The sequence below is a fragment of the Triturus cristatus genome, chromosome 8, assembly GCF_964204655.1.
Source record: "Triturus cristatus chromosome 8, aTriCri1.1, whole genome shotgun sequence".
NCBI classification, from domain to species: Eukaryota; Metazoa; Chordata; class Amphibia; order Caudata; family Salamandridae; genus Triturus; species Triturus cristatus.
In genome coordinates this window covers 1,565,108,182-1,565,396,539 of record NC_140591.1, presented here as the reverse complement: position 1 = coordinate 1,565,396,539, position 288,358 = coordinate 1,565,108,182, and the positions used below count along the sequence as shown (strand labels likewise).

The 288,358-nt window shown below is 44.8% G+C and overlaps 1 protein-coding gene across 1 annotated transcript; it reads left to right on the top strand.

The window, feature by feature from the left end:
- Positions 1 to 239,270: 239,270 nt before the first annotated feature.
- On the top strand, positions 239,271 to 240,239 carry LOC146806167 (olfactory receptor 51A4-like). The gene has a single exon (XM_085623879.1). The coding sequence runs from the start codon at positions 239,271 to 239,273 to the stop codon at positions 240,237 to 240,239; it is 969 nt and encodes a 322-aa protein (XP_085480005.1).
- Positions 240,240 to 288,358: the final 48,119 nt, after the last annotated feature.

Here is a 288,358-nt window from a genome sequence, read left to right as displayed (position 1 = left end):
TAGAGAGTGAGCTTTGTTTGTGTTCAGGGTGAATGGTGTGTGTGTGTACAAGGCAAGCAGTTTGTGTGCAGTGTGTCTTTGTGCTGGGAGAGTTCTGTGGAAAGTGTGTGAAAGGGCGGTCTGGGAGAAGTATAAGAATGGTAAGTGAGAGCATGGTGAGTGGTTTATAAGTGCAGGCTGAGTGGTTTATGAATTCAGTGTGAATAGTAGGTTAGTTCAGTGTGAGTGGTGACTGAGGGTAGGGTGAATGATGGATGGATGATTGGAGAGCAAGTCTTGGTTGGGATATGTATGAGTGGTGAGTGGATGCAGGTTTAGTGCTGTTGTGAGCACAGGAGACTAGTGTCTGAGCTAAGGGTGAGTGGTGTATGAGTATAAGGTGAGGGGTGTCATTGCATGGTGAGCAATGTCTGAATGCAGGGTGGGTATAGAGAATGAGGGTATCTGAGGGAAGGTGAGAGATGTCTCATGTCTCAGTCAGAGTGAGTAGTGTTTGAGTGTTGTGTGAGTGGTTTCAGAGTACAGGGTGTGTATAGAGATTGAAGTCAAGGTGAGAGGTGTCTGAGTAAGGGTGAAAGCTTCAGAATGCAGGGTGAGTGGTGCATGAGTGAAGGGTGCATGGTGTCAGAGTTCTGGGTAACTGTGGAGAATTAGGGTGTCTGAAGGCAAGGTGAGAGGTGTCTCAGCAACGGTCAGTGGTACTTGAGTGAAGGGTGCAGAGTGTCAGAGCTCAGGGTGAATGGTGCCTGAGTGCAGGGTGGGAGATGTATGAATGGGCAGAGTGTGTTGCATGAGTAGAGGGTGAGTAATGTGAATGTGCAAGGTGAACAACATGTGGGTGTAGGGTGATTGGTGGGTGTGTGTAGGGTGAGTTGTTTTTCAGTGCAGGGTGGGAGGTGTTTGAGTGGGCAAGGCAAGGGTTGGGAAAGTTGAGGTTAAGCAGTTAGTGTAAGTAGTGTTTTAGTGGTTTGTGGGTACATAATGAGAAGTGTGTGAGTCTCGGATAAGGATGAGCTGTGTTTGTGGCAGTGGTGGATGAGTCTAAGTGGAGCATTGGGTGAGGGCAGAACTGCAAGAGTTCAAGGGATGCTGTGTGTGACTACAGAGTATGTGGAGGGTGAATCGTGGGTAAGAGGACAATATGGGCAGGGAGCTCAGTTTGTGACTGCAGGTTTAGAGGAGAGGCTGCAGGGTGTAGCAGAATAAATTCAGTCATTTTGGCATTTCCAATCCTTGATTTTAATGCACATCAATGACTACTTTATTCCTAGTTATAATCCAATCACTGTGAAACAAATTGGCTTGTTGTGTGTTACCAGATTTTAAATCAACACACAGAGAGATTTTACTGAGCTTGCAGAGTCATATTGCGGCTGTTGCTAAGCAACCTAATGAAATTCTCATTGTCTCCCGTGGGTGGAACATTTTAAAATGATGTTTTCAACATTTTTCTGCATTTAAATTTAAAAAGGATGAGACAGTCATCCATATATTTTGTAAAAAAGGATTTTGCTACACAGAAACAGAAACAGAAACAATTAAGACAATGGTAATGATAAAAATTACTTAAAATCATAAGCCTGGTTCTATTGCATGCTCCGGAAGAAACCCATATATGCGTCCCCTTGACTTATCTGACATTACACAGAATTTACCAGACCCAGTAGTTCTCCATGTTACAGAGGGCAGTGATTAAAGGTTTTCTCGATCAATCAGCAGGACTTAACATTTATTCATGCTGTCTGAAGGGAAACAATTTGAAAGAACCAGAGATTAGTTTATTGGATAGAGGAGAATGACGTCAAAAAGATGCAAGCTGTATCCATGGTAACAGAAATAAATGGAAAGAGGGGTGAAGCAACAAGATTCGACCCGGGAGGAGGCTGCAAGATCATGGGGAGGAGAGAGGGCATGCAGATGGACTCGTAAGTAGTACTTGTTAGGAAATGCAAAATAAAGTACCTTCTCAGTGAAGTAACCAGTCGAAGGACATTAGCAAGTAGCTGGAAGCTGTACTTGGTCCAAGCTCCACCCGAAGGCATGGACGGTAAAAGCATAGCAAAAAGAGCAGGAAGTGCAAGTAGAAAACGTGCTGGCGATGAGAAGCAAGTAAATTAGATCGACGTTGGGATACACAAATGGTAAGTTCATGTAAGTAAGAGGCGGGTTTTAAACTTTTTAAAACATTTTTTTTAAATACAAAAGACTTTGTAAACACAGCGCAAGTGCTGTGCAGGTAAAACTTAAAAATGGCCCACTGATATCCCCAGCCAATAGCCTTTTAGCTCACAGTTGAATGGTTGCACGGTCCAGCTGTTCTTCGTCCCAGGGGCAGGACAACATCCTGAGCCTCAATATAGTTAAATCTTTATGAAAACTGTATGATGGCTGTTGTGTCCTGTGTTTGTGCGCATGAGGCCTCTAGTGGTCCTCAGCAGACTTCCTACAAGTATTTCGTAAACTGATGGGTCTGAGTGGATGTGGTTAATAAACTTTCTGATGCAGTTCACTTTGTGACTCTTTTTCAGTTAAAAGTTACATGCTGAACAATAAAGACATGCAAACCTGAGCTTTGTGTGTGGTGCGTTCTGTTATCTGCTCCTGGGTTAGGAAGGATGCTACAACTGGCGACAAGATTGACTTCTCTTCCTGAGAATATGCTGTGGTCTAGCAAACTGCTTGTGTGTGCCACATGAACCTCAAGAAGCGATCAACAGTTGGCATATGTGAAGTCAAAGCACAACTTCAGCTTATGGAGGAGCACAGTGGTAAGTCTTCCAAAAAACCTGCTGAGAAGGCCAAAAGAAGAGAGACTGCACCATAGCAAAACACAGAGCCATCACCAATACAAAACGGCAGTGATAAAGACAGCAGCACTCAGGTGCAGGTAACTGTTCAACGCAAATTTAACCAGGCACAGAGAAACGCTAAAGCGGCAACAGCCAGTTATAATGCATATAGTCAAGAGAGGTGAAGAGCACTTGCAAGAAGTGAAACCATTGCTCACCATCAAGAAGGAAGATAGCGTCTACCCACTTCAGCTCTTGCACAATGACCTGAGTACTAGTGAGCATGCTAATGCTTGCAGAGGTGCCACCGGGCCAAGAGAAGCTAAAGGAAAAACTCTGTCTGAACAGCACACACTAGAACAAATGGAGAATGAGAAAAGTGCCAAATACAGGGCAGCTGTGCTCCTAAAACCACCGCCTCATTTCAATACCACCAAAAAGCATAATATTGGAGCAAGATGGACTGCCTAGATCAAAACATTTGATGACTTCTTAGATGCTATAGAAGAGGCAGATTATACAAAGATCATAAAGTACTTAAAGAATCATGCAGGTGACGAAGTAAAAGAAGTGATAAAGAAGATATCACAAGCTGGTGAAGTGTCATACTGTCAAATCAAGAAGACATTGGAAGCCAAGTTCAACCGAAAGCTGAAGGTCTACTATGAAAGGTGCACTTTTAACCAAGCAAACCAGGAAGCTGGTGAGACAATGGATGAGTTTGTTGAGAGGCTTGATACGCTCATAAAGCACTGCATGTTCAATGAATTGAATGATGAAGAAGCCATGAGTCTTAGAGTTATCGATGATTGCCTCTCTTATTCCATCAACCTATAATGTAAGAAACACTCAATTTGGAAAAAGTGCTTATGGCTGCAAGAGCAGAGGAACATGTAGATCAACAGGCTGCTGATATTGAAGCTGGAACAACCCAAAATGATTCAGCATTGAGCATGAAACGTAAGCAGAAACACTAGACAGAGGCCCACAGACTGATGTTTCCAAAGCAAAAGGAATTGTGTTGTAGAATCTCCATTCCATATGAAGGTAAATGCCCTGCAACAAGACAAATATGCAAAGGCTGTGGGAAGGAGAACCATTTCATAATGGTTTGCAAAGCTAAAGAAAAACTAGTGCATCACAAAGGGATGAGAAGATGAACGCTAGAAAGTTCCAGTAGCATTCAAGCCACTCCCACATGTCCAAATAACAACATTGACTAAGGGAAGTACAAACAAAAAGAAGTGATCATTTTCAAATTCATCTTCATTGGTGTCATCATCAAGTGACAGTGAGGAAGATAGATATGCAATAGTAATGTCAGTCACATTCTTATGTGTGCATATAGGATCGGGCACTTGCAAAGAAAAACAAATATCTGAAAAGAATTGCCACACGAAGCAGCACAATTGATTGGGACATTGTCCTAAAATCATGCTCAAGGTGAATAATTGCCCTACAACCGTCAAGAACAAAGGTGTACACCTGGGCAGCTTGTACTCCTTCTAAGTAAAGGATCCATGAGGCACAAGAAAACAACAGTGCAAGTGGCAATGCATGCCCTTCCAGATACTTTGTTGAGTGAACGGTTATTTAGTTTTGATTCTGCTCCTGACATGGGGCTGATCTCTATTAACTACAACTTTAATGCACATTCTGAAGTAGTGAGTTAATTCCTGGCATTGTTTCATGGACTTGGGAAACTTAAGACAATGAAGGTACAGCTTCACACTAATAAAGATTTTACCCCTATTGCACAGGGACACTGTCAAATTGCTTTTCACTTACAGGAAGCCATTGAGAAAGTACTAAAAACACTATTAAAGCATGACATCATCGATCACTCCACCAATCTGACACTGTGGGTTTTACCCATTGTGGTGGTACCAAAAAAGGACAGTGGAGGTTCAGTGCACATTTTTGTTGACATGTGACAGACCAACAAAGCAATTGAAAGAGAAAGATACTGAGGTTCACACATTGCTGACATGATCACGAAGCTAAATGATGCCAACTTTTTCTATCACATTGATTTGAATAAAGGCTGCCATCATCTTGAACTGGAAGAAAACAGTAGATACAATACTACTTTTTCAACTCATGTTGCTTTGTTCAGGTATAAAAGACCCAGTTTTGGTGTGTTGTCAGATGGAGAAATCTTTCAAGATGCATTTCGTTGAAAAATTCAGCCTGCCATACATGTTTTTAACTACAGTGATGATCTACTGGTGTTTGGGGCTCCACAAAAGAATCATGATAAAGCACTCACACAAGATTGTTGACTGCTTGCTGATGCGGGTCTCACACTAAATGCAGAGAAGTGTGAATTTCACAACAGATTTAAATTCCTCGAAAAGATGCATGCATTGTTGTCTACTTGCCCTCCAGAAGATGTGACCATGCTGCGGTACATCTTAGGCATGGACGGCAGCATGGTCCATGCCGAAGATGGACCGAAGTCCATCTTGGGCATGGACCATGTCAATGCAGTCAAAGCAGGCACCCTAAAGTGCCTGCATTGACTATAGACAGCAACGTTTTGCATTATGGAAATCACAGGGATGTGCTGTATTGTTGTAAATACAGCACATCCCTGCAGTTTGGAAATGTCAGAGAGCGGCACTGCCAAATTTGGCACAGCTCCGCGCTCTGACATTTTCTTGTACATGTGCCCCTCTGTCTCTGATCTCTCTGCAAGGTAAATGAACACTTAAAAGTTTACCCTTTACCAACTCATGGGTAAACGCATCTCTCACTGAGAATGCAAGTAGTATTGACACACTTTATTAAACTTGAGTGAATCATTTGCCCGAAGATGTTTTAAACGTTTCCATGATTAAGATGTAGGTTGTGGGAGCATTCAATTCTGCATTTCAAAATTTCAAAGGTGTTGACCCATTTATGTACGTAATATCTTTCTTACATTTGGTGATGTTAGCAGTATTTTGGGTGCATTGATAAATAATGCAATTTTTCCACTGTCAATTATTTGGCACAATCAAAGGAGACCACAAAAGAACAAGGAGTAAATACAGCAGCAGATAATAATAAAAACTTTCAAAAACAAATGTGCAACATACGATGTAAAAACAATACAGTTAAAAATCCAAGCTCCATCCTCATACTACAAATTAGAATAAAATACTTTTCCTAATTCGAATTGCACCCCAAATATAGGAAGCAATACTAAGGCATAACAAGGGATCCACCAGTCTGCATAGAGGTCAGTGAGCAGCATTATAACTCATAACATTGCAAGAAACATCAGTTTTGGGTAATATTTCCTTAGGACATCATAAAAGCTACAAAATGAGACAAAGTGCTGAGTGCTCTCCTTAGAGATACCGTCACATGGGCATGGGAGCATATCCATAGGCTTCTGCTTCATAGTGAGTAAAGCAATAAGAAAATGTCATATACCCAACCTCAACCTAGTAGGTATGAAACAGTGTTGGGTATTAGTCACCAAGTACAATTACAGTTGCTAACCCTCCAAACAGGAGGAGCACCTCTGTCCAATGGGATGCTGGGTACCACCTAAAAGCAGGACAACTTCCTACCAAGTGTGCCATCTTCTTGTCCCACAAAGCACTGGGCATCCAAAATCAAACATGGATGATTTCTCTCCAGCGGAGTAAGAGCTAGCTAAATCAACACAGTGTGTGGCTTATTTCCATCAGCTCTCTTCCCCTGACCTCTGAAATTCCTTTCCTAAACCTGCCATCAGGGCTGGGGCACAGGATGTGGCTGAAGGTACGCCTGCCATTCCTTACTGATCTGCTGTCACTTTGAGCTCAGTTAGATTTGCCCAGCCCCCTCTGCATGACCCATTCTTTTCAGCTTCAGAGCTATCTTCATCAGATAGCCTCTGCTCTGGCCAGTCCCTTATCACCTAATCAAATCAGCCTGTCTAATCCTGCTAAGGCTGACCAATCAGCAGGGACCACTAGAAGGCTGGATCTTGGCTTACAGAAGAAAACGTTCTATAACGTCTCTTCTGTACTAGTTATGAAACATTTAACAGTGGCAAGTTGTTGCCTTTATCAATACCAACATTTTGAGTCCATGAATGATATTTCACTCCTTTCCTAGCAATAGTTATGCCTAAATAAATTATTGCAATGTTAGCCTATGGAGTTAAGTATCTACAATCGGAAGAAAGGAAATGAGCAGTTTTTCCCTCATCAAGGCATATAAACATCTTTTATAAGCTTGCTGCTTATAGTTACATAGCCCCACCCCTGGAACACCCAGGGGAGACCTGGGGGTGTCTAATATTCAAAAATAAGATAGATCGTCGCTTTTGGAGTGCCAATGCCACCAAAGTCGAGTTTGCAAGTGATTTACTTTCAAAGGCAGTCTGCAAAACCAGGCTGCCTTTAAAATGACAGTAGGCACTCAGCAGTGCACACATGCAAGGGCAGGAAATTTGTTGGGCCTCTAAATTTCCATGCCATATTATATACTTGGGGCTTTGAATCACCTAGCCCTATTATATACTAGGTACCTGTATGGTCTGTCAAAACCAATTGTGAGAATTTACTTTTAAAGACAAGCTGCAAGGCAGGACTGCCTTCAAAAGGACGGCAGGCACACAACAGCACACACATGCAAGTGCAGGAAATCTGCTGGGCCTCTAGGGATCCATGCCCCAATATATACTATGGACTTATATGCAGGTTACACCCTCTGGTCCTATTATATACTAGTGACTTATAGGGGCTGTATTGTCAATTGTAAGTGCAGCCTATTGCATGTACCATTGTTAAACATAGCAGTGGCCCTGGATCTGGTTAGCACAGCCCAGGGTACACTCAGAGTCAGTTATCACCAGTATCATACAGCAAACAATGAAGGTGAACAGGGCAAAATAATGACTTTCTAACACCCTCTTTATTTTTAATGATGGGGAACATTCTCCATTGGGGCTATACCAGACCTTGGCAGACAAATTCTTGTTCAACCGGGACAAGAAAAAGACAAATATCTCAGTGGCACCAAGTGAGAGCAATGTATACTAAAGAATCGAGTGATCAACCAAATCAAAGGTCTCCAAAAGGATACAATTATCTGTTGCCCACTTTTCTAGTCTCTGTAGGAGAACACTACCCATCAACTTTGCAGAGGAATCCAGGAGGGAGATGGAATGATAGCACTTCTGTTCAGATCCATCCCCTTTCTTAAAAATAGGAACTATAATGGAATCAGCCCAACTACAAGGGATCATGCCCTCCATAGCCGCATTAAGCACCCGGGTCAGGGTGGGGCCTTATAATTCACCCAGTGCTCTTAAAGCAGCATCCAGTGCACCATTGGGTCAGGTGCTTTAACCCAGTACTATGCTCTTGGCCAAGAAGAACATCGTCCAGAGTAAAATCAAGGGACTTGTTGCAAGATTGGGTGACGCTCTTACCTACGTCCTAAAAAACATCACCCTAGTCGGAATCAAAGACTTTCAAAAAATGATCAACCTATGCTTGTTTGGGAACAAATTAGGTGAATTCAGTTACAGTATCGTTTTTTTAGGAAAGGGGCATTGACCAAAATCTAGAACAGTGTAGCATCATTGGTCTCACCTGCCTGGCCCAATTTTGCCCAGGCCTCTTCCCTGAGTGCTATTTTCCTGTTGGCTAACACAAGGTTATAATGCTTCCTTAATTGCTTAATGACAAGATAATCACTAGGGGAACTATGCAAAGCAGTCCATAAGATCTTAAATGCATGGTTACATGAATGGTCAAAACAACCATGTATCTTAGAAGTCCTTGGTCTAGTGAATCATGTAAGTAGGACATTAGGGGACCTTGTGATTTTTTCAAAAGCATACAACAGCCCGCCATGGTACACCTTTGTACCCAGACAATAATTAAACTCAGCTGCATTCTTAAGTAACAGCTTCTGCAATTCGCAGAGAGGGTAGATCCCCACCTATTTAATGCAGATGTCATTAGTCCTAAGTGGCATACCATTAGCTACACAGGTGATTACTGCAGGGCTTTTTGCATAAAAAGGCATGGATAGAGCTAATGGGTTATTATCATTTGCTGCAGTTGGAATTACCCTAAAATTTGTAACAAGGTCACTACAAGCAGAGGAAATTAGAATATGGTCAATTGTAATATGGGCTCCAGTACCAATGAAGGAAAAGGTTTGCTCATCGCATTTTGTATTACCACTTTCCAGTAATAAAAGATCATGCTTAAAAATTAAAGAATTTAAAGATTTCCCATATGCATTATGTGGAAGTGTGAGACTCCTGCACCTACTAAATCAGCTATACTGTACCCACAACAAGCTGAAAAAGGACATTTTTGTATGTTACAATTGTCAGCCAAAAGATGGAACAACTGTAGTGAATTGCATGCAAAAATGCATCTAAATCTACATCAATAATGGAGACAGCATCAATACAGGAAGAGTCAAATACAGAGTTGTAAATCCTGACAACCACCAGTTCAGACCCACATATAAATGGCAACCATACAAACTGATAATAATGGGGAACAACAGCAGACCTGCTAATGATGACAGGTAACAAGTTAGAAATTTTAATCTGCAAGCCACCTTTCGCCTGACCTGATGGGGACAATGTGGCAGCAGTAAAAAAAAAAGGATGAAAACTCTTCTATGTGTGTAAGGTCAGCACACCAAGATTCCTGAAGACATTACACATCTGAAATAGAAGTAATGCCATACCAATCCCGATATGTTAGTTTGCTTTGCAGCCCAAAAGTGTTACATAAAGTGAAGTGACAGATCCCTGTATACCCAGGGTGTATTCATGTTGGCGATAAAGCAGGGGGACTAAGTAAAGTAGACTGAGCATTCTTAACTGACAGAGGGGGGTGATAGGAGCAGAAACAGTGGGCACAACTGTAGACTAAGTTGAGGCATGGGGAATTAATGGTCTAGAAAATATGACCAAACAATGTGAATGCCATCCAGCAGCTGCCTATGCCTCAACTGCCAGTGCTTGAGTCTTGAGATGACTCAGGTGGCCCTTCTGTGCCTTGTTGGAGGGTAACCATTTTAACTTCCTTATGATGCATATGTATACATCACAAAAGGGTGCTCCTTGACACCCTTCAGAGGGATTTATACAGCATTAACGTCTTTGCCTCCGGCCCCCCCATCAGCTTTTTTCAAGAAAATATTTGCTTGATGGGAACAACCTCCTTTTGTTGGTGGGCTGATGCGTGGACGTTTGACGGCAGCTGGTCCTTGCTGGCCACTGGCAAACCTATGAATGAAGCAGTCCGGTGCTCACTTCTTAGCTGCTTCATTGATGTGAATGAGACATCACATGTGCTGTTACATACCTAGCTGGAGAACTTGGATGAATATACTAAACCCTCCTGGATCTTTGACATGATCAGATCAGTGGGCATGTCTATGGGTCTAAGGACAGCCATCCTTGCCCCCAGGTCCTCCCTAGTTTCTCTTAAAAGCCCAATCATGTTTTTCTGGAAGTGGAGAAGGAGGAAGTGGAAGAGAAGGCAGGAGGAAGAGCACTGCACCCTAAACCTCCTTCCACCATCAGATTCTGCTCTTTAAACCAATTTAGTTTGTGGGAAAGACATGGGAGATCCAAGAAAGCTACAGATTGCTGAACATTAGATAACATTCAAAACTTGGCAAGGAGACTTTAGTTTATCTTCCTGAAGGGTTTACAAGATATTGAATACAAGTGGGGAAAATACGCAAAATATTGCAAGGTTTACATCTGCAACTTTATGCCCAGTGGCACAATTGATGATGATGATAATAATAATAATAACAATAATGATGATGATGATAATAATAATACAATAACAATAATAATTATAATAATAATAATAATAATAAGAAGAAGAAGAAGAAGAAGAAGAAGAATCCATTACATCGGCCAGACACTACCTCTTGCAGGCATGTATAATGCTTGTAGTTTGTTCAAAAGCACATGCTAACCAAAGTCAGACATGTACTTTTTGGACACTGACTGGCAATAGGAAACCACAGATATTGACAAAAATCCATTGATAATAGAAAACACAGCTGTGAATGCTGAAGAAGCTTTGAACTAGGCCATCTTGGGATGGGAACCTGCAGTATTATCGTGGCCCAGGGTCGCCCGGCACCGGAGATCTGTCAGCTCAGAAACAAGGCGGAAACTTGGGGGTTTGACATGCGATGACGACACCATTTATTTAAGCCACAATACTCTGAAGACATTACATTTTCAGTCCAAAACAGAATTTCCAACATTTCTGCAATGGAAATGTATGGATTTCAGAGGGATTAGTAGAAATACAAAATGTAGCACTTCAATACTTCTCCAGCTAAAAACAACTAATTATGTGTTGGTGGCCTATTGTAACAGACAGAAACCATTCAAAACTAGGATTTTGTGCACACAACACAGTATCGATGTGGCTCACTCATGGTCATAGTTTTACCTATTGCTGTCTCATGTAACAGCTTCACCCACACGTGTCGTACTGTTTTATTGGAAGAAGAATTGCAATGCTGGCTAGTGAGACGTTTGAAAGTTTTTACCTATATATTTGCAGAGGGTTCTGGTAAGAAAATGTTCCTGAACTGAGGCACATCATCTCACTCTGAATCCTCTGGCCTCAAGTTTATATAAATATCTTGGGTTTTAACATTTCCTAGGTACCAGCCAACAATGGGTCCAAAAACTGCAGGCAGCCATTCTCCCTAGAAGCTTCTCCCATCAAAAACATTCCTTGGTGTCTAAAGGCATGGATCCCTGATTAAGCCTGTTAAATATCCAGACTTTTCTAATACTCTCACACAGGGAGCATTGAAGTGGGTCAAGCCGTGGCAGAAATATGTTTCTGTGGAAGTAAACTTAAAGAAGCAATCATGGTTTGAGGAAAGATTTATTAAAACAAATCTAATGTTCAGTGCATTTTCCTGACCAGCCAATGAGGGTGAAGAAAGATTGTCATCCAGCAATAGCCACCAAAGGATATGTAGATTTTGAAAACATATGGTTGTAGCAGGGTGACATGCTGTTGAGTGTTGATTTCTGTGATCAAAATACAGGTACCATAACCAATATGTATATGCTGTTGAAATTTCCCAAATGCACTGCTCTCAGTTTATCACTGTGGGCATCTCAAATCCGCAGTCAACCCATACTCCACACCCAGGATTCCCACAGGAACACAGATAGAGGTCATGCCCGGGCAGGGATATGTTCCTGTGTGAGGGAGAGATTGCCATTAGTTGGAAACAAAATGCAAAAAATCTGGAAAGTGACATATTAATTACATTATCCCAGCCAGCCAATCAGAGCACAGGAGGTACCACACACAGCTATAGAACCTTTAGATTGTATAGATGTTTAAAGATTATGGTTGTGGTGTGTTTCTATGTGGCCCATGGGTGATACCTGCCACTAAATGATAGGTATGATAATATGGAAGTTTGCTTTTGTATTGCACCCTGCATATCACCTGTGGTCACCCCAGACCCAAAAATATTCTACACAGGTCTGGTACCTCTATGCTAAGAAGATGCAGAGAACATAGCCATCGGTAAAGCTTTTGTGGGGATATGTTCACTCTGGTCGGAATTCCCATGTTTTGGAAATCATTGCTGAAAATCTGACAAATTTCAAGGACAGGACATACTCCCTGACAGCCAGTCAGGAAAAGGAGGTGTGGCTTTCATCACTACAATCTTTATTTATACATATATAGATGTGTTGCATAATTTTCATATAATTTTGAGCGTGATAACTGACATAAAATGAACAGTGCACCACAAGCAGTGATTCTGGCCAATTCACTAATTGGTCCCTATGTTATGCAATTGATTGTGCATGGGTTCGTTTTTGGGCATTTATGTTTGTACATTTTTATAATTCAACAAAATACTAAGCAAATTTGTTATAAAATTTAAATATCGCCGTATCTTTTTGTTATGTTTCATACAGGTACCCAGATATAGGCTCAGGTAGTAACTAAACCTTTCACCTATATTTCCCCTGCCATTTCACTACATAACGGTTCTTGGTACCTACCTTTTACCTAGTTATGTTACTGCTCAAAGGACGTGGGGTTTTCTCCGAAAAACTAGCCTCATTCATTATGCATGAGGATTCTTAGAGTCTCAGCAGGACTACCATCTCCTGCATAATAAATATGTATAAGGGTAATTCCTTCCATCATCCTAGTCCAACATGGCACAGCAGGGTAGATACCCTGAGGGTACGACTTTGGGTATATAAACACCATATCTTTGCTGAGGCAGAGAGAGGAGAAAAAAGACTTCCATGCTGACACACTGACGTGAGACGCTGAGGTTCCGACACGCAGACACTCCAGCTCGCAGTGGTCCGACATCCCTCACGGTGTGTACATTTCGAGACCAAGACAGGTTCCCACAGTCTCTCACTTCAGGTAATGGGGTTGGTTTTATCCTAGGGAGATTATTTGCTCTAAACCTACACACATGCTAGGTACACTTAGGTGCATCAAGTTAGGGTTGCATCGTAGGAGTACGTAATATTGCTGTCATGTATTTATATACATGCCTGTACTCATTGTTTTAGCACTATGATGGGAATCTACCATCATTTTACTCTGTTGGTGCTTATAATCATTTATATCTGCTTCTGTTTTATGGCTGTTTCAGCACACCTATTTTACACTAGAATGACACTGGTTCAATAAATGCTTATTGAAAATGTTCCCAACATTTATTTTGTGTATCTCTCTGAGACAAAGAGAACACGAGTGACTGAGCGAAAAGTACTGTGCTTCTGCCACGATCCCTGATGGGAAAGAGTTGTCATGTTCAATAGTTGCCAAGAACTATTCTCTCCTTGGTAATAGAAGTTTACAATGGCACAGTGAACTAGCTGTTATACAGGCGAACATACCCACTGAGGGTGTCTGGAATCAGTCTAGACTTTAATCCCACAGTCTATGTTTTCTAAACGTGCAGATCCTATATAGGTTTATAGGAACTACACAACTCTTTAATATTTCTTCAGACTCCAAATGTAGGGTTTACAACAAAACATAGTCCCAGATGCTTCAAAAAGGCTCCAGCAGAGTGATGGCACTCAGGTAGTGTAAGGGTTGATCAAGGCACATACCAGTACATTGAAGTAAGCCTATCAAAGTTATAAATATGATTTTCTACTGTCTAGTCTATGCTGATGGGGAATTTTTTGTTTACCTTTCCTAAACAACCAGTGCTGATTTCGTGGATTCTGATTCAGGGGATGCACATTGATTTTGAGGGGTTGGGAGGTTCTGTTTGACATGAGACAACACATTAAGTTAATCCCCATAATTATCTGATTCCTTTGCTATATATAATGTTCCAATGCTTGTTATTCACTACTCATAAAGGGGGCTATGCCAGTTAGATTCTTTTATAACTTCTATATAAATTAACTCATGCAAATGCTGATATTTTTACTATTACAAAAGGGCCATTATTTCTATTCACACCCACTTCAGAAATGGGTCATGAGAATTTACTCAAGTCAAGTCAAAGATAGCTTTATTCGATTTCATATTTAAAACCATAAAAGCACAGTAAATACAACATTCACATGTTAAAGAAAGTAGACGGATAAGTCCAAATAATTACATCATAATAAAATATTATTGTTTAGACATAAAATTACAGGGAACTAGGACATAGAAGATCTGCATCTAATTACATATTTTAAAAACTTAGATACAGCATTAATAGTCATTGTATCTTCGAGCATTAGCAGTCTTATAAAAGCTGGTCTACACTGCCTTAGGCCCCAGAATTTTAATAAAGGACTCAAGTGTCTCTTCCTCCCCCACGCATAAAATTTACAAAACAAGAGACTATGAATAGTTGATTGGACGGAGAGGTCATCACATGGGCATTTAATTAATTGTGACGACCAGTTGTTTATATCAGGGAATGTTATTAATCTATAATAACAGTCCGTTCTCAAGCGGGCCAATAACATTCTGTCATAACAAGTTTGGTCTGGCGATAAATAAAGCTGTAGTCCAAATCCCTGGAGGAGTAACTGATGTTGTGAGACCGATTTTTTAGTCCTTTCTTTAAGCCATCGTTGATTTTCCAAGAAGGCAAGGCAGCGGCCTTTAAATTCCTTTCTCGAAATCGCAGAAAGTGAAGTAGGGTTATTAAAATAATCTAGTAGGCCCATGTTTGTTAAAAAGACCTTTATATATGATAGCCACTGAATATATTTTGCTCTTTCAAGATTAATGCAATCAAATAAAACAGCTCTATTTAAGGTGGTAGCTAATGAAGTCCATATCTTATACCACAGCAGCAAAGGACTAATTTTGATCAGATCAGATATATAAATTATATCCAATTCCTTGTGGCACACATACGTAGAAGTGGACTTGGGAACTGCTAACAAATACCGGAGGAAAATATTTTCCCTTACTTGGATTTCCCGGCAGTCTGCAATGCCCCAGATACCAGCCCCATAAGTAGCAATTGAAACACATTTAGCCTTATAAATGTCTATTAAAATACGGACAGGTCTACCTCCCAGTTTATTTGCGAACTGTTTCAAAGCACCAATTGATCGAGCAAATGCTAAATTCCTAGTATTAACAGCTGGTGTCCAGGTGCCCCTATAATTAAATAAAATCCCTAAATAAGAAAAGGTATGTGTTATTTCTATCTTCGACTGATTTAAAAAAGTATTGCAAGGGACTTTAGCCATTGATGTACAGCTCATGGTAAGAGTTTTCCCAATGTTGATTTTTAGACCCCTAGATGACATAAAGGCTGAAAAACTGGTTAACGCCTTTTGGAGGCCTAATTGGGTTCTAGCCATGATAACCGCATCATCAGCATATAATAAGATAGGAACGGCCTCGCCATTAACTTGGGGATAATCTACTTTCTGCTTTAGTAAAAAATCCGCCACTCCATTTATGTATAAATTAAAAAGAAAGGGAGCCAGGATGCAACCCTGGCGTACACCTTTCATAATTGGAAATTTATTGGTGCGTTCCCCTTTTTTACCAAAACGGACCATTGCTCCTGCTCCTCGATACAACTCTTTAATAAAATTTAAAATGTTCAAATCAATGCCAAGTGCGATTAGAGTAGCCCATAAAACCTCATGGCTTAAGCAATCAAAGGCTGAACTTAAGTCGACAAAGGTCATAAAGAGGTTGCCCTTTTTAGCTATGGTGTATTTTGCAGTTATTATAGCCAAGTTGAGTCCTTGTTCGACTGTGCCTAAGCCTTCCTTAAAGCCATATTGAAATTTAGAAAGAATGTTACTATCATTAGCCCATATTTGCAATCTGTTTAGGATGAGTCTACCTGCTACTTTCATCAGCGAATCGAGCAGCGAAATAGGTCTGTAACATTTAGGATCGTTACGATCTCCCTTTTTGAAGATAGGGACAATTATCGCTTCCTGCCAAGACGTAGGAAAACCCTTTTTATTATAGCTGTTTAATAAGTTGGTTAGGAGCGGGGCCCAAAGGGGGATATTTTCCTTAAAAAGATCTATGGGGATCCCGTCCGGTCCCGGGGCTTTGTTTTTTGAGCTTTCAGATAAAGCTAATTCCATCTCCGTGACAGAAAAAGAGATCTCTAGAGGGAAGCCAACATTTGAAGTGGACACGCTATTATTCGACTCTTTTTGGTAAGTGGTTAGTGGATTAGGCAGATCGTCCTTCTTATAAAGTTCAGTAAAGTGATCAACCCAAACAGATTGTTCAATTGCCAGGTCTATCACGTCAGCTTTTCTATCCACGAAAAAGGAAGCATTTACCGCTTTCCAAAACGCAGTGTTATCTCTCAAGCAAGACGCCTTTACTAAGGCAGCCCAGGCATTCTCCTTGATCTCTTGTTTTCGTTTGCGTAATGTAAGTTTATATGCTAATCTGGCTTCTCTGACCTCTGATTGATTTCTAGGCGTTTTTTTTAGGGATTGTTTCAAGATTGCGTGGGCTTTACTGCAATCAGAGTTAAACCAGCCCTCTGTTTTTGATCCTCCCCCTTCTCTTAGCGTTCCGGTCAAATTATTAGATATTTGCGTAGCGATCTCCTGGAAAGCTCTAATGACCGCATTGGGGTCTGGGGAATCATCCAGGCATGTCAATATATTAAGATATTGATCAGTAATTAAGCTATGCAGGAAGTTAACAGGATCAACCATTTTCCATTTTATAGCATATCCGTTTCTTTTCGCCAGTTGGATAGAATAACCATAGAGATTTTCTACTATGTTTGGTATTTTTCCATTGGTCAACCCCGCATCAAATGTAGTGCTAATGGGAAAGTGATCACTCATAGCAATATCCTCGGTATTAAATGTGAGGATGTTGCAGCAATGGCTAGTAGTAGTTAGTATAAAATCTATTGTAGAACACAGTCCATGGCCATTAAAAGTGGGTTGAAAATTAATTTGTGGGTTGCAAAGCTCATTCACAAATCCCAAGTTCCAGTCATAGATTAAAACATTCAATAGATTACCTAACGAGGAGTGCTCAAAATGAGTACAACATTCACCAGATTGATTTAACAATCCACAGGCACCCGTACTACTATGTTGGCATAAATGACAGTTAAAATCACCTAAAAAAATAATACACGTGTCTTTATGGTCCACGTCTGTCCCATAATGAAGCAAGTTATTTAGATCCTCAAAGGCACGTTTAAAATCTTCCTTTGGAATGTTATTATAAAAATTTATTAGGATGATTTGTCGTTTCCCTCCAGAAAGGAGGGAAAGGATCTGATAAAAAACATGACCGTCATTAGTCAGGAGCTTTATGGTCGCGTTTATGGTGTTAGAAATATATGTACAGAGGCCTCCCGAGGATCTGCCCCTCCTAGACTGGACTGCAGGAGTGGAATATGTACGGTACCCTTCGATATGGATCTCTTTATTTTCCCAAGACTCTTGCAAACAAATAACATCGAATCTATCAATGAAGTCTCTGAAAATTGGGTCCATTACCTAATTTGATAGACCCGCAATGTTCCATGATAACAAGGTTAGTTTGCTACATTGGGGGTCTCTTATCTGCTCCATAACAGGATGTTTATCGATCCCACCACCTAATTCTAACTGTAGGGGTGTAGCTCCTGTATCCCTTCCTCGACATGATCGGGATTGTTGGCTAGGCAGTACATATTCGGGGCCAATATTTATGGATCCTGAGAGATCACCACAAGATGACTCTCCTGCGGGAGGACGTGGAGTAGTATGCCTCACTTCTACCTCGGATTCTGGTCTCTCGGAAATAATCCCTAGATTTTCATTTGGTAAATGGTTTCCTCTTATAGTTGGCTCGCTAGAATCCCCGCTGGGGGTACCCTCGGAAGTAGTAGGCGAGGGGAGTCAATCGGCCAGTTCCAAGGAACTAAACCTGTTTTCGGTCGGTATTCCTCTCCAAGTATCCATTGGGCGTACTTGTCTGGTTGTTTGCCAACCCCGGACCCATCTATCTGCTACTCTATCTTGAGGGCCTACCATTCCCCTGTTTTGGTCAAAGGCTGGTTCATGGCAGTTTCTAGGTGGATAGAAAAAGGACAAACGCTTGGTTACAATACCTTCGTTGTTAAAGTGGTTGTCCCATGAGCAGATATAATCGGCCGTATCCGGGTTGTCAAAATTTACCAAGATGCAGTCCCCCTCGATAGTTTTTTTACCTTGCCCTACCCATGGTACTCTACGTACCATTAGGATCTTACTTGACCTGTTGGGAGGCAATGGCCGTCTAAAATTGAGCCAATGTTGTACCTTGTTTTTCAAAGATCCTATAGGTTCCTCTACGTCCTCCCTCAGCTCTGGTACCCCTGTCAGAATCACCAGGTATGGGGTTACTTCCGGGGGCAAGTCAATAGGTAGTTTCTGCAGCGATAACCTTCCAATATGGTTTCCCTTAGGGGCCAGAACAGTATTTCTAGGTGAGGTGGCCTTCTGCCTAATAATTTGAATAGATGTGCTAACATTATTAGGTGAGTTTGTCTCTGGGATGGTGGGATCAGTAATTAAGATAGGCTCTTTTAAAAGTGGACTTTTGTTTGACCGCATATCCCCCATTGAATTATTATTAATAATTAAGTTCCTTTCTCCATCTCTTTGTAGTCCGGACTTGATCAGAGGCTTAATGAGAGCAGTCAATTCAATTAACTGTTTTTCAACGCTCTTTAGTCTAGCCTCTAACGGAGAGAGATACGATTTAAATAATTTGCTCATATGGTCAAATGTTTTAGTATCTGCCTCGGTGACCGGAATAATTGGAGTCAAACTAGGGGAGACGGTTATACGTTCGGTGTCCATGGCGACATTATTCATGTCTGGCCGAGAGTTACTACGCACAACCTTTGATTGTTTTTGTCCCCCCTCTTGAACGTTTGAAGATAGCTCGTGGGTCACCTTTTCCACGGGCACTGTCAGTTTCTGGTATTTCCTAGGTTTCTTAACATTTCTGGTTTTTCTTTTCTTGGCATTTTTTAAAGATTTAGATATGGCACCCTCCTTAATCCCCCTCCGCTGAATATCAGTTGAAACTTCTATCAAAGGGTCACAAGAAGAAATCGAGGACCTGTCTGATTCTAAAACCGAAATGAATTCGGAAGCTGATACTGACAGGTCCACCATGTTAGGGAGGCTCTGTCGTACCGCCTGAGGATCTATGGAAACCGAATCATTAATTTGTTTAGTTGGAGTTTTAACTGAAGCGAAATGACCCATAGAGGAACGTTTAGCTAGTGCCAACTCCTGGGAGACTCTACGTTCCATGAGTGCAATCCCTTGGTCAATGACAGAGTTAGCTCTAACAATAAAGTTATCCAAAGGGCCAGTAATACTGCTTGAGTCCGCTACTGTTTTGCTCCTACTACCTCTTGCTCTTGTGGTTGCCATAGTTGCTATAAATGGTAAAACAACAGGTTGCCAAATACAAGCGGGAGGAAATAAGATAATTACAGTATATAGAATTGAAAATGTTAGGGGGATAGCCCGGTCCGGTTTTAATCGGTCTTTAACGGGCTTAAACGGGCCCGCCCTTGGCCCGGGCTTCGCCCGGCGCACGTCCCGCGGGCGTTCCGCGGGGCGTAATGCTAATTGATCTTTATAGTGTGCCAATGGGAAGAGGGGGGAGTGTCCGGGAAGAGACCTCAGGTGATGATAATTAATCCGCTGTAAGGCCTCGCAGTCCCTCACGCCCACAAACAAGCACTGGCGATGTCGATGGAAATGGCAGAAACAAAGTCCCAAGCTCGAGCGGCACCTCTGTTTATGTAGTTTTGAAATCTGACCATAATCAGATATCATGTGACCGTCGTATTATTGATGTCCATGCCCGCAATAATGATAGAGAGCGAGAGGCTGGAATCAGTGAAACGCTGCACCCCTGAATGTTCTATGACACTTACAAGAATCACAAGGGACTAGAGAGATGGGTAACAATACTGTGCAGAGATAAGCCCCACTGAGAGTCCGGTTAGAGCTTCACCACATAGTCTCTCAGGGCAGGGATGCTGAATAATAGTGAGGGCAAGAGAAGTGTTCAGCAGGAGCGATAAGCGTCAAGCAATTCCCAAAGTTCTGAGAGGTGCCCCGGCAAAGAAATGAAACAAAACGAGCTTCCAATGCTCGATATATGCAAAGAGAAAAAGATGCGAGCGCTCCACCTGCTGGATTCAATTGGAATGACAGTCAGCTCTCCACGTAAAGAGCTATAACTCCGTGGAACTGCAGCAAGCAGGTGACGGCAATTTTACCAAGCGCCGGCGTTCTTTAACAGGATACTCTTTGCGCCGTAAACAATAAGCCACATCCAAGAAGCCGCGAGGTAGCGGCACGACCGCTCAGGGAAGGAGAGGTCGAGAGTCTCTCCAGAGACCGGAGAAGCTGGAAACTAGGTAGGAATGGAGCACCAAGCTCCGTGAGGAATTCCCAAATATCGGAAGGCAAAGGTTTATTCAGGAAGGCGTGGTCCCTCCAAAGGGAAATGTTTACCTGAAAGCGACCGCTTTGGCGTGCTTTTTGGAGACGGAAACCCGATGGACCATGGGCCTGCTGGCGTCCTCCAGTTCGTAATGCTGCTCGGTCATGAGCACCATGTCCCGCGGAGTGAACCGCCGCCTCTTCCGCCCCCCTCGGTCCCTCTCCTGTGCTGCCGCTGCTCCTCAGCGCTCAGGGCGGGAATTTACTCTGTATTAATGCTTATTTGTTGTGACAATAAATATGTAAGAAAGTCTCTTTATGAAATAACAGAGATGAATAAAATAAATAAGAAATATCACAGAAATCTAAATGATGTCCCAAACACGGTTACAACTATTCACCTATGTTCCAAAAACCAAAAACCATGGAATTCGTATAATTTTGTATGACTCATCCTATACTATATGTTAATTGAGGTCCTTAATACAACCTGCTAAGACAAGTGCATGCATGCTGCCTCCAATTAGAGCCAAAATATTAAATGAGGATATATACATCCAACTCTTTACTAACACCTACCCCTCAATAAAAAATGACTTCTTTCTGACCAGCAACTCCTATTTATTTTCACTGGAGTAAAATATTATGAATGTATGTATGTATGTACACAAACAGTAATGAAGTACATATATCTGGCAAAGATACAGTCCCATCAAGATAACCAATAAAAGCACTGTGTAGCTGATTAATGCCATGTGCATGTTCACATTAAAAGTTTACACATTTTCAAACCTGAAAAACATATATGAATAATTTGCATTTGCCCAACTTGTCAAAAGTAATCAATAACATGTCCCTCTTAGAAGATAGTTACGCAATCCTGAAAGGCCTAAATTGTATGGGGTTTAACAGGGCTACCTACATCTTAGAAGCTGTCCAGATTTCTCAACATCAATGCAGCTATCTCTGCATATGTCTGATGACACAAACTACAGCGTGATCAATAAACACAAAATGTTGATGTGAATGTGTTTCTTAAAATAACTTGATCCATGAGACAAGCCAGAATCTGGGATCCAAGGCACAGGTAGGCAAAGAGTGAAGTTACTACCATCTGACAAGCTAGTGGGGACTGACCACTGCTGAGGGAACAGACACATTTTTTCCAATACATGAATTATATACACAATACATATTTTATTACTCAGCATAGCCACATGGAGTGTCTCATGACTTCATAACACACAGAGGCCCAACCAACTATACAAAGGTTAGGCCAACTAAAATAAATGTATCTTTTATATTTTCAGATTTACATATTTAACTTTTAGCTAAGTTAAATACGTCGATTTCATCATGTTGAAGGCACATACTATGACTGTGTGATGTGTGCTGGGACTCAACAACCTAGTATCACTGAATGCATGTTTTAATGTGTAAATAAATGGGAAAAAGTTTTTTTAGACTGCTTGAACTTCAAAAAGATGAATTACTGATGTAACTAAATGTTGGTACATCTGTCTATGTTACCATTCTTTCCAGGCTGTTACAAGCTAAGACACCTAAGTTTCTATTAGGGGGCATACAAAATAATGGTGTCCCCTCATTTTGTCATGATGGCACATGGCACAATTCATTTACACTGTGTGTCCTCTGCAGTAGTTTAGGATTATAATGGTCCTTAAGAATTGCCACTGACCCCTTCTGGGCAAAACATCAAGAACCATGATGACCAACCACACAAGGGAAATTTGTGACTGCTTATGTCTTAAGAGTTCAAGTGCCTGTTATTAGTATTGACATAGATCTGCTCCATAAATAATTAACAAATAATTTGAAAATATATTGTCACTTTCAACATTCGTCTCAATCTACCCTAACCCCATCTTGCTCAAACCGAGCAAGTGCATGTGCCAGTGGTCCAGCTATGTTATGTTTCATATAGGTACCCTAATATAGGCCCGGGTAACATCATACCCTTTCACCTACATCACCTCCCCTACACTACACAGTAATGAGCCTTTTAGGATTGAACCTTTACCTAGTTCTAGTCCTGGGCGCAGAAAGATGGTTTCCCTGAACAATAGCATTCTATGACTTCATCTTTAGACTGACACAATATGAATGAATATATTTATAAGGGTTCTTGGAAGCCAGGCTAGGGCTATATCCACCTCCATAATATCAACATACGAGGTTCATGCCATACGTCATCCTCAAACCCAACAATGGCTATTACAAGAAACAAGGGACAAAGGAACCCTAGATACTTTTCTGTATAAATACAGCACCTCTTGCTAGTTAGAGGGAACCGAGACTTCCAGACTGACACACTGACCAGAGACGCTGAGGCTCCTGCATGCAGACGCTCCAGCAGACAGTGGTCTAAACATCCCTTGCTGGGTGTCCAACTCGAGACCAGGATGGGGTCCTATACTCTCTGGCTTCAGGTAATAGGGTTTGACTAAACCTAGAGGGATTCTTGGCTTCACACCTACTCACATGCTAGGTACACTTAGGTACATCTAGAGAGGCATCGTGGGAGTATGCACGCTTTCTTTTATCATGCATTTTATATCCATGTATGTTTTCATGACTATTGCAAAATGGTAGAACTGTACTATCCTTTTATATTCACTCTACTGCTCATCATATATCTCTGCAACTGTCTAACGGTTGTCACAGCACAAATATTACACTAGAAGAACAGCAGTGCAATAAATACTTATTGTAAACACGCCAGACTGTTTCTTCTGTGTAACTCTGAGAGAACCTAAGTGAGCACGAGTGACTGAGTGAAAGGTAGTATATTGGTCCACAATCCTGGGGGATCAGGGTTGTCATGTTCCAAAGTTGCCAGAAACTATTTTTTCCCCGATAAGAGGAGATTCTAGTGCCACTATGAGCTAGCTAATGCATACAGGCTAACATACTCGGTGGGGGTGCTCAGAGTTAATCTGCCACCAATCCTACAGTTTATGCTATCCAAACACGGAGGTCCTGTATGGGTAATAGAGGAACTACACTACAGCTAGATTACAAGTACAGAGAAAAGATCTTTATCAAAGTGCCCCGTTACATTGCACCAACCCACCCAACGTCAAGCATGATCCGATGATGAAGATTGGCCCTCAGGTGGGTGAGGCTCTGTGCATCCTTAAAAGGATACCTCTGGTTGTCTGAACAGCCCACTGGCAGAATCTTGTTTTGTCAGACCAGTCCACGTACGGAACTTCAAACTACTTTTTGCTTATTATCAGCAGGGAGGATGTGTGTTGTCCGATTATTCCTCTCATTCCCTCATATTCTTATAAAGGTGCCACATGTATGACTTGTACCAGCATGCGGGTAGGGGAATCTCCTGGCAACTAAGGTTCTCAGGGGTACTCTAATGCCTTTGCAGCATTCCCTGTATGCTCTACTGTAAACAATCCCACAGTAGCCCTCTGTACCTAAAGCCAAGATAGGAAAACTGTTCTTCGCCTGTGCAGAGCTCTTGTGCCCATTTGAAAAGTGTGGCAATGGAAATGAGGACCTCTGTTGTCACTCTAGACCAGTTCTTGGGGCAGTCCCTCTCCTGCTGGGAATGATGCTTGACTGACTCGGGGAACAAAGGAGGGCCCTACCCAGGTGTCAGCTAGCATTTGCCTGTGACAGGGTAGGCCTCTTTGAAATTAATCAAGATCTTGGGCACAGCCTAGATGGTCCTCCTGCCAGAGAAACAGACACATGTCCACTAATTCAATGCATTTGTCCGCCCTTGGGAGTAGTTTTTACACATCATTCAGGGGGTTATTGAGCTTCCAGGTGACAGTTGGAATGCATCCATATGAACCTCCAGTGGCTGTGGGCAAGGAAAGGGCAACTTTTTTAAGGTACATTATTAAAAATATTTATTTCAAATCTTATTTCACCAGTTAGTTAGGCTTGTAATAAATGTTTCAAAAAGTCCAAGAATTAATTTTGTAGCTAATTCCTAACTGGGGATCTCATTATTACATTTAGTATTGCATCCCAATGCTCTTCGACGCAACAGCCAACCTTGCTACAGTTGAGGCCTTTTCACTGTTGGGCCCTTTTCACTGTAAGGACACATTTAACATTATACTTTTCCATACTCTACTTTCACATAACATGCTCAATGCCTCATGGACAATAAGACATACTTAGGGGTGACTTTAAAAGACAGTCCTAGGGACTTATAAGTAAGTTAAATATGTCAATTTCATCATGTTGAAACAGGGTGCTCAGACCATTTTCCACTGGTTAGCAGGAGTAAAGTGCACAGAGTTGTACAGCCAGCTAAAACAGTGAAGGCAAAAATGTAGGGGTATATCACACAAATGATGGGTATTTCCAACAGTATTCCAGAAGGGAAGGAGAATATTGATAGTACATCCTTCAGTACTGTTTTACTACTGAAACTATTCAACATGCCTTTGGATGAACCCCTAAATATTGATTTGGTCTCCCTTGAACTGCTAACGATAGAGCACAAAACAGAATTATAAGTGTGTGCTTTGTAAAATACAATCAAGCATGCATGATATTAGAGGCCGGCTGCTAAGAAACAGAATAAATGACTTGACAAGCAAAAAGAAAGAAATATTAACTAGATCTAAGGACAAAAATTAAACAATAAAACCTCGGATATGGCATGATATATACCAGAAAATACAAATGCATCTTCAATGATAGAACTAGAATCCTAAATCGAGCACTAGAGAACTTCCTGGAATCAAATAACATAGATGACAAGGAGACAAACCAAATGACTAACCATGATGTCTCAATGACATGTGGGTTGGGAGATTCCCTCCATCAAAAGCTATATGTGGTGATGCTTACGCTCACCAACTAATGTGAAATGGTTGACACTCATCACCAGTCCACAGGATGACACTTGTTTAGTAGCGCCTCTCACATCAGTTTATCTCCTGTTACCTCTGCTCTGACTGAGCCTACTGGACAATTTGCTGCTCATCAACACATTTTAGTAATACCAAGGATTGTCATTAGCTGCATTGATTGCCTGAAACACAAAAGACATAACAACCTCATCAAAAGGCAAAGCATCCACACCCACTTGAATAAACTTGGAACTAGAATTGTCTTCTGTCAAGACACCAACCTTTATTAAGCAGAAAACCTTACATTGAAGAAAAAATGTGTGGGAGAAGCCACCTTCTCTCAAGTTGAAAGAAAAGAAATGGAGTAGGAGTATTATTGAACAAAACCTCAACACAATGGTCACTGGCTTCATGGGAGTCACAAGTGGCATATGAGTCACGGCCACCATTTCTATCGGTGGAATCACATACAACTTGAGCAACATTATCTCTCCTCCTTCACGGAGTGTACACTTCTTGGGAAAAACTCTAAGATTCAGCAGAAAGACTCCTCACCAAAATAATCTTTTCATTGGAGGGGACAGTAACACATACTGTGATGCAGTTATGTACAGGAAATCTCCTGTCAAATGAGTGACAAATACATTTCAAAAGCTGTTTGTTTGTTTAATTAATTGAGAAAGAACATCTATTGCACATTTGGTGCTATGCTAACCCACTAAACAAGAGTTCACATTCTAGTCAAATACACATAACTCACATGAGTATTGATTATCTCATACCAATGCATTCTCTGCTAAACAAACTAGTAAAATCAAATTTGGGGGTAATGTACCTTCTGACCATGCACTGATCTCTCTTCTTTGAGAATATAATTTTTCCAAGCAATTCGACTGGTATAAAAACAATAAATGACCTGGACCAAAAACTATCAAAGTATGAAAGTTGTTCACTTGTTTATTCAGAGGTTTTATAGAGCATCGTATGTCACCTGCACCACTCTCGGGCCTCATTTATGAGATTTTGTCAAAAGGCAGTGCTGCAGGCCATCCGGTTGTGCTGCCCTATGGCAAAAGAAAAGGGCAGGAATGCATTGTATCTAGTAGAGACAGCGCATTTCTGTTCCTTCCCCCTAAGCCGGGGCACAATGGGCTGCCATGCGCCAACGCAGGCACCTTTGCACCATTGTGCAAGGGTGCCTGCATTGCGTGGATGATCATTTTTGTGCAGTAGTTTGTGCAGGAAAGGGAAACCCTCCTGCACAATAACAATCAAAAGAGGGTTTTTCCTGAATGCAACACACGTAGACAAAGGAAAAACAAGGAGATATAAAGATATTTTTCCTCATTGTGCCTCCCTTATGCCTCCCCTGGGGAGGCGTATGTTTTTGGCGCTGCCTCAGAGTTACGATCTTCGTAAATCTGGGGCAATGTCAAAAAGTCATGTTGCTGGAAACGCCCCCGCAACACCCATTGCATGTCCTTTAATGCTGAAAACTGTGTTAAAAGGAACAATATTTACAAGGCAGTATTAAGCCAAAAAAAGTGGCTTAGTGCTGCCTGGTAAATATGGAGCAGGCTTCTGCGCCACCAGAACATCACAAAAAGTGACGCACTGGCGGCGCAAGGGGCTTATAAATAAGCCTCTAGAGTGTCTCAGAGTAAAGAGTGGGAAGAGTTCTATGTCAGTGTTTCCCAAATTGTGGGTCGCGAGACATATTTTGGTGGAATGGAAAAGTCTAAGCAATAAATAAAGATGCTTTTAAATTATGGGGCAGATTTATGTTGCACTTGCGCCACTTTTGCGCCGCCGTTGCGTCACTTTTGTGACGCAGCAGCGGCGCAAATCCTGCGCCATGGTGCGGGGTATTTACAACGTGACGCATCTGGGAGATGCGTCACGTTGTAAAGCCCTGCGCCACATGTAGGCGTTCCAGGGCAGGTGGGGGCGTTCCGGCGCAGGAACGCCTCCTAAAAGTGGCTGAGTGAAATCTACAAGATTTCACTCAGTCACTTTTAGGCCCATGCTGCGTCAAAACCCTGCGCCTGCTTGGAGCAGGCGTAAGGATTGACGCAGCATTGTACAGATAGGGCCCCCCAGAACATTGCTGGAGCTGCGTCGCGCTTGCGACGCAACTCCAGCAATGCGCCACTTTTACGGCACAGATGCGTCACGCATCTGTGCCGTTTTTGCCCCATGGTGAGCCGCATTATAAATGCGGCGCATCCATGGTGGCGCAGCTGTGGCGCATAATAATTGGCGCATCCCTGCTGATATGCAGGGATGCGCCAGTTAACATAAATCTGCCCCTTTGTGTTTAACTTGTCACATTTGTGGTGCTTCAGTGACAGAGGTCAAATGTCAGGTTATGTGTTCTGCAGGTTGCTGCATATTCTTTTATCATGGGATTGAGGTTTATTTTTCTTTCTCTGACTGCAAACTAAGAGGGATTTTTAAAGTGAATTATGTGACAGTTTTAGGATGCCTTTTTTAACAACACACAACAAAATGTAAATACCTGGAACTGAACTGTATGCCTTTAGTAGTCAGGAAAGCAAAAAATGAAGTAAATTTTTTTGTATTCTGAAGTGTGCTGGAAACAGAGATGTTAATAGGCTGAAAACAAATAAATCCAATTTAATTGGTGATGCACAAAAGATAAATCTTCACAGAAACCCCATGGCCACAAATTATCATTTGAGTGCTGAATGCTATACACGTTTCTTAGTAAAGCTGAATGTCTGCGCAAAGTTAGTGGCCATTTCAATGGAAAATGTTTTGTGTGTAAATGACAATACTCTACCATAAGATGCTAACATGAAAAAATAGCCCTTCCTACAGTTCATTAAAGGTAGGTGGCTCGTACATTTTGTTGTCCTAAAAAGTGGGTTGTGGTTCTAAAAAGTTTGAAAACACCTGGTTTAGGGGGTTAATGTCATTCTGCGTGCATAAACAAGCCTCGGTCTATACAAGGAGAGGGAAAAGTCAAAGAAATTATAGAGGGTCACTTTGAAATAAAACCCCTTCATGTACCTGGAAAAATAACTGAAGGGCAGATTTACAACTTCTGGCGCATCTCTGTAAATCAGCAGGGATGCGCCAGAACAGATGCGTCACGTAATCCCCCCGTTGCGCCATCACGGATGCGTCGCATTTACAATGCGGCGCACCATGGGGCAAGGAGGGGAAGATGCGTGACGCATCTTATGGCGTACAGGTGGCGCATTGCTGGAGTCGCGTCGCAAGCGTGACGCAACTCGTGCAATGCACAGGGGCCGCCCATACTTAACGTGGTGCGTCACTCCTTACGCCTGCTTCAAGCAGGCGTAAGGATTCGACGCAGCGTCGTAAAACTGACTCCGTGAAATCTTGTAGATTTCACTGTGTCAGTTTTCCGGGGCTTTCCTGCGAGGGAACGCCCGCCCTGCGACAGAACGCCCACATGAAACCTGACGCAGGTTTCATGTGGCGCAGGGCTTTGCAACGTGACACATCTGCCTAGATGCGTCACGTTGTAAATAAGTCGCAACGTGGCGCATGGTTTACGCCACCGCTGCGTCACAAAAGCAACGCAACGGCGGCGTAAAAGTGTCGCAAGGGGCTTGTAAATCGGCCCCTGAGGTTATTAGATTCCCTGCCTTGCGCAGAGGTCACTGTTAATGTAAACATCGCTGGTGCGAAATCTGCCAGCGCCAACTCGCGCTGTCAATATTCAGAGCGCGTCTCTCCGAGCCGTGCATTTGTTTCCAAATGAAATTAAAACAAGACAAGAAAACCTGAGGCTGTGGGAAAAGGATCCTCCCACTGTTAAAGTAAAAGTGCATCATTCTACACCTCAAAAAGCCTCATGGGGGCTATTTCTTTTTCACATATTCTCCTTCAGCTGGAAGCATAAATGAAGCCAGAGTCCCAGCTGACCCCGTCTCCCTGGGGAGTGAGATTCTGGCATATTATAAATACTTCGAGTGCGCCCGGGGCAGCGCCTGCTTCTTTCCGTCTCTTTCCTCCCCTCCTGTTCTTTCACAGTGGTAAGGCCCTGCGGAGAGGGAGGGATGGTGTGTGATTGGAGTGTGTGTGATAATACCTCGGCACCAGATTAAGAATGGGTTCGTGGGCGGCTCTTTTGCAGGATTGCAGGATCAAAAAGTCAGCGCTTCATGTGACGTCGTGTTTCGTGTCATCCAATCAGTGCACACATCTCTTCGTGTTATGCTTCACATGCCATGAACCGTGCAATGTCTGATATTTCGCTGGACTGTCTCAGGGGTTTCCCTCTGTCTTTGGTTTCTGCGGCAGCCGCGTGCCCCCTGTACAACCACAGGGTTTATTTTTGCAAAGAACATAGACTCTGAAAGATACCAAGCACATTTAGGCGCTACAAAATAATCTTTATTACAATCTGAAATTTATCAAAGAAAAATAATTGAGAAACTAGTTATGAGTTTAAAGTCTTGAACAATTACCACAGTCGCGGAAGTATTAAGTGATTACAACGTCACAAGTGCTTAAATATTGATAGCTTAACCCCTTGCACATTCGACTTGGGTAACGATAAGCATCTGTTATTCAGCGCCAAGTTACCCTTCTGTGTCAACGTGCGCTATACAAACACATAATATGTCTATGTTGCTGCTGACACGTGTGATTTGTGGGATGTTTTTGAACCCCAGCTAGGTCTGGTCATCCTCCATCATTCAGGGAGAAATCGATTGGCTAAACTGGGCAATAGAAGCATGTTCTAATTAAAGTGCTTAGAAGCAGCAAACCTGTAGCACTGAGAGCTTTATCACAGGCAGATTATAAAAGACTCTGATTCAACCTTGTCAGTGGGTGGTGGAGAGCGAGGTGTCGGGTCAGGGGTCCTTCATCCCTTCTTCTCAGCAACTGAAGCTGCCATTGCCCTGGCGCCTACTCCGGGTCAGCTGCAGTGATGCCACCCTGAGGGGCTCTCTGCCCGTGAGGCTTTGTGGAACGACCACAGCTTCCAGGGGCACCACAGAGTAATGTGCGAGGTGGGGAAATAAAGGAGAGAAGTCAAAGAAATGTAAAAAGGTTTGAAGTCAGCCACTCAGACGCTGCACATCATCTGCCCCATTTATGGCTCTTCCATCCAAGGGGCTACGGCTCTTCAGTACCATTAACTCCTCGTTTCACGCCTTCGACATCAGCTTGGGCACAGGTTCTGCGGGATGGAGATGACATCTCGAAGGTGAGGACTGTATCGAGGAAGACTTGGACTCGGAGTAATGAAGATTACCAGTAAGTAACCGAGGCATCGCTCGAGGATCGAAGGTGTCGACCTCTGATTCTGCAAAGGACGTAGCACTGCGAGCACCCTAAGAAGTGTGGGCTCCAGCTCTCAAGGGCATCTCTCAATCCCGACCTCACAACGTGTCCTACCTGGTCTGTTGTAGCTCAAACCAAGGGCTCTGGGTTATTTTGGGGACTGTCAAGAATAGAAACATAGCAGTATAGCCTGGCTTCTCATGAGAGCTCTTTGTAAGTGTCTGAGTTTTTAGAATTTAAAGAAACAAACCTGATTGGGGCTACATTTCATCACGAGCAGGGCACGGAATGAGTTGGAATATTATCCCTAAGGCGTAGGAGCCTCACGCCACTGCTCTGGGAGCAGTTTAAAAGGGAAAGATAGAATGATAATAGCACAATGTTCTTATCATTTTATTTTTCCGCTCCTGCTTAGGTGCGGGCGGGGGGCTGGCCAGAGCATGGGGCAGGGGATGCTAAACACACTCTAAGGAAGCATGACGCTTGGGTGGCCGTCTTGAGCCAGGCGACCAGTCATGCACACCTTTCATGCTCTCCACCGGTTGTATTGCACAGCCTAGGTGGAGAACATACACAGCCCCCGGTCCCTCTCTGAGCACCAAACCACACAATGCTGCTGTCAGACAGTGTCATGATTGGCTGGGGGGTCTGGGAGCCTGTGTGTTTCCTGGTTCCTGCTCCTGGAGTCGACCAAGGAGCCGAAGAGATCCGAGAGAGGGCAGCCCGCCAGCAGGTAAGTGTTTTTTTAATTTAGTTTCTTTTCATTTACCCCTCCAACCCCGTTAACTACCACTGTCTGCAGATGTCTTAATAACTAACTCTTCTATCTTAGGATAACAGCTGTAAGGCACTCGGAGAACTGGGTACGTTCCTTGTCTAGGTTCAGGCAGTTTTTAAGGACAGCTGTGAGTAACCTTGGTTGTTGCTAAGCAGGTTCCAAGGGAAATGTTCAATACTGTGACATATAAAAGCTTTGAGTAAATCTGAATGTTGTCCAGAACAGTGCTCTGAAGGACTGGGCTCTGGAACAGCACAATTTGTGAAAGTTCATATTATCAGGAAAAATTCTGCATTTCCAAGGGAAATGTTCAATACTGTGACATATAAAAGCTTTGAGTAAATCTGAATGTTGTCCAGAACAGTGCTCTGAAGGACTGGGCTCTGGAACAGCACAATTTGTGAAAGTTCATATTATCAGGAAAAATTCTGCAAGTTTATTTTGGTGTCATTTACATTTTCAGGGCATTCACCTTTCAGAATAATTTTGATAGAGACCGTCAGCCTGTAAAATGTAATAACGTGATTAAGATCTAGTTTTTGATTCAGTGGGCCTTTGAGTTTGTAGCTCAAACAGAGGGCCTTCTTTACAAGCCCCTTGGGCCACCAGTACGTCACTGTTTCCCATATTAAGAATGATGCACCAGCGGCGCAAGGGGCTTGTCGATCAGCCCCAGAGTGTTTAAATGGGGACATTATTTTTCAAAAAGGCTCGTGCAATAGAATGTTGTATTCATGTTTTGGGTAAGATTGACATGACGAGTGACATACATGTACCGGTCCTCGCTCGCGGTCAGTGCTCTGAAGTCACGGGGGCTCTGCTCATTCCAGGGATGGAAAGGCTGGTGGTGCACCCAGAGAGTTTGGGATGCTCGCTGCAAGGCTGCATGCCTCTGGAGAAGGCCACCAGGGCACATCTCCGGACACTAGGGGGCGTATTCATAAGCCCCTTGCGCTGCCAGTGCATCACTCTTTCCCATATTAAACGTGACGCTACGGTGGCGCAAGGGGCTCGAAAAGCCGCCCCTTCATTTCCAAAGCAGCCACTGAACTCTGAACTGTGTCAAACTGGCAGAGGACATCTTTAAGTTATCAAGAAGCATCCTATAGAATTCAGGTATATTCAACCTTATAAAATGATTATTTGGTATTGGTGCAAACTATATAATGATGATGAATGTCTGTTATTTTATAGTTTAAGAAAAAACAAATGTACATTGGATTCTGCAAGCATGTAATCAGAAAAAAACAGAAGTACAGGGAGTGAGAAAACTGCAAAACTCGAAGATTGTTTAGTACTTGGATATTTTTTGTGTTTGAGTTTCAGAAATTTCAAAGTTTCACCAATGTCCCAAAAAGGCTGAACCATGGAAATATTCTTGCAATTGCTAGATGACGCACAGGGAGGCATTCTATATGTTTTTACCCGTCTGTCTCATTTTTTACCCACCATGCCTACTCAGTGGAGGTTTGCCCAAGGGATGACCACTGTGAAAGAAGACTTCAGTTAATTCGTTCTTTATTGCCAGGCTTCTGGTTCCAAAATGATTGCCATTTATGTAGATTGTTTACCCCCTGATAATGTAATGTTCTCTTGCACACAGAGGGCCTCATTTACGGCTTTTTGACGCAGGACAGCACAGCACATTACTTTGATGGGCTGCCCTAAGTCACAAGGCAATGGCAGGAATGCACCATATTTATGATGTACTGCACATTCCTGTCCTTTCCCACTGTGCTGGCACTGTTTTGACTGCCTTGTGTCAACGCAGGCACCCTTGACCCTAGTGCAAGGGTGTCTGCGGTGGTGGCAGAATTGTTGTTGTGCAGTAAGGGGCACTTTGCTGCACACAAGCAAAAACTTGAGGCTTTTTCCCAAAAACAAGGCAAATTAAAGTTATTTATTCTCTGGGGAGGCGTCTAGTTTGACGCATTCCCAGGTTTACATGTCCATGTAAATCTGGGAACGCGTCAAAACCCATGAGTGTTGCGTGGGAATCCCCTCTCCCCCTACAACACCCATGGAGCACCCCCAAGAAACAGTGAAAGGCAATGCAGTGACTTACACTGCATTGCCTTACACCATATATATGAGGCCATGAAAATCCCCTGGTGGAGAGAAGGCATATCAGAGGATGCAGACTAGGTCATGCAAGTGGATGCATTACCCAGAGTATCTCAAAGTATTCTCACTTCTCCTGTAGACTCTTCTCATGCTGATGCCTCACATGAGTATGTGTCCCAAAATGAGGTTACTTCCGATTCGTTTGGAGATGCTGGGGTGTACATCAATAAATCTCTTTTGGTCTCAGAGTTTAGAGGTGTGCAAGCTTATGCCGTACTGTGGTACTCCCATTTTGATGCCGCACCCTTGATAGTCCTGTATGGGCTCTTTGTTAACGAGAATGTCCCTGCATGATTCGCAGGCACCAGCCTCAGCCTTGAATGGACCCGCATGATTCGCAGGCACGAGCCTCAGCCTTGAATGGATCCGCATGATTCGCAGGCACGAGCCTCAGCCTTGAATGGATCCGCATGATTCGCAGGCACGAGCCTCAGCCTTGAATGGACCCGCATGATTCGCAGGCACGAGCCTCAGCCTTGAATGGACCCGCATGATTCGCAGGCACGAGCCTCAGCCTTGAATGGACCCGCATGATTCGCAGGCACGAGCCTCAGCCTTGAATGGACCCGCATGTGTGCTTTGGTCCTGGTTCGCATTTTTGTCTAGGTCTTAGCAAACACAACAGGCATGTGTGTGTAGAGAGGTTCTGTAGTTAGATACTGTAAAGTGTTGTGAACCGGAGTGAAGCTTTGTAGTCTGGATGGTGCAGCAAGTGTGACTTCTATAGAGTGGGAGACTACTGTCCCCTGTCTAGAAAATTGCTGCATTGGCGGAGTGAATTGTTAGTATTAGGACAGGCTTTTTTCTTGAGATCTAGAGAGGCAAGCTGACGACCAGCCTTTCCATGTGAATTTGTGAATTGACTCTTCAGTTCAGTACAACTGGGTCCTGCATGAGTGTACTGTGTGTTCTTTGCACTCATTCAGTGTATGCCAGAAGTGTGAAGGTAATATGTGTGCCATGTTAAAGTATGCACACTGTGGAACATACATTTTGATTCTACTTTGTGGAAACTGTGTAGCAAATAGAGCATACATGTCACCTACCTGAATGCTTTGTGAATTCCAGAAGCATAACTCAAATCTACACTTTGGACATTTATGAACTCAAAGTGTGCAGAATATGTTGGTGTCTTTGAAATGAAAGTGTGTTCACTGAGCATGTCCAGCCTTGTGATGGTACACAGGAAAAATATTCCAAAGCTAGCTGATTGATACATGCAAAGGCTGTCTGCTCTGGTGCGTGCCAGTGTTTTCGTAGCCCTTAAATACATCTTTCCAGACACACTCTCCTTCCTACTGCCACTTTTGAAACAAAGACTAAGTCTGACTTGGCTGAAACCAAAGCAAAAAATGGTGGAACTCTAGAAATCTTTTTCAGCAGAAACTTTGAATCAACAAAGTATACGTGAAAGGATGGCACAAAAAGAGTCTAATGCTTCTGTTTAGTGTTGTATTTTCCCTACGGAAACACGATCCTAAGTCAAACTACCTTGTGGTGACCGCTTGTTAGATTTGGGGCTCTCTAGTTGGCATAGGTAGGTACCTGTGACAAATAGGGACCCTTGCATCTAGTCAGGGTAAGGGGCTACACTCCTAAAATAACCCCTGCTCACCCCCTTGGTAACTTGGCACGAGCAGGCAGGCTTATCTCAGAGGCAGTGTGTAAAGCATTTGTGAACACATACAGTAATACAGTGACAACACTACAAATGGACACCACACAGGTTGTATTATAAAAATAATTATTTTTATATAGACTTAACACAAGACCAGACGACAAAAATCCACAATACTGTACTCAAAAATAGTCTCTTAAATGTTATAAAATAGCTCAGTTCTCTCATGTTGTAAATGCAACATTTTACTCTCAATGCACCTTAGATTATGTTGTAATGTTATGCACTTTTCTTTCCCTGTTTGCCTGTAGTCATGGCGATATCTGGGTGTTCTGGAACCTGACCATGACTACAGCTGGACAGAGATACTGAGGCAGTTGGGTGGATGAGCTGTTGTACATGATGTACTTAATAAACCTCAAGATCAAACTACTCCATCTTCTCTGTTTCATTGAGAGACTTCACCATTTTAACACTGGCGACGAGGATGGGATACGAACCCACGCGTGCCACAGTTTAACAAAGAGAATAAATGTTTTCGTTGTAATAATAGTGGCCACTGGGCCAATGACAAATCCTGTCCTGCTTTGAATGCTGTTTGCTCATACTGTAAAAAAAGGGGTCACTTTGTTGTAGCTTGCAGAATTAAATCTTCTAAACAATCCATAAATGAGATAAGACAAGAAGATGTCAATGAGAAACATGATTTTGAGTGCGGACAAATTATTGTCCAAGTAGGCAGTGAAGGTCCTTTGGATTACATTCTGGTAGAAGGAAAAAGAACAAAGGTGTTGTTTGACTCTGTTGCTAAAATAACGATAGTATCGAATAAGTTCTTTAATGAGAATCTTAGCAACAGAGTTAATCTAATCAAGCCTGACATCTGTCCTACTGCGTATGGTGGAGACCCGATAGAGTTAAAAGGGTATTTCATTGGTTTGATTGAATATGAGGGTCGGTACGCATCTGGGAAAGTGTATGTGTCGAAGAAAGGGGACAGCATCATTAGTTGGTGGCATCAAAAGGACCTGGGAGTCATGTTAGATCCTAATAATGATCCCCCAATAATCCTTAAAGGGAAAACGAATGTGGAAACAGTTTGTCTTGATTCTTCCTTACAAGCACAACTTATGGCAGAGTTTCCTCGTGTCTTTGGTGATCAGTTGGGGTGCTTGAGGGGGTATTGCCACAAAATAAAATTAGCCCCAGGTTCCACACCTGTTTCTAGTAGAGTTCGCAATGTCCCTTTTAGTGTCAGGGAGGAGATGTTACGGGAATTACAAAAACTTAAATCGCAAGGAATCATAGAGGAAGTGGAAGGCACTTCTTGGTTGGCTCCGGTTGTAACCGCAAGGAAATCGGATGGATCCTTGAGGTTATGTGTGGACCTTAGACAACTTAACAAGTGTGTGCTTGTTGATAAGTACCCCTTACCTAATATTTCGGAACTTTTAGGCATGGTATGTGGTGCGAAGGTATTTAGCACCATTGATTTAACTTCCGCGTACCATCAAATTATGCTTGATGAATCTTCCAGGGATTTAACTTCTTTTGTGACACCGTTTGGAACATTTAGGTTTGTGAGGCTTCCTTTTGGTCTCGTTTCTGCTGCCTCTGTTTTTCAGAGGGTTATGGAGAAGGTTTTGGTTAAAATTCCTGGGGTTTGTGTTTATCAGGACGACATCTTGGTGTACGGTCCTGATGAATTGGAACATGCAAGGAGGGTTCGTTTGGTTTTAAGCAGTCTGGCTTCTCACAATCTTACTATTAAGCTTGAGAAGTGTAAATTTGGTTTGGACAAAATTGACTATTTGGGCCATTCAATCTCTGCAGGTGGTGTAGTTCCCAAAGCTGAGTTAGTTAACACTATTAGGGATCTCACTTCCCCCTCATCCAAAGAAGAGCTGATGAGCTTCTTGGGTATGGCTGAATTTTATAACAAGTTTGTAAAAAACTTTGCTGAGGCTACTCATCATATGAGGAATTTACTTAGAAAAGGAGTCAAATTTGTTTGGGATCAGTCCTGTGAGAAAGAATTTGGTGATTTAAAGGAAAAGTTACAAGCTGCTCCTAAACTTCGTAATTTTGATCCAAAAAAGTCTTCAATCATTTCCACTGATGCCAGCCTCAAAGGATTAGGTGCTGTGTTGTATCAAGGAGGGACTAATCCAGAGAATACCATAATGTTTATCTCCAGGAGTTTGAAGGGGGCTGAATCCAGATATTCAGTAATTGAGAGGGAGGCTCTGGCAATCTATTGGGCCATCAAGAAATTAGAGAATTTTTTATGGGGGACGTCTTTTATGGTTAGGACTGATCATAAGCCGTTATGTGAAGTTTTAACAAACAAGGGGATTGACTCCATCTCACCAAGGATCTCTAAGTGGGTCGTTGGTTTACAAGGTTTTGATTTTTCGGTGAAACATGTGCCAGGTTCAGACAATGTGGTTGCTGACACACTCTCAAGATTGATTTCTTCTGATCATGCTCCCTCTCATGATGACTCTGACTGTAATCTATCTCATGATTTTGTTTGTGGGATTGATTTTAAGATAATCTCTCAAGAGCGTTGGTCTTCTGTATGTCTGGAAGATCAGTCTATTCAAGAACTATTAAACTTGATTCATGATGGGTGGCGTCACAAGGAACAAGCAGGGTCTTTCGTGAGGGACTTTTGGTTTGTGAAAGATCAATTGTCTAATAGTGAAGGATTGTTGTGGAGAGGCCATAGACTGGTTCCTCCTGTTTCTTTAAGGGAAGAGTTACTTAAGTTAGCCCATGAGGCACATCTTGGAATTTCAAAAACTAAAGAGAAACTACGGTCTTCTTATTGGTGGCCAGGGATGGACATCCAAATTGAGAGGTTGATTAGGGAATGTGCGGAATGTTCTCTCAGTGAGAAGTCTTTGAAGATCAGGACTCAACCAATGGTAAAGAGGTACCGCCCTTCTGGGCCGTGGAAAGACATTGCTCTTGACATTTTGGGGCCTGTGCATGGTGATGGCTCGGATACATTTGTCATTGTGCTGATGGATCTTTATTCTAGGTGGCCGGAAATATCATTTGTGAAGAATGTTTGTACAAAGACTGTGATTGATTTTTTGAAGAACATTATCTCCAGAGAGGGCATACCTGAAAGTCTTCTAACTGACAATGGGGTGCAATTGGTGTCGAAGGAGATGGAGGACTTTCTCAGTAATTGTGGGATTGTCCACAAGAAGTGTGCTCTTTACCACCCTGAATCAAATGGTACTGTGGAGAGGTTTAACAGGGTGATTAAAGAAACCATTTCCTTAGCAAAACAGAACAATCTTGATTGGAAAGAAGAGGTTTCAAGGAGAGTTAGTGTTCACCGCTTTGCTCCTCATTCCTCTACTGGCAAATCACCCTTCATTTTGTTCCGAGGAAGGCAACCTGACACTTTTCTTGAGCCTCCTTGGTTTAATAAACTTCTGTCTGATAAGGGTGTTTGTCCTGATTTGGGTTCATGGAAGGATAGGGAGGAACGTGTTTGCCAGAAAAGTAAAGAGAATTATGACCTAAGGCATGCTGTCAAAAATACTGAAGTCAAGATTGGGGATCTGGTCAAGATTAAGTGTCCTGGGTTTGGGGTTTCTAGTTTCAAGTTTTCTAAGCCTTTTAAGGTAGTTAAGGTGTTTCGGAATGCAGTCAGGACTTCTGATCATAAAGTGTGGAATTTGAACAGAGTGGCTGTGTGTGGCAAGACAAATGGCTTGGAGCATTGTTCTACTGATAGTGGTGTTCAGGTTCAGGATGGATCTCTGAGAAGATCTGAGAGGCAAAAGCATAGTCCGTCCTATTTAATGGACTTGTTACAGGTACATAGTTTCATGTGGAGAACGCATATTTCTCTACATTTAATGGTTTCATTAATTTATTTTGTTTTATGAACAAAATGTATGTAATGTTTTTCTCTTCTTTATGTGTTATGTTGTTGTATAAAGGAGGGAGATATGTTGTAATGTTATGCACTTTTCTTTTCCTGTTTGCCTGTAGTCATGGCGATATCTGGGTGTTCTGGAACCTGACCATGACTACAGCTGGACAGAGATACTGAGGCAGTTGGGTGGATGAGCTGTTGTACATGATGTACTTAATAAACCTCAAGATCAAACTACTCCATCTTCTCTGATTCATTGAGAGACTTCACCATTTTAACAGATGCGTAGCACAAAGAAAACAAAAGGGTTGCAGGGAAGGTGATGCGTCGGTTCCTTACACGCAGGGGAGTAGATGCGTCGGTTCCTGACTGCTGTGCAGGGGAGTTGATGCTCGCTTCCTTACTGTGTGGGAAGTTGATGATTCGATTTCTTACTGCTCTCCGGTGCGATGAGACACGCTGGCACCTCGATGCGATACTCTTCTTTGGTGCGATGCGACAAAATGGCGTCTTGGTTGCGATGCAAAAACTTTGGTGTGATGCGACACGCCTGACGGCCGTGCAGGGACTCGATGATCTTTGGAGCCGCGACAGGCCCTGCGATGCGCTTCTCCGGTGATGCGACGATGACCTCTGTGGCAGCGTCCCGCTTTTCCGGCGATGCGCAGCACTTCGGCGATGCGATGATGACAGCGGCAGCGGCGGCTCGCTTCCTCGGCGATGCAATGGCAACGGCTGCGGCGGCAACACACTTCTCGTTGCTGCTTTTATCATGTTGCAAGCTGTTGCCAATAATTTTTTCACAGTGTCTAAGTCCATTTTTGTCTTTAAGTGTATGTTAATGTGAATTGTATGTACGTGTAAGTTCATGTGTGAATTTGATAAGTCTGTGTTTCTTTTTCAGTCCAAAAAATTGTTTTGATCAATTTTTAAATTAATAAAAAACAGGAATGGTCTAATAAAATTTCCATTCGGACAGATAAAAGAGTTGACTGTTTATTACTCCATGAGTAGTAGGAGTGTACGGTAGTACGGAGCCGGGTTCTGAATTTTGAATAGCCCTACCTGGCCTCGGTCCGTTGGGCTTAACACCTATAGGTTTTTACTTTCTAAAAGTGGCATTTTCAAACACAGAATGTCAAAACCAACTTCACTAAAAGATGTATTTTATCATTCTGAGTTCAGGCATACTAAACTCAAATTTGTACCAAGTTCCCTGAGTCAATTTGGATTATAAAATGTAATAACCAAACTGCCAATTCTGGCCTATGGAGAAGAGGTAGCCTTGCAATAGTGAAAAACGAAAATGGCTATAATTCACTATTGGGACGTGCCACTCACACCAGGGCATGTCCTACCTTTTACCTACAATGCACCCTGCCCTTGGGCCAACCATAGGGGCGACTAATATGTATAAAAGTGAAGGTTTAGGGACTGGCAAGTAGGTGCACTTGCCCAGTCAGCATGGCAGTACCAGACTGCACACAGGCTCTGCAATGGCAGACCTGAGACACACTTTACAAGCTGCTCCGGTGGGTGGCACAATCAGTGCTGCAAGCCCACCAGCAGCATTGGTTACAAGCCCTGGGCACACACAGTGCACTAGGGTCTGACAAGTAAACCAATCAAGCCAATCATGGAGTCACTAATCCATATATCGATTTATCATAGGAAGCACTTGCACTGTGGTGTGGCGCTGAACAGCAGTGGCACAGTGCCCAAAGCATCTATAACCAGCAAAAACACATGAGGCAACATCAAAAAATGGAAGGGAGACCCACGCCAATGGTGCCAGGTCTAACAAGCTCAACATTCAACATACATAACATGACATACATAACCCGGACCGAGGTGTTTGTGTTGATAGATTGATCAATTGATTGATCAATACATCGATAGATAGATAGATAGATAGATGGATAGATAGATAGATAGATAGATAGATAGATAGATAGATAGATAGATAGATAGATAGATAGATAGATAGATAGATAGATAGATAGATAGATAGATAGATAGATAGATAGATAGATGATGCAGTCATGTAGTCAAGGTACATATATGTGGACTTGACTACATGAAACCCATTCTTGCCTATATTGACTCACTTTGAGATAATTTGTTCGCCTACAGGTCGCTAGGTCACAATATTTGTGTGGGGTGAAATTTCATCTTCGAGATTCTGGCGCTATCCTGCCTTGTAATTCACTGTACATGCAAAAAAAAATCATGTCACTGACAACACATACGCATTTTTTAACTGTACATAAGAATTAATTTTATTTCTTTTACAGCATTATGCTATCTGTCAACAGCAGCATCTTCTTTCATTCAACGTTTGTCTTAACTGGCCTGGAGGAAAATGATCGCACTGACATCTGGATCTCCATTCTAATCTGCTCCCTGTATGGTATAATGACATTTGGAAATATTTCTATTCTGTACATCATCAAAACAGAGCACAGCCTCCATGCTCCCATGTACTACTTCCTTTCAGTCTTGTCGATCACTGATCTGGCCTTGTCCATGACCACAATGCCTACTATGTTTAGCGTCTTCCTCCTCGGCTCCAGAGAGATTCATATTGATGCCTGCCTTTGCCAGATCTACTTTCTGAACGCGTTTACAATTGTGGAATCAGGGGTACTCCTGGCAATGTCTGTAGACCGCTTCATTGCAATCTGGAATCCTTTGAGATATGTCTCGATCCTGTCAAAGTCAATGGCTTTAAGAATTGGACTATTCATTGCTCTCAGGGCCATAATGCTAGTCCTACCAGAACCCCTTCTTGACAGGCAGCTTCCTTTTTGCCACAACAATGTCCTCACTCACCCATGGTGTCTACATCAAGAAGTCATCAAGCTTGCATGTGCGGATGTCAAAGTACACAGCTCCTATGGATTATTTGTTGTTTCTATCATGATGTCTGATGCAGTCCTGGTCGTGCTGTCGTATCTGGTGATTCTTAGGGTGGTGCTGAGGATTGCCTCACAAAGTGAACGCAGCACCACCCTGAGCACCTGCATGTCCCACATCATGGCCGTCTTCCTGTTCTACGTGCCAAGAATCTTCCTGTCCGTGCTTCACAGATTTTCCAATGTGGTCCCACCTCTAACTTATAAGGTCTTGGCCTTCACATTCTACCTTCTGCCTCCGTTGATGAACCCTATCATCTACTGCATTAAAAACAAGCAGCTCCGCGCCAAGTATGTACAATATTTCAGAAAACTGAAGGTTTCAGGGATGTCTTTGTTCAAACTTCCAAGTATGTTCCCTGGATAGACTCATGCTGTGTTAGTCAATTCCCCCCCCCCCCCATGGAGCGGATTTCAATGCAACAGTGACTGTGTTATTTTATTGAGATGGCCTCTTATTGTTGGACTTCACAGAAGACACATTACCTAGGCCTCCTGGCAACATAACCATTTTTTCAGAAGTGAATCACCATGAAAATTACAACAATTTTAACATACTAATGTCAAGTTTGATTCCCTATCACCAATAAATGTATTGATTTGACGGAGGGAACCTTCTAGTGCTGACGTCTTGTTGTGAGGCAGGGAACTCCAAGAGAAGTCACCAGACTGAAATAAGACCTGCTATCCTATTGAGAAAGGGCACGTCAGGTAACTTTGGCTCTGTATTACATGACACCCACGAGTGGTCTGTCAAAGAACACATTTATTTGAAAGAATGCCTCTTCCCAGAAAATATTATTTTTTACATATTTGGTTAAATATGCTTAGAGCTGATACACATTTTCACAATTTGTTCGTTGGGCCCAATTCACAAAGGTAAAGTAAGACCAAAAGTCTAACTTTACTACTTTTTGGTATTCATAAAGGTAAACTTAGACACAAAAAATTAAAAAGACTGTAGAGAAAGATGTACAGAGAAAAGAGGAACTGCATACCATCTCTATCAGAAGTTGTAAACAAAGGTTTGCAAAACAATTTTTCTGCGCAAGAGTGAAATAAGATGACTGTGCACCTTAAGGGCACAACCCTTTGGCAGTAAGCCTTAGCTCCAATCATTTCTGAAGACTGCACCAATGTACTGAAGATTCGGACTGGGAGAAACATGGGAGTTGTTTAGCTAACCCAGTAACTATAACTAGTGAACCTGCTAAGCACTGTGATGTCATCAATGATGCTATTTTCAGATGATGTCATCAAAGATGTAATAGAACATGTCATAAGTGATGTACTGTTTGAGGTCTTAAGCAGTGCATGGTGAGTAAACAGGTCATAATTACTCTAAAGATTGCAAAACATATTTAAAATCTTATTGTGAACCTGAGTTTATTGGAAGAGTTGAAATGTATGTTAGGAGACAACAACCAAGTGATCTTGCTCAAAATCTATTTATCACACACTCAAGCATATTTGCTTTACAGCCGGCAAGTATAAAGCATATGGGGTAAAAAGTGCGCACCTGTGTGAGATAGCATGCATTTGTTGGAGGAGGGGTGTGTGTGTGTGTGTGGTTGTGGGTGTGTGTGTGTGTGTGTGTGTGTGTGTGTGTGTGTGTGTGTGGGTGCGTGTGTGTGTGTGTGTGTGTGTGTGTGAGTGTGGGGGGTGTGTGTGTGTATGTGTGTGTGTGTGTGTGTGTGTGCGCGTGTGTACGTAAGGGGGGAAAGTATACAGATGCCCAGTCAAAAGCACAAGAGCCAATGCTAGACCATATTTTTAATTTGCTGCAAACAAGTATGAGTAGCTCTGAAGTGATCAGCATCCAAATATACACGTGTGAAAATGAACATTTATTGGCATAGCCATTAGGTCAGGCACAGACTGCCAACATATTTAGCATGTGCCAATGCAAATTTAATTTCAGAATGGCTTTTTGTGTAAAGGCATGCAACGCAAGAGTGGCCTGGTAGAAGTGTTGGGGTAGTTGCCAGACACACGCCAAAGTAAAACAAGCTTTTTTTAAAAGCCAGAATGCATATTTATGTCTGGTGTTAGCCAAGAGCTTTTGATTTTACTAACATTTTATGTATAATATACTTAAATTATATTATGGTCTTGTCATACATTGGTCTGTTGGTGTGTCATTGTTGTGTCATTCGTGTTTTATTCCCACAGCAATGAGCTCATCTATACATAAGGTAGTTCCCTTCATTTCCAGTGTTTTCATTTTTACTCTATAATTACTTTAATGTTGCCTTTGTGTTTAGAGCCTGAGGTGAAAGCAGGACCTTTCTGCCACATTTGAGCACAGGCCACACCTCCCCCTTTATCAGTTCCTGTCTCCTGTCGCTACTGTTGTAAATTCCTTTTGAAGTGTCCTTTGTTTATCTGACTGCTCGTATTTCACTGAATAACAGATTGTGTCCATTTGAAATTATTCTGTATTGACTTTTTCTCTTCTTACTTTGCATGCAGTACACAAATCCAAAATGTCGGTATTATGCATGTGAATTCATAAAATGACAATCCTTAAGGACATGTTTATTCTGAATTAAGTTTTACCAATGGCTTTTCAATAAACATTGTATAGCAAGAAAACCCCCCTTAATTGTGTCTAATGTGAGGTACTTGAAACACTTGTATTTTTTTATTTCTTCTTCCTTCCTTCTTTGTCTCTGTGTTTCTTTCTTTCTTCTTTTATTATGTCTCTTTATATCTTCCTTCTGTGTTAATTTCTTTCCTTCTTATTCCATTCTCTCTCGTCTTCTTTCTTTGCATCCTTACCTCCTTCTTGTCATTTTCTTTCTTTCTTTCTTTCTTTCTTTCTTTCTTTCTTTCTTTCTTTCTTTCTTTCTTTCTTTCTTTCTTTCTTTCTTTCTTCCTTTCTTTCTTCCTCTCTCTTTCTTTCTTGCCTTCCTTTCTATCTTTCTTTACTGCTTTCCTTTTTTCTTTCAATATTTCTTTCCCTAAGTCCTCATTTATTTCATTCTTTCTTTCTTGCTTTCCTTTATTCTACCATTCCAGCTTTCTTTCCTGCATTCTGTCCTTTTATTGCTTTACTTCATTCTTTTCATCATTCCTTCTTTCTTCCCATTTTCCTTCCAGCCTTCATTATTCTTTCTTTCCATCTTTCTAGCTTTCAATGATTCATTATTTCCATCTTGTGTTCCTTCTTTCTTCACATCACCCCTTCCTGCTTTCTTTCCTATATCATGTCTTATTTCCTTCCTTCTTTTTGCCTTCTTTATATCTTTCCTTCTTTCATTGCGTTCTTTCTTTCATTTTGCCTTTCTTTTTTCCTTTCTGTCCATCTTTCTCAACTTTCTTTTTTCTCTTCTTTTGTCTCTCTTTCCTTCTACATTCTGTCCCCTTTCATTTTTTCTTTCCTTCTCTAACTTCTTCTTTCTATCCTTATTTTTCCTATTTTCTTCTTGCTTTCTTTCCTTCTCTTCCCTTTATTTTTTCTTTCTTTTCTTTTTTTATTCTCTTCTTTCCTCTATGTTATCTCTCCCTCTTTTATTTCCTCTCTTCTTTTTTCTTTCCTCTTTTCTTCCATTTCTTTTTTCCTGCACTTTTCCTGCTTTCGTGCCTTTCTTTTTCTTTCTTGTCTTGTCTTTTCTTTCCTTTCCTTTTTTATTTCTTTCTTCTCTTCTTTCTTCTCTGCCTTCTCTCCTCTCTTTTTTCTTTCCCCTTCTTCTTCTTTCTTTCTTTCTTTCTTGTTTTCTTTCTTTCTTACTTTCTTTCTTTCTTTCTTTCTTTCTTTCTTTCTTTCTTTCTTCCTCTTTTCTTTCATTCTCCCTTCCTTTATTTCATTGCTTTCTGTCTTTATTTCTCTTTTTCTTTCCACCATACTTTCCTCCCTTCTTTCTGTCTCAATTGCTATCTTTATTTCTTTCCCCTCTTTATGTCTTTCTCTTTCCTTTCGTGTTTCCTTCTTTCTTTTGTGTCTTTCCTTCTTTCCTTCTATCTTTCGTTCTGTCTTTGCATCTTTTGTTCTGTCTTTCCTTCTTTTCTTCTCTATTTTGTTCATTCACTCGGCTTTTCCTTCATCCGTGCCTTCTTCCCTTCTTGACTTCTATCCAAAAGGCAAGAGACTTGCATCCAATGGCAGAACAATTGGATTTTTTGGGGTCTCTGTTGGCCATGACCTTTTGATTTTTCTAAAATGATATGTATGATGTTGTTACTCATAGGGGTTTTAGCCACACTTCAACCAATTATCTGTGGTTCTGTCATTTACATGTTTCTCCCACTCACTCAAGCATGCATCAATGGGGCAACGTAGGAGCCCACGTCAACCATTGGCTGACTTCACTCTGACTTACATGCTGCTCTTTCAAAATCAGCATGCCCACATACTAAGTATTTATCATCAGTGCCAGGGATTACTATGGTGATGTGTGACCTTTTGAGACCAAACAAATGTGTTGCCTTTAGTCAATGTTTTTTTTATTTATTTTAGATTAATGAACACCTGGCAGCTTCCCAAGCAATAAAGTTTGACAGATGTGTCTAACGGCTGGCAGACAATGAATTATACAGGCTGTTCCTGTCACCTATTAGGACTGCTTATGCGTAGATGTGCACATTGTGCAAGAGCAAAATTGCTGTCACTCTCAGTCAAGCCAATGGCTGAAGCCAACGACCATGTGGCCCTTGATTTAAACTGTGGTGGGCAGAAGTCGAATGTAATTTACATTACAGTAGACAATGGATGAACAAGTCAGTCTGAAATACATGTATATGAGTATGTATAGGTTTATAAAAAAAGAAAAGGCCTTGGCTAACTCCAGACCTAAAAACACAATGATAAATCCACATGTTCACTTGTACAAGTATAACATGAAAACATAGGATTGCAATTGCAACAGACAATATTGTAAATAGTCAAATCAACCCTGAATGTGTACAGTCCCAATGTAATAAAACTCTCAGTTTTGCTATTGTTGCAATCAATGTGTGACGGTCTTACATATGGGGGCAGGAGTGGTCCTCATTTAGTTAAGGCCTCTGTTAACGCATAGCTCAGAAGCATAGGAAACAATGCCCCATGCCAAAGATGGAGCAAGCCTGCAGCAAGTGGTGGAATGGCACCATTTGCCACTCCATATTCAAGGGTAGAGATCGGCCATAGGTTATGGCTTGGGCAGGGCCGTTGCCCCCCAGCTCTATGCACTGATATGGCTATCCAGCTAGATAGCCGGAAAAGTGGTTAAAGTGAGGTGATGCAGAACAGAATATATAAGGGACATACCACAAACCACCCTCTTCAACCCCATACGAGCAGCAACAAGCCGGTCATAGAGGTACACATGGAGGTACAGTGTCATAGAGGAACAAACTGCAGAAGATTACAGGTTAACAAGCAAACACAAAGGAGGGTATGCCACGATTTTTACAGAATTTTGTCATCATTGCAATTCACACTGTTTTATAGTTGGTGTGCTAGACGTACCATCATACAGTTTTCATGCAGGTTTAACTACACTGAGGCTCAGTATGTTGTCCTGCTCCTGGAACAAAGGTCAGATAGACAGTTCAACCATTCAACTGAGGGTTAAAAGGCTGTTTGCTGGGGTCATCGGCGGGCCATATTGCTTAGAGACAGCTTTAGATATTTCATCTGCCTTATGTAGTTCAAAACATCATAAATACAAATATACAAGTATATATACTTAGTTAAAGGAGCTTTTTGTCAACCTTCTTCTTCCAATGGTTTGCTCAGTTGTCAGTCACATTTTGCTTACACCCACACCAGTATACTGCAATGAGGCGATTGACACACTCCCTTCTGCCATTGGCTTCATGTACATATTCAGCCAGACCACCGAAGAGCCATTGGGTACCTCCAGGATCAACCATTCCGAGTGACCGCATTTCATTTAATTACTTTCCTTATCCGCCTCTCAGACACATGGCACATAATAAACACTAGGATGCTTCACTCCGCTACATAGCTATGTACCAAGTTTCTTATATTTGCGGAATTTCCACTAGTTTTAAAAGAATAGACTCTAACTATGTAATTTTATGTTAAAGTATCATATATATAGTTGCTGGGGACTTCAACACTGCATTCAAGCCCTCCGCTCTATTAAGTGGTTCTCTTGAAGAGGAGGATGAGATATGGGGCGTCACTAATGTGGTTGCAGTTGGGGGTGAGGTTTCCCCAGGCATCAGAGTGCTCCACTCACTTTATCTCCGTTTTCTGCCAAAGAAATAAAACATCCCATTTCTTCCTAAATGCTGTACTGCCTCTTTATTTATCCTTTGACTTCCAGTTGGTTTGTACATTGTCATTTGGGCTTCGTTGGGAATACCAGTCATTCTGCCTATGCCAGTTGCAAAACCTGCCAGCACCATGCGAGTTATGCAGAGAGACTGCCACTTCCCTGGCTGCAAAGGAGTAGGTGCTGCACATTTCAGATATTCAGATGTACTGCCTCAGCAGTGACATTTTCATCAGAAATGACAAACACAGCGAGAAGAGCCACAAACTGACATTTCACAAGGAGGCTGAAGCAAAAGAATGGCTGGTTCTCAGAAACAGTTTAGAGTCTGACTGCGGAGAACGCGGCTACCCGCGGCACATGCAGTGTGCCCCTTTAAGTGGGCGGCCCTCTTAGGGGCGCATTAGGCCCATCCCCACTCACCAGTCACTGTGACTCCTTCACTCGGGAGCCCCTCAATGTCTGGCACCTCTGCAGCGTCATTTCCAGCACACAGTGGGATGGGGTCAGGTACTTATACTTGCCCCAACCTTCTGGCCATCCTCTCTGTTACCCGCTGGACACGCTGTCACCCTCCCAACCACTTACCCTGCATTTCAGCAGGATGGTGTGCAAAGGAATTGATTGTATTAATGTATCAATTTGTGTTGCAGGCGGAATTACAGGGTGATCCGGAGGCTGATTGGAACATGGGGGTACCCTCTCCAGGAGCACAACAGGGGTGCCCAACACCAAACCCCAGGAGACTTTACGGCAGGATCCTGGATGAAAATGTCGGTGCCCTGCTAGTCCTTCGGGTGGTTGTAAGCCTGAGTAATGGGGGGCTTGCCTTGCAACTCTGCGCCCCTAAAAAAGCATGAGTAATGTCATGGAGTGGTGGTCCATGATATTTAAAGGGGAACATTCCCAGATAAATGGTAGCACTGATTGCTTTGGTCATGGTGCCATTTGGCTTATCAGGTGGGTGGGAAGCTTAGTTTACTCACCATTGCCTACCCTTGGATCGCCCATAAATTAACCCACCACATTGGCATAACTTCATGTATGAAAATAAACCTGTAGCAAACTGTTTCCCAAAAAACTGGTGTGGACTGATTATTTATTACAGCGCAACCAAGTACTGCTCAGCAGGGGGAGGTTGCCAGTATCAGCACTACGTTTTTGCTGCACTGTCTGATCCTCAGCAAATTAGTATCTTGCGCATGTAATCATTTTCCATGTTAGCCTAAATAGGCAGTACATTGATGGAGACCAATACATCCCTTGACCTAGCGATGGCTCTTATAACATTACCATCCTCAGACCTGAATTTACCTGTGGTGCCAATACGATATGAGTAGGGCTGAGCTAGCTGTTTTGGGGAATAACTGCGCAAGCTTGTGCGTAACTCAGTGCTTTCAGTTCAAACACAAGCCAAACCATGGTGCTGATGTGTTGACAGTGCAGGAACTGCTGCTTTATATAACTACATCGAAATACCTCACATGCCTTCACCACAAATTCTTTACCTTGCATTGTTTTTAGAACGCATGTGCTATTACAACGCATGCCTTTACCACACAACATATATCTATCTATCTATCTATCTATCTATCTATCTATCTATCTATCTATCTATCTATCTATCTATCTATCTATCTATCTATCTATCTATCTATCTATCTATCTATCTATCTATCTATCTATCTATCTATCTATCTATCTATCTATCTATCTATCTATCTATCTATCTATCTATCTATCTATCTATCTATCTATCTATATATATATATATGTGGGTTGCGGCCTCGAGCTTTCGGAGCAACTTTTGGGTGAATATATATATTATATTTTTCTATTGTTATGCTTCACTTGTCTTATTGCCGTTTTTCGGTTGTGGACAGCATACTCATGACGCATTTGGGCCGTTAGTGGAATACTTACCTTATAGTATGTTTTCCATGTCTATTCATCAGTCAGGTGGGCAGGGCTTTATAAATGCAGTACTACAGCACACCAAACTAGATTGACAAACGCCTCTTGGAGGCTGAAACGCGTCTCTCCTGATGCACAGGGTTGACGGCGACAACTATTAAATAAAGCGATGTCGAATCCCGAACCACTTGTGTCCGTGCTTCCTTCCATGGCGCTGCCGAGGGAGGTGGATTGTTCGTTTGGTCATATATATATATATATATATATATATATATATTCTTAGAGTCCCTCGCCTCCTTTGTTTCTCTGGCGAAAGTCACGGCACCACAGCAGGGTAAAGTTCAAATTTCATTTATTAAAACACCATTGTGCAAACGTGCAGGAATTAGGACGGCCTACGCGTTTCGGCTACCATTAGCCTTCTACTGGACTCTACACATTGTAAAAACATAAACTGTTAAAAAATACGTGGTGAAGGCACAACCTCATAAATCCCTTGTTGTAAAGGCTGTTTCCCCATCCCGCCAATGGTGTAGTAGTAGTAGCTGACATCCCAGAATGAGCTTAGTAAATGTGAGTTGCCATAAGAATGCTTTATCATCAGTCACACACCGTCTCAAATGAGTCAGCTGATAAACACTGCTGTTTATGACGGAATGATTGACAGCAGCATAGATTCGTTTGATAGGTGTCTTAAAGTAGGTCTAAGTTACTGTTGTGCATTTGTAGGTACTATGCCCACACAGGGCAGTGGAAAGCCACACACTGGCAGTAGCATTGCACAATTCCATCTGTTCAAAACCTTTTATTGAGAGGGACAGAGGGTGTGGCTGCATGCAGGTCATGCTTTTCCTACAGCACAACAACCTGCAGCGGTGAGAGGATGGCTGTGTACAGAGACCATGGACTAGCATGGAGACGTGCTCCTACTGGTTTGACTCTGCTACCTCAATCCAGTGCATTCACATCTGCTCGCAGGGCTGTGATGTGCATGTCCATCACTCAATCATCTAGTTTCAAACTCTGTCTTACTGGGGTTGTTTTACATGTTTGTACTTGAATGGTTTCTAACAAGAGTCAGGAAGAGTGTGTGTCAATTAGCCCTGTGCAAAAGAAGCTATCACACACTGTCACAGGTAAATGACTACTTAAAGGTATAACTATTATCAGCTTATGGGTAAGGGCATCTCTCTCTGAGAATGTCCAATAGCATTGACACACTTAATTAAAGTTGAGTGAATCATTTGCCTAAGGATGTTTAAAAATTTCCAATGGTTAAGATCCAGGTGGTGGGATCATTCAATTCTGCATTTCAAAGTTTAAAACATTTTGAGATTTTATAAACCCATGTATGTTCTTCATAGCTTTCCTACAGTTGGTGTAGTTTGCAGTATTATAGTATTTCAAATAGTCCACTGTCATTTGTTGGTTGTGCTTGCATTCTGGTACTTGTAGCTCTAAAATTCTCCCTATACACGTAGAGTTGCAAGAGAATGCATAGAACACAAACATAGAAATAAATCATAGGTCACACTTTTTTGATGGCCCACAGAAAGCATGTTAGCTTTGTCATAAGACTCAAGGAATGAAACAAAAACATAAAAATACCTAGAGGAGCATTGGGTCAGCCCTTTTAATCCATTGGTCCATTCAACTGCCATTCATATTTCACTTACACCCACCACAGCATCTATTATCGGGTAATTGGTCAACCTACTTCAGCTATTGGATCTTCTGGACAGGGAAAAATATGAGTTTGCCATATCACGTGCACATCGAACCTTGAAAGAGCTGAACCTCACTGCCTCTGCTGAAGAATCAATATTTCACTTTTTATTTAATATGTTTTTGAGCTCTGACCATTGAGAGAATTTTAGCTGTCCATTAGAGACTATTGTATTTCTAAATATAGCGCATATAATATAAACACGTAGAGAAGTTTTGTAGCCGGAGGGCTTCATCCATTGGTCTCCTAGATTGTGAGTCACAGTTTGCTTCCACCCAGTACAGCTCACAGCATAGTGTGATTGGTCAGCCCACTTTATCCATTGGCTCCCTCCAACTTGGGTGAGTGCACACAGCCTGTGCATATTCTTTACCCCCGCTAGTTTTAAGTGTTTTTTTAAATTTTAATCTTGTGTCTTGATATGAAATACTGGCTATTTAGTTTGACTACTCTTTGGGTTCCCAATGTAGATGTTGATTCTTCTGTCTCTTTTTTAAAATGTATAAAGTGTTATGTAACATTGTAGCTGCCTGCGAGATCAGCACATAGTTAGGTAGTGAGTTTTTCTTGTCACCTTCACAAATAATAATAATATTAATAATAATAATGTAATAATGCATGATACAACTGAGAGGCTTGTTACTTGAAAAGAAAGGTCACTAGTAAAACAACCCCATCAGGAAAGTTTTAAAAATGTAAATCTTTTAACGTGGGAAACATGGCGATTATATTTAGGGTTTCTTTTTAACCTTTTATTTTTGTACCATATGCTTGCAATAAAAATAAAAAACACCGTTGCTTAGCCTGACAATGCCAGACCTATTGGCTTTGTCGATGCTTGTTATTTGTCAACTTTGTGCAGCCCTATATGCCTGGGTTAATTTGGTCAAGGCTGAGCTGGCCCAGACAGATGAGGCTACAAAGAGATAAGAGGTGTATGGTGCTTATCACAAAGGGCAGGGTGTCATTGTTATGAACAGAATGATGTAGATTAACTCCCCTGGGTGGGCACAACACGAAGTGTGCTTGCCTTGCTTTCATCACATCCTTTTCCCTTCTCCAAAACTGTGAGGCCTCAGGGATCTGCTGCTGCTGAGCAGCTCGAGTATCACCGCCCCCCTCCCTTAGGAAAGTGAGTTCCAGGGGTAGGGGTGGGCAGTGAATGGCAAAACATCTTCCTCTGAAATAAGAATGAAAAGTTGGCACTCCCTTGATCAAGTCACAGTGACCAGCCACTAGTGGCCCACTCCTCATACCTTACAGAACAGCAGGGGCAGCTGATCACACCCAAAGTGAGACTGTGCCTGGGCTGTAGAGTTTTTAAAGGAATATCTATTACTATAAAAAAATTCATGACTTTAACTTCACAAGAAAAAATACAATTGATTTCTTAACAGCAACCGTAAAAATCCTTAGGGTAATCTTTATCAGCAATGCAGTCCCTGTTTACAATTCACAGGGCATATTTACAAGCCCCTATTGCCCTATTGCCACATGAACGTCACTTTTAACAATGTTCCTGTGGCAAAAGAGGCTTCACCTTATTTACAAGGCAACGTTAAGCCACTTAGCATTGCTTAATACCACCTTGTAAATAAGGCCCCCATTACCCCTATATTTAGGGTGAAAGGGATGGGCAATGGGGTGTTCTGCCGAAACACCCATTAATTTTGATGCTGCCCCATATTTACAAGGGTGGCGTAAATAAGACAGAAAAAACCTGGTCTTAGCATGGCGCAACGAGGCGAAATGCTTTATTTCTCCTCGTTTTTGCTGTTTCTATGTGTGGTGCATTGTGTAGCACACATAAAAACAGAAAAAAGTCATGCATGATTGTTTATGTGCAGGAAGGAGTCCCTTCCTGAACATGAACAATCTTTTTAAAAATGACAATGTTGCAACCTCTCTGTGTGCTGCACAAAGCAGCACACATACAGTGCAGCAGTGTGTTTCAAAAGTGGCGCAGCTCTGCGCTAAGCCAAGAAGGATAACTCTCTGCTCCTTCACTTTTCTTGTAAATTTGCTCCCATGTGTTTTACTTCTTCTGGGATTCACTAAGCATTTGTTTTTACAGCTCAGTTGTATCTGTAGTTTGTTTTATGCAACTCGTGACTTGTGTTGGGGTGTGCTTGTAGTGGGACACAATTGCAAGCTCTGCAGTTGAGGCTGAAGACAATGCAAGTTTCTCACAGTGCCTTTCAGTGGATCTAATGATGGTCAGACTACATTCCCACCCAAAGCTTGGACTCTCTGAAGAGCGCACAGAGCCATAATCATATATGCACTAATTGTAATTGTGTGAATGCATAAAAAAGGCTGATAAAATATGAACAGTCAAAAAGGAAAAGAAAATGCAATTATTACAGGTAAGTGGGTAGGGTGCATTTGTAGTGGAATAGTGAAGTCAAGAGATGAAAAGAATAGCATGCAGGAGACTGAAAAGACTGCTGAGGAGGAAAGAGATGATGTGAGAGATATACAGATGGAGAATTTCAGAAAGATGAGGGGAGGAAAATGGCATAAGTCTCAAACAGAGTGAGAGACTGCAGAGGAAAGTGGTGTAGGCCACTAGTCTTCCATCGACTTTCGTAATGTTTAATTCATAGTTTCATTTTCATAAGTTACCAACAACAATATCACTGTTACTCATCTGTTTAATACTACTCACAAACATTGGAAAGGTCAATATTTCTGGGTTGTTTTAGGCATAGGTTAATTGTTATGTTACATGCCTGGATGCAAGAATAAAAAACTGAGGGGCATATTTGCAAGCCCCTATCGCCACCACAACGTTACTTTCAGTGACGCTGTGATGGCGAAAGGGGCATCACCTTATTTACAAGGCAGCGTTAAGCTACTTAACGTTGCTTAACAATACCTTGTAAATAAGACACCCTTTCACGCTGCGCTTAGTGTGAAAGCGGAGGGAAATGGGTGTTGCTTTCGGCGTTCCACCACAACACCCATTGATTTTGTCACTGCCCCCTATTTGTGAGGGCAGCACAAATAGGAGGCAGTGCCAAAATTAAGACTAGGGAAAACCTGGTCTTAAACAGGCAAAACGAGGCGCAATGCTCTATCTATCCTCGTTTTTTTCTGTTTCCGTATATGCTGCCTTGTGCAGCACACACAGAAACAGCAATTTACCCATGATTGTATATGTTCAGGAAGGTCCCCCTTCCTGAACATAAACAATCATTTAAACAAAATGCTTTTTTTCAACTTCTATGTGAGGGCATTAAGCAGAAAACATAGAAGTTACAAAACGGCATTTAAAGATTGCATATGTGCAAGCAGGGGGACCTTCCTGCACATGAGCAATCTTCCTTTCAACACAGGTACCCTTGCACTATGGTGCAAGGGTGCCTGCTTCGGCGCTAGGCAGTTAAAGTTAACGCCAGCGCAGAGGGAAATGTAGGGCTGCACCATATTCTAGTAAATGTTGTGCAGCCCTGAGTTTCTGAAGTGACAAAGTGTGTTTTTAGCTTTCTTGGCTTAACAACACGTGTCTTACTTTATGTAAATATGCCCCTAAGAGGTACCTCTATGCAGGTACGGTGGCCCCAAGTGTGAAACAATGGAGTTTCCATATTTTACGCCCCATCTGTAATTATGTGAAATTTCATTTTTTTCAGGAACTAAAACGTTAATGTTATCACTTTTTGCATTATAGGAAGTTTCTTTTATATCGTTGTTATTGGGGTTATTTTTTTTTCTTTAAAATTACTTTATACTGACTTTTCGCACCAGTTGGTTAGATTACTCAGAGGAAGTGGAGTGATGTTTGGTTTTAGTTATATTGCAATACTGACCTTATTACACCAAATGTAGACCAGTTTTCAGCCAGTGACTTGATTGGATTTTACATGGCATTTTGTCCTGACTTGAATGTGCTCTGTGTACTACTGTTCCTTTGTAATAACAACATTGACCTGGATATTCTCATATACACACACAGCTCTGCTAGTGTAACTCCAAACATGGCCTGCAAATAACCTATGTAAACACAGCTCTGCAAGGATATCTAAACCTGAACTGCACATATTAGGTCTATGCACATATAGTTCTGTCAATGTATGGCAGCCATGACTGTGCATATCCTATGCAACTGAAACTGGTCCCAGGATGCTTGTTTCTGGTCCAGGTAAGCCCTGGTTTGGCAGTTCGAGCTGGTCTGTTCCCATAAGCAACAGGGTCAAGACGGATTTGCATATGACTAGGTCTGAACTAGGGTGGCGAAGTGAGCTAAAGAATGATGATGGATTCAACCCAGATCTGTGACTGGGGGTGAGTGTCTGAAAAGTTTCAGTACTCCGTCCATCATCTCCTGGTGTTTGCTTTGTTTACCCCATGCACATACAGCTCTGCTACTGAACCTCAATCCTGTCCTTCTCTTAGCCTTTGAATGCACAACTCTGCATTTTACCTCAACCTGACATGCGCACAAGTATATTCAAGCACAAAACTTTGTTAGTGTATTTCAGTACTGACCTGCATTTCCTATGTAAACACCTGTCACGTGGATAGGATAGGCCGAGCAGAAACAGCACCATGTACATGCTCTTATTTCTTAAGTTGCTTTCTCTTTTACACACAATGAATTGTAACATACATTTACATGTGTGTCAATGCAGGATAACATTCTCTGAATCTGCACTGCTTATGTTTCTACTTCGTGGGGAGAACTCAACAGAGTTATGGCCATCCCTCTAGTGTTAAGAACTTAATAACAATATGGGGATGTTCCACAGTATTTCCCTTGAATTGAAAAAAATCACACTACTGTCATCCTTACAAATCCACCTATTCATCACACAAATAGCTGCGTTGAACCATCCTCACTTTGCACAAAACCATATACACCGAGGAAGGCTGCTATGTGAATCTAGCCTCAAGTAATTCTGATAAGTCTACTTTCATAAAGTGGTTGGGTTGAATGTGAAAACATATTAAATCATTTCAATAGGTTTACTATTTAGAAGTGGTTTGTCTGAGTACGTTAATGTGATGAATAACTTTCTTCACTGGAGTCTGTATGTGTTGACTCCATAACTTCAACCTCATTCCAGTCACACTAAGTTGGCTCAAATATATCAAAAATAGGAACACTTAAGCCCGTCCCTCCAATGATGGCCCCTGCGGTCTCCGCACCAATCTTATGGACAACTTTCAAGAAGTACTGGTGACCTATAACACCTCCCCCTGAGTTCGTCTTGACACAGGACACAGAGCAGGGGTAGGTGTGCAGGCGCACACCACACCACAAACTAGTGAGTGAAGACCCATCGGGATACTATTTAAAAGAACCGAGGTAAGACGAATGCTTACCTTTAACCTCAGCGGTGTGCTATTATGCCCCCAGGTCAGCGAGTGGGGGAATCGCTCTGCCTTGCTCCGGTATGACCGTAATTGAATCATAAACAGATGAGTGACCCATTTTTTAAACCACATAGGTGCCGATTCGGAACCTGGAAAAATTTCCCCCGTCCAAATTGAATCTGGACTTTTTTCCGTCCGAATCGTACAAGTAGCGTACAAACTGCCAAGTACGATTCGCATGGGAAAAACTCCATACGAATCACATCGGGAAAATTTCCCCACACGTCCTCGGGTCGGAAAATGTGTCCGACACATCCCCGGACGATTTACCGTACGAATCGGAAAAATGAAGTCCGACCGCGCAAGTACGATCACTCCCGTCCTTTCGATTTCACAACTGTATGGAAAAATCACCGTACGGACCGAACTCCCATAGCAACCATGGAGACACGTGCTCGCATACGCGCCGAACACCCCACCACAGACCCCGCATGTACACGCAAAACGCCCCCCGGCCGCGGATGTACGCGCCGAGCCCCCACCAGTGTATGCATGGAGCGTACCCCCACCCATGTATGCATGGAGTGTACCAACTCCCCACCCGTGTATGTACGGACCGTACCCCCACCCGTGTATGTACGGACCATACCCCCACCCCACCCGTGTATGTACGGACCGTACCCCCACCCCACCCATGTATGTACGGACTGTACCCCCACCCGTGTATGTACGGACCGTACCCCCACCCCACCCGTGTATGTACGGACCGTACCCCCACCCGTGTATGTACGGACTGTACCCCCACCCCACCCGTGTATGTCGGACCGTACCCCCACCCGTGTATGCATGGAGCGTACCAACTCCCCACCCATGGATGTACGGACCGTACCCCCACCCGTGTATGCATGGAGCGTACCAACTCCCCACCCGTGTATGTACGGACCGTACCCCCACCCGTGTATGCATGGAGCGTACCAACTCCCCACCCGTGTATGTACGGATCGTACCCCCACCCGTGTATGCATGGAGCATACCAACTCCCCACCCGTGTATGTACGGACCGTACCCCCACCCGTGTATGAATGGAGCGTACCAACACCCCACCAGTGTATGTACGGACCATACCCCCCACCCCACCAGTGTATGTACGGACCGTACCCCCACCCCACCAGTGTATGTACGGACCGTACCCCCACCCAACCAGTGTATGTACGAACCGTACCCCCACCCGTGTATGCATGGAGCGTACCTACTCCCCACCCGTGTATGTACAGACCGTACCCCCACCCATGTATGCATGGAGCGTACCAACTCCCCACCCGTGTATGTACGGACCGTACCCCCACCCGTGTATGAATGGAGCGTACCAACACCCCACCAGTGTATGTACGGACCGTACCCCCACCCGTGTATGTACAGACCGTACCCCCACCCCACCAGTGTATGTACAGACCATACCCCCACCCCACCAGTGTATGTACGGACCGTACCCCCACTCCACCAGTGTATGTACGGACCGTACCCCCACCCGTGTATGCATGGAGCGTACCTACTCCCCACCCGTGTATGTACAGACCGTACCCCCACCCGTGTATGCATGGAGCGTACCAACTCCCCACCCGTGTATGTACGGACCGTACCCCCACCCGTGTATGAATGGAGCGTACCAACACCCCACCAGTGTATGTACGGACCGTACCCCCACCCGTGTATGTACAGACCGTACCCCCACCCCACCAGTGTATGTACAGACCGTTCCCCCACCCCACCAGTGTATGTACGGACTGTACCCCCACCCCACCAGTGTATGTACGGACCGTACCCCCACCCTTGTATGCATGGAGCATACCTACTCCCCACCCGTGTATGTACGAACCGTACCCCCACCCCACCCGTGTATGTACGGACCGTACCCCCACCCGTGTATGCATGGAGCGAACCAACTCCCCACCCGTGTATGTACGGACCGTACCCCCACCCGTGTATGAATGGAGCGTACCAACACCCCACCAGTGTATGTACGGACCGTACCCCCACCTGTGTATGTACGGACCGTACCCCCACCCCACCAGTGTATGTATGGACCATACCCCCACCCGTGTATGCATGGAGCGTACCAACTTCCCACCCGTGTATGTACGGACCCTACACCCAGCCCCCCCTGTATGTACGGTGGGAAACACCACCACCGATGGACGGTGCGGACCAACACCCTGCCCGTGTTCGTACGCACCCTACCCCAGGCCCACACACCAGCACCCTCACACAACATCGGGCATGTACGAGTTGTACTAAGCCATAGCAAAGGACAGCACTGTACAACAACATGGCCCATGTACGCACCGTACAGACGCAAAAAACACTCCTACTGAACCAGGACAAACCAAAAAAACACAAGGAGAGTCAATTCGAGGCACACAACACCACAAAACATATCCAACAAGGCCAAATACATCCTATACACTGACCTGCAACTGACAAACAGATAAACAGAGGCCCAAACCACTACCACTCCTTATAACACACCCACCCAAAGTTCAAACACAGCCACACCCACAAATGGACCAATAAAAAGGCCCAACACACACAAACCATGATCCTTTGCAACAGATCCACTGCTGCCAGACCCCAGAGACAACGCACTGCACCATACTTCAACCATCAATACACCTTACACTTGCACTCCTTCACACAACCACCATCACAAACACACCCTCATCACATTCACACACACACACCCACACACCCAAAACCATCCACACCCACACCCCCACAACCATCCACACCCACACCCCACACCATGCCCACCAACAAGAATCCAAAGTTCACAAAGGACGAGCTGGAGGCCCTTGTCGACAAAATCATCAGAGTCGAGCCACAGCTCTTTGGAACATTGGTCAGACGGACCAGCATATCCAAAAAATCTGCCATGTGGGAGAGGATAGTCAATTCCGTGAATGCTGTTGGGGCCACCAGAAGGACCAGGCATGAGTGCCAAGCCAGGTGGTACGATCTGCGGAGGACGGTCCGCCGCAAAATGACGGACGACCACAACCAGGTCAACATCACTGGAGGAGGTTCGGCCCGCAGACCGGTACACTACCATCCCTGGGAGGAGAAGGTGATGGCCACGCTGCCGCCGTTGGGAATAGACGGACTAGAAGGAGTCCGAGAGCCTGGTGAGTACACAAACAACTCACCTCACATGGGGGGAACGCCATATACAACCCAAATACCAATCATGCACACAACCCCCCCAAAGCCAGCACCGGACACAACCACACTCAAAAAACACACACATGCCACTAGCGCCTCCATGCCCCATGCCCCAAGCAAGGCCATGCCAAGTCACAGGCCACACAAAACACCAACACAAGACAGGATGTCCCCGATGCCGGTAGGGTGGGCCTCAAAACTAACATAGAGCAACTCTGAAGCACACAACAATGCCCTCAGCCCATATGGCTTAGGGCACAGCCATACAAACAGTGTGTCCCCACACAGTACTGTTTTGCCTGCTAATGGTGGCCGCGTTGCAGGACGACATGGGTATGAAGGCACAATTTGCACATAACAGCAGCTAATGAAGACGCAGCACACTGAAAGAGTGTCAGCACACACCGCCACAGCAGCAGCGCAGTCTCAGACACTCCACCCAATGGGTGCCGGCAAAGAAGAAACAAACCCACATGAACAAGCCAATGGCCTTTGCAAGACCTGCAAACTGTGTGTGCCCAGGAAGCTGGGCTGAGGTGACAGAGGGTGACACACAGAGGGAGGGAGAGGGGCAGAGAGAGGGACAGAGACAGAGGTGGACACAGGGAGACAGACAGAGGGAGGGAGGAGGCTGACAGAGGTAGGGAGAAGGGGAGAGGGACAGAGGGAGGAGGCTGATAGAGGGAGGGAGAAAGGGAGATAGAGGGAGACGGACAGACCCCCTGACAGAGGGAGGGAGAAAGGGAGATAGAGGGAGACGGACAGAGGGAGGAGGCAGACAGAGGGAGGGAGAAGGGGAGACGGACAGAGGGAGGAGGCTGACAGAGGGAGGGAGAAAGGGAGACAGAGGGAGACGCACAGAGGGAGGACGCTGACAGAGGGAGGGAGAAAGGGAGATAGAGGGAGACGCACAGAGGGAGGAGGCTGACAGAGGGAGGGAGAAAGGGATATAGAGGGAGACGGACAGAGGGGGGAGGCTGATAGAGGGAGGGAGATAGAGGGAGATGCACTGAGGGAGGAGGCTGACAGAGGGAGGGAGAAAGGGAGATAGAGGGAGACGGACAGAGGGTGGACAAAGACTGTGGCACAGACTCTGATGACTTTCAATGGCAAGGACACCAATTCCCCCTGTGAACTTTGGATTCTACAATCCCGCCAAGCACCTCTTGTCACCCCCCCAAACACGTACCCCAGCACTAATAAAATTCATCACAATCACAAGATGATGCCGTCATTTTGCATTATTCCACTACATGTGTGTGTTGTAAAGTCAAACCATGCCTGATTTCTGAAGTAACTCCAAACATCCATACCCTGGGGTCTGAGTCTGGCACAGGACACACATGGGTCACAATGTACCATCCAAGACAGACATGGAGCACCATACTCACCCGTGATGGGCCCAACCAGCTGAGGGGGTGCCCGCACAACTGTGCCTACAGACCTATTTAGAAGAGCAACAGTCATGCGCAGAGGTCAGGGATCATGTGGAGTGTCCTGGGGTGGGAGTCCCAGGTATGTGTAGACACGTGGCAGAACCATGTCCTGCATGCTTGAGTCAGGTGGATGTGGAGAATGGTGGGCCAGCCAAGGTTGGATGCATGGAGATGGCACAATTGGGTGTTGGATCACAGTGCCACAAGGTTTTGTTGTGCTTGTGGGCTGCATCCTGAGTGTGTGCGTGGATTGAGAAGGTCATCCTGCAGCTGGCAGTGATCCACTCCCCCATCTCTGTTTGACGTTGATGTGGCCTGGTCGCCGGATGTAGTAGCAGAGCTGTGCAGATGCACCCTGGATGTGGACAAGTATCATGGGATTTCTAACGCACATGTCCGTAGAGTGCAGGGTAGGATTAGACACGGATGTCTTAGTTGACCTGGGGGATGGTCTCCCTCTTGCCTTGAGGTGGATGGAACTGGGGATCTTGTGCATAATGCAGAGTGTGCTGCCGCATGAGGCACAGATGCTGCTGATCAGCATAGCACATGTCAGCAAGCAATCCATGATGAACACCAGCTTGTTTGCGTGGACACTGGGTGCCCTTGCTGCAGGGCCTGCAGCAGCATGCGCCATGTCAAGGAAATAATGCCACAAGTAGCACACAAAGACAAGGATCTCAGGAAGGAACTATGCAAAAGGTGTATGTCAAGGAAGGAATGTCTGGTTCAACATGGCACACACACACACAATGGATTCACATGCAGCACAGTGGCCGTCCTGGAGACTGACATGCCACAATACCTACACAGCCATGGACATCATGCACAATACAGAATCTAATCCCTGACAAACAGCTTGCATCTTGCTACTCTACACATAGACTCATATGCCCCATCTCTGAGAACAATGCCAGACATGCCGCATGCACAGTGGCAACAGACCACCATTGACAGAGATGAGGCACCTTGGAGGCAGAGGGACACCTTTATTACTCATGTGTGTCGGAATGCTAATGCAACTCTGTCAACACATACACACGTCATGTGGATGAACACGTGGGACCAACACTGGCACCCCCTTTACCACCACAGATGCTGGAAATCCATGGCACTGGTACACAAGTGACAGGTTACAGCTAAACACCCCCTGCTGCTCACGGAGAGGCTGCTATACACCATTGAGCCCCTAATGGGGAATTCACACACCATGTCAACCCGGTGCAACCCGTATGTTTCCGAGGGCAGTGTTACACACATTGATGGCTCCATCACAATCCACAATCCCATTACAGATGACTGTCACCAAGTCTGACCATCAATTCAGGTTAATTCTGCTCCATGTCATGTCCCCCATGGTGATTCTACATGTATGTAAAGTATCCAAACATGAACAGGAGCAGTGCACACACATTCAAAACAAATACCACTCCCAAAAAGCTGTGCTGCATCCCTTAACCGAAGGAGATTTTCGAACTTGTCCGTGCATGTAACGCTGATTCAGCACATGTTGCTGTGTTCATGAGGAATAGGTGTTGTTGTAGCGGTGATCGGCAGCCGTGCTGGGGTTGCGGAGAGGCGTGATCAGCCATGGCATGTTGGGATAGCCAGCGTCCCCTACATGGAAACATCATGGACAAGAGTGGGTCAGGAGAAGCAGTAAGACAGGAAGATGACGTTAAATACAGGACTGCCAGAGTATACCCACCAACAATACATGCTCTTTCTTTGCGCAGCTGCAGCATAATTTCAGGCACCCTGCTACGCCTCATGATGTACGCATCGTGTGCTGATCCTGGAAAACAAGCATAGATATGTGAAATCCCCATGTTGGCAAGACACACCGCAAGGGCATTAATGGAGTGGTAATGCTTGCGGTTACGGAAGGCTACCTCCTGTGCCTGTGGTGGTACCAAAGCCACATGTGTTCCATCTATGGACCCAATGACATGGGGCATCCCTCCCAGGACATAGAACTCATGCTTGACAGCTGTCAACTGCTCAGGAGTTGGGAATTTAATGAACTCATCCAGGTGCTCCAACATGGCCTCTAAAAAATCATGTAGAACACGGCTGAACATGGTTTGGGACATGCCACCGACATGGGCAATGGTATGTTGAAAGGTACCCGTGGCCAAGAAATGTAGGGCTGCCATCACCTTCATCTTGGGTGTCAGTGCAGTAGGATACCTGTGTAGCGGTTGGAGGTGTGGTGCCAGCCGTGTCGTCAGGTCCTCAATCAAGTGTTGGGGGAAGCGGTAGCGGCGTATACAGTCATTTTCCCGCATGTCAGCCAAGTCCGGAATTGATCGAAGGAGAGGCGGAGCCCTGCAGTGAATTAGAAGGGACAACGAAGAGTGAGTACAGTACACCACCAATGTCAATGTACAGAGCACATGCTCAACAGGCAATACATATATGCTACATACAGAGTCAGGTCTGTGCAATATGCCCTGGACACGTATACCAGGCATGTGACACTCCTACCAAGAGCCAGCTACAAACGTTGATTCTCAACCTCAATATGCCATGCCATGAAACTAGCTGTGGGCCTGTGTAAGTGAGCAGGCAGACGCATTACAGGAGTTACAGACATCCAAATATGTGCAGAAGAAAGATGTTTATTGTACAGACAGGTTGAGGAACACTAGAGGCACAGGTCACATGTCATAGAATAAGGACAGATCACACACCTTGCCATGAAGGATTACATGTCAAGACTGATCACACATACATTGAGAGTATGCAGATATGCCCTTGTTTTGGAACTCCGTGTCGATGCATACATACACACCTAACGTCGGATTACACATGTGTGCTGGTGTGCGTAACAGTGTGCAATGCCCATCTACACACAGACACATGTTGGTTGCAGCAACTGCAGATGCATTAGACCAAACACCTACAGCAAACCTATGGGAACACATGACACACACATTACATAGCTACAGCGTGCAATGCGGGCATTCACTTGTCAGGGGTAACATTCCGTGTACCTGGCATCAGAGGACATTTGCGGGTGTCGGTGACTGTGCCATGCCAGTGACGCATGGCCCACCAAGTCAGTACTACATGCACACATGTCAAAGGAGTGAAGGGGATGTGTGGCACATAGGGCACCATCACACGTGACACGTGTACACAGCTCATCATACTGTAATTAGCTTCACACCTCAGGAGTATGGTGCCACATCACAGCCTGACCCACCTGTGCCCGACACATGTAGTACTGCACAGACAATGCCTTGATGTCCAGCCTTGGCCATGTATGACAGCTCAATTAATTCCTGTGTGCCGCCTGTCACCACTGTCAGGTGTGAATCCCACCGTACATACGCTCCGAGGGCGTGTGTGGGGTCCCTATCACTATGGTGGTGCTGGCGTTTGCGTACGCCATAGTGATACGGACCGTACACGCGTGTGTACAGTCCGAACTACTATGGCATACACGTACGCGAGCACCCCCATAGTGATAGGGTCCGACCGTACACACGCATGTGTACGGTCCGGACTACTATGGCGTACACGTACGTGAGCACCCCCATAGTGATAGGGACCGTACACACGCGTGTGTACGGTCCGGACTACTATGGCGTACACGTACACGAGCACCCCCATAGTGATAGGGACCGTACACATGCGTGTGTACGGTCCGGACTACTATGGCGTACACGTACGCGAGCACCCCATAGTGATAGGGACCGACCCTACACACGCGTGTGTACGGTCCCTATCACTATGGAGGTGCTCGCGTACATGTACGCCATAGTAGTCCGGCCCGTACACACGCGTGTGTACGGTCCCTATCACTATGGGGGTGCTCGCATACGTGTACGCCATAGTAGTCCGGACCGTACATACGCGTGTGTAGGGTCGGTCCCTATCACTATGGCGTACGCATACGCCAGCACCACCATAGTGATAGGGACCCTACACACGCGTGTACGGTGCGTATCACTATGGCGTACGCATTCGCCAGCACTCCCATAGTGGTGGGGACCGTATACACGCGTGTACGGTCCGTTGCAATGCATTTGGGGTGCCCTAGGGCTGTGGAACGCACCGTACCTGTGCTGTGACATAGGATTGACATAGGGGACACATGAGGGACAAGTATAGGGGCCTAAATGCATGCTGGTTGTCATGGAGACCGAGTTTCAGGTTTGAATTTTGCATCACGTGGCCAGCAGAAGTCGGTTGGAGACAATATACTTTATTGCAATGTGGTTGTTGACATTACATCATGCTCAATTTTAAAACCATGCAAAGCCTGTCACTGGGGTAGTTTAAAATGATTGGAGGACACGTAGGATGCAAATGTGACTGAGCCAATCACTCTGTACTCCTGTAAATGAAACAGGCCAGCAAGGAAGATATAAGGGAGCCAGGTCCCTTGAGAGAGCACTTGCCTGCACATCCTTTCCTTCCACAACACTGCTGCTGCTTGTCATTCCTCTGGCACCATGTCCAGGTCTGTGGAAAGGGCCCAGCCATTCACCATGGAGGAGAATATGGCGTTGGTGGATGTGATCCTCCCACAGTACACCATGCTGTATGGTCGACCAGGGGAGCAGGTGAGTGCAGACTCCACTAGCTTAAACTGTGCCCCTTTTTGTGACTGTGACTTCTGGCATTGTGTCCAGGTGTGACAGACATGCAGGGTTCTTCATAGTGGTTCCCAGGGGGGGGGAAGGGCTCATGTCTCTCATGCAGAGCATGCTGTAGTTCCTGTGTGCACAACGCACTAGCATGGTGCTTACTGTGACGATCACTGCATGGTGCATGCCGCTTTCGGACTGCCTAATCCTCCTGGAAATGTTGTTTCTACAGTCCTGATGTGAGTCTGTGCTCCCCCCAGGGTGACAGGTGCCAGGACCCACAGATGTGTGTCTGTTCAGTGTACCTGTGGTGAGAGTGTCCAAATGATGTGGTCGTCCCCTGGACATTGGTGTGTGTGTGTGAGTCCCCTGTCATGTGGGTGTGTGCATATGTGGAGTGTTGCACCCCAGCTGCATGTGGGATGGATACACCCTGCCCATCTCATGTGAGCAGGGAGCTGTGCTGGATGTCTGCCGTGCTGAGACAGCCCCACATCTGTGACACCCCCAGTCTAGTGGCACATGTGCAGAGTGAGGTTTGTAGCGGCAGTTGCCAATGCAAGATGATTGTTCAGTGCCTGTGTGTGTCTGTGTACTCTGCTGAGGTAGCGTAAGTGGGCTGGGGCATGTGACTGCTTAGGGGTACTGTTCAGATTCCTGTTGTAGCTTGGGATGCACAGTGTGAGCCTGCATCATTGATTGTGTTGCACCCCTCATGCCACCTGTGTACTTTCAATGGCTCCTACTGCATTTGCCCATTCCCAGGAGGATGATGTCACTTTGACAAAGGTGCAATGAGTTGGCTGCATACTATGGCCAGTTCTAACATGCATGATTTGTAATATGTGATTGATGTATTGTCACTTTTGCATCCTCACAGGTAGGCGTCTGTGCCAAGGGGGAGATCTGGAAGCAAGCCGTCAGTGCCGTGAGGAAGACGGATGGTCGGAAGCGACGCCTAGCCCAGGTGAGGAAACGCTGGCAGGACATCCGGTGCTGGAAGCGGAGGATCGCACGGGTCCTGCTGGGGGACTCACCTGTGAGCCACAAAAACCGTGGGCGCCGGCGTCTGACCCACATCCAGAAGCGTGTGCTGGCGGTGGTCTTCCCTGACTTGGATAGGCGCCTAGCGGAGAAGCAGCAGCAGGAAGGGGGTAGGTACATGTGTGTTTGTTGTGTGTCACCAGCTTTTGGAAGTGCGCAGTTGCATGGATAGACTGCCAGGGTTTAAATGTGCAGTGCATATCCTGTTCCCCAAAGTAAAGCGGTGCTGTTGTTCCTCCCTTCCCCTCCTTGCCATGTGTTCCCTGGTCTGTGTGTAGTCACTCTTGCACAAGGTCATCTAGGCTGGCAGTTACTCCAAGTGCCCAATGCTTGCAGCATCATGTGTGGGGGTGGTGTGTAACAGGTTTTGGGACCTTGCCTGTGCCCCTGCCAGTTCTGTCATTGTGGGGTCCATGTTAGTTGGCACTGATGCTGAGTCCCGCCATGGGAATGTGTGTTTCATGTGTACTGCATTACTGCCTGCATGTCAAATGTTGAGCCCTCTGACATGATGTGCTTGAGTGTGAGATATGCATAGTGCAGGGATGGTGGCTTGTGTTCCAGTCATATCCATCCAGGGCCATGGAGTAGTGTGGCCACTACAGTCCCCTGGGGCACCTTTTCCTAAGTATCATGTGTGTCATCAGACAATGTGGACATTCTCTGTGTCTTCAGAATAGTTTGGGCCCTGTGGCATAGTACCCTGGCCTCATTTGTATTCACGTATACTGTGCTACATGTGTCCACTGTACAGGGTGACCTAATTAAGGTGGTGCATACTCACAGGGGCCAGTGCCTGTGTGTCTTGGTACAACTATTTGATGATGGTTGTTTGTCAGTGATATATGTGGACAGGCGCACCAGGGGTAGTTTGTGTGCGATCAGGATTAATTGCAGGCCATGTGTTTTCATCCCAGACTAAGAGGTGTAAGTACTTCCTCTGTCTCAATCACATTGTCTCAGGTGGGGGGGGGGGGTTGGTGTGGGCAAGGCCTACATGTCCAAACCTGAAGTCTCCTTGCTCGGTCTGGCCAGTGTGTGATGTTTGTGTGGCCAAACACTCAAGGTGCAGTGCCCCAGTTATGTTGGCCATGGTTTTCAGTATTACCTTTGCAGCATGTCCCAAGAGTTGATAGACATGGTTCCTGCTCATCCCTTTCTTGGCTACGCTGTGTGTCGCTGATGCTGTGCTGGATTGTCCCCAGAGCCTGGCTCCTCTGTACAATTTGATATCAAGTTATTTGCTATTGTGTCATGCTCTCCATATTTTAACAGTGGCATGGTGGCCAACAAACTGTGTGTTGCAGGGACTACATATGTACCTTGTATTGTAGATGTTACTCTTGTTGCTTTTCAGGCTATGCACTGTGACCTATGTAGAGTTGACATATGTATACAGGTGTCTGATTTCTCCTGTCTCATCACCTTGCCCACAGCATCGTCGGGGGACTACGAGGGAGACACTGGCACGGACCGTGAGGAGGGAGCGAGCACCAGTGCCAGCAGTGCTGAGTTGGCTGGCACATCGAGTGGCACGGAGGCCGACGGGAGTGCAGCGGAGGACCTGTCCAGTCAAACCACCACCGACTATGACGCAGACAGGTCCGAGGCTGAGCACTCCGAGGGGGCGAAGGCTGCTCCCACAGCTGACACCAGCACTCCATCACTACCCACCCCCTCCATTCCGATCACCGGCCTCCCACTTGCTCGTGTCCCTTCCCGCCGTGCTAGGTCACCACGTGTCTCCTTCTTGCCAGGCACCGCACCCCCTGCCCCTGTCTCCACTGCTGCCACCAATGGCGAGTCTGTGGACATCCTGCGGCAGTTGCAGGTTGGTCAGACTGCGATGCTTAATGTCCTCCATGGCCACAGCCGAGTGCTCAACCAGATGGAGGCATACATGGAGGGCATTTCAGCTGCGCTGTCTGACCAACGCAACATGCTGAGGTCCATAGACGCGACACTGACTGCAGCAGTGGGTCTCCTGCAGCGCTACGTCCCCCCCTACCCCTGAACCATCCACACTTCCCACTCCCATGCCTGTCCAAAGCACACCCAGATGTCCCCATGCACGCACACCACCAGACACAGGCACCACACCACCAGGGAAGGCAAAGCGCACACCTCCTGGCACGCACACACAGGGTGAAGTGGGCACACCCACTGGGTCGGGGGGGAAACGGAAGACACGCAGCCAGAGTGGGAGTCCACATTCCTCACGACCACCACCCTCCAAATCCACTCCCCTCAGCTCTCCTGGCCAGGATTCCACCAAAGACTTCTTCATGGCCGCTCTGTCCCTGAGCCCCAAAGTGACACCACCCCGCAAGCGGTCAAAGGAGTCCCCGGTCAGGGTGGTTGAGTCCCCCCCTGTCCACACCCTCCCCCGGTAGCACTGCGACCCATCCCTGTGACCCCCCCCCCTCCTTGGGGCCTGTGGTTCCTTCGGGTGCAGGGGAGACTCTGGGCGACCTGGCAGTAGTGCGCAGCGCCGTGCTCGAATCCACCTTTGGCGCTGCCCCACCCCCTGTGTTGGAGTCATCCGTCCCTGCACCCTCCTGTCCCTGCGGTGCCTGGTCCTTCCCCCCCACATGATGCCCCCCCACTGTGGATGACAAGGTAGTCTGAACTGTGCAGGCAAGCTAGGGGACACGCATCCCAATGTGTCCCCCACCTGGATTGGAACTATGAACTGCCCTATGGGCCTTGTGCATATGGAACTCTTCATACTATTCTTTTTAGAACATTGCTGAATAAAGCGATTTTATTTTCCTTGGCACACTACTGCTTTTCTGGCATTGCTGTTGGTGGTGCTGCTCCATGATTTGGGGTGGCGATAATGTGTTAGGTGTCTGGGATATGTTGTAGTGTGCTGTTCGTGGGGTTGACCCTGTTATCTGTGTGCCATCACACGGTATTTGCTACCAAACTTTACTCATGTAAGCTGTTACTGCATGGTGACATTGTCCCAAGGTGTGTACCTTCCTCTGTAGACCCTGACATCTTCCCTGCAGGGTGTTGTGAAGACATTTGTGCAGTGCTGTGTCTACATTTGCTGGGTGTGTGACGGACCCCTTCAACTTTGGCCATGCATGCTGGCCAAGGTCTCCACCTGCATCATTTGTGTCATCCTTGGGGGGTCACTGTACTTGTGACTGGAGTATACTGACAGGACTTCTTGTGTACATGTTCCCTTTTCTGCACTATGCATGTGTGTACTCACAGCCTCGCACACATGTGTTTCGTGTTCTGCTGGGTCTTTGAGCACCTGACTGACAATTGTGGCCATTGTATCTGTGTGTACTCAACCCCTTTCTTTCCATGGGCACAGCTGGGGGGACTCTGCACCCACCCCTCCTGTGTCTGGGCACTGCTGGGAGGACTCTGCACACACCCCTCCTGTTAGAAGGCGACCTCAGAGGGGCCCGGAGGGGGCCCTGACTGCCCTGAGACCCACCCTCGAGGTATCGTAGCCGGGCGCTGGCAGGAGACTCCTCAGGGGAGGAACCTCGTATCTAGGATCGTACACTCGGCACCACACGACAGAGAGACACTACACAAGGAGTTCTTAGGAGCAAATCTTTATCAGATCGGAGTGATAGGATCTTTATGATCAGCAAGGCAAAATATATACAAGTAGAGCGCGGGCTCACAAAGTCTTGGAGGGGGGTTAGGAGGTAGCGGGACAGTCTTTGGGGATAAGAATCAAATGCAGGAGCGTACCCGGCGCACAGCTCACAATCCTCGAGCTGGGGGATACGCTTGTCGTCGTGGGGTCCGGCGGGACCAAGAAAGTCTGTGGGAGCTGCGAGTCACTCAGCAGGCTCGAGTATAAGTTCGGAGGTCTTACGATCTTCGGGGAGCCGCGAGTCACTCAGCAGGGCTCAAGCACAAAGTCGGAGGTCTTACGATCTTCAGGGAGCCGCGAGTCACTCAGCAGGACTCAAGCACAGGTTCGGAGGTCTTACGATCTTCAGGGAGCCGCGAGTCACTCAGCAGGGCTCAGGTGTTTCCAAGGCGAATCTGCCGGACAGTCCCAGAGCACCCCTTGTTATAGGGTGACTCCTCTTTGATGTCCGGAGTCTGTGCAGGCAGGGGTCTTGTCACCTGGGGGTCACTTGTTGGGGGTTTCCTGCCATTGTCCTTTGATCCTTTCAGGGCCGGGTCGGGAGGAGCCCCAGACACCCAGCTGGCGTGGAGCCAGCCCTCGGGGAGGCCGGCGGGTCGATCGAAACCCACCTTCCCAGGGAAGCGCAGAGGTGTGATGGAAACTGCTCCTCCCTCTCTCATCCCAAGGGGAGCGCGATGTCCTCCAGCCGGAGTGGCGCCTCTAGGCCAGGGTCGCGCTGGGGCCGGGCGGCCATCTTGGTGCATGAAGTGGGCACGCGGGCCCGGGGTGGCCGAAGGAGGAAGGCCACGGACGGGGGGAGTCCGGGTCGGGTGTGTGTGTTCTGGTGGGAAGGATCGGCTAGGCCGGGGGCTCGGGGCTGGTGTGAGGTGCAGGGGTCAGGTCTGACTATGTTACGAGGGCCGGGTCTAACACCTCCTGTGTCTGGGCACTGCTGGGAGGACTCTGCACACACCCCTCCTGTGCCTCGGCACTGCTGGGAGTGATAGGCACACACCCATCCTATGTCTGGGCACTGCTGGGAGGACTCTGCACACACCCCTCCTATGTCTGGGCACTGCTGGGAGGACTCTGCACACACCCCTCCTGTGTCTGGGCACTGCTGGGAGGACTCTGCACACACCCCTCCTGTGTCTGGGCACTGCTGGAAGGACTCTGCACACACCCCTCCTGTGCCTGGGCACTGCTGGGAGGACTCTGCACACACCCCTCCTATGTCTGGGCACTGCTGGGAGGACTCTGCACACACCCCTCCTGTGTCTGGGCACTGCTGGGAGGACTCTGCACACACCTCTCCTATGTCTGGGCACTGCTGGGAGGACTCTGCACACACCCCTCCTGTGTCTGGGCACTGCTGGGAGGACTCTGCACACACCCCTCCTGTGTCTGGGCACTGCTGGGAGGACTCTGCACACACCCCTCCTGTGTCTGGGCACTGCTGGGAGGACTTTGCACACACCCCTCCTGTGTCTGGGCACTGCTGGGAGGAATCTGCACACACCCTTCCTATGTCTGGGCACTGCTGGGAGTGATAGGCACACACCCTTCCTGTGTCTGGGCACTGCTGGGAGGACTCTGCACACACCCTTTCTATGTCTGGGCACTGCTGGGAGTGATAGGCACACACCCCTCCTGTGTCTGGGCACTGCTGGGAGGACTCTGCACACACCCCTCCTATGTCTGGGCACTGCTGGGAGGACTCTGCACACACCCCTCCTGTGTCTGGGCACTGCTGGGAGTGATAGGCACACACCCCTCCTATGTCTGGGCACTGCTGGGAGGACTCTGCACCCACCCCTCCTGTGTCTGGGCACTGCTGGGAGGACTCTGCACACACCCCTCCTATGTCTGGGCATGTACGGTCGGGACATACACGGGTGTGGGTACGCTCCATTCATACACGGGGGTGGGTGCGCTCCATTCATACACGGGTGTGGGTACGCTCCGTACATACACTGGTGGGGTGTGGGTACGCTCCATTCATACACGGGTGTGGGTGCGCTCCATTCATACACGGGTGTGGGTACGCTCTGTACATACACTGGTGGGGTGTGGGTACGCTCCATTCATACACGGGTGTGGGTGCGCTCCATTCATACATGGGTGTGGGTACGCTCCGTACATACACTGGTGGGGTGTGGGCATGCTCCATTCATACACGGGTGTGGGTACGCTCCATTCATACACGGGTGTGGGTGCGCTCCATTCATACACGGGTGTGGGTACGCTCCGTACATACACTGGTGGGGTGTGGGTACGCTCCATTCATACACGGGTGGGGGTATGCTCCGTACATTCCCGTACCTATGATTTGCAGGCCTGGGTACGTACCGTACCCAGGCCTTAAGAGCGTGGGTACGAGTCGTACCACGCCCACCACTACGTCAGCCCAAAAATGGCGGTACGGCCCGTACCCACGTTCTAATGGCCTGGGTACGGGCCGTACCAGCATTGTTGGGGTGATGTGGGGGTACGCGTGGTACGACCCGTACCAACGCTCTGAGGGCCTGGGTACGATGCAGACCCCCAATGGGGTGCCGTAGGGCTACGCTCCGTACCCAGGCCTTCAGAGTGTGGGTACGGGTCGTACCACGCGTACCCCTACATCACCCCAACAATGCTGGTACAGTCCGTACCTAGGCCTTTAGTACGTGGGTACGGGCCGTACCGCCATTGTTGGGGTGACGTAGTGGTGGGCGTGGTACGGCCCCTACCCACGCTCTTAAGGCCATTACGGTACATACGGGTATTGTTGTGTTGCCGGTTCGCGTCAACATCAACTTCCGTTGTGGCGGACGCTTGCGTTGCTGGACACGCCCCCACCCACTCGAGGTGACCAGGTCCTGCAGGTCAGGTATGTCCAGGGCATGTGTAATTTGTGACTTGTGTGGGGGTTATGTGTCCTGCCCCTGCCCCCCCCTTTGCCCCTGGGTGTTATTCTGACCTTCTGCGGCGTCTGCGTCGGTGCCTGTAGAGCAGGTGGACTGCTATGAGGGCTGGGATGACACGTAGGTTCGGGTCCATGGCTGTCCGTCGCGTACAGGTGCTCCTTGTGCGCGTCGTCCTGATTTCCCGGCAGTTTTTGAAAGCTGGAAATTATAATCCGTGCGGAGTGACGTCGGTGCGGATCGTACTTCCTAGTTCGTGAACCGCAGCCTGGATGCGTCCCGACGTCACGTCGGAGCATTCCCGGATCACATTCGTATGTATATTTTCGTCGGTCGATGTTTTTTACGATTTGTACGGAAATGGTGTTTCCATGGGAATCGTACTTCCATGGTTGTAAGGTTTATTTCCCGGGTACGAGTCGGACGGAGAAAACGCTCCGACCGACGGTTCGTACCCGCTTTCTCCAGGATCGGAATCGGCACCATAGTGTTGTGTTTTGGGTCAAGGTATGGCACATAGCCTTTAGGCTATAAGTAAAAGTGTGCACGGATCATGGTGAATGGCGCCTTTTGATGCACAGATGGATTTGAGATTTGGGAGAGAGCATTACAGAGAACCAGTCTCCTCACAACCAGTGTCACCTCTTTTTGCACGATATAAAGAAATGAATAGTCCGATTTGAAATATCAAAAATGTTTACTGCACACTGGTGCTGCGAGTAGCTGGTTTTCAAAAAAAAATTCACTGTGAACTATAATATGGGCATGAGACAAACAAGTTGAAAGTGACACAACTAATTGTAATTCACATCTTTGCCCTACGTCTACCAGATTCTAAAAAACCTCATATGTGTTCTTTATTTTATCTGTCTTTTTGCCTTTCAGGTCAGATTGACTAACAAGGTAGAATCGTACTTTGTTTGCTGAGGTTGCAACTGATTACTTAACTTACCAGTATATTTAACTTACCAGTATATATTGAAGAATCAGGCATGCTGTAGTGTAGGTAACTACTGTTTGGTCCTGATGAATTGCCAACAGACCTCTTTGGGGATAAAATAGGCAAGAAACATGTTGACCTCACTCTTTAGAAATTAATTACGACTGCCATTTAGGACCATTGCATCCCACAGGAGCAATATTGGTTTTAATTAGGTTAGTGTGCTTCACCAGTAAAATATATCTAAACCCCTCATCACTAATCCTATTTTAATCTCCCTTTTCACCAGACTACTTTCTACACCCCACACACCCACACTCAAGCGACGGATAAACACAATGATCTCTGGCAAAGAGCCCCTTTGTGGTTGACCGTAGGGCATTGCTGCGCTGGCCCGACGAGGAGCAAGCCCAGATGATGAAGCATGACACCTCTCGGGGTGTGTGAGGGCACTTGCTCCTATTGAAGCACAACCTAACACACTATCTTTTTGTCTAAGGAAGTGCACACTCTTACATTCAAGCTACATTATCACAACACCTTGAACATTCGGTACGAGGGATAAAGTTCACTGCACACATCATATTTGTTATTTGTCAGATTGGCGAATCCGCTATCCAACTAGGATAAACAATTGTGGCCTGACAGGGGTTGCTACATGGCCACATGGGTTTTGTTATTTTAAATACACAACCACTTATGTATTGAGGCAGAGGAGCACTCAGATAGCACAGCTAGGTCACTTCATGTCAGAATGACAGCTCAGATAATTCCTGTGTATCAACGCTAGGGATGCCCAGCTCTACACCACAATCGGCAGCCTAATGCCACTTACCCTCAGGTAATGGGGAGTTAGTCCACCCTGGTAGGGATTTGGTAGATCACCCGCCCTAGGCATAACTAGGTTACGGGTCACTTGGTAGGAGTACAATTACTCACAGTACTTAAATGCCTGCATATATTCACTGTCTTAGCACAATGGTGGAAATGGTCATTTTTATCATTGTTCTTATGATGCTAATTGCTCGAATTTGTTTAATTCTACTAATCATCGCAATGCATGTATTTTATGCAAGAATCACAACGCTTCAATAAATATTCAAAAGCCTTGATGAGTACTTCTTGTTTACTTTATTGGGTATGCATGAGTGTCCAAATGAAGAGGTTCTAGATCTCTTATCACAGTTTCCTTTGGAGAAATGTTCTAAGTCTGCACACACATTTGTTTCCATGTAAGGTTAGGGGTACACCCTGTAAGGTTATTTTATTTTTTTCATTCTTTTTATTTTACAGAGTTTCATATAGTGCGAACTTGACCCGAATTGGGTATCAGAGAGCTTTACATAGCACCAGTTGCATTACACAAGGACACATTCGTTTTTGTTAGGCACAGGGAGATTAAGTGATTTGCCCAGAATCACAGGATGTTCAGCGTCATTGCCGAGACTCAAACCCAGTTCCCCAGATTCGAGGTCGACCACCCTAGCCGTTAGGCCAACTCCTCCAGACGGTGTACTGTGGCTAGAAAGGATATAGGACAACATATCCTGAGGGTAAGCACTGAATCAGTCTGGCACAATCCTGACACTTATGTTGTCCAACAAATCCACAGTTTTCTCAAGGGAGGTACAACCTGTACGATACACCCAGCTCTGTCCTTGTATGTCAATAATAATTTGAATGTGCTCATTCAGCTCTGCCATGTACAATGTGCAAATAGGACTACTGATGCGCCTCAACACTGCAGATTCCGTGCACACGAAAATGTTTAGAAGTTCACCTATATCACAACCTGCACATACACACAGCTCTACCAGTGCACCTCAACACTGACCCATTTATACTGTGTGTGTACTAATCTTAGTCACTGCAACTCAATCATAACATATCGGAATGAATCCAATAAGTTGAACCATAGTTATTACTTGCAAAAGATGAAATCAAAATCTAGTGTTTAGAGTCAAATAGCACTTAGGGATTCATTGAGGTCACGCTGGACCAGGGTAAACCCAATGTTCAAACTGACTGCGAAGGAGGGAAGGCCGGCCACAGGACTCACACAGGCCCCACTGAAAAAGTACCTTGGGTGTAGCGAGAGACACTGTTGAAGACTCGATTGGTCAGTTCCAATTCATGCAGTCTGGTAGAAGCATCATCACTGAGCCTCGCAGTCGCATCCCGCATCGAAAACCTTACAATGCAGGTGCTGCATTATCGTCGAATCTCACAGTCAGGTCCCACTTCATCGTCAAACCACTTACGATGCAGGTGCTGTGTCATCAATTAACCTTGCATTTGGGTCCTGCATTATCATCGAGCCATGCAGGGATGTCCTTAAATCGATACTGCCCCGGCGTCGAAGGGCACTGCATCGGGCCAATCGGAGCAAAGTCATCACTTAATCGATTTCTATGGTTCTGGACAGAAAAAAATCACCAGTCAAGATTCTAGGGCTGGATGTGCATTACTTGGCATGGCAGGACTCGCAGATGGCAAAGTCAAGGTGCTGTTGCAGGGTTGAAGGAGGTCTTTGATAGCCCTGAGACTTCAGAACAGGGGACAAGCGGGCAAGCCCTTGTAGTCACTCTGGGTTCAAGTGAAATGGTAGCAGTCCTTGTCTTGAGCAGGGCAGAGATCAGCAGGCAGCAGGGCAGCACAACAAATCAGAAAAAACTATTCTTCCAGAGCAGCAGTCAAGCAGGGTGGCAGACTTTGTAGCACAGTAGTCATTAATCATGGCAGAGTTCTTCACAGGTCCAGTAGTGTACTGTCTTGGTAGGGTCAAAGTCCCAGTACTTATACCCAGTTGTTCCGTTGAAGTGAGGGTGACTTCAAAGAAGAGTCCTTGAAGTGCACACGGGTCCTTTCCTCCCAGCACTGGCTCCATACTATCAGTAGGGGTTAATCAACCCATTGTGTGGGAAACAGGACACTGCTTATTCAGGTGCAAGTGCCAACTCCCCTCCCTTCGTGCCCAGGAAGAGCTGTCATAATTCAGATAAATACTATTGAGTACTCTGTTATACCCACCCTTGCTGTATTTGTGGCTCTGCACAAAGTGTTGCTGACACCTACCCTAGATGTGTATTGGAGGCAGGTTGCAGACACACAGAGCAGCAATAGCAGATAAATTATCATTTTCTAAAAGTGGCATTCTTTAAATAGTAATGTTGAATCCAACTTTACCATTAAAGAGGATTTAACATTTCCATTCCAAAAATATTAATGTTAAAACTAACTTTACCATTAAGGAGGATTTATCATTATCATTCCAAAGAAATAAAGCATGATGCAGCTACTCCTTTCTGATTTCTTCCATCTTAAAAATGTTTTAAGGAATTCCCAATACTAACTTATGTGAGGGATTGGCCTCACAGTAGTGAAACATGAATTTGGATGTTAGAAAATGCAAAACTTAACAGTACATGTCCTATATTTTACTTACACAGCATACTGCCCTATGGGCTACCTAGGGCCTACCTTAGGGGTTACTAATGTGTAATGAAAAGGGAGTTTAAGGTTTGGCAAGTAGTTATAAATGCAAAGTCAAAGTGGTAGGGAACTGTGCACAAAGGCCCTACAATGGCAGGCCTGAAACAGGTTTGAGAGGCTGCTTGTGTGGGTGGCACAATTTGTGCTGGTTGTAAAACCACTAGTAGCATTTAGGTTACAGGCCCTAGGTATATGATATTCCACTTTACATGGGACTTACAAGTTAACTAAATATGCCAATATGTATACATCAAAAGTACCATATTTAGGAGAGAAGAACATTTGCTTTAGCACTGGTCGGCAGTGGTAAAGTTCTAAGAGTCCTAAGACCAATTCAAAGAAGGTCAGAAAAAGGGGAGGAGAGCGGCAAAAACTTTTTCTTGACCCTTCAGAGAGGATCATTTTCCAACAGACCCAATGGGAACCTCAGGAAAATGAAGGTTAGCCTGAGCTAATGGGAACATTATGGTGACCAGGAACCTCTGGGTACTAAGCGTGAGCAGGACTGTTCAGTAAATGGGGATTAGCAAGAGGTTAGCAAGAGCTCATGGGAACTGAGGGTTAACAGGAGCATAAGGGTACTGAGTGTGAGAAGGATCATTTGAAGCCTGAAAGTCAGTATGGGCGTCAAAGACCTAGGGATCTGAGAGTGTCCAGAAGCCTTGAATAACTGAGGCTAAGCTAGAGCTTTGGGGACATAAATTGAGCAGGGCCCTTGCTAGGAACATGAGAGTGAGTGGAAGCCTCTAGTACTTGAGCATGAGTGGAACCTTCGGGGCCTTAGTATGACGACATTCCAAAAGTCACTAATGCTGAGCAGAAGACTTCAAGAGGCTGTGCATGACATTCTAGGGCCTTTTGGTCAGTGGGAAGTAAGGATCAAAGACCAAGAGAGTTTGTCCCTGATGGCAGTCAGGGCATAAAGTAATCTGAGAGTTTTTATGGGTGTTGTAAATTTGCCTTTTCTGCAGGGTCCCCCCAATATTTTTTGTCCTTTTTGTTGAATTCTATTGTTACTGGCTATAGACCTCTGTGCTCTTTATCTCTGCTGACCAGTCAAAAAGTACTTGTGGACCTCTCCACAGCATGCTAAAAGTGGCATATTCCAGCCTTCGATAACATCTCCCCCGCACGGCTTATTGAACAGCTCCAGGTTCTGGTGGTCACAGACCTTGCACTCAAACTTCTGGTATCTTTTCTGAGCGAGAGGTCTCAGATGGTAATGATGGATCAGTTTTGCTCGGAGCCGATAACTTTGCCACTCGGGGTGCCTCAGGATTCCTCCCTGAGCCCCACTTTATTCAACTGGTATGCTTCCCCACTGTCAAAGCTCATAAGATCTTTTGGACTCAAAGCATTCTCCTGTACAGATGATACCCAAATAATGATATCCAGGGACATGGATGCAAAGCCACCAATTTTAAAAACTGCATGCAAGCTGTGGTCACATGGATGGAAAGCAACTACTTAAAACTCAATAGAGACAAGACAGAAGTCTTGATGTTTGGAGGTCAACCTTCCATCTGGTCCAATCTGTGGTGGCCAGATAGCCTGGGGGCCTTACCCATTCTGATGAACTCTGCTAAAAATCTTGCAGTTCTGGTTGACAAATATCATTTCTTCAACCTCAAGGTTAACAGAGCTGTCTCAACCTGCTCCTGGATAATCAGATCCCTTAGAAAAAAGTTTCCTTTCAGCCCACTCCAAGCAAGAAAGCAAGTGGATCTGGCACTATTATGTCCAAGCTCGATTATTGCAATGCTCTTTACCTGGATATTAGTAAGGCTTCACTAGCCAAACTGCATCTGGTTCAAAATGCTGAGGCCAGAGTAATTCTTGAAGTCCCCAGACCTAAATCAGTTTCTGAGGGGATTCATAAACTGCACTGGTTACCCGTGAGGAAACGTATTACATTCAAGGCTCTTTCGCATTGTCCACAAGGTATTTTGCAACACGAGTCAAGTAGAACTTAGGAACTTATTCCAACGTTACACTCCCCCCAGACTGCTAAGATCCTGAGGTAGGAATCTTTTAACTGTTCTCAAGCACCGAACATCAAGATGGAGAGGTAGAGCCTTCTCAGTGGCTGCATCCAAGCTGTGGAATTTGCTCCCTCACTCTATCTCTAGTCTTTAATCCCATACTCCTTTTCATAAGATACTTAAAACTTGGCTTTTCAGTCCGTAAGGAATAGGTTTAATCTGTATTTATACTTTTCTATTTTTTTTATCTTCCTAGACTCAGATCGTCTTGTAGTGCCTTGACGCCTTCGGGCATTTGCTGCGCTTTAAAAAATGTTTTTTCATTTCATTTCATCTCAATGGCATATTTAACTAACCTATATTTCCCTTGTATATGTCGTACCAAAAGTGTACCCAGGGCTTGTGCATTAAATGTCACCAGTGGGCTGCAGCACAATCTGTGCCACCCAATGCAGTGACATGTGTAGCAGAGTGGTGCAGGTTTAAACTGCAAATCTGACATTTCATAGTAACCCCTTTGAAAGGTCCACAAGCCTCCATTTAATGATGTATAAGTCCCCCATAAGTAAACCTTATTGACCCTTAAGGAAATGTGCATAAGGTTTAAAAGACTAATGTTAATTATGTACCATAACACAGTGGCAGGGTTGGCTGTTCAATGGGATCCAATATTAACTCTACCAATGTTATCTCCACTTGGGAAACAGTTCTGAAACAGATAGAGACATAGTTCATGGACGACTCTTTTTAATAGTTAAAAACATTGAAATTTAATGGTGAAGTTGAATTGAATTTTGTCTATTACAGAAAAGGTACTTTAGAAAAGTTACCTTTTGCCTGGCTAGTGTCTCTGTTGGCTTTTGTGTAAGTATTCAACTGACACACGGCAACTTGATGACTTCCCTGTGGTGAGGTGTGAACATCTCCCTGGACAGGTACAATAAGCATTAGGTGTGAAAAAGAGTTATCCTCTCCTTGACAGGATGGCCTAGGGATTATGTAACCAGCCCCTTGGTCACTTCAAAGGGACCCTCATCACAGGCAGATGTAGCTCACACCTGGTCCTAGCTCATCTTTTGCCCTTCCAACTAGGCAGGCACCAACCCAAGTGGGAAGGAGAGCTGCACCAGAATGGTTTTGCATGACCGCCTGGGTGGGGCTGTGAGCATCCTCTTCGACATTAAAGTTTTAAGTCCTGCTTGAATGTCACGTCCTGCTTGCCATGCCTGCTGTAGTTGTTCATAAAGCATTTGGGGTGAACTTCAGGTAGGCTATCATTTGGGCAGGGCTCTGCTTTTGTCCTCTAGCCAGTCAGGGCCTAATAACAGTGGGACTCTCTTTAACATCATACTGTCATCCTGTTATGGCCGCACTCAAAGGTAACTCTGATGGGCCAAAAACAATGCAGGATGTAGTGCCAATAATAAACACACAGTGCCTGCAAAAAAGAACTACGCGCATCCACATACATCATGTATTAATTGTGTAAGGATGTACATGTACAGGAGGGACACTTAAATCCATAGACAGTGAGTGCATGAGAAAATAAACGCACATACTATGCCTCCATCGGGGTGTGGTTGTCTGGTGGGGCTCTAGGTGTGGCCTCTCACAAGATTTGAGAAAATCTTGGCAGCAATTTTGGAGGGGACCCTATAAAAAGGTCCCATTGGACACTAAGTAGGCAATCGGCGCTCATGAGAGGCGCAACCTTGCCAATCCTCGCCACACTGGCTTTTCAGAGAATTTGCTGCTCCAGTCACTCTGACGATTGACGGAGCTGCTCTCCTTACCACCATCGTCCGGACAACTGCTAGTCCTCCCATAGAACTCATCAACACATCTCCTGCGGGAAAAAAAAGTGAACAGAAGAAAAGTAAACTTTAGTAAGTGTGCTATATTTATACATGCAGCTCCATGCTCATACAAACATTTAATTTCTAGACTACTGAGATAACCAAAGTGCTTAACTTGTTTCTTTTGGGTTAACAAACCTTTAACTATCGTTTGAATAATATGAATCAGACAATATTAATTGGGCCTTATTAAGGCAGCAGGTTTGTGAAAAAATCAAACTGCAAGACTTCACTGTTCACAGTGAGTTTATCTTTCTATATCCAACAAACACACATAACTAAAGGCCACAAAGGAATTATGTTTTAGTGCATCTATAGCTAATAATCAATGGCTCCCACAAAGTCTGAAGAGGTTTTCCAGTTCAGCGTCCTGTCACCCTCAGAAAGCTTATACAAACACAAAAGTAGTCACTTTACACCACACCAGGAAGGCTTTTAAGTGAAGAGCCCTGAGTGGTCAAAAAAAGATGCAGGAACATCAAAAGCCAGGTTTTATTACTTTATCCTTTTCCCCCCATTCCCTTGAGGGTTCAGAAGTGGACCAGTCATTCATGGTGTCACTCTGAGCTTCTGCATGTGTGATCAGCCAAACTGCAAATCATCGCTCCCACTGGGCGTAATATCCAGGTTAGTGAATTATACATCTCAGCTTGTTACTATAATCAAACACAACCTGAGAGGTAACATGCTTGACAGGTCTTCTGGGTTTACATATGATAGTTGGACTACAGGTTAAAGCAGGAAATCAGAATGCCAAAAAGCTTTGTGTGTATGAACTGTCTGGCTGCTGAAACCCAGCTTTAATTTGACCAAATGTCTGTCCCTGAGTTTGTTTGGGGTACAAGAACTGCCTAAAACTGGATTTTAGTATTAGGTGTGGGAGGACACAAGGGTCACCAAAGTGCATTCCCCATACACACAGCCCCCAGAGCCAAAGTTTAGCATGGCCGAAGACTTACCCCATCTAAAAAATGCTCAAAGTGGGTATGGTTAGCCTGGGGAACCTTTACCCACGTTAGTTAGGGTGCCCCCAGAAGTGAATCCCAAACTCTAGCTAATGCCAAGCATACATCTGGCACCTCTTCAGAACACTCCTGCACTTATGGTAGATCAGAAGAGGTCTGTACCTGTTATCTGAGACCTTAGAGGAGGCTAGTAGACTGGACTTGCTCTCCCTCTTGTACCCAGTACAAAGATGTGGACTCCGAGAATCACAAGACAGACCTCTTGTTAAAGCTACAAGGATACCACAAGCTAGAAGAAGCCTTTTTCTGAAACTGCCCAGCTTAACACTGGCAATTGGACCTGGACTGAGCCCTGCCGTGGCCTGTGCCTGCCACCCTGTGATTCTCTAAGTGCTTCACTTGGGGTCCTGGAGGGATTTATATAATTTTATTCCTGTGGTACATTTTGACTTAAAGAACTGAAGACGGAAGTTAAAATCTTTGACCAGAACAACCATGATTAGTGTATCTGACCCTCACTTCATCGAACGCACTGTCAAAATATCCCTAGGTTCTGTTCTACCATCATTGGCACTTTGTGCTTCATGGCTCTGCTTATACTTTAAAATATAAAATATAAAAATGCATTGCTCTCTTTCACCATATTGGATATTTGGTAATTTGTTTTTATTGTGCTTATTACATTTGACTCTATCTTGCTAGTTAAATTTGAGAGTTTTATTTTTTTGCATTTTTAGTTTATTACTGTTTTATTATGCATGAATACTTTACACATTGCCTCTAGCCTGTTCCATAGGGGTGGGGGTGGGGGGGAGGGGGCTGAGCTCAAATTTAAGATACAGATTGCAATTATTGCTCTAAAAGAATACTCTAACATCTTACAATTGACTTTAAGGGAGAGCAGTGGATTCAAGGACCAAAGAATGAGAATGATATTTTTAGCCTTGAAGATGAGAATCAGGAGACTGCAGAGGAGCTGCTGTGGTATAATGATGTTGTGTAGTCTTATTCACTGTTACTGTCCCTTAAATTAACCTTCTTATACTAACAAAGCAATGTTTCACAAAAGGTTGCAATAAGGCAATGTGGGCCACTTTGTTTGGTTGGCCATGTCTATTTGTGGTTCCAATGCAAACCTACGTAGGACACTTAACATTTCCTGGCAGCTTGGGGGAGCGTCTCCACATTTATATGACTAATTGCTGGGGAGTTGCATTAAAGAGATAATCAAGTGGTGTGAGAAAATAGGGCTTTTTGTTGTATGTCCCCACTTTTATGCCCCCATATTGACTACTAAATGCAGGTTTTCTGACTCTGATTGTGCCCTGAGGTCTACTAACTGGACCCAGGGCCGGTACTCTGTATAAAAGGTGCATGGTAATTACAATTGGTACTGACAACCTACCTGTCAGTCTCTAGTATGTGGTAGGGCATATAGGTTTAGAAGGTTAGCAGATTTAATGCACTTAAGTGCACACTTCTGTGTTGCCTGTTGTTGTTTTAAAAGCCAGCCCTGCTTTGCTGGACAGACTAGTTTATGTTGTTAACCACTCCAGCCTGAACAATAGGATTCAACAAATCCTATATAGAAACTGGAAGATCCTCAAAATCAACGAGGAGGACATGGCACTGACAAAACCGATTGTGGCCTTTAGGAGGAACCCCAATCTGAGAGACAAGTTGGTACATAGCAGATTCAAACCCAAATAAATGTGAGAGCAAAAGACAATAGATGGACTCCCCCCCTATCTTAGGGAACCACAGGTGTGGTAACTGCCATGCCTGCGCATCAGCAATCACCACCTAAACATGGTCTTATGGAACCAGTCAGGGAAACTGAAAAGCCATACCAACTGCAGGAGCAGCAATATAGTCTATCTTATCCTCTGCCCCTGTGGCCTTGGATATATAGGCGAGACAGGGAGGGAATTCCGCACAAGACTGTCAGAACATAAGTCAGCAATCAGGACTCACAAAACACAGGCACCCATGGTGCGACACTGCATGGACAGTCACCACAGTGAGAATGAGCTACAAATGGCTCATATTGGAAAAACTAACAATCAAACCTGGATATGACACTGAGAAAATCAGGAAGGATAGGGAATCTTTCTAGATTTTCCTTTGTGACACAGTCCGTAAAGGGTTGAACAAAGAGAATGTATGGATAGTTACATGAATGCTCCCCATATGGTCTAGACTCTGCAGTTGCCTATATATTGTATACTCCATGAGACCTAGACCTTGCAGGTCACCACTCTATTGAATTGCTGCCATGATCGCGACAATTTACACGTTAAACACAGAAAAAAAAACGAACATGTGGTGACGGGTGACATCACTATATCGCGAGACTTTCAAGGTTTCCCCGCGTTTTGTGCGATATTTAAGAATTCACCTCGGCCCGTTTTTTGCAAACTGCCGTGACTGATAGGAGCCCGGAGCAGGAGACTCGCTGACATTACTATTGAATCAACGCTACGGATGTAAGAAGACGAGGAGGGGGAGTACGTGACTGACAGTCAGTTGTTTGTCTCCCCGAAGAGTAGATAGTAAGAGCTTTTTCCTATGTATAGCAAAGCGTTTGTAATGATGCTGGTACCCCCCAATGATATGCTGGAGGCAGGACTGGTGTATAAGTGCCTTTATTGCAGCATTATGTATCTCACATCCGAGAGAGCGCCGGGCAACAGGCTCCGATCGCTTCTCTCGCGTCGCGCTGACTCGCGCATGCGCAGTAGCGTCCAATATGGCCGCTACGCGCATTTCCGCCGTTACGTAGTGCGCGTCAACTAGACCGTGACACTACATATCTCCCCCTTTTATACCACACAACACAATGTACCTGACTGGATGGTTAGTCCATTTCATAGTCTCTAAACTTGGATGGTCTCACCACCGCTCGCCCAACCCGGGTGTGTCTTACCGGGGTAGTATGTCCTTCTTGACCTTCTCTCTCTCCGTTCTCACCCCTTCCCGGGTCCTTTCCTCCGTGGCCGGTCCTTCATGTACCTCTCTCTCACAGTTTTGCTCTTCATGAATGTTCTCTGCGCACTCTCCCTTTGGAGCTCCTGCTTCCCTTGTCACCTCTTCTGGTGGTGTTGCCCCTTCCATGTCCTCCCGGGCCATTGTAAGATTTTGTTGCATTTGGCCATACGGTCGTGGGACCACACGTTTCCATCGCTGAGCAACGCTGCTCGGTCATACACTTCTTCCACTCTTAGGGGTGGGGAGTATTTGCTTTCTCCCTTTCGCTTTAGAACAGCCAGCTTCACTCTGACCCACTCCCCTTTTTCCAACGCTGTCTCCTTCACCTTTCTGTTGCGGTTGTAGTATTCAGTGTAAATACGCTGTGCCTTCTCCAGGTTGTGTTGTACCACCGCTGGAGACCACTTGCTGGTGATGGTTTTCTCTTGCCAAGCAACATTGTCTCTGGTGAAGGGTTGCCTTCCTCGTAGGATTTGGAAGGGGCTGTACCCCGTGCAGGTGGGGGTGATGCGATATGCCCAGACCGTACTTTGTACTTCTTTTTCCCAGTCTTTGCCCCTAGTAATGGCAGCCTGTATGGAGCCCATGAGCACCCTGTTGAACCTTTCGACTTGTCCATTACTGGCCGGGTGATATATCGACGTGTGTCTGAGTAGAATGCCGTTCCTTTCCGCAAATCTGGACCATTTGTCCGAGGTAAATTGGGGACCATTTCACTGATTATGGTTCTGGGGATGCCCTCCCTGAGGAATACCGCCTTGAGAAAACGCAGTATTGTGTCAGTATCCATTTCCTCTTGGATGTGTACCTCTGGCCACTTTGAGTATTTGTCCATCAACACGCATAGGTATTTGGGTATCCCCTGATGGTCAAGTACAGGTCCCAAGATGTCCACTGCCACTTCTTCCCACGGGTTACTGGGATTTGTGAACTTTCCTAGAGCAGGCCTCATCGGTTTTAGTATCTTGTCAGCTCCTTGGCACTGCACGCAGTCTCTCACGTGCCTCTCCATCTGAAGATCCATCCCCGGCCACCAATACGTTTGTTTGGTTCTGGCTTTCGTCTTCACGATTCCCAGGTGTCCTTCGTGTATTATAGACAGCAGATCCGGTATTATGTTCTCCGGTGGAACCACTCTATTTCATCTGTATACGAACACCCCGTCGTTCCCCACCGACAGCTCCTCTCTAACCTCGTAGAACTGTCGAACCTTGGGCTTCTGTTGTCTCCTCTCCGGCCACCCTCGTACGATGTACTTCTTGATTTCTTCCAGGTCTCTATCAGCTGCATACACATCCTTCCACTCCTGTCTACTGATGGCCCTTTCCGGATCGTCTGTCAGGGCTACCATCTCGTCTTCTTCACCGGTGCTGCTGGTGGCGCTTTCCATTGCTGACGCCCTGCTGAGGTAATCCGCTATCTTGTTTCTTGTGCCAGGTATGTAGTCCACATCGTACCGATACTCCAAGAGTTTTAGCGTCATCTTCGCTATCCGGGGTGTTGCACTGGCATGGCCACTTGACGTCAAGACCTTCACTAGGGGTTTGTGGTCCGTTTTCACTTGAAATCGCGTGCCCCACAGGAACTGGCGATATTTTCCCATGGCCCATACCACGGCCAACATCTCTTTCTCGATCACACTGAACTTTTGTTCCGAGGTCGTCAGTGTCCTGGACGCGAAGCTGATCGTCTCCGTCACGCCTCCTTGTCTCTCTTGCATGAGCACCGCTCCTAACCCTTTTTCGCTTGCGTCTGTCATCAATATCGATCTACCAAGGGGATCGTACCCATGCAGCGGGATCGCCTGGCTGATTTCTCGTTTCACCGTGTCAAACTCTTCTTGCGCCTCCTCCGTCCATGCAAACGCCGTCTTGTCCCTCGTGAGTTGTCTCATGTTGTGTGTTTTCGTGGCGAAGTGGTGGACAAACTTACTATAGTATTCCGCCATCCCTAGAAAGGACCTTACTTCTTCTTTGGAGGTAGGCGGGGGCGTGTCACAGATAGCCTTCACATTCCCTTTCTTCGGTGTTATCCCGTGTTCTCCAATCTCATGCCCCAGGTATGTGACTGATGTCATTCCAAAATGACATTTCTCGCACTCTGCCGTCAGTCCGTTTTCCTCCAAGGTCTTTAATACCGCTTCCAGCTTCTCATTGTGGTCTTCTAGCTCCTTCCCCATTACTAGGATATCATCTTGGAAGTATTGACCCCCTCTATACCCTTGAATAGGCGGGCCATTAGCTTTTGGAACACTGCCGCTGCGGATGCTAGTCCAAAGGGCATGCGGCAGAACTGATAGCATCCAAACGGAGTTATGAATGACGTCAGTTTCTTGCTCGTGGGATGCAGAACTACCTGGTGGTATGCCGATTTTAGGTCGATGGTGGAGAACCATTTCACGCCTTTCGTGCGGGCCAGCATTTCCTCTATGCGTGGTAACGGGAATTTTTCTACCACGATGCACTTGTTGAGTTCTCGGAGGTCCACACATAAGCGCACCTTGCCTGACGGTTTCATGGCCACTACCAGTGGCGCCAACCACTCTGCGCTGTCGATCGGTTCAATGATTCCTTCTTCCTCCAGTCTGTGTAGCTCCTGTTGCACTGCCTCTCTCACAGCGATCGGTATGTTTCTTACTTTGTGTGTAACGGGGCTGACGTTCTCCTTGAGGATGATTCTGTGGGTAAATTTCTCTAGTTTACCAATCTTGCCGCCAAATATTTTTGGGTGTTCGCACCGCCATCTCGCTGCTGTCGACCCTTCTCCATCCAACGTCACTAGCACTTGGGTGTCTCCTCCTGGATTCAGTTGTATGCCCAACTCTCCTTGGTCCATCCACCCGAGGACTGATGGTCCCTTCTCCGCGACGTATAGTTTGCACTGGGCGCTACGTTCTTTGAACTGGAACAGCAGTCTCCTGAATCCTACCATTGGAATGGGTTCCCCCGTGTAGGTGACCGGTCGTATGTCGGGCGGTTCCAGATGTGAGCCAAGTGTGGGTTTGAATCTCGCGTTCCACACGGATCTTTGGACGATCGTGTAGGGAGACCCCGAATCCGCTACTATGGTGATTTCTACTCCTCCAATGTGCATGTCGCACTGGGGCTTGCGCGCTCTTTTCCCGTCGATGCCCAGTACTTGGTCTTCCACACATAGGACTTCATTGTCTTCCTCCTGACCTTCTTCTTCCTCTCCTATGTCCTGCGCCACGAATTTCACCGCGCGTTGTTTCCCTTTCCTTCGACACACCTTCTCGTAGTGGCCGACCAGGCCGCAGAATGCGCACTTGGCTCTGAAGGCGGGGCACCGATTGTCGTGCGCCGCGTGGTTCGGGCTTCCGCACCTGTAGCACCTCGACATTCCTTCCTTTTCTTGCTTCCACAGTTGTCCCGGTTTTCCTTTCCCCTTGTTTGTTCCTTTGTACTCTCCTGGCACCGTTTTTCCTCTTCCATACTGGTCCGCGTCGTCCACCTTATTTATCGTGAGTCTCGGGGCTTGGTCTCTCTTTGCTACTTCTGCGCAGCGCTTAGTTAGTTCTGCCCTTTTCACGATGGCTATCACGTCTTTTAGCGTCGCATCTCCACTCGCCCACAATTTACCTTGCACTGTCTTGCTTGTCGTACACATTACTATTTGGTCCTTAATGAATTCGTCCTGTAATGCACCATATTTACATGTTATCGCTAGTTTTCTCAGCGCCGCCACGTAGTCGTCTATTGTTTCCCCCGCTTCTTGCTTCCTCTGCTGGAAATTGTAGCGGTCGATGGACGTGCAAACTGCGGGTCGATAGTGGTTGTCCAAATCTTCAATGGCGTGTTTGAACACATCGGTGTCCGCTGCTGTTCGGGTGACCGGTGTTAAGTTTTGGAACACCCGTATGCCTTCTGGTCCCAGATTATGTAAGAGTATCCTCTTCCTCCTGGCGCTGGAGAACACCTCCTCGTTCTCGTCTTCCAGTGCTTCGAGGTAATTTTTGAAGTACTCCCTCCAGTCTTCCCATTTCATTTGGGGTTCCCCTGGCCTTGGTAGGAACGGGACTGGCGTTGTTAATGCTGATGCCTGCGCACTCATCTTGGCTTCCGCCTGTTTCCTCGGACTGCCTGGCGCTTCCATCCTCTCCCCCCTTCTTCGGGTCGTCGGGTTCTCGTTGGAGCTGCCTGCGCTGTCTCCACCCGCTTCCGCCAGGGTCTCTGCTGCGCCTCGCTACGGTTCGCCCGCTCACGTTTCTCTGCCTCTGGTCGGCACACTTACTTCTCACGTGCCTCACTCTGGTGTCCGTCTGCCACTGCCGCGCTCTCCCGGTGTGCTGTTGTCCGTCCTCTACCTCCCTGGTCTGCTCTCCTTGTGGGACGTCGTCCCCTCCGGCTTTCCTGCAGGTTGGGGACTCTTCCCTCACTGGGGTTCAACAGGGTCCGCTCTGTCCAAGCCTCGTCGCCACTGTAATGATGCTGGTACCCCCCAATGATATGCTGGAGGCAGGACTGGTGTATAAGTGCCTTTATTGCAGCATTATGTATCTCACATCCGAGAGAGCATCGGGCAACAGGCTCCGATCGCTTCTCTCGCGTCGCGCTGACTCGCACATGTGCAGTAGCGTCCAATATGGCCGCTACGCGCATTTCCACTGTTACGTAGTGCGCGTCAACTAGACCGCGACACTACAGCGTTAAACAAACATGGGCACCCCTGGCACATAGTTTAACGAGATTCTCCAGGACCTTGCCCAAATAGGCAGATCTACAAATAGAGGCAGGTACCCATTACAGAGCGGGACTGTACCAGCTCACCAGCCAGGATGGATTTAGGAAAGAGGGTGCAATTTTATTTCTCATTTTTACCGAGCTTGTAAGAAAGCCTGCACAGGACTAAAACACTACCTTTCTTTTTTTCAGTTGGGAAGCTTTTCTGATAAACCCCAGAAATAAAAAATTACCATAATATAGGGTCTGGTTCAGCCATGACGACCGATTTCATAGAATAAGCAAGATTTAAGCTCCCAAACAGGGTAAGTTACTTTTGGTATCTTACAACAGAGAGGTAGTTTTTCTTAGATCGCCTATTAGTCATTTTAATTCAGGTGTGATGCTTCCCCTTTTACGAATATAACTACGTCCTCCTTCATAGGACTTGATTCGAGCATCCATGACATAGGTGTCATATCTTCTGATAACACGTTTTTTCTTGAAAGTGACAACTGCTGTTTGAGTCGCCACAGGTATAAAAGACCTTTTGAAAAATGGTTTGCTTCAGGGGACCTAAGCAATCATCTTAGCTCTGTATCTTGCTCTCTTTCTGCCAAACATCTGGTTGCGGAACCTGTTTTCGCATTCATTTTTATTCTTTACTCTTTCCTACGTCCTTTGACAAGCTTAAATAAGCTCCACATGACATCTAACTAGATGGTGTAGGTCCACTCCTGGGACCTTTCATCTCACTTGCACTTATGGTTCTTTCTATTTTCACTTGTAACATAGGGCCCTAGAGAAGTCACACATGATAGCAGTATTGCTTCCTCTTTGGGACAACTATTTTCTCAATCACTGAGTATGCTTTGTAGTACGCAATATTAGCCCCACGTGTATGGTATGAGGAATAGATTATTTTTATACTTTTTCTAAATAGCATTATTTTATGTCAAAACCCATTATATCTTCTATTACCCCACAGATAACCCCGAGCCTCTCATTTTTGAGATTCATTTTATAAATCTTGGTTCTGAGGAAGGTGGCTCTGCCACTGAAACGCGCGTGGACGGACACTTATGAGGAATGGTCCCTGAGAGACAGTCCCATCAGAAGCTATTGATGTTTGAGATTTATTATCACCAAATATTGTAGGACTTGTCCTCTCCAGATCCACTTTGGACCCTTCATAGGGCTGAATTTCTTTTTCTTTTATGTATGATTGTAGGTTGAAGGAGGTAGGTTTGATTGGTGAGAATGAATTGTTGAAGGTTGCTGTGGGGTTATGCATATATTTATTTAAAGAAATCAATACTGTACCAGTTATAATCTTGAAGCAATTACATGTACAGACAATGATATATGTAGAAATGTATGTATTTTTAAATTAAATGTACACAAAAAGAAAGAGAAAAATAACAGAAACATCTTTTTGTATTAAAAGAACATATGCTAGAGATGCAACATAATAAATAATAAAACTATCTCTGCAATTACTTGATCTATTGCATTTTGATGTTGGTTTTTGTGGCGTGTTAGAACCAAATTAGGTCGCACCAAAAGCAATATAGGTCAGTTTAGAGGTATCGGTTGTTAGCTAGTTTGTTGGGGTGAAAGCACACCATGTAATATTGGATTTGTTGAAACGCAAACATCAATCGAAGCTGGCAGAATAATGGTGGGCAAATCCATCTTTTGGCCATGTTATCCTCAGTTTTAGGAGCATGGATGGTGCAAGCACCTCTCACCTTGGAATAATGAAAGTAGATTGAGGTGGTAATGTGTAACAAGAATGTGTTTTCATATTCTTTTGTGGCAATTTGTTTGATCTTGATGTGTTTTTTTTTGTGCTGCTGTTTTTCGTTGTACTGTATTAAATCCATGAGATTGATTGAGTGTTTTGCTGTGGTTTATCAATTATGTTCTGTTAACTGTTTTTTGTGTACTGCACAGTTAATGTTTTAATTGTATTTTTATGTTGCCTTGTGCATGATATTGCCTTGTGTGCTCTTGTTCACTTTAGAAATGTAAACACTTTTTGTCAAAATCAGGACATTCCTTTAAAGTTCCTATGAACTTTAGCGTTGGTGTCACCTAGTGCACCAATATTTGTTGGCGCCTCCCCCCACAAACATGTTTTTATGTTGAATGTATGTCTGTGCATAATATGTGGATATGGGTGGAACAGTGGTGTGTTTGGGGGTGTTTGGGGGAAAGTGCATGATTGTGAGCCTGTGCATATGAATGTGTTTTGTATAAAAAATATTGAAGCAAACAGGAGACACAAACATCCCATGACGGCAGGGCACGGTGTGTGTAATGTGGAACACAAGATAAGAGGTGCCCTGGTCTTCTGCAGAGAAGGACACAGTAAATGCCGCAATATCATGTGACGATCACTTTGAGTGAAAGCATAATCACAAGGTTGGATGTGGTCAGCCCAACTTACAACAAGAAGGGGATGATCTACCGAGCAAAATGATGTCCTTCTGCACAGTAGAAGATGGAAACAGATTTACAAGACTACGGGCACAGATTCCAGGGGCAATCTCAACTTGAAAGAGTGCCTCAGTCCAGCAGTGAAAGGCACCCCAATGGCAATTTGGCTCACATGTACTCCATCTACTTTCTGGGACTGCTCAGAGGATAGGGTTACTATCAGTCCTAGCATCCAGTGCATTGAGTACAGATATGCCTTGATCACAAGTTCATTGTGAGTGTAAGTGGGAAGGTACGGTTGCCGTAAATGTAGGGGGAAGGGGCGTGAGTGTATTGAGGTTGAAGGTGCAGCTGTGCTGGGAGTGTGTGAATCCTGTAAGTAGAGAACTGTTGTGATTACAAATGTGCTGTGAATGCTATAAATGCAGAGTTGGTTTAAGTGCAGCCTTGTTGTTAGTGTGGTGGGGGAGTGAAAATAAATTGTAATTTCAAGGGCACTGTGAATATATGGACTTTGCAAGCGCCAGATTGCACTGATGCAGGAGTGTTCTGTGAACGCAAAGGTGCTGTCATTGAAGTTTTGCATTATAGCCCTATTTGTCCTCACTGGGTAAATTGCTTATTTTGAGAGGATGCCTGAGTTTGGGAACAGAGTGCAGTGTACAGACTGCCCAGGATCTGCAGCAGACATCACCTTTTTTAGTCTCGCATGCTGTGCCCACTTCCACCACAGCACTCTCTTTGTATTTTATGAAAATGCAAAACACAAGATGGAAACAAAAGAAAGAAAAAAGCAGCTTAAGTCTATATAAAACAAAAATCCTTTTCATAACACCAATATGACCATAAATATAAATAATGATATACAGAGAGCGAAAACAACTAACATAGGCCAGGAAGCATATTCATAAGAAAAGAATAACACATTATTACATTTGGATAATTCACCATGATAAACAAATTACTTCTCCTGAATTAATACGTTAGCCGAGTCTTTTAATGGACCCATAATCTTCAGCCCTTTAATTCTACCTTTTTTGCCTCTTTGTTCATAGAGTGCTTTTTCTAAATTAAATATGTGTAAAATTGCTGAAATGTTGGGGGGGGAGGGGAATCTAACCAGGCTGAGGCGGCACACAATCTAAAAACTGACATTGCAATAAATAAGAGCTCACTGCCAGGGCCATCTTGTGCAGTTACCCCTAGTACCATAAGCTGAGGAGAAAGCAGCACATCTTCTTTTAACACATACTGCAGAAAGCCAGAAATGTCTCTCCTTAATAATTCTAAACTGGCGCGCGTAGAGAAGATATGAATCGCATCCGCACCGTATACCTTACACCTAAAGCATTGGGTACCCTCCGTGCCACCCCACTTATCAATTTTTGCAGGTGTAATATACAAGTCAAAAAGAGTCTTAAAGTGTTGTGCCTGCAGACTTGCAGAACATAATACAAGTTTGCCCATCTCTATTGACTTCATAGAACAAGAGTCGGCAACATCTAACCTAGCCTGCCATTTCAGCACATGTTTTTCAAGGTCATAGGTAACACCATCCAACAGCAAACTATACAATGACGATATTGAAAAGCCGGATGTGCTAATTAAAGCTTCCATCAGCGGAATCAATGTAAATCCCGCTGCCCCACCAGCTTTTCTGAAAAGAAAATCCCTTATTAGTACGAACTTAAAAAATTCCTGATGCCCAATATTAAATCTGGCCCTAACTACATCAAAGGAGGCAATATGAGCCCCCATCAAAAGATCGCCTATCCTGTAGACCCCTGCTTTCTCCCACCTTGCCAAATACTCATCTGACAAAGCCTCAGGTAGCTGATCATTGTCGCTCAATGGTGTATATCTACTATACCTGTCAAGCCCTAGTTTTTTCGTAATCACCGACCAGTTTTGGAATGCTGCTATTAGAGTCTTTAAACAGGTCTTTTTAAATTAATTTGGTTCATATATTTTAGTAGACAGCCATTGGCCCGTGAGCCAATCAGATTCTCAAATATTGATGGAATATAGTTAGAATAGAATTTTCCTAATGCCAAAAAGAGGCCAATAATATTGTAAAGCAGCTGCTAGATAATATAATTTAAAATTAGGTAGTCCAGGGCCCCCAATTTCCCTCGGGAGAGATAAAAATGTGTTCGAACTACAAGTCTGCTTATAAGACCAAATAAATCTAGCAACCTCTCTCTCGATCTGCCTAAACCAGTCATTGTGTATTCCAAGAGGAATTGTGCGAAATATATATAATAATTTAGGCAGAATCTTCATTTTAATCAGGTTGCATCTACCGATTATAGACAATTTTAGGTTATCCCATCGCCACAGATCATTCTTGATTTTACCCATTATGGGGGTGAGATTTATGTCTATGATATCTTCAACCTTTGCCCTTACATGTATGCCTAAATATATAGCTTCCTCCACAATCCTACTGTCAACAGCAGAGGTATACCTGTTTACTAAGATCTGGGTTTTAGCTCTGTTCAACAGATAACGTGAATATATACCAAAGTGCTCAGCCAATAATTCAACTTCGGCCATCGCTCGATCAGGATCAGAAGTAATGATCGCAACATCATCGGCATAAGCCGACAATTTTGTGTTCCAGCCCTGTAACCTAATTGGAGAAATGTTCGGGGAAGCCTCAAGGCGCCGAAGAAAGGGATCTATATATAAAGCGAACAACAGGGGGGAAGAAGGGCACCCCTGTCTAGTTCCCCTACCTATTGAAAACGCCCAAGACTTTCCTCCCATGATCTGAAAATGACCTCTAGGTTTAGCGTATAGAACCTGAACGGCTCTGATAAACCATGCTCCTGGACCTTTAGCTTCCAAACACCTCCATAAATAACTCCATGACACGTGGTCGAAAGCCTTCTCGGCATCTAAAAAGGCTGCGGCTATAGGTTTCCATAGAACTTCCAAAGCATCAAATACTGAAATAAGCCGTCTGACATGGTCATCCGTTTCCCTCCCCTGAATAAAGCCATGTTGCCAGACTGTTACTAACTGCAGCATAACCTTATTAAGGCGAATGCAAATGTCTTTGAATACAGCTTAGTATTGCTATTTAATAGTGTTATCGGTCTATAGGAGCCCATATTTGTAGGATCCTTCCCTTTCTTGAAAAAATTATAATATTGGCGGTCTTCCATGAAGCCGGTGATATGGCCCCATTTCTAACCTCCTTAAACAAACCCAAGATTTCCTGGCCAACCTCGTTAACAAAAGTTTTATAAAATTCTAGTGGTATGCAATCCGTACTAGTTGCCTTACCTGATGGAAGGGCTTGAAGAGCCGAATAGAGCTCCTCCTGAGAGATTTCAGCTCCCAAAAAAGCCTCTTCCTGTGACACCCTCACTTTTGACACATTCATACTCATGTGTTACCTCACTTCCTTCAGGTGGGGCTGCGTATAATACCTCATAATACTCCTTAAAAGCATCCCTGATCTCTGCCGGATCCGACTCTATATCTCCCTGCCTATTCTTTATCTTTATACTTGTCGGCCCTTTTTTCCATATTAAAATCATTCAGAACAGCTTTAGTAACCATAATTATATCCATAGTTATAGAGGGATCCCCACCATTATTTACCACATAAATTAATTTGGCCTCCAGAAGAGCTAGTTTATGATAATAGCTCTTAATTTGTCCTGCACTTTTGTTTTGTTTATTCAGATTATATCGCACTCTGGATCCATTAATATTTAAATACCCACAAATTAGATAACTTTACTTTTCATCAAAATTGCCACCCCCACAGCACTCTCACTGCCCTCTGCGTACAGTATTCAGGTATTGCTGCTAAGGGGTTTGGAGAGCAGGGCAGAAGTGAGAAGGGGTAGGTCCAGAGCCTCCTGTTGCACACTCTAGACTGGTGAAGGGAGCAAACAATTTCATTTCTACAAAGAGAGAATAGACCTGCTCCACCATTGACACACACATGCATGCACACACACACACATGCCTGCCCTTTTACAGCCAAAACTGAGACTTTAAACCTTGGGAACTAGAGCCTGATTTAGATCTTGGTGGTTGGATTACTCCATCACAATTGTGATAGATATCCTATCCACCAAAATAGAAATCCTATTACCTCGGTCCAAGGATCACACTCTCCCTGACAGCTCATCGGTGTTCTGTGTTGCTTGGAAGCCAGCCCTCCTCCGTTGCAGGGTTTAAGACTATCCCGACTCTGGTTTTCCTCTTGCGAGTGGTGACTGTATTTTGCTTTCTGGTGTAATTGTGATGTATTTCTGTTGCTGTAGGTTATCTGTGCCGCTGCTGCATATTGTTTATTGGTTTCTCTTGGTCCATCTGGTCCATTGTTTTTCCCTCTCAGCCCCTCCGTTTTTCCTGCTGCTGCTGACCTCTGACCCCTCCCCCTACAGCCCTGTTCCCGCCTCCCAGCTGCACGTCCCTCCCCCCTCCCCTACATTATGGTGACTGCTGCAGGGGAGCACGTGTGAGTCCTCAGACCTCAGTCCAAGGATCACACTCTCCCCGGCAGCTCCGCGGTGCTCTGTGTTGCTTGGAAGCCAGCCCCCCTCTGTTGCAGGGTTCAAGACTACCCTGAATCTGGTTTTCCTCTTGCGAGTGGTGACTGTATTTTGCTTACTGGTGTAATTGTGGTGTATTTCTGCCGCTGTAGTTTATCTGTGCTGCTGCTGTATATTGTTTATTGGTTTCTCTTGGTCTATCTGGCCCATTGATTTTCTCTCTCAGCCCTTTCGTTTTTCCCACTGTCGCTGACCTCTGACCCCTCCCCCTACCGCCCCGCCTCCCAGCTGCACTTCCATGCCCCCTCCCCTACATTATGGCAACCGCTGCGTGGTCGTGCAGCGGACGCGCTCAGTGGGCACACTGCTGGCGCACAAAGGCACGCCTAAGACAGGCCCGTCTACGCCTGTCTGTGACCCGATCGCAACCAGCGCGTCAGGAACCCTGGTTCTCCGAGGTGCCATCGCTACGACTCAACCACCCTCCATGCACTCAACCCCAGAAGACACGCCGACTGCGCAAGAGCCTCTCCAAACACCACCCACGGGCAGTTCTCAAGCAGACCCTGCCGCAGAACTTTCACCATCGACAAAGCTCCCCTGATCGCCGAATGCACACCTGATGCACGCCCCACAAAAACCCTGACTTGCATCCTTCTCAACGTGCGCTCCCTGCACTAACACACCGTAGAGATCTGGGATCTTATCGACACCCTCTCACCCGACGTCGCCTTCTTCACTAGAAACCTGGACAAACGCCACCTTTGGCCCAGAAATCGCCTCTGCCATCCCCGGCATATACAAAATCCAGAGAAAAGACCATCCGCACTGCCCAGGAGGAGGACTCGTCATCGCACAAAAGACCCCCCCTCCAACTCTCCACATGCAGAACGAGTGACCCCCACTCCAACACAGAACACCTCCATTTCCAGATCCAGACAAGCCCCAGGACTAGGCCTGGGCAAAAATTCCGTTCCGCTCACGGAAATTGTGATAATTTGACATTTTCGCATTCCGCGGAGAGCGTGAAAATGTCAAAATTTCTGCAATCCGCATCTTACCGGATATTTTCTTCTTGCTCGCGCTGTAAAAAAATACATTCTCGCATGCGCGCGATCACCTTACCTGAATCCTCGCGTTCGCCGACAAGTTTTCCCGATCCGGTCGCATTCTCCACGAGATGTTGGATTGTTGGTAGCCATTTGCGCTGTCTCGCGAAAGTTCGCGACCGCATTAACGTCATTCATCGCGCGATCACGTCATTCATTGCACGATCATGTCATTCTTCTCGTGATCATGCACCGCAAGGGTTTGAGATGATTGAGATCTCGAATACATCATTCTCCACCGCGAGCGAGAGCGTGAGGACGCGGGCACGTCATATCGATTGCGAAAAGGAGCAAGAGACCCCAAACACGTCATATCCAACGCAACAGGGAGCGAGAGAACGCGATCAAGTCATTTTGGACACGCCATCGACATCCGGCGGAAGGAAAGTGAAGCTCGAGAACTCGAACATGTAAAATTTTCAAGTTGGAGAAGAATATCAGCTCTAGCAGCATGAAACCTTCTGCAAATGATGATTTGGATGAAAACAACTCCTCAGATTGACATTTGGCTGTCCTTTTTAGGTCTCGCTGAGACAGCGAAAGCTGTCTCTTTGAGACATTTTGTAAGTGGGTTTTCAAAAGTGCTACCCACATGGTTTTGCTGGCCTAGAGCTTGCGTGCACGATGGCGTGCACGTGCACAGCTGCTCCTCTGCTCCTTGCATTCCCCCCTCCCTTCTCACCCAGCCCTTTGATGCTCTGCTCGCATCTCCCTTCTCCTCCTCTTGTTTCGTCACTTGTATTCAGGCTCCTTGCATTCCCCCCTCCCTTCTTGCCCAGCCCTTCTTGTTTTTACTGCACTTCGACCTCTGGGAAAACATCACAAATCATTTAATGCGGTGTGTGAGGCGGCAGGAGTGGCTCGCTGCACCGACCAAGGTAACTCCTTCACAGGTTTATAAAATGCCATGTATATGTCAACAAGGCTGAATTGTAGCTGTTAACTACAAAGCTTGCTTTTCCGCTGTGTTTCTCCATTGCCAATTATGTGCCTACAAGGCACAAATTTATGTCAAATGCGCGAACGACCATTATTTTAAATTTTAGTTTATTTGACAGTTTGACCACTAGTACTGCTCCCCATATCTCCCCCTTTGCAGTGCTATAAGCCGTGCGGTCTCTGCGTAAGCAAGCACAGCATTTCCATCACTTGGTGCGCTTAACAGAAAAGGCAAAGAGTTAATAAGCAAATAGTCAGAACCCCTTTACAGTCCAGATTACTTCATACGCTCAGCAAGGAGGCAAAAAGTTTACTGTTTTTACATTAAACACGTGATGCTTATTAAGTGACAAACGTTTTAGCCAGTGACGATTGTGTGCCTTTAAGTACAATATTCGTTATTTAAAATGTTGGCAACACTAATACTGCTCCCCCTCTCCCTATAAATGCTATATTTAGCCCGGTCTTAGCATAAGCTAAGAGTCCTCATCTTTTGGTGCGCTCAGCACAAAGGCCAATATGTTCATCAGCAAATATTTTGAACACCTACACTCCGCATCACTTGGTGCTCTCAGCAAAGAGGCCAAAGCGTTAGTGAGCAGGTACTCTAATAAGCTATATGGATATCCCACGGCGCCCCTCTTTACAGTGTCGTACTCAATCTGTTGTCAGTGTAAGCAAACAAAACAGTCTGCATCACTTGGTGCACTCAGCAGAGAGGCCAAAGAGTTAATAAGCAAATAGCAAGAGCCCATGTACAGTCCAGCTCATTGCATACATTGAGCAAAGATGCCAAGGAGTACATAAGCAGGTATTTTTAACGCTGACAGCAACAACCTATAGGCACTGCTTCACCAATGCACCATAACAATGTACACACTTTATGCTGCTAAATTGTTTATAAAGTGTAAAATGTTTCACCATTGCCGTTTGTGTGTCTCCAAGGCACAAATTTATGTCAAGTTCGCTATCATCGGTTATTTTAAATTTTTAATTAACCCCCTGTATGCTCATGACGGCTCCCGGCCATCATGCATCACGGTGGGCGTGTGCGCACGATGGCCGGGAGCCGTCGTAATCCCGCCCACCATTTATTTCTCCCGCACAGCACAGGAAATAAACCCGCACCCAAGGGGTTAATTGGACAGTTTGGTTATTAGTACTGCCTCCCCCAACCCTCACCCACTATACACTGCTATATGCAGTATGGTCTCTGCGTGAGCAAACAGAGCATTTTGCATCACTTGGTGCGAACAGCAGCGAGGCCAAAGAGTGAATGAGCAGGTATTTTAACCAGCTATATGGACATGTGACTGCGCCCCCTTTTACAGTGTTATACTCAATTTGGTGTCAGCGCAAAAAAAAAACAGGCCGCATTTCTTGGGGCGCTCAGCAGAGAGACAACAAAGTTAATGAGCAAATAGTCTGAACATCTTTACAGTCTGGATTACTTGGTACACTCAGCCAAAAGGCCAAACAAGTAATGAGCACGTATTGTAAACATGTATATCACCATCCAATAGGCACTACTTCACCTATGCAGCATAATGTACATACTTTATGATGCTAACTTGTTTATAAATTGCCAAACGTTTAAGCTTTAGTTAATTGTATGGCTACAAGGCATACATTTATGACAAATGAACGTGTTATTTGCCAAATGTATACACATATTAAAATAGAGCCAGGTAAATCCCCTAAACTGCAGCTTCTAAACACTTTAATTTACAGCATGCTAAAACACGTTGTTTTTTTTTTATGCCAAGTTAGCGCCTGCTTTAGCGTCCTTTTTTAAAATATTATTACTAATTACATTTTTTTTTCTAACAAGATTTTTAGTTCAACGTTTGATGTTTATAAAGGGGCCGATTCCGATCCTGTAAAAAGGCAGTACGAATTGTCGTACGGAGCTTTTCCTCCATACGACTCGTACCACGTAAACTCATCTTACAACCTAGGAAGTACGATTCGTACAGAAAGCCTTTTTCTGTACGAATCGTACAAAAGACCATACGGGTAAAAAAAAACAACGATTCTGATCCAGAACTGCTTGTACGCGACGTCCGCACGTATTTAAGCAGCGTTTTCCGGCCCAGCAAGTAAGATTCGTCTCTACGTCACTACGTACGTCTCTTTGATTAAGGGAGCGAAAAACACCCGGGAAAGCAGAATCCTACGCAACGGAGCCCCGGTACGCGACGTACAGCCATGAACCCCCTCATACGTGTCATCCCGGTCCTCTTGGCCTACGACCTGGTGCACCGCACCCGACGCACACGCCGCCGAAGGTGAGAACAACACCCAGGGGCCAGGGTGGGGGTGAGGGGCAGGAAACATACCCCATACACAAACCAAAACTTATAATATGGAGGCCATACATTACCACCAGGGTCTGGTCACTTGGGGGGGCTTGTCCAGCAACCCCTGCTTACCGCAACAGCGGATGTGGACGTGTACGGTGCATACCACACTTACCCCTACGGCACCATTACAACTCTGGTACCCACGCATGAATGCGTGGGTACGGTGCGTACCACACGTACCCCGTTACAGCAGCAGTACATCTGGGATACGAAGCGTACACACGCCAGGAATGTGGGTTTAGAGGACTGCCCCAGCATATTACCTTCATATTGGTGTGTGTGTAGGTCCAGGCCAGAAGTGTACAGCTCCAAGGGGGTGCATGGGTGGTTGCATATGACTCCCAGCAGTGTCCAGATATATGAGGGGTGGGTGCATATCACTACCAGAAGTGTCCAGACATATGAGGGGTGGGTGCATATCAGTACCAGCAGTGTCCAGACATATGAGGGGTGGGTGCATATCACTACCAGCAGTGTCCAAACATATGAGGGGTGGGTGCATATGACTCCCAGCAGTGTCCAGACATATGAGGGGTGGGTGCATATCACTACCAGCAGTGTCCAGACATATGGGGGCGGGTGAATATTACTACCAGCAGTGTCCAGACATATGAGGAGTGGGTGCATATTACTACCAGCAGTGTCCAGACATATGAGGGGTGGGTGCATATCACTACCAGCAGTGTCCAGACATATGAGGGGTGGGTGCATATGACTCCCAGCACTGGACAGAGACATGGGGGTGGGTGCATATCACTACCAGCAGTGTCCAGACATATGAGGGGTGGGTGCATATTACTACCAGCAGTGTCCAGACATATGAGGGGTGGGTGCATATCACCACCAGCAGTGTCCAGACATATGAGGGGTGGGTGCAGAGGACTCCCAGCAGTGGACAGACATATGAGGGGTGGGTGAATATCACTACCAGCAGTGTCCAGACATATGAGGGGTGGGTGCATATCACTACCAGCAGTGTCCAGACATATGAGGGGTGGGTGCATATCACTACCAGTAGTGTCCAGACATATGAGGGGTTGGTGCATATCACTACCAGCAGTGGACAGACATATGAGGGGTGGGTGCATATCACTACCAGCAGTGTCCAGACATATGAGGGGTGGGTGCAGAGGACTCCCAGCAGTGGACAGACATATGAGGGGTGGGTGCAGAGGACTCCCAGCAGTGGACAGACATATGAGGGGTGGGTGCATATCACTACCAGCAGTGTCCAGACATATGAGGGGTGGGTGCAGAGGACTCCCAGCAGTGGACAGAGCATGGGGGTGGGTGCATATCACTACCAGCAGTGTCCAGACCTATGAGAGGTGGGTGCATATGACTACCAGCAGTGTCCAGACATATGAGGGGTGGGTGCAGAGGACTCCCAGCAGTGGACAGAGACATGGGGGGTGGGTGCATATCACTACCAGCAGTGTCCAGACATATGAGGGGTGGGTGCATATCACTACCAGCAGTGTCCAGACATATGAGGGGTGGGCGAATATCACTACCAGCAGTGTCCAGACATATGAGGGGTGGGTGCAGAAGACTCCCAGCAGTGAACAGAGACATGGGGGTGGGTGCATATCACTACCAGCAGTGTCCAGACATATGAGGGGTGGGTGCATATCACTACCAGCAGTGTCCAGGCATATGAGGGGTGGGTGCAGAGGACTCCCAGCAGTGGACAGACATATGAGGGGTGGGTGCATATCACTAACAGCAGTGTCCATACATATGAGGGGTGGGTGCAGAGGACTCCCAGCAGTGGACAGAGACATGGGAGTGGGTGCATATCACTAACAGAAGTGTCCAGACATATAAGGGGTGGGTGCACAGGACTCCCAGCAGTGGACAGAGACATGGGGGTGGGTGCAGAGGACTCCCAGCAGTGGACAGACATATGAGGGGTGGGTGCATATCACTACCAGCAGTGTCCAGACATATGAGGGGTGGGTGCATATCAGTACCAGCAGTGTCCAGACATATGAGGGGTGGGTGCATATCACTACCAGCAGTGTCCAAACATATGAGGGGTGGGTGCATATGACTCCCAGCAGTGTCCAGGCATATGAGGGGTGGGTGCATATCACTACCAGCAGTGTCCAGACATATGGGGGCGGGTGAATATTACTACCAGCAGTGTCCAGACATATGAGGAGTGGGTGCATATTACTACCAGCAGTGTCCAGACATATGAGGGGTGGGTGCATATCACTACCAGCAGTGTCCAGACATATGAGGGGTGGGTGCATATGACTCCCAGCACTGGACAGAGACATGGGGGTGGGTGCATATCACTACCAGCAGTGTCCAGACATATGAGGGGTGGGTGCATATCACTACCAGCAGTGTCCAGACATATGAGGGGTGGGCGAATATCACTACCAGCAGTGTCCAGACATATGAGGGGTGGGTGCAGAAGACTCCCAGCAGTGAACAGAGACATGGGGGTGGGTGCATATCACTACCAGCAGTGTCCAGACATATGAGGGGTGGGTGCATATCACTACCAGCAGTGTCCAGGCATATGAGGGGTGGGTGCAGAGGACTCCCAGCAGTGGACAGACATATGAGGGGTGGGTGCATATCACTAACAGCAGTGTCCATACATATGAGGGGTGGGTGCAGAGGACTCCCAGCAGTGGACAGAGACATGGGAGTGGGTGCATATCACTAACAGAAGTGTCCAGACATATAAGGGGTGGGTGCACAGGACTCCCAGCAGTGGACAGAGACATGGGGGTGGGTGCAGAGGACTCCCAGCAGTGGACAGACATATGAGGGGTGGGTGCATATCACTTCCAGCAGTGGACAGAGATATGGGGGTGGGTGCAGAGGACTCCCAGCAGTGTCCCACTCCCATGAGGATGGATGTCTTTCACACACTGCATGACACACCACATGTGGGTGTGAGGACATATAACACATGCATACCCACCCATGGCTGATGCAGCACAATACACACCCTGATCCCATGCAAACAGACTGTATAGTCATGTAACTGCATACAAAACTAAGATAGCCAAAGGGAACACACAGTGTCACGCACATCCCAGGAGGGATTGGAATGTCCAGGTGCTGGTCCAGCCACCAAGATGTGGAAGGAATAGGGTTCAATGCCACTAGATACAATGCCCACAATTGTGAGTCAGGTGCTCAAATACCCTGCATAACACGTACCATTTGTGTGGTAGGCCGTGATTACCCACATGCATAGTGCTGAAAAGGGGCAATTGGTCCCTGATGCCATTCCTACACACCCAAATCACAAGTACAGTGACTAGCAAGGATGGCACAGACGATTCAGCAGGAGACATCGGTGAGCAGGCATGGCCATTGTTGAAGGGATCCGTCACCAACAAAGGAAATGTTGACACAGGTCAGCACAACAATTGTGCAACTGTTTGCAGGGAAGATGTCAGGTGCCACAGAGGAAGGAACACTCCTTGGGACAATGTCTCCAAACAAAATGAACACACACTACCAATGATTATTTGCACAGACATTGTGATGGCACACAAATACCATGGTCCACCTCATGACCATCATACAAAAACATATCTCATTACCCTAACACATTACCAGAACACCAACTTCATGAGCCTCATCACCAACATCAAGTACCTGAAATGCAATAGTGTTGAAAGTAAAAGAAAGGCTTTATTCAGCACACAAAACGAATAAATTAATAAGAGACTATTTACAAATGACAATGGCCAGTCCATTTCTCAAATTCAAGGGTGGACGTAGGGGACCGCGTCCACCCCTACCTTGCCTGCACAAAGGAACCTCAAGGTTTGTCGACCGGGGGGGGGGCATCATCTGTGGCAGTACCAGGCACCGCAGGGACAGGAGGGGGTTGGGTAGGTGTGGTGGGTGCAGGGCTGGACGTCTCCACCACAGGGGGTGGGGCAGCACCAAAGGTGGAGGTGAGCTCGGCGCTGCACACTGCTGCTAGGGCGTCCAGAGTAACCCCTGCACCTGAAGATACCCCAGGGCCAACAGAGGGTGTGGTGGCCGAGGGATAGGGTGCAGTGCTCTTGGGGGAGGGGGTGGACATGGGGGGGACTCCTCTCCCCTGCCCGGGGACTTCCTCGTCTGCTTGTATGGTGGTGTCACAGTGGGGGTGAGGGCCAGCTCACCCATGGAGACCTCCTTGGGTGACAGTTTGGCAGGGGAGCTAAGGGGAGTGGTTTTTGAGGAACTGGGTTGTGAGGACTGCAGACTCTGACTGTGGCTGCATGTCTGTCGTCTGCCCCCAGACCCTGTGGGTGTGCCTACATCCGACTGAGTGTGCGTGCCAGGATGTGTGCGCTGTGCCTTACTTGGGGGTGTGCTGGATGTGTCTGTTGGGGTGCGTGCCCGTGACTGTCTGGGTGTGCATTGGGCAGGCATGGGAGAAGGCAGTGTGGATGGGTCGGGGTAGGGGGGACAGAGCGCTGCAGGACAGTAACTGCTGCCATCAGTGAAGAGTCCATGGACCGCAGAATCCTGCATTGTTCAGACATCGTTGCTGACATGCCCTCCATGAACAACACCACCTGTGTGAGCAGTCTAGTGTGGTCTTGGAGGACATTCAGCACCGATGCCTGCCCAACCTGCAACTGCTGCAGTATGTCCACAGACTCTTCACTGAGGGCAGCAGGGGTGACAGGGGCAGGGGGTGCGGTGCCTGGCCCGAAGGAGACATGGTGGGACGCAGCACGGACAGGAGGGACGGGAGCAACTGGGAGGGTGGAGATGGGAATGGAGGAGGCGGGAACAGATGTGGGGATGCTGCCAGTTGGTGTTACAGCCTCCGCCTCCTCAGGAGTTCAGCCTCGGACCCGTCGGCGTCGTAGCTGCTCTCACCTCCAGACAGGTCCTCCAACTGGCTCCCCTCGCCCTCAATGCCACTGGCTCCTACTGACTCCACAGCACTGGTGGCACTGTCGCTGGGTCCCTCCTCCAGGTCCATGCAGGTGTCTCCCTCGGTTTCGGGTGATGATGCTGTGGGCAAGGAGAAGAAACCAAAATGCATCAGTCACCTGTATACATCTGACGCATGAGCACAAAACAATTGGTCACAGTACATATCCGGCAATGCATCATGAGTAACAGCTAGATTACTCCGCACATATGTAAGACCTGTACTGCCCAGTTGGTAGACCCACTATGCCACTTGGACACCAGGAAAAAAATAACACACCAGGCCACAACTTGAATGAGAAATACACTGAGAAGGTAGTGTCTGTGAACCGGTGAGCACAGCAATACAATAAAGTCATGCCACCTCTTGTTTACCCTGAAAGAGAAAGTAGTGGTGCACCCAAGGTAAACTAACACACCTCAATACTCAAGGTGTAACCACACTCAGAGACCTGTAAGTACTTTGGAACACAAAACCAAAAATATTTGTTACCTTGGGACTCACAATACTTTACACAATTGACATGTTTTGAATGTGGCATTTCGCCATCTCGTGAAAAGAACACTCATGTGCCTGGATGAAATATGTTGCACAAGGCAGTGCACACAAAAGTACATTTACACTGTCCTTGAAGAAGCTGACACCTTTTCTAAGAAGCCACAGTTAGAAATAAATGGTGTTGCAGAAAGTACATATACATGTGCCCACGGAGGTCTTGATGTCTTGACACTCGTTAGTTTGTATCACCAACAACAAAGGAGTCTCACAAAATCAAGACCACTGTGGGAACATGTATATGGAGAATCTGCAACACCAATTAATTCAGTGGCTTCTTTGAAAAGGTGCCAGTGTGTTCAATGAAAGTGGAAATGCTGTTTGGTGTGCACTTCCTTGGGAGATATCTTTCATGCAGGCACATCAGTGTTCTTAACACAAATCATCAAATTACCACATTTAAAACATGAAGAACTGTTGACAAGTGCTGTGAGTGCCAAGGTACAATTTTTTTAGAGTAACAACTTGAATTATGTCATTATCCTGATTACACAGTTGGCTACACATATGACCTACTGCCTGTCATCTGGAGTGGCACACATGTCCACTCCCAGGACAATGCATAAGCTAATGGGCCTGCAATTGGGTTGAAAAAAAGCCTAGCTGTACTGTGGGGACACCCTCATGGCAAGACAGAATGTACACACAGATGTCAGCACACAAAGTCCAAACTGCGTAGCATCTGAACCACACACAGGTGCAATAAATGCATGAGCACGATACAGGCTGCAAAGCACGAACATTAAGCACTGGCCACCATCACAGGGGCACTGCATGGTGATTTTATGTACAGCCAAATTTCACACACAAGTCAGACCTGGCAATGAAAAATCAGGATTGCACATTTATGCCCCTCCCGCACCCCCACACCATACCGTGACTGATACAGATCAAGAAGTGACACCTCTTATTCAGGGTTACAATAACTGTGCTTGAAAACTTGCTTCATTTACACAACATCACCTCGTGGGGCTGGCAACACATATTTGTGACAAACAACCATCAACAGATTGTTGTGAATAGCCACACAGTCACTGCCCAGTGTGAGTATGCACAAGCAAAATGGTGTATCCCTGTCCAGTGGACACATGTAGCACACATTTGAAAAATACAAATTAAGCCAGGTAACAATGCCACAGAGGCAGACCTATGCTGAACCCACAGTGAATGTGCACAGTGTTGGATGACACACATGATTAGGAGGCCAGGGTGTCTCAGGGGACTGAAGTGGGCACACTGCTCCGTGGTCCGGGAATGAGCTGACTGTACCATGTTCAACCGTCATGGCACTATGCATATCTCCCACTCATGCACATCATGTCTGAGGCCACAACATTGGTCCTGCATGCTGCAAGGGTGTTCAGTTGAAACCTCAAACTCCTATGTTGAGAATCATCCTCAGTGACAACAAATATGGACCCCCAACATAGTGAACATGTCATGGCACAGGCAAGGTACCAACACAAGTCACAGACCACCCTCCCACATGATGCAGAAAGCTATGTGCACTGAGATTTACTGGCACCCTAGATGAACATGTGCAAATGTGATTACACACAGACCAGGGGACACATGTCAAGGAGGGGAAGGGATGAAAAAGAGCCCCAGGTGACATTGGGGAACAGAAAATGCACTGCACATATAAACTCTGGGAGTGTATTCATGCGAAATAGCACTTTCAAAAGCTGGCGACACATAACATGACAAAAAGCCATGTACCTACCCCCTCCTTGCTGCAGTCTCTCCTGTAACTGCCATCGAGGTCAGGGAAGACCACTGCCAGGACACGTTTCATGTGGGGGGTCAGGCGTCGGCGGGCGCCGTGGGGGCGAGGACTGTCGAGCCCCAGCTGGACCCGGGCGATCCGCCGGGTCCAGCACCGGATGTCCTGCCACCTCTTGCGGACCTGTGGCAGCTGCTGACTACGCTCCCCCGCAGTTCTCACGGCCCTGACGACGTTGTTCCAGATCACCCCCTTCTCATAGGCAGTTAACTATCAGGATGACAAAGTGACACAACATCAATACACCTGCTCCATGTCCCAGAGACACACTTTAGAACATCTTTGAAATGTTGAACAGGGCAGAGGATGCTGACATGAATTGCCTCATTCACAACAAGAAATTGCCCTGTGTGCAAGCGCCAATGCACTACAAGGCATTGAAAGTCAACAGGTGGCATGAGAGGTGCAACACACTCACTGATCATGCCACACACTGTGCAGCACATGCAACAGCAGGCTGATGTCCAGCACGTGCCAAGCAGTAACATGTCCCACTCCGCTGACGCACCCTCAGCAGACTAGACAGACACACCCAGGCAGAGATCACTCGCCTGTCATTGACAACAGCGGATAAAACCCTCACTCTGCACATGTGCCATTTGCCAGTGGGGAGTCACAGGTGTTGTGCTAGATCTGCAAGTCAGACACAAAGCACGGCTTACTTGTCACATCAGATGGGTAGATCTTTTGCCTCCACCATGCAGCTGTGGTGCAACACTTCACATAGACACTCACCCACATGACAAGGAACATTTACACACATCAATGTCCATGAGGTCGTACACATCATTTGGACACTCTCACCATAGGTCCACTCAACTCATACACATCTGTGGGTACAGTCACCTGTCAAACCGGGGGGAACACTGAATCACCTCAGGACAACAGGAAAAATAGCCACCAAGGATTTGCCAGGCTGAATGTGTCATGCACTATGCAGTGAAAGTCAAAGTAAGCACTATGCAAGTGAGGAGTGCACACAGGATCTACATCATGCTCTTCATGAGAGCCATAAGCATGACCCCCCCCCCAGGGACACACTCTAAACAACATTGCATGTGTGTCCCATGTTGGAAAGGCGTTCTCTGGGGGGGCTTCGGAATACATTCCTGACCACCCTTTGACCCACCTCTCCCAGAGTTAGGCCGAGCAAGGGTGGGGAGGCCCTTCCTGGAAGGGTCTCGTACCTAGGATCGCACATGCTGAGCTTGCACTATCTGACAGAGGGACACCACACAGTAGTTCTTCGTAAGACAGGAGACTTTATCGACAAGTTAAAGAGATCTTTATGATCCGAGATGCAGGTATTAAATCAATGCCACAAGCGGCGGCGGTCTCGTGATGGGGGTATGGGGGTAGCGGGACAGTCTTTGAATTCAATGTCTCTGCGGAGTATCCTTCGCACAGCTCCCAATCCTCGAGCTGGGGGATGTTGGTTCTCTCGACAATCTCTGCCGATTCTCCTGGAGGGGAGTGCCATGAGTCACTCAGCAGGCACAGGTGGTTTCGGAGTCGGGGAGCCGCGACAGCGTCAGCAGGGCTCAGATGGTTCAGAGTTCGGGGAGCCGCAACAGCGTCAGCAGGGCTCAGATGGTTCAGAGTTCGGGGAGCCGCGACAGCGTCAGCAGGGCTCAGATGGTTCAGAGTTCGGGGAGCCGCGACAGCGTCAGCAGGGCTCAGATGGTTCAGAGTTCGGGTAGCGTTCTTCGGTTCAGGGGTCGATGGAGCCGCGAGCAGGTCAGCAGGGCTCTCGTAGGTCCAGGTCTTCTCTGCCTCCTGTCCCTTCAGCACCCCTTGTTATACTCCCCCTCCTCTTTGAAGTCCGGAGTCCTCGCTGAGAGGGGTCTTGGTGCCTGGGGCTGGGGTGTCGGGATTTCCTGTCGCTCGGCCCTTTGATCTGTTCAGGTGGGTCTGGGAGGGACTCCAGACGCCCAGCAGGCGAGGCGCCCGCTCACCGGGGGCCTGGTGGCCGATCGAAACCCTCCTTGGGGAGGAGACCAGAGGTGTGACAGGGACGGCGTCTCCTGGTCTGGCTTGGGGGCTTCTCGCTCTCTCGGCCGGGCATGCGTGGTAGGGTCTGGTGTTGCTGGGGCCCTGGCCGGCCATCGGGTTGTTGGGCCATGGTGGCCGGAAGTCTGTGACATCGGGGATCAGGTGCGGTTGCAGGGTGGCTGGCTGGTCGGGAGGGCCCACGCCACGAGGCCGGTCTCACACGTGCCCCCCCCAGCTGAAAGTCGGGGAGAACTACCCATCCACTTGGGGGTTCTCCTCGCTGAAGCGGAAGAATCGGGACAGGCCGTCCGCGTTGGCGTGGTCAGTCCCGGGGCGATGCTCCACAGTGAAGTCCATTCCCTGGAGGGAGATTGACCATCGTAGCAGCTTGGGGTTTTCTCCTCTCATTTGCATCAGCCACCGCAGGGGTCGATGATCCGTTTGAACCCGGAAGTGGGTTCCGAACAAGTAGGGCCGTAGCTTTTTGAGGGCCCAGACTACCGCGAAGGTCTCTCTCTCTCAATGGTGCTCCACCGCTATTCTCGAGGTAGCAACCTTCGGCTGATGAAGGCTATGGGCTGATCTATGCCCTCGTCGTTGAACTGTGAGAGGACTGCCCCGATGCCATGCTCCGAGGCGTCTGTCTGGACCACAAACTCCTGAGATTAGTCGGGGGCTTTGAGTACCGGAGCGGTACATATAGCGGCTTTCAAGGCGTCGAACGCTTTTTGGCACGGGGGAGTCCATTGTATTTTCTTCGGGTGTTTTTTGGAGGTTAACTCTGTGAGGGGGCCTGCGATGTTGCCATAGTTCTTAATAAACATCCGGTAGTAACCAGTGAGGCCCAGGAAGGCCTGGACTTCCGTTTGGGTTGTTGGGGGTTCCCAGGACAAGATGGCGTCGATCTTCGGCTGGAGGGGGCAACCTGCCCGCTTCCCACCTGGTGCCCCAGATAGATCACTGAGCCTTGTCCAATTTGACATTTACTGGCTTTGATGGTTAGGCCGGCCTGGCGCAGGGCCAGCAGTACTTGCCGGAGGTGCTGGAGGTGTTCGGTCCATTGGGAGCTGAATACTGCTATGTCGTCTAGGTACGCTGCGCTGAACCCCTCTAGTCCGGCCAGGACCCTGTTCACCAGCCGCTGGAAGGTGGCCGGGGCATTCTTCATTCCAAACGGCATCACCCTGAAGCGGTAGTGCCCATCCGGGGTGGAGAAGGCGGAGCGCTCCTTGGCTCCCTCAGTGAGCGCAATCTGCCAGTATCCGCAGGTTAGGTCGAAGGTGCTGAGGTAGCGAGTGGCCCGAGGCGGTGGATGAGCTCGTCTGCGCGGGGGATAGGGTGGGCGTCCGCTCGGGTGACCGCATTGAGTCCGCGGTAGTCCACACAGAATCTCAGCTCGGGGGCGACACCAGGGGCAGCCGCTTTCGGGACCAGGACTACCGGGCTGGCCCAGGGGCTGTCGGAGGGTTCAATCACCCAGAGGGCCAACATCTTGGTTACTTCGGTCTGGATGCAGGTTCGGACCCGATCAGGGACCCGGTAGGCTCGGTGTCTCACTGGCGGGCTGTTTGCTTGTGTCTACGTCGTGGACACACCAGTTGGTGACCCTAGGGGTTAGGGAGAAGAGGTCGGTGAATTGTCTTAGTAGCCGGCGACAGTCGTCGGACTGTTGGGGGGTGAGGGGGGTAAACTTGTATGATACCCCGCACTGCTGCCATAGGGACCTCATGTATTTGGAGATAAAGTTTGTGCCACGATCACTCACGACTTCGCGAGGGAACCCCATGCGGGAGAAGATCCCCATCAAGGCCTGGCCTACCACGGGGGCCGTCACGGTGCGGAGGGGAATGGCCTCGGGGTAGCGGGTGGCATGGTCCACCAGGACGAGGATGAATCGGTGTCCCTGGGCCGTCTTGGGATCCAGGGGTCCCACGATGTCGATTCCCACCCGCTCAAAAGGGGTACTAACAACGGGGAAGGGTTGTAGCGGAGCCTTGCGCTTCCCCCCACTCTTTCCGCTGGCCTAGCACGTGAGGCATGTCTTGCAGTGGGTCTCCACATTCGCTCGCATCTTGGGCCAATAGAAGTGGGTAACTAGTCGCTGGTAGGTCTTGTCTTGGCCTAAGTGTCCTGCCAGGGGTACATCATGGGCTAGGCCCAGGAGGAGACTTTGGAAGCGCAGGGGTACCACCAGTACTCGGGCCGATCCCAGCTCGGCCGACTTCTGTTCGCTGTACAGGAGGCCGTTTTCCCAATATATCCAGTGTGTTCCGGACTGGTCGCCTGCTGCCTGGGCTTCGGCCTGCTGTCGGGGTCCAATGAGGGAAGGGCAGGTGGCCTGTTCCTGGCAGAATTCTTCTCGGGAGGGACCTCCCTCGCAGTGCCACTGAGCCATCTCGGGCAGGTCCCCGAGCTCGGTCAGGGGCTCGGGATCTGGATGCACTGACCCGTTATCGTGAACGGTTTCTTGTTCCGGAAGAGGGTCGTCGGGCTCGGGTAGCGCGTCCCGGACCTCGGGGACGGCGACTGTGTTCAGCGGCATGACCTCAACTCCGTCGGAGGAAGGCAATCAGGCAGTCATAGAGCGCGTGGTGGCGCATACTCATTCGGGTAGGCCCATCATCTCTAGATGGGCTCTTCGTTCCACTTGTCCCCATGGGGAACTCTCGAGGTCGTTGCCCAGGAGGCAGTCTACGGGTTGGGAGGTTCGGACTGCCACCCTCAATTTACCGGTGACCCCCCCCCATTCGAAGGGTACCAGGGCCATCCGGCATAGGCTCTCGGAATTGTCCGAAGATATGACTGGACAGAGGGCGTCGGGCAGGATCTGGTCTTCGGAGACCAGGTGGCAGTGGACCGCTGTGACACTCGCCCGGTGTCGCGGAGGCCCTCGACACGGTGACCGTTGACAGTCACCTGCTGTCGGTACTTCTTCGTGTTGGCGGGTAGGGGTGTTCCGGGGACCATCTCTCGGTCCCCTAGGAGACCAGGGCCATGGCGGCTGGTTCCCACTCCTCGGAGTCTTCCATCTCTTCTCCTAGGGCTACGGAGGCCATTTGTCGAGCCGGAGGGGTTGTCGTTGTTGGTCGTTGGTACATGGGACACTGGGGGTCACTGGCATAGTGTCCGGTCTGTTGGCAGCGGAAACAGGTGATCTTGACTCGGGGTCCCGACCTCCCCGGTGGCCCGGTGCTGGCTGGAGGTGGGGCTGGAAAGTGCGGAGGTTGGCCTCTGGGGGGACTGTGCTCGGAGACCCCCAGGAATTCCCTCGGTCGGCCTTGGTTCCCTCCGACCCTCTGGCGGGGGGGTCCCTGACTGTGGCGTCAGTAGTCTCCCACAGGACCCCGGGAGGCCCGGGTGTTCACCCATCGGTCAGCTTCGACGGCCAGTTTTCGCGGGTCAGTGAGTTTGCTGTCCAGGAGGTGCTGGCGTAACTCCACAAAGCAATTGGCGGACAAGTGTTCCCACGCGATTAGATCGAACAACTCCTCAAAGGTTGAGACCTTGCTGCCCTTGATCCACCCGTCCAAGGCCCGGCTGTAAAAGTTGACGTACTCTACCCATGTGGTACCGGGTATCTTCTTGCAGTCTCGAAACCGTTGCCGGTACATTTCGGGGGTGAGCCCATATCTGGCTACTAGGGCCTCTTTGATGTGGCTGTAGGAGTTCAGCAGCGTGGAGGGCAGGTCCAGCAGGGTATCTCTCCCCTCACTCAGGAACCGGCCCCACAAACCAGCCCCCCAGTCTTTCTGCGGAACTCGGTGGGAGGTCATGGCAACTTCGTAGGCCTTGAACCATTGCTGGATGTCGTCGTTTTTGTAATATTCCTTCACCACATCCTTGGGGATGTGGACCTTTGGTTCCACGGTGGAGGAGGGTGGTTGATTTCCCGAGGGTCTGGACTCCTCACTTTTAGCCTTGAGCTCGATCTCCTTCAGGCTGCGTTCGTGTTCTAGTTGGAGTTTTCTTTCTTCGTGTTCTCTCTGGCGTTTGTTTTCCTCAAGTTCTCCTTGTAGGCGTAATTGTTCTACCGCCAACTTTTTCTCGGCCAGTTTTAGCTCTCCCTCGATTTTCAGTTTTGCTAGTTCTAGTTCGTGGTTGCGGCCCCTTTCTCGGTCTGCTAGTTCCTCTGGGGATAGGCCCCCTTCTGGGGCGCTGCTCCTTACCGGGATGCTTCGTGGTTCGTTTGGCGGCTCTCCTTCTGTTTGGGCCAGGGAAGCTCCTGCCTCGACCCAGGTCTTCAAGGCTCCCTGGAAATCTTCTTTCGTGCTTAATCCGGTGGTAGCGATTCCAAGGTCTTTGCAGAATTGTTTTAATTCTCGGTGCGTATAATATTCCAACTGGTCCTCTCGGAATGTCGAGCTTGTGTTGGTACCTGCGGCACCTAGGGAGGTTTCTCCTTCCATCTCTTTTCGGTAGTGGGTCAGCCGTTTACTGCACGATCTCTAGGTGTCGGCTCGGATCCCGTCGTCTGCCACCAAATGTTGGAAAGGCGTTCTCCGGGGGGGCTTCGGAATACGTTCCTGACCACCCTTTGACCCACCTCTCCCAGAGTTAGGCCGAGCAAGGGCGGGGAGGCCCTTCCTGGAAGGGTCTCGTACCTAGGATCGCACACGCTGAGCTTGCACTATCTAACAGAGGGACACCACACAGTAGTTCTTCGTAAGACAGGAGACTTTATCGACAAGTTCAAGGGATCTTTATGATCCGAGATGCAGGTATTAAATCAATGCCAAAAGCGGTGGCGGTCTCGTGATGGGGGTATGGGGGTAGCGGGGCAGTCTTTGAATTCAGTGTCTCTGCGGAGTATCCTTCGCAAAGCTCCCAATCCTCCAGCTGGGGGATGTTGGTTCTCTCGACAATCTCTGCCGATTCTCCTGGAGGGGAGTGCCGTGAGTCACTCAGCATTCTAAATTTACAAGAGCGACCCTTATGTCCCTGTGAACCGGGTAAGTACAATGTACTGCAAAACAACGTTCACAAGGAACTAATTCGAAAAAAATCATCTATTACATACAATTTCAATGATTGCTTTTGAATTAATCTCATACCAATAAGTCAAGAAAAAGGAATAAAAATTAAACAATGACAAATCAATGATAGACACAGTAAGTATGCACAAGACCCTTTTGGATTACTGAAATCTACCAAGCCTCAGCCGAGGTCTTTATTTAATAATCACTTTTTTATATCACATATAAAAACACATTTTATATATACAAAAAACCTCTCTTTCTTACATTCACAGTGAATGGTGAGCCCCAGTGAAACAAACCATAACCTTATACAATGTGACAAGACAAAAAAATTAGTGGAAGGTTATTGGAAAAATGATAAGGACAGTTTATATACAATGTACAGTGATTCAGTCAAGGCTGTCTCTTATTTTGTTGTCGACGGCGTTTCGACCCACTTTTAAATACCGGGTCTCATCAGGACTGTAATTCTGGGGACAGTATAACACATACAATCGTCCGTATAGGATCCAGTATGTTTAGAGATGTGGCGAATGAAAATTACATCCAAACTTGGGTTCTTTTTAATCCTCCAAGGGTAGGGGTCAATTATTACACCGGATATTTAAGGAGATTCAAATTGCTGTTTCAACACTTAGCAAGATTAATTCGGCTACGGACATTGCGTGAAAGAACACGTATCGACCAAGGTGCCACGAATGGGTGAGCGCCGCTTTCTTGAATATACAGCAGAATCGTTACTGATCATAGGAGATTTCATCCTCTCTTCTGATATTGAACATAAGTGTTGAAACAGCAATTTGAATCTCCTTAAATATCCGGTGTAATAATTGACCCCTACCCTTGGAGGATTAAAAAGAACCCAAGTTTGGATGTAATTTTCATCCGCCACATCTCTAAACATACTGGATCCTATACGGACGATTGTATGTGTTATACTGTCCCCAGAATTACAGTCCTGATGAGACCCGGTATTTAAAAGTGGGTCGAAACGCCGTCGACAACAAAATAAGAGACAGCCTTGACTGAATCACTGTACATTGTATATAAACTGTCCTTATAATTTTTCCAATAACCTTCCACAAATTTTTTTGTCTTGTCACATTGTATAAGGTTATGGTTTGTTTCACTGGGGCTCACCATTCACTGTGAATGTAAGAAAGAGAGGTTTTTTGTATATATAAAATGTGTTTTTATATGTGATATAAAAAAGTGATTATGAAATAAAGACCTCGGCTGAGGCTTGGTACATTTCAGTAATCCAAAAGGGTCTTGTGCACACTTACTGTGTCTATCATTGATTTGTCTTTGTTTAATTTTTATTCCTTTTTCTTGACTTATTGGTATGAGATTAATTCAAAAGCAATCATTGAGATTGTATGTAATAGATGATTTTTTTCGAATTAGTTCCTTGTGAACGTTGTTTTGCAGTGCAGTGAGTCACTCAGCAGGCACAGGTGGTTTCGGAGTCGGGGAGCTGCGACAGCATCAGCAGGGCTCAGATGGTTCAGAGTTCGGGGAGCCGCAACAGCGTCAGCAGGGCTTAGATGGTTCAGAGTTCGGGGAGACGCGCCAGCGTCAGCAGGGCTCAGATGGTTCAGAGTTCGGGGAGCTGCGACAGCGTCAGCAGGGCTCAGATGGTTCAGAGTTCGGGGAGCCGCGACAGCGTCAGCAGGGCTCAGATGGTTCAGAGTTCGGGGAGCCGCGACAGCGTCAGCAGGGCTCAGATGGTTCAGAGTTCGGGTAGCGTTCTTCGGTTCAGGGGTCGATGGAGCAGCGACCAGGTCAGCAGGGCTCTCGTAGGTCCAGGTCTTCTCTGCCTCCCGTCCCTTCAGCACCCCTTGTTATACTCCCCCTCCTCTTTGAAGTCCGGAGTCCTCGCTGAGTGGGGTCTTGGTGCCTTGGGCCGGGGTGTCGGGATTTCCTGTTGCTCGGCCCTTTGATCTGTTCAGGTGGGTCTGGGAGGGACTCCAGACGCCCAGCCGGCGAGGCGCCCGCTCACCGGGGGCCTGGTGGCTGATCGAAACCCTCCTTGGGGAGGAGACCAGAGGTGTGACAGGGACGGCGTCTCCTGGTCTGGCTTGGGGGCTTCTCGCTCTCTCGGCCGGGCATGCGTGGTACGGTCTAGGGTGTTGCTGGGGCCCTGGCCACCATCGGGTTGCTGGGCCATGGTGGCCGGAAGTCTGTGACATCGGGGATCAGGTGTGGTTGCAGGGTGGCTGGCTGGCCGGGAAGGCCCAACCCAAGAGGCCGGTCTCACATCCCACCTGGACACAATATTGACTGTCACACAACAGGTTCATAGGCAAAGGTAGTGGAGTCAGCACTCACCTGCTCCCCTGGTCTCCCATACAGCCTGGGGTACTGTGGGAGGAGGCTGTCCAGCAAGGCCTCATTCTCCTCCTGGGTGAATGACTGGGCCCTCTCCACAGCACGTGACATGGTCCAGAGGAAGCAGAGACAGCAGCAGTGTGGTCGACTCTAAAGTTGTGCAGGCAAGTGCCCTCTCATGGGTTCTGGCTGCCTTATATCAGTCTTGCTGAGGGGCATTCATTTTGAGGAGTACATAGTGATTGGTCAGACTCATTAGCATCGTACGTTTACTCCAATCCCTTTAAACATACACCAGTGACAGCATTTGCATCGTGCAAATTTTGAGCATCATGTCAAGTCAACAACCACTTTGCAACATTGTATTTTGTGGCCAACTGACTTTTCCAGGACACCTGATGGACAAATTTGAACAGAAAACTCTGTATCCATGACAACCAGCATGCATTTAGGGCCTAATACTTGTCCCTTATGTGTCCCCTATGTAATTTTGAAATCCACACGCAGGTACGGTGCGTTTCACATGTACCCCCACAGCACCAGTTGTATAGTGCGTTTGACACGTATGTGTACGCACTAGTGGTACACGTACGTGTACTACTAGTGCGATCCCTTTACGGGTCCGCACTAGTAGTACACGTACGTGTACTACTAGTGCGTACTCGTACAGGGATCGCACTAGTAGTACACGTACGTGTACGCACTAGTAGTACACGTACGTGTACGCACTAGTGCGATCCCCTTATGGGTATGCACTAATAGTACACGTACGTGTACGCACTAGTAGTACACGTACGTGTACTACTAGTGCGATCCCTTACAGGTAAGCACTAGTAGTACACGTACGTGTACTACTAGTGCATACCCGTACAGGGATCGCACTAGTAGTACACGTACGTGTACGCACTAGTAGTACACGTACGTGTACTACTAGTGCGTACCCATAAGGGGATCGCACTAGTAGTACACGTATGTGTACGCACTAGTAGTACACGTACAAGTACTACTAGTGCGATCCCTGTACAGGTACGCACTAGTAGTACAAGTAAGGGAATCGCACTAGTAGTACACGTACGTGTACTAACACACTAGTAGTACACATACGTGTACTGCTAGTGCGTACCCATAAGGGGATCGCACGTTTATGTACTACTAGTGCATACCTGTAAGGGGATCGCACTAATAGTACACGTACGTGTACTACTAGTGCATACACGTACGTGTACTACTAGTGCGTACACATACGGGTACGCATTTCACACGCTTACAATGGTAATACAGGCGTACACATGCCAGGAATGGAGGGCTACGAGTCGCACATGGATGTCCATCAAGTACTTGTCATTGCATACTTTCATGTGCAGGCCCTGGGTGTATTAGCCAGTGATATTGCACAGGTCATCTCATCTAGTTGCACAATTGATGTGTGATGACCTGTGGACACGTCATGTGTGATGGGGCACTATATGGCACACATCACCTTGACACTTGCCACATGTGTGTCTGTAGTCCAACTGTGTCATGCACAGCAGCAGTGAGATGGCACAGTCATCAACACCCGCACCTGTCTCTTGATGCCAGGGACAGGGACACTATCAACTGACCTGTCACGATCAGCGTGCCCCTTTGGGACTATGTCAGGTGCGTGTCATGTGTTCCCATGAGCTTGATGTCAGTGTCCCGTCAACTGCATCTGCTGTTGGTGCATCCAACAGGGGTCTTTGTGGAGATGGGCATGGAACACATCTACGCACACCATGCCACATGTGGATTCCCACGGCTGTAGGGTCTGTGTGCATGGGACATCATATTTTCCCAGTCAATGTTGTCTCAATGGCTGTGTCTTTGTGTTGTCACGTCTACCCCTTCATCGCACTGTGTTTGATATGTACATTTGACATTCCATGTGACCTGTGCGTGTGCCTTGCAGTCAGCTGTCTGGATGAGATGACATCCTTCCAATGCAGGTATGTGGTTGTGTGTCACTCCGGTGATATCTGTGGCTCTTCACTCAGACTGGCCCCCAAATCATTTCAGGGCATGTCATGTAGACTTGACAATCAACAGGTGTATCAGGCTTTTTGTAGGAGTGCCAGCAAGCTGGCATATGTGTATTGGATGTATTGCACACACCCGACTCCATAGTTACCTGATGTGTTTTAGCAGTGTAGCATGTGCTATGTTCATTGACATTGATGTTGGCCGACTATCAATCTTCATTCTTCCAAACAATGTCTTGCAGGGCACCACCTGTCCAAGGCTAATGCCAGACTTGGCTGCCATGAGGGAATGTGCCTGCATCTGCCGTTACAGATTCACTCAGCAGTTGATTGAGGACTTGACAGACAAGCTGGCACCACACCTCCAACCGCAACACAGGTATCCTACTGCGCTGACCCCCAAGATGAAGGTGATGGCAGCCTTACATTTTTTTGCCACAGGTACGTTTCAATTGACCATAGCTGATGTGGGGGTGATGTCACAGACTATGATCAGCCGTGTCCTGCGTGATGTTTTAGCAGCCATATTGGAGCACCTTGATGAATTCATCACATTTCCTACTCCAGAGGAGTTGACAGATGTCAAGGGTGATTTCTATGCCCTGGGAGGGATGCCCCATGTAATTGGGTCCATTGATGGTACACATGTGGCTTTGGTACCACCACAGCACAGGAACAAGCCTATCGCAACCACAAACATTACCACTCGATAAATGCCCTTGTGGTGTGTCTTGCTAACATGCTGATTTCCCATGTCTGTGCACGTTTTTTAGGATCAGCACACGATGCCTACATCATGAGGCGTAGCAGGGTGCCACAAATGATGCTGCGGCTGCACAACGAACGAACATGTCTTGTTGGTGGGTATACTCTTTTTGTCCTATGTGTTGCGGTATCTTTGTCTCTTACGGCATCTCCTGACCCACTTATTTACATGATGTTTCCATGTAGGGGACTCTGGCTATCCCAACATGCCATGGCTGATGACACCTCTCCGCAACCCAAGAACAGCTGCAGATCACCGGTACAACAATGCACACAGGCAGACCAGGCAAGTGATTGAGAGGACGTTTGGACTCCTGAAGAGCCGATTCCGGTGCCTGGACAAGAGAGGCGGGTTCCTCCCTTATGCCCCGGAGAAGGTCTGCCAAATCTTCCTCGTGTGCTGCATGCTGCACAACATGGCAGTTGAGAAGGCAGTGCCACTCATCCTGGATCTGGATGAGCAGGAACATCCACCCGTGGAGGATCAAGGGCTTGCTCACGAGGCTAGTGATGAGGAGGAGGAGGGGGATGATATCCGGAGTCAGCTCATACGCAACTTCTTCTCATAATGGTGAGTCACTGGGTATGAGTGTGCAAGCTTGTAGCATTGAGTGGCATGTGTTACAATGTGTGTGTCCAGCTGACTGAATTCAAAGTGACTTGGATGTGTGTTCTGATGTGTCACTCGAGTGATGATGTCATGCCACACAGTTTTGTGGAGAGACTTTCTTTGCAATTTACGTGTCCAACATTGTTCATGTTTTGTAAATGTCCATGTGTGCGGTGAGAATTGTTTTAGGTGACTTCTTGTGTGTCTGTCATTCCCAGGTATTTTGCGCCTGTCGTCTGCTCGTGTCATCGTTGTCCTCCTGCTATTCCTCATGAGGATTGCAACGTGTGCTGAATCAGCGTTCCATGCATGGACATGTGGAAATGTCAGTTTTGGTAAAGATTGCAGCAAGGCTTTTTGGTGGTGGTACGGGTTGGGAATGTGTGGGGACTGCTTCTGTGCATGTTGTGGTACCATGCATACATGTCTTCTCACCATGGAGCATATAACATGTAGCATCACTCCCATGACATGATAGTCACCCTTCTTGACAGTCATCTGTAGTGGAGTGTGGCGTCTGATAAAGGCATCAATGTGTGTAAACCTTGCCTCTGAAACATTGCAGATGCTACGGGTGGACATAGTGGGGGACATCACAACAACAGGCTCCATGGGGAATTGCAGCCTCTCCGTGTGCAGCAAGATGTGTTTGGCTCATCCCCTTAACTTGTGTGCCAGTTCATTGGGTTTTACATCATCCGTGTTGTGAAGGGGGTGTCCAGCGTATGTCCCACATGTTCTGTCAACTGATCTGTGAGTCTGTTAATATGGATGCATATCCCTTTGTGTGTGTATGTGGAATAAAGGGGTTCAGCACAATCCAAAGTGCCTCATCTCTGTCACTGCAGCTCTCTTGCCAGTTTGCATGCGTCATCTATGGCATAATTGTCAAAGATTGAGAATCTGTGTGTATGTGTACTTTGGCAACATGCATGCAGTGCTTTATGGCTAATGATCTCTATTGTGCATGAAGTAACTGGTTGTGTATGTATTTCTGCAGGTTGCTCCCCACAACGGGACGTGAACGCCTGCTGATGGTGTGTCTCCTTTGCGCATCTCTGCATTTTGTTGCCTGATCCAGTGGCTGTAATTTATGGTGATTGTTCATACATTTTCTGACTCATGAGTAGCCTGACACTCCTTCCTTTACATACACCTGTTGCACTGTGCCTTTCAGACCTCCTTGTCTTTGTGTGCTACTGTTTTCCAAATTTCTAACCCCTTCCGCCTGCTGCTGCCTCACCTGTGGCACCGCCCCACCGAGTGCCCTGTTTCTGCAACCCCCACGCCTCAAAAATGCTCAGCCCTTCCCCCTCCACCCATTCGAAATGCAGCCAGCAGCTTTTCTGTGCCACTGTAGCCCCAGCGCCGTGCCAAAGGCAGGACCGTCTGCGCCTGCATAATGTACAGTGCACGACCCTCTAGTCTTTGCATGACCCACGTCACACAACAGGATCATGCTGCAGCCACTCTCCAAGCAATGTCCTTGTGACAATCATCTGCCTGCTATCAAGCAACCCCTAAGCACACACACGACACCTTCGCATGCTGAGTGTGCTACTCCAACTGCCTACACAGTGCTGCCCAGCCTACCAGACCCTGTCTGAACAACCAGGTAATGTGCCTCCTACTCCACACCCGCTCCTCCCACCAGCACGCCATTAGACTCTGTTACCTCCTCAACACAACAGCCCCACACATCACATTCATGACAGTAACCTGGACAAAAGCATCCTCAGCACATGACGTCTTCATTGCCATCTCAGACGGATACAAGATCACCCGCAGGGACGGCAACACCAATCCCGGGGGATGAATTGCTATTTATTCACAAGTACACCTTCAGAGTCACAAATCCGGGTTTGCAGAAACTCCCTGGAAACCCTCAGAATAACACTCATCTACAGATCTGCAGGCCTACATCCACAATTCCACTAAGCCATCAACACGTACATCTGCACGCACGCCCTCAGCTCCACGGGCTACATGTGGCTGGGGGCCAGTAACTTCTTGCTGGAGGGGAACCACACCACCATCCATTATTGGTCCATCAACATTTAAATCCACGTCTCCGACAAGCAACACAGTGCCCCACACCCCGCTACCGATCCCCCAAAGATGCTTGATGTAAGTCACCACAGAAAAGCTGTGTAGGACACTCAAAACAACACCACCGCCACACCCTGCAACCTCACACACTGGATCAGCAACTGATCCAACAATCTTGCCACATTGACAGACTTTCCTGTGAAGCACAACAACAGTTAAGGCACCTGGGACAAGGCAGACCTACTGGACGCCTACAGACCTAGCCGGACTCTTGTGCAAACCTTGCAACACAAAGAGCCATCATTTGCCTTACAGCCCTGGAAAACACCACACACAGCCATCACCATATCATCAGCAAGGACAAGTGGAGATCCTTCAGATAGTGCCGAGACACCCAAACACACGACATCAAGGAGCTCATCAGCAGTGTGAGTGAACTGACAGCAGATCTCCATCCAAGACACCCCACCATTGCAAGGCAGATCACATCCCTTGCAACTTTGTACCACTGCAAGCTCATGGCCATACACGACGGCCTTGGCACCCAGAGGCAGACAGCACTATTATTCGCAGGACAAACCCCCCTCAGGTTCTGGATTCCCGTCAGCAGCAAGTACACAACCTGGCTCATGTGCAACATACACTCTGGCTCTCCATCAGGCCCCTTCCCACACAACATCTAAACCACATCATTCCACATCCTTGAAGCCCACGTCCAGCGCGTCATGAATGTCTCCTTTGAGTTTGCCACATTCCATGGGTGCAGGAGGCATGCAGAGACCCAGGCCCTTCTTAAACAACGGACGGCAGTACCACAGGATCTCCTGGTACATCACCCTGCTTCCCTACCCAGCAAATGTAATCAGGAAGACACTCAACAAGCAACGGACAAATTTCCTCCATGAAACCAGCTCCAGGCAACCGGCACCAGACCATCTTCCACAGTAATCACACCACTGCAACCGTCATCATTGCCACCACCAACGACAACTTTGCCCTGCTCAACAATGGTGAGGCCACCACCCTTGACCTCTCAACGGCATTCTACACCATTTGCTACCACACTGTCAGCTCACACATCTCCAACACTGGTATCCAGAGGAGGGACCAGGATTAAATCAGAAGTAGCTCACCAGCAAGCCCACCTTGCCCTGGCCACCATTCATCATATCCACATAAAAACTGCATGCAGGAGATAGTTCTCCCACCTCGCCTAACAGACCTCGGACTCCCTCCCCGGGCACATCAACATGACCCATAACCTCTACACCTTCATGTAACTCTTCCAAATTGGTCTGTCTGAGCAGTATTGCAAGCCCCCCTCAGCAGCTTGAGGCCATCACGGGTGAGTATTGGGCTCCATGTCTGTATTTTGTGATACATTGTGACCCATGTGTGTCCTCGACCATACTCAGATCCAAGTGTATGGATGGCTGGAGTTAGTTCCACACTCAGGCATACTTCGACATACCCCCACACGTATGTTGTTGACTCATGCTAAATGACTGCAACATAAAATATAATGTATTAATTTTTTATTTATAGCTCTGGGGCGTGATTTGTGCACAGAAAAAGGTGCAATGCAGGGACCATAGAATCCAAAGTTCACAGGGGGAGATGGGATCCTTGGCATTTGAAGTCATCAGACCACAGTGTTTGGCATCATTGGTCAGACTGTGACTAGCAAGTCCATATGGCAGATGATGTCAGTCAATGAGGTGATGCTGTCGCACATGAAGGCCAGGTGCCAGGCCAGGTGACCTGGGAGATGTGGATGGGCCGCTGCCTCTTACGGTCTTTTCCGTGGACGACCCACCTTCCTCGGGGGACCCTCAGATGCAGGCCTTGACGATGCTTGGTACGCTCCGTCGGACGAATCCTCCTCCTCCTCCCTCCCTCCCTGTGGCTGGTGGTGGTCTGTGCCTGGTGGCACAGGGAGGGTTGCCCATGTTGTCAGCGATCCGACGGAGTGAATGGCTTATGTCCCTTTGCACCGCCAGGAGCTCAACCAGTCTTGCCTCCATTGGCCCTTGGTGTTCTTGTTGACTAGCATGTTGCTCGGCCTGCTGGTTCTTGATCTCTGTGAGGGTCACCACTACCTGGCTGAACTCCCTGGTGTCATACCGGTATGCATCCATGATGTTGTGTATGTGTGACATACCGGTCCCTTCAGCTGGCTGGTCAGGTTCTCGCCTCCGCCTGCCTCCACTCCCACCACCCCTGCCCACACGAGGCTGGCCTGCCGTTGTGGGCACATCGGGTCTACGGGACCCCTGAGGGATGGCAGTGGCGGTGTTGTCTGCCTCCTCGTGGGTGCCCGCCACACCTTGTCCCTCCTGGTCAGACTGGCTCAGTTGTTCACTGCGGGCAGGGCTCCTTGGTGTCTCCTGGGATGTGGCAGTAATGGGGGTGGTGGTTGGCACAAATGTTCCTGAACCAGGTTCTGCAGGGGCTTGGACACCAGAGGGTTCAGGTCGGTCGGGGTCATCCGCGGAGTGTTGAGAGGCGTCGCTGCCAGTGGGATCAGGTTCCTCCCGAGCCTGTGACTGTGATTCTTCACCCCCATTGTTGGGGGGATATTTATCATGTTGCCCTTTGTGTGAGAGACAGACATGTTAATGCTGTTTCATGCAACATGCATGTTTCATACACATTCAAGTTGGCACTGTTCCTCCAGGTAGTTGTATGTGCCTAGCATTCTCCTCAATGTTCACTTGTGGATGTGTATGTTGCGGGGGACAGATTGATATGTTCTCCTGAGTCTTTGACATGTCGATTTGTGGCTTGGATGCTTCTTCGGCTATGTATTGGTCTTGTTGTGTTGCATGTCCATTGTGACAGTGGGTAAATCCATTGCCTGTCCTGGTGGTGTCTGCTTGTGTAAGGGGTGTGTGTGACAGGGCCTGCTGGTGGGTGTAGTGTGATTTGGCACTGGGGCTCCCAGGTGATGTAGCTGTCCCCCCATGGAGCATGCTGCCATGACAGTGAGTGTGAGTTCCTGTCCTAGATATCTGACCTTGTTGTCTTGGTGTTTGTGTTTGCACTGGTCACAGTAGGGCCTTATGCTGCCTACACCAGGGCCAAGTGTGAGCTATCTTGTCAGTACTTTCCCAATCCCTGTGCATTGCGCATGGTGCATGGGTATGTAGCTGGGCCATGTGGAATGAGGGCAATTGTGTCTGATTTAGAATTCAAACATGCGTTTTGTGCCACTCACCCTCCCAGCATACCGGACATCCATTCTTGGGTTGGTGCTTCGTGTAGCATGGGACATAACATGGCCTTGCTTTCTCAATGGGGCATACACATGTTATTGGCATTAGCATTGTTTTTGACTGTGGTTCTGGCCGGTGATGGCTTGGGGGTAGTTGCGTGCATTTGGGGGTGTGGATGCCCCCATGTTACGTAAGTTGTTTGTGTACTCACCAGGCTATGGAAATCCTTGAAGTCCATGTACTCCCACCGGCGGAAGCATGGCCATCACCTTCTCCTCCCAGGGATGGTAATGTACTGGTCTGCGGGGCGCACCACATCCAGTGATGTTGCTCTGGGCGTAGTCGTCATTCATTTTTCTCTTGACCGCCCTCCGCAGATCGTACCACCTGGCTTGACATTCGGTCCTGGTCCTTCTGATGGGTGCAACAGCATTCACCCTATCGACGATCCTCTGCCACAGGCATGATTTTTCAGCTATGCTGGTCTGTCTGACCAATGTTCCAAACAGCTGTGGCTCGACTCTGATGACTTCATTGACAAGGATCTCCAGCTCCTCCCTTGTGAACTTTGGATTCTTGTCTGTGGGCATGGTGTGGGGTGAGGGCGTGGATGGTTGTGGGTGTCTGGGTCTGAATGTGACAGTGTGGGTCTGAATGTGGAGAGGGGGTATGTGTGAAGGACGTTGTGTGAAGGTGTATATGTTAAGGTGGATGGGTGCAGTTGTTGGTGTGTGCTTTCTAGCTGCAGTGAGTCTGTTGCAAAGGCTCATGGTTTGTGTGTGGGGGCCCTTTTTATTGGTCCATTTGTGGGTGGGGCTCAGTTTGAATTTTTGGTGGGTGTGTTATAAGGGGTGGTTGTGAGTTTGCCCCATTGAAGTACTGGGTTTTTCAGAACCCAGCGGTGCCAGGGAACACACCCTAAGACTTCGAGTCCTTCCTGTTTCAGACTACAGAAACCCAGAGTCTTCTTGGTGAAGTCAAAGATCGTATTTATTGGCTGCAACCAGTAACAGGTATCCTAGAAGTACAACACGGTGTATATTCTCAGGAGACTGCTCAACATTACAAAGCCAGCCTTCTCTTTTTATACAAAATATTATGCTTTAGGCAAACATTCTTTATTTTACAGTTGACTATTCACATATTTTCACTACAAAGAAAAAGCAGAGTCATGATGACAAGCCCATATTTCAGTTTGTTCAGCCCTCAATCAATTACCTGGCAAGGCTCAGTACTTTCATCAGATATCGACGGACCCCCAATAAAAACGGGCACCTCCTCCTCGTAAAGCAAGTCATAAAGTAAGAAACAGGGACAGGTGTGTGTAAGATTAGGCATGGTTTGTGTGTGATGAAAGGTTTTATGATATGTTGTGTCTTGATTCTAATCTCATTCGGCCACTGGGAAAGGAACTGGCCGAACAGGTTTGGCTTCAGGCAGTGGAGTCAGCTTGCCCAGATCACAGAGGAGTCAGCAAAGGTGTATGTGTCCTTCAGACTCGTTTTTGGCCTAGTCATTGGCCTATGGGAGGGCAATCACAAAATGGCTGCCGTTCAATGGAAACCGAGGGTTCAGGATGGAAACTCTGATTTCAGGGTGATTTCGTCACCCAAATATGGCGAAAATGCTTGTGCATAGTATTCTAATCATTCTCAGTCTGCTGATACCAAAACCGTCATGATACGACGATGTTTATAACACGGGTCCAGAATTTTCAGTACCACAGACCCTCCTTTTGCCCTTACATAGGCAATAACCTATACTCACGTTAATCTGAGTCTAGGTCTGAGTCCAGGTCTATATTCATAAAGTCGTTGAGATGTTGCTGTAGCATCATCCTATTACTTAGCTCGTCTTTTGATACAGGTTTCCTTACACACGATGTAGCACAGAGGCCACATATTGCAGGAGCACACTGTACACACAGACAGAACAGGAAAAGAATGGCTAAGATCATCCCAATGACTATCAGAATCTTCCATCCCCAGGCGGATATCAGTTCCCAGAACCACCCCATCAATGACCAATCTCCTTTATCCACGTGAATAGATTCGGAGATCTTATGCAGTTTGGAAATGGCCTGGTAAACTGTCGGAGCGTTATCTGGAATGAAAACACAGCAACTTGATTGGATCACTTTACATACCCCACCTCGGTCTGCAAGTATGACGTCTAATGCGACCCTGTTCTGAAGAGTCATAAGGCGATCCGACTGGAGCTCAGCAGTCAAATTACTAAGGGCACCGGCGGTTTCATCTACCGTGGATTCAACCACCCTTGTCAATTGCCTTATGTTCCTGCTGTTAACCATAGGCCCCCAAAACGGCAGAAAACCCTTTACGAGATCTCCAAGTTCTTGTCCTGTAGTGTCTTCTTTACTGATGACACCTCTAACTATCCTTGTCTTATGGTAATCTGCCGCGATCGTGTAGGTGGGAGGCAACAGGAACGAAACAAAACATGTGCCTGAGAAGTCAGGGGGCAACCATGTATAGGCTCTATTATGGCAGATGAAATAGGTACCCTTAGCTGCTAAGAACGAAGGGGAAGTCTGAGACGCAAAAACATATGTTTCAGTGCAGATACTTTTCCCTAACTGAGCTCTGGGATTCTTGCCATTACCTTGCAGACATAGGTGACCCTGATGGGGTACAATCCAAATCGGGGAAGATCTCTTTGCTCGCTGGTTCTCACTCAGAGTAACTCCATATCCTGTTATGTTCCATCCAATATATGCTAGTGTCTCATCTCTCGGGATAGTCTCATAGGAAATATCTTCCCTAATCATATCTACTATCCCCTTAACTAGAGCACTATTCTTAGGATTATCTTTCACAGAACGTAGGGGGTTGGCTTCATGAGCGTATATGAATATCGTTCTATATGCCCACTCAGAACCATTATGGCTGAAAGGCAGGACCAGATAAGGGATACCTTTATCAGTAGTATGAGGCATAAGACCACACACCCAACAGTTAGTTGTGTTCACTACTAATTGGTGTTTGTGTAGAAGCTAAAAAACTGAATTATTGACAAATTCTAATCTTCTAGCGGTCTCGTGTTCAGGCAGAGGGTGAAAAGAATGCGAGGAAACAGTAGAAGGAGGTATGGGCTGTGTAGTGGGAGCAAAATGTCACTTGAAAAGAGAATAAAACATGTCCTATTAAAACGTCATTACACTAAGCAACATGAAAATACATAATATCAAAAATTGTTTCTTTGTCATCATTATACACATTCTGGCTTTAAAGTCCATCTGTTTGGCAGGTCTCTCATTCTCGAAAAACTCCATCCTCTCTAATTGCTGCTCGTGGTGGTAGGGTGTTCTATGCTAAGGAATGCTTCTGTCAGTCCAGGGCAACTCCCTTAGACCGACCAGAACTGTCAACCTAACGTCTTCAGCTGCACTCCAAAGGCTTGGGCAACCACGACCCTACAGCTGAACCCGGATGGCGGTTCGAAAAACAAAAATAAGAAAGTTTCTCAGATGAGAGAGCTGCACTTTCAAAAATAGCAAAGAAAAAGAATTTTTATTTGTCCATAGTTCTCGGCCTCAAATTATAACGGCTTTTTCCAGGTACTGTCTGGTTCTGGAACAAGAGTTCAGGCTCTGTAGTGTTCAATCGAATTGACGGTGGCCCAGCTTCTTGCAAAATATTGTCACTTTCTCGTTCAGAAAGTGTTCCTTTTACACCTGCATCGCTAAAAGGCAGAATCCCCTCCTGGACCCACCGGTCGTACGGTAGAGGCAAAGGGACCCTCTTGCAGTGTACGCCGTGGATCCAGTTCTTTTTTCCTTCCACTCGAACGGCTGATCTTGTTGAGAGAAGGACAAGGTGGGGGCCGGTCCAACGGGGCTGGTCATTCTTTGTCTGCTGGAAGTTTTTGACCAGCACCCATGATCCAGGATCGATAAGATGTCCTGGAGCTTCAGAGGCCTGAGACAGAGTATCGTGAACCTGTTGGTGTAAAACAAGCAATTTAGCCGTCAATTCATACAAATAATCAAGCAGTACAGGGTGTTCGATCTCACTGAATTTTGGCGTCCTTGGCACTCCCCATATGTTGGCCGGGCGGCCGAACACAATTTCATAGGGACTAAGTCCCACTCGCGAATGCACAGTCATTCTTGTTGATAGGAGTGCTAAAGGCAGAGCGTCAGGCCATTTAAGACCAGAGCTCGCTTGTATCTTTGCCAATAAAAGTTTTAGCATGCAATTATAGCACTCTACTAGTCCAGCTGATTGGGGGTGATTTGCAGCGTGGAATTTTTGCTGGATACCTAGCCCCTCACATACTTTTTTCATCACTCGACCCACAAATTCACTCCCATTATCACTCCAGACCATTTCTCGGCATTCCAAACCTAGGGAAGAATTCTTTGGCAAGGGCTTTAGCTGTGGATAAGGCAGTGTTGTCTTTTAAGGGATATGCTTCTATCCATCTTGAAAAGGCACAACACAACAACGAGTACATATTTCAAATTGTTGCACTTTTCCATGTGGATGAAATCTAGCTGCAAAACCTCGAACGGATACGTTGGAGGCGCAAAATGACCAGCTGGAGTTGGGGTTCCCCTACCAGGATTGTATTTCAGACACACCATGCAATTCTTGACCACATTCTCTGCACATTTAGGAATTCCAGCATTTTGCCATACTGGAGCCAACAACTTACAAATCCCTTTCACACTGATATGGGCCATTCCATGAGCCATTGTCACCACTGCAAGCACATACGCATTGGGTAACAACCATCGCTGATGTTCTGACAAGTCAACCCAACAACCATTTTCATCCAATTTACCCGTACTTTCTCTCCACACACTCAACTCTTTCTCTGAAGCTTCAGCTTGAAGAGACTTCACACTCTCTATCGTATCTTCACACATTCCAACGTCACCAACCCATCTTGCAGGGCCTGCAACATACATTCGATTCATCACATCCTTTGCTGTTTCTTTTGCGATTTTGTCAGCAAATGCATTGCCACGACCAACATCATCAGTAACCTTCTTGTGTGCACTGCATTTCACAATCGCAACTTGCAACGGCAAGGTCAGTGACTCAAGAAGCTCATTCACCAACCGACCATGCTGAATCTTAGCTCCATGCGAAGTCAGGAACCCACGTTCTTTCCACAATCGTCCAAAACTATGAGCCACACCAAACGCATACTGGCTGTCGGTATATATGGTCACTTTCATTCCTTTCGATAACACACACGCTCTCGTAAGTGTAATTAACTCTGCTGCTTGAGCTGAATTATGTGGTATACGTGCAGCTTCAACAATCGTATGCAAAGTCGTGACAGCATATGCTGCAGTCGTATCACCATTCGGAAGCTTGAAGCATGAACCATCCACCCATAAGGTACCATCACACTTTACAAGAGGAGTATCTTTAAGATCTACTCTCCCTTTCGTTTCTTCTTCTGTCCTGAGAAAACAATCATGCTGTTCAACATCATCTGTCTCTACTGAAATCGGCAATAAAGTGGCTGGATTCAACGTATTGCATCTGTTTATGTGCACATGACTCGCTAACAGTGTTAACTCGTAACCTGACAATCGAGCACTAGTTAAGTACTGTGTCTTGGTCCTGTTTAACAATGTGTCCACTGCATGTGGAACCATCACAATCAACATATTATTCATCACTAACCCAGCAGACTGTCGAATAGAAACAGCTGCTGCCGCTGTGGCTCTCAAGCAACCCGGCAATGCTTTAGCTACCGGATCCAAAGTCGACGAAAAATACGCGCATGGACGCTGCTTGTCTCCAAAAGACTGTGTCAGCACTGACAATGCACAACCCTCTTTCTCATGGACATACAGTGTAAAGGGCTTACTGTAGTCGGGTGTACCTAACACAGGAGCCGAACACAATGCATTACGCAATTCGGAAAAACTTTTCTGACAATCTTCAGACCACGGAACGGGATTCGGTGTATCTTTACAGGTCAATGCTACCAAAGGTTTGGCCAGCAAAGAAAAATTCGGTATCCATTGTCTGCAGTATGATGTGATGCCCAAGAAAGCACGTACTTCTCTCTGTGTCCTTGGCACACTCAATTTTGCAATTGCCTGAATTCTTTCTGGGGTCAGTTTCCTTCCCTCCTTCGATAAGAGATGACCTAAGTAGGTCACTTCTTGTCGACAATATTGCAGTTTTGAAAGTGACACTTTGTGATGTAAATCAGACAAATGACGCAACAACGACAAGGTGGCTTCTTTACAAATGTCCTCAGTATCTGCAGCGATTAGCAAATCATCGACGTACTGAATAAGGGTAGCGCCATCAGGTAAAACAATTGCATCAAGCTGTGTTTTTAAAGCCTGACTATATATTGACGGACTTTCACAGTAGCCTTGAGGAGCGCGTTTGAAGCGGAAGCTTCGGCCTCCTAAACTGAAGCCAAAAATATCCCTGCTCTCCTCGGCAATCGGGATGCTGAAGAAAGCATTCTTCAAGTCAATCACCGAGAACCAGGTGGCGGAAGCTGGAATCATAGTCAATAGGGCAGTGATATCAGGAACAACTGAAAACTGTGGCACAACTATTTTATTGACCTCTCTAAGATCAATCACGAACCTGTAAACAGGTGGCTGAGAAGGGTCGGTATGTTTCAAAACAGGCAGAACAGGACTATTACAAACGTTGCCTCTTGTCTCTTCAATTACATCTTTTTCAATCAAATCATAAATGATCGCTAGCAGCGCCTTTTCGCCTTCACTAGAGATCTTGTATTGGGGAATGCGTGGCAATTTAACATTGGCTTTCAATGTCACAACATATGGCGGTATATCCAAAAGACCCACATCATTAGGACCAGTAGCCCACAGAATATCAGGAAGAAACGACAATTCGGTCGGAAGTTTATCCTTCGACAAATACATTGGAGAGATCACTTTCCTACCCAGTGTAAGTTGTACTCCCGAAGGAGAACAATATAATGTTGCATACAATCTTTTCAACAAATCCAATCCTAACAAGTTTTCACCACAACCTGTCATCAGAATAAGGGGTGCTTCCAATTCACAAGGTCCAACAGAAAGGGACATAGGACTAGAAATCGGGTTCCTAACCGGGGCGCCAGAAAAACCTACTGAAACATTCATCTCGCCAGACAAAGGTGCGCCAGGGAGTTTTGAGTGCATAATAGAACTCTTTGTAGCACCAGTATCCAACAGAAAAGGCTCTGACACACCTGATGTAATCACCTTAACATAAGGTCCACTCTGATCTACTGGAACTGAAACAACTCCCTCTCTTTGTCTATGGCTGTCCTAGCAATCATTACCTTCGATATTCTCATCTTCTGCATAGTAGTCATCAGCATAGTACTGAGCCGTCCTACCAGACGCGTTATTTTGCTGGTCAAAACTATTCATTGAATTCTGAGGCGGAAGGGAACGCGCGTTCTGGGGTAAACTTCCACGTCCTCTACCTCTAGGAGCTTGTTGAACACCTCGACCTCTTGCGCCAGAAGCACCATTCGTACGCTGTAACAAAATAGGACAACTATACTTGAAATGACCCTCTTCTTTACAATATGAACACTGATTGGGACCTACAGGAACACGTGGTTGAGAAAACTCGAACCTTTGCGAGTTTCTCTGAAACTGTTGAGGTTGCTGATAGTTACTCTGACCACCACGTGGCGGATACGCCTGTTGTAAAAGAACCTTCGTATTTAATTCTTTAGTTCTCTTGTCTGCTCTATCCTTCTCATCTTTATCCCTATTTTCGTAGTACTGTGCAGTAGCCAATATTTGTGCTGAAGAGGAAACGGCCCAAGAACTCTCTGATTCTTTCAATTTCTTACACAGCTCGGGAAGCAAATTGTGCACAAACTTGTCAACGAACAACCGTTGACCACCTTCTGTACTCATATCTTGACCGCTGTGGTCGATAAACGTTTCCTCAAACCTGGTGAAGAAATCAGACACTGTTTCATCTTTCTTCTGCTTACACGCAGACAATTTATCCCAATTCACACGCATCGCAGGCATTAAAGTCTTCATGTAAGTAATGATCCTAGCAGGAAGTTCTGCTACCAAAGGCTCAGGCTTGGCACCACCAACTTGTCTATCATTTGCAGCACTAATATTAGCCCATGAGTCACCTACTCTTGCGCATGATCTGCATGGCGAATCAATCCCCACAAAGGCTGTGGAACAACATTCCCAAATAACATGTCTATGTCGGCTAAATTCATAATGCATGAGTCTACAGTCTGTGATAATTCTTTATAATACCCTGCAGGGTTTTTACGAGGGTCAGGCAAGGTCTGCTTAAGGGCTAAAACTTCAGCTCGCTTCCAAGGAACATGTACCCAAACACGCTGAAAATGAGCTGGAATAGCATCAATTTGATTAGCGGCATCAGCCGCAACGGCGTCCTTCCATACCAGAGGGACTTCTCTCATTGGGAACTGTCACACCTATTTTCTAACAGAGGAGTCATGTTCAAACAGTGACTGAGAAGGATCCTTATTCCTAAAGGACAACAACGTCGTAAGTGCTTTCTCAACATCAGAACCCACAATCGTGCCCTTTGAAAACTCAAACCGTACACGGCACAAATCAGGCGGACTTACTTCCAAATCATTATCCTCCAATTCCTCACAAAGGAAAGCACACATTTTTTCAAAAACGTATCTTTGTTTCGGTGCTTCCCATTGACGGAAGACATCCATAACAGACTCCACATCATATCTTAAAGGGTAAATAACCCATTTACGCGCCATACGGTCAAACATTTCTCTCTCTCGAGAATTAGGCAGTTGACTACGCGACTGCTTACGCTCCGAATCAGGGGTCACACCAGATGACCCGAAGAGAGGAAATATAAGGCTAGCAACAGTATCAGTCATTCTCTGTCAGATAGAAGGAGAAGTTGATGAAAGAACAGGAGAAAAAACAGAGGGAGGCAAGGCAGACGCAGAGGAAGTATCAGGAAGAACACCAGAAGAGGCAGTCGATGTAGCAGACAAAGTCGTAGGAAGTACAGATGAAGCAGGTAGCAAAGCCGGCGGCCCTTGAGAGGGCTGCGCCATAGGAGTAGGAGCCAACTGAAGAGGAGCTGGCGGCTGTGGAAGAACCTGAGGCACAATAACCGGAGGTTGCACAACTAAAGGTTGCGGAGGTGCTGTAGCACTCTGCGCATAAGGGGGTGGCGAACTCAACAAGTGTGACATTAAAGGATCTTTCTCAATTTCTTTTGCTGCATCTTGCTGAAGAAGCGGCAAAACTGGATAACATTTATCGATCACCATTTTACGTTGCCTGTGCAACTGCTCACTTATCTGTTCTTCTTCATTATCTTTAAACTGCATAGCAGCTTGCATTATCGAGATACCCTTTTCTCTCTTATTTCTCTTTGCTAATTTAATTTCCTTCTGTTTGGCTTCCTTACGCCATAGGCGGAAAGAGTCAAACATCGCCGGCCGGGCTTTCTTCTTAAAAAGTTTAACCTCCAGATTATCCAGAATCTCTGTGTCAAAACTACCATATTGGGGCCATTTTAAAGCACCATCTTTCCTGGTGTATCGGATCCATACTTCATTATATGTGATGGGGCCTACGCCATGTTTCACATATAGTTCATAGGTTGGAGTTCCAATCGGAGGAACCGGACACGAGTCCTCCAATCGGGAATCCCTATTACAACCAAGACAAAACAAATTTCCAAGTCTGCTAAGACCAGGCATCTTCGCTCTCTAGTCTAGCTTCAAACTTCAAAGTATTATCGAATACGATAGTCTCGTGAATACACGAGTCCCTCGGCTTTGGTACTTGCAAGTTCCAAATCAAAGATCCCAAGGGGATACCAAACTAAGAACCAAACTAAGGACTGGGAGACGCTCCACTTATACTTAACTGAGGTATCGATGACGTCACCAGAAGACTCGTCTATCGTTTCGCTCTACCAATCATCAAGGGTCCAAAACAGGGCGATAGTCAGGGCAGCAGTCCTTCGTAGCCGTCGGGAAGCGGGGAACCTCGCAGCAAAGACTTTCGGATCACGTCGACATACAGGGGTCGATGAAGTGGCGGTCTTCCTCCAGAATTTTCACACAAAGCTCCTCACGAACCTCTGGCTTGGACTGGTACCGCTGAAATCGCCCCACATTGGGCGCCAACTGAAGTACTGGGTTTTTCAGAACCCAGCGGTGCCAGGGAACACACCCTAAGACTTCGAGTCCTTCCTGTTTCAGACTACAGAAACACAGAGTCTTCTTGGTGAAGTCAAAGATCGTATTTATTGGCTGCAACCAGTAACAGGTATCCTAGAAGTACAACACGGTGTATATTCTCAGGAGACTGCTCAACCTTACAAAGCCAGCCTTCTCTTTTTATACAAAATATTATGCTTTAGGCAAACATTCCTTATTTTACAGTTGACTATTCACATATTTTCACTACAAAGAAAAAGCAGAGTCATGATGACAGGCCCATATTTCAGTTTGTCCAGCCCTAAATCAATTACCTGGCAAGGCTCAGTACTTTCAACAGATATTGACGGACCCCCAATAAAAACGGGCACCTCCTCCTCGTAAAGCAAGTCATAAAGTAAGAAACAGGGACAGGTGTGTGTAAGATTAGGCATGGTTTGTGTGTGATGAAAGGTTTTATGATATGTTGGGTCTTGATACTAATCTCATTCGGCCACTGGGAAAGGAACTGGCCGAACAGGTTTGGCTTCAGGCAGTGGAGTCAGCTTGACCAGGTCACAGAGGAGTCAGCAAAGGTGTATGTGTCCTTCAGACTCGTTTTTGGCCTAGTCATTGGCCTATGTGAGGGCAATCACAAAATGGCTGCCGTTCAATGGAAACCGAGGGTTCAGGATGGAAACTCTGATTTCAGGGTGATTTCGTCACCCGAATATGGCGAAAATGCTTGTGCATAGTATTCTAATCATTCTCGGTCTGCTGATACCAAAATCGTCATGATACGACGATGTTTATAACACGGGCCCAGAATTTTCAGTACCACACCTCTGTTTGCCTGTTTGGATGTGTCCAGGTCAGTCCTTTCCATTTTTTGTGCAGTGTAGACGTATTTTGTGGTGTTGTGTGAGTCGAATAGACCCTCCTTGTGCTGATTTACAGTGTCCGTGGTTCAGTACAGTACAGGGGTACGAGTCGTACAGGCACACACCCCCATGCGTTGTGTATGTACGGTGCGTACACGGACATTGCTATGTATGGTGCGTACACCGCCATCGCTTATGTACGGTGCGTACACCGCCATTGCTATGTACGGTGTGTACACCGCCATCGCTTATGTACGGTGCGTACACCGCCATTGCTATGTACGGTGCGTACACCGCCATCGCTTATGTATGGTGCGTACACCGCCATCGCTTATGTACGGTGCGTACACCGCCATCGCTTATGTACGGTGCGTACACCGCCATTGCTATGTACGGTGCGTACACCGCCATCCCTTATGTACGGTGCGTACACCACCATCGCTTATGTACGGTGCGTACACCGCCATCGCTTATGTACGGTGCGTACACCGCCATTGCTATGTACGGTACGTACACCGCCATCGCTTATGTACGGTGCATACACCACCATTGCCTATGTACGGTGCGTACAACGCCATCGCTTATGTACGGTGCGTACACCGCCATCGCTTATGTACGGTGCGTACACCGCCATTGCCTATGTACGGTGCGTACACCGCCATCGCTTATGTACGGTGTGTACACCGCCATCGCTTATGTACGGTGCGTACACCGCCATCGCTAATGTACGGTGTGTACACCGCCATCGCTTATGTACGGTGCGTACACCGCCATCGCTTATGTACGGTGCGTACACCGCCATTGCTTATGTATGGTGCGTACACCGCCATCGCTTATGTACGGTGCGTACACCGACATTGCTAATGTACGGTGCGTACACCGACATTGCGAGACGGACGTTTCCGTACAATTCGTAAATCGGTAAGCCGGTCCGGATCATACTTGTATGATCGGACTGTATTTTTATGATTCGTACGGAAAAGTGTCCGGGTACGCCTTGTACAACTTTTCCCGATCTGATTCGTACGGATGGGGCTGATCCGTATGTATTTTTCACATACGAATCGTACTTCATGGGTCGGATGGGACTCGTACGATTCGTATGGAAAAATTTACAAATACGAGTCGTATGGGGGAAAAAATACAGGATCGGAATCGGCCCCAAAATGTACAAGGTTACAGCCCCTGCTGATCGTATGCCTTCTAGACAGAAACACACTTACATTATTTCCGTGTTTTTCGAGATTACATTTTATTGTACTGTGGTGTTGTTTTATAGCCTAGCGTGTGAAGTTGATAAAGTACAAAGGTTTCGGCCTTTGATAATTATCTTCCTTCCAGGCACAGACACAGGTATTTTTTTAGCTGGCGTGATTTTTGTACAGTTCAAAGGTTACAACCCCTGATGATCCTGTGCTTTTTAAGCACAAACATACAGTTGTTCAATAGCAGCTGATTAGTGTTTGTCAATGTTTTTTAAGGTTACATTTTAGCATACTGAGTTGTTGTTTTTTAAGCCAAACAACTCATGTTAATAAAGTACAAAAGTTTTCAGCCTTTGATCATTGTGTGCTTCCTAGGTACATACATATATGGTTTTGAACTTTTTCTACTGTGTAACTTTTGAGCCAAGCACAAAATGTAAAAAAAAGTACAAAACCTTTCGGCTTCTGCCCATTGTGTGCCTCTCAGGCACACAAAAACACGTTTTTTACTAATTTGTTACTGCATAGCCTGCCAATCATATGCCTCTAAGGTCCATACATACATTTTTTGTAGGTGCTGCTCCATTTAGGTCCGTGCTGCATAAATACATATAGTTTTTCAGCAAGTCACTACATTTATAAATAAGTCTTGTTATTATTCGAATCCTTCTAAGTATAGCTTTCTGCTATTTTAAATTTTACCCCATCCAACAGTTTAAAAACACTACCCTTCCACACCACCCTCCCCCCCCCCCCTTTACAGTATTATACTCAGCCCGGTCTTGGTGGAAGCAGCCAGAATCAGTAAAACTGTCGGCTAACCATAAAAAAATGCATCTTTCTTTTATTTTCGCCATTACTCTAAATATCCTGCTTATAGGCTGCACACTTATACCACAACTTTGTCACTCAAGGGAAAGGCCAAGGAGATAACAAACACGTACGTTCTGTTCTTGTAGCAAAAACGCCAAACAATTAACGTGCAAATTGTCTAAATACTTTAACAGTCTGCATCATGTGGTGCGCTCAGCAGAGACGCCAAGCAGCTAATAAATAGGTATTTAAAACACCTATATGGACATGCAATGGCCACGGTCTCACCGATTTAGCACAGCAGTGTACACAGTTTATACTGTTTAATTTTTAATAGGGAGACATAATATTACAAACAAATCAAACACCGTGGATGAGAAATTTGGAGGCAAAAAAGGGGGAAAATGCATACCACACAGCAGCTTTACAATGCAAAAGCATATACACTTGTGCTCTCTTTGTCAGCTATGGTGCTTTCAGTCCAGAAAAAACTTTAGGGAATAATTCCCCTAACTTTCACAAAGGTTAGGTGTTTTAAAGTGTCTGCTGTTTGCTAACTTCCAGCAAAAGCTGTAGTGTCTTCTGAGCGTCTAGTGAGGAAAGATAAAAGTCAAAACAACCTAAAGTAGTTCGTTTAGGATATACCTTATACACCGGCAACTGATTATTAGTAAACAAGCAACTGCATAGCTCCCTAGACAATATTAGTGCACATAGGTACATCTTATTAACTTCAATGATTAACACATTTGCTCTTATGTACTTGGTGTGGCATCTATGTTTGCATTATTGCTATAAATTGCACTTTTTTATTACTGTGCTGCTTTAATAGGAAGCGTGATGTTATGGAAATACAAAATGTCTCATACACAGCTAATTGTATATCTCTATAGTAGAAACGCTTACATTTTTTAGTTATTGTTTACTTTGGGTCTACATTAGCCAACTAAATATAGTTTTGTAACATGTGCCTAGAAATCTGGAGCAGTGTTGGTCTGATTAGTATCCCTGTAAGTACAACATCCGCTACTTTTTATTTCTGGCCTATTGAACAATTTCCACACCAGTACTGCTTCCTCTCTCCCGCCACCCCCACCACCCCTTTTAAATTATTTTACTCAGCCCCGTCTTAACACAAACAGCTGGAATCAGTAGCACCCTTAAGGAACCATAATAAATGCATCTTCCTTCCATCTACACCATTACTCCAAATATCCTGCTTATTGGCTGCACACGCCTCCACTATCGCTCTGTATACTTAAAACAAAGGCTAGAGCTACAAGGAAAATATAATATTACAAACTAATTAAAAAAACCACAGACGATAAATTTAAAGTCACAATATGGGCTCAAGCATTTGCGGTGAGGCATACTACACAGCAGCGTCACTATGCACAAGCATATCCACGTATACTCTTTTTATAAGCTGTGGTGCTTTAGGTCAAAAATAAACTTTAAGGAATAATTTTGATAGCTTTTATTAAGTAAAGGTATTTTAAAGTGTCTGCTGTTTAGTAACCTCAAACAAAAGCTGTAGTGTTGTGTAACAAGCATTGGCATAGCAAAGAGGTCTCGCCTTTGGGAGCTTATAAGTGTTTAGCCATGCAACGGTTGATACTGTTGCACCAAGGATATTGTGCTGCAGAACTAAATACTTATAAGGTCCCAAAAGCGAGACCTATTTGCTATGCCAACGCTTGTTTGTGTAAGGAGTCCTTTTTTTAAAAGGTGGGGAGAGGGAGGAAGTGCCACAGAATCTCCAACTTCCTGTTCTTGTCCAGCAGGCTCCTCCCAGTGCCTTGTCCATCTCCTGCTCATTCTGCCTTTGGATTTTGAGCTGGAAAGATCACTCTTTTTGTCTGCTGCATTATTGCTACTGGATTTGAGGATTTTTTAATTGGATATTTTACAAGTAAGTGGTTGTTGTGTCTGTTTGATTGGGGGCATTGCAGTTGTTGTAACTACAATTTATTTTTGGTAACTCTCATTCCTTTTTTTTAAAATGTTGTGGGTAGTAGTAGTCAGTAGTAGGTCCGAGCTAGTCATGGCCTCATGGGTGTGTGCATGATGAAGCAACTGTTCCTTTGGTGTTTTTCTAATGTATTTCATTTTCAAGCATCATTTAGGGCCTGGATGGCATTGGATTGATTTGGGAAATGTGTTTTTTTGGGGTGAGCTTTCAGTTGTTGAGCCTGGCCTTGTGGCTGGTGGCCATTTAGAAGCCTAGGCCTGCAAGCTTGTCTGGCCTTGTCTGCCAACAGGCCTGCTTTCATCCAGTAGGATCAGAGCAGGTAACCAAAGCTTTATTAATCAAGTGTTTCTGTGTGGTCTGTTGAATTTAGACATCATTTAGGGCATGGATGGCATTGGATTGAGTTGGGGAAGTGTGTTTTTTGGGGGTGGCCTTTGTGATGTTGGTTGTCTTAAAGACATGCCTTTGTTGTGTGTGTGTGTTGGTGTGCAATGCATGCACCGTGCAGACCTTTTTGGGGCCAGTGAATTTTCGTATTTGCATTTTGTTGCATTAAAAAGGCAGAGCAGTGTGCTTTAGCATGCATCCTTTGCCTGGCTTTTATAGGCCTTTTGTCAGCTCCTGGTGTTTCCCAGGCCCCCTGCTTGTTTCTGATTTGTGAGTGTCCATGTGGCTGGTGACCTTTTTTTGTGTTGGGAGTTATTAGTGTCCTGCTTTTGCCATATAGGCCTGCATGGTTTTCCTATTGGCTTACTGCTTCCATCCATCCACCCCCTTTGCCAGCAGCAGCTCCATGAATGATGAGATGCTCAAATAATTTAATGGCAAATAGGGTCCACCCCAATTCCATTACATTTTTATTTTGGTGGTTCTCATTATCTTTCCTATCCTTTCTGAGAATGTAGTGTGTGTACACAGTAGTATAACATAGCGCTTGTTGTCAAAGTCTCAGAAATGGCCACACTATATCTTTTGTTTGCACTAGTACAGTAGTAAGTAACTGAACCACAACAACAAATACAACATTTCACTGATGTTCTTCTCCTGTCTTATTTGCTTTTAGGTGCACAAAAAGCCAGAGGAGGAGGTGTCATCATCATCACCCGTTGTACTGCCAGCTAGACAGAAGTCCTGCTGCGCATCTCGTCCACGTGTGACCAGAACTTGTTGTGCATCTGCGTCCTGCCTGACATCTGAAGAAGATGGCCCCAAAGAAAGGTACCAGGTCCAGTACCAAGAAAGTTGCTGGTGAGAAGAAGGAACAGAAAAAGGAAGTGCAATTAACCACGACTGGTGTGCAGGCCAATGTTTTTTTTGGCACCAAAAAAGTTACGCCTGCAGCAGCGTTGTCCGGGAACCAAGCTGGGAACCGCACCTCAGCACCAGCAGTCCAACCCCACCAACCTTGGCCCAAGCCCTTGAGTGTCGCAGAGGTAGCCAGTCTACTAACGAGCAGCGATGTTGAAATGTCATTATTGCAAAGTAGTACACAATCAACGCAGGCGGAAACTCAGCAGATAAGTGTGCAGCCACAACAAGAACAGCAGCAGCCGCAACAAGAACAGCAGCAGCCGCAACAAGAACAGCAGCAGCCGCAACAACAGCCCACCATAGTAGTTGTTGCTCCTGACGTAGGGACATTTCAGGAAATCGAGCTTCCTGCAGACAAAGTGGAGCAAACCACTGTTTCGCAAGATCTATTGCCTTCCAGACCACCAGCAAGGAAAAGGAGGCTTAGTCCATTATCTTCTTCTTCAAGCCCCGCTTCTGATGATCGTGATGCCACTTGGAAGCCACCAGCTCAGTCTGAGAGTGATGCACGCCACAAGACATTGCTTCTGTAAAGGAAGGTCCCAGAAAAACTTAGAGTTATGGAGGTAGATGTAGAAGAGGGCAATGTTCTACTCAAAACAAGCTTCTTTGGGGTATTGTGCGCTTCCTAGCGCCTCCGCTATGCTTCATACCGCTGTTTGCTCTTGTCGTGCCGTTCCTCACGCTTCCCGCGTGAGCACGCATACTTGGGACGTGAACTGTACGGACCGTACCCTCGTAGGTACGTGTCGTACACGTTCGGTACGCCTCTCTCCAAACCTCACGCTTCTCGCGTGAGCAACGTACTATACTTTCAATGGGGTACGGTTCGTACTCTTCCGGATCGCTTCGTACGGCCGCTACGAGGGCTGCCGAAGCTCACGCTTCCCGCGTGAACAGCGTAGCGGGTCTAAAGCGCCAGTACGGTCCGAACAAAGCAACGGACAGGCCGTACAAAAGCGCGCTGCACACCATCCTCTGACTGGAGGTCAGAGGATGGTGATGCTTCGTGGGGCACGTCTAGGCTTCCGGACACGCACCAGAGGTCAGAAGCAGGAGGGGCAGCTCGGGGGCAATTTCTTCAGCGCGTCGCGCTGCCGGCTTCACGGGGAGGACACACAGTGCGTCGTAGGTCCTTACAGGGGCTTCCACAGCCAGGGGGGTCGCAGAGGCTCGGCGCTCAGAGCATAACCAGTCTCTTCTTTGCGGTGCGAGCTACGGCTCGGGGGGCAGATGCTTGCGGTGCTTGGACCAGGTAGACAAGTCTTTGCGGTGCTCGCAGTAGCCCCGGTGGCATATGCCGCGGTGCTCAGAGGAGGGTCACACAGGTCCTCAGGGGTCAGCGTCACAGGATCGCCTCCAGCAGCTTCTCCTCTTCTTGGGGGAAGGTAGCGCTCACTGTTCCTGGGGCGCAGTTCAGGGGGCAAGTTCACTAGCAAGCCCTTGGAGATTGTTCAAAGCACCAGTTGTTTCAAAGTCTTTCTCAATCTTTTCCTCCTCTCCTTCTTGCAGCAAGGCACCCACCACAGGCCAGTCTCACAGGTCAGAGACAGTAGTCCTCCATGCAGCTTTCCCAGGTCCTTCTCTTCGGGCAGAGTTTCTTCTTGGCGCAAACAGGATCTGATTTCTTAGGAGCAGGGCTCCTTCTTTTATAGCAAGTTTCTTTTGTTCTTTGTCGCCAGGGGGGCCTGGCTCAGTCCAGTTTTGGAGCACTTTGTTGTGGTGACTCTGCTCTTTCCTTTCAGCAGCAGGGCAGAGACATCAGCCGCTCCACTGGGGGTGGAGCCGGCATTGTGGTGGCAGAGCACAGGTCTATTCAGAGTCAAAGGTGTACTCCTCCCACCCATCCTGGTGTAATCTCTCTACCCACCACCGGGCAGCCGGCCTGTCTCCTGGAATTCCCCAGCCCTGCTCCTTACTGTTGCTAGGCAGAACACACACACACACCAGAGGCGGACTGAAATGGCCAGGTCAGTAAATACTAACTTTCTAAAAGTAGTATTTACAAACACAGGATATTAAAATAAACTTTACTAAAAGAAGTATTTTATTATTCTGAGTTCAGGCATACTAAACTTGACTTTCTACCATGCTCTATGAGTCCACTGGGATTACAGCATGTAGTAATTCCAGCAGCCCATTGTGGCCTATGGAGAGCAGGTAGCCTTCAATAGTGAAAAACGAAAATGGCTGTAATTCACTATTAAGACATGCCACACACATCAGGGCATGTCCTACCTTATGCCTACAATGCACCCTTCCCTTGGGCCTACCAGAGGGGTGACTAATATGTAGTTAAGAGAAGGTTTAGGGACTGGCAAGTGGGTGCACTTGCGTAGTCAGCGCGACAGTACCAGACTGCGCGCAGGTTCTGCAGTGGCAGACCCTAGACACATTTTACTAGGCCGCTTCAGTGGGTGGCACAACCAGTGCTGCAAGCCCACCAGCAGCATTTGTATTTACAAGCCCTGGCACTCCTGGTGCACTTTACTAGAGGCTGATAGTAAACCAAATTAGCCAAACATGGACACCAATTAATGTATACACTTTTCATAGGGAGAGCATATGCACCTTAGCACTGATCAGCAGCCAACAACAGGTCAGAGAAAATACAGGAGGAAGGCAAAATGTTTAGGGATGACCCTGCAAAAAGGGCCAAGTCCAACACAACCCCCTTCCAGCCAAAACGCAGGGTAGACCAATCACCACCATGATGGTCTTCCCTGCTTGGGGCGATAGAACAAGGACCTGGCCCGCAACTGCAGGGGCAGACTCCATTTCTACGCCAATCTGAACCTATCGGACTCCCTCTGTCCATACTCTCAGGGCCCACCAAGCCAATCCATGGGGAATCCTTCTCCTCACCTGTGGACACCACCTGTGCAGCACCTAACCTTAACTGGCCCACAGGTGTGTCCCAACAGACAGACAGCAAAATGCTACAGTGGCCACTGACAGTAGTCAGGGATGAGACCCAGGCCGTATGCCTCTCAGGGCTCTCAAACCTCTGTGGCGCCAGGGAGCGGGGGGGCAGTAGCCCCAGGTGCTTGGCACCCTTTGTCCATTCTCCCTCCTGTCAGGTGGTATGACATCCTGGCACTGACCCACCAGCCCCAGGCCTGTACCCGGCGGCTGGACCAAAGACAGGGGTGGCCTCTCCCACACCCGGTCCTCCTCCTTGGGGCTCTGTACCCTCCCACTTGGAGTGGTACCCCCTTCCAGAATTGCCAGGGCACCTGTGGCAGGTGCCCTGCGCAATTCGACCACCAGTTCAGGGGTTCTATCCTGCAACTGGGCGTCCAGGTCAGGGGGGACACCCTGAACCTGGCCCTCCAACCTAGGGTCTAAACCCTTCAGTTGAGCCGGGGTCAGAGGCGAGGACTCCCTCCCTCTGCACCCCCTTCCAGAGTACTGCACACTCCCAACTGGAGTGTTACCCCTAGAAGCAACATGGGTCAGGACACTGATTACAGTTGTCCCACCCTCCAGGTCAGACAACACCTGAACCTGGCTTCCCAACCCTGGGACCAACCCATGCGGTTGAACGCTCGCGTGGCGCACCAGGACTTCCCTGGGAGCACGCATGCCCCCCCTGAGGGTGACACATAACTCATGTGTCGTGTGACAGCCTGCCTGGCACAGATCTCCGGACCCCTGTCCATCTGACAGTGCACGAACATCCCCCAGGACAGAAGTGGTGTCACCATGGTCATTTACTGGCGACGCAGCCCTTCTAGCTGGCCCCTGACCTACTGGTTCTTCCACTGGGGACTCTTTCACCCTCTCACCCCTCAATCTGGACTTCTGCACCCTCCGAACTGGAGCGGTACTGCCAGACACCAGAACTGAGGGAGGCCTGCTTACAGACACACCCTGTACACCAGACACTAGGGGATCCCGCACAACGGGCAGCCCCTCAGGACAGACTAGGCTCCCCACCTGGTGTTCCCTTAAAGAACCATCCAGGCTCTGAGACTGAGGTTGGGCATTGCAGGGACATAACCCATTCTCACTCCTTCCCCTTAAAGACAGGACGTGAGGCCCTACACCCCTCTCACTACTACAGGACCTAGTTGGGCTACTCTGAGCCACTTCCACCACACCGGGTTTGAAGAGTCCTGAACCACTCATCTTGGGATCACTCCCCAATGCCTTTCCAGACCCTCTGGACTCCACCAAAAGGTCTGCCTCCAATGTGAGCTCCCTGCGGTCAGAGAACTCTCTCTCCAACAGGTGTTGGCATAGCTCTGGAAAACAGGGACTTACAATATGCTCTCCCACAATTGGATCACACAGCCCCCTAGCAGGGTTAACCAAACTATCCTTCACCTCACCATCCAGTGCCTCACACACGTACTCCACACCACTCGCCTGAGACTGGCAAGACAGTATCTGACTGTCTCTGTCACACAACCCACACTCTTCTGGGCGGTCTTCACACTCACATACCAGGACTTCAATTTTGGGGGAACCCCTCTCCCTGTACCTCTCATCTAGAGTCAGTAGAGTGTCCCTCCCGCCACTAGGACCATGAACCCCTGCGTCAGTTACCCTATTCCCTTCAGGGATACTGCGCACTACTGGAGCTACCTCAAGCCCTTGAACCTCCTGGTGTATGTTAACCCCCTCCTTCAAGTCAGGCACCACATCTCTGGGTGTGCGTACTACTCTCTCAACACTAGAAAATTAAATATTGCTGCCACCATCTGAGCTGGATTCCCCCTCCCACTCAGCAAAGCTCAGTCTCTGAGCTACGCACCTTTCTTGTTGCTGGGCTGAGACACTCCTGGCCTCAAGCCTCTCGAGCTCCATATCATATTTCTTCATTATGAAGTCATGCTCCATCTGAATCTTTCTTTCTTCCAGAGCCAGCTTCTTGCTTTCTAGCTCCAATTGGCTTTTTAATTCCAGCTTTGCCAATGTTATCTCATGATCCCTGGTGGCCTGTCTGTCTGCCAGCTCCTCTGGCGACAGGCCTCTGCCAAAACTGTGAACGCTCTCCGCTGGTTTCAATGGTGTAACTTCCTTAGTTGCACCCCTTGATTCAATCCAGGCTTTGAGCGCCTTGTAGAGATCTGATTTGTTTTTGCATCCTGCATGTGGAACCTTGAGCTTCTTGCAAAAGTACTTGAGTTTGTTTTTTGTGTAGCTGTCCAGCTTTGATTCTTCCCATTCCATCTCTCCTACTTCAGAAGCTTCAGAGGTCATTTTCTCAATGCTGTTTGGGCCAGCCATGACTCCAAACACAAGGGATCTTCTTCTCTTGGCAAGCGAAAATTGAATTTTAAAAGTTCTGTGGTTCAAGCTACTGGACTGTCCTCACTGTGCAATGGCTAGTAATCACTGCGCAGACACTAAGAATGCAAATCCGTAAATCCTCACCGCTGCCACCAATGTTAGAATCCGGGGTCTATGGTTGGCGCAGGTATACACTTGCGACAAGCAGGGACCCTTTCCTCTAAGTCAGGGCGAAGGATTACCTCTTTAAAAATAACCCCTGCTCACCCTCTAGGTAACGTGGCGCGAGCAGTCAGGCTAGATTCCAGAGGGCATTAGGTTAAGCATTCAAGGCGTCCCACACAATAATCACCCCCCCACCACACAGAGACACAAGGCTGTATTTAGGAAAATAAAGGTCTTTATATAAAAACTCTTATGCAGGCTTCAAATACAGTCTTCTCTCTTTAAATAAGATTCTAGTTACTTTCAATACTTTCAGGCAGTCCACAGATGTAAAAATGGCAATGTTCTACTCAAAACAAGCTTCTTTGGGGTATTGTGCGCTTCCTAGCGCCTCCGGTACGCTTTGTACCGCTGTTTGGTCGTGTTGTGCCGTTCCTCACGCTTCCCGCGTGAGCACGCGTACTTGGGACATGAACCGTATGGACAGTACCCTCGTAGGTACGTGTCGTACACGTTCGGTACGCCTCTCTCCAAACCTCACGCTTCTCGCGTGAGCAACGTACTATACTTTCAATGGGGTACGGTTCGTACTCTTCCGGATCGCTTCATACGGCCGCTACGAGGGTTGCCGAAGCTCACGCTTCCCGCGTGAACAGCGTAGCGGGTCTAAAGCGCCAGTACGGTCCGAACAAAGCAACGGACGGGCTGTACAAAAGCGCGCTGCACACAGTACCTGAAATGTCTTGAATGGCAAAGGTTCTGGCGGTTCCAGAAGTCGGTGAGGGGTGTCCCACGTCGCGGTGCTGTCCCTGGAGGTCAGAGTATGGCGATGCTTTGTGGGGCACGTCTAGGCCTCCAGACATGCACCAGAGGTCAGGAGGGGCAGCTCGGGGGCAATTTCTTCAGCGCGTCGCGCTGCCGGCTTCACAGGGAGGACACACAGTGCGTCGTAGGTCCTTACAGGGGCTTCCACGGCCAGGGGGGTTGCAGAGGCTCGGCGCTCTGAGCCTAACCAGTCTCTTCTTTGCGGTGCGAGCTACGGCTCGGGGGGCAGATGCTTGCGGTGCTTGGACCAGGTAGACAGGTCTTTGCAGTGCTCGCAGTAGCCCCGGTGGCAGATGCCACGGTGCTCAGAGGAGGGTCACACAGGTCCTCAGGGGTCAGCGTCATAGGATCGCCTCCAGCAGCTTCTCCTCTTCTTGGGGGAAGGTAGCGCCCACTGTTCCTGGGGTGCAGTTCAGGGGGCAAGTTCACTAGCAAGCCCTTGGAGATTGTTCAAAGCACAAGTTGTTTCAAAGTCTTTCTCAGTCTTTTCCTCCTCTCCTTCTTACAGCAAGGCACCTACCACAGGCCAGTCTCACAGGTCAGAGACAGTAGTCCTCCATGCAGTTTTCCCAGGTCCTTCTCTTCGGGCAGAGTTTCTTCTTGGCACAAACAGGATGTGGTTTCTTAGGAGCAGGGCTCCTTCTTTTATAGCAAGTTCATTTTGTTCTTTGTCGCCAGGGAGGCCTGGGCCTGGCTCAGTCCAGTTTTGGAGCACTTTGTTGTGGTGACTCTGCTCTTTCCTTTCAGCAGCAGGGCAGAGACATCAGCCGCTCCACAGGGGGCGGAGTCGGCATTGTGGTGGCAGAGCACAGGTCTATTCAGAGTCAAAGGTGTATTCCTCCCACCCATCCTGGCGTAATCTCTCTACCGACCACCGGGCAGCCAGCCTGTCTCCTGGAATTCCCCAGCCCTGCTCCTTACTGTTGCTAGGCAGAACACACACACACACACCAGAGGCGGACTGAAATGGCCATGTCAGTAAATACTAACTTTCTAAAAGTAGTATTTACAAACACAGGATATTAAAATAAACTTTACTAAAAGAAGTATTTTATTATTCTGAGTTTAGGCATACTAAACTTGACTTTCTACCATACTCTATGAGTCCACTGGGATTACAGTGTGTTGTAATTCCAGCAGCCCATTCTGGCCTATGGAGAGCAGGTAGCCTTCAATAGTGAAAAACGAAAATGGCTGTAATTCACTATTAAGACATGCCACACACATCAGGGCATGTCCTACCTTATGCCTACAATGCACCCTGCCCTTGGGCCTACCAGAGGGGTGACTAATATGTAGTTAAGGGAAGGTTTAGGGACTGGCAAGTGGGTGCACTTGCACAGTCAGCGCGACAGTACCAGACTGCACGCAGGTTCTGCAGTGGCAGACCCTAGACACATTTTACTAGGCCGCTTCTGTGGGTGGCACAACCAGTGCTGCAAGCCCACCAGCAGCATTTGTATTTACAAGCCCTGGCACTCCTGGTGCACTTTACTAGGGGCTGATAGTAAACCAAATAAGCCAAACATGGACACCAATTAATGTATACACTTTTCATAGGGAGAGCATATGCACCTTAGCACTGATCAGCAGTGGTAAGGTGCCCAGAGTCATAAAGCAGCCAACAACAGGTCAGAGAAAATACAGGAGGAAGGCAAAAAGTTTAGGGATGACCCTGCAAAAAGGGCCAAGTCCAACATTGAGCCTTAGTGGGTTAATGAAAACAACAGCACCACAAAGGAAAGTAATCCAGCCTACCATTGAGAGCATGCTTAGGTTGGAGGGGCAGTTCCAACGCAACCACCCAACGGCAGGGTTGTACAATGCGAAGCTGGCTAAATGTTAGCGCTGGACCTTCTCCCTTTTTCATTTGTGGAAGGGGTGGGTTTCCTTGAATTTGTGTCAGCCATCTGCCCTAAATGGAAGGTTCCCAGCCGGTCCTATTTCGCAAGAATTGCTGTTCAGGCACTACATCATTATGTGCTGGAATTGGTTGGACAAGCTTTGCAGCAGAGTGCTGTTCACAATATCCACCTGACAACAGACATGTGGACCAGTTGCCAAGCCACAAATTACATGTGCATCACTGCACACTGAGTCTCTTTTGTGGGTGTTATAGATAAGCTATCTGAACGAGGTGCTGTTGACACAGCTGCGATTTTTAAAGGTACTCGGAAACATGCAACTGTAGCCATGTTCGCCATGGAGAAATCTCATACTGCTGTAAACATTTTGCAAGAGTTTCGCAGCAAGGTTTTTGAATGACTGCGCCCAAGAGGGCTTAGTATTGGTTTTGCTGCCACAGACAATGGCAGTAATGTACTTAAGGCCATGGATCTTGGTTCCTATTTCAGGGTTCCGTTGTTTGGTGCACTGCATAAACATTATAGTTCAACACTTTCTGAAAAAAGAACCCATAGTCAGCAACTTACTGGCCATCTGCCGAAGAATATGCACTCATTTCAGCCATTCTTTTAAAGCTCGGAAGCACCTGAGGATCATTCAACGTGAATATAGGATGCCAGTCAAATCACTCATCCAGGAGGTGGCAAAATGGTGGAACTCAACGTATTACATGCTTGAACGTCTGTTTGAGCAGTACAGGCCACTCAGTGAATATGTCATGCAAAGAGGGGATGCTACTGTGAAAGGCATGACCCTTCAGATGGAGCAATGGGGCCTAGTTAAATGCCTGACTGAGATGCTTCGTCCTTTTGAGGTCTTCACATTTGAAGTCAGCAAGGAGGACTGTACAATGGGCCAAGCTATCCCATTATTGCAAATGCTAGAGCATCAGCTGAAGAAGGTGTCTGAATCATACAAAGGTGTAGAGGACAAAAAGGGAGCCTATGACTTGGTGGAGAGCTTAGCCCGTCGCTTAGCTGAAAATACAAGGTTAGAAAATAAAATTTTGTCACAAGAACATCACATTTCTGCCACAATTCTGGATCCACTGGCAAAATTTGGACTGAAGACATTCTTTCCTTTTTCAGAGATTGATGTTGCCCGCTACAAAACTTGGATAGCTGAGGCAGCGAATAAGTTGGAAAATGAACAGCTTCTAATTAAAAGCCCGCAAGATCAACCCACAAGAGGTACTGCAGCAGGGCATGCAGCATCAAGTGCAACTTCGGAGGCTGAGGGCAATGCGTTTGGATCACAACACTCACCATCACTATCGACAACATCAACCATAACTGGATCATTAGGCCCAGTAGAATCGTTAGACGATTGGTATGTACAGTTAGGCATTAATAAGCACAGTGCAGATGCACAGAGAAAAGAGCCCGAAAGCATAGCAGCAGCACCCCTGAACATTGAGCGGATGGTCAGGTCTATCTAGACAACCCACCAGAGGTATACATTGATCAAAACCCATTGCAGTATTGTTATAGGAAAAGGTCTGAATGGCCACTGCTCAGCAGGCTGGCGATAAGCTATCTGGCTTATCCTGTCGCAAGTGTCTCTTCCGAACGTGTTTTCAGTGCTGCTGGTTCCATTGTAACAGTGAGAAGGAACAGTCTCTCGCCCAAAAATGTGGAGAGGTTAACAATGATCTACATGAATCAGCACTTAATACCACCGAATTACACAATACATGAAGCAAGGGAGGAAGATGAGGACAGCGGCTCAGGTGACAGAAGTAGTGTGTCACATGATTACCTACTACTGGCTTACCCCCAGAGTTTGAGGACGAGCTTTACTTCCCTGACAATTAGGCTTGCACTTACTGTCTTCCTCCCTTTTTTTTCCCTTTATTTGTGTGTCTGTCGTTCCGGTTACAAACTTGTGAATCACAACAAATCCATTACCACCGTCTTCTACTCTTCATATTTCAATATACAAATTTCAGGTGTCTGCAATTTGACAGTACAGTCCTCCGAATCCAGCTCCTCCGTTCCATCATACTGAATCTCCCGCCTAAATCCATTGCCTTCATGAATGATGATTGGATGATGGAAAATAGAAGAAAAAATAAAAACTTTCCTAGTCCCGCCAAAAGAAGTGGAGCATGAATCAGATGACTACTATAGCTATCCTTCTTTCAGAGCCGAGAGAGACTGTCTATTAACTGAAAATGAGATGGAACAGGTAATGATTGATGCCATGCATTGGACGCAGAGTCGCAGACTGAGTGATTTTGTTGTTGTTTGTTGTGCATGAAGTGATGTCAGTGTGCACTAATCATCTTTCTACAGTACACACTAAACGTAACTCAAGGTGAATTTTCCCCCTTCTTGCAAATAAGAAATTTGTACTTCTCCTGCAGCTTGATACATTGCTTTTGATTGAATACAGGAAGGGGACTCAATCTCCGCACTGAGTATGATTGATAACAGCACCGTCCATGATGATGATGGTGAAAAAGACGGCCCGTTAACTTAAGATGAGAAGGAACAGGTAATGAAAATTAATGGCATGCATTGGACACCTGACTCTGAGCGATTGTTGTTTGTGTTTTTGTTGTTTGTTTGTTGTGCATGAAGTGAAGTCAAAGTGTACTAGTAGTCTTACTGTACACACTAAAGAGTGACTCAAGTCAATAATATTTCTACTCTTGTTGTGTAATAACAAAATTTTACTTCTACTTCACGCCGATCTTCACAGTCAGTCAGTACAAGTATCGGAGATGATTGATGGAATAATAACAAGTCAGGAGGGCGTTTCATGAGTGGCATAAAAGCCTAAAGGTAAACACGTCAACAACAACCACAGCAGACCTAAATGTCTGTGTAGAAGTGGAGTCGAGTGTAGCGGTGGGATGACTGCGGTGCATTGATTTATTAACTTAAATTTCAAAATGCTATGTTTGGAATGTGCTTTGCCTTTGTCCAACTCTTTAAAAAAAAAAGTACTCTAAATGGAGGATGTGCTAAGCAACGTGCCGTCAGGCCTGTCACTGTGGGCCTGCTCTGTCCTGTTGTTGTTGAAGGTCAATGCTGGAAACAGACTAGAGTAGAGATGATGTATACATGCCGCCTCGGAAAGTGTTCTTGTTGCACTACACCATAACTTGTGCATTTGTTTCAACTTTGTTTCTCAATATCCCCTTTGTTTTTCCATCTACAATTACAGGCCGGGCCTTGCCCTATACTTGGGAAAAAATTACAATGCACACTTACCTTACCAATAAATCTGCATTTTTTTCCAGCCGGGCCGTGGCGAGTTGCGACACCCAAGATTGATGGACGAGAGGACCAAGAGGAATGCCGAGATGCACATCCAGTCCACATTTTTGACCAAGATAACACAGTAACAGTATCAACTTTCATCTTCTTTTAAATATTTTGATTCATTTTTTTGTCTACAATCTTTACAACAGTGTGTTCTTCTTGTTGTTGTTATTATCATTAGGTTTGCTCTCCGTTTATGATTCATCCTTACCAATATTTAAAAATTCTATTTGCTATCTGTAAAAAAGTATTAGCCCGGAACAACAGAACAAGAAGTGTATGTAATCCGGGTCTCCTTATCAATCATCATTATGCATGCATTTCCTTTTTCTCCCTTAACATATTGATATGGATATTGTAGTCTTCAAAGATTGTCGTTTGTTTGTCCATGAGTACTGTTTTTCACTGTCAAACCTTTCCCCAAACCCCCTTCCCATTCATTCAACAAACCCTAACCCTCTTCCCCCGGGCTGTGACTTATTGTCGAGGTGTGACTAAATTAAATGTACACCAATACTTAATCACACGCTTGCTGGGGCGGATGTGGCGAAAGCAACAGTACTTCAATTTCAAGGCAGAGCGATGATCTTCTTCTGCTTGCCCACCCATGAGCAGTATATTTTAGAGGTGATTTTTATTTAACAAAGGAACACATACCTCAGCATTAATTGCCGGCATTGATTGGATTTGTTGTCATTCCTCATACACAGCACTAACTGTTACGCTGTAGGCCTAGTCAAGTGACTCAACACAACTATAGTTTGTAACTGTGTCTAGTAGGCTATCCCCACCACCATTATGTTTTGTTGTAAAATATTTTAGCATATTATTGTTGCTTGGTAAGTTCTGTACTGTACTTCATTCTACTACTCCTCGAACAGTCTCTCAAAGGCGACTGACTGTCTCATTTTTTTTTTTTACAAATGCTGCTGCCCTGCCAGTGTCTACTACTACTACTATACTACCACCACCACCCCAATCATGGCATGTTAGAAAAAGGAAACCATCTTCACCATGCAGCCATCGCTGTGCCTAAGTTAAACATCAAGCAAAGGTAAGAGAAGTTTGGGGGAGGCATAATTCAATGTAATTCACACACCCCTTTGAGTCCAGATAAAGAATGCATAGACTAGAAGAGAGACTGAAAGTACTAGTAGGACAACTCAATTGGTGAGGGGAGTCGTATCTGTCTGTTTGTGTCTTACACAGTCAGCCAATTATTTAAATCAAACACTGGCTATGGGTGGACCTGCACCAGCAAGGAAACAGTGGGATGTAAAACAGTAACCCCACCTACAAAACATTAACAACATTGCATGTAACATAGAAATATAGATTTAATGTACCCTAACAAAAATAAACTATGTAAAAAAAAAAAAAAGCTGACCCACCCCCCTCCCTAACCCCAACCAATGTCCGTAAGAAAGTCCAAATGTCCAAAACCCCAACGCCCAATTCCCACCCACCCAAACAAGAATTTAAAAAGGGGCAGAAGACAGGGAATAAGATGTGGGGCGGGATTGCAGGACGACACGCATCTGCTCCTCTAGACGGGCGACGCAGCGCCTGAGAGAGCGGCAGTTGCAGCCATAGTGGGGGGGCACCAGAGATGGTATAGCGGCGGCGGGCAGCCACCAGATGGTGGCGCCGTACCGCTGGAGGGCAGTGGCTGGGGCCCGGGGCACTGGAGGAGGCTTCAAGGGCTGCAGTCTTCTCCTCCTCCTCTGCCAAGACGACCAGCCGCCGATATTCCTGCTGGATTGCCTCCAGCTTGCGGCGCTGTGCCTTTGCGGCCAACTCCTTCCGATCAACTTTGGAAGGAGTAGCTGTATATCAAAAAGAAAAAACCAAGACAATTGTAAAATATACTCTTAGAAAAACAGTAAGACAAGTTAATTATACACATAGTGGCATGGTAGCACTATAAAGCACAGTACATAACATTTTCTCGCCTGTCCTTCTTCCTTCCACCCGTCTTTCACTTTTTAGTTGAACACCAGGTGATCTGATCTGACTTTTAGTCTTCTCCATAAAACTTTCAAAGCGGAGGTGAAATCAGGTAGATGAGGCCATTGGTTACTCAATACTCCCGCCCCTATGCCAATTAAAGGGTGTCTTCACTCTTCAAACGTTCACAACAACTCTCACTCACGCTAAAAAAGGGACTGCCCGCCATAAGGGCGGGGGTCCCGTGGGGACAATTAGGATGTACCCACCACAGTGGCGGGTGCCTCCCGTATTTTTATCATTGTGGTGGGTGGTACCAAAAGCACCGCCCGCCTCAATGCTAAAAATACATGTTGTGCTTTTCCAAGCACAACGTGACAGGCCCCGCGTGGAGCCTGCCACGTTGGGCTTTGAAAGGCAGGGGGGTACCATAGCATAGGTACCCTCCATGGGGGCCCGCAACGGGCACCCCAAGCATACTCCGCATGCCTTTCCGTGGCGGCAATGCCTCCACGGAAAGGCATTCCAAAATGCAGATTATATGGCTGGCGGTGTGTTCAGACACCGCCACCATATTGAACCCTTTTTTGCCCGGTCGACATGTCAACTGTGCGGAAAATCGGCAGACGGTTTCTATCCGCCACGGACCCCCCAGCCATTGTAATATGGCGGGGGGTCTTTTCTACAGCGATGGCGGGAGGTTTGCCCCTGCGGTGTAGGCGGTGACTACCGCCGGTCCGGTGGGGACAATCCACCCACCATCCTAATGGGGCCCTAAGTCTCAACAGTACAGTATACATACAGTAAACCCTTGCAGTGAGTGTCAACAATAGTTAAGGAATATGAATCTAACTTACCACCGCCCACCACTGGTGCTGGTCTTCTCCCCCTCCCGCTCCATCGGTATCGGCAATTGCCGCATCCTCTCCCTCCGCGTCGCCTTCGCTGGCCCCGGCAATGGCGCCTAGAAAACATTACACATTTTTTAGGTGTCATATACACCTGCACCTATTGGTCAGTAGCAAGATTGAAAAATGAGTTAATAGTATATAACATACATCACTAGTACAAATCAGGTAGTAGTAAAGTAGACACTAGTAGTTATATATGGTCCCCCCATTCTAGCCTTTGCTTAGTTAGGCCGAGCCATGCAACCATTTTACCTTTGTGTCTTTTATTTTTGCACATGTGACGTTACCTTGCAGCTTGTTGTATAAAACACCTTTGAGCCCACATGACCTCACACTGCTACTGTCTACGCGCTGCGTACAAGCGGTCAACCAAAACATTAACAAGCCCCTTTTTTATGAAGTACTGGTGTACTGTTAGTCCATATTGCTTATCCATAAATGCTACACTTTTTGGCACGGCTGAGAAATGCTTGCAATATACTAACTCGCACCATTTCATTTTTCACATTACAGACAGAAGATTCCCTTCTACGAACCAGAGCTTTGCAGAGCTTATGATGCAACAACTACCAGTACTAGGTTCTTCTGAGGTGAGGGGTCCCTTCACTCAGAGATCATCATTTATAAATTTATATAAACTAAATTCCTAGGGGATGGTGGTGCTTCCACCACTGTTCAGTTATCATGATTTAATTCCCAACTGTAAGTAAGTGTAACAATGTTTATTGTTTTATGTTATTGATTTTCCTGTTGGTGCTGCATTATAATAGAACAACGTACAGAGCTTGTCAATTCAAAATAAACATTTTGAACTTACATAGACTTGGTGGTATTTGGTGTGGACTTACACGAGTAAGTAAATTAAAGGAAGGGTGTGCATGTGCATTGCTTCCACGACTGAGAGGTTGGGTGTGTTATGCTCTGGGTCGTCTACTTGCTGGGTATCTTGGGGGCAGGGTTTCGGAGAGCTAATAGTTATGACAAGACACTACTATAACTAGTTGGCCAGGGGATTGTGGTGGGTTCTGAATTTCTGATTGAGGTGTGTGAGGAAGGTCCAACCTACCATCACCAACATCCTATTTTCTTGTGCAAAGGTCTCTATATGCAAAATCCCTACAACAGTAGTAGTATGTCCTATCATATCAAAATAGTAATAAATCTGGTTGGGCATTTGTTGGTGTGAATTGCCAAAGCCTCAAGATTAACAAAGACTCAAGATCAATAAGACTAGAAGTAGTACAAGAGGACGACCCAAAGGACTGGACTCAATAGCTAGAGCTACTGGTGAATCTGAGTTTTATTTACAAGCTTTCAAATAAAGAGTGGCCAACTGGGCAAGCTTAGCTACTACAGTACAGACAGACTGATAGTAGTAGTAGTACAGAGAGTCATCATAGCAGAGGCAGAGATAACAAGATTGTCGAAACAGTACAGAGCGAAGGATGATTGTTGGTAAAAAATAGCATTGGGAAACTGAAACAATAGTTCGGGAAAAATATGGCGCAGTAAAAGTTATGGAATAAGAATTATTATTAAAAACAAGAAGACTTACTAGGGCCAGCAGAGGAGCCCCCGTTGGTGTCCTCCTGGTGGTGTTCTCCCACCGACTGTGTCCCACTCCCTGTCTGCCTGCCCCTGGGTGCTGAACAGGAAAGATATAAGAAAGAGACAAACATTGATGGATGGTGTCAAACAAATAAAATATTTTTAAAGAACGGTCAAAAAACAGCTATGTAAACAACAATTGCAATAACTAAATTGACCGATCTCATCTGGTCAACAAGTAGTATCGGGGGATTCGCGGATCGACTACTTACTATTTATTAACAGTAATCCAGTCTTCCATTCTGATTCCAGAATACTAACTAAGCCTAAGTACGACGTACCACCCGACCTAGCCCACCTATTCCAGGCGTGCCAATTGTACATTAAGTATGCATTTCGACTTCTTTTAGTCCTCAACAATGCATATGGTCAAATGGAGGACACATGACCACATTTTTTTAATACACCAAATTTTGGGTTGATTGATTGATGCTGATGTTCTGGTAGTGCTGCGCCTATTACCACCACTCATTGAACAAACTAGAAAAGGTTCTAATAAAGACTGCCGTACTAGCAGCACGTGACGTAACTGAGGGGGCATCACGCATACCACTAAAAAATTACAAACTGATGCAAAGTAACTAAACCTAAGTATCAATTCGCCCCTATCTCTTAGTGACAGGACAAAGTAAATACTAGAGTCACTTTAGCATTACGTAACTTGATTTCTCTAAAATAAACTCTTACATAATCACGCTAAGCGAGCGCAAACGCAAAGTTGCAAACAAGTAAGATTAGTAGTAGCGCAGAGGAGCACCTGTGTCATAACAATCACAGAAGACTTTTAAACGTAGTTAACCTGGAATGTAAGCAGCAACATTCTATCTGGTTGGAAGAAAAAAAGATATTCGCAATATATAACACAGAGCAGAAGAACAGACACAAAGTAGTAATAATTGAATAGTTACTCACCAAGACCCGGGACCTCCACTCCTAGCAGGTCCAGCAGGTCCTGCTCACGGTCCAGGATGTCGGGCCACTGGTGCGTCAACTGCGCCTGGGTTCGCCGGACCCCAGAGCAGCGCAACACTGCCTGGCGCACCTTCCCCCACTGCTGTTGACGCTCCCGGAGCCCGTCCCGGACCTAGGCCTGCCACCTGCTGCCAGGGTTGAGGGGATGTGGCCCTGCACAAAGAAGATGAGTGCAGCCAACTCCACCTCCCCAAATAAGGCCCGTGCCTGGACCCCTTGTGGGCGCCGCCTTCCACAAGGAAGGCGGTCATGGCTCTGGCTGCGGCGAGCCCTACCCTTCGACATGGTTCTGGGGAGAGAGACGGGACGGGAAAGAAAAGGTAATAAAATTTAAAAAGTAAGTAAAGGAAATAAATAGCAGGCAATAGAAAAAGAGTGAAAAAGTAGCTAAAAACACAAAAAAAGTAGACAAAAACCAAAAATATAGAAACAGGAAAATAGTTAGAGTGATAATAAATAAAAAAGATTTTTAAAAAGTGGCTTGAAACAAAGGATTGGAAAGATACAGGGAGGATTGAAAATCAGGCCCCAGAACCATGCAATAGAGTGAAAAACAAGATGGCCGTGCCCATTGCGACCACGTGCGCAAGTTCGCGTGATATTTTCTCCCAGAGCACGCAAAAAGCGGCGCGAACAAGTAAAAGCGTTCCCGAACAGGAAATACGTACCACGAACGGGCGCAAGCATGCATTGTGCGACCCGGAACAGGAAGTAAGCATCGCGGGCGGGTGGGACAAATGAAAACAAGATGGCCGCGCCCGTGAGAAACCGCATGGGAAGTTGGCGAGCCGCGATCGCGCAGAAAATACAGCGAACGGGCGGAAAAAAAACTTTTGCGTCTTCGCGATATTTGTTTGCGAAGATTTTTAACATTTTCGCGATAGTTTGCGAAAGTGAATTTCACAAATTCCGCCCACCCCTACTGTCACTGCTAGAAGTTGTTGAACACCTATGATCCTCAGGAGCGAAGCTAGGTCTCACCTTCCCCGAGAATACTGTAAGTCTCCAGGGAAGATATAACAGGAACCTTACAGATATCCCCAGGGAGCGATGAGCAGACTTGGAACTTCCACGAAGGAGACACAGTGCAGGAGGAACCAATGGGCGAGGAAGCAACTAGATGGTACTGTGAACAAAAAAGGACATCCAACATTAGTAACCTAAAACACATAAGTGACAAGAGGTGAGGTGTGAATACTTGTGATACAGAACATTAGAATTGTGCGTGGTCTCAAAACACCCTGAGTATATGCAACTTGAACCAAGAGGCACCCGAAGTCTTAATGCAATCTTGTTTTGCTGCTCGTATTTTGTAATGTGTAAAACATACGCTTGTGCAATGTTCGCAAGACTGGGTGAAATAAACGCTGTGTCCAACAAATGAATGTCTTTAGAGCGATGTCCGGAAGTGGAAGTTCCGTGAAGAGGATAAATGAGTTCGCAATAAGTTTTCCGTAATGCGAGGTTATATAGCAGCAGATAATTGTATAGCTCCTGGATTAGACTCACGTCTATCACAAAGTTGACTCACTCGCAAAGGTGATATTTTGGAAGTGGGGCGAGTAACGAATCCATCTAGACAGATAATCTTCCGCTACCGCTGGGATGATAAGAAGAAATAAGTCTCTCGTCTTCTCAGAACCGGGGTTTAGCTCGTAGCGGTTTTCCGGAAGATTGAACAAGTTATTCAAGAACTCTCCTCTGGTTCCGATGGGGAAAGAGAATCGGCGTGATGAACAAACTCCCTTTTCAGGCAAAACAGGATACTTCGGGAACGCTGCAAAGGACGTGCGGGAGAACACCGAGGATGGCGTGCAGACAAACGCCGAAAATGGCGTGCAGACAAATGCCGAGAATGGCGTGCAGGAAAACACCGAGACTGGTGTACAGGAGACGCCGCAACTGGCGTGCAGGAAATCCAAGGCTCGAATATTTCCAGTGAAGAAACGTAGCAATCAGAACAGGCAGGAATTTCCAACGGATTGGAGAAGCCAAGCAATGAGTGAGAGGGGCGGTTCTCTATTCAAAGGACACAAGAGATCTGATTGGTTGTCAGACATCACGAGACCAAAGGACATGAGTGATTTGATTCATTGCCAGGCATCCTGAGACCACACACAATTACACTAACCATCCCAATGCATTATGGTACTAGTAGTGATATGGGTGGAATGTGTGGCTAATTTAGGGATGGGATGTTTTGCGGGTAACACCTAGCCAGGACCACGCTATGCGGCACACTCATTTACAGACTGCCAGGACCTCACACCCACCCCGCATCTACTATCGCCGAGCTCGCCGCCCCCTACACCGTCACCCCTATGGACTACATTCAACTCGGGTACATGAACTTCCACCTCGACAATGCAAATAACCCCAAATCCACCACTCTCCTCACCAACCTTGCCAACCTCTCAGCATGTCAATCTACAGAGTGTCCAGGACCCCCCTCTCCACCATCACATGCGCACAGCACCTCATCATCAGCTCGTATGCCATTGACAGCCAGGTGCTCCTCACCCTCAACAAAGACACAGACATTGGCAGTTCCATCATTCAAGTATGCATGAGATCCATTGATGAATGGCTGCACACGAGCCACCTGAGGCTGGACTTGTACAGGACTGAGGTGAACATCTGAGGATTGTCCCCTTCCAGCTGGGTCAAGTGCCTGTGTCCCACCCGCAAGAGCCCTGCACAAGCACCCAGTGGCCACACACACAAGATGTTGTGCATCATGTTTGGCTCGCTCACATTTGCCATGCTAGTCCACAGCATCTGTACCTCATGCTGCAACGCCCTCTGCATTATGCACATGATCCGCAGATAGATCCACTCCAAGAAAAGACAGACCATCCCCCAGGTCCATGACAACATCCGTGTCAAATACTGCCCTGCCCTCTCCGGAGCAAGTACATCCAAACTCCCAGGAAACTTGTCCACATCCAGGGGGCATCTGCACACCTCAGATTCAACACCCTGCGCCCCAGCCACCTCACCGTCCTCCATGGATAGCTGCAATGGATCACTGTCTGCTGCAGGGTGACCTACACACTCCCCACCCACACTCAGGAGGCAGTCCACAACCCGACCCCAACCAACCTTGTACGTCTGTCATCCTAGATCCCGTTGGGCCATCTCCGTGCATCCGTGCCCTGGCCACCGTTCATCACATCCACCGTACTCCAGCATACAGGACATTGTTCTCCCACCTGGCCACACATACCTGGGCCTCCCTCCCTGGGAACCTCCACATGAGCCATGACCTCTACGCCTTGATGATGATCTCCCAAATAGGTCTCTCCGCACAGTTTAGCAAGCCCCCCCTCAGCAGCCAGAGGCCATCACAGGTGAGTGTTGTGCTCCATGCCTACATTGAATGATAACTTGTGACCCATGTGTGTCCTGTACCAGACTCTGATCCCAGGGTATGGATGGCTGGAGTAGGTTCAACACTCAGCCATAGTTTGACTTTTCCACACACATATGTTGTTGAGTGATGCAAAATGACAAGAACGTCTCATGTCCAAAGTGAAATATTTATTTACGGTGGGGTAAGTGGTTTGGTAGATGCAATTGGGTGCTGTACCGGGGGAATAGAATCCAAAGTTCACAGGGGGAGATGGTATCCTTGGCATTGGAAGTCATCAGAGTCCAGACCACAGTGTTGATCATCATTGGTCAGACTGTGACCAGCAAGTCCATGTGGCAGAGAATGTCATTGGATGAGGTGCTGCTGTTGAGCCAAAGGCCCAGGTGCCAGGCCAGGTGACCTGAGAGATGGGGAGGGTCCGCTGACTCTCACGGTTTTTTCCATGGACGACCCACCTTCCTCCGGGGACCCTCAGATGCAGGCCTTAACGATGCTGGGGACGCTCCGTCAGATGAATCCTCCTCCTCCTCCCTCCCTGTGTCTGGTGTTGGTCTACACCTGGTGGCACAGGGAGGGTTTGCCAGGCTTTGTGCGATCTGACGGAGTGATTGGCTCACATCCCTGTGCAACGCCAGGAGCTCAGCCAGTCTTGCCTCCATCCGTCCTTGGTGTTGTTGATGACTGGCATGATGCTCGACCTGCAGGTTCTTAATGTCATTAAGGGTCCCCTGCATCTCGGAGAGTCTTGAGACGACCTGGTTGATGCCTCTGGTGTCACGCCGGTATGAGTCCAGGATGTTGCGTATGTGTGACATACTGGGGTCCTGAGCTGGCTGGTCAGGTTCGCGCCTCTGCCTGCCTCCACTCCCACCACCCCTGCCCACTTGAGCCTGGTCTGCCCTTGTGGGCACATCGGGTCTACGGGACCCCTGAGGGATGGCATTTGCAGGGTTGCCTGCCTCCTCCTGGGTGCCCGGAGAACCTTGTCCCTCCTGGTCAGACTGGCTTTGTTGTTCAGTGTGAGCAGGGCTCCTTGGTGTGTCCTAGGATGTGGCAGGAATGGGGGTGGTGGTTGGCACAGATGTACCTGATGCAGGTGCTGCAGGGGCTGGGGCACCAGAGGGTCCAGGTTGGTCGGGGTCATCCACGGAGTGGTGAGAGTCGTCGCTGCCGCTGGGATCGTCTTTACGCGGTGCCTGGGACTGTGATTCTTCCCCCCCAGTGTTGGGGGGAGATCGACGATGTTGCTCTGTGTGTGAGAGAGAGACAATGTTAATGGTGTTTCATGCGACATCTATGTTTCATACATATTCAAGTTGACACATTTCCTCCAGGTAGTTGGATGTGCCTAGCATTCCTCTCAATGTCCACTTGGGGATGGGTATGTTGCGGGGGACAGATTGGGATGTTCTCCTGAGTGTTTGACCTGTAGGTTGTTTGCTCTGATGCTTATTTGGCTCTGGATCGGTCTTGTTGTGTCACATGTCCATTGTGGGAGTGTGGAAATCCATCCAGGTGATGTGTGTGTCCCCTCATGGTGCATGCTGGCATGAGAGTGAGTGTGAGTTCCTTTGCTAGATACCTGTGCTTGTAGAGTTGGTGTTTGAGTGTACAGTGGTCCCAGGAGGGCCTTGTTCTGCATACAGCAGGGCCAAGTGTCATCTACCTTGTCAGTACTTTGCCAGTCCCTGTGCATTGTGCATGGTTATGTATCTATGCCGTATGGGCTGAGGGCATTGGTGTCTGCGTCTCATTTTCACAATGTGTTGTGTGGGGCCCACACTCCCAGCCTCCCGGACATCCAGTCTTGTGTTTGTGGTTGTTGTAGGCTTGGACATTGCCGTGCCTTGATTTGTGAAGGGTGCATGGTGATGTTAGTGGCATGAGCATGGTTTTTGAGTGTGGTTGTTTGCGGTGAGTGCTTGGGGGAAGTTGGGTGCATTTGGTGTATATGTGGTGTGGACCCCATTGCCCCCAAGTTACGTAAGTTGTTTGTGTACTCAGCAGGCTCTGCGACTTCTTCGACTCCGTGTACTCCCACCGGCGGTAGCAGGGCCATCACCTTCTCCTGCCAGGGATGGTAGTGTATGGGTCTGCGGGGCGGCCCACCTCCAGTGAAGTTAGTCTGGGCATATTCTTCATTCATTTCCCTCTTGACCGCCCTGCGCAGATCATACCACCTGGCTTGGCATTCATGCCTGGTCCTTCGGATGGGCGCAACAGCATTCACCTTGTCGACAATCCTCTGCCACATGGCAGATTTTTGAGCTATGCTGGTCTGTCTGACCAATGTTCCAAACAGCTGTGGCTCGACTCTGATGACTTTGTTGACAAGGAGGTCCAGCTCCACTTTGGATTCTTGTCTGTGGGCATGGTGTGGGGTGTGGGTGTGGGTGTGGATGGTTGTGGGTGTGTGGGTGTGAATGTGACGGTGTGTGTGTGAATGTGAAGAGGGGGATGTTTGTGGAGGAGGTTGTGTGAAGGTGTGTGAGTGAAGGTGTAGTGGAGGTATGAGTGATGTGGAGTAGATTCTATGTGGAGTTGTTTCTCAGTGGGGTCTGGCAGCAGTGAGTCTGTTGCAAAGGCTCATGGGTTGTGTGTGTGGGCCCTTTTTATTGGTCCATTTTTGGGTGTGGCTGTGTTTGAATTTTGGTGGGTGTGTTATAAGTGGTGGTTGTGATTTGGGGCCTCTGTTTGCCTGTTTGGATGTGCCAGGTCAGACATTGAGATGTATTTTGTCATGTAGACGTGTTTTGTGGTGTTGTGCGAGTCAAATTGACCCTCCTTGTGCTGTTTTACAGTGTCCTGGTTCTGTAAGAGTAATTTTCGCGTAGGTACGATCCGTACATACACGATGCTGGGTGAGGGTGCTGGTGTACGGTATTGGAGTGCGGCGCGTAAATGCGGTGGGGGTTCGGTGCGTACACGTGCGGCCCTGGGGTACGGCGCATACATGCGGAGGTACAGCACATACATGGGGGGACGGCACGTGCATGGGGGGAGGGGGTGCGTACATGGGGGTGTAAGGCGCGTACATGCGGTGGGGGTACGGTGCGTACACGTGTGGCCCTGGGGAACGGCGCGTACATGCGGAGGTACGGCACGTACATGGGGGGACGGCACGTACATGGGGGGAGGGGGGCGCGTACATGGGGGGGTAAGGCGCGTACATGCGGTGGGGGTGCGGTGCGTACACGTGTGGCCCTGGGGTACGTCGCGTACATGCGGAGGTACGGCACGTACATGGGGGTAAGGCGCGTACATGCGGTGGGGGTACGTTGCGTACACGTACGGCCCTGGTGTGCGGCGCGTACATGCGAGGGTGATGTGCCTACAGGGGGGGGTACGGCGCGTACAGGTGCGGGGCTGGGGTACAGTGCGGACAGGGGGGGTAAGGCGCGTACATGGGGGGTACGACGTGTACAGTTGCGGGGCTGGGGTACAGTGCGGACAGGGTGGTGTACGGTGCTGACATATTTGGGGGTTGGGGGGCTGTACGCCTTGTACACGGGCATGAGTTTACCCGTGTACATGTGTGCTACTGCGTTGGCTCCGTACAGGCATTTTTACGTGCGATTGTGTATTCGGACGGACGGTCGGGATCGTTCTTGCGCGCTCAGACTTGTGTTTTACGATTCGCACGTAACAATGTCCGGATCACTCTCGTACACTTTTCCCGACGATATTCGGACGTGAACACTTTCCGACGCACTCTCGTAGACTTTTCCCGACGCTATTCGTAGATATTTTTCACGGACGAATCGTACTTGGCCGGTTGTACGGTGCTTCTCTGACTCGTACGTAAACAAATACGGATACGGGTCGTACGCAAATTATTTTTAACGGATCGGAATCGGCACCAATGTGTCTTTTATTATTCAGACCTCCCAGGATATTGCAGCATGGATTAGCAAATTTAGCGGCACAAATATGGAAATTTAGCAGCACAAATATGGAAATTTAGCGGCATTTTTACGGCACTTTATTTTACTCATAATCATTCATTTTCAGCCTGAAATCAATGGAAACTGTTTTAGCAGAGTATTCCACTTTGAAATAGGCATGTTTAAAGTGTCTGCAGTTCAACGGAAGCACATCTGCAGTCCTAACCTCGTGGGAGGTTCTCCCACGGGATGTTCTAGTGACCATGTATGGACCCTTCCCCACGCAAATAGAAGAGGTACTTTATGAGCATCAGAAGTGCACTCTTCCTGCACACACAAAAATTAGTACCATACAGACATCAGCAGTGCAAGTACCTGTTCTTAAGGACAACCACTGATTTCCAAACAGCCCTACTGGGCCCTCAGAGGTGCATGCGCGCCTCTCTGCCCCTGCCATGCCTATCTGTCAAGGGGAGTCTGACATGTGCATGAGTCTGGTTTTTTGTAAAGTTGTGTTGAGTAGGCAGATGTCATCTGGCGATTATATTTTTAGGTATAGTTTGGTATCATCCGTGTACATGTGGTAGTTGATGTTGGAGAGTTTCAGAATTTTGGATAAGAGCTCCATGAATAAATTGAAGGGGGTAGGAGATAGGGTGGAACCTTGAGGGACTACCAAGGTGACCGGTGTTTTCGAGGATAGCGATTGGTTAATCTTGATCCTTTGGGTTTGGTTGTCTAAGAAGGAAGCAAACCACTTCAGGACAGCTCCTTATAAACCCATTCTGTGTTCAAGTAGGTCTAGGAGACTGATATGTTTGAACGTATCGAAGGCTGATGATAGGTCTAGGAGGACTCGGAGGCACGATTCATTTTGATCTAGTATTCTGAGTGCGTCATCGACGATGTGGGTCATGGCCGTTTCCGTGCTGTGATTCTGCATGAAGCCTGATTGAAATTGGTCAATGAGGTGGAATTGGGCTATATGGTTGCATAGTTGGGAGTGGACGCACTTCTCTACTAGTTTTGCTAGTGAAGGAATAGTGGATATTGGATGGTAGTTATCTTGAATTGAGTGGTCAGCATTGGGTTTTTTAAGAATAGGGGTTGCCTGTCCTTCTTTTAAGCAACTTGGATGGGTTCCGTGCGATAGAGATGCATTCACTATCTTTGTCCAGATGGGTATAAGAGCAGTTTTGATCTCACTGAAGATGTTGGCTGTGAGCGACCGCAGAAGTGGTTTGACGGTTTGAGTGTTGTTATTAACTTGAGTATGTCATTTTCAGCGAAGATTTAAAAGTGTTCCAAGATGCATTGTTTTTTAGGGTAAGCTCATGCTGGACAGGAGTTTGTGCTGATTGTGGCCTGATGAGGTTAGGTGGGGGCGACAATGAGAGCTGTTCATTTGCTGTTAGGAGCTCTTTTTCTATCATTTTGGATTTTTCTAAAAAGTGGGCGGCAAAAGTGTTGCAATTGGGTTGCGGTTTGGGGCCTACAGAGGAGTCTGTGTGATGTTGAGCGGATTGAAGTTTAATAATTTCGAATAGTTTTCTTGGTCGATTTCTAGAATTGTTTAGTTGATCTTTGAAGAAGTTAGCTTTTGAGATTCTGATGTGTTTATTGTAATTCCCCCTTCTTGATCTTAGTTGTTTAAGGTGCTCTAGTGACGGTGCGGTCTCCAGGTCCTTTCCGCTAGTCTCAGGTTGCGGCGTTGATCATTTAGGTTCCCATTGTTCCAAGGTTTGGAGTCTTTAGAGGAGGGCCTTTTAGGTTGAAGAGGAGCCACTGTGTCCAGAATGTTTGTCATCAAATTGTTGTAGTGGGTTGTGAGTTCCTGTACATCTGTGAGGTCCGCTGGTAGCAATAGAAAATTGTTGGTGAGGGATGTTAGGTCATTTTGGTTAATGTCGCAAGTATTTCTTTTCCAACGTTTGGGTTTCTTAAGTTGGAGTTTATGAGTCTTCGTTGGTTCAGTGATGCGGAAGGAGATGCTTTGGTGGTCCGTCCAGTCACAAGGTATGATTGATTTAAGTATGATGGAGTTTTGCCTGGCAATGACCAGATAGATCCAGTGTTGCACCTAGTATGTGTGTTGGGCTATCGCAGAATTGGACAAGTTTGAGGTCAGTTAGGAAGGTTTTAGGCTGTTAACTGTCGCGTTGTTATGATCGTTCCAGTGGAGATTAAAGTCCCCGAGGAAGATTTGAGGGCAGTGTTGCCCCATGTTGAAGGAGATGATTTCCATGATTTGTTCAGTGAATGCAAGATTGTTGCCCGGAGGGTGCTAGACCAAGTGTAGTTTACATAGGGCACTGTTGTTACTCGTGATGTTTATGCCTAGGAATTTGCAGTTGTCAAGGTCGATAGATTGTGATTGAGTTACCACTAGGTTGATGCGGTGTATGCAGGCTATGCCACCACCCGATCTTTCCTGTTTATCGGATCTTACAATGTCATAGCCAGGGGGATTAGGATGTCAAGGATTGGTGCAGAATATTTCTTTAAACAGTTTTCCGTTAGAAGGAGTAGGTCATGGGCAATGATAAGGTTGGCAATGTCGGCTGCATGTTTCCAGGCCGATCTCCAATTTAGGAGTATGCATTTCAGTTGGGGTTTGGTGTTCAATGTGGTTTTCTCTGTGATGGGTCCTGCTTTGAGGTTGGACTGTTTATCTCTCTGGGGTTTTGTATCTGTTTTCTGTGCAGATTTGAAATACTTGTTGAGATGGGGTTGAGGCTATGTGACAGGTTGAGGTATGCATTCTTGTATGTATATAGAATGTCCTGGACGTCATTGTCAGAAAGGGAGGTTTCGGTCCTGGACGGTCTTGAGGGTGCATTGTGTAAGGGAGCGGCTCGCCAACTAGTGCGCTGGGATGTTTGGGAGTTGATCAATTTTAATGCATGGGCCACATGGTGTAGGCATTTGTCAAGAGGGATCTGTCTATTACTGTCAAGTTTATCTGATGGCCTCATGTTGTGTTTTAGTTTAGTAGTGATGCTTATTAGCTTCTGCAGGTCCGATTTTAGGTGTTGTAGTACCTGCGTAATTTCCCCAAGTCTAGACTCAATCATGGCATAGTTACCGGATGATGAGGTTTGGGGTATGGTGTATACCGACTATACCCTCCCTTAAGACCCCGCCCCATACACACTCCAGCAATTCACGTCATGATTGAAGAAACATATAAATCCAATCACCACCCATCTGCACCTCCCCCACCTCTTTGGATAGGCTTGTCACCTACTCCCCTCCTCCCTAGCCCCAACCCCCCTTACTGGGGTGACATTTCACATACATGCATGCAACCACAGACACTTCCTAGTGCGATTGAGATTGTGTAATAACTACCTCGGGTTACAGTGACTCTGGCATTGGCACAGGGGACCTCTAAGGGGAGGATATGTTCTAAAGGAGGGAAAAGCATCTTGTTTTTCATCTACTCAAAGTCAAGAAGCAAAATAAAACAAAATAGAAAGCAACAACAACCAGAGAATGTAGCCACAGATGGCAGAATGATTTGGCTGTGCAACACAAAGTAGGAAACAGTTTTGAGAACTGATCTTCAGGTTTACTTCAGGTTTACTTGAAAGAATTAGAACAGGTCTTGAATGGTTAAATGGCTCATGAAGCGTTTTGAAACACACATGTACAAGTTTAGTTATTAGTATTACTGAAACTAATGCCAACAGGGAGATTCCATAGAGAGGGGAGTGCAGGGTTGACTGGACGGAGCTACTCAATATTCCAAATGCAGATGGCTCCACCAGCATGAGCCTATCAAAAACTCTGGGAATTTCAATGAGTCACTGGACTGGTAACACAGTGGTAATATGACATGAGATAACATGCTATAGGAAGCCTAGCTTCAACCGAATAGTTGTGGTTAATGCAAAGCTCCAGTTACAACAAACATTCAAATGAAAACAATGACAAGATAAGTCAGCTGGTTGGACTTAGCTTCTTGTCCCCAGCACTGCTGAAACATGGAAGGAGGGCCATTCCAAAAATTAAGATTGACCTGCCCGAACCATGGGCAGAGGGCTGATGTTTAAGCTTCAATCACTGCATGTCCCATGTGAACAAGTGGATGAAGGATAACCATCTGCAACTGAACGGTGCAAAATCCGAGATTATGCTTTTTGGAAAAGCGTCAGAATACTGGTCATCAGAATGGTGGCCCTATGACCTTGGCGCCTGTCCTGTTCCTAAGGAGGTAGCCGCAACCTGGGTTTTTACATGGACAATCAATTGTCCATGCGGGCCCAGGTTAATCATGTAGTAAGTTCCTGTTTCGGAACTATGCGCACACTGCGGAGAGTCTTTAAATGGATCCCCCTGGAGGCAAGAAAACCGTTGCTTCAGGGTTTGATTACCAACTGAATGGATTATGGAAATGCACTTCTGCTATCCGTAAATGAATCCTTTTTAAACAAGCTCCAAGTGTTGCAAAATATTGCAGCCAAGATGATTTTGAATCTCCCGCAACGTACCTCCTCTGCCCCATGTCTCAGAGCCTTGCACTGGCTCCCGGTGAAAAAGCGCATTCTCTTCAAGGTTTTATGCCTCACCCATAAATACCTTTATGGAAACAAACCGCAGTACTGGTCCAGAAAACTCTGCTGGTACAAGCCCCAGAGGGCATTGCGGTCAAGTGCTAAGTCCTTGCTCACTCCCTTTAGAATTTTTACCACCAGACAGGGTGGCAGATCCTTCTCATACCTAGGTCCGTTTTCCTGGAACAAGTTGCAGGTCGATTTGCGGTCCATCCCCGTTCATGGGTGTTTTCGAAACAGACTTAAAACCTGGCTGTTCGATCAGTAATTCAGCTCCGCCTTTTTCTCTCTGCTTCCAGCCGCTGCAAGCGCCATGAGACTCTTCGGAGTGATATGTCTGCGCTATAGAAGTGATGATGACTTGACTTGACTTGACTTGACTTGGTGGTAAAGGCCGACCTGAATAGATCCATGGGCTGTCCACACAAGGGGACCTAAATTCAGTCCCAACAGTGAATGAGAGTTCAAAACACAGTACCTCTTCTTAAATCCCAGTGAGACGTGGAGAGCAGAGAGGACTGGCACCTGTCAGAGCACCCTTCTTGCAACTCTAAGGAGAAGCTCAGACCCAAAGCCACAGAAAAAAAGCTAACATACTTGCGTCCTAACACCATAAAACCTGTGACCGTTTAAGTCTCTAAGAGGGGGTTCATAGACACTAGGTAGCCTGCAACAGAGATCTGGGATCTGGTGTGAGCTATGCATAAGGAAAGGTGGTTACTGCAGTGAAAAGTCTCAGTCTCAGATCTCGGCGTCACACAACTGGCAATCAACAAGGTGGAAACGGCATGGTTTTTGCAGTATTTGGCGCACAATTACCTTGTTCCTCATTTCAAAAGTAATAGGCCCCAAAAAAAGACACATTTTTCAAATTTCGCGGGGCAGTTTTGTAAAATCGTGGCATTTTTACAAAACTGCTGACTTCCTGATTTTTTTGCAAATCACTAAATCCTGGAGGGTCTGATTATTGAACATAGCCGTGTCTCATGACCCCATAAAAACAAAGGGTCCCAACCACCGATATGAGGGTAGGCCAACAAAAATCCATTTATGTTTTTTATTTTCAGATTGAAATGCGATGGGAGGCACACACCACCATTGTGTAATGTGTACTTGGACCTAACCACTGAGGCTCACTGAATGCATGCTTTTCATGTGAAAAACAAGAAGCAAGCGTTTTTTAGATTGCTAAGGGCCTGATTTAAATGTTGGCATATCAGGTCTAGGTGCTGCCTTTTTTTAATGGTCTTACCTCCCACCCACTTGGTTGTCGGCCTACTGTATCTAGATGTTGGCTGGTGCATGGGCGAAACACCGCCACAGTCCCACCACCTCTGCCAGGAATCTTGAAGGTATCAATGATGTCATAGGCAGACGCGGCTGGCAGTGGGACTCCAGTCAAGAGTCAAGCTGAGGTGATCATGATATGTCTATCCATCGAGCCAACTGTGGCAGGAATCCCTCCTACACTGAGTTGGTGGAATCAAAGGCAATGAGGTAAAAACATACCTTTCTTCCTGCTTCTAGCTTCCATTTCCATGTTCTACCCCATCGTCCAGGTCCCTCCTTTGCTTCTCTGACTCCTCCATGACGCCTAATGACTAAGTTGTTGCCAAAATTTTAGATAAGCTACTTGTACAATTGTCCTATGTATCGTGACTTGTCAATTGCTGTAACCTCATGTATTTCTGCATTGCTCTTACATGCAATATATTTCTTCAGTGTAATGCAGTAGTGTTCATTTTCCTACTTATCAAGGTAAATTGAACACACATCTATTGAAACTCAAGAAAAGTGTGTGTGTTGTGTGAGTGGCATGCAATATGTAAAACAAAGAGACATAACACATTACCTACAAATGTTTTTCATGCAAACATGACCTATATCTGTATTGACACATTAATACGTTTTACTTACCAGTCTCGACTCCACTAGGAACTCACTCCATCACCAAACCACAGCCAGGACACCACCATCACAATGGGAACATCTAATCAGATCATAGCAAACCCACTGGCATTGGAGTACTGTTAGCCAGCAGAGCAGAATGCCGCTGTCTATTGCTGCAACATCTAAATATGGTGGGCGGGTGAACCACCTGTTAGCTTGACAGGGTACTTGGTAATACTGCTGTGGCCAGACAACGGTAGTCCCACCAAGATCTAACTCAGGCCCTAAATGTTTGTATATCTGTCAATGTTATCATTCTTTCCAGGCTGTATCAAGCTAACAAACATAATTTTCCATTAGGAGGCCACACCAAATAATGGTGACTCCAGACATTTTTCATGAAGGCACATGAAAAAAAAAATGCGCACTGAGTGCCCTCAGTAGTAGATAAGAATGATATTGGTCCTGATTAATTGCCACTGACCTCATCTGGGAAAAACAGCAAGAAATATGATGACAAACCATGCAATTGGAACTTTTGACCACTTATGTCCTAAGAGTGCAAGTATCTGTTTGTAATCTTCACATAGATCTATTCCAGATTTTTTTTTATTATAAATTGGAAATCTATAGTCAATTTTAAAATTCTTCCCAATCCCAATCTATCCTAAACCCAACTTGCCCAAGACAAGCAAGGGATCAGTTAGACCACTTGTACAGAGAAAGTATCTCCATCAAAGCACAATTTACAGGGCCTGTTAGATATATCACACAATATTAAAGTCGAGCATGACACAATGAGGATGAGTTGGGTGTCTGCATACGACAGGTCATCATTCAGGCGTGTGTAATGTCAAGACTGGACTATGCCTGCTCTCTGTACCTGGGGTCCAATAAGTCTGAAATTCTGAGGATGCAAAGGGCTCAGAACGCGGCAGCAAGAACCGGTCTAGGTCTGTGCAGGTCCTGCCCGGTGTCTGACGCCATCCGTTGTCTTCAGTGGTTGGCTGTGGCTAGGCAAACTGAATTCAAAGCTCTATGCATTGCTTTCAAAGATTTGAAATTGACAACCCCTAACATCTTGGCCAACCTCCTCTCGCCTTATGTGCCCTCACGTCACCTTCGCTCACAGGGTCACCACCTGGTAGTGGTCCCCCGTACACAGTCCATCCTGGAGGCTGCTCCTTTCGTATTAGAGCGCCCCTCCTCTGGAATTCACTTCCAGCTCACATCCGGGGCCTTAACAACTACCTGGAATTCAGGAAGGCCATTAAAACTCACCTTTTCCCTGCACCATAGTCCGACTATCAATTCCACCTGCATGTGTCAGTTGCTCTGCTTTCAGTGCCGGGACGCTCCTTTGCTGGGGCAGCTGTTTGCGCTATACAAGTCATGGTAACATAACATAACACCATAACAATATTGAGTCCATGGGTTCTGACGATGGGGGTGAGCGGAGCCATGTAGACGTTGAAGAGCGTGCGGCTGAGGGAGGACCCCTGGGGGACTCCGCAGGTGGTTGATGTAGGGTCTGAGGGGAAAGGAGGGAGTCTGACCCACTGCGTTCTGTCAGAGAGGAAAGAGTGGATCCATTTGAGTGACTTGTCCCTGATCCCTATGTCGTGGAGTCTTCATGTTAGGGTGCAGTGGGAGACAGTGTTGAAGGCCACTGAAAGGTCGAGGAGGATGAGGGCTACTGTTTCTCCTCTGTCCAGGAGGGAGTGATGTCGTCAGTCGTGGTGAGGAGGGCGGTTTCTGTGCTGTGTTTTTTTCTGAAGCTGGATTGGGAGGAGTCGAGGATGTTGTGCTCTTCGATGAAGGTGGCGAGTTGGCTGTTGATGGCTTTCTCAATGGTTTTCGCTGGAAACGGGAGTAGGGAGATGTGTCTGTAGTTTTTGAGGTCGGTGGGGTCCGACGAGGGCTTCTTCAGGAGGGGGCTGATCTCGGCATGTTTCCAGTCGATGGGGAAGGAGACGTTCACCAGGGAGTGGTTGATGGTGTGGCGAAGCATGGGTGCGATGGTGTCGGTGGCTCTGTTGAAGATGTGGTGGGGGCAGGGGTCCGTGGGGGCCCGGAGTGGATTGACTTTATCGTCTTCAGTGTGTCTTCGGTGGTGAGTGCGGTCCAGCTGTTGAGCGTTGGCTTCAGGGTGTCGGGTGGCTGGTGGGGGTTCAGTGTGTTGGTTGTCTTCATTGAAGTTATGGTAAGTGTTCTTGATTTTGTGGTGGAAGAAGGTGATGAGATTGTTGCAGAGGTCTTGTGAGGGAGGAATGACAGTAGACTCGCTGGTGGGTTCGTCGAACTCCATGATGATGCTGAAGAGTTCTTTGCTGTTGTGCGCGTGTGTGGAGATTCTGTCTTGGATCACTGTTTTTCTCGTATTTCTGATGAGTTGGTCATGGCCGTTGGTGGCGGAAGTTGTTGTGGGCTTCTGTGGATTTGGCATTCCTCTCCTCTACTAGAAGCTGACCCTTGTTTTGCAAAGTGGGTAGCTTCAGATTTTGGACCCTAGTTCAGCCGGAACCTAGGAAACTAAGCAAACCTGTACATTTTTTTAAACTAGACAGCAGGGTGGGGTGGATTGCATGGCTTTCACCAGGTTTTGTTTGGTAAGAAACACACATTTTCCTCACATTTCTGGGATGGAAAGTTCTTTAATCGTACCACCCTGAGTTAACACACATTTCACAATAAGAACAGCACCCCACTTTTGTGGGTGGGCCAAGAGACCACGACACAAAATGCCCTAAAGCGATCAATTGAGAGATAAGGAATTGGGGCAACAAATGTATTTAGGGCTGTGCTGTGGCACCACCTATGCAAACCTACAAACTACAGAAATTTTTAAAAATGGTGACTGAGTTCCTCAGGAAATCCACATGATTATTACACTGACTCTGGGTCTCGTGGGCAATCAGTGTGGTCCTTGTGTTGTAGTTCTCTAAAAAGCCTTTCAAAAACTAGTCATGACTTTTCGTTTTTGCTACACAGGTACTCTATGACAACATAGATTATGTTCCGTCCACCATTATATGCAGTGTGCGGACTATAATACACCTGTCAATAGTGATACAGGACACCTACCACATTCTGATTGCAGGTAGCGGTGTTGAGCAGGCCATAAGCAAGTCCATGATTTTCTCAAGTATAGGTACAAAAAATCTACAGCTGCTTGCCTACATAAGTAGTGGACCATGGAAGTATCCATGCACAAGCATTGAAATGTTTACCTTAGGGCAGCTCCACCTCAGTCAATTTCCCATTACTTCACTTTTGTATGGTACAACCAGGGCCACTGGAATTATGCGATTGTGTGGCGATTTTTGCATAGTTATAGATATGCCACATAATGTATCATATGCTGCTTAATCTGCAGATTATAACAAATACAAATTCCAGCTCAAATGGTTACTAAAATGCAGAGACAAGTGATGCATCGTGCTGGATAGCCCTTTGCAAATCTGGACTGGTCACCTTTCTGTTTGTTATTGCTACATTTGGGCATTAAACTAGTACGAGTGAGGTGCAACCAATGCCCAGACAGTGTTAACAAGTTTAAAAATGAGTAAACAATGATGAAATACTATTACAAAATGTGCCACATTATGCTGCATAATTTGCCTTTTTTACAGCATAATTTATTCAACCCTGCCACATAATTTGACCCTCTCTAGTTACATAATTCCTGTGGCCCTGGGTACAATATAAAGCTAGTAGGAAAGCAGGGGCTGGCTGAGATGGGCACTGGGGACTGTGAACAAGACTGCATCTTACCTTGCTTAGAGCAAACTCTACAATGAGCACAAGGTTGTATCTTCTTAGGTGTTCCAGGAATGCAATCAACAAAGTGTCAATTCTGCAGCCTTGCCAAGTACTCCAGAGCATGTGAAGTGGAGGCTGGTGATTCTGTAGCAAGTAAGACTTCCAATGAAGGTCAACTGAAAGTCAAGGAAAGATATGACTCTTCCCGTGGTTGTCTGACAATAAACAACATGCATTTTGCTGGTTACCCAAACTGTGCAAGTAGATCAATAGGACTGCAATCTTGGTTTGTGCACTATCCCCATTTTGATAGTGAGACCCAAAAATAAAGTCAACTCCTCAAATGTAGTAGGAGTCCATTGGTGTGCCCTAGAGTGACGCCCAAGAGTGCATTCATGATCCCTCAGAGATTGTTTGGCACTCAAATTTGTGTGCTGCTCAATTTGCTCACGGAGGTCAACATCCAAACAAAGATGGATGTAGTCAATTGGCGAAAAAATGGCTGTATCAACTTTACATCCAGAGTCGCCAGTGAAAGCCGATATTGGGGGGCTGACATCATCTGTAATTACTACCACAAGCACCTGTTCTATGGGTTGATCTAACCTGTGACTGTCACTCTGCTGCACAGACTGTGCTTGTGGAGGGCCAGCATTACTGCTGGAAGATGAGTCATCAGATGGAACTGTGCTGACTGAAAAATCAATTCAATATTCTGCTCCATTTTCCTCTCCCTTAGATGCGGTCTCACTATCTGCTGTCTCAGTCTCTGATCCTGCCTCACAGTTGTGCTTCATACCCTAAGTTAGGCAGTGGGCAGCAGTCATGCACGAGACGCCATCTCTGCTGACTGGCTAAAACCTTCCTCCTAAAACGCTGTCCTATGTAGAAGGCAGAAGTATTGTTCTTAATCAGTTGGTGGGTGTGTGCATCTGTGAAATGTGTGCAACAGTAAATAAACAAAAACATACTTTTTGTGATACATCTGCAGGTTGCCCAAAAGGGTGCAGGGACAGAATATTGATTAAAAAATATCGGGTTGCACAAACATCGAGTCATTAATATCATGGGTTAGAAATATCGACAGCAAGAATATCGTGGTCAAGAATATTGACTAAAAGTAATATCGATTTAAAAAACATCAAAGCGTTTGATATCATTTGCAAAAATATAGTTGTTAAAAATATTGTTTTTTTATTAATATTATGTATTTTAGTATATATTTTATATGTATGTGATATATGTTTTTTTGTATTGGAATTGCTTGTATTTTTAATACTTGTGTTAAATTTATGGTAGTTATTGATTTTTTATTAGAAGTTTGCATTTTTAGTTCTGTAGCGGGTTGTGGGTTTATAGGGGAAGAGGGTGGGAAGTAATTTAATTATATTAAATGTATTGTTTTTTTTATTTATCAGGATTTGTTTAATTGGGATGTTATAGTGTTAAATGTGTAAAGTATTGTATTGATAATTAATTAATAATTGGTTGTTAAACAATTTTAATTAATTAATTGATGATTAATTATGGTAATTGTTTAATTACTTTTAGGTGTGTATTTTGGTATTTATAAGTGTAAAGGGTGGAATGCAATTTATTTTTAATTTAGGAATTAATTATTGGTTGTTGATTAATTTAAAATAATTAATTGGTAATTAATTATGGTAATTGTGTAATTTTAGGTTTGGGTTGTGGTGTTTATAGGTGTAAAGGGTGGGAAGAAATGTATTTTTAATTTATGAATTAGTAATGGGTTGTTAATTAATTTTAATTAATTTATTGGTTATTAATTTTTTTAATTGTGTAATTAATTTTAGTTGTGTGTTGTGGTGTTTATAGGAGTAACGGGTGCAAAGTAATTTGTGTTTAATTATTAAATATAATATTAATTTGTTGATATTTATTTTGGGTAATTGTTTATTTTTTGTGTGTAGTTTTACTTTGAAAGGGGTAAAGGGCGGGTATGTAATAATTTAATTATAAGCTGTTACTAGTGATACTTTTTAATTTAAAATTAAGTTTTAATTGTGTTTTAATATTTTATAGTTTAATTTAGGTGTGTGTTGTGGATAATATAGTGTTAAAATGTGTGTAGTCAATTAATATTTATTAGTCTATTTTTTGAATTGGTTATTAATTTTGTTAATTATGGAACTTAATGTAATTAAAAATGTTGAAGTGTTTTGTTATTGGTGTGGTGTTATAGGGTAGGAAATAAAATAAATACATTATGTTTGAATTCATTTTTTTGTTTGTAAATATTTTCTAGTTGAAAATAATTATTTTCAGTAAATGTATTTATTATTTTAATTTAGGATTACAGCACAATAGGATTTTTGTAGACCTTTCAGACCCATGGATAGTTGTTTTGTTCTACAAATAAAAATGTTTACCCCTCCGCTATCCAACACTTTCTCTACTGTTGCACTCTTTGGAGTGGGAATAGTAATTTGTGCCCCTCCTCTATCCAACACTTCCCCTACTGTTGCTCTTCCTGGAGTGGGAATAGTTATTGTTACCCCTCCACTATCCAACACTTTCCCTACTGTTGCACTCACTGGAGTTGGAATAGTAAATTTAAATCCTCCGCTATGCAACACTTAACCTACTTATGCACTCCCTGGATTGGGAATAGTTATTTTTACCCCTTTAGAATCCAAAAATTTCTCCACTGTCGTACTGATTGTATTGTGAAATTTATTATTTTTCTAATAGTTTAATGTTTTAGTTTATTATATATTTTTTTTTTTTCATATTTTAAATCATTAATATATATTTTTATTTTTTATATTATTTTAAAATCGTAACATAAATTAAAAATAATAGTTTATTAACTGTTTTAAAGTAAACATACATGTATAAATTATTATGTTGGTGTGTTTATATTTTATTTGTAAAATTTTATTAAAATGTACATTACATGTATTTTATTGTCTTAATATTATAGGGCTGATTCCGATCTTGTAAAACCTGGGTACGAATGGTCGTACGGAGCCTGGTAATCCTCCTTACAAAGTAGCAAGTACGATTCGTACAGAAATACCATTTCTGTACGAATCGTAAAAAACTACGTGTGGCGAAAAAATACCCACAATTCCGATCCGGGACATCGCGTACATGACGTCCGGACGGAGTCAGACAGCGTTTCACGGACCAGCAAGTACGATCCGTGCCTACGTCACTCCGCACGGCTCATTTTTTACGGCAGCCAAAAACTCCCAGGAAATTGAGGACGACGCGAAGAAGGAGCACCGGTACGTGACGGACAGCCATGGACCCCATCCTACGTGTCATCCCGGCCCTCCTAGCCTACGACCTGGTGCACAGAAACCGACGCAGACGCCGCAGAAGGTCGGAACAACACCCAGGGGCAAAGGGGGGGGGTGGACGAGGTGCAGGAAACAGAACCCCCACCCAAGTAAAAAAATATATATCCTGCACATAAATTACCTCCAGGGTCTGGTCACTTTGGGGGGCGAGTCCACCAATCCCTACGTACTGCCACAACGGAAGTGGACGTGGACGCGTACCTGTCACCACTACAATGGTGGGACGGACCGTACCCACGCCCCCCAGAGCGTGGGTACGGTCCGTACCACCATTGTAGTGGTGATGTAGGGGTACCGTGGTATGGACTGTACCCATGCCCTCAGAGCGTGGGTACGGTCCATACCACGCATACCCCTACATCACCACAATGGTGGTACTGACTGTACCCACGCTCTGGGGTGTGTGGGGACGGTCCGTCCCACCATTGTAGTGGTGTCGTAGGGGTACGCGTGGTACGGACCGTACCCACGCTCTGAGTGCGTGGGTACGGTCCATACCACGGTACCCCTACATCACCACTACAATGGTGGTACGGACCGTACCCATGCCCCCCAGGGCGTGGGTACGGTCCGTCCCACCATTGTAGTGGTGATGTAGGGTTACACGTGGTACAGACCGTACCCACGCTCTGAGGGCGTGGGTACGGTCCGCACCATCTCGCAGAGAGGGTCGCCGCTGCAGCATCGCATCGAGCGGAAGCGTCTCGCATCATCCCGGAAGTGTCTCGCAACGCCGAAGAAGCGTGTCGCCATAGCAGCCATCGTAGCTGACGCATTGCACCGCATCGAGAGAAGAGTCTCGCATCGAGGAGGAAGCGTGTCGCCATCGCAGCCATCATAGTTGTCGCATTGCACCGAATCCAGAAAAGCACCTCGCATCCACGGAGAAGCGTGCCGCCGTCGGAGCCGCCGTCGGAGCCGCCGTCGGAGCCGCCGTCGGAGCCAACGTTGGAGCCGCTGTCGTCGCATCCCGCAGAAGGGGTGTAGCCGCTGCAGCATCGCATCGAGCGGAAGCGTCTCACAACGTCGGAGAAGAGTGCCGCTGCCGTCGCATCTCGTCAAGAGTGACACCGCTGTAGCTGACGCATCGAGTCGAGCCTTCTCGCAACATCGGAGAAGCGTAACGCATCTGGAAGATCCCGTCTTTATTTCTTTTGCACCAAGAACTTCAACGCATCTGCATCACTGCAAAACTTTCGTTGCCCTGCGTGTCGAATCTAAGGTACATTGACTTAAAGTGTCGCATTTAAGAACTTAAGAGAAACTAAGCAATCTTCTACCAACTAAGCAACCGTATTGTGTATTTTTAATCGTTTAATGGTCTTGTGATAATCCTATATAAAGAGTCCTTATTTTTAATATAAACCTGTGTGGTGTCCATTTGTAGTGTTGTCACTTGGTTACAGTATGTGTTCACAAATGCTTAACCTATAACGCCCTGAGATAAGCCTTGTCTGCTCGCGCCAAGCTACCTAGAGGGTGAGCAGGGGTTATTTTAGTAGTGTGACCCCTTACCCTGACTAGAGGAAAGGTTCCCTGCTTGTCACAAGTACCTACCTGTGTCAACCAGAGAACCCGGATTCTAACACTCTGTATATAACATCCCCACAATTTTCCCCTGATGAATTTAGGCCGGTTTATTCTGATATGATTTGGTGGGGATGAGTGAATATGAAGTAATTTCTGTAACTTGTTTAACGTGTGAAACATGATATATTAAATTGAGACTTATGCCAGGTACTTATGACACCTGGGGCTGTATATATGTGTCAGTGCGCCCCTTGATTGCAATCCTCTGGAGTGAAAAAAGGGGTCCCATGGACTACCACACATCCTTTTCATGCGGTTGCAGTCACTGACTGCAGCTATCTGCAAGGGGATCTCTAATCCACTTTAAAAGTGCAGGAGGGCTGCCGCTGTCACACACTTGCCTCATTTACATGAGGATGCAAAATTACCATGTAGAAGTAAAAATACGCCCACAATTTGGACTTGCGGCATTGCATGATCACAAGTGTGGGCTCACTTTGGATCCCTGCACAATTCCCTGTGGGTGAGTGAATATGAAGTAATTTCTGTAACTTGCGTGTGAAACATTGTATTATAAATTCAGAGTAGGAGGTACTTATGACACCTGGGGCTCTATTATAGAAGTGCCCAGGGGGCGCAACGAGCATTTGCACCCACTTTACTCTCCCCCGGAGCACTTTATTATTACAGAAGGGGCCACAGACAACGTGTGTGTCCCCTTCGGTAATGCTGACAGCGCTGGCGCAAGACAGCACTTCCTCAAGAGGGCATTCCCCTATTTGCATGGGGGCGTGGCCCCATGTAAATGAGGGAATACCTTTGCCTCTGCGCCTGTGCCATATTACACACGTGGACGCACAAGCAAAGAATTATCAGGAGGGGCACTTACAGTGCACCACCTAAAAAGTAGCCCACTGTCAGTGTGCTCTTTGATGGCAGCCCTCTGGAGGGGAGAAAGGGGGTGCCATGGGGTCACTCACTGCACCTAACGGCTAGTGGATCTCTAATCCCCTTTAAAAGTGCAGGTGGGTGGCCGCCTGTACTTTCAAAACACGACTTCAAAACAGCTGCTCCATCTGTCACCCGAATGTGCTACCCCAAGGGCAGCTCAAGTTCTCAGGTGCCCTGGGGGGGCAGCACATTGACTCTAATAGGGTGCATTTTCATTCATTGCACAGGCACACATTTCAAAAGGTGTGCCCGGTGCCATCAAGGAATATGTGCTTTACATATAATATGGCCCCTGGTTAACGCCGCACCTGCACTAGCAATGTTTACTGTGTCTGGCAAATCATTCCAGCTGTTTTTAGTAACTTCAAAGAATTCCACGCTGTCAAATTCCTCAAGTTCCACCCACTTGTAATACATTCCTCACCCCTTCTAACCCTCTTGTAAAGCCAGTTCTAATTACCTGGAGCACGTCCGCAAAGCCCACCCATTACCACCACCCTCTGGAACGGGAACCATCTCTGATGCCACCCGCTGTGACGTATGAGTCTCGGTCCAATTTAGAAAGGCCGCTGACGCGGTTCTCTGAGTCGCTGCATTTGTTTCCAAATGACATTATCGAAGACAAGAACACAAGACAGACCGGAGGCTGTGGCAAATGGTTCCTCCCATTCTTAGAATAAATGTGCACTTTTGCACTTCATTAGTCCTCATGTGGGCTATTTATTAAACTAATATTCTCCTTCAGCTGGAAGCATAAATGAAGCCAGAGTCCCAGCTGACCCAGTCTCCCCGGAGAGTGAGATTCTGACATATTATAAATACTTCGAGTGCGCCCAGGGCAGCGCCTGCTTCTTTCCGTCTCTTTCCTCCCCTCCTGTTCTTTCACAGTGGTAAGGCCCTGCAGAGAGGGAGTGATGGTGTGAGCTGGTGTGTGATTGGAGTGTGTGTGTTTTAATACCTGGGCACCAGCTTGTTTAAGAATGGGTTCGGGGGGGGCTCTTTGTTTGGACTCTGCGGCAGCCGCGTGCCCTGTGTACAACCACAGGGTTTATTTGTATTTGTTTCCTGCTGGGGGTAGAAACCCTCCCCCGCTCCGTTTCCACAGTGAAAGGTGTTCTTCTGCAAAGGGTTGAGAACAGGCCGACTCTGAAAGATACCAAGCACATTTAGGCGCTACAAAACAATCTTTATTACAATCGGAAATTTAACGAAGAAAAATAATTGAGAAACTAGTTCTAAGTTAAAAATATAGAGCAATAACCACAGTTACCCAAGTATTAAGTGATTACAACGTCACAATTGCATTACAACTGAGCCATTGATAGATCAGCCACTTGGCACACATCAAACACAAGCATCAGTTTTACAGGAGGTTAAGCGCTCAGCCTTTCATCCTTCTGAGGTGAATACAATGAGTATATTTGATTTTGGTAACAATAAACATCTGTTATTCAGCGCCAAGTTACCCTTCTGGGTGAAAGTGCGCTTTACTAATACACGTTATGTCTATGTTGCTGCTGACACGTGAGTGATTTGTGGTATATTAATGAACCCCCAACGGGGTCTGGTCACCTCCATCATTCAGAGACAAAGAGACTGGGTAAACTGGGCAATAGTAGCAGTTGCTATGTACAGTGCTTAGAAGCAGCAAACTGTAGCATTAAAAGCTGTTTAAAAAGCAGATTATAAAGACTCAGATTGAACCTTGTCAGTGGGTGGTGGAGAGCGAGGGGTCGGGTCAGGGGGTCCTTCATCCCTTCTTCTCAGCCCCTGAAGCTGCCACTGCCCTGTCTCCTACTCCTGGTCAGCTGCAGTGATGCCACCCTGAGGGGCTCTCTGCCCGTGAGGCTTTGTGGAACGACCACAGCTTCCAGGGTTACCACAGAGTAATGTGCGAGGTGGGCAAATAATAGAGGAAAGTCGAGAAATGTAAAAAAGTTGAAGTCAGCCGCTCAGACTCAAAATGTCATCTGCCCAAGATATGGCTCTTCCAACCAACCAAGGGGCTACTTCTCTTCAGTACCAATAACTTCTCGTTTCACGCCCTTAAAATCAGCTCAGGGACAGGTTCTGCAGGATGGAGATGACATCTCGAAGGTGAGGACTGTATCGAGGAAGACTTGGACTCGGAGTAAGTAACCGAGGCATCGCTGGAGGATCGAAGGTGTCGACCTCTGATTCTGCAAAGGACGTAGGACTGCGAGCACCCCAAGAAGTGTGGGCTCCAGCTCTCAAGGGCATCTCTCAATCCCGACCTCACAACGTGTCCTACCTGGTCTGTCGTAGCTCAAACCAAGGGCTCAGGGTTATGGGGTGAGGGCATTATCAAGAACAGAGATATAGAAGTGTAAGGGGGGCTTTGAGGCTGCATTGTATCAAGAAGGGCGCTGAGTGAGTTGAAATGTTATCCGCTGCAGATGTCTTAGTAACTCTACAATTTAGGTTAAGGGTTGCAAGGCACTGTGGGGAACTGGGGCATTACTAGGTTCGGGCAGTTTTAAGGACAGCTGTGAGTAACCTTGGGTGTTGCTAAGCAGGTTCCACGCGAAATGTTCGATACTGTGACGTATCAAGGCTTTGAGTGAACATGCATGTTATCAAGAACAGTGCTCTGAATGCGTGTTAGAACAGCACGATTATTGAAAATTCATATTATCAGGAACACATCTTCAAGTTTATCTTGGCAGTGTTTCCTTTTTTAGGTGATTCACCTTTCAGAAAGTGCCAGACTGTGTTGTATTCATGTTTTGAGTAGGATTGTCATGTGTGACACACAGGTACCGGTTCCCTGCTCTCAGCGGGTGGTCTGAACTCACAGGTGCTCTGCTTGTTCCAGTGAAGGAAGGGCTGGTGCTGCTGCCCCCAGAGTGTAGGTGATGCTGCTGCAAGGCTGCATGTCTCTGGAGGATGCACTCTGTGTGGGCACAGGAGCACATCTCTGGACACCACATGTCCAAAGCAGCCACAGAGCTCTCCTGATGTTTGGAAATGGCAGAGGTCATCTTAAAGTTATCAAGAAGCCTCCTATAGAATTCAGGTATATTCAACTGAATGAAGTGATTATTGGGTATCAGTGTAAACTATACAATGATGATGAATGTCTCTTTATTTTACAGTTTAAGAAACAACCGATGTACATAGGGACCAGCAAGCATGCAGAAGGGCAGGGAGAGATTGCAGCAAAACCAGAATAAAGTCAAGTAATTGAATATATTTTGTGTTTCACTTTGAAGAAGTTTAGAGTGCCCTCAATGTCCAAGAAAGGCTGAGCAATGCAGTTATTCTTGCAACAGAGAATGTGTTATAGCAATGTCGAGATGGCTCACACGTGCTTTTACTTGGCTGTGGCTCTTTCTTACCCACCACGCCTTCTCAGTAGATGTTTGCCCACGGGGTGCCCATTGTGACAGAAGAACCAAGTTAATGTTCAGTTTATTGCTTAGTTGCCGTTGGTCTACCTGGCTTCTGGTTCTTAAATTAGTGTAATTTGTGTAGGTTATTTAACCCCATCTAAGGTAATGTTCTCTTGCACACAGAGGGCCTCACTCACGAGTTTGTGATGCATGGCTGCACTGCCCTGCATCCAAAGGAAAGGGCAGGAATGAGCCCTGTCTATGGCATGCTGCACATTCCCATTCTTTTGCACTGTGCTGCGGCTGCTTTGCGCCAACGGGAGGCGTACGCTTTTGAAACATTCCCAGGTTTTCATGTCCTTGTAAATTTAGGAAAGCATCAAACCCCCTGGGTGTTGCAAGGGAAAACCACTCACAATGCACATGGAACGCCCCCCTGACGCAGTGCAAGGCAATGCAGCGACTTGCGCTGCGTTGCCAAACACCATATATACGCGATAATGAAAAGCCATTCTGTGCCGCCGGAGCATCAAAAAAAGTGACACACCAGCAGTGCAAGGGGCTTGTAAATAAGCCCCAGAGTTTCAGCTTCTGGCCTTGCATTTTAACCTTCCTGATTATGTAATTGTCAATACTTTACCACACAGCTATGCAAAATAAATTAATCAAACTCGGGCAAAATCACTTAACTGGTTCTGAAATGTTATCTAAAATGTAAACCTATGAAATATAACGAACGCTCGTCCATCCTGACCTGCAGTGCCTCCTGCTGTCCAGTGGCACACACAAAGCCCAGTTTACTACAAGGGGTGAATTGTTTGAAAAACGTTTTTCGAGCTAATTAATAGACACCATCAACGACGCAGTCATGCTTAAAGTAAACCTATGTTCTCCGGTGGTTCAGTTATTATGTTTTGCAAAGTCAAAGATCTCTCTGTGTAGTACAAAGAGAAGGGGTTTAGGGCTACCCCCTCCACTCATTGACTTGTTTGGATCAGCCCAGGGCTTTAAGTGGGCGGGGTCTCACCGGTGCTGAACACCAACAGTTTTTTAAAGGAGGCCTCGAAACGGGTCTCTATTGGGCTTTGTTTTGTGCCCTGGCACAGGGGGGCCATTTTTTTCCTGACTGCAGTGACAGCAGGCACATCGATGTGCGTTGCTCACACTGCACACTTCTCACTAGTGGAGAAGTGATGGCATGACGTCATGCCAGGTGAGCGTTATAGGGGAAGGAGAATGCTTTTGTAGAGAGTCATTTTCTCTCAGGATTTCCCTTCTCTTTTTGAAACGCAGGAGCAGCAACATCATCGTGCTCTCACCAGGGCTTTAAGCAGAAGCTTTTTCAATATTATATACAAGCCATAGTTGCTGCTTATTTATCTTATGCATCTAACAACCATTGTCAAAGCCAATTGTTACGACTTGTTGTAGGTATGATCAGAGGCGTAACTAGAGCTAAATTTTGGGGGAGGTCTAAGAAAGTTTTCGGGGGTACTGATTCTTCCAGCAATAGGTAGAGTGAAGATGCAGGGGCTCTAAGAAGGGGTGAAAAAACAACAAAGCCTTGTTAGCAATTAAATGGTCTTTTAAAGATCTGTGAAGTACTCGGGTGCGGCTGCAATAAAATGGTCACCAGCCCGGAAAGCTGTCTCGGCCCAGGCTGACACACACAACGGAGGGCAAAAGCCCTTTGACCCCAATAGGCGTTGCACGCCTGGGTATGATGTTACTTGTTGTATCACATATCTGGATGCAATGAGAGAAACAGCAAAATACAAGTTGGGTGGCACACCTATGCTAAGCACAGATTTCAAGCCACGCCCTTAATTACATTGGCCACACCCCTTTGAGAGACCCCCCTAGTTTATTAAACCCACTTAAAGCACTGGATCAGCCCATCTTCAGCCATTACTTTGAGAAAGTGTCAATCACATTTTGGTTCAGCAGAGAGGAGAATCTCTCTCTTACCGTAATGCTAGTTGGCTTTAGAACATCCTTCAGTTAAGCATTTTGGTTTTTTATGCAGCGTGCATTGCTTTCCACATCTTCAATGAAATGTATATTGATACATGATTTCATTCTAGGTGTTTGAGGAAACCCTACGGCCATCAATTTGATTCTCTTTGTATGCCTATAAAATATAAACCATCGCAGGCTGGCTTTGAATTGTCAAGCCTTTACCACAAGACTAACATTTTAGCCAATCAAAATGTTGTATCTCGTTAATTGAACAAATTGGAAGCTTATTGGCAGGACCAGTAGCAGCTCGTGGAGGGAGTGCCGTGGGGCGGTGGGCGGGGCGGGGGATGGGCAGGGTGTGGGGTAGTAAACTCAGGCTCACGGCTGACTGGAGTAATGTAAATAAATAAATTAATAAAACAAATTTCATTGCGAGCGCTAAAACGCATTTGACATTTCAGCGCGCGCAATGAAATTCATTTTATTTATTTACATTACTACATTTTCAACAATTTCTCAAAAACACTTCTACATTTCTGCAATGAAAACCAGCAGGCATAAAAGGGAATCTGGTATTTTACATTTTTTGCTGATAAATGATTGAGTGGGAGGAAGCTATGGTATCCTGCAATGCTGAAATTGTCCCATAGCTCTACCAATGCACATCCATCCCTCCCTTGAGCTCCTCTGCCTCTCCGCTGACACATTCAATACTCAGCTTATGCCCTTCAATCCAACCCGTGCTTAACTTGTAAAGCAATGAGTTTGGTTCCCCAGGGTTCTGCTCAAAAGCTCATGGCCTGTGCAATTAAATGCTGGAATGCTGGTTACCAAGGCTGCGTAGTCATAAACACATCCATGCCTTTTTAATTCACTACCAGACACTCTTTGCTCATTTAGCCCACTCTTTCAGGTTCCTGCTTTCTCCCTGTGTGATAGTTTTTCTGTCTTTATCTTCCAATGCCATTCAGATTACTGAGTTTTTCCCTCTCTTGCTCTCATAGATGTCAGAATGCAGTAAAAGAAGTGTTCGCCCCAAAAATGAGTGCCGGTGGCCCCAACGGCAACCACTAGCTCAAATTAAGCACTGAATCCTACCCTACAGCATCAATTGTAATTCCTCCAATGGGAAGCACACATTGCTTACCAGTGCAGCGCCACCCTGACTTACAGCATCCCTTGCTACGTGAGTACTGGAAACCAAATACAGCTCAGTTTAAGCATCACATTTGTGCCTTGGATACCTCTCCTTAGCTTCCAGAAGCAGGGCTCTCACAGCCCTTTCACATGCAAACCCTGACCTGTAATACCTCTTCTGTTACAGAACTAGATCCACACACAGATCTTCCAGTGTACTTCAATGCTGACCCATCACACACAATTCTATCACTGGACTCACATACAGCTATGTCAATACATCTAAATCCTGACCTGCAGTATAGCCTGCAATTCTATTACAGGGACTGACGCAATGTTTTGTCAATGCTCCTCAATCATTATCTGCAATTACCATCTGATAATATTACTGAGAACAACACATAGTTTCATCAGTGCAGCTGAGCTCCATCAAGAATGGCTACCTAGGGGCATATTTTTGACTGGGGTTGGGTTGCGCCTGCACCATGCACCATTGTGCAAGCACAACGGAAGCCAACTATGTAATTTATGAAGCCACGAAAGGCCTGATTGGCTTCATAAATCCAGAGTGACGCAACGCAGCACAAATCGCTGTGTTGCATCACTCTGCGCTGGAAAGGTGTTCCCTGAGCATTTGCATGGGTGTTCCCATATAATTCCAATGGATTTTGATGCATTCTCAAATTTATTATTCTAGTAAACCTGGGAAAGTGTGAAAAATATCTCAGTTCTGGGGTAATCAACAACAGGAATCAGAAGGATTCTCTACTTCTGCAAATGCCTTATGCCAAATAGAACAATGTTCCAAGCTGAATCGCGATTAAAGAGATTGAAATTGGAACATCTTTCACACCACGAATGGACGAGATTGCTTCAGACGCTCGAAAACCTGTTATATTTGCCATAATGCATTTGTGTAAGTACAGATTGCTTCTGATTCCCATTCTTGATGAGTCTATCGACCATTAGACTTCCCAAGTCTACATCATTGAACATTCTACCACAATCGGACAACAATTTGAAGCACAGAACATTCTACTTTGATATATTATCAAACAATAATTATTCTTGTCGCCAATATACAGTGGCCTCTCATCCCAGGATATTTTTTAATCTTTAGCATCCCACAGTTGCATCATACATCAGATACCAAAGTTGTATCATTCCTCATTTGGTACCCTACAGTTTTAAGTGGCTTTCCTGAGGAAGGAGCTTGGCACCGAAACGCGCGTAGATCCTTTGAAGATTCATCAACAATTCAAAGACACACTTTCTGGACTATAATAATCAATTTTGTGTGATAATATTTGCTCTTAAGAGAGGTATTAATATTTATGTTACGTGATAGAATTTGAGCCTATTGAAGATAATAAGACATATGAAGAAATAAACACGTTTTTGCACATTGCTGTTGTATGGTTGTGTGAATGTGTGACTGTAGGAATGTTTTGAATGTTGTCTTTTCTATTTAGGTATACAGTATATTAATCAAGATATAATGTATATTAGGGCTTTAGTAAATATATGTTGAGTTAATAAAATATAAATGGAATCTTTCATGTCTTAATCTGCTGGCCCATTTGTATGGTACTCATGGGTTGTATGTTTATACTTAGTTGCTAAGGTATGTTGTTTATACATAAGTAATGAGGATAAACATATTTATTTCTTCTTGTTACTTCCTCTTTCTATGTGTTACTTCCTCTTTCTATGTGTCCTGCTTTCTGCTGCACACATAGAAAGAGGACTTTGCTGCTCAGGATTGTTTTCTTGCAGGATGGTGCCCCTTTCTGCACAAAACAATTCTGCATGCAATAGAGGCACCCTTGTGCCTGCGTTGGTGCTAGGCAGCCAAAATGGTGCCAATGCAGGGACAAAAATACAGTGCATTCCTGCCCTTTCAATCTCACACAGTCCAGCAAGGTGACATGTGTCACTACGCAGTGCACTGCGCTGTGCGGCACTCTCACAAGTATAGCCCGGAATGCATAGACCCACATTAAGCTCTGTCGCTGTGCCTCAGTACTGATCTGCAGAGACGAATGTCCAAAATATCAGATTACAATATCCTGTGGCTTGAATATAGTATCAAATATAACATGTCTTCCAAATTATTGGGGAAGAGAAGTTCTAAGGTAAGAATAGTGTTGTTTAATAATTTATTGTACATTCGTTTTCATAATAAATTCAACTAATTATATTGCCTAATTTTGTAAGTTTAATTAGTAATTTATAATGTAGTAGGGCATTCCTGGATTTATAGGGGAATAAGGCAGGCAGTTAACTAAATTATAGTTAAATTAATGTTAATGTTAATTAATTTTTATTGCTAACTATTAACTAATTAATTATGTAAATTGTTTGATTTTCTATGTTTACTTTGTTTATTTTGGTTATTTTAACTTTTGAATATATGTTAGTAATTGGAATTTTAGTAGCAGGCTGTTGAGTTTGTAGGGAGATGGGGTGGGAAGGTAATTTAATTTTAATTAATTTAATGTATATGTTAATAATGTTTATAATAAATAAAAAAAATATTTGGCTAGTACTTGTAATTCCTAAATTATTTAATTGTTATTTTATTTACTTTTTTAAATTTGTAATCTATAATCGGTATTGTCATTTTGATAAGTTTGTTAGTAAAGTATGTTTTGTAGTGGGTTCTTTTGTTTGGAGGAGAATAGGATGGGAAGGTATTGAAATAACATTTTTTAAATTAATTGTTCATATTAAATAATTTTATCTATAATTATGCATATTCGTAATTGTAGATAATTTTCATGATTTGTTTTATTTGGCTTATTTATTAATGTAGTGTTATACGTTTTTATTAATACCATTTACAAAATGTTTTTTTTTAATGAAACAATACTTTTATTTCAATATATTACATTGAATGTTTTCAGGGATTTTGTGTTGTATGGGGATGTAGGGAGGGTAGAAAATGATATATGAATGAACTTTATTTAAATTATTTGATGTTTTGTTGAGTGTATAGAGCTTGTAGTTTGTATATAAAATAGGATATAAAAGGTATTTCTATGTCTTCTTGAAAATAATTATGAGTTGAAATGCAATATGTAATCCTTATGAAGTTCAGCATTTCAACTCACTGTCACATACTTTGAATTGAGAATAGTAAATGTAAACCCTCTGTTGCTTAACACTTTCTCTACTGCTACCTAAACTGGAGTTGAAATTAGAGATGGGTGGAAAATTCCGCTCCACAGGCGGAGTATGTAGGGTTTTGCCTACTCCACGCTCCGCTTAGAGCATGAAGGTCAGACAAAACTCAGCCATCTGCCTCATAGTGGAGTTTTTCCTCATGTGCGGATCACCAAAGTTTAGTTGGCGATCAAGAGTTTGCATCCTCTAGTGATTTTGAAGTGCTTGAATGCCTACCGGCGAGATGTCTCAAAGTGAGTGGAAATGGCAGGTCGCTATCATTTGCACTGAGAAAGCTACCGTCTGGGTAGAAAATATACTCGATCAGCAGAAAGAAGCAGCACCCTCTGACTTTACATGATGCACTTTGCGCTCATTTAACAGCTTGAAACACTCAAAATCAGCACGGGCAGCGAGACATGCCAAATTCTGCAGCTCGTGGACCTCTGCAGAATCTCGCAGAGTTTTAAGGTAACTCTGGGAATTCATCCCTAACATCAGTTGGAATAAAAAGTCTAACCCATCTCAAGTCTAACACTTTCCCTACTTTGTTGTAAATCGAAGTGAGGATAGTAAATCTAATCCTTCTGAATTCTAACACTGTTGCTTAGACTGGAGTGGGATTAGTATATCTAAACTCTATGAATTCCAACACTTTCCCTATTGTTACTTGCACTGAAGTTGGGATAATAAATCTATAAGTCTACAAATGTACCTACTGTTGTTTGGACTGGCGTGGGAATAGTAAATGCAACCCTTACGAAGTCCAACACTATCCGGATTGTTGCCTAAATTGAAGTGGGAATAGTAAATCTAGCCCCTCTGAAGTTCAACACTTTCTCTACTGTTGCTTAGGCTGTAGTGGTAATAATAAATCTAGCCCTTGCGAAGTCCAACACTGTCCATATTGTTGCCTAAATTGGAGTGGAACTAGCAAATCTAACCCCTGCGAACTCCAACACTTCCCCTACTGTTGTTTAGACTGGCGTGGGAATAGTAACTTGAGAAAATCCAAAGTCCAACACTTTCTCTACGATAGGTTAGACTAACGTGGGAGCAGTCAATTTAAACCCTCTAAATGGCAAAAAATGTTCTACTGTTGCATACATTGCAGTTAGAATAGTAAATCTAACCCTTCTGAAGCCCAACACTTTTTCTACTATTACATGGACTGTATTGGGAATAGTAAATCTATCCCTTCCGAAGTCTAATGTTTCCCTACTGTTGCTTAAGCTGGAGCTATAATAGTAAATCTAACCACTCGGAAGTCCAACACATTCCCTACTGTTGCTGAGATTGAAGTTGAATAGTAAATCTAAACCATCCGAAGGCCAACACCATCCCTACTGTTGTGCAAACTGAAGTGAGAATACTCAAAACAAAATCCCTCAAAACTTCAACAGTTTCTCCAATGTTGGTTATAGTGACATGGTATTATTTATAATATTCTTGTTTATTTGATTTGTATATTTAATAGTTTATTTTTAAATGTTTGTATTATTTTTCTATTTTTTCTATTTTTAATGTGTATTATATTACTTTAATAATTTTGTATTGAAATACGTATTCTTAATGTTTTATTTGTTTATAATGCTTTTATACATTTATTGCACTGTTAAAATATTGTATTATGTTTTTCAAAAACTAAGGGCCTCAGTACACTCTCCACTAAACCGAAGGTCTGCCTGCATCTTTTAGAGTAGAACAGACCTTCATTATGTTGAGGGTGGCGGGTAAACATAGGTTTGTGTCCACCCACTCGAACTATAGTGGAAAAACACACACATGGACAGATTTAAAATAAAACCAGGTGGTAAGCAGCAGGGAAAACTGCAAAATGTCCCAGTCACCATGGGAGAAAGCTTCCATGGCACTGGGAGCATTACTTTTTTAAATTTTTCAAAACAAAAGCTGACTTTGGGTTTCAGTATTGAAAAATAAAAAGATTGTATGATCATCATCTTGACAGATCCGTCCACCAAACGTACAATGCGTTGACATGAACCACTACAACAATTGTTCCTGCCAATGCTAGATATGTCCGCTGGGCTGCCAGACTTTTTAAAAATGTAAATCAGAAGTTATTTCCCTGAGCAAATGACAACAAATACAAGTCTCAGTAGCATAAATGTTTCAAAGCATCAGTTCAATGAAGGTAGAAGATGTCCGAAATTCATTCCACGCCTTTATTTTCTATATCTGTCGCTTTTCATCAAAGGCTTGTTGGAACCAAAATTCAATTCTTGGATCATACAGCCATACAGCCAACACGTGTTTCGTCTATGGTTATAATTTCCATAAAGACTTCCTCAGGGCTTTTCACAACCATTACTATTCAATAAATCCTTCGGTCATCAGCATTTTACAAAAATTCATAAAATCATATGTCAAGCAAGTCGTTTCAAATTTCAAGCATCATATTCACAATTAATCATCTTATTCATGGACAACATGTCCCAAACTTCTTCTTATTTCATTTCTCTTGTTACTCGGAAAAGGAGGACAGCGGGCAGCCTTGAGGTCTGACTCCTCGATTCGTTTCTGACAGCTTGACAGACCTCAAGGCTGCCCGCTGTCCTCCTTTTCCGAGTAACAAGAGAAATGAAATAAGAAGAAGTTGGCCCGCCGGCCAGTGTGGTGGGCGCATCCTAATGTCACCGACGGGACCCCCGCACCAAAGTCCGCCCGCCATCCTAATGGTGCCCTAAGTGTGCAAATGGTATAGTAGTGGCCTCATAGATGAGAGTGTATTTCCTCATCAAAGTTAATCCCATCATGGAATTTGGTACCAGCCTGAAGAATAAAACGAGATACCCTCCTAAGTAATGCTGCCAGTCTGTTACCACCTCTCTGATGTGGGACAACTGTATCCAGACCAAAAAACTTGGCCTGAGTCCAGTCCCCTTTGTGTTTGTCAGTGAAATGTTTCGCTGTGCTGTAACTAATATCTCTATTAGTGATCGCTCACCAGTGTTCCAATATCTGTTTTTTACTGGGAAGGTGGTCGAACCAATATACCACAAATTACATGGGAACATAACTACGTAGACCACATAGTCGGTGCCAAATTAAATGAATTTGGAAATTTTACATCTGGTTTTAATCCTTTCAAGGTTAACGCCCATGATGTTCTCACTGTACCTGCAAGCTTTACAGTTCCTGCATCTATGGAAACTCTTGGCTTGTTTAAGCCAATTTGATTCCTTGGTGGAAAAGTGACTCTGTACGAGAAGATCTCTCAATGAGGGACTTCTTTGATAATTCATAGAGGGGATCGTCCCTATTTTATTTCTCAGGATGGGATTTTGTCTCCGAATACCCCACCTGGACCTCAACATTTTGCACTGCTGCCCAGTTTGGCTATTGACTTTGAAATCTTGTTGGTTCCTGTGCTACCTCTTTCGTGTTGTTAGAACTGGGGGGGTTCACATAGGGCGTCTTCTATTTAACATTGTTCACTCTCTTTTCTGCTTGCAACAAAGCATTGCGTGGGTACACTCATGCTTTATATCTTTCTAACATTTCCTGTTTAGTATGCTGATATTTGTCGACAGAATTACAATTTTGTTTTGCTCTAAGGAACTCACTAAGGTATCCCCCACCTAAAACTTGGTGGGTGGCATGTTGAGGCATGCAGAATGGAATTGCCACTGTTTCCTACCTCTACAGCTCTGTGCGTATTGTACCATCATCAACAACAAGTTTCAAAATCAATGCTTTCTTTACTGCACTTCATGGTGAATCTCAGAATCATAGTGTTATCATTTAGTACATTTACAAAGAGTTTTAGTTCGTATTCAGTGCCAAATGTCATCTATGTACCTCAACCACTTTCTCACATTGGGAATCCAGTGTTCAGTGTTATCATTCCAGAGCACCTGCTTCTCCCACCAGCCCACCACCAAGTTGGCGTAGCTGAGCGTGAAGCAGGTGCCCATGGAAGTGCCTATTTGTAGTGTTCTTTCTTGAACATAAAGACATTCTCTTTGAGGCATATTTTGATCATAGACAAGATCATATGTGTGTACTCGAGTAAATTGATGCTTCGAGTTTTCAGAAAATATTTAAAAGCCTTGAGTCCGTCTGCATGTCTAATGCTAGTATACAGACTCTCAAGATCAAGACAGACTAGCCAGTAATTAGCATTGATAGTTACATTATGTATTTTCTGCAGGAAATATTTGGTGTCCCTAAAGAAAGAATTCAGATTTAAAAAGAAACGAAACAGTAAAAAGTCAACAAACGTTGAGGTGTTCTCCAAAAGACTATCTTTGGAGGAGACTAAGATCTCCCTGGTGGATTATTGGTGTTTTGTGTATTTTGGGCAGAAGGTAGGTGTTGTGGGTGTCTTATTAAGGAGGAATTGCTTCGCATCCTAACTAAGTAGTTGTCTATCTAACCATCCTTCTAACAATGCAAAGTATTTCTGGCGCAAACCCATCAAACAGGATTTTTGTACTCTACAGTAGCATGCCCTGTCATTTAGTTGTCAACATTCTTTTTGTACATACATCTTCCTAGTCATTGTACAACATTACCTCCTTTATCCAATGGTTTGATGATTAGAGTCATTTTGTAGGTTTTTACCGCCTCCCACTGCCTTTTTTTCATATTTCTCTTTTGGGGTGTTATCCCAATAGGGCTGGTTAGGTCCTGGGCTACTAGATCACAAAAACCATCAATATTATCGCTGGTAGTGGAGGGTATGTTCTTTGCAAGCTGCCCTGAGTCCAATGTATTTAACCCAACTTCTTGTGCAATATCTGTCAGATTAGTGGGATCAAAAGGATCGACATTCTCAGTGGCACTACCCACTACGCTGTGCTCATTGATAACCTGCAATTTGGGGATATCTTCAATTGCTAATGTCAGTTGTGTATCAGATGTTCTATGATGGCCTACTGGTATATGAGCTCTCTTATTGTGTAATGCATGTATTTTGAACAATTAAAGTTTACGTTCAACTTTGTAGAGATCAACTCTAGTTTGTGCGTAATCAAAATATATTTCTGGACAGAATGATAAACCCAATTTGAGAAGATTCTCTTCTTTGGTTAGTGCCCAGTCTGACAGGTTAATTACCATTAGTTTCTGTACTGTCTCTGCCAATATGTCTTCTTTGTCTGTGTTCAAAATGTTTTATTACATTTTCACATAAAAAACAACGTCATTACAAAAAAGAGCACTGTATAGAGTACCAATATAAGAAACATATCTAAGAATAACACTAATTGAATATAAAACAGGTACATTCTAATATTTGCTTAAAAATCATAAATAAAAAGGAAGGGATAGGAATAAGCATATAATATCATAAGAAGCAACTTGAGTACAGCTGCTATAAGTTAAGACATGAATGAATTATACTATAATAGAATAAATAAAAGGAAATATAACTAAAGCAATAAATAGTGATCTATTTGTTTCCAAAATAAATGATAAGAATTACAGTTGTGAATAATACCATTCAAAGATAGATTGGCACCTCTTCTAGTGAAAATAATCCATGACTACCAAGCATGAACATTTAATAATGACACATCTTTCCAACAAGTTGCAATAGATTTTAAAGCAGCTGACATCAGAAAATTAAAATGCTTATACTCTAGATCAGACAGTTCCTTAGAAAGAGCAACAGATTTACGTATCAACAAGTTGAATGAAAGTTCATCAGAAATATTAAATATGTTTTGGATAACATACCAAACCATTGCAAAAATTAAAAACAGATGTACATTCAAAAAGCATATGTTTTAACAAACCAATATGTGAATTACAATGCCAACAATTTGCACTCGGAAGAAGTTTAGATTGAAATAATTTTAAGGGGTACCATAAGCAATTAAACAAAATATAAGAATTAGTTTGATAAAGTGCTACAGGTAACCATCCAGAGATATTATTCATCCATATTTTTTTCTATGTATCAAATGAGAAAGAAGTCAAAAGTTCATTTTTCTAAAACATTGAAACCGCATCAAAATTGTTACCTTGAAATGAATTAAGCTTCTTGTACATTAATGAAACAGCATGAGACGAAGAGGATACCGTTTGAATATAAATTGTCAAATCTGAATTAATATTTAAAGGAACATTATTAGGAAATTACATAAGAGTTCATATTTGAGAAAATCAGAAGATGGTAAGGTACATTTAGCCTGTAATAAATCAAATGATATAAAAGTATTTTTGTGATAAATATCTTTGAGGTAAAAAATACCAGCTTTTATCCATGAATGCCAGAATTTAACAGATCAAGAAAGGTTTAGTCGTGGATTGTACCATAATGACATATCTACAGTATTTGAAATAGTTGTTTGAAAAAGTGAATCAAAACATTTATTAGTAGTTTTGTGGATTTCAAAATAATAGACTTATGAAATAATAATGACTTGTTAGACATGGTTAACAAGGCAGACAAAGGAAATGGAGTTACCAAACCTCTTTCAATAAGAAGCCATGTAGGTGGACTAATGAAGTGGGATGATTAAACCAAAGAGAGCTTTGTTTTAAGATAAATGCTTCATAATTTTAAAAATCTGGTAAACCAAATCCTCCATTACAGTTTGCCATTTTTAGTTTTTTTATAGCCAATACGACGTGACTTATTATTCCAAAGAAACTTAGAAAGATGTTGATCAACAATTTTATAAAACTTCATGGGAAATTAACTAACATTTTTGGTGCTATAGTAATTTTTATTGAATCCATTCTCCCCCACCATGAAAGGTGAAGTGAAGTCCATTTTGATAATTTATCTTTAATGGAATTTAAAATAGATTCACAATTTAATGTTATTGTTTATTTTTTACAGATGAAGAGAACAGAATACCAAGGTATTTGAACTTATTTCTCTGCCAAATGATATCTTTTAGTATTTTGGCATATAGTTTACAATCTTGATTTATTAAGGAAATAGCGCAATAATTTGATACAAGTGTCAGATCTTTGTTTGGTTTAGGTACAACTACAATCAGTGCTTCAGTAAAAGAACCTGAAATTAATACAGTAGCACTAAAAAAGGTAAAAGGTTTAAGCAAATAAGGAATAAGTTGTAAATCCAATTCAGCTAGAATGCCATCAGGACCTGGAGATTTATTTTGTTTACGAGACTTAATAGCTAAATGAATTTCTTTTTCAGTAACTCTAATCTAAACTCTAGGAGCTACAAAATTTGGTTTTATTATATAGGACAGCATAATAATTTAGAAATTCATTAACAATATCTTTTTGTGATAATGCAATTTTCCCATTAGAGCCATGAATTGAATTTGTTTGTGCTTTAGCTTTAATAATACGTAAACAGTTGGCCAAAAGCCAACCAGATCTGTTAGCATTAAAACAGAATTTGGCCTTTGAATTAGAGAGTTGTATACCAGCTCTTTTACTTAAAATTGAGTTAAACTCAGATAGAAGTTTTTGTAGTTTCATTTTATATTGGGGATCATTAGAAGTAATAAAAAGTCTCTCGAATTGTGCAATGTGTTTGCCTAATTCTTTACTTTTTGCATTGAAAGTTTTGTTTTTATGTGCCATAAGAGAAATGGAAGTTCCTCTGATATAGGCTCTGAAAGCATTCCATCGATTCACCATAGATGTAGAGCATTTTGGGTTCAGTTGGAAGTACTTTAAAATTTGAATTAAGATGTAGTCCCAAAGAAATCAAGGCATGATCAGAAATATCAATATTATAGATATTAGAAGTAACCATTGAATTAATTAATTGTCAAGAAAATAAATAAAATAATCAAGTCTAGAGTAAGAGTTGTGAGGGTTAAGGAAAAAGTAAACATTTATGCAGTAGGATAATGTAATCGCCAGATATCCACCAATTTAGGGGCCGATTCCGATCGGAAGGGCACCGGGCGCGATCCAGCTGGAAAAACTTCGAGCCGTACGTGTGTTTTCTGCCCGACTCGTACAGCTGTACGAGCGAGCAAGTACAATGCGAGCTACGTGACATTCACCGACCGAGTCGTTTCTGGGTCCGAACTGCTCCGTACGTCTCGGTCGTAAGCTAACCGTGGCGTGCGATGGATGCGATTTACGACCGAGCCAGAACATTGCACGCATCGGACAGCCTGTGCGAGCCGTAGTGTCTGACTCGGAAAACATCCGGGTGGTTGCCTTTGGGGTCCGCATCGGACACCCTGTCACCCGCAGCCCTATGACTCAGACACAGGGGGAGACCCAAGGGTCCTTCCAACAAGGCATGTACGGTGTGGATGGCACCGACGCGTACCCACTGTAGGGGGCGCCCTTGCACGAGACGTACCCATTCAGTCAATGGGAGCCCATGTACGTGTCGTACGACCGGCTCCCATTGACTTCTATGGGAGTCCGACCGAACCGAGTCCAGCAGCTTACGGCTGCACCGTACTCGCTCGGTCAGACTGCAGGACTCCGGCTCGGTCGGAAAACACTCCAGATCTGGCTCGGTCGGATTGCTTTCCGACGCGGATCGGAATTGGCACCTTAGTAGTTTAAAAAAAAGATTTTAAAGTAAAAGATGCTCTAGGTGGTCGACATTTAGTGTGAGGTGATCTATCTAATAAAGGATCATATACAAGGTTGAAATCAACTCCAACTATAAGTGGGACATTACCCAACTTTAGAACTTCAGTGGTTAAAATGGACCAGAAATTAGGATCATCAGCAATTGGGCCATATACATTAGGTAAAAACATAACTGTATCTTGAATTTTAACTTTCGCTATAACATATCTACCTTCTGTTTCTGAGGATTTACTTAAGATTGACAATGTAAACTTTTGGCGAACAAAATAGCAACTCCATTTTTTTTACCCATAGCAGGATAAGATACATTAGGATCAACCCACTTTTTTTCATAAAATCTAAAACCGTGTCTCCAATATTAGTTTCTTGTATGAAGCAAATATCCGCTTTATAATTACCTAAATAATCAAAAAAATGTTAACGTTTTACAGGATGTCATAAACCTTTGACATTTAAGGAACCTTTTTAAATATTATGAACGTTAGCCATAGTATAGTAGGAAGATACCACGAGGAAGAAGAGATAAAATTTGGAGCAGGAGAAGAAAAATAGTAGCTCTAGAGAAGGACAAAAGGGACAATTAATTTAGCCACAAGAAATAATGTACTAATACTCAAGTAGCAGACTCATGTGTATCCATAGAAAGCTGCAAATCCTGATCCAGAATTATTCGTAGGTCCTCAGGGCGCTGGAAGGATTTCGAAAAACTATCTTTCCAGATTTGCATTGTGGAAGGATCAAAAAGACCATATTGAAATCCAAGACTTCGTAACCGCGTACGAATGTCGATGAATTCCTTGCGAATCTTAACAGTTTCCTTAGCAAATTCTGGTAAATAAAATTTGTATTACCATTTACCATCAAGGAAGGAATTTCTTGTGCTGCTTTCCTTATCAAGACTCAATGATGATGACGTAAAACCTTGAAAATAATTTGTTTCAGTTTAGTGTGTTGTGGATTAAGAGGAGAAGGAATCCTATGAGCTTTATCTATTTCAAACTTCTCAGGAAATTTTATGTGTAATAGACGAGGTACGAGATTCTCCAAATATAACCTGCAATCATTACCTTCTACGTCTTCTGATAAATAAAAAATACGCAGATTATACTGTCTGTTAGGATTTTCTAAATCAAGAAGAAGAACAGACATAGGAGATATTTTTGACACAAGTGGTGAAAAAGCATACATTTTAAGTTTATTGTCCTGAAATTTAATTGTGTTGTCAGATATTTTCATTGACATACTAGCCATATCTTTCCGCAAGTATCAGTGCTAGAGCAAATTGCCTGAATCTCATGAAGTAACATCGTGAAAGAAAGTTCACTAGGATCCATCACTTTAGATTTAACCAGAGGAGGAGAAATATTTTGTTTCCTTTTATTATGTTGAGGTTGTACATTTTTTCCATCTCCCTTAAAATAAAGTTAAGCAGCCAGATAGAAACAATATGTGAGAAAGAGTTAATAATGAAGAGAAAAACTCCCAGTAAAGGCTGGTGCAGCAGCTAAAACCAACTGTGGGAGTGAAAAAGCTGAAGCCTCGCCCTTCGTGAGAAATACTCCACCCCCCTGACAGAAGTGCTGGGGAATGCCTTGGTGAAGAGATCGATGCTGCAACAGAAAGGGAAAAGAAACAGCTTCCTCCACTCACCACGGCTGGAACATTACTACAACTGTTGGTACACATCATAAAACATTGCTACCAGTAATTTTTCATCTAATTCTGGGAAACTTCTTCCAGAAATTGATGCATATGGCCTGACGTGAGAAGAAGCTCACCGGAGGTGGCCATCTTGGATCTATGTATTCTTTGTCTGTGCTCATGTTCCCATGAAAGTAGTCATGATGTTTCTTTCTTCTATCTCGTTGTTTCTGATTCTGCTTCTTCGTCCTCGCCTTTTTCCTTTAGGCCTCCCTCTGTTTGGTTGTTTGTTTGTTTTCTGTAGGAGGTGCGTCTCCTCAGAAAAAGACAGCTGTTCCGTTGTTCTGGATTGAGACATTGTCTCGTTATTCCTGATCTGAGCTGAGATCTGTGATTGATCCTCCTCCTGTATTGGATTCCATCACTCCAAGTGCTTTGTCTCTTACGCAGCTCTGATCTCATTTTACCAAATTTTCTGGCGAAGGTTAAGTTTCGGCCAGCTGCATAGTCTTGTTCATCTCTTATGAATTAATTTTGTTTTCATGCGATTATCTTGTCATCAATCTGTTTAAGGATCTTTGTGACTGTACTTGATCTTCATTCTTTTTAAATTCATCCATCAACTGGTTTGTATGGATATATATATATAAATGTACATATATATATATATATATATATATATATATATATATATATATATATATATATATATATTATATTTATTTATTTATTTATTTATTTTTTTACTGAAAAAAAACATAGGTTTCAGGAACGTTATAGTTAGTTGGACATTTCACTCATACAAAACCATAGAAATTCCGGCGTTATAGTTAGTTCAGCTAACTATAACTCGCACCCCCGCAATGCACTGCTGATGACGTCACATATTACATCATTCATTTGAGATGTCATCAGTGATGTCATCAGTGTTGTCACTGACCATGTCATGAATGATGTAATATGTGACGTCATCAGCAGTGCATTGCGGGGGCACAAGTTACAGTTAGCTGAACTAACTATAATGCCGGAATTTCTATGGTTTTGTACGAGCGAAATGTCCAACTAACTATGACGTTCCTGAAACCTATGTTTTTTTCAGTTAATTTCTATGGTTTTTTAAACGCTAATCTCTAACTATAACGTGCCTGAAACCTATGGTTTTTCAAGTGACTTTCAAAGGTTTTTTAAAGGAAAATTTGTAAGTCTAATGTACCTCAATCTTATGTATTTTTATTTTATATATATATATATTTTAAAAATATATATGTGTGTGTATTACCTACTGGCGGTCGCCAGTAGGTAGTTATAGTTAGGACCCTGTTTCCATAGGAAATCCGCAACATTCTATTTGGAATAACTTTGGCGCCGGTCGACGAATCCTCGCGAAATTTTCAAAATAGGTGGGGCGCTACGCTCCGCTCCTACCCTGAAAGTCTCGGGGGGATTCGTCAAGCAGGGGCCGAGAAAAAAGGGGGGTCCCAAAACGCGTTTTCCCCATGCATTTTTCCATAGGACCTTTAGACACAGCTACAGCCCGAACGGCTGAACAGAATTACTTGAAATTTGGCAGAGAGGTAGCCATAAGGTCAAGGAAGTGCCTTTTGCAGGTCTGGTGTAAATCTGTTCAGTATTGCCTGAGAAAATAGCATTTAAAAGCATATATATATGTGGGCGGAGCCTAACCACACATCTCATCCTGAGATCTGATTGGCTGTCAGCACTTCATCCAAGAAGTGTTGGCAGCCATCTTGGGACCAATATACATGATAGCACCTCATTAAAAAGCATTGCAGTTAATAGAAGGTTTTAAGACTTTAGTTACATTATAAATCATTTGTTGATGGTACCATACTCATTTTAGGAATTGTGGTATGTTCTAAGGTGATTTCACCGTGTGAAAAAGCCTTCTGCTGGGATATCATGATTGAGAGAAAAATATTTTCTCATGCTTTTACCACAGAGGTTTGGAAGGTGATCTATAGGCTAAACTGAGAGCTTATTTTCTGTAAATACACATTATCTTTCTCAGTCATGTGAGAATGAAGTCTGACATTCTCAGTAAAACATGTACATCCAACAAGGGCAGAGACTGTCAGTTGATTCCTTTGTGTTCTACTGCAGCTTCCCAGAGTGTTCCAAAGAACTACTAGAGCGCTAACAGTCCTACTTATGATAAACGTATGGCACACCTGAAGCCATCTTGCTTGGATTAAAGTGGTAACTCTTAAAACATTTAATTTAAAAAGGAACAAAATGAGGGGGTTCATTTTTCCATAAAAAGTATGATTAGTGCTGCAGAAAGAAAAATTAGGGCACATTTTGAGTGACTTCTCAAATCCTCTTCTATTTCATTAAAAAATTCTGACATGCAGACTGAAACATGCACTTTCAATACCAGCAGCAGTTTTCCCTGGTGAGCAGTAGCTTTACTACAGTGATCTAATGAGCAAAAAGAGTGCTAACATTCTGAATTTATGGCAAATGTGTGACACATCTGAATGCCTTCTTGATGGAATCAAAGTAAAAAACTGAAAGTATTTCCTACTGAGGAGACTGCAGTAAATGAGGAAATTAGGAAACTTCATAACAAATAAGTCTCCCAAGATGGCCACCAGAGACAAAAGAGCCCAAATGTAGCCCAAATATCACCCAGATGTAGCCCAAGTATAGCCCAATGACAGAATGTCCCAGAATGTTCTTAAAAACAACTAGAGCGCTTACTGTCTTCATTATGACAAAAGTATGGCACACCTGAAGCCATCTTGATTGGAATAAACTGGTAACACTTAAAACATTTAATTTAAAAAGGAACACAATGAGGAGGTTCATTTTGCCATAGAAATTATGATTAATGCTGAAGAAAGAAAATGAGGGCACATTTTGAGTGACTTCTCAAATCCTCTTCTATTTCATTAAAAAATTCTGACATGCAGACTGAAACATGCACTTTTAATACCAGGAGCAGACTTCCATGGTGCAGTAGTTTTACTACAGTGATCTAATGAGCAACTAGAGTGCTAACATTCAGAATTTATGGCAAATGTGTGACATATCTGAATACCTTCATGATGGAATCAAAGTAAAAAACTCAAAGCATTTCCTACTGAGGAGACTGCAGTACATGAGGAAATTAGGAAACTTCATAACAAATAAATCTCCCAAGATGGCCACCGGAGACAAAAGAGCCCAAATGTAGCCCAAAATCACCCAGATGTAGCCCAAATATAGCCCAATGACAGAAGTGTGCAAAACACTTATTATTTTGTGTTTTTGCAGTGTTATATAGTGCAGACTTGTCAGGTATTGGAGTGCTTTACATGAGCATTGGTTACATCACACAAGAACAAATTCATTTTGGTTGTAGACATGGGTAGACTAAGTGATTTGACCAGAATCACAGAATATCGAGCTGAAGCAGAAACTTCAACCTGGTTCCCCAGTTGCAAAGTCTGCAGTTCTGGAAGTAACACCACATCCTCTCCCCTAAGTGCAACATTTAATCAAGTGGTCAACTGGATAAAAAAACATAAAGATATCAAATAATTTAAAAGTGCTTTGTCGCTATTTGAAAACTCAGAAAATATGTCCTTATTTTAGTCTTTTAGAGCACTAACCATAATTTTGATGCCAATAAGACCCTCTCATATATGTAATTTCTAAAGGAAATGCTCTAGGTATTACAGTTTTGATTACATCAAGATGATGTCAGGCGTTCCACACTTTTGTAATAAATATAGAATGTTAGCAATCTAGTTGTTCATTAGGATACTGTTGAGAGGCAGAGGCCAGGGGCACGGACTCTGAAAATTGAAGGCAGGTAGGAGGGTGCAAAGGCAACAATTTAACCACACTGAGCAGGCAGGAAGGGCCGTGGAAGCACAACAGACTATGGAGGGCAGTGGAAAGGGGGGCAGGGGCAACAAACCAACAATACAGGACTTGCAAGAGAGGCTGTTGGGGGGAAGATCTATTACGGGTCAAGGAAGCTAGGGGCGGTCCCCAGATCCCCGGGAGCCACCACAGAACTGAGCAGGAGAGTGAGTCAGGGACAAAAGGGGCACCTTAATTTGAGCCGGGGTGCCTAGGAACGCTTGCTCCAAAAATGAAGAAAACAGACATATGAGACATGGAATTGGAGGCAGAATACAATGGCAGTTTAATGAGAAGATGCAACTTCAAAGAAACCGCAGAATAGAGACATAAAGTACAAAATACAGAATCCAGATAATCATACAGCTGTCATAATATTCTCTGTATCTCAATTAATGTACTGACAGAGAGAGAGAGAAAACACATCTATAAATGCATCATGAGAAACAAGTTACACCAAGGAAAATGTTACCTAGGAACACTCACGTTTACTCTTAGAGCAAGCATTCCTGCAATTACAATACAAAATCTTTTAAATGCAAAAGTAAAGAGAACAATGGTTAAACATAACATGACATTTCATATAGGTAAAATAGAATAAGATACTTCAAGCAAAGCAGAGCAAGACATTTTAAGCAAAGGAAGACAAGAGCTCCCAGCTCTTGGGGAAAACCTGCACTGCCTGTTAACCTACATACAGACGGCGAGGTAGTCCGTCGATATCTGTGGGTGCTCCCTTTTTATATCATTTTGTGGGCTCCTTTGCACGCTACATCTACCTACGTATGCTACCCAAAAGCTTCGTCTGCAGATTTTACCAGACATTTCGTCATTTACCCACTTAATGCTGACAATGGACTGGGTGAAAAGGTCAGTCTCTCAGGCCAATCGCTTATCGTAAGTTCCATAGAGCAAGCAGAAAATAATGGGTATTGTACGGGAATTCAATATATTCATGTATAAAATCTCCTCAGTTCTCCTAACTTGACCCTCTGCGGTTGCCACTTCCTTAAAAGCGGGTAACCTGCCCAGGAAGCAAGTACCAGTCCAGGATGCAGCCTACTGTATGTCGACAGCTTCAGGGGGATGTTGAACTTTGATACCGAGCACGGAGCACTCGGGTAGGGTGGGGGCTACTAGTTTGGATCAGAAGGCCTCGCAGACCTGCCTTCAGACTGCTATACACTAAAATTGCAGAGCTATGGTCAATTTAACAAAGAGGCCTACATATTGAACAGAAGGGCCTACACAGGGGTTTTATGCTGGCTGAGTGGTTAGGATGTCTCAGGATAATTATATAGCAACACAGGACCCGCTGGTCAATTTAATACGGCCTACAAATGCAGCTGGCAGGGCAAGGACAAGGGTCTCATACTTCAGGTGTGGACAGAACGGGCCAGGGGCCCCCTGTGATACAAAATCTACCCTCCTTCAAAGCTGTGGCAATGTAATAGACCATTGTGGGCAGAAGGAAGAGGCAATGGTAGTACAACCATACATGCCAACAGACCCGATTCAGCCAGGAAACGTCCAATGTTTTTAAGCTCAAATGGGCTTTATTTGATCTGTCTCCTGTCTACAATATCCTCTTTTTCAATGTAACTCAAAGGGGAAAATCAATACCCCAGTTTTTTTTCAAAATCTCCCTCTTACCAAGTTCAAAATGTTCGCAAGTATGGTACATTGGCTCATGGAAGGAAATGGGATAGGGACATGGACTTGGATAACAGAGGACAGGAGGGACATGGAGAGGTGCACCAAACTGACCCTGCAGGGCAGGCATCAGGGTTTGCAGCAGCACAATACACCACACAGGGCATGCAGGACGGGAGTGCAGCACAACAATCCATAGAAAGCAAGAGGGAGGGGACAGGACCATGCACATGGACAACAGAGAACAGAGGGGCAAGAGGCAATGGTAGCTAGCTGACCATAATGGACAGACAGGAGAGAAAGCTGCAGCATAACAGACCATAAAGGGCAGGAGGGATGGATCAGGGGCATTACAATGGAACAGACAAGCCAGGAGGGAGGGAGTAGGGCTGGGGGCAAGGGGGCAGGGCAGGAGCAGCAAGATAGCCATGGAGGTCAGGCAGGATGGGCACTAGAAGCAAGACACACCATGAAGAGCAACAGTGAGACTGTGATGGCATACACACAGACCATGGAGGGAAGGTGGGAGGGGGTCAGGGGCAGCTAACTGACCACACAGGGAAGGTGGGAGGGGCCATGGCAGCACAGAAGACCATGCATGGCAAGTGGGAGGGTTAGTGGCAGCACAATGGCTATGATGGGCAAGAAGGAGGGTGGAGGGGCATGCACAAAGGACGATGGAGGATAGAAGGGAGGGTCAGGACCTGTGCACAGACAAGAAAGTTCAGGGGAAGGGACCTCACAACAGACCACACGGGGCAGGCAGGAGGAGCAGTTGCAGCACAACAGACCAGGGAGGGCAGAAGGGTGTGGCAGTACAATGGACCATGTAGGACAGGAGGAAGAGGATAGGGGCATGGCATGTGGACAGGCAGGGTGGAGGTGGCAGGGACAGGTTGCAGTCATCTGACAATGCTAGGCAGGTGGGAGGGGAGTGGCAGCTCAACAGAACACTCAGAGTAGATAGGAGTGGCAGGTCCATGGGACATGGTGGGCAAAAAGGATGGAGCAGGGGCATGCACAAAGACATCGGAGGGCAGGGGGAAGGAGAATAGGTGCAGCAAGCTAAGCACAGAGTTTAAGCAGGAGGTCAATGATGGGGCATAGAATTGGGCAATGGAGGGCAGGAGGAGTGGACTGGTACATCATACTAAATTGAGGGCAGTGGCAGCACATCAGACCATGCATGGCAGGAGGGAGGAGGCTAGTCCATGGATTCACACAACAGAGGATAGGGAGGAAGGGGATGGGGCAGCAAGCTAACTGTTCAGAGAAGGCGGGTATTAGGAACTTTATTGTTTTTAAAACATTGTGTCTGTGCGAACTACTTAAAATATGAACAAGTATGCAGCATAATCTCACTTTTATTCAGGAAGAAGAGGACGTTTGTGACTGTGACTCCGGGCTCACTTGGCAGAAACACCCCCTGACCCTCCACCCCCTATCGCAAAATGTAATGCCCGTGAAAAGGGTAGGTGAACACAGTGTTATATAGAACATAGTCCTGAGAGCACGATTGAAAATGAAAACTAGATATAGTGTATGGTATAAACTATGCACCAAAAAGTGTGATATAAGATGAACCGGGCGTGAAATATAATATGCAATACATTGTGCGCAATGACAGATTCATTGGAGAGCGCGAGATAGCACAGGCACTAGCGCGTGCTATGCGATATGCGCCTTGGAGTGTAATATGCACAGGGCAGTGTTGTGTAACCTAACTAGTCTCTAAAGTTGTAATATAAAATATGTGCTGGGGAGTGTAACGTTGCATATGCACTGTGACAAAGATTTGGATCCCAGATTGTAATATGTATGGCATAGCACTGTGCGTTATAACATAGGCATCGAGAAAGGCACGTTAGATGGGGCAATATAACCCGTGCGAAGACAAGTGTGGCATGACATATTCACGGCGTGGTGTTACAGTGCACATGGGCTAGAGAGTGTCATAGCATATGCACTAGCTAGTGGAATACAACACAGAGGTGTGTGGCACTCGGCAGGCAATGGTGGGTGTAACACAGCATTGGGCTCTGTCAGGAGCACGCTGTGACTCTCAAGTGATGTTCGTCCCCTTTCCAGAGAGTAAAATAAAAAGTATTACACATCCGGCAGTGGATGTGTGTTTTATTAACCGTGAGGGGGGTTTCTTGCATAGTTTTGGTCGAATTTTTGTCGAATCCCCTTTGAATGGCTTGGTGTGCATGTGTATTAAATGTGCCCGTCAATAGCTACCCATGTTTGTATAAATAAACGACAAGGGTGTCTACCAGGATTAGGCACGGTAGGGCATCAGACATGTCAGAGCTTCACTAGTGGTGTAAATACATTCCACGTGGATTCATTGCATGCATAGTCGCCTTTTAATGAATATCACGCAAATCGTCATGGTGATAGGTACGTACGGTTTGTCCAGCATGTCCTAGGTGTGTCTATAAATATATATTTTTTAAAAATAATAAAAAACAGTGGCCGGCCCTGGGGATTGGGGTCAAAAAAATATAATTAGGAGACTGGCCCTGGGGGATGGGGTCATCAGGGCCAATAAATTAGAATAAGAAGGGGAACCAAACAGCCCCCCTTCTTAAAAAACTAAAATAAATAAAAGACTGGCATCGTGCCGGAGGCCATGCCCCCTCAGTGCAGCACTCTGCAAACGCGCCCCCAACAGGCATCTCCAGTATGCGCCAGGGAGCTGCGCTGCAGCCAGGTGTTCTGAGGCCAAGCCCCTTTTTACACCTCTCTGCAACGCAGCTCTGTGGCGCTTACTGGAGGTACCTAGTGGTCTAGTTTGACCCTAGGGACCCTTAGGATTCAGGGGGACTTAATCTCTCAACTTAGAACAGCCACAGGGCGCGTTTACACAGTGGTGAAGGGAGGGGACGGGGCCTGAGGTGACGTGTGCAAACACGCACTATGGCATGTTTTAAATTGGGGATATAATTTCCCTTCAATACTGAGGGCCCCTGGGAGCTAACTAGCCCACCAAGTGCTTCCAGTAAGCGCCACTGAGCTGCATTGCAGAGAGGTGGTCCAGGCCGTGCCACTTTTTACACCTCTCTGCAACGCAGCTCTGTGGCACTTACTGGAGGTACCTAGTGGGCTAGTTGGACCCTAGGGACCCTCAGGATTCAAATGAACTTAATCTCCCAACTAAAAATGGACACAGGGCGTGTTTACACAGTGGTGAAGGGAGGGGACGGGGCCTGAGTTAACGTGTGCAAAAATGCCCTGTGGCCTGTTTTAAGAGGTAGTTTTAATCCCCATGCCCTATTATACACTAGGGGCTTACAGAGGAGGTCATGCTAATCACAGGGGGTCCCCAACGCATAATGTTCCCTAGTGTATGTAGGTGTTTTCACTGTATTCTAAGTGTCTTTTAACATAGCACTGGCTCTAGGACTGGTTAGTCAGACTCAGTTACCACCAGTCTGAAAAAGTTGAGGGTACAGGATGATTTTGCAACAAGGCTTCTTTCTGCTCTTCTTTTTGTTCTTTCTGCACGTTATCCTTCGTCCTGCACTTATCTTCGTATTTGAGGACTTCTGTTGCTTCTTTCTGCACTTCTTTTGTTTCTTTCTGTGCATTTTTTCTTCTTTCTTCACATGTCCTATCTCTGTAGGCATAGTTAGAAATTAGCATTTAAAAAACCTTTGAAATTCACAGAAAAAACCATAGGTTTCAGGCACGTTATAGTTAGGAATTAGCATTTAAAAAACCTCAGAAAATCACTGAAAAAACCATAGGTTTCAGGGGTGTTATAGTTAGCTGGACTTTTCACTTGTACAAAACCATTGAAATTCCCCCGTTATAGTTAGTTCAGCTAACTATAACTCGCGCGCCCGCAATGCACTGCTGATGACGTCACATATTACATCACTCATGACATGGTCAGTGACATCACTCATGACATCACTGATGACATCTCAAATGACATCACTGATGACATCACTGATGACATCATCCTTGTGATAGAGTGGCAGACCTCCTCTCACCCTAATATAACCTTTGATACACACATTCAAAAATAGAGACTAAAATATTCAAAACAATGGACATACCAATACCAGTTACAACAACCTCTTCAGTAATTCTAAGATCCACATACACATCCACTCATTCACCAACAGTCCTATACAGTCACTCATACATGTACTCACTCATCATATGTACTCATACACCTATACATCCTGTTACACAATGCCACTCATCCATAGAGTTACTCACACACATAGTCACTCATGCTAATAAAGAATCAAACATACATTTACTTGCATATACAGTTATACACACACCACCATACTTACTTCTACGGAAACTTACACATACTTAGTCTTTTAAACAATCACTTATAGAAACACATACTTATTCATACAGGAACTCTTTCAATCTCTCACTCTCACATATACTCACATATATACACCAATAGTCACATATACTAGTTTAAAACATATGTAGTTACTCATAAAGACACTATTGAGACAGTCATTCACTCACTAACACACCCATACACACACTCATCCACCCATACAGTCCTGCACACATGCTGTGTTCAACACATACAAACAGTGAGTCACTCATTCATGCACCTATGCACTACGTAATACCCCCCACCGAACCATGCAGACACTCAGACTGATACTCAAAAAAACAACTAATAACCTATATAGACACCCATGTAGCTACTCACCAACCCATGCAGCCACTTATACACAAAGTGAGAGACTGATACAGATATTTACATATTTAAACATTACTCACTAAGCCATGTATTCACTATGATACACTTAATCAGTCAGTTACACAATCAATTTTTCAAAAACAAATCATCCATTTAGACACTTATATACCCATTTATTCTTCCATCGACCTTGAGATATACATATATAAAACATATTTAATTTTCAGAAAAACACACATTCACTGGATGATGTCATCAGTGATGTCATCAGTGATGTCATTTGAGATGTCATCAGTGATGTCATGAGTGATGTCACTGACCATGTCATGAGTGATGTAATATGTGACGTCATCAGCAGTGCATTGCGGGCGCGCGAGTTATAGTTAGCTGAACTAACTATAACGGGGGAATTTCAATGGTTTTGTACAAGTGAAAAGTCCAGCTAACTATAACACCCCTGAAACCTATGGTTTTTTCAGTGAATTTCTGAGATTTTTTAAATGCTAATTCCTAACTATAACGTGCCTGAAACCTATGGTTTTTTCTGTGAATGTATATATATATATATATATTCACTGAAAAAAACCATAGGTTTCACACACGTTATAGTTAGGAATTAGCATTTAAAAAACCTTGCAAATTCACTTAAAAAACCATAGGTTTCACACATGTTATAGTTAGCTGGGCATTTCACTCGTGAAAAACCAATGAAATTCCCCCGTTATAGTTAGGTCAGATAACTATAACTCGCGCGACCGCCACTCTATCACAAGGATGATGTCATCGGTGATGTCTTGAGTAATGCCACTGACCATGTCATGAGTGATGTAATATGTGATGTCATGAGCACTGGATTGCGGGCGACTAAAGGTCCTATAGAAAAATGCATGGGGAAAACGTGTTTTGGGACCCCCCTTTTTCTCAGCCCCCGCTTAACGAATCCCCCTGAGACTTTCATGGAAGGAGCGGAGCGGAGCGCCCCACCTATTTTGAAAATTTCGCGAGGATTCGTCAATCGGCGCCAAAGTTATTCAAAATAGAATGTTGCGGATTTCCTATGGAAACACGGTCCTAACTATAACTAGTATATATATATATACACACACATATATATTTTTAAAAATTGGGAATAATATTTAGTTAGGAAAACTATATTCATTCTTTAAAAAAAAAAATATTATACACAAGTCGCGCACCCTTCACGCACCCTACACGATGGCTGCGCGCATTCCGGTAGCCATTTTGAAAAGTCGCGCTGGGGTCGCGACTTCAGCGTAGTTTGTAAAGTATGAAATATCTTTAAATTAATTATAAATAAAAGTTTTCCTTTAAGTGTTTGTCTAAATTTATTAATAAAAGTATTTTTAAAGTATTATTTTCAATACAATTTTGACTAAAAAGTATTCGATTATTATTGGATTCGGAGGTTAGGAGGGATGGCCATTTTGCTCGATATGTTTGGCAAGATTTTTTGGTCTAGTCAGGTGGACACCCTCCTCCGGGTGAGGTACGGCTTGAGGATTCTATTCAAAAGGTGAGGAATAAACAGGCAGAAGTATCCATCAGAAGAGCAAGTAACTTACCTTTGGTAACGCTTTTTCTGGTAGATACAGTATCTCCCTCTGGATTCCTCACTGTCCCACCCACCTCCCTGTTGTGCACCTGTTCCTACCAAAAAGATGATTTTACTGTTTGGCATGAATATTTTTAATATGTCTTAATCATGCTTTTGTTTTAATAGTGAGAAATGCTTGATCTGATGCTATTTCTTTAAGCCTTTATTGGTTATGCATATGTGTGTATATATATATATATATATATATATATATATATATATATATATATTCACTGAAAAAACCATAGGTTTCACACATGTTATAGTTAGCGGAAATTTTACTGATAAAAAACCAATGAAATTGCCCCGTTATAGTTAGTGCTGGCAACTATAACTCACGCGACCGCAATCCTCTGCTGATGCTAATACTGTATTTAGACACTTATTTGCCCATGTCTTCTTCCATACATTTTTAGCTATACATATATTACAAATATTTTTTTTTCATAAAGACACATATGTCATCAGCAGAAGATTGCGGTCGCGTGAGTTATAGTTGCCAGCACTAACTATAATGGGGCAATTTCATTGGTTTTTTATCAGTAAAATTTCCGCTAACTATAACATGTGTGAAACCTATGGTTTTTTCAGTGAATTTGCAAGGTTTTTTAAATGCTAATTCCTAACTATAACGTGTGTGAAACCTATGGTTTTTTCAGTGAATTTGTACGGTTTTTTAAATGCTAAGTGACTTTACGCCATTCGTGGCGTGCGCGCCCACTTAACGCAGTTCGTTCCGTGCGCGCACGGTGCGCTTCGCGCACCGTGCGCGCACAGTGAGCACGCGGTGCGCTTCGCGCACCGCGCACCCACTTTACACAGTTAGTGCCGTGCCCACGTTACGCTAGATGGGCCATGTACGCACGATGCGCTTCGCGCACCGTGCGCACATGGAGGACATATTATGCGCTTCCTTGTGATAGGTAATCTGTTGAAATTTTTTGGGAAATTTCTGTGCTCTGATAAGCCATGCACAAATGGTGGCCTTCGGCCACCGTTTGCACAAGGGGTGGAGAAAGTGTGGATAGTGTTTTTTTTATTTTTATTTTTTTACCGTACGCTTACGGTAAGCGTACGGTAAGCGTACCCCGCGAAATTGCCGAAAAAAAAATAATGCCGTTTTTGCTCTTGGGGGATGTTTGGGGACTCCCTCAACATGACTATGTGAGAGGGAGTTGTCAAAACATCCCCGTAACATGTTTTTGGCCATCATGTTTGATACATAACACTCAGTGCGGTAGACAAAATGGCGGACGCCGCTTCCTGGTTTCTGCCGATTCGAATGTTTACTAAGATCTAAGAGCCAATCAGAATCGCGCTCGCGCACGCCACCGTACGCTTACCGTAAGCGTACGGTAAGCGTACGGTAAGCGTACCGTAAGCGGGCTCAGATATATATATTGATTTAAAGGCTATTTTCTCAGAATCTACTGAACAGATTTACACCAAACCTACAAAAGGCACTTCCTTGACCTAGGGACTACCTCTCTGCCAAATTTCTAGTAATTCTGTTCAGCCGTTCGGGCTGTAGCTCGTTCTAAAGGTCCTATGGAAAAATGCATGGGAAAAACGCGTTTTGGGACCCCCCTTTTATCTCAGCCCCCGCTTGACGAATCCCCCCGAGACTTTCAGGGTAGGAGCGGAGCGTAGCGCCCCACCTATTTTGAGAAATTCGCGAGGATTCGTCGACCGGCGCCAAAGTTATTCAAAATAGAATGTTGAGGTTTTCCTATGGAAACGTGGTCCTAACTATAACTACCTACTGGCGACCGCCAGTAGGTAATATATATGTATATATATATATATATATATATATATGAGAGTTATTCCGTAGAACAGCTGCAATTGTAACTCCACACCGTCACAGCATATACGGACACGGACCATGAGTAAGTGCTGAATTATTTTATATATATATATGTTGTGTGAGCAAGGTCGGAGTATCCGACCGAAACGCGTCATGGCGACATGGTGGTGAACTAAATAACCATCACTATTGACGAATCTGGGCCTGCTCTTGCTTTCCGGCAATACGAAGGAGTTAAGGGAAGGATCATTGATATATATATGTATATATATATATATATATCTATTGTAGAAAAACGTTTCATTCATTGTGGAAAGCTGCACAGGTAAAAATAAAACCCAATGCGTTTCTCCTTATCTGTAGACATGATGTTGATAGCATTGTTAATTTACAACAAGAACAGATTATCTTGTGATCTGCTTCTTTTAGTAATTTGGAAAATAGTAGAGATTTGCCGTCAGGTATTGTCAAATATAGAAATCGTTCTCTGTCAACTATAGTGCTTGAAGGTAACAAACACTGTTCACATTTATGTTCCCATTTGTAACTGAGTCCAAATAAACTCTCATTCCGAATTCATTTAGCTTCTAGTACTCTAAGCATAACCATCAGAAATTCTTGTGCATCTTGTTGTATATTAGCACTGAACGTTAAAGATCCAGTACATGTATCCAACAGTTGGCGAATACCAGAAGTAGAATGGATCTTACTTCTATCAGTTCTCAATTATTGAAATAAAGTATAAAGTGCCGAACATAATATTTTTTCCTGACTTTCCATGAACATCTTCAAGATAAAATGTAACGTTTAGAATAACATTACCATAGCAGTTGACACCAGAAGCATTTCCTAATTGGAATCCGACAACATCATCACTTGTTTGTATTTTCTGCTTCTTTACATCTTTTCTTTTCTCTTGATTTTGTTTCTGCTTTTCAACCATAGTTGATTCTTCACCATGTTTGCATTTTGAACACACAACACGTTCCTCATAAAGAGGATATTCACCTAAACTTGTAGCATAAAGCCTTTTCAAATGATTAAATTCTCTTACACAATTAACATCAGCACTAAACTTGTTCTCATCAAAATCAAAAAAATACACACCAGACAACGTTCCAACTCGAGATAATGCAACATATACCATTTCCTCTTTATACACAGTTCTTCCTACATTTATCAAAGCATTATCTACACTTAAACCTTGAGATTTATGAATAGTTATTGCATATGCTAAACAGAAGGGAAACTGTTTTCTACGAACATACAAGTCTTTAACAAGCAAAAAACGTACAGCACAACGCGCAATCTGTATTACCTTTGTAATCTGATCAAATTTAACTTTCAAGAGTTCAATTCCATTTCTATTTTGATATTTCACAAAATCAACAACTTTCCCCATTGCTCCATTCACTAAACCTTCTTCTACATTCAGATTACGCCTCAAAATTACCTGACAGTTTAAACATACATCTCAAAAAATTTCTAAGCCAGCAGTTTTTAATACAGACTTTTCCAAAGGTTCCAATTTAGTCTGTAGTTTTTCTGAAAGAAGAATTGTTATTCCTTGATGCTCGATTTTATCAATAGCTTCAATGTAAACTATTTCTTCATTTTCCAATTTCATAAACTCTCTATTAAATGTATAACACTCTTCCACTGTAGGCATTAAGCAAACTATAGATTTTTTTCTTTCATTTTCTTGTACATTCCTTCGGCTGGTGTGTTTTCATTTTTAAACAAGTTCTTTAGTAGACGACTTTGAAAAGCTTATTTACCATGTTTGCTTAGAACACCAATTCTTACATCTTTTAGAATATTTCCATAATCTTCATCTCATGCTTGTCGCATATTCTGAGTGAGTTCTTTATATTCAAAATTTAACCACAGCTTCAAATTTCCAACACTTCCCAGACATTTCTGTGTGTCTTCATGTAGAAGAGTTTTAAACACTGGTTCTCCTTTTACAGGTGTTAGTTGCAGCAGATCTCCAAATACAATTACATGTTTTCCTCCAAAGAGAACGTCGTAATCTGTTCTTTATTACCTGCTGCAATCTTAAGTGTACAAAAGAAAACATTAAGTTTGAGACCATGCTCACATCATCAATAATTAATAGTTTCAATTTCTTCAGCACTCTTGGCACTTCATAAGAAGCTTCTCCAGACAGCTTCTGATATTGTAATTTACTATCATGCTCAAGAGGTAACATCAGTAATCTATGCAAAGTAACTCCTTTAACATTGAGTGCAGCTAATCCAGTTGGAGCTATTACCACAGAACATAAATGTGAATCAGTAGTTTTTTTAAGATAACTGATCAAAACTTTAATTTAAAAACTTTTACCTGTCCCAGCTTGACCACTGATGTACATCAGAAGAGGTTTAAAAGATGAACACATATTCTTTTTTTTCATGCAACAAACCATGTTCTATCCGTTCTCTCACTTGCACATATATTACTTTCTGTTCAACATTTACTTGCTCTTCTAACTTTTCCAATGTTATATTCCCCTCATGTGCTTGTTGCATTGCAATTTCGACTTCATGCATAGCAATCGCTGCTTCATTTTCCAGCATTGGTTGTCCAAGAGGATCTTGACTACATTGACCACTACTTTGACTATCTTGAGAACTTTCATTAGCTATTTCAGCTGTAATAGTCTTTTCCTGTTCAACTTCATCATTCAACATTTTTAAATATGTTGGGAAAATTGTACATGCAATGCTATCGTTACATGCATTAAAATAATCTTCGTAGCAGTCAAAGTCTCCAAGCAATTCACTTTCACTACGCCATGGTTTAAAGAGTTGGAGAAGTGCTAAATAGTAAAATTCTCGCTTATCTGGAGTTTCACAACTGAGTTTCTTGTGGTTTATAAGATTACCCTTTGCATGTTTTACTAAACAACCATGACATCCAACTACTGCATATTTTCCATCTTTTAAATTCTGTTTAACATTTCTTTTGAAGCTGTAATGTTGAAGTACTTCATACAGACATAGCTGTTCCAGATGTTGACTCCTTTTCGGATAGTATGTGTCCAACATATTAGTTTTATGAATGTCTGTAGTGTCTGGTTCATTTGCTGCTAAGTATTCAATTTCTTCTAATGATTTCAACACTCTATTCCGTGACCAGGCAATACCTAAACTTAACATTCATAGGATCCAATTTCTCGGCAGGAAAGCATTTTCAAAGTAAAGCTGTACAATTTTTTGCTAACGCTTTTCTCTTGGGCAATTTCTTCCCACATTTGTTTCATCTCTGTTTTTTCTGATTTTATTATGTACGATGTAACATGATGGGCAACAGAAATTGAGTTATCTGCAACATACTGGATATCCATGTTCGCATTCCACATTTTTAAAATTACTGGATTGTAGTCATTGATATACTTTGACACTTCTGTTCTTTTTAAGTTGTAGGTATTCTTTGGAGATTTCAGAGTTATTGTGTTTGTTACGGAAGAAAAAAAAGAATTTACTCTTCCTTTACAAATGACTGGACGTGGAATACCAAACCGAAATTTGGTATAAAACTTTCCTTTAGACTTGTATTTTCTTCTGCAGTACTTTCCACAACGGTGACTTTGGAAATGTAAAACTTGCTGTCTCAAGCTTCTATCTCCTTCTTCTCTCAGAATCTCACATGTCAGATACTGTTCGATGAAAGACAATACTGTTTCATCAGAATCAGTTCCAAATTTAGGTGCATCCTTGACCCATAGTAACATATGTATATGAGGTGCACCTCTTGCTTGGTACTCCATTCTCCAAAAGAAATCAGTAACTTCTCCAAGAGGTAGATTCTTTTTATTGCAGATAAAAGACATTATAGCTTGAAACCTATGATTAAAATATCTGCACAAACAGGATCCAATGAACACAGTACACCAGGAGTCTTTATTTCAACATTTTTATTATTGGAATTCACTTCTCTTAGAAACTCAAGCAAATCTTCCCATGCATACTCTGCACAGCTAAGTGTGACAAACCATGTTGGTGTACCTAAGTTCCGTAACATACACTTGAGTTCTCCATGACGACAATACCAATACTCATTTTTTCCAAGTTGACATGCCATCAAATTGATTAACTGTGCTTCTAAATTTTAATTTGTTTTTTCAACTTTCTCCATAAAGTCTTTCGCAGAAAGAAGTGATTGATGAACTCCAGTTTTAAGTATGTGGTTTACTGCATACGACAGAGGAGATAAATCTCTTTCAAACAAAAGGTGAAATATGTATGGAATGCACTGTCGAAATCTAGGATCTTCAGAATATAATCTTGTTGACCGATATTCTGAAGCTGGAATATGTACAGGTCGGTCATCATATCGTCCACCTTCTCCAGTAGGAAACAGCTGTGGAAAACAACGAGCTTCCAAGCTATTCTCCCACACACTCATTGGAGTTCCCTGTGCTTTTTTCATTTGAAATAACTCAATGCTGCTTCCTATTACTTCTTTTGAATGCAAAGGACATATTGTGTAATGTTCATAAATCTCTACAGTCCTTGACTTGTCCACTTTCTCGATTTGACCACTTGAAATTTCACATTCATCTTCTAAATTTATTACCTGTTCATCCGCATTTACAGTTTTGTAATAAATATTGTTCTTTATAAGATATAAGGTAGCCTTTTCAACTTTATTAACATCCACAAATTCTTGCCATATTTTCTGATTATTTGTTGGTACACCATTTACTAGAATGACTACTGCCTCATTTTCCTCTTTCTCTCCAGCAATAGTTTCAATATTTTTCTTAAAATCCAAAGGTAAGTACACCACTCTTCCTTTCAGCCCTCTTTGCAAGTCTGTTGGTAGCAGTTTACCTGTTTTAGGCTCCATCCGAATTATAGTTTAAAAAGGATGAACAGATTGAATTCGAACCGACTCATATGAATTAAATTCTGCCAGTTCCTCCGGAATAGACACTAATTCTAAGTTATTATGTATTGCTCTAGCAGGCATTTTGTTCTCTTCTAATTTGTTGTAACAATATTTACATATACGTTGATCACTACCTAACTTAAATCGACCTTCCACCAACAAGTAAGTTGCAAATTCTTCCCACTTGCTATTGTTCTCCTTTTCACTTTTCAAATACAAATCAACATTCCTAGTTTGACTTTTATAATGAGTATGTCCACAACAAACACAAACATAGTTTGGTATTTCAGGGCACACTACAATAAACCTTCCAATTTCTTCTTCAAACTGATCAGTGCTAATCACTTTCCCATTTCCTTCAACATCTGTAATTGTCAAACTTTCACTTTCTATTGACGCTCTTCTGAACCAAAATATTTCAATATCATCACACTTTTTTGAACATCTGATAAAAAACCATATAAAAGAGCTGCATTCAGTTCACTTAAACATAATGCAGGACTTTTTACATAGTACAGTTTCCTTACAAACGTCCGCATTTCTGAATGGTGTACTGCTAGCATCCTCAAGTGATGAATACACTTTTACATACTTATCTTGAAAGACAAGCCAGAGAATGCCCATGTTTCTCAGTATATTTTCTTACATTACATGGATCTAGTCCTTGCAACAACTTAATCTTCTGTTTAATACTTTTCTGTGTATATTCTCGTAGCAAATTTGACATTATATCAATAGATTCCTGTCGAATACTACAAATACTGCTACAACCGCACTTATACACAGGAGCTTGTGTACGTTTCCCTTGCACTTCTTCAACTATTAACTCTTCTGCACTTTTACCAACCAATTCCTCTTTTGGAAGGGGACAACCATCCTGAACTTCGTAGAAACGACCTCCAGTATCAACTGCAAACTATTTTCCAGGAAGTAACTTTCCTCATTAAAAAAATGGTTCTGTTCAAAAGTCTTTTTCTTCTACTTTTCTCTTTCAACACTTTGATTACTTTATCCAACACTTTGATCCTCTTCAAAATCACAATGAATAACTTTTGTTTTAAAGTAAAAGCAGGATCCACTATACTTTTGATACGCTGCTTCTGTTTGAATTGCAGAACTTTCTTTTTATATTTGCAGCATGTTCTCATTAAATTCTGAATCACTCTAGTTCGAAAAAGTCGCTGACGAATTTCTTGAAATTGTTTTTGTCTCCGGGTAACAGATACTGTTTCTTTATCATGTTTTCTTTTCCTTGTATTTGAAATTGAAGTCTCCTTCTCCTTACTTGAAAAATTCTTCTTTTTCCATTGTGTGATGTTATTTTAATTAAATGTTCGTAATATTTTTTTCAGAAATTGTCTAGTGTTTTTACCAGAAGAAACTGTTTGTGTAGTGCTCTCATTTCTTTGTAATTCAAAATCGTTTCTTTTCTGCAAATGTAAATGCTTCTTTTCTTGTCTTTTTTTCTCAGTTCTTCTAGGCATTTTTAAATTTTTATCCAAACAAAATAATTTTCTGAAAAAAAAATAGATTCAATTATTTTTTACATCAGTTCAATATATTATAATAATAACATACAATTACATAAATTCTACTGACGGCTTCCAGAGGCAGTGCTGCAACGTGATGGAGCACGGCAGAGGAGCAGTAGAATGACGGGTAGTGCCGTAGAACATACAGCAAGTATTTATTTAATTATTTACATACACCTTTGCAATTTACATGTAACTGCACTACCTCGTACATTTCACCTCTCCACCGCACCCCACCACCCCACACACTCACTCTGCAACCCACTGCAAAACTTTATTGATAACATTTTTAAAAATTGTAATCTATATACTTATGATGATATTACCAACCAAATGGCACACAGAAAAATTACCATTATTAGCCTAACAATTTTATCTACAACTTCGCAAACATAACACTGCACTCAAAGCTTTAATTGGAGGGGAGGGAGTCTGAGCACCGGCAGTTTATTTTTGGGGGCCTCGAAACGGATCTCTATGGGGCTCTATTTTCATGCCTCGCAAAGGTAGTCCATTGTTTTTTTTTAATTATTGTACTGTAGTGAGACAGTGAGACCATGCACATTGCTCACTACTAAAAAGTGGAGACATCATGCCAGGTGAGTCATGTTGTAGGAGAAAAGACATCTTTTACAGAGAGCCATTTTCTCTCATGATTTCCCTTCTCTTTTTGCAGCGCAGGAGCAACATCATCGTGGCGTGATTAGCAGAGAGACCACCAGGCACACAACACCCATTGCCCCGGACTCCCTGAGACAGCTTCCCAATAGAACACACAGAGCCGCACCCGAGTACTTCACAGGTCTTCAAAAGACCATTTGCTTGTAAATGATTGTCTGTTTTTTTCCACCCCTTTTTAGAGCCCCAACATCCCCACTCTGCTGAAAGAACTAGCCTCCCCTGAAATGTTGCTCTGGTTGTGCCATTGGAGACGACCACATGCAGCCAACTCCAACAAAACCCAGCTCTCACCTTTCACAGGGTGTTGTAGTAGAGCTATGAAAACACACGCTTTGCCTGACTCACTTAGGGGTATATTATCAAGAACGGCATTAAAATTATCGCCCCTTTAGTGGCAGAAAACTGCCACTAAAGCGGCGATATTGAGCTTGATAATATGCCCTTGTGAATTCCCATAGAAGCCCAGCTTCACACCACAACCTGGCCGGCTATGGGAATTGACAAGGGCATATTATCAAGTCTATTATCACCGCTTTAGTGGCAGTTTCCTGCCGCTAAAGCGGTAATAACTTTAACGCCGTTCTTGATAATATGCCCTGTTATCTTTCTAAATTAACGTCTTACACTGAAAAGCTGCTTTACATTTCTTTCCCTACATCAACCTTTGTTTAAAACACCACCAGAGAAGGGTGGTGAACTCTGCTCCACAAAGAGCAGCTCAAAACTTTCTTGTTCTTTATCAGAAACTTCATCTGCCTCTCAATGACTATTGCCAGCCTTTTGAGCCCCCTAAGAGTCTGGTTGGATGAGTATAATACGCAGTATTTAGGATTGGCGGCAGAGAGTGCATGAAAATAAGGACGGATAGTTGAATAAAGGGCAACTGGATGGACGGCCAGATGGATGAATTGATAGCTAGATGGATGGATGGATATATGGATGAATGAAAGGATAAGTGGATGTATGGACCAGTACTTAGGATACACTGGTGGGCTGATAGACGCGTAGGATTGGTTCTGGGACAGATGTATTTATGAATAAATGGGCCTATAACTGGATGGATGGCACAGTGCTTACCATCGGCGAGTGGTCTGATAGATACTTAGAATAACTGCAGGGGCAGATGTATGTATGTATGTAGGTAGGAATGTCTGAATGAATTGAAAGATGGTTGGATGGCGCAGTGCTTAGGATGAATGGATGCAGGGCTTTAAGTGGGCCGGCTCTGAGCACCGCCAGTTATTTTCTGAAAAACTCTAAACGGGTCTCTATCGGGCTCTATTTTCGGCCCTCGCAAAAGGTACTCAAGATATCTTTTTTTTTTTATTGGACTGCAGTCAGAGCATGCACATCGATGTGCGCATGCTCATTTTGCTCACTACTGAGAAGTGGAGACATCATGCTACGTGAGCCACGTTGTAGGAGGAAGGGCAATCCTTTAAAGAGCGTGTTTCCCGAACACAGGATAATTCGAGGGGATTTTCATAAGCACACAATGCTAGTTATCTTCATGTAGACCACACCCCTACTTGGATAGCCCACACCCCTTTAACAGGTTTGCCCCGCCCCTTTTGGAGCACCCCCAGTTTTTTTCCCACTTAAAGCCCTCACTGCACCATAGTAACAAAGAAATAATCCAAGCTTCCATTTAAATGTACAATGGCACCAAGTTTCATAACTTGCCATCAACGCTGGCAACCTTCTACCACAGTGCAAGAGTGTCTATCAGCACGAAGATTTGTTAACAACAGAAATGTTGTGTGATTTGTGTAGCTGTCTGCTGGAACTCTCATCACCAAAAGATATTAAAACATGCAAATTTGTGAGAAAAACTTATACCATACCATAAACCACTTCATAAATGGGCCCAGTGCCACTACACCACCCTCATCCCCATTCTTGCTTAACCTTACAAAATCAAAGAAAGACCCCAGCAAACCTGGTAGAGCCACTATAGCAATACAGGGACTTAATTTGAACAAATCTCTGCTGGAACGCCCAGCAGCAAAATGTATTAAAACATGCAAATTTCCAGACAAAACATATACCATGCCATAGAGCGCTTTATTAATTGACCCAGTGGCACTACATCACCTTTACTAGCTACACATATGCACGTTACAAATGTCTGTTTTATAATCAGCAACATACCCACCTCTCCCACCCCTTCCCTTGCTTAACCTTATGAAATCAAAACAACAAGCCCCACCACTCCCGTTAGCGCCACTATAGCCATACATAGCCTTAATTTCAACAGGTGTCTACCAGAACGCTCATCAGCAAAAGGTAGTGAAACCTGCAGTTTTCCAAGCAAAACATACACCATACCATAAGGCGGTTTATTAATAATCCCAGTACCACTACACTACCTCCACACCCGCCTTTGCTTAACTTTACGCAATAAAACAAAGAGCCCCAGCAAACCTGGAAGCGCCACTATAGCCATACAGAGGCTTAATTTCAACAGACATCTACTGAAACACTCATCAGCAAAACGTATTAAAACATGCAAATTTGCGGGTAAAATATATACCATGCCATAGGGTGCTTTATAATGGTCCCAGTGGTACTACATCACCTTTAGTAGCTAGACATCGGCACGTTACTAAAGTCTGTGTTTTAATCACCAACATACCCACCTCCCCCACCCCCGCCATTGCTTAACCGTATGAAATCAAAGAGAAACCGCCACCAAACTTGAGCTTAATTTTTAAAGGTGTCTTCCGTAACGCTTATCATCCAAAAGTATTCAAACATGCAAATTGGCGGGCAAAACATAAACCATCCCATAATAATAATAATCCACATTCGTAAAGCGCGAACAATCACCCGTAAGGGTCTCTAGGTGCTGGGGGCCATCAGGAAGATTAAGCAAGCTATTGCCCAGAGTCACATGGTGCTGGGCTAATGTGCCGCCAGCGAACGAACCGTGATCCCCAGAGTCCAGCGTCAGTCACCCTGGCCGTGGCGCCACACCTCTTCCAGAGGCACCGTTTATAAATGGGCCCAGTGTCACTACACCACCTTTACTAGCTATGCATCTGTATGTTAATAAAGTCGTTTAAACACTCTGTACAGTGTATAGCAGAGGATGGGGAGAGTAAACAAAGTTCTAATTCCCAAACATTTGACATACCGTCCCTTTACTGTATGTATATTAAGGACATTAAATTGAATGAAAACATTGACGAGTGTCTCAGAAGAGATAGTGAAACTGAGCACCGGTAAAACCCAGACCACTTAAACATCTTCTTATATTCAGCACAGGAACAGAGCCTGACAATTACTATCACTTGTAATGACATGTTCTTTACTAATGTCAAGATAGCCATACAGAAAATATACCGAACATTTTCATTTCTTTTTTATCTCTCACACATTTATAAAACATCTCTTCTAAAGAAACACTCCCCAACCACTTCTATTTTATAAGAACAGACAATAATTAATACGTTTACTACCATATATTTTAGTATATCTACCTTTTTATTATTCACAAGTCACAAACTACTAAACCTATTAACTATACCCAAATGCAAACCAGAAACCATGTTCATATTATATCTCAACCTATATTCAAATGATTCAAACTACGGGTACATATGAAAGGAACGTATCACTTTTACTATCTCCATCTCCTCTCCATGTAATCTCCAAACACTGTAGATGGCCTCACACTACAACAACCTACCTAGACTTATATTCAAAACCACCTCTCACTGTCAAAAATGAGACCACAACCTGTCCACATAACATTTCTGGCTTTGGTTTTATGACTTTTAACTTAATAACACATACATCTCCTACACCCCCCTTCTCCACTACTTCCACAAAAAGTATAATTTGCAAACGTGGGACATTTTGTTTATCTCGCCTGAATACATTAACAAACCCAAATTAACGCTGTACCTCATTTTCAAAACCATGCAGTCTTTTAAAGATGACAAACTACATTTCTTCTTTGTGAAAAATTCCTAAACATATATAAAGTACTTATATAACAACAGGTCAAAATGTATGCATATTTTATAACCAATATGAAACACCACACTTTACGAACAGGATATTATTTTGAAATAAAAAATACTTTCAAACTTAAAAATATCACCTCAAATACTTAATCACTACTAAAGAACACATAACACACCTTGTTAATTTCTACCTCACCTTTGTAGTTGGTATGCAGATTTTAAATGTCACACACACATGCAATTCTTTCTTTGTCACACAGTACAAGTAATGCACCGCTTTCCTCAAGAATGGAACCAGTAATGGCACAATTTCTCTGTCGCTCCTCATATAAATACATGTAAAGTACAAATCAGAATACTTCACTCCTTCATCGACATTCCAAAACTTATATCCATTGGTTATTTTTGAATTTTCCATCTGAAAAGCTATTTAATATTCCGCGCCACATACAGGTCAGACCTTCAACCTATTTTATCACTATACTCTCTGGAACATTCTACGACACCTGCAGGTTAAAAGTTCATGATTTTTGTAAACTTAACGTTTTTTTTCAGCATATTCTCGAACATTTAACAGCTCCTGCGGGTTAAAAGTTCACCATTGGTTTATGTTCCAAATGTACCTCCCAAATGCAAGTAGCACGTCTGGTTGAGCTTTTCACATTTCATCCTTTCGAATGTACACGTTTAGACTGCTCTTTATTAACCAATGACAAACATGCTTTTTCACGCAACTAATATGAACCCTAGTTTTTATTACCCGGTGGTTCTTATCTTCCAATCAATTATCGTTTTCTGTGTAGTTTGCACTTTACAAATACCGTATTGATTTACCTTTGCGCTCCCTGTATAACAACACCTAAGCACCATATACAAATTACTGTGTTCCAAACAAAACTTCCTCCTACAACATATAAAATATTATTGACACTACTTAGACAGGTGTGGCACAGCAGCCAGGGAACATGACTTCACACCATAAGACACACAGTTTAGGCTTACGCTTACATCCCCCAACTCCCGCACCAGCTCACTATAGCAGCATCAGACTCTACGCAATACCTCACTTAATTTCCGTACCCAGCACTTTCAGACGGGTAGCTATGACTTGTTCGCTTCGCACCCCCTCTATAGCACACCCTAAACACACCCACAAAGGTTACAGTGCTCCTACCGTCCTCTTTTCTACTTTTTTCACCCTTCTTTCCCCTTACTCGCTTTGACAGAATCACAAAATAGCGGCCAACACTTCCTAGTTGCAACCGCTAGCAGCACTCCCAACCAATAAGCAGCAAGCTTGTGCTCAGAACGCCTCAGCCAATCAGATGGCAGAATTCCCAAATATCGATATCTGTAAATTTCGATATTTCTCAAAAACTACTGAACGGATTTACACCAAATAAACAAAAGCATGCTTTCTAGACCAAGACACTTCTCCCTGTCAAATTTGGGGTAATTCCGTTCATCCGTTCGACCTGTAGCCTTGTCTAAAGTTTCCCATGGAAATTAACATGGAGAAAACACGTTTTGGGACCCCCCTTTTTTCGCGCCCCCCCTTTGACGAATCACCCCAAAACGTCCCACATAGGAGCTGAAATGAATGCAAATTAGTTTGGAAATTTCATGAAGATTCATCAAACGACGCCAAAGTTATAAGCAAAACAAAAAATGCTCTCCCTATGGAAACTTGGTCCTAACTACGACTACCTATATATATATATATATATATATATATATATACCACATAGTAGTTAATATATTAATATAGAATACAAAAGCAAAAGGCAGCCATGTTGTTTTGCGACACTTCGAATGTGTTGTGAGTTATAAAGGTAAGGAGTAGGTTTTATATTTTTCTGTACCTATTCCCACTTTAGTAAAGTTATATGTTTCTATATATTTTTTAAAAGGTAACTCTGGTACCACCTAGGAAGTACCACAGTACTTATAAAACAATATGCAAGAAAATATTAAATAAACAGACCTATACATTATTTCACAGTGTACTACAGTGTGTTTTCAATTTTTACATAATTACTTTTTTTAAAAACTTAACCGAGCACCATGGTACTGCTTACAAAGTTCTGCCCTACTTACAAAAATGGAGAAAAAAAATAGTAACAAAAAATGACACTGTGCTACACTATATTTCACAAATATTGGGTACTACAGTGCATGTTTTGTTTTTTTCAATATTTCCTTTGTAATATTCCTGAAACTACTGTGGTGCTTTGTAGGAACTATCATGGTACTCCATAAACATTTTTTAAAACATATAGAAAAATGTTAATACATTACTATACTCATTACCACTGTAATAAAGTTCAACTAGGTAGGAAACAACAGTAAAACAGACTACTTACCTATATCAAAGGCCCTAATCCAGAACACAGCCAAAGCGTGGTGAAAACTACATGGCCTCCTTTTACTTTTGTGAGGTTAGCCATTAGCCAATGATTCACTGCCTTGTGATCGGCATTTGTACTGTGGTATACCATGAAGTTGCCATGGTATTCCACGTCAGAGTATAAAACTGAGTGTTTTGTGACTTATAACTTTAACACTACTTAACAAATTTGGAGCTACTACCAAAAATTACCCTTTACACCTCATAATCTAAATTCCTGCCATGTTACTGTACCCTATTCGACTCTATGCCACTCCACTGTATGCAACTCCACTCTATGCTATTCCAAAGTATGCCACTCAATCCTAATCGACTTCGCTCTATGACACACCACTCTAAGATATTCAACTCTACACCTCTCCACTCAACTCCACTCTGCTGTGCTGTATGCCACTTCACTCTACGCCACTCCACTATATGCTATTTCACTCTATGCCACTCCACTCTATGCCACATGACCCTACACTACTCCACTGTATGCTATTCCACTCTATGCTGCTCCACTCTATGCTATACCACTCTACGCCACTCCACTGTGTGCCACTACACTCTATGATTCTACACTCTATGCCACTACTCTCTATGAATCTCCACTCTACATTATTCAACTCTATGCAACTCTACTGAACGCCACTCCGCACATGCCACTTTATGAGTTTCCAGTGTACGCCACTATACTGTACACCACTCCACTGTTATCCACTCCACTCAACACAATTACACTCTATGCCTCTTCACTCTATGCCATTTCACACGCTACAACACTCCACTCAACACAAATCTGCTGAAAGACACACCTCTTTATGCCACTCAACTGTACACCACTCCACTCTATGCCCACTCCACACTATGCTATTCCACTTTATGACACTCCACTCTACACCACTACTCTGTACGCTATTCCAAACTATGCCCCTCTACTACATGCCTCTCCACTCTGTTCCACTTTGCTTTATGCCACTTCATTCTATGCCACTTAACACTACGCTATTCCATTCTACTACACTGTATTCTATGCCACTCTACTCAACACCACTATACTGTACGCCACACTAAATGCTATGCCACTCTATGACCTTCGCTCTGTGCAATTCCACTCTATGCCACCTCTCTATGTGCCTCTCCTCACTACACCACTTCACTCTATGCCACTTCACTCTATGCTATTCCACTCTAAGCCACTCTATGCCACTACAATCTAAGGCACTCCACTCTATGCCACCACTTTCTACACCACTCCTCTCTACACAATTCATCTCTACCCCACTCTACTGAATGCCACTATACTATACGCCACTTTACTCTACACCACTCTACCCTACGTAATGCCACTTTCCCTCTATGGCCCTCCTTTGTACACCACTCTACTCTGTACCAGTCATCTGTGTTCCACTCCACTCAATGGCACTCCACTCTACTTTATTCCTTTCTACACCACTACAATCTATGCTTCTCCAGTCTATAGCACTATACTCTACATAACTGCACTCTATGACACTCAAAGCTATGCCACTCCACTCTATGCCACTCTGTGTTGTTCTATCCTACGTGTTAGAAATTGGGGGTCTCTAGTTGTCAATGGTTTGAACCTTTGTCCAAATAGGGACCCTTGCTTCTAGTCAGGGAAAGGAGGATACACTCCTAAAGTAACCCCTGCTCACCCCCTTGGTAGCTTGGCACGAGCCGACAGGCTTATCTCAGAAGCAGTGTGTAAAGCATTTGTGAACATAAACATTAACACAGTGAAAACACTACAAATGGACACGACACCAGTTTAGAAAAATAAGTCATCTTTATCTAAACAAGACCAAACAACAAAAATCCACAATACAAATGGTAGAAATAAGTCAGTTCAATGCAAGTTGTAACTGCAACACTTTTCCAACAAAGTACCTGAGATGAGTCACGCAAAACAAACAAAAGTGTCGCAGGGAAGGTGATGCGTCGGTTCCTTGCTTCGAGGGAGGTGATGCGTTGGTTCCTTATTGCAGCGCAGGGGATGTGATGCGTCGGTTCCTTACCGCAGAGGAGGGGATGCGTCGGTTTCTTACTGCGTTCCGGTTACGATGTGACAAAATGGCGGCTCGATGCGATGCGACGATCCTGAACGATGTGTGCACATTTGCAGCCACACAGCAGGTGTTGCGACGTTCTTCTTGGCGATACAACGGAACCCGGTGTGGATGCGGCACACTTCTTCCTGGTACAGATGGATCCCCACCGAAACAAGAAGAACGGTCACCCAGGCCCTCGGCCAAACTCCTGAAATGACTACAATGCATACAGAACGCCTCTGCACGCCTGATCCTCGACATCCCGCGCCACAGCCACATCACACCACACCTGAGAGACCTGCACTGGCTCCCCGTCAATAAGAGGATCACCTTCAAGCTCCTCACCCATGTACCAGCATACCTCAACAGATGACTCACCTTCTACACCCTGAACCGACAGCTCCGCTCCGCCAACCTCGCCCTCGCCACCGTCCCCTGCATCCAAAGAGTGACCACCGGCAGCAGATCGTTCTCCCACCTCGCCACCAAGACCTGGAACACCCTCCCCACCCCCCTACGGTAGACCCAGTACCTACTAAACTTCAGGAGGCTTCTCAAGACCTGGCTATCTGAACAGTAGCAGCACTCCTCTCCCCCAGTGCCTTTTGACCCTCACGGGTGAGTAGTGCACTTTACAAATGTACTGATTGATTGATTGTTTGATTGCTCTGCGAGGCATCGGAACCAACTGTTGATGCGGCACGCTTCTTCCCCGTGACTCAGTGATGCACTGGGAATCGGTGCGGATGCAACACACTTCTTCTTGTTGCGCCGATCTTCCAGCAACAGACAATCTCTAAAGGTCCTAAGCAGCAGCAGGCACCTCTTTGCATGTTAGAATTCCCAGCAAGGAAATTCAGGGGAGCTGGTGGTGAAGTCTTTGTGTCCCTGAGACTTCAGAACAGGAGGCAATCTCAGTTTCAAGCCCTTGGATATCTTTTATTCAAGCAGGTGACAAAGCAAACAGCAAAGTCCTTCTTCTCCCTACCTCATACTAAACTTTATTTTCCTATCTTGTTCCTACAGCCAGCTATGTTTATAAGATGTTATAAACTAACCGCCCATGCTGGCCTATGGGAACAGATAGCCTTGCAATAGTGAAAAACAAAATTGGTAGTATTTCACTATCAGGACATGCCACATACATCAGAGCATGTCCTACCTTTCTCATACAATGCGCCCTGCCCACAGGGGTACCTTGGGCCTACATTAGGTGTAACTAACATGCAGAAAAGATAAGGTTTGGGGACTGGCAAGTGTGTGCACTTACCAAGTCGACATGGCAGTCCCAGACTGCACACAGGCTCTGCAATGGCAGGCCTGAGTCACATTTTACAAGCCGCTTCTGTGGGTGGCACAATCAGTGCTGCAAGCCCACCAGCAGCATTTGATTTACAGGCCCTGGACACACACAGTGCACTGTCCTAGGTTCTAACAAGTAAATCAAATCAGCCAATCATGGAATCAGAAATCTATAACAACAATTTACACAGGTAGCACTGAACAGCAGTGGCAAAGTGCACAAAGCATCTAGACCAGCAAAAACACAGGAGGCAATGGAAAAAAAATGGAAGGGAGACCCACGCCAATGGTGCCAGGTCTAAAACTATGCCATTCTATCCACTACACTCTACACAACTGCACTCTATGACACTCAAATCTACACCACTCCACTCAATGCCACTGCACTCTACACCGCTCACTCTATGCCACAACACTGTACACTGGTCCACTCTCCGTCACAACACTGAATGCCACAGCACAGTTGTATGCCACTATACACCACTACACTCTACCAACTCCACTTCACTCAATGCCTCTTCACTCTACAAAGCTCTACTGCCGCCACTGTACTCTACAGAGCTGTGCCATACCCCAATTCACTCTATCTGACTTTACCCTATTTCACTCCATGCCACTGTACTCTACACATCTGTACTCTACCCCACTCTACGCCACACCAAGCCACTGTATACAAACAAATACAATATTAGTTGTTATTCAGCAAACACATTTTTCAAATTATGAAAAAGCAAACAAATTAACTGAAAAAGCAAAGATGAAAGCTCATTTATATTTAGCAAAATTGTATTTATTCTTAGTAAAGAAACAAAATTAAACTACACAAACATTAGAAATTCTGCAGTTATAGTTATACTTTACATTTATTATTTACACAAAACCTTCAAATTGCTGTTACTGTATTTATATATATTTCTATAAAAATGAAACTTAAACTACACAAACATTAGAAATTATAAAGAGGCTGATTATAACTTTGGCGGTGCTGCACCGGCTCTCCGCCAACACAGCTCCGCCAAAGCAGTGCAAGGACCGCCCGCCTTATTACGAGTTAAACTTGTGTAAGGTAGATGATCCTTTACATTTCCTACAGCGGTGCTGTGAAGGAAGGCAACACAATGGGAACAGCAAAAAAAGATCCAGCATGACATGGACAGTGATGTGCATGCTGTGCTGGAAATTTGTTGGAATACACACAGGGGGGCACATGTGGTGCCCCTGAATGAATCCCCATGACGGGAGAGACAGGAGATCCTTTGATCCTGCACCACCAGCCTTTTCATGATTGGGTTCATGCCATGAACTGGCTGGTGGTGCAGGATATTGTAATATGCTCAGTCCTGCTGAGCATTTTACATTGTGGCACAGCTCGCCCACCGCCAGGCCCTAGTGCAGGCAGTGGTCCGCCACCAGTACGACTTTGAAAGCCGTAATCTGGCAAATGGTTGACCGCCACTGCTGTGCCACTTCATGTGCAGCGGTCAGAAGATGCTGCACTTGTAATCAGCCCCAAAGTTAGAGTTATACCTTCAATTTCTAATTTACGCTCTGCCATCAAATTATGATAACTTGTGCACATCCGTAAGCAGTGTTGTCAACTCACCAAGGACACTGTACATGAATTATAATTCCACCTTCCCCATACACAGCTTATATGCTTTCATATTACATTACATATACTACATCAAATCATATAATTCATAAACAAACTAATCACACCTCCAATTACATCTTTCATGAGAACACTGTGCATGGGAACAGTGCAAGTAATTGTTTTTCCTCTATACCATAACCTAAACCTCTCATTAATCTAATGTTGTATCCTTTCAGATTCTTTCTGATTACTGCAATTTCATTTTGGGCGGATTAACTCCCCATAGGGGATACACTAATTTAAATTTTGCGATTAATTGCTCTTACAGCAGAGGATACCCTTCTCCACTGCGGTCCTACTGCATAGAGTACTTTGGGTGGTGTTATTATGGGCAGTTGGTGTCACATCTGAAATATTGACCTCATGCTTACGTACATGGCTGGTAAAATGAAGATTCAAATTGTTGCAATTGAGGATGGCCATCTACTGCTCCGTCAAGGAAGGTACTTCTTTCCAAACTATGAGAAATGTGTTGATGTATAAGACCATTACAATAAGATGGTCTAGCCAACTGTACGATATCCTGCCCAGGCACACAAGCTTACAAACAGAATTGCATAATTGGGGTTGAAGCCGGTGCTCATAGCAGTCCCCTGTTTTTGTCTATAGTATTGTTGACCAAACACAAAGACATGTCTGTTAAGCCGTACTCTAGTAAAATCAATAACATTTCATTGTGTCGACAATTTTCTAGAGATCTGCCTTTGATGCTTTCCTATGTGTGATAGAAGTATAGAAGCTTTTGACTTCCAAAGATATCATCAGAAAATCATACTCCCATTTGATGCTATATTTTTATATAGGAAATCCTTTGTATCACTAGTACAAGCACTTTCAGAAATTGGAAAAAACAATGGGGTGTACCAACGGTTCTGTGGCTTCGTTGTTGACTTTGGAGATATGATAAAATGTAGATACATGTTGGAAATATAGAAAAATATTTTCATGATTTGAAATCCCCTTGTCTCTCTATTCAGTTAACTTTAAGTGAAATTTCTGGATGGTAACTTCATAATCTGATTTCTTTATTAGTTCATAGCAGTCTCTATCAGCAAGTTGGTTCTGGGCCTCTTTTTCATAGTACTTCCTAGTCAAAACAACAACATTGCCCCTCTTATCGGAGGGATTTATTACTACATTAGCGTCAGCTTTTGAAGTTTGTAATCCTCTCCATTGCTGAATAGTCAGTTAATGTGCTCCTCTAGATCAACACAAATATCTCAATTTATAGAGTTCTTTATTCAGCACCTCATGGAAAGCATATATTAAATCATGCGGTGTAAGTGGAGTGAATCTTGATTTAGGCTTGAAATTACCAGGGCTACTCTTTGCTCAGTCCCTACATTTTCCTTTAGGATATCATGGTGTTCATCAGTGATGTCATTTGAGATGTCATCAGTGATGTCATCAGTGATATCACTGACCATGTCATGAATGATGTAATATGTGATGTCATCAGCAGTTCATTGCGGGGGCGTGAGTTATAGTTAGCTCAACTAACTATAATGGCGGAATTTCTATGGTTTTGTACGAGTGAAATGTCCAACTAACTATAATGTCAATGAAACCTTTTTTCAGTGAATTTCTAAGGTTTTTCAAATGCTAATTTCTGACTATAACGTGCCTGAAACCTATGGCTTTTTCAGTGAATTTCAAAGGTTTTTTAAATGTACATTTCTAACTATAAAGTCCCTGAAACCTGTGTTTTTTTCAGTGAATTTCAAAGGTTTTTAAAATGAAAATTTGTAACTATAGTGTCCCTGAAACCTGTAGTTTTTCAGGTAATTTCAAAGGTTTTTTAATTGCTAATTTGTAAGTTTAATATTCTAAAACCTTTCTTTTTTTCAGTAAATTTATTTTTTGGGGGAATATTTTGGAATTGTAATGTCGTTTAATTGTTTATGTTTTTTTCAAAATTATGTAATGTCTTTTGTGTTCTAAAATACATATATATATTTTTTCCTGAGTTAAAAGTGAAGTCGCGCACCCATCGTATACCCTTCTCGGTGGGTGTGCTGATGCAAGCTGCCATATTGCTAAATGCGTGAAGGATGCACGTTTGGTGTGCGACGGGTGCGCGGTGTCTGGACCTGCATAACGTCATATGTGTATTGTTTCGAGGAATGTTACTTTACACCTGTGTGTTTCTTCAAGGCATGCACACATTCAGTGTGTGGCAGCAGTGTGAAAGGAGTAGAACAGTGAATACATTCATTTCATTCTACTGTGTGGAAAGTGTGTAGAGCATACATGTCACCTACCAGAATGCAATGTGAATTCCACAAGTATAACTCAAATCTACAATTTTGTCATTAATGAACTCAAAGAGTGCAGAACACAGGAGACATTTGTGACTTTGAAGCACAGGTGTGTTCACTGAGCACATCCAGGCTTTTGATCGTACGCAGGGACTATATTCAAAAGATAGCTGATTGATACATGTGAAGGCAGTCTGCTCTGGTGTGTGTCAGTTTTTGAAACCCTGAGCCAGAACTTTCCAGCCCCACTCTCCTTCCTGCAACCACTTGTTTAACAAAGTTTATGAGCCTGATTTAGATCTCTGCGGATATGTTACTCCATCACAACGGCAACGGATATCCCATCCACTGAAATATAAATCATATAGGATATAATGGGATTTATATTTTGTTGTAATGGAGTAACCCATCCACCAAGATCTAAATTAGGCCTTATGTCTGGCTTAGCTGGAACCAATGCAAAAAATGGCAGAACTCTAGAAATCTTTTGCAGCAGAAACTTGGAATCAAGAAAGCATGTGTGTATGGATAGCACAAAAAATGTCTGAAGCTTCCACGTAGTAGTGCCTTTTTACCTAAGGGGGACCGCTGACCATGCATACCATGATAGATAGATAGATAGATAGATAGATAGATAGATAGATAGATAGATAGATAGATAGATAGATAGATAGATAGATAGATAGATAGATAGATAGATAGATAGATCGATAGATAGATAGATAGATAGATAGATAGATAGATAGATAGATAGATAGATAGATAGATAGATAGATAGATAGATAGATAGATAGATAGATAGATAGATAGATAGATAGATAGATAGATAGATAGATAGATAGATAGATAGATAGATAGATAGATAGATAGATAGATAGATAGATAGATAGATAGATAGATAGATAGATAGAAATTCTGGCTCTATCCTGCCTTGTCATTCACTGCTCATGTGAAAAAACCTCACCTGACTGACAAAACTTATTTTTTTGATTGCACATAACAATTAATTTTATTTCTTTTACAGCATTATGGTATCTGTCAACAGCAGCATCTTCTATCATTCAACATTTGTCTTATCTGGCCTGGAGGAAAATGATCCCACTGACATCTGGATCCCCATTCTAATCTGCTCCCTCTATGGTGTAATGGCACTTGGAAATAGTTCTATTCTGTACATCATCAAAACAGAGCACAGCCTCCATGCTCCTATGTACTACTTCCTTTCTTTCCTGGCGGTCACTGATCTGGCACTGTCCATGACCACAATGCCTACTATGTTTAGCGTCTTCCTCCTCGGCTCCAGAGAGATTCATATTGATGCCTGCCTGTGCCAGGTCTACTTTTTGAACATGCTTAAAGTCGTGGAATCAGGGGTCCTCTTGGCAATGTCTGTAGACCGCTTCATTGCAATATGGAATCCTTTAAGATACGCCTCCATATTGTCAAAGTCAATGGGTTTAAGAATAGGACTATTTATTGCTCTCAGGGCACTAGTACTAATCCTACCAGAACCATTTCTTGACAGGCGACTTCCATTCTGCAGCAACAATGTCCTCACTCACTCGTGGTGTCTACATCAAGATATCATCATGCTGGCATGTGCGGATGTCAAAGTACACAGCTATTATGGATTATTTGTTGTTTCCGTCAAGATGTTTGATGCAGTCCTGGTTGTGCTGTCCTATATTCTGATTCTTAGGGTGGTGCTCAGGATTGTATCACAAAGTGAACGTAGTAAGACCCTGAGCACCTGCATATCCCACATCATAGCTGTCATCCTGTTCTATGTGCCAATTATTTTGCTGTCTGTGCTTCACAGATTTTCTAATGTGGTCCCACATCTTACGCATAAGGTCTTAGCTTTTATCTTGTACCTCATGCCTCCATTGGTTAACCCCATCATTTACTGCATTAAAACCAGTCAGATCCGTGCAGGGTATGTAAACTTTTTTAGGAAAACAAGGATCTTGTGGACATGTTTTTCCAAACTTCCATGAACATTCCTTGCTGCATGAGTCAATGATTCTTGTGTGAAGCTAGGAGCTATGCCGCAGTGACTGTTATGTTATCGAGGTGGTCTCTCCCAGTTCCACCACACAGCAGGGCAGTTTGCCGGGCACATGGCACCATAAAAGGTTTTGGGGAAGTGAATCACTAAAAAGAATTGCAATAAAGCTGACCTGCGAATTTCAAGTTTGGTTTCCTATATACAATAAGCTTATTGATTCTATGGAGTGACCTTTTTGGTGATGGCTTGTAGGTGTTAGACAGGGAACTCCAAGAGACATCATCAGACAAAAATAAAACCGGACATCATTTTGGGTAAGGACACATCAGATATCTTCATTACTCTATTACATCAAGAAGAACACATTAGTTTAAAAGACTTCGGCTATTCTGGATATAAAAGGCCTGATTCACAAAGGTGAACTAAGATGAAACTCTAACTTTATGACTTTTGCTGTTCACAAACGGGATTTATGAGTAGAAAAGTTAGGCTTTTGTCTCAGTTTTGGTCTCAGTTAAAATTAAGACCAAAATTTAAGTTTAACTGAAAAAAATCACAAAGTTGCCAAGCGGTTTCTAGGACCCAAGTTTCAGGATGTGTTAGAAGCAATTTACTTTGACACTAGCCAAGGGTCCAGGACCTTGGGGTCAGCACTTGGGGGTCAAAACTCACTCCAGCAGTGACCAGCAGCCGGGTGAAGGGCAGGTCCATTTGGAAATGTAGGGAAAAGGCCTCCCGAAGCTTGTTGTTTCCCTATAGCCTGAACTGGAGTGTCAGCCTTATGACCCTTTCAGTTCTACTTCTTTGTCATGGTTAGAAGTGGGAGGCCAGGTCTAATATTCAGGGCTCTTTCCAGGTTATAAATAGAAAATTCAGTCTCTTCTGTTTTTCCACAGATCCAGAAACGATCTGTGGAGGGTACTGGGAATTCCACATTTATGCTCAGTGCCAGCCTGATGGTGGGGTAAACTCCTTGCTACTCCATAACTAATTGAGTACAATTTCCAAGGGTATACTAGCACCTCCTGTGACTTTTGCTTCAGTCAATCCCACAGTCACCTTCGCTACCCAGAACCAACTTTGCATAACCTTTCTTTCCCTGTGCAGAGCTCCTGTGCTTAGCCTAGAGGCGTGGCAATGGAAATTAGCACTCCTTTCACTCAAAACTATTTGTAGGTGATGGACCCTCTCCCACCGGCATTGGTGCCTGACTGGCTAGGGCGATAAAGGAAGAGAGCAGGCCAAAGTGTTAGGAGCATATGCTCGCCCATTTGAAGTTGATTTACCTGTTCTAAAATATTTATAACAAAATCTAACTCTACCAATGAATTGGGAGAGTGATACATAATTTTAAAAAGTTCAATTATAAACTCTGTAGCTGTTTCCTAATTGGAGATAGCAAATATAAAATTTTGTATATACCATTGCCCCCATGCAAAAAACATGTCAGATGCTGAAACCATGAGGAATATGGTTGTAAGGGCAGAACACGGCTCAAGATGACTGGCCAAATCTAAAGGAAATGGACTTATCCATCCATTCTGCACAGATCTATGACAGTATTTCTGTTTTTCAACCGCTACCAACCTTTCATTTATTGTTCATAATAATAAATTGCAATGTAATTGTTACTATTGTCTCTTGGGAACGCTGTTTATCCATATCGTTATTATTCCTTTTATTATCTCTTCCTTCTCTCTAATATTTCTTCCCCTTTCTATTCTGTTTGTCTCTTCTCTTTCCCTCAAATCATATAATATGAAAATATGTTTTAGTAAGGTACCATTTTATTAAGTTTTATTTATTGGTTTATTGTATTTGTAAGTGTTTCAACTGTACTGTACATTTTTGCAGTAATATGTTTATATTATTCTTTATCGTAACAATCAGACATGTTCTCTCAAGCTGTATCTTTTCTCTAAATCATTTTAGTAAAGCTTCTTTAAACCGACAAAAAAGAATGGAAAGGGGTCCATATAAGATTACTTGATCACTGGTTTCATTATTCTTCAAGAGAGGAACACGTACAGCCTCTCATAATATTTAAGGGAAACAACCTGAGCTCCTAGCCACATTGAATAGTTCAGTTCAAATACATTTATTGGACTCATTAGAATCATAAAAGTTTACATGTATACTTAATAAAAACAATCAAAAAGCATTTTAAAAAGTTAGCACATGTTCCATTTCCATAAATCTTGGGTTTACCGGCAGAAATTAAACAACTTTAAAAATCATCATACCCTCCCCCAGCACAATTTATACAAATGACTAGTTCTTTCACAATTCATAGTGTTTTCTGATTAAAAATACAATTTTAATAAAACTAAGCACTGCTCTTGAGATTGCAGCCGTAGATAACGCCCTCAAATGGTCAAAACCCTCCTGATAGGAACAGGGCCAAATAGCTTTCAGTATAGGCTCAATAAAACCTGCTCTAGGATCTGAATAATATGAGCAAAACAACATAAAATGCATTGTGGTCTGTTTGGCCAAGTTATTACAGGGACAAGGGGCTAGTCTCTCACACCAGCCTGCCTGTTTGGGATAGGTCACTAAAAAATGCAGCGTGCCCAACCGAAATCTGGTCAACAAAAAGCGCGATTGTACATGCATAGTGAAAGACAAATAAGGTTGCTGAAGTCTTAGCGCCCCACCATGTGACATTCCCCAGTCCTGGTTAGACATGCTTAATTCAGTACGGTATGCATTTTTTATAATCATTTTTATATTGGGTTGGATAGTTTCTGGTTTGTTATAATATTCTTCTAGACCTATTTTATAAAAAGTATCCCTAACATAACGTAACCAGGGGAGTAACATTGCATTGTCCAGAAACATACAGTGGCCGATTCCGATCCGGGTCGGAACGGCACCGAACGTGATCCGATCGGAAAAACTACGAGCCTTACGTGTGTTTTCCGCCCGACTCATACAGCTGCACGAGCGAGCAAGTACGATGCGAGCTACATGAAATTCACCAACCGAGTCAATTCCGGGTCCAAACCGCTCCGTACGTCTCTGTCATAAGCTAACCATGGCGTGCAATGGATGCGATTCACGACCGAGTCAGTACGATGCACGCACCGGACATCCTGTGTGAGCCGGTGTGTCTGGCTCGCAAATCGTCCGGGTGGTTGCCTTTGGGGGTCCGCGTCGAACCTCAGTAAAGGCAGTCAGAGCTTTTTGTAGACTATTAGCCGTAAGAGACATTAAGATCATATCATCAGCGTATGATAACAGGGTGACTAATTTGCCATCTATTCTTGTAAAAACCAGTTGTTGTTTAATCAAGAATGCTTCCAGGCCGTTGGTTTATATAAGAAAAAGAAAGGGGGCCAGGATTCAACCCTGTCGAACCCCCTCCATGGAGGCGATGGGCCTAGTCTTCTCCCCTCCACATTGAATAATTTGGCTAAGATAGGGGCAAATGTATGAACATAGGTTGATTAAAATTCAATGGAGAGACCATCTGTACCCGGTATCTTACCCCTGGCCAATGCCTTGATGACTCCCCTTTACCTCCTGGATCGCTATCTCCCCTCCCAGAGAAATCACCACTGCAGGGAGTATGCCTATTCATACTGTGCATTACGTTGAGTGTAGTATGCAAAAGAAATCCCATTAATGTCAGTTTGTGTATACATTAACCAATCATTAGTCTCATGCATCTGAAATATCTTGGAAAGCCAGAAAAACTATTAAACTCCCAGTCTTGTCATGCTCATCGTAAGCCTTGATGTTGTAAGCATGATAATCATAAAATTTGAGCTGCTCTATCAATGCAAGTCATTTTTACAGCTCTTTCTTCAGAATGTCTGGGGTGGGGGCTAGGGCACCAGTGCTAAGCAATTCCAGCTCAGTTAAGAGCTTTTTCTGTCCTGTCATCTAAGTATGAAATTGGACTCTGACCTCCGCATAACCATCTTGAATGCCTCCCACTCCACAAGTGGGGAAGACACTGTGCCCTCATTCTCTCTGAGTTAGTTGCTGATTACCTACCCCAAGTCAGATTTAAAAACAGGGTAGTCCAGATCAGCAATGTTTAGATTGCAAGTTCACATCTGAATTAGAGAATTATGGTCAGAGTGGGTTTTCACAAGACTTTCAGGTTGAGACATATGCATGCATGTGTGCAGAGCATAGGAAAGTATTGAGACAGGCAACTATATGTGTATGTAGTGCCCCTAGGTTTGTGGGTCCTCCAGGAATAAATGAAACCCCACTCTGCTATACATTAGTGAAAGAGACAAGTGCACTTGTGTAACAGAGAGGTATAAGGGGGATGTGACCTATCAAGGCTGACATCAGCTATACAAATGAAGTCCACACCCATGATTAGTGGACAGTGTAGTACTATAGTAATGTGAGGTGCTAGGGTGCGCAAGAAAGTCAGCCGATCAGTGTTTGAGCCTAAACATTAATGAAATCTATTTCTTTCCCATCCAGTTTGTGCCCTAGTTCAATGCACAAACTCTCTGGATCAAAGACTTCAATTTGGAATAAAAAGTCCCAGGAAGCACCAATATTAGCACCCTTCTAGCAAATGCTGAATGAGTAGTTATGTAAATTTGTCACCGCTAGTGTTAGGATTCAGGAACCCCACGGAGAACCTCCTCAGAATCCGGGCGATGCAAATAGATGTCCACCTCTTGACATCCCCAACTCTGATAAATTTTACAGAGTACTATGGTGATTAAGCGAGGGATTAGGATAGGGTTTAGGGAAGGAAAAGCTGGGAATGGAAGACCTGTAGGAGAAAAAGAAGATCAAGAAAAAACAAACGCTAACAATACTACACTCATATGATCTCGCTACAACTGATCCGTACCTGAATCAAACTGTTGTATAATGATTCACAACTTTGCCAGTAACCGGTACTCACATTCCTCTTGGCATACTCCTATGATAGAGAAAGATATTATTACAAAGACTCTATCATCCAAACCACCAATATCTCTGAAGAAATAAATCACATTCAAACATACTGTTTTATAAAAGGAAAGTAAAAAATAGGGGCCAATCCAAAATGATAATGAACATATAGGACTAAAACCATTGGCTCCCTTCAAATCCATAAGTCCAGGGGGTACGCAATGTTATACTGATTCCAGAGACTTTCCAAAAGTTAATCTCCGAAGCAGAAAACACAAGAGTGTAATAATAAGGTAAAAATGAGTCAGTTAGGAGATATCCATAACCCTGCCAAACCACTGATTAGTAAAGGAAAAAAAATAGGAATATAATATGATTCCTCTGTTATTATCCAAATCTGACTTCCTACCTGGAAGTTGATCAATCCAACAACTGCAAGAAAAATACACAGCTTTTCCGGGAGAGCACAGTAGTGATAATCCTCTTTATCTCTCCTAACTGCTCAAATGCCTTCTGGTATTCCAGTCTTCTCCAAGGACACCTCTGCGTTCCCGTAGTAGTGAAGAACACAAAACAGCTCAATGAGTATGCAAAGTGGTAGAGGCAGAAGCCGCAGGAACAACGGCCGTCCCGCTGTGCAGCAAAAAATCCCAGGAAGCTCCGTAGAGCTATGGCAGATTGACGGCTGTCAACCACCCGAAAAACTCACAAAGGTTCTCCTTCCATGAAGAACGATGAAAGAGCAGCCGAGAGCACTGCAAACTGGTAACCACCAGTACTCGTGGAATTCCAAGCTCGATGGGTCTCACATCCCTCGTGAAACAGACATCCGATACAAAAGTGAAGAATTACGCATGCCGGCTGGTGTGCGTAGGTGAACTTTATTCTCGACTCATCCCTTCCTGTTGTCCTGACTTCTGGGAGTTGTAGATTGACCATGTTGTACTTCAGGTTGGCGCATCTGGACTCAGATCCTGCAGTGCCTGGCTTTCCATTTTAGTGTAGTAGGTTTCTTGGGGAAATGCAATCTGGGTTGTTTTAAAAACATTTGGATTCTGTGCTTCTTGCTCTGGAAATTAAGGCCTTGCACATTCCAAGTAATTACCCTCAGAGTAGAAGCAGCACTGGTCATAGAAGTAGAAGAAAAGCCCAGTCCAGAGAACTCTGCCCACCCCAACCCAGACTACCCAACCAGATGAATTCATGAAGGAAAAGCACATCCCAGTGGAAGAATCTCCCATGGGCAAAAAACAAGATAGCATCCAAACAAAAACCCCCATGGCCAGTCATGCTATGCAAATCAATCTAAACCACAATGAATCATAACGAAATCAAACTTTCATTAGGGTCACTCAAGGTTAGTGAGGGGGGGAAAACATCAAACGCAGTGATCAGACACTCCCACCCCAGAGACTACCATCAAGAGCAATAAACACTTCAAAGAACAGGTGGGCTCCCCGTGCCCCGCACATCAAATGTGCAAGAAAACAGTCCCAAGAATGTGATCACCTGCAGCAGTCCTTTGAGAGGTACAACATCTCTAAATACTATTTTCAGCAGTTCCAGGCATAATCCTAGGGAGCAGAGCACTAGAGTCAGAGCCTGGAATGCTCACGGTGCCAGATCTAGACTTCCAAGTAGACGAAGCTTCACTACCTCTACTTACAGCACCAAGTCTTACCAATGCGGACACAGTTAATGCCAGATCCCAAACAGCCTTAGCCTGTCTAGTATGGGGTGAGTGCCCCTGCACCTGTTTGAAAAAGTTTATTTGCCCTTCCTGGGAGCAGGAGGGTTCTGCAGTTGCTCCAGGTGATAACAGGCATCATAGGTGTCAAGCCAGTTCCAATCCTCAGTGGAAGTGTGAAAAATTGTGAACTTTGGCATCAAGCTGCACCCACAGTCTGGCTGGAAACAGGAGACCAAAAGAGAGAGATAGTTTGCACAGTCTTTTTTTTAGAGCAAAGGAAAGATGGTCTATGCCATTGAGCAGCTGCCATATAGTCATGTCAAATTGAGACATTTGCATTCTCCTTCAGGAAATTTTCCACAGTGTGTGCTTGTTATAGCAAGAAATCATGGTTTTGTAAATGCAGGAAGTGGGCCACCACTGGCAGCTGTGCTATAAAAGGCTCAGGGGGAAGGCCGACACCTTGTGTATTCTTTCAAGGATGTAGAACATGTAGAGCCGCTCAGGGAGACCACCTCTTCAACCAGTTCTCAAGGAAAGCAACCGTAGATCCCTTTTAGGTTCTCCAGTAGGCTAACAAGTCTATTATTGTTACGTCTGGCTTTGTCCTCCGGGTCCTCAAACCTGGTTTTGAGAAGTTTAATGTGACCGGACAATACAGATGGTGTGTAAAGCTAAACAATTTCAAACCATAACCAGCATTTTCCCTTAAAGTTCTAATGACAAGCAACCATGTTCCACCGGAACAGGGCACATGACCGACGTCCACATAACCCTGTAGCGCACTCACTCAAGGCCTTAATTAATTACCTCGTGTGAAAAGGAACCATTTTTCCACACGTCTCATCACGGTCCCGTGACTCATAACCTTAACATAGGCTTGTAATTTTGGAAAACACTACATATGCGCTCGAGAAAACACGGAGAATACTCTTAACATTGGCCAGCAGAGCCGGAAGTATAACCGGCGGAGTGATCTTTGAAAAGGACACAGAAAAGTAGTACAGCCCTGAATAAGTCGAGGGATATTTCCCACTAAGACGAAACAAGTGTTGGCTGGATGCTCTTTGTTTTTGCTTGAATTAAAGACAAGAATCGGATTCATTGGACTTTTATTGACAATTGTACTCAAATCACTTGATGAACTTTTATGGAGTAAATATTATGTATGCATAGGTCTCTGGCTTACAGTTCTGTGCAGGATTTTCCTTCACACATGTGGGGTTTGAGGGTGTTCCCCCCACCTTTTGCACCACATTAATTAGGAAACCATCATACCACACGCAGGAATAGCCAGGCGCCACCCCTTCCTATACCCCTAACACCTTTCAACTAAGCAATGTTCTAGGTTTAGTTGGACAACTGTGTTTTTCCTAAATTTCTTAAATCTCTCTCCAGCGGTCCTGGATGTCTGATCTTTTGTGACTGGAGCCATATCTGACACACCAGTTTCCACTGTACGTACCCGATCAGTCATTATCCAGTGATCAAGCTCAACCATAAATATATACATTTTGTTATCAAATGATTCCCTTGTGGTGCGAATGGTGGCTAGGTTGATGTCCAGTATGTCTCTGCCTTTGAAGCTCAACCCAGAGGTTGTAAAGACATGTGCATCTGGGGTGGTTCCACCTAGGTGGCGGGACTGCAGGGGACTCTTCCCTTGGCCAGGGTTTATGTTCCACTATGCAAGGGAGCAAACATAGGTGAAAGGGAGAAGGACATCAGTCTTACAGGTGGTGGGCCTCGTGTTTATGTTTAAGTTTGGTAATCAGGGTGTAGTGGCTCAGTGAGACACAACAGATGTGCGGTAAGCAATGACAGGCAGGCAGACCAACAGGCAGGATCACCGTAGCACAAGCCACTCTATCCACAGACAGCAGCGCCAGTCCCCCTTGAGGTGGAGAATGTATGGGTGGTTGTAGGAGAGTAGGATCTGCCTCTTATGGTTACCCCCACTTTTTGCTGATGTTTCACTGTTTTTCCACCTTAGTCTGGCTGGGGCCCTGCTATTCAGGACCCCAGCCTAGCTGCTTCCTCTCTAAATTGATTCCATGTACCTTAGGTACACCACAGATTGGATTCTGAGGGGCCCTTATAAGACCTTAGTATATGGTATACTATGTACCTAGGGCATAGGTACCCCAGAGGCCTACCAGGGGCTGAAGCATGTATTATGCCACCCCTGGGAAGCCCTCCAAAATGACACCACAGGTCTGCTACTGCAGCCTGGGTAAGGGGGTGCATGCACCCCTTACAGAGATATAGGTTCACTATATCTCACCTATCACTGCACATAGAAACCTATCAGTCACCCCTATGGCAGGGCTAATCAATCCTGAAGGCAGGGTGCTTGGTTATGTGTGAGAGGGTGCCCAGGCATGAGCTGATCCCCTCTGCAGCCTTCGGAATCTATCATCCGGGGTTGTCAGTAGTGCAGCCTGACCATATACTCTTAAGTGCATTATAACTAAACAGTACATGATAACTTTAGACTGGCTGCACGGAAACATGTCGTGTTTGGTGTCAAATACCTTGGAATCATACCCCCCACACCAGTAACTGGTGTGGGAGTATGATCCCACCCTTCTAGAGGGAGAGACATGACAGCACCGGTATACCCGGTACCAACTTAAAAGAGCCCTGGCATCACAAAATGGATGCTGCAGCCACAGACATGAGTCTGGCCTCCTGCTGCTGACTGAAACTCTGTCAGGGGAGCCTTGGACAATAGGTTTCTGTAATATCTTGGGTTGTTATGTCATCACAGACTGAGGGTTCTGATATCGGCTTGGGGATGGAATGTATAGGTTCAAACTGTGGAATGTTATTTGCTGTCATTCCCTGGAAGCTGAGATGTAAAATTCTCGAATTCACATTCAGAAGCTAAAATACGCAATGAAGCTACATATGACACTGTACTTTCTGAAGTTTGTTGTTCTCTTGTAAAGAATTTGTGTCTAGCAACAACCAGACTCTTCTCAACATCAAATTGTTTTTCTAACATAGAAATAGCTTGGTCGAAGTCATTCAAAGGTTCATCACCCTCAGCTACTACCGGTAAAGGTAGATGCTCCAACACCGCCTGACCCTCGAAACCTAGGTTGTGTTCAAGGATGAACCTCTTGCGTTCAGCGCTAAATCTAAGACCACCAATGGCCCCTAGATATTTAGTGAATGCCCTGTACCACACTTTCCACTCCACTGGCGGATCCCCTGGAAGCTGAAGAAAAGGAGCAGGTGCTTGTACACTCTGCATGGTAAGTATAAACAATTACCAATACTTGGAGTAAATAACTACCCTTAACTCTTCCCCACCTAATGTTATACTGAAAAACTTTCCCTTCTTTCTGATTAACCAACATTTGTAGAAATTTCCCTATATGTACTAGATCTGAAAAAGCATATGGACACTTTATGCACAATCCTCACCATTGAATAAAAGAAAAGGAAAACTTTATGCACAATCCTCACAATGGAATAAAAGAAAAGAAAAAAAATAATATCTTATTCCACTAGATGGCGCTCTAACATTACTATTATGTCAGCTGGACTAAAAATTCTCGTTGTTATAACTTTACAGACACAAAGAAAATAAGTAACTGACACGTAAAAAAAATACTTGGACAAACTCTCGATGTCACATGAGCAACAATAGGACATAAGTCAAGAAGGACTGTCCTCAGCCTCAAAAATCAGATACGATCACCAAAACAGGAACAGAATCAGCATGGCAGACTTCACCACATAGACTTCGCTGAAACTGACGCTTGACACCGTTATCGCCGATAAAACTCCAACGTTGACAGTCACGCACCCGACTTGGCCAGCTGCCTGACGTAGAGACGAACACCACCAGAGTGACGCTGACGCTCACGCTTCTAGAGTCACCAATACTCCTTGGACATTCCACTGCGTCATCAAAGACAGAAATGCCTCACTGGGGAAAGAGCTCCGTCCGCCAACGATCACCACAGGCTTCTCAACCGGAATTCTGCTGCGGAGAAACACCCGATCATTGACAGAAGCCCATCGCCACCTATTTCACAGCAGGCATCATCAGAACAGCAAGATACTCCGAATCAGGCGCCTCGGCATCCAGAGTAGAGCAGGTAGGACGTCGTTCCTTTGGTTTTTTTTCCTTTTAACATCGATGTTCGTTTTGCCAGGAGGTGCTGATGGCAATTCTTCTTCCTCTTTTTTTTTTTTTTTAACATAAGCTTGTCCCAGAGTATTTGATTGTCGTTGAGCTCCGCCACAGGATGTCCCTTGTAGCCATAAAAAGGGTGGCGTTCCTCTTTTGAGAGAAAAAAAATAACTTTACTCCATCCAGTCTTAACTCCTACACGCATGGGTTTTTAGATGAGCGAAGAATCCCATCCTCGTCGCCAATTGAAGTGACCACAAATACCAGTTGAGGGTAAAGGAGTGGAGTTTATTACCGCTCATCTAAACAGCTTCCAGGGAATGACAGCAAATAACATTCCACAGTTTGAACCTATACATTCCATCCCCAAGCCGATATCAGAACCCTCAGTCTGTGATGACATAACAACCCAAGATATTACAGTTTCCTGTCACAGGGAGGTGTAACCACCTCACAGACAGGCTTTAGTGTATTGGGGCTGGGTGGGAGCACTCCAAGAGTGCTTTTGAAGTCTGCACTGGGGGCACATTTGGTGTCCCTGTGCATAGTCCAGTTCAAACCGGTTGCAGGGGCTACCAGCCCCTGCTCTGACGTGAAACTGGACAAAGTAAATGGGTGTAGCCACCCCTCTTTCCAAACCCTCCCGTAGATGGGTCCCCGGAGTTAGTCCAACCCCTTTCTTAGGTATAAGTAAGGAACCCCTGGCAACAGGACTTTACATATCGCTGGATGAAACTCTGCAACTGAATCCTGGAACTTCGACGCTCTACTCAACACTAAAGGACTGAACAAATCTCCCTTGGGGTCAAGGAGTGACTCCCCTGCTCGGCAGGCACCAAAGATGCATCTGTCCGACTGCATCTCTGAAGCTCTTGCCGGACGCTGAAGACTTTAAAACACCAGAGGTGGATTTCCAGACTTCTCAGAGGCCGATCCAAGTCCCCAGCAAAGCAGAGACTCGCAGCCCTCGTGAGTGATGTGGAACTGGAACCCCTGGACACTGTGCACATTTGCAAGTGCATCAGCTTCTCAACGTCCCCTGAGGCTGTGCATTGGGTTACTTGTAGCCCACACTCCGAGCAGAGAATTCACTGAAGATTGTCGGCCTAGTCTCCCCGAGTGACCCATGAGCTGCCATTTTGTGATTCCTCTCGAGGTCCCTTTGCGATCCCTGGTCCGTTGACTGGTGGGTCCCTGTGAAGGTAACTCTGATTTTCCTTGGGCTTTCCTGTTTGCTCCAGATGTGCCCTGACCCACCACCATGTGGTGAGTCCCTCACAGTGCGGGGGTCCCATTGCAGACATTAGGATGCGCCCACGACATTGGCGGGCGCATTCTGCATTCCTAACATTGCAGCTGGCGGTGCTCTCAGCACAGCCCGCCGCAATGCCAGGAAGACATGTGATGCACTTCCATGCACAACGTGTCAGACACCGCGTGGTGCCTGCCATGTTGTGCATGGAACTGCAGGGGGTACCATAGGTACCCCCCATGTACACCACCCACCCCCAGAATCCCTTGGGGCCCGCTACGGGCCCCCAATGGCAAAAACTGCCTACCTTTGGCACATTCCCGCATGTATGCTAATATGGATGGCGGTGTCTTCCTGACACCGCCATCATGTTAGCTGCTTCCGTCCCCACCCGCCATGGTAATGTGGCAGGGGGAATTTTGAAGCGGGCGGTGGTCTTTAGCGTGTGGATCACCACCGCCATACGGGCGGTGGCGATCCGCCCGCTATCCAAATGAGTTCCTAAGTATTGAATTCATGTATACTGTTTGTAATTTGTTCAGATGTCCATGATAGCCAAAGACAGACATGTGTTTTTTGTTTACTGACTTGCAATAGGAAACCACAATTTTTTTTAAAACTTAACAGAAAATGTACTAGCATACTGTGTTACCGCAGATTTCTTGATTAAAATAATACCACACTAGTTTCGGTATGCCTATCATCTAAGGAAATAAAGATCCAATAATTAGAAAAGTTTTGGATGGTACCTGCAGCCTATGACACCATTTGTTCTTACTCACAATCGCCTGGAAAAGTGAAAGTTTTATTCGATAACAGAATTTCCAATATTTCTGCCAGGAAAATGTCTGCATTTCATGGAAACAATGCCTCATATATCAGTGGCCTACCTTAATAGACAGAAACAAGTCAAAACTGTGATTGTGTGAACTCAATATTGTTTGATGTGCTGTTCTCACAAACATAGTTGTACCTTTATGGGGTTTCATGCAATAGGCCCATATGCATGTGTCTGTTAATGTTGGATGGTTATACTTTTGTTGATTTCCTGAGGTTTGGGAGTTTTCTTTTACAGAAAACAGAAGAAACAGTGATTTTACCTATACTTTGACATTTGCAGAGAGTTCTGAGGAGGAAAGAATGTTACTATTGAGACACAAATCACTTTGGATATGCTGGTCTCACGTTTTAATAGATGTCTTCGGTAGTTACTGTTCCAGGGGTACTAGCCAACAATGGTAACCAATACAGCTGACATAGTTTATGGAAGCTTCTCCCATTAAGAATATTCCTTGGATTATAATGTATGGATCCCTGATCAAATCTGTTGAATACTCACACATGCACGTATCAAGCTTTGGTAGGGATATGTTTGTGAGGAAGTAAGACTGGAAGAAACTATCATAGGTTGAAGTCAAATTGATGAGAAACAGCTGTCATATTCAGTGTATTCTCCTGGCCAGCCAATGCAGGTAAGGCAAAATTGGCACTCAGCAATAGCAACCATGCGAAAGGACTCAAGACCTGGCTGTGCCGTTCAACTGAGTCTCTGCAGCAAGATCAACAGTGCCTAACTACCCTCACAGGTGATCAGCCACACTATCTATACACGTTGTATTTGATTACGATGTGTAGATGTGGAATACATAGGGTTATGTTAGGGTACCAATCAACTCAGGGGTAACTGTCACAAACAAAAGTAATGTACCCTAAATAGATATGTAGCTTTGCTTTTAAAATTACCCAAATGCACTGCACTTAGTTGATCATCTGTGGGCACCTCAAACCAACAGACAACTGATACAAGTCTGATACCCCACAATCAGGAGTCCCAGAAACACACAAATGGAGGTCAAGCATTGGTAGGGTAGGGATATGTTGCTGTGCAAGGTAGACTGGAGGAATGGCCATGATGTAGAAAACATTTCTAAAAATCATTGTGTTCAGCACATTCTCCCAGCCAGACAATCACGGCAAAGAAGGTCATGTACACAGCAACAGAAATGTTAGGATGTTTAGAGATTGAAAGTCCATGGTTGTGGTATGTTGCCATATGACACATGGGTAATACTTGTGACCAAAAGACAGGTATCATAATAAGGAATTTTGCTTTTGATTGCTTTCTAAATTTTATGAATTGACTCTACCCCGTTTATCACCTGCGATCATCCCAAACCCCAAAAAATCCCTGTTTCCTTCATGCTGAGAAAATACAAGAAACACAGATGTAGGTAACTCTTTGTTAGAGATATGTTCCTTTTTGAGGGATCTACCATGTGCTGAAAAAAAATGCTGGAAATTTGAAACATGTCAAGTTCAATGTATTTTCCTGGCCCTCCAGACAGGACAAGAGAGGTCTGGCTTTCATCACTAGATTCATTAAACTATAGATAATTTGAAATGTATAGTTTTCTACCATATAATTCTTAATTTGATATTCACATAACATGATCAATGCACCATAAACACCATATCTGCCCAAATTAGAGATCTCCGCCTTTATTATACAATTGATTTTGCAAACTAATTTCACTATTTAAATTCACATATATTTGATAGTGGTGAACTCCAGACACTGTGGCTAACAGCCGATTGGTTAACATTCTGCAATTTATGTTTGTACATTTTTGAACTGTAACAAAAAATGGACATTTAAAAAAAAAAATGAAAATGGCTACATATTTTTTTGCAGGCTGCAATGAAATATGGATGTTGAATTCACAGATATACATAGCTCTAATTATTTAAAAAACATATAATTTATATTAGTGCTAAAAGCTCAAAGAGTTACATAATTTTGAAAGCCAATATTTGTTATCGAACAAGCTTCAACTGAGTGATGCTTTGCCTATCACTCAGGCAGTGAAACAGGTAATCAAAGCACTGATAAGTACCTTGCCCCTGGTCCCCTATGGTTTAAAAATATGATTATGTGAAACAGTCTAGACCATGCAGATGGTAAAACAACATTTCAAGTTCTAGAATTCATCCTGGCTTTTCTAAAAATAAAAAAATAAAGCACATTTTAATGCACAGGAAGCACAATGATTATGAGATGGGTGTGAGTTTCTGTGTGAAGGGAGACAACATTCTAACCCCCATAATTATCTGAGTCATTTATTGCTATTTGTATTATTTACATGCTTGATACTGTCCCTTAAGAGGGGCTAGGTCATCTTCAATATTTTATGGATAGAACTGTTCTGTTCATAACTGCTTTGAAAATGTGTTATCTGATAATACTGTGTTTTCAGGCTTGCTCATTGTTACAATAAATATATACATTTGAGGCTACTATTTTGTGATTTTACTATCCTGTTATTTAAATTGTGTTACAGCTTCTGGGATTAATTAAAAAGGAAGAGAAGATGGACCATCAATTTTCTCCACCTCAACTTCCACAACACTTGTTTTCAGCTTGCTTTGATCTTTGCTTCTTTTATGTAGTTTGGCCAAGCTGAACTCAGAAATAGTTTCAAGAAGAGGCAATGAGCACTGGCACTAGCATGTGAACTGCTACCCCAGTCTAATATCTATAAAAGTGCCATCAGCTATCTTGAGTACTTGCTGAATTAAAAGTCTCCAACACTTTCACGTCGGGGCGTCCAATCACTCCATCATCCTAGAAGAGGTTTATAAATAGAGGTGGCCAGTGTGTGAACCCAACTGACAATCTGTCATCTAAATCAGGAGCTTAACAGAGTCAAAGATTGTGCAGATTAGATTGAAAATTAGTCAAGCAAGACAGTAATCAGCTCTGTGATTAACTCGGAGCTGGGCAGGCAATTAATTACCACTGCTCCATAAAAACAACCATATAATCTTATACACGGGTTTTTGTGAACCCAACTGCTAACTAAGGGGAAGATTACTATGCCAGACGGAAAAGCCTTCCGTCCGCCATGGTGTCGGAAAAAATCCCCCCACATGACCCGCAGTATTTCCGTCTGTCAAATTACGATGCAATGTATGCAAAATCAGACCGCTGCGGCCGGATGTCACAAAACACCATCCACCAAAGTCAGACAAGGTGCAAATCCGACTGCGGTGGTCGGGGAAAGCTGTTCAATGGACTGGAAAGATCGCACCTGCCACGGTATGACTGCACGGCTAATTACGATGAGAATGCAGAGCGGGCGGACCGAGCACTGCGTCCGAGTGCCACGCACGCACATAGGCCAAATGAATGGCGGACAGAACCGACTCCACAATAATGCTCGACATCTGCCAGTACTCCCTACTGCCCTCAATCACAACACACACGCCACAATGATACACCCCAACTTGCCCTTGGTAAGGAAAGACATTTGTAGCATGGAAGAGACATCTGGAGGCCACCAAACATGTGGACACACCCACATACCACAGTATAAAACCAAACACTTCCGAGACCAACCTCCTTTGCACGCCACAAGCCGAGACAGAGAGACAGGACTCCATTGACTCACACAGCACAACATCACACCCACCTATCTCCACACAACACCACTCTCACCCACACACCTATCACACATCACATATCTCCACCTCCACCTTGAACCCTGCACCCCTCGTTCATTTGCACAATGCCCCCCAAGAAAATGCCCAAATTCACCGACTCAGAGTTGAAAGTGATTGTCGATGAGATAATCAGGGTAGACCACATTTGTTTGGGAACCTGGTCCAACACACCCTACTTGCGTGAAAGAATCAGATGTGGGCAAGGATCCACAGCAAAGTCAATGCCATAGGGACCACCCTACGGACTGTGTGTGACATCAGGAGGCTGTGGGTCAACCTAAATGCCCTGCTGAAGCGTCAGGCCAAGAGGAACCACACGGTGGCACAGAGAACTGCTGGCAGCCCTCCCATTCCACCACTAACCTTCACTGAATGGGAGGAGAAGGTACCTGCCATAATGCATCCAGAGAGTCCCACAGGAATCGAGGGGGGACTGGAAGCTGGTAAGTACTAACAAAATGTTCACATCACACTGCAATGTACTGTTGTCCATAACAAGTGAGCCCCAACCGCCTGCCCACACCAAACTCATGAGGAATCCATGCTTTCAATATAAATAGATCACAAGGATAGCATTTCCTTACTCAGCTTCACCTCACAGGTAGGTGGTCAGCTCATGCACCCTGGCCTCCGTCCCAAACATCATAGCTCACCCTCCTCACCCCACAGCCATGTGGCAGCTAACACCATCGAGAGTGCCTCCTAACAGGTAGGTAGCCATCTTACTGGGGAGGGGTTGTTGAGACCTCACAGCAAGACCACAACTCCCACAAGGCCCTCTGTCTTCCCTCACAATCATCATGGAGCCAAACAACCCCCACATCCCGCACTTGGTAGCCAACTCTGGAAACCCCCATAAGTTGTGGGCAGTGCAGACACAGCTAATACCATTGAGAGGCCACATGATTCACAGTGACATAGATGAAGTCACGTGTAACTGCAAAGCAAAATACAAGAACGCAACCACAAAAGCCAATGTGCAAGTCCCATTGCCTCAAAGCAGAAAGACACGGGTCAACACAATACATGCATGGAAACTCTTTCAACCCTCACAAATCACAGGACGTAAGCACAAAACACCCAACACAAATCATGAACTTGCGGCATAGTAGTCAGATACACATAGAAAAGTTCCAAATGTCCAAGCATGAACTAAATTGGATGAGCAACAAGTTTGTACCAGAGGACATTTCCTCGGAAATACAATATCTGTACAAATGAAATTGGTCCTTTAGCCATGTCACATCGCTAACGAGCAATGTATGTACCCAGGGCTTTAAGTGGGATGAAAAAACTGGGGGGTCTCTCAAAGGAGCCTGGCCAATTTAATTAAGGGCGTGGCTTAAAAACTTAAGCTAAAACTCTGTGCTTAGCATATTGTGCTGCTCAACTTGCATTGTGCTGTTTCTGTCATTGCACCCAGATATATGATACAACAGGTAACATCGTACAACAATCCGGACTGTTGTTTTTGTCAATGTTTGTTAGTTGCATAAGATAAATAAGCAGCAACTATGACTAGTTTATAATTTAGAAAAAGCTTCTACTAAAAGCCCTGGTGATACCACAACGATGTTGCCGCTCCGGAGTGTCAAAAAGAGAAGGGAAATCCAGAAAGAAAATTACTCTTTAAGGTATATCACTACCACACAACTCTTGGCTGGCATGACGTCATGACGTAACTTATCCACTAGTGAGAAGTGAGGAGTATGACCATGTGCACATTGATGTACCTGCTGTCATTGCAGTCCAGAAAAAAAATGGACCGCCTGTGCCAGGGCACAAGGCAGAGCCCGATAGACACCCGTTTCGTGGCCCCCTTTAAAAAACTGACTGTGCTCAGCCCCGGTGATATCCAGCCCACTTACATCCCTGTATGTACCTCAACATCATGTACGACTGCTGACAAACTGTTATGAATGCATAGTAATGCCAAGGTAAAAAGTCATGTCATCTCAAATGAAATGTGCTAAACATGAACATCAACGTTGTGCAGTGTGCTGAACATGCTGACAATATAACCTGACACAGGTGACTTGCTAGCAACAGCAGGTCACTGTGCCAAGAATGAGCACAGCCAGTCCCCCCTCAGGAAGGTGAACCCTCAGATGCAGACTCCCTGGTCTTTTCTGGTGAGGAGTACTGACCTGGCCCCTCCGGTGTGCCCAGGACACCCATGCGCAGGCCCTCACTGTCACCACCACCACAACTCACACAACAGCTATACGACCAAAGCAGACACCTGCAGAAACGACCTGTGTGGCAGCCATCTCCCCCATCACCACCACTGCCTCCAACACTGTCCCTGTGCCAGCAGTTGCGAATACCACCAGGAACACCAGGGATGCTGGGGACGGTGTGTGGCATGCGGCGCCAAGCAACACCACAGGTCCGTGGCTTCAGGGCAGGTGGAAGGCCAACTGGGGGACAGTCATAGGAGGACAATGAGACTGAGGCCCTGGACCTTGGTGCATACCAGCAAAACCAGGAACAGATGGGCCAGGTCCTTGAAGAACTGCGGGAACAGCGCCTACTGCAGAGGTCCATGAACACTCTCTTGGGACAACTTGTGGAGTACATGGGCCAGCTTGTGGGTGTTCTGCGGGACATGCCTGCTGCTCTAAAGCTGCCGCGCCCCCCCTGGCCAGCTGGATGATAGTCACACCACCTCAGTAGCAGCCACGGGGAGGGGTGAGTCACACCAGAGCAAATCCTGAGACACCTCTGAGCATGCAGCAGGTTCCCTGCCTGGCAAACGGCAGAGGGGGTGTCCGAAAAAGACCCCGGGACGATCATGTGGCACAGCACCATGCCGTACTAGTTCTCGGAGCAACCGCTGATGTCACCACTGTAACACACAGCATTGACTTTGTTGTAAATCAGAACCCACAATGCCACAAGAATGGGAGTGTTCTGTTGTACTTTGGAACTCTACCATATTGTGTTCTACCCTAACTATCCGTGTACCATCACTTTCAAATTCACCTCTCACCTGTCACTCATTGTTCAATAAACACAACTCACAACAGTATGCCTTGGTGTCAAGAGCAATTTCATTACAGTAGGTAGCATGTTAACTCACATTGTAATGTATCCAAAGATGTAAAAGCAAAAATCTATTGAGGGATTGGAGGGACCTGGAAAGACACAAGGAAATAACAGTGCATTGACATATTATGGAATAACTGCAAATGCACACCCCTGGCCAACACCATCAACATGGACAGTAGGGGGACTGGAGCACAAGACTTCACCTCCCAACACAGTTCACCCCTTAGCATCCTGGTAAACGCAGTTCAGCTGAAATGCTTACTTGTGTCTTCGTTGTCATGTGTCACCAAGGTTGGTGCAGGTCAGTGCTGTGATTCTCTAGACACATGTGTGTCGCGTTATCATCCTTATATCAGTAGAGGTAAAATACATTGTGGTTGCTGTCTGCTGAGGAAGCTGCCACAATCCACTCGGGTCTCTGTACCTCTCCATGCCCAACTCAGGTGAAACACTTGAGTCCCATGACAAGTAAGCATTATGACTGAAGTGCATTTACCAGAATGCTAATGAATGAACTGTGCTGGGAGGTGAAGCAGTGTGTTCCCATCCCCCTAATAACATCAACATGGACATGACGGAAGTTGTCACAGAACAATTAAATCCTTAGCAGTGTGCCACAAGAGCCAGCATCACAACACATCCTGTCATGTGGATGATGGGAACATTGTCGCATTCACACACTCAAGTACTGTTGCACAGGGCTTTTCATGTGACATGTGCAATGTATGCATGTTTACCCACATGAACCCCAGTCTCTGATAATATAAATAAATCCGGTATTTGTAAAGCGCTAACTACTCACCCTTATGGGTCTCAAGGCACTGGGGGCCATCGTGGAAATGAAGTGAGCTATTGCCCAGAGTCACGGGGTGCTGAGCTGATCTGCCGCCGGAGCCGGGGATCGAACCGTGAGCCCTGTGCTCCAAGGTCAGCTGCCCTGGCCGCTGCACCACACCTCTCCACAAAAATCATAAATCCGGTCAACATACCCACGCTAAATCTATTTTCCAAACAAATTCATCTACTCCTGAATGAGCACAACTGCTGTGGTCACAGGGCAGGCATTGCGTGTATAGGAACTTTTGCCCAAAGTGTGCCTTGCTGAAGCAATGTTTTCCCAACTTCTCCATATGTGATTGTGGATAGTCATTTGTGGCATCACATTCCCACTGCAAAAGCATACTTCAATAGGTGTGCAGGTAAATTGGGCCTTTGTTTAGACAAGTAGTTGCAATCACATCAGCCCGGAGACCTTCGAATTCCAGGTGTCTTGACCATCCCGCGCGATTCAGTCACTGCTGTGCACGGCAATCCCCTTATTTTTCAGGGAACTGACACACAAATTATTGATAGCGTCTGATACTGAAGGCCGTTGGACACTTTTTCCTCCAATTTTTATATTGCATTTAGCGGTTTCAGATCATTACTTTGGCTGTGCAGCTGAACGCTGGTTCTGAGATTTCTCTCACACCATGTCTGACCGTCCACTGGTCTAGGGAATCCACAGTCAGTTGCAACTGTACCGTGACAGCATGCAGCTTCTCTTTGAATGTGTCCCATTAGCTGTGCTACACATCAGTTATAGGCTAACCTTCCGCTATTCCTATTTCACCTGCGTTCAACCTGTGTTCTCCTGCCGCAGATGCTCCTTTAACTGGGCCATGGATGTCTGCCTTTCCAACACATCCCTTACTGCCCTGGATCTTGAGCTTTGGGTGAGTCCTTTGTTGGTCCACGACCAGGACTGCTTCGGTGATACACATTTATGGGATGCATTTTAATGTGTCAGACAGACTGACAGCTGCGCCTGTGCATTAGCGCAATGGCTCCTGTGCCATGCCTACATCGAACCTCTCCCAGGTTGCCATAGGATGCTCCCTTCAACCTTGTGGTGCAAGGAGCACATCTGTTCCTGCATACTGCTGGATTGGATGGCGGTCCTTTTGGCTGAAGATGATTAGGATCGTCTTTTGGAACTGATTGCCTTCGACGCTGCCTGTTCCTTCTTGGACTCGTAACTACTGAACAGCAACAGGAACTGTTGGTGACTTATTCCATATTCTGCTGCCTTTTGCATGCCTCTTGACATGAAATGTCATTCAGCTTTCTGACTTTAGCCCTGACTGTCTTCAACTATGCTGACCTCTGTGGTCTGTTGCACTTGGTACCACAGGCCTGAGTTATGGGAGGCTGCCATTTGACCGTCATGGACACTGTCGACTGGCATAAGCCCGGCTTCCATTATGCAGCTGTAGCGCACGAAAATTACATGGCGTAGTTGTTTTGCAAGTACCTTAGTATAGGTCTGTCACATGAGAAGTGTCCGTAGAAGTTTTTCTCTGTGCGGTCCAGGAGTACTGTCTGAACATTCTGTCCGTGGTCGTAGAACATCGTCCCGTGTCATTCTGTTCTGGTCTGGCACTAGCACCCCGACTCAACAAATTCTCACAGCTGCTAGAGGACACGGATGCCTTTTAAATGTCATGGGAGGGCGGGCTAGATGCCCCACATTTGGAGAGTGATCCATCCAGTGATGAAAGCGACACAGCAAATGTGATGTACATTTCACCATGTATAGGCTGAGGAATGGGGTCTGCTGACAAAGCCCATGGAACAGGTATATCCCATACAACTCCTTCATGCAAGCGGTGGGGCGATATGCTCATGGGTCTTCGTCCAGAGGGATTATTGATGTGTCATCTTGCTTCATGTTAAATGGATATGTCACTATGTTAACTGGTTTGGTACTCAAGCATTCTCCACTTGTTGTGGCACATATGTTGCATGTTTTGACACTGTAGTAAAAACTGCACATTTCAAACCATTTCTTGTCTTCAACTTATCTACTTGTGTACAGGTGCTTGAATACCTCTGAGTGAATAAGAGAGCTAGTGAGGCAGTATAGCAATTGTGTCCTGTGCTTCAGGGTGCTCAGTCCCTACATCCCAAAATTCTCTAATCCTGCCCATAACCCTGCATGTGTACAAAATCTAAGCCAAAATTCTCAAAGCACGGCACAAAGACACAGTCATTGTCGCTCATTGTTAACTTACACTCAACGGAAGTAGTTGACGATGAGCTGTTGACACTGGTCAAGGCCTTCTTCCTCACCACTGTCATTGTAACTGGGCATGTGTGGGTTGGGAGCGGGGGATGGTGCTGTTTCACAAGATGTAGCAGTCATGTGCCGACCCAGGATACTTTTAACACACATCTGAGATGATCTGATCCGCCTGGCATACCAATTGCACGTTGATGGAGTGGTAGTGTTTACGGTTCCTATAGATTTGTTCACTTGCCTGTGGTGGAACAAGGGCAATGTGGGTACCATCAATGTCTCCCACAACATTTGGAATGCCTCCCAGGCTGGCCCGAATCCAGGAATTTTTATTTGGGTGGGCCAAGGATGCATTCGGGTGGGCCACTGCGGGCCCGATTTGTCACTTGTATATGTTGCCAGGCCTGCTTCAGGGCCCTCGTTTATCTCTCCTAAGTTTTACAAGGGCCAGTAAAATGCATTCTTTTCCTTCAAAATCTCTTTCTAGATGTTATCACTCTAAAAAAGTGTTTTCCATGTAATGTCATTCTGATGAAGAGGAGGTTTCTGAGTTGGGAATATCACGCAAGTGACACTTCTCAGGCTCTCACTCATGACCTCCTTCTCGGATTCCCTCACTGCCACCCTCCTCCAACACCCCTCATCTCTCCATAGCCACTCGCTCATATGTATTTCATTTGTTGTATAGCGTTACTTATATCAGTGTAGGGTGTGACAGTACTTTACATCACATACACATTGTACAGAGACAATCAATCATGCAAGTATGTAAGTAAATCAGTCTACAGGGAATGTCATAATGAGGATTACAAGGTGTTGGAATCACATGTCATCCATACTGGTGGGCTGTATATTTTGAGAGCGTTTGGTCTGAAGAAGCACAAAGTCAGGATTTAAAGCACAAACCAGTTGTTAGGGGTTGGCTTTACTGATAGAAAATGTATATCTGCCCCAACAAACTCTTTTTGGCAACATTAGAATGATGAAAGACTGGGGAAGTTCTGACTATATTACAACACAGAAATGAAGTTAAGTTCTCACTATATCATTCAGGTTAGCATGCAGCTTTTGATGACAGTTCATAGGTCACTGACCTATTGTAGGATTGTGACTTCTGAACTGCAAGTAACACAAGAATGTCTGTGACAAAGGCAGTAACCCACTGAGCTATCCACATAAAATGAAGTTCATCTGCATTTCTAAACTACCGACAGACAAAGGATTATCTGAACATTTGTATTGTTGTCTTAAATCCGTGACAGAGCCTTGAGAATGATACAAAATGTTTAAATGAAGTATACAGGAAGTGTGTTTCTTGCTGGGCCTTCCCTGATGATTTTAAAAAGAACAAATAGCCAGACTTTCTCTCACCTGCTCGGTTCCTACTCACAGCCCGATCTGATACGCAGATGCAGTGGCCAGGTAAGGTGAATCCGTAGAAATAAACTTTTTTTCTCCATGTGGTATTGTAAAGGAAATATCCACACAGCAGAACCGTTAAGGTTACCCTGTGCCAAAGAGAGCATTTGTCACAGAGTAGTGGAAAGACCCAGTAGCAAAGTAATGCAGCCATAACCTTCACTGTAGCAGACAATGCAGCCGGATATATTCTTTTGGGCTTCAAATGGGGCTCCAACTGGGCCCATAGGTTCCATAGTGTGCGGCGATCCTAACGGAATTTTTGGATGATTTCAATGTCCTCCATCGTGGCCACTCGGGGACAGGTTGAAGGATGGGTGGTCTCCTCCTACGTATGCCAGGGTACACAAGCATGAGCTGAGTTATAGATGAGATGTGGTGAACAGCTTACCCAGAGACTCACACAACGACAACATTGACAGGACTCATGGTCACGTAAAATACACAAGTGACCTGCATTCAGACTCGACATACTGACACTACAACATCCAAAGAAGTCAATGTGTATGGCATTTAGTACACTGCTACATCAAGTATGAGCTGCCCTGTGGTTAGATGGCACAGCACTTGTGTTTCCCAGCATCAGTGCTGAGTTGCATGTAGCTGCTGTCACAGCATGACCGCAAGCTTTAGTCCCCCTATTCACAACGACATTATGGAATGAGGGCAGTGAGTGTCATCTGGACAACACAACATGGATATACAGCATGGGAGACAGACACATGTGGACATCATGGGGTCAGTCCTGCGTGAGTGTGTGAGGATTTTGCGTAACAGACATTGCGATGTTCACCTGAATGAGGCACAAATGCACATGGATTGTGTATACATGACCACATGGCTGCCAATGACTGATGATGTCGGTCAGAGCTATGTTTGTTTGTTCCACATGTACACTCCTATGATGTGTGTGACAACATTTACAGGCAATGGCAGCCAGGCACACTGCATGCCACACCAGTACGTGTTTTGGAAGTGCTAGGGATTACAACTATGTCTGATGATGGACACCTCTAATTGTCTGCCTACATCACTGGGCCCCTCAAAAGACAACCCCTGGCAAAGAGACGCCAGTCAGATGTCAAGGGATATACAAGCAATGTTCACAGGTTGGATGTTTCATTACACAACATTGGTACAGTGCGAGAGACCTTTGTCCTTTTTGACTCCTTCCCTCATTTCAGTCCATGCTTGCCATGAGGCATGACAATGTATGTTCATTTGACTCTCCTTTCTTACCATGTGTGTGAAGACTTGACTCAAAGGTCACACTCTCTCATACTTTCACAGTGTAGTGACCAGCTGGTCAATGTTGTAGTTGTTCTGATGAACCAGCCACTCCCAGAGCGCTGGTTCACCCCCACGCCACAGCCACCCAGCACAGGCATCACTGGACCTGAGACCCTGCCAACAAACAGGGCCGGACGCACGTGCCCTGGGCCAGTTCTCCCATGCAAGTACAGTGTCTGTGTGTGTGGTTATTTGATATGCATGGGGCCTCGTGCCTCACAACATTACACATGGGGTGCACCAATCACTTTAGGCAAATGAGTTGTGATGTGTGATGCAATTTGCATGGCGACAATGCAAATGCAGTATGTGTTTTCATGCACGGGAGCTGGAATCCACAGCGATGACACGCATTGGACCTAATTGAATGCTGCAGGATTGCGGTTGCAGCTTTCAGGCCGCCGCGGTGTGGCACACACTATGCGAATGAGCCATCAGCCAATGTGAGACTTCAGCGGCGTACATTTTTTGACATTGTGGTGTGCGCGCTCTGCAACTGCGGGGCTCAGCATTGGCCCCAATTGCATTCAGGGTCACCAAGGGTCACTCCTAAGGATTGGGTGGGCCTCGCACTTTGCATTTTGCAGGTTGCCACATTCATCGTGGTGCAGCCACGCTTGCTGGGAGTTGTAGTTGTTCAGGGGTTGCATGCATGGTGATGATTGGTACATACCTATGCTGTTGAGTGCGGTGGCATCTTCTCTGTCAGAGGAGCAGCAGGTAGAGCAGCGGGAAGGCCTGTAGCGCAGGCTCCATGGCAGATCTGGTGGTTTAGATGGGTACATTATCCACTTTTCCTCTCCGCTGTTGTGTTTCCACCATCCGCAACGTGGTGGTTTTTACGCGGCGGTGGGAAGGGCTGTTTGCAACATCGCAATCTGGTTGGCGGACGGAACGTGTTTCCGCATGCCGGTCCTGCTCTATTGGCTCCCTCTGCCACCCTTGCATATGCAAAAAACCATGCGGAGCCTGACAGACCGCAGCAGATGGAAAATGGCCTCTGTTGGACCATTGTAATTTGGTGGTCGCAATGACCGCACCTGGAGCTGGTAAATGAATGTTTTCCGCCACCAGCATGAATGGGCTTCCATCTGTCATCGTAATGAGCCCCTAAATTTTTATCTCAATCGAGTAAACAACTTGAGTTTAGCCTGCCCAATCTCCTTATGCCTTACTAATTCAAGAAGACACTGGGTACTAGTATGTGCAGAATACTTCAAGTGGGCATTGTTGTGCTCTTCTGTCTAACTATAAAAAGGAATATCTGCACTCCAGCAGTCTAGATTTAAAGAATACTAAGCACCACAGTGGACAACCATGTTGGACTTTGCACTTTGAAAGACTACTAAGCCATTGATAGTGATAGTGAAAAAAAAGGTGCTCATCTACTCAAGAGTGTCCTGGCACTATACAGTCTGAGAAAAAAAAACTGATGAAAATGACAATTACTGTGAGAAAAGCCAGGTATTCAGCTTTTTCTTAAAATCAGCTTCAGCCTTTTTTTGACGCAAGTCTAGAGGGATCTTGTTCCACCCAACTGGGCCCATATAAGGCAATCCAAAATAAGAGCTAGCTACTGCATCATAAATTCATTGTGCAGTTTAGCATTTTTAAGCACTTAGATAACATCTTATACAGTTGGCAGGTCCCCGGCAATGGGAAATCCTAACCCCTATGAAAAAATTAAAGACAAAAATAAAGATGACCATGCCTCACACCTCAGTCAGACTGGGAGAAACACACTTAGAAAACAACCTACCATTCCTAACAAAACAAGTAACAACAGAGCTAAATATTACCCTTTTCCCTCCCTCATGAAAAAGACTATCTAACCATCTTTAGCATAGACAAAGAATTAATTGATATCACCTAAACTATTCCATCAGCATCAGACAAGCTATGGAGCACACAAGGGAAACAAGGCACAATGAACAGAAAATTAATGATATCATAAACAGAATCAAATAACTTAAAGTCTTCTGTCCAGACTACAAGAAGTAGAAGACATCAAAAACTATAGTAGAAGAAGCAATGTCAGACTGTATGGAATTCCTACGGGAAGGAGAACGGTGACATTATCTCCTTTCTTGCAATTTTACTTTTGAAACTAATCAGCATAACTTGGTCTACTAGCAATCTCTCTTTTTACATCAAAATCTAGAGGTATAATCATGAACTTTTCAAAATAAAATCAACGGTGTAAAAATGGCTTGGCTGAGTTAGAGCAACAATGAAAGAAAATGCATCTAGATTTCAGGCTGAAACTTAAACAAGACAACATCACATATAGCATGATATATCCTGAAAATTCAAATTCTCCTTCAATGACATAACTAGAATCTTCATTGAGCCTCGAGAACTAGTGAACTTCCTCAAATAAATTACCTTAGATGACATGTATACAAACTAAATGACTACTCAAGCATCATGTAGCTCATCAAGCAACAGCAGTGTCTCAATGACATTTTGATATGAAGATTTCCCCCTTAAATAACCTTAGGTTGCAATACTTGTTCTCACCAACTAATGTGACATGTTTGCTGCTCATTCTCATACCACTAGCTCCCACTTCTTACCTAACACCTCCCTCATCAGTGTATGTCCTGTACTTCTATTCTGACTGAGCCAGTTTGTTATGAACGCCAATGTTCCCCAATATAGGCCTAGGTAAACATACAATTAAGCCAGGGCGGGTAACTACACTCCCCCAGCGTAGTTAACGTAGTTCTGCCTACTCCGCGTTACGTTGCGAGCCCGGAGTTTAGGCAAAACTACGACTAGGTGGTGGAGCGTAGTTAGCTGGCCCCTCCACCCTCCCAAAGTAAATATAAAGTAATTAAAAAGGTGTGTGTTTTGGTTTTATAGGTTTTACATTTTTATTAATTCATAATATTTGTTTAATTGTTAAATAATTATGTTAATTATGGAGGTACATTTAAAAAAAATTAAATGTGTGTTGTGAATTGTGTGGTGTTGTAGGGTAAGAAATAAAAAATATTCCATTTATGTAATAATTAATGTTTTTGTTTATAAAATATTTCTATCCAACACTTTCCCTACTGTTGCACCCACTAGAGTGGGAATAGTAATTTTTGCCCGTCCGCTATCCAACACTTTCCCTACTATTGCACTCAATGGAGTGCAAATTTTTATTTTAAAGGCCATTAAATATTTTAATGTTTTCATTTATAATATTATGTTTTTATTAGATTTTATGTTATAAGTTTTTGTAAATATATATATTTATTGTACATTTTTAAATTAAAATGAATAGTTTATTAATTGTTTTAAAGGAAATAGATATATATTTATTACATTTTAGATATGTATGTTTAAATACTTTTTAAATTAAAGTTGTTTCATTATATTTGTTAAAATGTATATTAAATCTAAAAAAAATAAGTTAATGTTATTATTTAATATATTTAACATTAATTTTTATTTCAATAAAAAAATCAATATTGTGTACATCTATATTTTTTGCATCAATATTTTTGTTTCGATATTTATGTGCTTACAATTTTAAATATAAGATGTCGATATTTTTTACATCGATATTTTTGCATCAGTATTTGTGTATGGGAATATTTTGGGCATCGATATTCTATTAGTGAACCTACGGACTCCCTCTGGAATACTATAAGCATTTCTCATCACCTGTCATAAAGCAAAGTCATAATTCAGCCAGTGGTGAAACTTCGCTGTACAACACCATAGAAGCTGCGTTCCCCGACCGACGTTGCATCTGTCGGTGTTAGTAGTGGTCTGGTGGTCTTTCGAATAGCAATTGGATAGTATTGTAATATGCCTGTTGGACTGCTTAATCAGAGCATTTAATCCGACACTGACGCAACCGTGGCAGTATGACTGGCAAACTTTAAATCAAGCCCTTAGCATTTTTGTCATGATTGTTGTTCATTTTAAAAAAAGATAGTTGGCAATTTCAAGTGATCTTGTACTTTTTTAATTTTTTACTAAGCAATAGGGAGGGCCCAGCTTTAAGGCCATGTAAAACCTGTCCCCTTAGATTCGTCTCCTGGAAGATTGCATGCATTCGCTCGAAACTTGATGATGAAATGTGATTAAAGTATGTAAATACCTTTGACATTTTCTGTACCCAGGAAACCTGGTCTATGGAGAATATCGAATTAAATGGTTACCGGTCCCTTAATGTTCATGCAACTGTCTCACCTGCAGGGAAAGCAAAAGGAGGACTGGCGACCCTGATTTCTCATAAATACTGGTCTATTAATGTCGTCTGTTAATTCACCATGGTATCAATTGATTTGATTTTTTATTTGTTTCAGGTCAAGATTCTTTTAATTAATTGGTATTATAATGTTTTCGACCCAAATAGAAGTGACATTATTGTAACCCTCAAGGAGGAGATTGACAAGATTGCAGGGAAGTGGCAGCCTCTGTGCATCTATTGGGTCGGGGATTTTAATTGTACTTTATGTGGATATAGCTCAGATAAGGTTTGTGGGCTAACAGACACTAAAGGGCAACCACTACCGCATTTTATACACACCCCACAGGGAGACGCCTTAAATTACATTATTATTGTGAATGATTTGTTCATCGTGAACGATTTGATCAGTAACTCAGAAATACAATACCCCACTCATATGGGCCGAGGTAGTGGAATTGTTATTGACTTCATGCTAATATCCAGAAAATATGCCTCCCTTATAGACGGTTTTGAGGTGGAGCCAAACAATGCCAGTGACCACAAACCTCTCACTGCCTCCCTAATTGTAGCTCCCCAGGAGAATGAAGGTGATGGCCACCCCCTTCAGTATAATTCAAATCAAAGAGTAAGAATTAAGTGGAATAAGATCAACACCCCTCAATTTGAGGAAAGTATTGTAAAAACAAGTTTAAGTTATCTTTTTAAATGCCTTGATTATGACTCCCCCCCTGAAATGGTTATACAGGGATTTCAGGGAATTTGTAGGCATGTATCAAGTAATCTGTTGAGCCCACTAGCACTAAGGGAACCTAGGGAAACCAAATGGTTCAATGCTGAGTGTACAAGGGTGCAAAAAGACTTAAAGGCACTACACACAAACCCGCAAGATAAGGCCTTAATTAAGAATGCAAGGGAGTCCTATAAGCGCATAGTGGCACAGAGGAAGCAGGACCTGAGGAAGCAGGCCTGGGAGGACCTAGAGAGAGCAAGTGCACTCAAAGACTTCAGGTACTTTTGGGAGGTAATCAACCGCCCATTGTTTTCAAAGGACTCAGGGGGTATGGACTCACTGATACCAGGGGACGTGTGGAAATCCCTCTATACTAAGATTTTTAACCCAAACGGTATCAGTAGTCAGGAACTAAGCCAGGTGGACCAATTAAATCCATTATCCGCTCATCACTTGAGCGCCTCCCTCTCAGTGAGTGAGGTAGAGGAGGCCCTACAGCGAGGAATACATCAAAAAGCCCCATGCCTGGATGGGGTACCTCTTGATTAATTTAAAAGTATTATTCAACTTTGGGCACCTCTCCTAACAAATGTCTTTAGAGCAGCAATAATGGGTCCCATTCCAACATAATGGCAAGAGGCCATAGTGGTCCCTGTGTACAAAAAGGGAAAGAAGGAGGATCCGGCCTGTTATAGGCCCATTTCCTTAATTGACTCCACGTCCAATGTATTGGGGAGGGTGATTTTACCACGCCTTGAGACCTGGGCAGACTCCAAAGGTATAATGTCCCCAACACAATACAGCTTTCGAAGAGGAATGGGGACAAACGAACAGTGCCTTAACCTGGCGCTGATCATGGGTAAGTACATGAAGGCAAGGAAGGAGTCTATACACCTTGCCTTCATGGACTTGTCCAGTGCGTTCGATACTGTTAATAGGAGTAAACTGTGGGCCATGATGGTAGAAATGGGTTTCGAGGAGCCTTTGATCACCCTAATGCGTAAGCTGCATGCATCCACCGTAGTAATAATATTTGGACCTAAGTGGGAAAGGACAGGGTCCATTGTCTCTACAAAGGGAGTCCGTCAGGGGTGCATATTGGCCCCTTTCCTCTTCCTTCTATACACAAATGGACTAGAATCAGCTCTAAAAGATCAGGAGTTAGAGTTCCCTAGAATAAGGGGTAAGCTGATTTGATTGCTGTCATATGCGGGCAACACGGTTTTAATGGCTTTAACCGCTAATAGCCTACAGAAGTCTTTGAACACATTCACAAATTTTATGCTAGCTCTAGATTTAAAGGTTAATTTCACTAAATCCTATGTCATGGTCTGTGGACCAAGTCATACCAAATCTAGAAAGTTCATGGTAAAGGGGAAGACAATTGCCAAAGTCTCAAATTTGTATTATTTAGGGAATGTTTTTAATAATAAATTGACCTGGAACACCTCATTATATCCAAGGGTACAGAACACTAGCCGTGCTGTGGAAGGTCTTTTCCGCTTTGTGTGCAAGTTGGGCCATCAGCCTGTAGTGGAATTAATGAACTTATATAAATCGAAATGTTTGTCTACTGCCACATATGGGACGGGAGTATGGGGACATCAAAAAAGTCTGAAACTCCAAACTCAAGAGAATAATTTTCTAAAGAGATTGTTGATGATCCCAAAAAGCACCCCTACAGCATTCTGTTACTCTGAGCGAGGGGTTGATTTTATTTCTGATCGGATAAATATTGCCCCATTGATACTCTGGGCGAAAGTCTGGCTGTCGGAAGAGTTAAACCTCACAAAATAAATTATCAAGGATTGCATGTCACTGGATAATGCCGAGGCTATCCCATGGATTTGCTATGTGAAACGAAAATTTAATGAAATTGGCCCAGGGCAATCTTTTGATAACCCTAATCTTATAGATAGAGGCACGAAATTGACTATAAAAAATGCATATCGTGTTGAGCTTGACAATCGCTGGCGGCCAACAAGGCGACAACCATTTACCGATCAGCCTTTTTTATATCAGCAATTTAGATTTATGCTTACCAGATTTAGTCTCTGCACATTGCACTTTTTAGGGGCCTTTCCTAAACAGGTCGGATGGTGCAATAATATTACACCTTGCCCTTGTGACAACCTGTCCCAACAAAGCACCCTGCACTTTACCCTTTTTTGTACACTCTACAAGGTCCCAAGAGTTCGGTTCCTTATACCACTCTTAAAAGACATCAGACTATGTAATTTTCAGGAGGGTTTTCATTTTTTATTATACTTGTCCACTGAAGCAATCTGCATGGCAGTTTTGAATTTTATTAGGATGGCGTTATCAATAAGGAAACAATATGAAATGTAATCAAATTCTGGCGTCTCCTTTTAGAAGCTCGTTTTTTAAACCTGTTTGGCAATCTTAAAGTATGTGAGCTATATGATTTTATTGTATCTTTTATGCAATTTTGTATGACTTTTACATGAATGTAATACTTTTATGGTTAATTCTAACCGAATAAAGTTATTCTTGACCTGACTTGACTTGACTAATTTGTTATTAGTAATTTATAGTGTTGTAGTGGGTTGTTGAGTTTGTAAGGGATTGGGTGGGATGTTATTTAAATTAGAAATATATTTATTTTAATATCCTGTTTTGTAGTGTTAATTATTTTGTTAATTGATTATCAATAATGTAATTGTAAAATGTAAGTGTTGCATTATATTTTGGTGATTTATTTTAATAGTATTAGAGAATTGTATTTTTGTAGCAGGTTATGGGTTTGTAGGGGTATCGGGTAGGAAGTTAATTTAGTAATAAATATCAAATAATTATTGTTAATTATTTTTCAGTTGTTAATTGTTATATATGTATATGGCTTAATAGTTGGTATATTTAAGTAATATTGTAGTTGCAGGTTGCCGGAGTTGTAGGACAATAGGGTGGAAAGTTGAATAAAATTAAATGTAATTTAACAGAATGCTATTTTTTAAAATGCATTAAAATGTTATTAGTAATTATGTACATTACTTAAGTTATTAATGATTTTGTAATTGTTATATATTTGCATGTGTATTTTAAAGTTCATGTTTATTACTCATGTATTTTTGATATTGTTTGATTTTTTAGTGGAGTGGTTGGGAAGAAAATTAACATTTAATAGTTTTTATAATATTTGAAATGTATATCTAATTTAGTATTGGGTATTTCATTATGTATATTTTTTAATTGTTATTGTGTTAAAAAATGTTAACTAATTTAATGGTAGGTGGTTTTGTTTGTGCTATGATATTTCTTACTTAAACATTACTATTTTTATTTATTAATTGAAATCAAATTAGTATTGATTTGATTGTGTTTGTTAGTTAGGGAAGTTCATATTATTATATGTTAGTGTACACAGGCCCCCTCCTCAAGCCAATTTAGGCCCATAGACTCTGCCCCCCGGGCCCAGCCAATGTCCAAATCGGGACAGGGCTGTGTGGCCCCCAGCCTTGGCCAATTTTGGCTCCGGCGATCCATCCCACCACACTATGTTTGGAGCAATGGAGGGGCAGCACAGAGCCCCTGTGGCCCAGCAAGTGTACCGCAGGATGCAGCATTGCTACTGCCCACAGGGAGCAACTACAGATTCTGCTCTCGTCAGATTGGAACAATCTTTTTATCTGTTTCCCTACCCTCTTCAGTGCAAGCTGGCAAACAGATAAAAAGTCTGCTCCCTCTAGGCGGGAGCACTTTTCATGCTTCCGCACACGTTAAGCGGGCGTGATGTGTGCTCTAGCTTGGCAGGCGCTTTGAAACTGCTCCCTCCAAGGAAAGCAATCACAGGTTTGCCTGGCTGCACCAGTGTGGGCAGGGAAACTGCTATGTCCTGGTACGCATCCCGGGGCATAGCATTGGAACCGGCCATGGAGGATGGTTCCCCAGGGCCATTAATGGCTCAGAGAAGCCTCCTCCTTTGTAGTTGTGTTAGGTATCTGGAGATGGTGTTACCAGGTAAGAAATTGACCCTGGGAGGGGGTGGAGGGCCCTCTTCCCCTATTTGATTACGTCCTGGCCCAGAGGGATGGGGTCACCAGAGCTGGAGTCAGCTCAGTAAGGAGACGGTGTGCCCCCCTTCCACTTGTTCATAAAAGATTGGGCAATGGGGGATGGGTATCCAGGGTCGAATCGGCCGGGGGAAAGGAGCAGCACAGCCACTCTCCTCCTTCTTACAATTGGCCGGGTTCCAGGTGATCGGGTCCCCAGGGCCGAAACCAGCCTGGGGAGGTGAGCAACATGCGCCCCACTTCCCCAAATAAATCTTCAGTGTTCCCAAGGGACCTGCCCCACCCAGAGGTGGGATACATCACTCTAATTTTTATTTTTTATTCGGCCACTGATGATCCATGAATTCACAGCAAAAGTTTAAAAAAAAAATTTGGGGCATTTTGGTATTCCTACCCCACCCCTTTTTAGCCTTTTTTTCCCGGAACTCTGCCGAGTAGGTAGCTGAAGTTAGTACTGAGTTTCCATAGGGAAAGATTTTTTTTGTTTTGCTAATAACTTTGGCCTGCTTGACCAATCTTCACAAAATTTTCAAAACTAGTATGCCAATCATTGCAGCTGGGTTTCAGGGTGATTTGTAAAGCAGGGGCCAAGAAAAAGGCAGGGTCCCACAAAACATTTCACTCATGCAATTCCCCCTGAGGGATTTTAGACACGACTACTGCTTGAACCACAGAATGGAATTGCATCAAATTTGGTGGAAAGATAGAGCCCAGTCCAGAAAAATCTCTTTTTGTTATATATGTTCAGTAGTTTTGGGGTTATTAAAGAAAAAAGATGTAGGCATATCTGGGGACGCGGATCCACATATAATTATATTATGGCAAGGGGCACAGATGACACTCCTTCCCGGGACGCTTTTGGGGACCCCATCCCCCAGTGCCTGGTGTTATGTACAAGTGGGAGGGGGGCATGAGGCCCCCTCCTGGGCATATTTTGGCCCCGGTGACCCCATTCCCTGGGGCCTGCCCATGCTTAAAAATTTGGAGAAGGCACGCAGCCCCCATTTGTGAGTCAAATTTGGCCCCAGGGACCCCAACTCCTGAGGCTCAGCTGTATTAAATAGGGGACGGGAGCTGCACAGCCTCCCTCCCATGGCTGATTTCGACCCTGGTGATCCTATCCCCCAGCCAAAATTAGAATAGGGAGGGGGCAGGGCCCCTGTGATAGGGCCAAAATGTGCCCAGGAGGGGGAACGCAGGGGCCCCTCCCACTTTAATTATTAACTGGACTTGGGAATGGGGTGCCCGTGGCCTATCTTGACCCAGGAAGGAGGCTGCATGCCCCCTTCCCTCTTTTATTATCTGCTGGGCCCAGGGGGATGGGAGCACTGGTGTAAAATTGGCCTGGAGAGCAGGGCTGCCTGCCACCATCCAAGGCTAAGGGTATGGGGTCCCTGGGGCCAAATTGGACTGCAGGACCACCTCCTCTCAAAATATAGTGGTGAGCCCTGGGACATGGGCCCCCGTTTTGGGGCCCAAAATGCTACTAAAAGGGGGGCCAAATACTCCCCTCCACTAAAAAAAATTATGCCAGAACCCAGGGGATTTGGGTCCCTGTGGGCCAAAATCGACCAAGGGAGGGGGATATGTGCCCCCCTCCACAAAGTGTTGCCTACCCCCGGGGATGATGGCTTGGGGCTGAAATATGCCCAGGTAGGCAAGCTACATGCCCCTCTTCCAGGTTGGTTGTCTTTAGGTGATTGGCTGCATGCGGTAAATGGAGTAACATATAGTAACTAAATATTACTTTACATAAAAAAAACAAGAAGTTTACTGAAAAAAACAAAGCTTACAGGGACAGTATAGTTAGGAAATATAATTTAAAAGCACCTTAGAAATTCATTAAAGAAATAAGAGGTTACAGGGACATATACTCCTCTCTGCTGTACTAGAATTCACTTATGTTATTAACCTGTATGCAACACTTCTGTACGCCACTCCAGTCTATGTTACTCAACTGTATGGCACTCCACTGGACGCTACTACACTATACGCTATTCCACTCTATGCCATTCTACTGTACGCCACTCCACTCTATTCAACTGTATGCTACTCCACTCTATTCTATTCAACTGTATGCTACTCCACTCTACAACACCACTGTAAGCTGTTCCACTCTTTGCCACTCCATTGTACGCTACTGCACTCTTTACATCTCCAGTCTATGACACTCATCTCTACACCACTTCATTCTACGGAATCGGATTGGACCCCACTCCAATGTAAGACACTGAGCTGTTTGCTATTACCCTCTACCCCATTCCAATCTACCTCACTCCAATCTACACCACTCCGTTATAAGCCTCTCCACTGTACGGTATTCCACTATACACTATTAAAATATACATGACTCCACTGTACAACACTTCAATTTATGCCATTCCACTCTACCCTATTACACTGTGCACAACTCCACTCTATGCCAGTCTACTCAATGCTATTATACAATATGCAACTCCACTCTACGCCCCTTTGGTGTACGTCACTTCAATGTATGAAACTCTCCTGTACACTGCTCTACTATATGTTAATCCACTGTACGCCATTCCAATGGATGTCACTGCACTGTATGCTATTCCACTGTATTCCCCTCCACTGTATGATACTTAACGCAATGCCACTCCAGTGTGTGCCACTACACTCTACTCCACTTCATTCTACACTATTCCTTTGGATGCCACTGCACTGTACACCAATCCACTGTATGCTAATACACTCTGTCCCATTCCAGTGTACACCACTCCAGTCTACACCACTTCACTGCAAGCCACTGCCCTTTACGCTACTCCACTATATGCTATTTCAGTCTATGCCACTATTCAAGTGTATGCCACTCCACTATAAACAAGTCCACTCTCTGCCACTCCAGTGTTCACCACTCCACCTTAAACCATTTAATTCTACACTAGTCCATTGGACACCACTTCACTCTATACCACTCCACTATTTTCTATTTCACTCTATCCCACTCTATTGCACACCACTACAGTCTAAACCACTCCACTGCACACCACTTCACTCGATGCTAGTCTACCCTACCCTATTCCACTCGCTATTCTACTATTCTACTCTATGCCATTCCGCTGTACTCCACTATATGCTATTCCATTGTACTGCAATCCATTCTATGCAATATGTATTGTATTCTACTCTACCCCAGTACACCACTCCACCGTATGCTATTACACTCTAACCCACCCTACATTACCCGGACTCCAGTCTAAACCACTTTAATGTATGCCACTCCACTGTAAGCTATTGCACTATACATTATTACACTCTATGCCACTGCACTGTATGCCACTTGAGTCTATGCCACTCAGCTCTACGCTATTCCTCTTTATGCCATTCCACTGTGCAGTTCTCCACTCTATATAACTACTCTACAAAGCTCCACTACACTTTATGCTGTGCAGTTGCCTCCTACAATACAGTGTTGTACAGTGGAGTATTGTTCAGTGTTGACTGGAATCTATGGGGGGCATGCGTGAGCAAGCTCAAGTGCAAACAAAATAAGAAATAAAAATGGAATTATACATTTACCTCCACACCGGACTTCTACTTTGTTCAACTCCAACCAAGGCACTAGAAAACTCCCTTGACTAATCCTGGCTCTGCTCTCATGCAGCATGAGAGTAGCACCCTGATTGGAGGGAGCGGCCTCACTCAGTGTTCCACAGTACTCTGGAGGCCTACACTTGCTCTAAACCAGCTGTCTTAATACAGCTGGGATAAAGATGTTAAAAGTGCGCCTGTCAGGCCGGCCGTCACAAGCCGACCAGCCAAAAAGACATCCACACTTAAACATTGCAACTACAGCCCACCCTCCTCCCTGCTCCAGTCACTCAGCAGGTCCCACCCCGTCCTGATGCTCTGTTTGGGATGAGGGCTGAAAAATAAAATGGTAACAAATTACGATTTTATTTTCCATCTCTGGGGCTTTGGGGGTAATTTAAGTGGGGCGACGCTCCTCCAGTCCAAGGAGGGGCCACCTCTTTTATCATTATTTGTGAGAATACAGTACATGGTAGAGTGGCAAGTTAGTGTGTCTGGTTAGCGAGCTGAAAAAGATGTGTCACAAGGTCAACTACTTTTAACAATTTGAAGGTGGTGGATACATTGTAAATTAAAGTTATTACTATAACTTTAGAATTTTTAAAGTTTGTGTAGTTTAAACTTTGTTTCTATAGAGAAAATATGTTTTTCTAACTATAAATAAGCTTTAACCTTTGTATTTTTCATTGATGAATATTAATTTTAATTTACATTATATGAATGCCCCATATATTTTTTTCCAAATATTTTTGTTGTTTTCTTTATAACTATGGGATCATGTTATTGTGGTAAACAATATTTTTGACACAATATGTTTGTGAACAGTATTGTTTACCACAATATTGTGTAATTAATCCCATGAAAAACAAGCAAGTGTCAGTGTGGCTCAGGAGAATGAACACTTTCTGCTGATGCGTGTAATTTGTAGGCCCATGCATCCTGCTATCATTCAGAGGTTGGTTGGTGAGGGATTTTCAGCACAACCACCACTTTCAATAGCACCAAAAGAGTAAGTGGGTGAAGTAGGCAAATAAATAAAGGAAGGAAAAAATAAGCCAATGTTTGAAGTCAGCAACTCAGGTTTTATTTATCATCTGCACCAAATATGGCTAAACATTTCTGCACACAGTGCACAGTGTTTCAGTCTTGAATACCATTCCTTCACTTTGCAAAATCGAAGGTGATTCCATCTGGTTCTGCAAAGGACTTACCAGTGCAAGCAGCCTAAGAAGTGTGGAGGTACCATCAATCAATCAATCAATCAGGGTTGGTAAAGCACAACTACTCACCCACGGGGGTCTCAAGGTACTGGGGAGAGAGGGGGTGGCTCTGGTCAGTTCTGGGGTCACCTAAAAAGCCGACAGTGGAGGGGGAGGGTGTTACAGGCTTTGGCTGTGAGGTAAGAGAAGGACTTTCCTTCTGTTCTTGTCTTGCTGATATATCAGACGGTATCCAGTGAGAGAGGAACTGATCGGAGGTGTCTTTTGGGTGCATGTAAGGAGATGCAGCTTTTCAGGTATGTGGGTCTGGTGTCTGTGATGCTTGTTGATTCCAGCATAGAGATATTTGCGGTAGTCCAGGCTGCTTCTGATGAATGGGTGCATCACAGTTTTTCTGGACTCGGTTGAGATCCATCTGAAGGTCTTTCAAAGCACGTGAAGGGTGTTGAAGCAGGTCGAGGAGATGGCGTTGATCTGGCAGTTCATTGTGAGTGATGAATCTAGTATGATGCTATGGGTTTGTGCCTGGTCCGTTGGGATGGGGGAATTTCCTAGAGCAGAGGGCCACCAGGAGTCATTCCATGTGGAGGCTGGTGAGCCAAGAATGAAGACTGTCTTTTCTGAGTTGAGTTCCAGGCAGCTGTTCTTCATTTGATTGATTGATTTGATGTATTAGTTTATATAGCGCATTGAATCACCCCCGGGAGGGTATCTCAGCGCTCGGAGGCCGCAGTGAAGCAAAGAACGAGGTTATCTGGCCAGGAACAGGGCGGTTTTGAGAGCTTTTCTGAATTTCCAGTGGTCAGGGCATTGTCTTAAGGCCAGCGGTAGCTGGTTCCAAATGCGAGGGGCCTGGTAGGAGAAGCATTTTCCTCCTGTTCTTGCTTTTCTAATCTTGGGGACTTGTAAGAGCGATTTGGAGCTGGAGCACAGGGATCGGAGGGGAGTGTAGAGGTGGAGTCTCTCCGCCAGGTAGGAGGGGCCGTTTCCCCAAATCGCTTTGTGGGTGAGGCAGCAAATCTTGAATTTTACGCGTTGTCGTATGGGCAGCCAATGAAGTTGATGGAGGAGGGGGAGAGATGCTGAGCTGTAGGGTGCATTTAAGATCAGACGAGCAGCGGTGTTCTGTATCACCTGCAAGCGGTCAAGTGAAGACTCGTTGGCTGCGATCAGGAGAGCATTGCAGTAATCTAACTTACTCAGCACTAGGGTCTGGGTTAGGGTCATTCTGATGGAGTTGGGGAGATAGGGGAAGGCTTTCCTTAGAAGGCTCAGTATGTGAAAGCATGAGCCCACTGTGTGGGATACGTGTTTTTTCATAGAGAGGGACTGTTTGAGGAGCACCCTGAGGTTTTTTACTGAGGTTGCCGGGGTGGGGGGGTGCCCAGTTCTGGAGGCCACCACTGCGGGGTCCACAAGAGAGGGGCATCACCGAAGAGCATAACTTCCGTCTTTCCAGAATTCAGCTGGAGGAAGTTATTTTCCATCCAGCGAGATATGGCCTTCATGCCGGAGGAGAATGTGTATTGAGCTGTCTGGGAGGTTTTGTTGAAGGAGAATGTGAGCTGTGTCTCATCCGCGTAGGATATTGGGATGAGTCCATAGTGTAATAGTAAGGTGGCCACGGGGGCAATGTATATGTTGAACATACTAGGGCTTACAGCTGGCTACAGCTTTCATCCCTTCTTGGAAGTGATGTTGTGTTTGCTGGGTTCATAGTTGGTCTCTGACAGTTCTGAGTGGTAGGGAGGCAGTCTGACCCGCTGAGTTCTACCGGTGAGCAGATCTAGTCGAGGCACTTGCCTCGTATGCCGGTGTCGTGGGTTCTGGTGGCTAGGGTGCGGTGGGAGATGTGTTGAATGAAGATGAGAGGTCCAGGAGGAAGAGGGCTGCTGTTTCGCTCTGGTCGAGGAGGGAGAAAATGTCATCAATGACAGTGAGTAGGGCGGTGTCTGTGCTGTGGTTGCTTCAGAATCCAGATTGGGAGATGTCCAGGATGTTGTTGGGTTCCATGAAGTTTGCTGGGTGGGTGTTGGCGGCCTTTTTGATGACCTTGGCTGCAAAGGGATTGAGGGAAATGGACATGAAGTTCTTACAGTCTGCAGGGTCCTTGGATGATTTCTTCAGGGGAGGTTGACTTTGACATGTTTCCAGTCATAGGGGAAGGTGGCAGTCTCGAAGGAGCAGTTAATTGTCTGGTGTAGTTCGCGTCCGATGGCAGTGGCGGCTCTGTGGAAGATGTGGTGTCAGCAGTGGTTTGAGGGTGCTCCGGTGTGGATGCTTTATATAGTCTTCAAGGTGTTTTTTGTCATGAGCGGGATCCATTTGAGCAAGGTCAGTTGGGGTGCATCATATGAGGGGGAAGCTGGAGTGGTGAGGTGGTTTTGGCTGTTGAAGTTGTCGCAGATCTTGTGGTGGAAGAAGCAGGGCAGAGGAGGGCTGGTCTTCGGTGACTTTGTTCCAGCTGCTGCAGGGGAGGTAGTGGGCGTGCTTGTGTATGGGTTTTTTTTGTAGGAGAAGTAGATGTAGTGGTGATCTTTCTAGAGAAGTTCCATGGTGTGGCTGTAGGAGATGGCATTTTCTTTTGCGAAGATGGGGTCGAGTGTGTGTCCTGCGCTGTGCATGGGGGCAGTAACTAGTTGTTTCAGTCCTATGGTGGTGAGGTTCCTCAGGAGGTAGGCAGTGCTTAAGTCATCATGGTTATCTAGGTGGAAATTTAGGTCTCCGAGTAGGATGTAGTCTGTGGATGACAGGGCGTGGATGCGATGAGGTTGGTGATGGCATCGGTGGAGGAAGTGCAGGGTCTGGGCAGTCGGTGGATGATGATTGTTCCACAGAGAGTCATTTTGGGGTTGGTCTGAATCTGGTAGTGGAGGTGGAGGTGCTCCATTAGGGTCATCGTGTTGCCCGGGAGGGTGATCATGTGGAGGGTGCTTTTGCAAACAATGGTGATGCCTCATCCTGGCCAGATGGGGCGAGCTTGCACAAGATCTTGTATCCATTGTGGATGGCGGAGGCGATGGTGGGTTCAGAGTTGATGGTGGCCCAGGTTTCTGAGAGGAAGGCAACGTTGGGCGAGTAGGTGTTGAGGAGACCGCAGATTTTTATGGCGTGCTTGTGTACAGATTGTGCATTGAGGAGGATGCAGTGGAGAGGTTTGTGAATGGTTATGTCTGGTAGGTTGGGAGATGTAGCTGGGGTACGAAGGTGGGTGAAGGTGCGGCTGCAGTGTAGACAGGAGAGAGGGCAGTGGGTGTTGATTGATGTTGAGAGCTGGCAGTTGTTGCATCTGGGTTTGAGATTGTAGCGATGGTGGGGCAGAGGACCAGGGTCCCTGGCGCTGGTTGTGGTCGGCTCGCAGATGGCCACAGATGGGCATGCCTTTAGTACGCCTACGGCGCCATTAAGTAGGGATCTGGGGAGGGCGGGTCAGCTTGGATGCCGGATCAGCAAGAACACACTGGAGGGGCCATGGGGGCTGCAGCGGCAGGGGAGAAAACAAAGGAAGAGAGAAGAGAGTGAGAAGAGAAAAAGTGAAAAAGTGAAAAGAGACAGGCAGGCAATGAAGGAAAGAGAAAAGAGGGTACAAAAGGAAAGACGCAAACAGAGGTAGAACAGCAGCATAGCAGAGTGCTCTCCCACTGGGCCACCAGAGATGAGGTGCAGGCAGGAGCCTGCGTGTGGAAGAGGGCCTTGAACACCCTGAAACAGGGAGCTCAGGAAGCAGCACTTAGTGGTGGAGCTGCTTAGGGAGAGCAGTCACACGGTCCACTTCAGAGGTCTTGCTAAAGGATATTTCCCTATCCCAACATCACAACTTTCTCTGCTTGTTCTGATGAAATCAGACTTCTTTGTTAGTATCCACATTTTTAGAATCTATACAAACAAACCTGATTGAGCCTGCATTTTGTCAAGAACAGGTAAATAAGTGAGTTGAGATATTATCTGCAGCAGAGCTCGTAGAATTTACTGTTTTAGGTTGATACTTGTAAGTCACTCTGGAGTACTGGAAAATTACGTTTTTTCACTGTAGGAAGTTTCTAGGTAGAGCTCTGAGTTCTCCTAGTATTAGCTAATTAAATGGTTTTAGTTTTGTGAAAGGGAATGAGGGTCTTAAAGTTTTCTGCAAACGAATGAGTCATGGCATTTGAAAAGGTGAAGCGGAAACAGTGGTAAATTATGTAATTTCTTATTACCAAAGGGAAATTCAGAGTAGGAGGCACCTGCGGGGACCGGCTGGTACCGCACCCGCGCTACCAGTGTTTACTGTGTGGCAAATACCACAGCCCATTCTGGGCCTCGAGTCACTTTCATAAATTGTGATTTTTATATGGAACATGCGGTGAAACGACTGCCGCACAGTGCAAACATTGCCTCTCGCCTGGATCACACACTCATGTTAAGTTAGATGTGCCTGTCTCATTGTTCGTTAAAGTCACTTAATTTGTTTCCAAATGAAAATATCAAACAAGGCGAGAACGAAAGACAAGAAAGCCCGGAGGCTTTGGTAAATGGTGCCTCCCACTGTTGGAGTAAATGCACTTCTTTCCGCACCTTAATTTGCCTTACGTGGGATATTTATTGAAAGAATATTCTCCTTCAGCTGGTGGCACAAATGAAGCCAGGCTCCCAGCAGACCCGGTCTCTCTGGACAGAGTGATTCTGGTCACATATAAATACCTCGAGTGCAGCCAGGGCCGCGCCTGCTTCTTGCCATCGCCTTTCCTGTTGTCGCTCGGTGCTAAGGTACTGCAGAGAGGGAGTGGTTGTGTCAGCTGGGGTGTGTCTTGTTCTGATTGGAATGTATGTGCTCATGGGTTCATGGCAGTGCTCTTTTGCAGGATTGCAGGTGAAAAAGTCAGCATGTTTTGTGGCGTCATTTTTTGTGGCATCTTAGCAAGTCTTTGTGTTTATGTGCTATATTTCAAGCAGTTTCTGATGTGCTACTTGACTTTCTGAGGTGTTTCCCTCTGTCTAACATGCGCCTGAGTTTATGCGGCAGCGGTGTGCACACTGCGCTCTCAGACCATTCAATGACTTCCTACCTGCTGGGCAGAAAACCTTCCACTGCTCCCTTTCCAACCTGAAAAACCCTGAAGTGACCTATTTGGCATATGGACAAGAACTCAAAGGCACAAGGCACATTTAGGTGTTACCAAAGAGTGTTTAATACAACCTGAAGTTTAGCAAAAGGAAAACATTGAAAAACTAGTTCTGGAGTTAAAGTGGTGAACAGTAACACCAGTTCCCCAAGAACATTACAGCGAAACCATCGATAGCTCAGCCATTGGGCATTCATTGAACATATGCAAGTATAAATATAGCTCAGGAGGTTAAGCATTGGCTGCTGACTTGTCTGATTTGCAAGGTCCACTCATCCTTTCATCATCCAGAGAGAGAGAGATACTGGGTGACAGCAGCAGCAAACCTGCAGCATTGAGAGCTTTATAAGAAGGCGGATTTCAAAGGACTCAGATTCAACCTTGTCAGTGGGTGGTGGAGACCGAGGGGTCGGGTCAGGGGTCCTTCATCCTTTCTCCTCAGCCCCTGAAGCTGCCACTGCCCTGTTGCCTTCCCGGGGTCAGCTGCAGTGATGTTGAGCTGTCTGCCCCTGAGGCTAAGTGGAAAATCCACAGCTTCCAGCAGAACCACAGAGTAAAGTAGGCAAATAAATTAGAGAAGTCAAAGAAATAAAAAAACTTTTAAAGTCAGCCATTCAGACATTCCATGTCATCTGCCCAAGATATGGCTCTTCCAACCCAAGGGTTAAACTCTTCAATTCCATTAACTCCTCGTTTCACGCCTTTAAAATCAGCTTGGGCACAGGTTCTGCGGGATGGAGATGACATCTCGAAGGCGAGGACTGTATGGAGGAAGACTTGGACTCGGAGTAATGAAGATTACCAGTAAGTAACCGGTGCACTTGAACACTTTTTACCCTTCATGCCTTCTCAGTAGATGTTGTCCATCGGGTGACCAATCAATCAATCAACCAATCAATCAACCAATCAATCAATCAGTAATCTTATGCATCCTGAACTACTCACCAGTGAGGGTCTTAAAGAGCTGAAACGATGATCCTCGTTTTTCGGCTCAGTTGCCGTGGGCCCTCCAGGCTCTGGCTCATAAACTACTGTCATTTTGAGAGCTCATCTTCCTGCTGCTACTATAATGTTCTCTTGCATGTAGAATGTTAAACTTCTGGCCTTGCTCTTTGCCTTCCTGGTTATGTAATTATCAATACATGACCACACCTCTGGGCAGAATTAAATTAACAAACATGGTGAAACTCACATTAACGCTTCTGATTTGTAAGCCTTAACATAAACCCATGAAATATAAGACAAGCTCTGTCAATCCACATCCGTCCTGACCTGCAGCACTTCTTGCTGTCCAGGGACACATCGAGCCCAGCTTAGTACAAGTGGTTAATTACATTGTAAGTAATGCTTTACTTTGAGCTAATCAATAGACATGTTATCGACCACATAATCTTGTTTAAACCTGGCTTTTACTGCAGCTCAGTCATTATGTTTGGCAAAGGCAAAGACCTCTTATGTGCCATATAAAGAGGTTGAGTGGGTTTTAGAGTTACCCCCTTCTGCCACTGCTTGTTTGGATCATCCCATCTTCGGCCATTGCTTTGGGAAAGTGTCAACCACTTCTTGGTTCAGGAGAGAAGAGCCCTTCTCTCCTACCATAATCCTATTTGCTTTTAGGTGCATTATTATAGCCTTATAGCCCGCCGTAGCGGGCTATACCGGCTGTTAATGGCCCGCTGCAGCGTTAAAGGCCCGAGCCGAAGGCGAGGGACTTTAACAACAGCAGCGGGCCATTAACAGCGGTATAGCCCTGCTACGAAGGGCTATAAGGCTATTAGAACATTCTGCCACTAGAGGGCAGAATGTTCTAACAAAACAAAGCCCTTCAGGGAGCGCGAGGGGATTGAAATCCCCTCAGGCTCCCTGAAGTCTTTGTTCACAGCCAGAGCTGTGAACAAAGACACATTGGAATGTTGGTGCTCCGGGCTTATACCGGCCAGTATTAGCCCGGAGCGCTCCATTGTTTTCAATGGAGCTGCCAACGTTCCAATGTTCTAATCATCATTAAAATGTGTTTACATTGCAAACTATGAATTGCTGCCGCTGGGATTGAATTTCATTGGATGCAAAAACCATCTGAAGGCTACACTTTCGGTGTGATACACCAAAGCGTATGTGCATAAGTAAGTGAATGAACTATAATATTTGTGCAAAGAAGGGACCATAAAAATCCAAAGCAAATGTTTAAACATGTCAAATAATATAGGGTTTTACATACTTAAATTGAAGACCCTGCAAGTAAGCATTTTGTTTTATATACTGCATGTGTTGCTTTCCAGTTTGTACTCCGTAACAGATGGCACAAGTCTTCTATAAAATGTATCTAGATGCATGCTTCCCAAATCTATCAGGGCTGCTGAGAAAGCCCTTCTGCCACTAATTTTATTTTGTGGGTCTTCATTCTTTTCATGCTTCTGACCTGCAGGACTTAGAGGCCCATTAGGATGGTGGGCGGACTGCAGTCCGCCCGCCATTGTCACTGCTGATTAGGATGCGACCGCCACCCTGGCGGTCATATTCCGCATGGGTACCCCACAAGTGCACCCCACACTCCCCGGGGGCCCACAACTGGCCCACAAAGCACATCCCCTCAGGCCTTTCCATTGCGGCATTGCCGCCACGGAAAGGCCTTTGTAACCAGGCATCATATTATGGATGGGGGACCGCCACCATATTGTGCCCCAGCTCCGCCCGGCCGACAATCGGAACGATTGCCGACCGGCGGAAAAGCAGCGGGCGCACATTGCGTCCGCCGCGATACCCCCCGCCATAATAATATGGCGGAAGTCATTCAAGTTGGGATGGAAGGCGGATAGCCACCGACGAGCCTGCGGTGGCAATCCGCCCGCCATCCTAATGACCCCCTTAGATCCTATTTCTAGGCCGAAATAGAAACCATCCCAGGCTGGCTTGGCCATGTCATGCTTGAACCACAATACAAACATTACAGCCAAACACGATCTTGGACCTTATTAATTGAAACACGTGGGAGCCTATGGGCAGGACTGATCTCATGTTGCTCACACACAGCTCTTCTCTGCTTTGGAGTGGTGATATAACATCACACCTCTTGCAGCAGTATCATTTATTGGGGTTCAGAGTAACTGAGCTGTCTGTTCGATTAAGCAAAACACATCGAGAGACAGTGTCCACTGCAGAAGTAAAGGCAAATCACCCTTGTGGCGCTGACATTCTTAGATTCAATCTAGCCATTGGTGAGCACGAGCAGGGAAAAAACTCCGCTCTACAAATAGAGCTGAGTTCACCACCCAGGCCTAATATTCATAGACTTTTAATAGACTGGAGACAGACCGAAAGATGATCCCCTGCCCCACAAGGGCTGTAGGGGTCTGTGTTACACCCCTGATCTAGCTATGTTGTCATTTTCTGGGAGGGCATTTGCTTTTTCTGCCATAATGTGTTTGTGAGAAACAATAATATTGTATATATCTGCGTACTCACAATTTTGAAAGTTAAATAGGTCAACAATTTTAGTTGTCACTGACTTGAGGTGATTGCCGCACGTCAAGACCATGTGTTAATCTGGTTAACACTGTAAATTGTGAGCATAAAAGTATTCAAAATATTTGTATGCGCAAGTTGAAGTTCTCACCTTTCTCAGGTTCGTGTGTGACTAGTTCATCTAGTCCAGATTTGTGAGCAGCATTGTGGCATATGGAATCATGTTTACAGTATTATAGTACATGGAAGCCTGTATTCCCTGTATAAAAGCCTGTCTCTAATTTCATTACTAAAGGATACTTTTGACGCACCTATCACGTGTATTAAAGAAATTATGTCGCCACCCAACTGTAATACGTTAATACAACTGACTTCTGACATTACAATGCCTGCATCTATGATTGGGGGTGAGTGTCTGAAAAGTTTCAGCACTCGGTCCATCAATTCCCTTTAGTTTGCTTTGTTCGCTCTAAGTTGGCAGGGTATGCCCAGACGTAGGTCCCTTGCTCCTCCTGGTGGCCGACGGCACTGGGG

Coding starts and splice junctions, on each gene's coding strand:
- LOC146806167 (XM_085623879.1), top strand. CDS start 239,271: ATGGTATCTGTCAACAGCAGCATCTTCTATCATTCAACATTTGTCTTA.